The 214399-nt window shown below is 54.1% G+C and overlaps 12 protein-coding genes, 2 long non-coding RNA genes and 1 other non-coding gene across 31 annotated transcripts; 6 read left to right on the top strand and 9 right to left on the bottom strand.

Annotated features, from left to right (window-relative positions):
* The first annotated feature begins 25478 nt into the window (after window positions 1–25478).
* LMTK3 (lemur tyrosine kinase 3) lies at window positions 25479–41899 on the top strand. The gene is made up of 14 exons (XM_047789891.1): window positions 25479–25706; window positions 26594–26727; window positions 26988–27138; window positions 27632–27708; window positions 28174–28292; window positions 31670–31757; window positions 32104–32252; window positions 32614–32698; window positions 32782–32903; window positions 33038–33187; window positions 33661–36182; window positions 39187–39605; window positions 41053–41188; window positions 41367–41899. Exons 1-14 carry the CDS (start codon window positions 25631–25633, stop codon window positions 41750–41752), a joined length of 4614 nt encoding a protein of 1537 aa, XP_047645847.1. The 5' UTR covers window positions 25479–25630; the 3' UTR covers window positions 41753–41899.
* Window positions 41900–49606: 7707 nt separating this feature from the next.
* On the bottom strand, window positions 49607–58627 carry CYTH2 (cytohesin 2). Of its 2 annotated transcripts, none has more exons than XM_047789890.1 (12): window positions 58406–58627; window positions 57412–57559; window positions 57247–57313; window positions 55900–56018; window positions 54625–54705; window positions 54079–54191; window positions 53821–53969; window positions 53251–53362; window positions 50384–50460; window positions 50217–50288; window positions 49961–50115; window positions 49607–49870 (listed from the first exon to the last, which is right to left on the bottom strand). In XM_047789890.1, exons 1-12 carry the CDS (start codon window positions 58422–58424, stop codon window positions 49783–49785), a joined length of 1200 nt encoding a protein of 399 aa, XP_047645846.1. In that variant the 5' UTR covers window positions 58425–58627; the 3' UTR covers window positions 49607–49782. The 2 variants fall into 2 exon arrangements, with proteins under 2 accessions (XP_047645846.1, XP_047645845.1); XM_047789889.1 differs by lacking the exon at window positions 58406–58627 and adding an exon at window positions 57867–58041.
* Window positions 58628–61395: 2768 nt separating this feature from the next.
* Window positions 61396–66830, bottom strand: KCNJ14 (potassium inwardly rectifying channel subfamily J member 14). The gene is made up of 2 exons (XM_047792257.1): window positions 65389–66830; window positions 61396–63381 (listed from the first exon to the last, which is right to left on the bottom strand). Exons 1-2 carry the CDS (start codon window positions 66088–66090, stop codon window positions 62785–62787), a joined length of 1299 nt encoding a protein of 432 aa, XP_047648213.1. The 5' UTR covers window positions 66091–66830; the 3' UTR covers window positions 61396–62784.
* Window positions 66831–71946: 5116 nt separating this feature from the next.
* GRWD1 (glutamate rich WD repeat containing 1) lies at window positions 71947–78381 on the bottom strand. The gene is made up of 7 exons (XM_047791549.1): window positions 78155–78381; window positions 77751–77868; window positions 77426–77585; window positions 74985–75198; window positions 74636–74778; window positions 74305–74502; window positions 71947–72890 (listed from the first exon to the last, which is right to left on the bottom strand). The coding sequence occupies exons 1-7, from the start codon at window positions 78339–78341 to the stop codon at window positions 72573–72575; spliced, it is 1338 nt and encodes a 445-aa protein (XP_047647505.1). The 5' UTR covers window positions 78342–78381; the 3' UTR covers window positions 71947–72572.
* A 1023-nt stretch (window positions 78382–79404) lies between these two features.
* On the bottom strand, window positions 79405–118433 carry GRIN2D (glutamate ionotropic receptor NMDA type subunit 2D). Its single transcript, XM_047791871.1, has 12 exons — window positions 117969–118433; window positions 113866–114485; window positions 109980–110094; window positions 109422–109633; window positions 108988–109156; window positions 108283–108436; window positions 105508–105633; window positions 105119–105348; window positions 103029–103189; window positions 82330–82517; window positions 81918–82150; window positions 79405–81750 (listed from the first exon to the last, which is right to left on the bottom strand). The coding sequence occupies exons 1-12, from the start codon at window positions 118431–118433 to the stop codon at window positions 80416–80418; spliced, it is 4008 nt and encodes a 1335-aa protein (XP_047647827.1). The 3' UTR covers window positions 79405–80415.
* LOC125133580 (uncharacterized) lies at window positions 108997–116166 on the top strand. The gene is made up of 3 exons (XR_007136472.1): window positions 108997–110076; window positions 112583–112674; window positions 115681–116166. It is a non-coding gene; the product is annotated as an uncharacterized LOC125133580 (long non-coding RNA).
* Window positions 118434–124382: 5949 nt separating the features above from the next.
* On the top strand, window positions 124383–132570 carry KDELR1 (KDEL endoplasmic reticulum protein retention receptor 1). The gene is made up of 5 exons (XM_047789887.1): window positions 124383–124680; window positions 125351–125451; window positions 125833–125991; window positions 130255–130507; window positions 131796–132570. The coding sequence occupies exons 1-5, from the start codon at window positions 124590–124592 to the stop codon at window positions 131828–131830; spliced, it is 639 nt and encodes a 212-aa protein (XP_047645843.1). The 5' UTR covers window positions 124383–124589; the 3' UTR covers window positions 131831–132570.
* Window positions 132571–133528: 958 nt separating this feature from the next.
* On the top strand, window positions 133529–136905 carry LOC125132531 (uncharacterized). Its single transcript, XR_007136267.1, has 3 exons — window positions 133529–133901; window positions 135684–135781; window positions 136679–136905. It is a non-coding gene; the product is annotated as an uncharacterized LOC125132531 (long non-coding RNA).
* On the bottom strand, window positions 134230–141992 carry SYNGR4 (synaptogyrin 4). The gene is made up of 4 exons (XM_047789888.1): window positions 141680–141992; window positions 136028–136265; window positions 134776–134915; window positions 134230–134540 (listed from the first exon to the last, which is right to left on the bottom strand). Exons 1-4 carry the CDS (start codon window positions 141770–141772, stop codon window positions 134307–134309), a joined length of 705 nt encoding a protein of 234 aa, XP_047645844.1. The 5' UTR covers window positions 141773–141992; the 3' UTR covers window positions 134230–134306.
* A 313-nt stretch (window positions 141993–142305) lies between these two features.
* On the top strand, window positions 142306–163369 carry TMEM143 (transmembrane protein 143). The gene is made up of 8 exons (XM_047789886.1): window positions 142306–143270; window positions 143604–143844; window positions 145944–146048; window positions 154344–154538; window positions 155923–156050; window positions 156984–157263; window positions 161367–161556; window positions 162241–163369. Exons 1-8 carry the CDS (start codon window positions 142699–142701, stop codon window positions 162447–162449), a joined length of 1920 nt encoding a protein of 639 aa, XP_047645842.1. The 5' UTR covers window positions 142306–142698; the 3' UTR covers window positions 162450–163369.
* TRNAE-UUC (transfer RNA glutamic acid (anticodon UUC)) lies at window positions 148670–148741 on the bottom strand. Its single transcript has one exon. It is a non-coding gene; the product is annotated as a tRNA-Glu (tRNA).
* Window positions 163370–164594: 1225 nt separating the features above from the next.
* Window positions 164595–168844, bottom strand: EMP3 (epithelial membrane protein 3). Of its 3 annotated transcripts, none has more exons than XM_047792125.1 (5): window positions 168669–168844; window positions 167261–167422; window positions 166889–166991; window positions 165723–165863; window positions 164595–164863 (listed from the first exon to the last, which is right to left on the bottom strand). In XM_047792125.1, the coding sequence occupies exons 2-5, from the start codon at window positions 167336–167338 to the stop codon at window positions 164694–164696; spliced, it is 492 nt and encodes a 163-aa protein (XP_047648081.1). In that variant the 5' UTR covers window positions 167339–167422; window positions 168669–168844; the 3' UTR covers window positions 164595–164693. The 3 variants fall into 3 exon arrangements, with proteins under 3 accessions (XP_047648081.1, XP_047648082.1, XP_047648080.1); XM_047792126.1 differs by having other exon boundaries at window positions 168689–168844; XM_047792124.1 differs by lacking the exon at window positions 168669–168844 and adding an exon at window positions 168372–168641.
* Window positions 168845–172429: 3585 nt separating this feature from the next.
* ODAD1 (outer dynein arm docking complex subunit 1) lies at window positions 172430–193146 on the top strand. Of its 14 annotated transcripts, none has more exons than XM_047790561.1 (16): window positions 172430–172641; window positions 172730–172796; window positions 172945–173056; window positions 174178–174277; window positions 174442–174631; window positions 180604–180726; window positions 181052–181165; window positions 184266–184333; window positions 187904–188091; window positions 188241–188364; window positions 188886–189177; window positions 189288–189456; window positions 191310–191473; window positions 191560–191663; window positions 191939–192017; window positions 192094–193146. In XM_047790561.1, the coding sequence occupies exons 3-16, from the start codon at window positions 172987–172989 to the stop codon at window positions 192640–192642; spliced, it is 2334 nt and encodes a 777-aa protein (XP_047646517.1). In that variant the 5' UTR covers window positions 172430–172641; window positions 172730–172796; window positions 172945–172986; the 3' UTR covers window positions 192643–193146. The 14 variants fall into 14 exon arrangements, 13 of the variants coding, with proteins under 13 accessions (XP_047646517.1, XP_047646515.1, XP_047646518.1 ...); XM_047790559.1 differs by having other exon boundaries at window positions 172730–172803; XR_007136331.1 differs by having other exon boundaries at window positions 172430–172796; window positions 191560–191634; window positions 192094–192236.
* A 3483-nt stretch (window positions 193147–196629) lies between these two features.
* On the bottom strand, window positions 196630–203805 carry ZNF114 (zinc finger protein 114). Its single transcript, XM_047793378.1, has 3 exons — window positions 203371–203805; window positions 199577–199703; window positions 196630–198062 (listed from the first exon to the last, which is right to left on the bottom strand). Exons 1-3 carry the CDS (start codon window positions 203371–203373, stop codon window positions 196885–196887), a joined length of 1308 nt encoding a protein of 435 aa, XP_047649334.1. The 5' UTR covers window positions 203374–203805; the 3' UTR covers window positions 196630–196884.
* A 3059-nt stretch (window positions 203806–206864) lies between these two features.
* On the bottom strand, window positions 206865–207977 carry LOC125134493 (vomeronasal type-1 receptor 1-like). The gene has a single exon (XM_047793870.1). The coding sequence runs from the start codon at window positions 207807–207809 to the stop codon at window positions 206865–206867; it is 945 nt and encodes a 314-aa protein (XP_047649826.1). The 5' UTR covers window positions 207810–207977.
* Between the last annotated feature and the right edge of the window lie 6422 nt (window positions 207978–214399).

The following is a 214399-nucleotide window of genomic DNA, read 5'->3' as shown; positions in this document are numbered from 1 at the left end:
AGTGAGAGACACTGGGAGACACAGAGAGATGCCAAGATGCCACAGATCACAGCCAGAGCTGGGGGTGTGTGGGGGTTTGACGCTCACGGTGCCTGGGCTGAATCCCAGCTCCAGCACCTCCCAGCTGTGCCACCTGAAGCTGGTCCTGTTGTCCCCCTCTGCCTCGGGTCCCCACCAGCACCACCCTCGTAAATTGGACCCATCTCACCCGGCTATTGTGAGGACCAGATGAGATAGTTCTCAGGTGCTTCGTGGAGTATCTGATGCACAGAGGCTCTGCAAAGCTGGCGTCCCCTTCTGCTCCGTCCCACCAAACCCAGCCACTACCATGCCCCGCCCGCTAGTCCCCTGAGTCCTCAGAGACTTGGAGGCTAGCTGTGAAGCCCAATCTCCTCACCAGAAATGATTTATTTGGGGGAGTTCCCTGGTGGTCCAGAGGTTAGGATTCAGTGCTTTCACTGCTATGGCCTGGTTTCAATCCCTGGTCTGGGAACTGAGATCGCACATCAAGCTACTGCATGCTGTGATCGAAAGAAAGCTAGAAAAAGAAAAAGAAAGAAGGAAGGAAAGAAATTATTTCCTTTTATAGGACAAAAAAATCTGTATACCTTCTCCCTATATATATATATGCATGGAGTTCCCTGGTGGCCCAGGGGTTAAGGATCCGGTGTTGTCACTGCTGTGGCGTGGGTTCGACCCCTGGCTGGAAAACTTCTGCATGCCTCAGGAGTGCCACCCCCAACCCCAACCCCTGCCACCAAAAATTATCTGAGCCAGTAACTCCAGAAAGAAAATAAGGATCCCTGTGACCTTCCTTCTACCCACAGAGATAAACACTATTAACCTGTTGGTGGAATCTTTCTAGAAATGTCTCCTCATTCTTCTAATATGTGCCAGAGAAATTTTGGTTGGAGGAATAAATACAAAAATATTAGCACTGAAAACTCTCTTTACTGACCCATTATGGTTTGCCATGTGTTGTGCAGGTGAGGGGAACCAGCATGTCCGACTCACGGAATAGATGCAGAAGTGGGTTCAGAGAGGTGGAGTGACTTGCCCAAGGTCACACAGCATGGACCATCCTCACTCTGAAAACAGGCAGAAGACAAATGTTCTGGGGCAGAGCAACGGGGCTCACCTCTAGGATGCTGTGATAAGGGGGTCCCCCACCCCCTTCTCCACACCACCACAACTGAGTTCAAATCCTGCCTCAGCTCCTTTCAGTATTAGCCTCAATGCTCCCATATGTGGAAAGGGCTCCCTCACAGGGAGGCGGGGAAATCAAGAGAGCCAGCTCTCCCTGCCCGGGGCTGTGGACTTCAGGGCAATGGGGGTGCCTGGCCCTCCGGCTTGGACTGCCTGGCTTTTGTTCTGCCTTCAATGACCTTTTGTTTCTAGCTCTAAGGAGAAGGTTTCTAGCTATTGCCCTATCCCTCCCATGGGAACTTCCTCTGAACCTTGTCCCCAGGGCCACCACAGCACTGCCAGACAGAGTGGAAGGGCACCTGTGCCAGCCAGAAGCCTCAGGTTCCAGGGGAGAAGGCGCCTCTAGGGGGAACAGAACGCCCAGATCCTTGAGGGACACTTGGGAGTGCACCTGGGGGACAAGGAGATCCAGAGACACCTGATGAGAGTTTCAAGGATGATATTTAAGGGAGAATAACATGCAAGGGAGCAGCCCAACAAAGGGGCTGGGAGACCCAGAAAAGGCTCGCACCCCAGGGCCTTTGCACTTGCTGTTCCCTTGTCTGACACAGTCTTCCCCAGACCTGGGAGCTCTGCTGCCTCCCTTTATCCAAGTCTGTCCTGTATCACCTCCTCCGGGCTTGCCCACCAACCTCTGCATCCCCCTTTCCTGTCCCCGCCCCCCCCCCTCAGCGCTCATTACCATCCTCAGTGATTTACTCTTGGTCTTGTTGACAGTCTCCTTCCTCATCAGACTCAATCCCATGAAGACAGGGCTTGTTGTCTGTTTGTTCCCTGTTGTATCCCAAGGGAAGTAGCTGGCAGCGCTTCTGGGATGTGGTAGACATTCGACAAATGCTGCTGATGGAATGAGTGGGTCTTCCTGGGTCCTGGGGAATGAGCGACAAGTGGCAGAGGAGCAGGTGGCTGAATCTCTTCAGAACGTGGGGCTGGAGACAGGGGGTGCCCAGCGAGGGGCCCAGACTTCTAAGGGGGCAGCCAGAGGAACCAGAAGACACCAGAGTAGCATCTCACCGAGAGGCGGGGGGGAAAGAAGAGGAATGGAGGCCACTGACCCCACAGAAATGAATCTGGGGCGGCCTAGGCATCTGGGGACAGGGAAGAGACTTGGAGTGTGTTGGGAAGGAGGAAGTGGGAAACCCAGTGCCAGCTGCCAGTGGCGGGGGCACCAGGAGGAGCAGTGATTGTCCGTCCGTCCATCCATCCATCCATCCATCCATCCAGTTGTCCATCCATCCATCCATCCAATTGTCCTTCCATCCATCCATCCATCCATCCATCCATCCATCCATTCATCCAGCTGTCCATCCCTCCATCCCTGCCTCCATTCCTCATTCATTTATCCATTCATCCCCCAATCATCCATCCACCCGTCCCTTTGACTAATATCTGGGGGGGCCTGCTGTCCAACACAGGAGCCACCAGCTACTCTGGGCCATTCAGCCCTAGAAATGTGACCCACATGACCAAAGAAACAAACATTTCCAATTTTTATTTTTATTTTTTTGCCTTTTCAGGGGTGCACCCACGGCATGGGGAGGGTCCCAGGCTAGGGGTCAATTTGGAGACGTAGCTGCTGGTCTACACGGCAGCCACAGCAATGCAGGATCTGAGTCACATCTGTTACCTACACCGCAGCTCACAGAAACGCCAGATCTTTAACCCACTGAGCGAAGCCAGGGCTCGAACCCGCATCCTCAGGGATACTAGTCAGATTCTTAACCGGCTGAACCACAGCGAGGACTCCTGGCTTCTCTCTTTTTTTAAAATATGGCTCCTGGAAGGTTTAAACTGACAGGCGTAGCTGGCGTACTAGTTGTATCGACTCGCTGGCTTGAGGGACATTCCCACTTGGTGTCCTGCCTGTAGATACGGGCCTCTGGGGAGGGTCCAGGTTGGCATCCGAGTGACCTGAGAGGAGACAGCATCCAGAGGGGGGCCTCGTGGGGGTCCAGACCAAGAGCTGGGGACACAACTGGGAGGTATTTCCTCAGTCCAAAGAGGGGGCACATGGGGATAGGGGCATTCCTGCGTCCTGGGTGGGGAGCCCACACCCGCCCCTGGGGGCCTAATGGCAGCCAGGAGCGATGCCAGGCGGGGCCAGGCTGGGCAGGTCAGGACATGCCTCATCACCCCCATGCAGAGGATCAGGTTGAGTGTACCGCTGACCATGAGAGGGGCCCCCTCGCACGTTGCCACACCTTAGGAACCAGAAAGGAAAGGGACGCGGACAGTGGTCTCCCTGGCTGGGGCTGAGGGCAGAGAGCAGAAATGGGGAGCTCTCAAGCCTGCCCCTCACCCCCACCCCATCCTGGGCCCCCCCGTGTCCACTTCCTGGCCTCTCCCCGGCCTCCCACACTTGGCCCCAGGAAGCCCCAGGATGTGCCCTTTGGCTCCTGGAGGCTCAGTCATGGGCAAAGGGAGGTCACTGGGTCACGAGGTCACGTTTCCACGTTTCCATGGAATCGGGGCCATTGTCACCTCCAGAGCCCAACCTTTCCATTAAAAGCTAGTAATTGCTGGGAATTCTGGGAGAACTGAGGACAGGCCAGCTAGGGCTGTTTAGAGCCCCGGCTCCCCAGAGGACAGAGGCTGGGGGGCAGGGCTCCCCAATCCTGCCTGGGAGGGGGAAGGGGCACGGTGCAGGGGCCAGGGGACCAGGGGTCTGAGGGAGGAGGCCCCAGGGCCTCTGACTCCTGGGTCCCGGAGGACGAAGGGATGGAGACTGGGAGCCCGGTGACCCAGACAGAGATGAAACTGGGACACCGAGACACCCGGACCTGGGCAAGGGGTGGGTCATGGGTGGAGGGGGATGTCCTGGTCCCCAAGGCCGCCAAGGGCCGTCTGAGAAGGAAACGAAGACATCACGCTGGGTGGGGTGGGCGGAGGGCAGCCAATAGCTCCAAGCCGGCGGGGCTCCCTCCCCCCTCTAATCAGTGGGTCCATCAGGGGCGTGCATCGTTTCAGAAACCTCCTTCTCTGCTCCCCACCCCGATTACTCCATCCCCACGGAGGAGCCTGCCCCAGGGCGCAGCCTCACCCCACACGCTCACACACAGGCGGCGCTGGCTGCGGAGCTGGGTGGCCTGGTTGCAGGGCGGGCAGGGGCGGGGCTGGGCTTGGCCTCCTCTGGGGCGGTGATGGCTGGGGACCCTGACTCTGGGGTCCTGGATGGGGCCAGAGACTAGGGAGAGGGTGGGCGGGGTCGGAGGGGAACCTGGGTGCTTACCCAGCTGCCTGGTCCTAAGAGGAGCAGATGGGTGGGGATGGGGGCACACCCGCCCAGAGAGCCGGGAGCCCAGGAGGTCAAGCCTGTGAGGGAACCCAAGGCTTGGGGGCACTAGTCTGAGGGAGGAGGGGCTGAGGGTCTGGACTTCTGTGTCTGAGGGCAGAGGAGGTTGGGGACTGGGGACGTTAGCCTCCTGGCCCCTGGCGTGGGGAGAAACAGCAAATGAACCTCCTGGGGTGGGGGTGGTGGGCTTCGGAGTCTGGGGGCCACAGGGGTGAACCCAAGAACAAAGGCGCTGCCCCTCCCCTGCGGCTTCGGGGAGGGCACTCCCCAGGGCTCTCCTCTGCCGAGATGCCAGGACCAGCCAAACCAGCTGTGCCAGTCGGGCATCCCCGTGCCCCCCTCCCCCCACCCTCTCCCTTCCCTAAGGTGGCCCCTGGGAGGCCCGGGCCCACCCCAGGGCGAGGGTGGTGAGTAGGTGGGTGGAAGGCTGGCTCCGGTCCCGGAGAACAGGACACCCTAATAGCTGCTCCATTTTTCTACCTCCCGCCTGGCCAGCCGGTCCAGCTTACCCCCTGTTCTGTCCATCATCCCGCCTTGGGCCACGGGGCACTGCCTCTACTTCCTTCTGGGCTGGTGCTTCCTCCTTGGCCCTGGATCTCCCCAAACCCACTCCACCAAACATCCATCCTGCCCTTCCTGCTGCTTCCGGTCCATTCATTAATTCAGCACCTCCTACGGAGCGCCTATTCTGTGCCAGGCGCTGGGGAACCGAAAAGGTGAGACTGTGTTGTGGTGGGTTGGGCACCTTCCTGATCCCAGAGTGAATATGTGAGCCCAGACAACAAAAGGGACTTTGCAAATGTGATCAAGTTCATGGTCCTGAGATGGGGAGCTTAGCCTGCGTGCCTTGAGGGGGTCCAGAGTCATCACAAGGGTCCTTACTAGTGACAGAGGGAGGCAAGAGGGTCAGAGTCAGAGACTGAAGGAACTACTGCCGGCTTTGGAGATGGAGGAAGGGACCACAAGCGAAGCAATGCAGGCAGCCCGCAGAAAAGGCAAAGAAACAGATCCTCCTCTGGAGCCTCCAGAAGCAGCGGCAGTGTAGACACCTTGATGTTGGCTCAGTGAGAGCCATTTTGGTCTTCTGATTCCCAGAACCGCAAGAGAAGAAACTTGTGTGGTTTTATTTTTTGTCTTAAGTTTCATAAGATAGGGGTGTTTTGTTTTGTTTGTTTGTTTGTTTGTGCTTTTCAGGGCCACACCTGCCGCATATGCAAGTTCTCAGGCTGGGGGAAGCCAATCGGAGCTGCAGCTGCTGGTCTACACCACGGCCACAGCCACGCCAGATCCAAGCCACATCTGTGACCTGCACCACAGCTTGTGGCAATGCTGGGTCCTCAACCTACTGAGCCAGGTCAGGGATCAAACCCGCATCCTCATGGATACTAGTCGGGTTCATAATCTGCTGAGCCACAATGGGAACTCCCCTTGGGTGGTTTTAAACCACTAAATCCATGGCAATGTGTTACAGCAGCCATAGGAAAACAGGATAGTGGTAAAAGGGAAAGATAACAAACAGTTAAAAATCACATAAATGGGAGTTCTCACCATGGTGCCATGGAAACGAATCCGACTAGGAACCATGAGGTCGTGGGTTCGATCCCTAGCCTCACTCAGTGGGTGAAGGATCCGGCACTGCCGTGAGCTGTAGTGTAGGTCGCAGACACGGCTCGGATCTGGAGTGGCTGTGGCTGTGGCCGTGGCCGGCAGCTGTAGCTCCGATTAGACCCCTAGCCTGGGAGCCTCCATGTGCCACAAGTGTGGCCCTAAAAAGCAAAAAAAATTCGTCTTGTGGCCCTAAAAAGGTGAAAAAATAAACAACATAAAATAAAATATTAACAAAATGAGAAAAAAAGGCCCTGTGGTAGGAGGAGGGTGTGGTTGGAGTAGAGGGTTCCAGGGGGAAGCTGGTGTTCCATACAATGCCTTGGTATCAATTAGAAAAACACACCCCTGGCTTGGGTCACTACTGTGGTGTGGGTTTGATCTCCAGCCCAGGAACTTCCACATGTGGCAGGTGCCACCAAAAAGAGAAAAAAAGAAAGACTCCCTTCCTTTGGCAAATGAATTTTTTAAAACGTTAGTATATTGGAGTTGCGGCTGCAGCACAGTGGGTTAAGGATCAGGTGTTGGCTGCAGCTGTGGTGTAGGTCCCAGCTCTGGCTCGGATTTTATCCCTGGCCCTGGAACTTCCATATGCTTTGAGTGTGACCAAAAGTTTTTTTAGCAGTTCCCGTCGTGGCTCGGAGGTTAACGAACCTGACTAGCATCCATGAGGTTGTGCGTTCCATCCCTGGCCTTTCTCAGTGGGTTAAGGATCTGGCATTGCCGTGAGCTGTGGTGTAGGTTGCAGACACGGCTCAGACCTGTTGGTGCTGTGACTGTGGTCTAGGCTGACGGCTACAGCTCCGATTGGAACTCTAACCTGGGAACCTTCATATGCCTTCGGTGTGGCCCTAAAAAGACAAAAAGTGACAAAAAATTTTTTAAAAAATTAAAAATTAAAAAAACTTTAATTAGAATATTATATTGGAGTTCTCATGTGACTCAATGGATTAAGGATTGGGCATTTTTACTGCTGTGGCTCCAGTTCGCTCTCTGGCCTGGGAACTTCTGCTTGCCGCAGGTGCAGCCAAAAAAAAAAAAAAGTCTATTATTGAACAGCCTTAAAAATGGTATATGGGAGTTCCCGTCGTGGCGCAGTGGTTAACGAATCCGATTAGGAACCATGAGGTTGCGGGTTCGGTCCCTGCCCTTGCTCAGTGGGTTAACGATCCGGCGTTGCCGTGAGCTGTGGTGTAGGTTGCAGACGCGGCTCGGATCCCGCGTTGCTGTGGCTCTGGCGTAGGCCGGCGGCTACAGCTCCGATTCGACCCCTAGCCTGGAAACCTCCATATGCCGCGGGAGCGGCCCAAGAAATAGCAACAACAACAACAACAACAAAAAAGACAAAAGACAAAAAAAAATGGTATATGGTTGCCCTGCAGGGAGAGCTTTCCAATGAGCATGTAAACACAGTGCTGTGGAGGAAGCTAAGGCAGGCTTGGTGATGGGGAGCCTGGGGTGGGCGTGGAGTTGAACCTGCCTAGTATCCATGAGGAGGCGGGTTCGATCCCTGGCCGCACTCGATGGGTTAAGGATCCGGCGTTGCCATGAGCTGTGGCAAAGGTCACAGACAGGGCTCAGATCTGGCATGGCTGTGGCTGTGCCTGTGGGGTAGGCCAGCAGCTGCAGCTCTGACTCAACCCCTAGCCGGGGAACTTCCACATGCTGCAGCTGCGGCCCTAAAAAGAAAAAAACAAAAAACCCAAGATTGTGACAACTAGGCAAGCACCTGAAAGAGGAGAGGGAAGAAGGGCTGGGGAAGACAGCAAGGACAGAGCTTCGGAGGTGGGACCGTGTCTCTCAAGAGACGGAAAAGAAAGACGGAGGGAGCTGATGTGTGACAGGCTCTCTCCCAGCTCAGGGAAGCAGACACGCCTTACACGCCAGGCCAGCGCGCTGCGACACCCTCACGATACCAAGATACACAGCCATTGTTTTGTCAGACTCTTTCAATCGCTGTATTTACTCAGCGCCCGGCACCCTGCCAAGAATCTACATGGCTCTTCATTTAATCCCCGCGATGACCTTATGCAGCCGGCACTGTTAGTAATATGATTATTTTTTTTAATTTAGGTCCGCACCTGCAGCATATGGAGGCTCCCAGGCTAGGTGTCAAATCGGACCCTCAGCCACCCGCCTACCCCACAGCCACAGCAACGCCAGATCCAAGCCGCGTCTGTGACCTACACCACAGCTCACGGCAACGCCGGATCCTTAACCCACGGAGCGAGGCCAGGGATAGAACCCACAACTTCATGGATACTAGTCAGGTTTGTTACCACTGAGCCACAACGGGAACTCCGGCTGGCACTATTAATTAAGCCCATCTTACAGATGAGGAAACCAAGATGCAGAGGGCTAATGTCACTTTTCCAGCTTGGACTGGAGCCCAGCAAGGTGTGTGCTGCAGCTGGAAGGCATCAACCGGGCTGGAGGCAAAAAACCTGCTGCCCATTTCTTGGCCCATGATAAATGCTTAATCAACATAGCTCAGAGTCACCAGTTCTCGTCCTGGCTGCCCATCAAAACCCGCTGGACACTTTTTGGAGTTCCCTTGTGGCTCGATGGGTTAAGGACCCGGCCTCGTCACTGCTGTGGTTCTGGCTGCTGCTGTGGCGTGGGTTCCATCCCTGGCCTGGGAACGTCCACATATCCCAGGTGCAGCCAAAAAACAAATGAAAACAAAACCAAAACACCCTTTGGACTCCTTTTAAAATTTTTATTTTTTATTTTTATGGCTGCACCCACAGCATGCGGAAATTCCAGGACGAGGGAATTGAATCTGAGCCCAAGTTGCAACCTATGCTGTACCTGCAGCAATGCCCGACCCTTAATCCACTGTGCCACAGAGGCAACTCCTCTGGATGCCTTTTATTTTATTTTATTTTATTTATTTATTTATTTATTTTCCTGTCTTTTGCCTTTTTAGGGCCGCACCCATGGCATATGGAGGTTCCCAGGCTAGAGGTCTAATCAGAGCTGTAGCCACCAGCCTACACCACAGCCACAGCAACACTGGATCCAAGCTGCGTCTGCGACCTACCCCACAGCTCATGGCAACACCGGATCCTTAACCCATTGATTGAGGCCAGGGATTGAACCCACAACCTCATGGTTCCTAGTCGGATTCGTTAACCACTGAGCCATGACTGGAACACCTGGATGCCTTTTTAAAACCGCTCCCCAAGCTGGGATAAGTCAGAAGCTCCTGAGTCCTAGTGTAATGTCTGTCCCTCCTGTCGGGGGGGTTGGCGGTCCCTGGAAGAGGGATTGTGTCCGCCCCACTCACCACCAGGAACCCACAACTCTCTCCGAACAAACCGGGAAGAATTCGCACCACGAAAGTTGGACCCAGTGGTGCTTGATCCCACAAGGGAACTCGGAAAAGCATCCAGAGGGTTTTGTCACCCCCAGAGGACACTGGGCAACATCGGAGAACTTTGTGGTTGTCATAACTGGGAGAGGAGATGCTACTGGGACTAATGGGTCAAGGTCAAGGATGCTGCTTAACATCCTACAATCCACAGGTGGCCACACAATGAAAAAACATCCAGGAGTTCCCCTCATGGCTCAGCGGTAACGAACTTGACTAGTATCCATGAAGACACGGGTTCGATCCCTGGCCTCACTCAGTGGGTTAAGGATCTGGTGTTGCTGTGAGCTGTGGTGTAGGTCACAGATGAGGCTCAGATCACAAGTTGTTGTGGCTGTGGTGTAGGCTGGCAGGTGTAGCTCTGATTCAACCCTTCACCTGCAAATTTACGTATGCTGTGGGTATGGCCCTAAAAAGACAAAAGACGAAAAAAAAGATAATGTCTTGATACTCCTAACAACCACAACAGATTTGATTAATGAGGTGGTTTTGGCACCTAAGGATGGGGGCTGGTTGCCTGGAAGGAGGGGGCGGGGTGTGGGGGGGAACCAATCATGTGATTGAAAGGGTGGAACTTTCATCTAATCCCTGACTTTGTCGGAGCAGAGAGTGGCTGGAGTTTGAGTTCAATCACTAATGGCCCATGGTTAATCAATCACATGTAAAGGAGTTTCCCAAAGGAGTTCCTGTTGTGGCTCAGTGCTTAACGAATCCGACTGAGAACCACGAAGTTGAGGGTTTGACTCTTGCTCAGTGGGTTGAGGATCCGGCGTTACCAAGAGCTGTGGTTTGGGCCGTAGGCGCATGGCTCGGATCTGGCGTTGCTGTGACTCTGGCGTAGGCCGGCAGCTACAGCTCTGGTTGGACCCCTAGCCTGGGAATCGCCATGTGCCTCAGGAGCGTCTCTAGAAACGGCAAAAAGACCAAAAAAAAAAAAAAAAGAAGAAGAAGTTTCTCAAAGACTCTCTATACCTGGCCGTATTCATCTTTTCCACATGGCTCTTCCTGTGATAAAAGCTTTTTTTTTTTTTTGGCCTTATCCGAGACATGCAGAAGTTCCCAGGCCAGGGATCGAATCTGAGCCACAGAAGTAACAGCACTAGCTCCTCAGCCCAATGAACCACACGGGAACTCCCTGAGTTATATTCTTTTATAATACATGAGTGATCCAGTAATTAATGTTTCTCTGAGGTCTGTGAGCTGCTCTGGAAAATTAATCGAACCCAAGGAACGGTCATTGGAAGATCTGATCAGCTAGTCAGAAGTGCAGTGACCACTTGAACTTAGATTGGTGTCTTAAGTGGGGATTGGGGTTGGGGTGGGGCGGTATTAAACTGAATCCTTAACTTGAGGGCTCTGACGTTTCGTCAGGAAGACAGCGTTAGAACCGAGTTGAACTGCAGGGCACCCAGTTCGGGTCTGAGAATTGCTTGATGTTGGGGAAAAAACGACATGGACATGCTGGAAGTGGAATTGGCATCAGAATATCACATGCTCAGTAGAAGAACTAAGGTTGGAGTTCCCATCGCGGCTCAGTGGTTAATGAATCCGACTAGGAACCATGAGGTTGCAGGTTCGATCCCTGGCCTCGCTCAGTGGGTTAAGGACCCGGCATTGCTGTGAGCTGTGGTGTAGGTCACAGGTGCAGCTCAGATCCTGTGTTGCTGTGGCTGTGGTGTAGACCGGCGGCTACAGCTCCAATTCGACCCGTAGCCTGGGAATCTCCATATGCCATGGGAGCAGCCCAAGAAACGGCAAGAAAAAGACCAAAAATAAAAATAAAAAGAAGTTAACAAGCCCGACTAGCATCCCTGAGAATGCGGGTTCAATCCCTGGCCTCGCTCAGTGGGTTAAGGATCCAGTTGCCGTGAGCTGTAGTGTACGTTCCTGAGTTGCTGTGGCTGTGGCTTAGCTCGGACAGAATGGATGCCTAGTCTGGGGACCTCCATATGCCACAGGTGTAGCCCTCAAAAGACAAAAACAGTGTTGGCGCAGTGGTTCACGAATCCGACTAGGAACCACGAGGATCCCGAGTTGCTGTGGCTCTGGCGTGGGCGGGCAGCTACAGCTCCAATTTGACCCCTAGCCTGGGAAGCTCCATATGCCGCAGAAGCGGCCCAAGAAATGGCAAAAAGACAAAAAAAAAGACAAAAACAAAACGAACAAAAAACGGAAACCATACCTCACAGACTTAAAAAAAATCCATCCTGAAGCCGTGCCCCAGGACAGAACAGAAAGTGGTGACTAACAGAAAATCTTGAGATGGTTTCGCAGCTTGCTAAAACCCACCTTGCTTGTAGCCTAACCTTCACTGAGCACACTTGCCTTAATTATTTTGTTACAAATTACCTACCCTCCAAGCTTCACCTAGGCTAAGCAGTGAGACATTTGCCGAGGAATTCCAGTTATGACTCAGCAGGTTAAGAGCCTGACATGGTGTCCATTGAGGATGTGGGTTCAGTCCCCGGCCTTGCTCAGTGGGTTAAGGATGTGGCGTTGCCCTGAGCTGCAGTGTAGGTCACAGATGCGACTGGGATTCAGTGTGCTGTGGCTGTGGTGCAGGCCCCTAGCGGCAGCTCCGATGCGAACCCTAGCCTGGGAACTTCCGTAGGCCTCGAGTGTGTCCGTAAAAAGAAAAAAAAGAAAAAAAAAAAGATGTCGGCCAGAGTTGTTTTCTAGGCACTTGGAGTCAGCTGTGTCTCCTTCCAGCTCCAGCTTCCAGCTCTTCGTTTCCAGCCATTTGGGACCATCAACCCTAAAACTGGGCCTGTGTAGGTGTCTGATGAGTGACTTCGACGTCAGAGGGCCAAACACGCCACCCTCAGATGATGCTAAGTGCCTCCATTCTTTAAACATACATTCCATGAAGAAGCGTGTAACTCGGATATGCCTGCACGACCCCTTTATCCCATAAATATCTCAAGCCCCTCACCTTCGTGGAGGTGGATCTGAGACTTTGCTCTCTGGTCTCTCTGCCTGGCTGCCTGTGAAGACATTTTTTCTCAGCTGCAATTCTCTGCATCTCAGCATTTGTCTTGCGGTGCGTCCGGCAGCCCTGGTTCCGTAACAAAACCTTAAATGTCTCCTCCACAAATACCCGTCTCATGATTAAACCTTAAAAATAGAAAGCTACGAGGTCTCTGCATCTGTCTGTATGGTCATGTGTGTCTATTTATATGCATTGTAGTTGTGCAGTATTTTCTACTTCCCCATGGTATTGCCAAAGTGAATGTGTAAAAGAGAGCTCTATTTAATTGGCTTAAAGGTGGAGTTCCCATTGTGGTTCAGTGGAAACAAACCCAGCTTGTACCCATGAGGATGCGGGTTCAATCCCTGGACTCGCTCAGTGGGGTCGAAAGTCTGGCGTGGCTGTGGCTGTGGTGTAGGCTGGCAGCTGCAGCTCCGATTCAACCCCTAGCCTGGGAACTTCCAGATGCCACGGGAACAGCCCTAAAAAGACAAAAAAAAAAGAAGAAGAAGAAGACCTGCCAGATTCCCATCACCTGCCCCCAGTCCATCTGAAGATGCTTTGAGCCCAATATGTAGCAACTGGGATTATAATCTGCTCCAATCATTAGCCATTGTTTTTCTTTTGTTTCCATAGAAATGCCTTATTAAATCCCTAATGTCTCATGCAATCAAGGCCTAACTTTGGGAGCCCAGCTGCACCACCACCTCCTAAAAATGAGACGCAACTGTTTAGCTGAACTGACCTATTTTCAAGACTAAGCAATTCATTCCGTGACATCACGGAACCAGCTACCAGCTTCGCGTTGCCGATGTGCAATTTCCAGGGACGCTGCGGAGGACGTTCCAGGTGGGGTTCAGGGCAGGGTCACCCCAGGATGTACCACTTCAGCGGGTGTAGATGATTTTAAACGGAGGGCACTCAAAGCCCAACAGACCCAGCAATCAGACAGGGGGGTCTGGCCCAGGAAGAGAACGGTTACCCGAGAGGGGGCTAGGTGGGACAAGCTGGGGGGGAGCCGGGCCCAGATTCCTTTCTGTGCCCCATTGCCTCTCTGTGACATGGCAAACATTTGCTCTTCCCATCTTCCAGTGAATTATCTTCCTTCAAAGCCCCAGACCCCTACCCCCTTCTCAACTCAGGATGGCACATAAGCCTCAATTTCTGTCTTCGAGCCTCATGTCTACCTGAGGCTTCCATACACACCCACTTCAATCCTTTTCTCTCCAGTTAATGCTTCTTCGTTCAATTGAATTATTGGACCAGCCCAAAGCACCTAGAAGGGTAGGGGGGCCTTTTTTTCCTCCCTACTCTCATCAAGTTAAATTACATGTATCCCATGACCCAGCTGTTACACATCTGGGTATTCACTCAAGAGAAACGGCAGCACAGGTCTCTATGCAGATCCAGATAGGAAGGGTCCGCAGCTTTATTTATTGTACCCAAATCCAAGAAGTAACCTAAACGTTCACCAACAGGCAAATGAATCAGCAAATTGTGGCACGACCAGACCAGGGAATACTGCCTGACAATAAAAAGGAATGAACTTCTGAAATACCCAAAAATATGGACGAATCTCAAAATAATTCTGCTGAGTGAGAAGAAAGCCCGAGGAAAAAAATAGACCACTCCAAAAGATTGCATTTATATAAAAGTCTAGAAAATGCCGACTAATCTACAGTGACCGCAAGCAGATCAATGGGTGCTCACACATGGTGGATGAGAAGGAGGAATTCCGAAGCGGCACAGGAACTGCTGGGGGGGAGACCACGTGTTCACTATCTGGCTGGTGACTGTGGCTTCCCTGGGGTACACAATTGTGAAAGCTTAGCAAATTGTGCACTTTCAACTATGTACAGTGTATGGTACATTAATTATACCTCAATAAAATTGTAGGTAAAGAAATGGAAACAAATGCCTTGAACTGGGCGCTCCGTCCCTGGCCTGGGAACGTCCACATGCAGCAGGTGTGGCCAAAAAGAAAAAAAGGAAACAGAAAAGAAAAAGAAAGCTGAGACTCAACATGGAAAACCTGACAATTACCGGAAAGGAGGAGAAGGAGGAGGAGGAGGAGGAGTGGGCCGTCTCCACGCAAAGCCACTGGCGTCCTCTCCTTCCGGGAACTTCTCCGAATCGCCCTAAAGACACATTTGAACGCCGAGCCGAGTTCAAGTGCAGACCTTGAACCTGCAAGAAGGGTCACCACTTTGCTGTTTATCACAGCAAAAGCTGTGAAGCCATCTAGGTGCCGCCAACAGGGCAACAATCAAATACACTGAGACTCACCCTTCTATGAAATTCGATACAGCAGGTGAAAATCTCAGGATGGATAAAGGCAAGTTGCAGGACAACTCATTCAGGACGCTATGCAATGTTTAGATGCAAAAAAAACCCCTACAAAAGTATATGTTTATAAAGGTTTAAATGTTTGGGAAATACATAGCAGCATAAAACAGTAAGGGGACATCCTACAGTGAAGGGTGGGGCCTCCAGGAAAGACGTGGAGGGGCCAAGGGGCTTTCTCTGTAAAGCGGAAGGGCTGGAGTTCCCGGAGTGGCGGAGTGGAAACCAATCCGACTAGGAAGCATGAGGTTGCGTGTTCGATCCCTGGCCTCGCTCAGTGGGTTAAGCATCCGGCATTGCTGTGAGCTGTGGTGTAGGTCACAGATGCAGCTCGGATCCTGCGTTGCTGTGGCTGTGGTGTAGGCGGGCAGCTGTAGCTCTGATTCGACTCCTGGCCTGAGAAGCCGCATATGCTGTGGGTGTGCACCCCCCCCCAAAAAAAAGCAAAATAAATAAAGTTGAAAGGCCAAGACTGATCCCCAGGGCTCCTCCACCAAGAAATAACCAGGAGTAGGGCTTTTTTTTTTTTTTTTTTTTTTTTGCTTTTCAGGGCCTCATCTGTGTCACAAGGAAGTTCCCAGGCTAGGGGTCAAATCAGAGTTGCATCTGCCAGCCACAGCCACAGCCACAGCCACAGCAATGCTGGGTCTGAGTCACATTTATGACCTATACCACAACTCAGGGCAACGCTGGATCCTTAACTCACTGAGTGAGGCCGGGGATCCAACCCAAATCCTCATGGATCCTAGCTGGGTTCGTTACTGCTGAGCCACAACAGGAACTCCAGGAGTGGCATTCTTTGAAGGGTTTTACCTTTGTAAAATTGTGTTATTAGCATCCTGGTTTTGTCTCCTAATTTCACACACATATATATATATACACACACGCATAAAAATTACATATAAATTTATAATATAAAATGTATACTATAATAAATATAGTAATATATTATTATATAATAATTACAATATAATATACATTTATAACAAATTTGTATATTATAATGTAATAATAACTACACTACCACAAATATAAATATAATAAATTAAAAGTGTAAATATATATAACATGGAGGATGCAGGTTTGATCCCTGGCCTCCCTTAGTGGGTTAAGGATCCGGTGTTGCCATGAGCTGTGGTGTAGTTTGCAGACACAGCTCGGATCTGGCACAGCTCTGGCTGTGGCGTAGGCCAGTGGCTGCAGCTCCGATTTAATGCCTAGCCTAGGAACTTCCATATGCCACAGGTGGGACCCTAAAAAGCAAAAAAAGAGTAAATATATAAAATTTATATCACATTATATGTGTTCACTCCCCTGTGTGTGTGTATATATATATAAAATACCCTCTGTGCCTCTTTTTTTTTTTTTTTCCTTTTTTTCCCTTTTTTGGATTTCCCAGGCCAGGGATCAGATCCAAGCTGCAGTTGCACCCTATGCCACAGCTGCTGCAAAGCCAGATCTTTAACTCACTGTACCAGGCTGGATAGCAAACCTGCATCCTAGCCCTCCCAACATGCCACCAACCCCCTTGGGCCACAGTGGGAACTCCTGTGCCTCTATTTTGTGTGTGCATGTGTGTGTGTGTGCGTTGTATAGATAAAATTAAAGAGAACTCTGTGTATGTATATATGTGTGTATATATACAAAAATGTATATGCAAACATACATAGAGGTGATTCTACTGCATATGTCATGTTATATCTTGCTTTTTACACATGATTTTTTTCTCTTTTCTTCTTATTTATTTATTTTTTGGCTGCACCCACTGCATGCAGAAGTTACTGGGCCAGATCAAACCCTTGCCACAGGAGTGACAACGCCAGATCCTTAACCCCCTGTGCCACATGGGAGCTTACATGTGATTTTCAACACAAACATTTTCCTGGGGGCTTGAGGCATGTCATAAACAGGACTTTTTTTTTCTTCTTCTTCTCTTTTTGTCTTTTAGGGCCGCATTGGCAGCAGAGGGAAGTTCCCAAGCTAGGGGTCGAATCAGAGCTGTCGCCCCCAGCCTCCACCCGAGCCACAGCAACACAGGATCTGAGCCGCATCTGCGACCTACACCACAGCTCATGGTAACGCCAGATCCTTAACCCGCTTGGCGAGGCCAGGGATCAAACCCAAGTCCTCACGGATCCTGGTCGGGTTTGTTAACCACTGAGCCACGACAGGACCTCCATAAATAGGACTTTTAACACCTGCCTAAGTCGCTATGGGCGGATTATGATTTAGCTTCCCCTCCACCCCAGTTCCCTATGGTTGGACCTTTGGCTCCCTGCCACGCGTTCGCTGGGAAAATTACGCCTGTGCCTTGTGCCATCTCTGCATCTGAAATTAGTTCCACCATCTCCAGGACCGAATCCCTGATCAGTCAGAGGAAGTAAACACTTTGCTTTGAAAATGAAATGATTTCCTTTGGGCTTTAGGATCATGTCTGTGTTTGTGCAGGGTGTTGGGAGCTACAGATAAGCAGAAGATGAAAAGCAAAACCGGTGGCAATTCTGTCCCCATCATTCGCTATGGATCCTTCCAATAATTTGAAATGGTGATGCGTTTTCTTCGAATTTCTTGTTGAGGATACCGTACCCAGCACTTCCGCGGTCTACTTATTTGTACTTAATATATCATCAAAACATTTTCTGCTTTTAGGTAAAATGATTGCATAATACTCCATGATGTTGCTAGTCTATCACTTAGAGAGCCTTTCCTCTAAAGCTTATTATCAAAAGTATATGAAAAGTATTATCAACATTTGCTGTACCAATTTTTTGTTTACCAGCACAAAAGATGCAACAGAGAAAAGTCTTTGTGCATAAACTTTTGCACAAATCTAGGGGTTCCCATCATGGCATAGCAGAAATGAATCCATAGGAACCGTGAGGTTGCGGGTTCGTTTCCTGGCCTCGCCCAGTGGGTTAAGGATCGGGCATTGCCCTGAGCTGTGTGTAGGTTGCACTCGAAGCTGGGATCCAGTGTTGCCGTGGCTGTGATGCAGGCTGGCAGCTGTAGCTCCAAGTCAACCCCTAGTCTGGCAACCTCCATATGCCATGGGTGTGGCCCTAAAAAGCAAACAACAACAACAACAACAACAAAACCTAAAAAAACCCTTTTGTGCACATCTTACGTTATTTCCTTCTAGTAGAGTCTCAGAAGTGGAATGGCTGGGTAAGAGTCAGTTTCTAGAAAGGTTAAAACAATTTCCACTGGCTTACAGTAAACACGGTAAAGCCATGGTCTCGCCACATCCTCCCCTTTGAATGGTACCATTTTATTAGAGCTTTGCTATTGGTCAGTGAAAAGGTGACGCTCCTTTTCATTTCCATATTCATTTGTTGAGTAAGTAGTTATTGAGCACGGATTGCATGGCTGGTACAGTTCTGGGTGCTGGAGATGCAGCAATGAACAAAAGAGAATCGTTCTAGGGACAGAGGAGGGAGATGAAGACTAAATACGTAACTAATAAATTTTTTTTTGTCTTTTGTCTTTTGTTGTTGTTGTTGTTGTTGTTGCTATTTCTTGGGCCGCTCCCGCGGCATATGGAGGTTCCCAGGCTAGGGGTTGAATCGGAGCTGTAGCCACCGGCCTACGCCAGAGCCACAGCAACGCGGGATCCGAGCCGCGTCTGCAACCTACACCACAGCTCACGGCAACGCCGGATCGTTAACCCACTGAGCAAGGGCAGGGACCGAACTCGAAACCTCATGGTTCCTAGTCGGATTCGTTAACCACTGCGCCACGACGGGAACTCCCATAATTTTTTTTTTTTAATTTGGTTTTTTTTTCAGAAAACAATGCGTACTGGTCTGTCTTTCCTTCTTTCGTCCTTCCTGTCTCCCTCTCTTCCTTCCTTTCTTTCCTTCTCTCTCTTTCCTTCTCTCTCTCTTCCTTTCTTTGGCGAGCCCACAGTGTGGAGAAATTCCCCTGGCACCACAGCAGTGATCTGAGCCACAGCAGTGACAACGCTGGATCCTTCACTGGTACGTCACCAGGGAACTCCAATGGTACTACCAAAGCGAGTTAATACTGAGGATAAATGCTTTTCCACTGGTTTGTAATCCACTGTAGTGACATATTTCTCCTGCCTTTGCCCATTTTTTTATTGGCATAGCGGATCTGCATTTTCTCTTTCTTTCTCTTTTTGCTTTTTAGGGCCATGTCCAGGGCTTATGGAGGTCCCCAGGCTAGGGGTCTAATCAAAACTACAGCTACTGGCCACAGCAACCCAGGATCCGAGTTGCATCTGCAACCTACACCACAGTTCATGGCAACACCAGATCCTTAACCCACTGAGCAAGGCCAAGGATCAAACCCACAACCTCATGGTTCCTAGTTGGATTCCTTTCCACTGCACCACGATGGGAACTCCTGCATTTTTTTATTTCTTTATGCAAACCCAACAGTAGTATCATGTAGCCAACATCTGCTCTGTGACAATGACTCTACTAAACACTTTCCCCTTTATCTCAGGCAGTTTTGCCCAGTAAGTGCTGTCTCCATTTCACAGATGTACAAATTAAGGGTCAGAGAGGTAAAGGAACTAGCCCAAAGCCACACAGCATTGGTGGCACAGTGGCATGCAAAGGCAGACAGCCCAGGCTCTCAACTACCAGGCAGTTCGGTTTCTAAAAAGCCTGAGATACTGATTCATTATCTTATTTGATAATATGCGTCCTGGGCAATAAAATTTGCTTGAGTTTTTATGGGACTCCGAAGTTCCTGTATAAGAGGACCAATTTCAGAAGTGGACCACTTCATGAATTAATTCCAAGTAGACTCAAATATTATCTTGCACTAGAGTTTATTTTATTTTTAAAAGCCTTCATTTTATTTTATGTTTTTAGGGCCACATCTACAGCATATGGAGGTTCCCAGGCTTGGGGTCAAGTCAGAGCTGCAGCTGCCAGCCCAGGCCACAGCCACAGCCACACCAGATCCGAACTGTGTCTTGGACCTACACCACAGCTCATGGCAACGCCAGAGGATCCTTAACCCACTAAGCAAGGCCAGGGATCAAACCCGCATCCTCATGGATACTAGATAGGTTCGTTACCTGTGCGCCACAACAGGAAGTCCAATATTTTATTTTTTAATTAAAATACAGTTGATTTACAATATTGTGCCAAGACAATAAGACAAAATTTGAAAAAAAAAGAAAAAGACAAAAAAAACACCATAAAAAAAGAGTTTAAGAAAATGCAATGTACCAATTTCTGCTGTACAGCAAAGTGACCCAGTCATATATCTATCTATCTATACATATATTTTTTTTTTTTCTCGTTCTTCCATTGTCCTCCATCATGGTCTATCCCAAGAGACTGGATAGAGTTCCTCAAGCTGTACAGTAGGACCTCAATGCTTATCCATTCTAAATATAGTAGTTTAGCACCAGATTTTAAAAGTAAAACAGGAGTTCCTGTTGTGGCGCAGTGGTGAATGAACCTGACTAGCATCCATGAGGTTGCAGCTTCGATCCCTGGCCTCACTCAGTGGGTTAAGGATCCGGCGTAGTGGGGGGCTGTGGTGCAGATTGCAGACGCGGCTTGGATCCTGCATTGCTGTGGCTGTGGTGTAGGCCAGCAGTGGTAGCTCCGATGCGCCCCCTAGCCTGGGAACCTCCATATGCTGCAGGTGCGGCCCTAAAAAGACAAAAATGAATAAAATAAATGTTTAAAAAAAGCAAAGCCAAACCAAACCCGGGCCCTTGTCCCCTTCAGCCCTGCCCTGCAAGGTAGTCATGCCCATTCATTCTCCTATCTGCTAATCCTGCTTTAACTGCCAGCTCTGAATTCCTGAAAGGCACACTTAATGAGATGCCTTTGTCAAACCAATGGAGCGTCCTCAGCATGCAGGCACACACGCCTTCCCCTTTATACCAAAGGTGCAATAAAAGCCACTTTTCATTCTCTGCATTCACAGTGTAGACGGCCTCATTTAAATTAATAGGAGGCGTGCCAACCCCCAATCCCGAAGCCAGAAGGTGATGCGGGGACAAATGGATGGATGTGGAAAGGGCATCAAGGTCGCAGGGAAGAGAGTGGGTCCCCCAGGGATTGTCAGGAATGTCCCTGGCTAGTGGGGAACATTTCAGCCATAGCTTTGGAAGCGAAACGGAGTGTCACAGGCACACAGGGCTGGATGCTATTCGGTCATTTGCACCCCCAGTGAACTGGTCCCAGATTGCAGCAGGCAGCCTCCAAGAGGGTTCCCAAGAGTCCCTACCCCTGGCATTCCCACTCGGCTACACAATAACTAGGTGACACAATAAATAAGGGGTCGATTGGAGCTGCAGCTGCTGGTCTACACCGATGCCAGACCCAAGCTGAGTTTGAGACCTACACCACACCTCATGGCAACACCGGATCCTTAACCCACTGAGTAAGGCCAGGGATCAAACCCACAACCTCATGGTTCCTAGTCGGATTCGTTAACCATTGAGCCACAACGGGAACTCCTCTAATGTGGTAAGTATTGATAGATATAACCCACATAAATTATAGCCTTTGGGAATCCTTAATAATCTTTTTTTTTTTTTTTTTGCTTTTTTGGGCCACACCCACAGCATATGGAGATTCCCAGTCTAGGAGTCTAATCAGAGCTACAGCTGCTGGCCTACACCACAGCCATAGCAATTCAGAATCCGTTGCAGGTTGCAGACGCAGCTCGGATCACGCGTTGCTACGGCTCTGGCATAGGCCTGTGGCTACAGCTCTGATTCGACCCCTAACCTGGGAACCTCCATGTGCCGCAGGTGTGGCTCTAGAAAAGGCAAAAAGACAAAAAAAAAAGTTTCACCACATTAGAAATTAAAATTGATACTTTTAAAAATATTTTTAAAATTTGTTTACTAATGTATCTTAAAATAATAAACCCATTGCACTTAACCCATAAACTACTTTACTAAAAATAATAACTTTTCCAAACCAAAAAAAAAAAATTTAATGAGAAGAGTGGCATTGGTTTTACCATTTTGCAAATCTCTTCAGTATCTGGCTTACCAAGGATCTGGCTGGATCCTTGTAACTGCTGCATGTAGGCACTATATTGCATGCTGTATAGCTTCTGGAAAACTCCAGTGGACACTGAGAGAGAGAGAGAGAGAGAAAAAAAGCATGTAAGCTTTAGTATGAAAAGAATTTTTACCTCCCTCATCCCCTGACTGGGTCTCATGGACCCCACGGGACACACGGAACCACAGTTTCAGATCAACAAAATGCTGAGAACAAAAAGGTTTATTGTAAATTTGGAGGCAGAACCTGGCCTAAACAGACACACAGTCTTAAATTATTTCTCCCGGAGTTCCCGTCGTGGTGCAGTGGTTAACGAATCCGACTAGAAACCATGAGGTTGCGGGTCTGATCCCTGGCCTTGCTCAGTGGGTTAAGGATCCAGCGTTGCCATGAGCTGTGGTGTAGGTCGCAGACGCGGCTTGGATCCCGCGTGGCTGTGGCGTAGGCCGGTGGCTACAGCTCCGATGGGACCCCTAGCTTGGGAACCTCCATATGCCGTGGGAGAGGCTCAAGAAAAGGCAAAAAGACCAAAAAAAAAAATATATATATATATATATAATTTATCCCTTTTAGTGGGACAGCCCATAAATTTCACCCCTGAAATATGTCAGCCAGGCTGCCCCAGACCGCATTGGCGCTGTTCCGAATACACAAAATATGCTCCTATGATCTTATTCAAATTTAAAAATTCCCAAGTTCTGAGTATATCGGGGCTTCAGGTCTTCGAGTAGGGACCTGTCAGAAATAAACGTTCCATACATGGATATTTCCCTTGCATCTTCTAGATTATTCCATTTTATTTTTCCAAAAACTCTGGTTGCAACCCAAAAGGTTGACATTAAACCTCGGGAATGGCTCACTGTTCACAGTTTGAAAAACTCTAGTGGACCTTCTGTGAGTCCCTGTGACATGCACGCTCCCACCCCCCAGGGCAGGGAACGGATTTGACTTGTTTCATGCTGCACCCCTGAATTCTGCCATGAGGCCTGGCTAGGCACAGTAGGTTTAATGAATTTGTTTGTTGAGTGAATAAATGAACAAAGAGCAAGCCACCGTCAGAGTTAGGGCTGCATTCTCACTTAACGCCGCTCCCTAGGACTCAAGTATTCTGCCCACGTCATTTCCAAAGACCCAAGCAGCGAAGCCCTCGCTCCTGCTACCTTCACGCACCGCCGCTTCCGGGGGGACAAAGGGGCGGGGGTGGTGGTGGGGGGAAAGACCATTAATCCGAGCCTCCCTTCTGGATGAACCAGAACTCCGTTTCCCACAAGTCTCCGGGGCGGGACTACATTTCCCATAAGCCTCTGCTTCCTCCAGGTTCTGTGCCCTTCAGCGCCCCGGCAGATAATTGCACTTTTCTTCACCCCCGCCCCCCCGGACCCTAGCCCCGAATCCTGTTCTTTCTACCCGCTTATGGTCAATTCAACCCTTAGCTCTGGTCCCAGCACCTCCTGCCTCCCACTCCTCCTGGTGTGATGAACCTGCCTCAGTGTCTCCAGTGAGACCCCCGAGAGGCAGCCTCCTCCTCCTCCCTCTCCCCCACCCCTGGGGTCGTCTGTCTGGAATGCACTGGTGGCGCGTTTTGGACCCCGAGGGTCCTGGACCCCTGCTAGGCGGCGGTGGCGGGGTGGGCCCTGCTGGGGAGGGGGTGTCTGGGTCGCCTCCGCGGTGTGTAGTGAGGCTGCGCCTGGGAGGCGCAGCTCCGGCCTCACGCGGGAGCAACCGCATCGCAGGGGCTCACGGACTACGGAGACGTCCGCTCGCACGGTGGGAACCCGTGCTTCCGGTGCGTCTGCAGCTCAGGGTGCTGTGCGGGGGCGGGGGGCCGGGGAGGGTGACCCCGAGATGGCGGCGCCCTGGCACGTGATGTGTGCGTCCTTGTCTGTTTTGTCTGTGTCCCTGATGGACCGAGTTCCAGTTCCCACTCTGCCACTTCCCGGCTGCGTGCCCTGGGGCAGATGTTTGCACCTCGCTGTGCCTCAGTTTCCTCGTCTGTAAGATGGGGATGATGATTAAAAAAAAACAAAAAAACCCCAAAATTGCCCCAGAGGGCAGTTGTCAGGATTTAAAAGTAGTATATGTAAAACGCTGAGAACAAAGACTGGTGCCGAGTAAATGCTCATGAGAATAAATAAATTAAATAAGCTATGATCACGTATCTGTTGTATGAGGCAAGTGTCTATGGTTGTATAATGATTGTGTAACCTCACAGGAAATGTGAGTGTTTGTGATGTGTGTTCCATGTGTATCTTTGTATGTGTTCTGTACGCCTGTGTGTATTTCGGTATGTGATAGGTGACCACAGCGGGGTAATGTGTCTTTGTAGCCTCGTGTGACATGTGTGTCCATCTGTGATGTGTGTGTCCACGAGTGTTCAGATATGTGATGTGTGTATCTTCGTGTATCTGTGTGTTCGATGTGTGTGCCGTGTGTGGCATGTGTCTGGATGCTTCTTTATGTATAATGTGTGTGACTGTCGTGTATGTGATATGTATGGATCAGTGGAATATATTTATGTGTGTTTTGGTACATGATTTGTGTAGCTTTGTGTATTCTCTGTATGGCGCATCTATATCCATGTGTGAGTTGTGCTTGGATATAGATGAGTACACGTGTATTTGTGTGTCTGACGTGTGTCTCTGTGTATTCATGTGAGTGAGATGTGCCTGTGAGAGATGTATCTTTTCTGTATCTGTATCTATATGTGTGTGTGTTGTGTATGTTGGTGTGTATTCTTGTATGCGGTGTGCACCTCTCTCTGTGAATCTGCTGTGTGTCTGTGTATATGCCTGCATGGGATACTGGTGTCTGTGTTCGTGTGTGTGTGGTGTGTGCCTGTGCGAGTGATGTCTGTGTATTTGTGTGAGGTGCATATTTGTGTTTATCTGTGTGTGTGATTCATGGGTCTGTGAGTCTTTGTTGCCCATTTGTCTGGGACGCCTGTGTTAGTGACTTGGTGCTTTGGCATGTCACCATGGTGTCTCCGTGGATCTTTGTCTGTGGCGCGCGTGTCTGTGGACTTGAGGCTTTACTTTGTCTGTGGTGTGTGTGGGTCTTTGTGATGCGTTTCCTGCGTGGCTGGGTGCATCTGTGCCGGGGGCCGGCCTGCCTGTGCGTTCTTAGTGCAGCCCATCATTCCTGCGTCTTTGTGTGTGACGTGTACGTGTCCCCGTCTGCCGATAGCCGTCCACCTTTGTATGTGATGTGTTTGTCTATGAGGGTCTCTGCGACATGTGTCAGCTATGTGTGGGCTGCGTGTGCCTGCCTGACATCTGCATCTTGGCGTGGAGCACACGTGGCCATGCTGGTGGCATGTCACAGCAGTGTCTGGGCCAGGCACTGTGGGCCCTGCGCCGCCCCCCCCCCCCATACACAAGGGTCTGCTGGTCCCTGTCTGTCCCTCCTCCTCCCCTCCCTCCTGGCAGCCAATGCTACTGGGGAGCCAGTTGCCATGACGACGCTCCATCCTCCCTCCTCCCACCCCTCCTCTGACAGGCTCTCTGCTCCCCCAATCCCAGCTGCCCTCGGGGGCGGGGCCCTCATTCTCCCCCCACCCATCCTACCCTCTCCCCCCCACCCCAGCAACCCCGGCTCCCCAGCTCCTCTCCTCTGTCCGCCTCTCCATCCCTTCATCTGTCTGTCCCTTCAAAGAGGGGGAGGGGGGTTCCTGAGCCAGTAAGCAGCCCCTCCCTCCCCCTGTCCTGAGTCTCCTGCCCCTCTCCTGGGCCGGGGGGGGAGGCCAGGGTCGCGCGGGTCCCCATGGCTGGGGGCTGAGGGCCCGCCCCCCCCTCCTCCCCAGCCGCCACCACCTCCACCTCCCTTCCATCCTCGACAAGATGCCTGCCCCCGGCGCCCTCATCCTCCTTGCGGCCGTCTCCGCCTCCGGCTGCCTGGCGTCCCCGGCCCACCCCGGTAAGTGTGTCCGGCCATCCGGCTGTCCAGTGGTCCCCACCCCCACCCTGGCCTGCCCAGGGGTCTGTCTGCAGGGCTCCGGCTCCATCACCTGTGTGGCGTCTTCCCGCAGAGCCGGGGCCTGGGGAGCCGCGGGGACCGTGCCTCTGTCAGCAGGGCCTGTGGGAGGAAGGCTGGGGGCTGGATGGGGAGGGGGTCCGTTCTGGCAACATGTGTGTGTGCACACGCATGTGTGTGTGCAGGTGTGTGCAGGGAGCCGGGGAAGGACAGGGCCTCTGGAAGAATCGGGGGCAGAGGGGAGGTATACTGTTTCTAAGGGGGACACGGCATAGAAGGCTGGCTCTAGCTTTGCGGGAGACCCGAGGCTTGCGGAGTTTCCTTCTCAGGGGCTTGGGCTGGGGACAGAGGACTCGTGTGTGCTCCAAGCCTCCCTAAAAGAGACAGGCCTCAACCCCCCTAACTAGGAGGTTCCAGCATGGGGCAAGAATCTTCTCCCAGCCTGCAGTTGGGGACTCATTCTCTTCCCCAAATACCGGGTCTGAAGGCTGTCGTGGGAGCGTATTTTAAATTCTGAGAGCTCCAGGCTCCACTACTACTCCTCCTTCCCGCAATCCTCACTGAAATTCATCCAAACCTGGGGGTGAGGTGATGGGGGGAGGTCCCAGCTTAAGGAGAGAGGAGGGACCCCACCCCCAACCCAACCACTTGAGAAGGCCCCGAACTACAACTCCCACAATGCCCGGGGCCATCCGGCTCCTTTGCCAAGGGGGCCCCTGGTTACAGAGCATCATGGGAGCTGTAGTTAAGACCGGCTGGGCGGGGAGGGGCATGGAGTCCGGGAGCCCCTGGCTGAAAGCCGGTACCCCAGCCCAGCCCTGTACCTACAGATGGATTCGCCCTGGGCCGGGCCCCTCTGGCTCCTCCCTATGCCGTGGTTCTCATTTCCTGCTCTGGCCTGCTGGCCTTCATCTTCCTCCTCCTCACCTGTCTGTGCTGCAAACGGGGCGATGTTGGCTTCAAGGTGAGGTGCACGAGGGGATTCAGGGTGGAGGGGAAGACTCCGCCAAGGCTGGGTTTCCCCAACCTGGGTGGCAGGAGGAGAGCGGGGCAGTGAGGCTGAGAGCCCTTCAGGCCTGAAGTTACGGCACGATCTCGAGCCTGGGGATGGAAATTGGGCTGGAATGGGGGGACAGATATGAAAAAGATGGGGATAATATTGATGAAAAGGACCATGGCATGTGTCAGCCCTGTGTTCTCCCCCCACACCCCTCCTGGCCCCAGGAGTTTGAGAACCCCGAAGGGGAGGATTGCTCTGGGGAGTACACTCCCCCCGCGGAGGAGACCTCTTCCTCACAGTCGCTGCCTGATGTCTACATTCTCCCGCTGGCCGAGGTCTCCCTGCCGATGCCTGCCCCGCAGCCATCACACTCAGGTGCTGCCCCACACCCTGACTAGGATCGCCTGGCCCCAGGGGAGAGGGTAGAAGGCCCTCGGGGAGCAGGGAGCAGAGGCCCCAGGCAGCCAAGGGGAAAGGCAGAGGTGGGAGCCCTGAAATCTTGGAAGCAGCCTAAAGGAAGTTGGAAGTTATCTTGGTGGAAGCCATGGCTTAATCCCAAACCAGATTTGGGGGATTCTTACGGGGCGATCGATGGCGAGGTCAGCCTAGATCTTAATGGCAGAGGCAACCAATGGCAGGCTGAAGTCATGTCAGAGGATCTTGGGATGCCAAAGGGAAGGTCGGATTGGATGCTGGAACCTTGTGGGCAGCCAATGAGGAGGCTGAGATCCCATCATGGAACGTTGGGGGCAGCTTAGGAGAAGAGATTGGTGTCTCTGCTCTGACCCCGGTCGCCACTGAGTTGCCGGGTGTTGATGGGAGGGGAGAGAGGCTCAGGGGCCTCCCCCTTTTGTCCACCCCACCCCAGATATGAGCACCCCCCTGGGCCTTAGCCGCCAGCACCTCAGCTACCTACAGGAGATTGGGAGTGGCTGGTTTGGGAAGGTGAGTGGGGCTGGGGGTGGGAGCTGAGGATCCATGCAGTCCGGGGCCATGCTCCTGTTCTGTGTCCGTCCCCCCCACTTCTCATCTGTCCCCTGCCTACCCCCCCACACCCCTTCAGCCCACCCATTGCCCCCTACTCTGTCCAACTCCCACCCACTGCCACCCACCCCTCCCCCCACATCTGTCCAGTCAGCGCCTCCCTCCTCACTCCATTGACCACTCCGCCTCGCCATCCGGCTCTCCACGCGTCCGTCTGTCCATCCTTCCACCCGTCCCTGCATCCATCGGACTCTGGCCTGTGAGTCTCTCACCCCACGCCTGGTGGGGGGACAAGGGTGGTGGGATTTGAAGGAAGAGCCTAGAAAGGAGGGGGGAAGATGGGATCCATGGGGTGGGGCCGAGGTGATCCCTGGGGACAGGGCTGTGGAAACGGCAGGCACTGACTCCTGGGTCCCCCTTGATCAGGTGATCCTGGGAGAGATTTTCTCCGATTACACCCCAGCTCAGGTGGTGGTGAAGGAGCTTCGAGCCAGCGCAGGGCCCCTGGAGCAGCGCAAGTTCATCTCGGAAGCACAGCCGTACAGGTATGGGGACTTCTCAGCGAGCGTGGGGCCCTGGAGGCCCACATGGTCTGAGTTTGCGTCGCATGGAGGCCACATCTGGAAGCAGGAGGAGTAGAGCAGGGGGTCAAACCTGGGTTTGAACCCTAGATCCACCGGTTCCTGACTATGCCACTCAGGTCAGGTCATCTCCCTCCCTGAGCCTCGGGTTCTTCCTTGGGACAGAGCCTGGGATCTGAAGGCAGGGGGATGAAGGCGAGGGGAGAGCACGGAGGCCTGCCCCTCTCCACTCTGAACCTCTGTATCTTCATCTGGAAACTGAGTCCAGGAAGTCTAAGCATCCTCATGGAGAGGGCAGGAGATGACTTCCTGGGAGAGGATGGGAGGTGACTGTGTGTTAGACGCTGGGTACCTCGTGGTGGTTCCCTCCCTCAGGCCCCTCCTGGCGGGTGAGGAAGCCTAGAATTAGAATCACAGATCAGGTCCCAAGCTGTTGCCCAGTAAGGCCACTGTGGGGTTTTGTCCTCCCACCCCTGCCTCACTGGACCCGTCCCTCCCCTGCCTGGCCTCCCCTCCACTCTAAAGGCTTCTAGACGAGGATGAAGTACATGGATGCGCTGTCATAGAAAGGGGGTGTCTATGGGGACTTCTCAGCAGCTGGTCGTAAATGTGAGCTTTACCCTGAGACTTGATCGGTCCCTTTTCTGTGAAACAACCCGGGGCTTCCTTTGGCCCATAGGACAAAGTCCCACACGTCTCTACAGCCCACAAGCCTTCTAGCTCCCAGCCCTCTAGCTCCCCGCCCCCTGCCACCCTCCTCTTCTCACTGACCCTCCCATATATCAGCCTCTTTCCTGCCTCAGGACAGCTGTCCTTGCTGTTCCCTCTGCCTAGAATACCACTCCTGGCTCACTCACCCCAGGTTTCAGATGGTGGGGTCCCTTCCCCTCCTCAGGGCTCAGCTCAGAAAAGCCTTCCCTTATGTGCACAAGCATGCACGTACGTGCACACGCACACACGCACACACACACACATACACACGAGCACAATCCCACCTCAGGAGGGCCCTGGGCTGTTCCATCACAACTTGTGTGTTTTCTTCATAACACTTATCCTAGCATGTCATTCATTATTTCTTCTGCTCACTTGCTTATTTCCCGGTCCCCCTCTAGACCTGTGCTGGCAACCACTAGCCACCAGGCTATTTAATTTTATCTTAAAGAAAATGCAGTCGGATTCAAAATGTCTTTCCCCAGCTACCTTTGCCACATTTCAAGGGTTCAGTGGCCACCTATGGCCGGGGGCTCCCGTGTTAGCTCAGATCTGGAACAGTCCCACCTTCACAGAAAGTTCGGTTGGAGAGTGCAAGACCACACTGGCAGCTCATCCGGGTCCGTCTCATCACCCTGGCACAAGTCTGCCCTCGGTAGGCGTTTGCTGATCAAGCCAGGGACCTGAGAGCAAATCCCACCTCTGGCACTGTTCCCAGCTGTGTGACCCTGGGCCAGTCCGTTCCCCTCTCTGAGCCTCCTTTTTCCTCTGGCTCAAATGGGAAACATCATCCTGCCCAGCAGGGTTGTTGGAGGACTTAATAGCAGAAGAGGCCAGCCTTGGCTCCGATTAGTTAGTGGGCAGTGGACCCGAGTTCCTTCCACACCTGCCATTGGAAATCTACCCATGTCAGGAGCGCCAGCCAGTTTTTTGAAGGCCCAGCACATAGCCGGTGCTCTAAGAACACTTTCTCTCATGAATCTTCTACCAAGGAGCTGGAGGCACTATTTCCACCCCTCCGCTGGGGGTGGGGGTGGGGGGAGAGAGGTTGGAACACAGGTGATGGGCTACTTGGCCCTTAGCACTGGTCCCCACAGTGAAGAAGGGACCCCTGCCTCCTGCCTGGCCCCTGTGGGACCATAACTTATTGTACACCCTCCTGAGCCAGGCTCTGGACCACAAACCCCGGATGTTTTCATCTTCCCACAGACCTTCAGGCTACGTATCAGGGTAAAATTCATTCCACACAGTTTTATTGAGCACCTACTAATCTAGGCACTGTGGACACAGCCACCTGAACAAAAAACCTCAAATCTTTGTCCTTTGCCAAATCTTTGTCGAGCTCACCACCTAATGGAAGGAATAATAACATTATTATTATTGTTGGGACATTGTTCCATTATTATTATTACTATTATAGAACAACAAATGAGCAAGTGGAGAAATAAATGTTAACAAGAAAATATCAGAGGCTGACAGGTGCCTTGAGGAAGTAAAGCAGAATGTGATAGAGTTGTGGGGCTTTGGATGGGTTCGTGAGGGAGGCGGGGTTGACGAGGAGGAATCAGTCATGCAAAGCACTGTGGGAAGCAGGTTCCAGGCAGAGGGAACAGCAGGAGCGAAGGTGGTGAGGCAGGAGAATGCAGTCGAAATGCAGGGCGAGGAGCTCCCTGGTGGCACAGCAGGTTTAAGGATCCAGTGTTGTCACCACTGTGGCTTGGGTTCAGTAGCAGTGTGGATCATTTACTCTGTGCTGCCAGCTGCTCTCTGTCCCCTGCTCACCACAACTGTAAGAGGGAGTTACTCGCACTGGCCCCATTTTACAGAAAACGGAGGCAGGCAGCCACGAAATGACTTCAGTGAGGTTACACACCTGGGACAGGGGGAGTCAGGAATCGACCCCCCAAGCCTGACTCTACCCCACACTGTGAGGGTAAAGGAGGGGCGCCGCCCAGTGTTGGGGGGCAGTGACACGTCCTGAGGAAATGATGCTGAAACCAAGGGCTGTGTGGTGAATATGATTTTGATGAGAGGAGAGTTTTCCACAGAGGAGCGCTCTCCAAGTGTAGACGCAAAGACCTGGAGCCTAGGCAGGCGCCTGTGAGTTGGGGGCGATGTGCACAGGGATGGAGAGTGATGCTGGGACCAGCCGGAGGGGCAGGAAAGACCGAGGAATGAGCTAGCCTCTGTCCCAGGGGGCTGGGGAGCCGTGGAGGGTTGTGAGCAGGTGGCAGCAGGTTGGGGACCGACTGAAAAGGAGAAACTGGAGGCAGGGAGGCCAGGAGGAGGCTGAAAAGAGAGTCCAGGAGGGGAAGAGGAGGCTTAAGCTGGCGCTGTGGGAGGGGAGGGGAGGCGAGGGGAAGAGTTGGAGGGCAGGAATGGAAGCTAAGCGGGCAATGAGCCAGAAGGAAGGGCAAGGAGGTGCCTGGGGATCTGGCTCAGGAACTGGGAGCCAGAGATGGGGATGTGGGGGAGAAGTGGAGGGGAGACTCTCAAGTGAGGATACTGAGAAGACTAAAGAGGTTGAAGCAACAGTTTTGTTTTTGCTGGGAGGTTGGGGTGGGGCAAGAGGCTGGGCTGGGATGGAAAGGGCTATTTTCTGACCCAGGCAACCTCCCCCCCCGCTCCAGGAGCCTGCAGCATCCCAACGTCCTCCAGTGCCTGGGCGTCTGCGTTGAGACACTGCCCTTTCTGTTGATTATGGAGTTCTGTCAACTGGTGAGGGTCTTGGGGGGGGGGGGGAGGGCAGAGGGGGAGCTGGACCTGGTGGGGGCCCAGGGCACTTCCTAGGAATCTTGGGCAATAACATCATCATCATCATTGCGACACCTGTGACATGCGCTAACCTCTCTGTAGAGGAGCATTCACTCCCCAGGGGACGCGCACTGAACTAGCACTTAAGGTGGATTCTGTTCCTAAGCGCTTCTAAGCAGCTGGGGAAACTGAGGCTCAGAGGGGCTGCCCACTGAGTGCAAAGGCCTCCCCGTCCTCGCCTCGGATTGACTGGATGCGTGGGTGCCTGGGAAGGGGAGGTGGTGCTGACCCGCCCTGCCTTCTCTCCCAGGGAGACCTGAAGCGTTACCTCCGGGCCCAGCGGCCCCCAGAGGGCCTTTCCCCAGAGCTGCCGCCTCGAGACCTGCGGACACTGCAGAGGATGGGCCTGGAGATCGCCCGGGGGCTGGCACATCTCCATTCCCACAACTACGTGCACAGGTGGCAGCCGGGGAGCCACCGGGAGGAGTTGGGGCTGGGCGGGGCCACCAGAAGGGTCGGGGGGAGAGGCGGGGTCAGGATATGAGGGGAGGGGTCAGGAGAGGGCGGAGTCGTGGGAGGGGAGGAGTCAGGGGAGGGGCGGAGTCTGCAGAGGAGCGGGGAGTCGCGAGAGGAGGAGGCCTGGGGCAGGGGGGCGGAGCGGAGGAATCCTGGTGGGAGGGGAGGAATGAGGCCCAAAAGAGGAAAGGCAGCACGGCGGGGCGGGACGGGGCGGGGCGAGTGGGCGGGGTCTAGGCGGCGGGGGCGGGCTTCCCCAGGCTGCTGCCTCCTTCTCACTTCACCCCCCCTTGCCCTCCCCCAGCGACCTGGCCTTGCGCAACTGCCTGCTGACCTCCGACCTCACCGTACGCATCGGAGACTATGGGCTGGCTCACAGCAACTACAAGGTGGGCCCTTCCCTCCCTCACGGCGGGGAGGGGTGTTGAAGGGAGCCCCGGCCCCCTTGACCCCGTTCCGGCCCGCCCCCCAGGAGGACTACTACCTGACCCCAGAGCGCCTGTGGATCCCGCTGCGCTGGGCAGCGCCCGAGCTCCTCGGGGAGCTGCACGGGACCTTCATGGTGGTGGACCAGAGCCGCGAGAGTAACATCTGGTGAGGGACCCGGGCTGCGGGGGCACGGAGAAGAGCAAGGAAGGTGGAAGGGTCACAGGTTCCACAGATGGGGAGACTGAGGCCCGGAGGCCCGGGCGGAGCGCTGATCTCTCTCTGCCCTCCGCTCCCCGCAGGTCCCTAGGGGTGACCCTATGGGAGCTGTTTGAATTTGGTGCACAGCCCTACCGCCACTTGTCAGACGAGGAGGTCCTCGCCTTCGTTGTCCGTCAGCAGCACGTCAAGCTGGCCCGGCCGAGGCTCAAGCTGCCCTATGCGGATTACTGGTGAGGGCGGGGCCTGACCCCTGACCCCTGACTGACCTTCCACCTCCCACCCCAGGATGGTCCCAGAATCCCCCATCTCATTTCGCACCCTCACACGCCATTGCACTCATCACTTGCTGCCAGCCCTAGAATGGAACAGGGACGTCCCCACTCCTTCTGGCAGCATCTGCTACTCGGAGGGGGGAACAGGCATGGAGTGACAGAGCTGGTGTTTGAACCTAGTTTCTCCAATCCTCGAAGACCCCTGCTGCTTGCTTGCGTCTAGTCCCAGAACCCACAGCCCAAACCAGAAGTCATCATGCTTTACTGCCTTCTCACTTCTTCTAGGTCTCTGTCCTTCCTCTCTCTGGGTTTCTGTCCCCCCCTCCCCCGGGTTTCCATCTTCCTGAGTCTCTGGCCCCTGCTTTCTCTTGGTCACTCCCTCCCCTGCTGGGACTGTACCCTACTCACTCTGGCCCCTCCCTCTCCCCCAGGTACGACATCCTGCAGTCCTGCTGGCGACCACCTGCCCAGCGCCCCTCGGCCTCTGATCTCCAACTGCAGCTCACCTACCTGCTCTCTGAGCGGCCCCCGAGGCCCCCGCCACCGCCACCCCCACCCCGGGATGGTCCCTTCCCCTGGCCCTGGCCCCCCCAGCACAGCGCCCCCCGCCCGGGGACCCTGTCCTCGCCGTTCCCTCTTCTGGATGGCTTCCCCGGGGCTGACCCTGATGACGTGCTCACGGTCACCGAGAGTAGCCGTGGGCTCAACCTTGAGTGCCTGTGGGAGAAGGCGCGGCGGGGGGCCGGTCGGGGTGGGGGGGCACCTGCCTGGCAGCCGGCGTCCGCGCCCCCAGCCCCCCACGCCAACCCCTCCAACCCTTTCTACGAGGCGCTGTCCACACCCAGCGTGCTGCCGGTCATCAGTGCCCGCAGCCCCTCTGTGAGCAGCGAGTACTACATCCGCCTGGAGGAGCATGGCTCCCCCCCAGAGCCCCTCTTCCCCAATGACTGGGACCCACTGGACCCAGGAGTGCCTGCCCCCCAGGCTGCGCAAGCCCCTTCCGAGGTCCCCCAGCTGGTGTCCGAGACCTGGGCCTCCCCTCTCTTCCCAGCAGCCCGGCCCTTCCCGGCCCAGTCCTCAGCATCTGGCAGCTTCCTCCTGAGTGGCTGGGACCCCGAGGGCCGGGGTGCCGGGGAGACCCTGGCCGGAGACCCTGCCGAGGTGCTGGGGGAGCGGGGGGCCGCCCCGTGGGCCGAAGAAGAGGAGGAGGAGGAGGAGGGCAGCTCCCCGGGGGAAGACAGCAGCAGCCTCGGGGGCGGCCCCAGCCGCAGGGGCCCCCTACCCTGTCCCCTGTGCAGCCGCGAGGGGGCCTGCTCCTGCCTGCCCCTAGAGCGGGGGGACGCTGTCGCTGGCTGGGGGGGTCACCCTGCTCTTGGCTGTCCCCATCCCCCGGAGGACGACTCCTCCCTGCGGGCGGAGCGGGGCTCCCTGGCCGACCTGCCCCTGAACCCCCCCGCCTCGGCCCCCCCCGAGTTTCTGGACCCCCTCATGGGGGCGGCGGCGCCCCAGTACCCCGGGCGGGGGCCACCTCCCGCTCCCCCCCCCCCGCCGCCACCTCCCCGGGCCTCTGCGGACCCAGCCGTGTCCCCCGACCCTCCCTCGGCCGTGGCCAGTCCCGGCTCAGGCCTGTCGTCTCCGGGCCCCAAGCCGGGGGACAGCGGCTACGAGACCGAGACCCCTTTTTCCCCCGAGGGAGCCTTCCCCGGCGGGGGGGCAGCAGAGGAGGAAGGGGTCCCTCGACCACGGGCTCCCCCCGAGCCCCCCGACCCGGGAGCGCCCCGGCCACCGCCAGACCCGGGTCCCCTCCCGCTCCCGGGGGCCCGGGAGAAGCCAACCTTCGTAGTTCAAGTGAGCACCGAGCAACTGCTGATGTCCCTGCGGGAGGACGTGACAAGGAACCTCCTGGGGGAGAAGGGGGCAGCCGCCCGCGAGACGGGGCCCAGGAAGGCGGGCAGAGGCTCCGGGAACCGAGAGAAAGCCCCGGGCCTGAGCAGGGACCCCGTAGTCCTGGACAGCGGGAAGCAAGCCCCAAGCCCGAACGAGGGCCTGAGCCTCCCCATGAACGGGGTGACAGTGCTGGAGAACGGTCCACAGAGAGCCCTGGGCATCGAGGAGAAGGTGGCGGAGAACGGGGGGCCGCGGTCCCCAGAGAGAGAAGAGCAAGTGCTGGCGAATGGGGAGCTGCCACCCCCAAGGAAGGAGGAGAAAGTGCTGGAGAATGGGGAACCAGGGTCCCCGGAGAGAGAAGAGCAAGTGCTGGTGAATGGGGGACTGACACCCCCAAAGATAGAGGAAGTGTCAGAGAATGGGGGCCTGACACTCCCCAGGAACCCAGAGAGGCTGCCAGAGACTGGGCCTTGGAGAGCCCCAGGGCCCTGGGAGAAGAAACCCGAGAGTGGGGCTCCAGCCCCCACGACCGGGGAGCCAGTCCCAGAGACCTCGCTGGAGAGAGCCCCGGCCCCCGGCGCAGTGGCCTTGGCCCTGAACGGCGGGGAGACAGCCCCTGGCCCCACTGGCCCAGCCCCCAGGAGCGGGGTGCCGGAACCCGGGACCGAGAGGAGAGCCCCCGAGACTGGGGGGGCACCGAGAGCCCCCGGGGCTGGGAGGCTGGACCTCGGGAGTGGGGCCCGAGCCCCAGTGGGCATGGGGATGGCCCCCGGCGGCGGCCTCGGAAGCGGCGTGGACGCAAAGGCCGGATGGGTCGACAGCACGAGGCCACAGCCACCTCTGCCACCGCCAGAAGCACAGCCGAGGAGGCCGGAGCCAGTGCTCCAGAGAGCCAGGCAGGAAGTGGTCCCCGAGGGAGAGCCCGGGGTCCCAGACAGCAGGGCCGGAGGAGACACGGCACCCAGCGGAGACGCGGACCCCCCCAAGCCCGAGAGGAAGGGCCCCGAGATGCCACGACTATTCTTGGACTTGGGACCTCCTCAGGGGAACAGCGAGCAGATCAAAGGTGAGCAGGCTGCTGGGAGCTTGGGAAACGTGGTTGGGGGCCGAGGCCCAGCTCCTTCTAAGGTGTTGGGTGCAGCTGAGATGTTCAGGCTCCCGGGGACCAGACAGGTCAGCCTGGCAGTGAGGAGTGCAGACTGCACCCTGGAGCCCTACCGCCTGGGCTCAAATCCTGGCTCTGCCCCTCCCTAGCTCTGTGACCTTGGACAAATGACCTTCCTTCTCTGTGTCTCAGTTTCCCCATCTGCCAAAAATGGATGATGCAGATGGCACCTACCTAACAGGGTTGTTGGGAGGGTTAAATGAGTTAGGACTTTCAAAGCCTTTGGCCAATGCCTGGTGGGTAAGCACCTGCTGTTATGATCACAGTTCACTTAGACCGGGGGTCGCAAACACATGCCCATGGGGACCAGGCAATAAATATATGGGAATGAATGGAGGGGAGGGAATGAATGAATGAATGAATGAATGAGAACTGGGAGATATGGGGTGGGAGGTGGGGGGGGGGAATTGGGCCAGTTCTCAGCTCCATTCAGGAAATGTGCCACTTTCCCCCTTTAAGCCAGAGTTCAGATTGTTTTCATGGTTGAAACCAATCCAAAGAAAACTTCTCTGTGGGCTGGGCTGCCGGTGCGTGATCTCTGGTTTAAACTTTCCAACAAACTGAGGCATCTATTCAGTGTGCCAGACTGAGCTGCCCAGGGCTGGGACGCAGACCCTGCCCTGTCCACCTTAGTAGTGGTGGCCTCAAAGCCTGGTAGAAATGCCTTTTCTAGAAACTGAGCTTTGATAGGACTACAGGAGCGTTTTGTCATTGAGAGGGGGCAATGTGAGAAATTTAAGAGAAGAGAAATGGAGAGTAAAGATAAATGGTCCCATTGTGGCTCAGCGGTAAAGAACCCGACTAGGATCCATGAGTATAGGTAGGTTCCATCCCTGGCCTCACTCCGTGGGTTAAGGATCCAGTGTTGCCGTGAGCTGTGGTGCAGGTCGCAGATGCAGCTCGGATCTGGCATTGCTGTGGCTGTAGCGTGGGTGTGCAGCTCCAGCTCCAATGAGACCCCTGGCCTGGGAACCTCCATATGCCATGGGTGTGGCCCTAAAAGGGGAAACAAAGATAAATGGCCCCTGTTTAGGTGTGGGCATAGGGACTGTGGTTCCATGGGAGTCACCCAGAGTCCTGATCTCCTTTATTTAAGGTATCAAAGTTATGAATAGCCAGGCCTGTTTTATTTTGGCAACCTTGTAGCCACACTTGAGGGGAGGGTTATCATCTCCATTTGCCAGAGGAGCCTGAGGCTCAAGAGGAAAGGTCAGGAAGGGAACTGGGTGTAGAACCTTCCTTCCTCAAAGTCTAGAGTATTAGAGCCCTATCCCTTCTTTGAGGTTGTTGTGGGGAATTTGCAACCCGCTTAGTCAGGAAAGACTCTGAGCAGCACGAAAATGTCAGGGGATGAGCAGCTAAGACGCCTCAGAGGATCTGGGGTGGGGGTGTTTTTGGGTGAGAAAAGATTGGGAATAACCTGCTTTTTAAAAAAACCCAGCGAACTCCTACACATCCTTCATGACCCCACTCAAATTTCCCTTTCCCTGGGAAGCCTTCTTAATTTCTAAAGGCTGTCCTTCCTCTGGGTACCCACAACCCCCAGAGCTCCCTCTATACTGATCCCCCATCCCATCACCTTGAGATGGGGGGTCAAGGAAGGCTTCAATGAGGAGGTGACTTTTGGGGGGAGCTGCACCCCCAGCATGCAGAAGTTCCCAAATCAGGGATCAAACCTGTACCACAGCAGTGACAACGCTAGATACTTAACCACTAGGCCACCAGGGAACTCCCTAGGAGGTGACTTTTGAGCAGAGATGAAGGAAGTGAGCTGGGTGAACATTTGGGAGAAGGATGTTTCAGACAGATGACTCTGGGAGATGGGCACTAACTTGGCATGTTCAGGGAATAGCAAAGGGCCCCCCGAAGCTGGAGTAGAGTAAATGAGGGGGTGGAACTTGGCCTGGTCCATATCCCTCTTTATCCACGCCCTGCCCTGATCCTCTTGTCATCCCCGCCATCGCCTCCTACAGGGCCTGGAACACTGCATTTATACAGTCATGGAGAATTAAGCAGCCCCTGTCCATTTACCAGTGAGGCAACAGAGGCTCAGAGAGGTGGATCCGCTGCCCTAGGGACACACAGCAAGAGAGCAGAGTAGGCTTGGGATTTGAAGCGAGGTTTTCTTCCCTCCCAGCAGGCTGTGATCAAGGAGTCTTAGGGCAGGAAAAGGGCCTGAACACGATTAGATGCCCCAATTTTCAGGCAATTGAGGTGCTTGGAGGGAAACATCACCGAGCAGGGAACATTCAAGGTTAATATTAACCAAGTGCTTCGATGTGCTTGGGGCTTGGGAAGGAAGCCAGAATGAGCCAGACGCAGTCTCTGTTCTGTGGCAAGGTAAACCAGTAACTACATTGCCGGAGAATTATACTTTTACACTGAGATCAACCGCTCAGAAAGAGAGGTTCTTAGTGCAATGCAGTGCAGAGCAGGTGGCCTGGCCTGACCTCCTGGGAGAGCACTAAAGGCTTTGAAAGACCAGACGGAGCTGGAGGATGAATAGAACTTGAGTTAGAAAAGGAACTTCCAGCAGAGGAACAACCTATGCAAAGGCTCCGAGGTGGGAGGGATGGGGATGTGGCCCAAGTGGCTGGAATAGGTCAAGCCAGAATGAGGTGGGGACAGAGCCAGAAGAGGTCAGCTGAGCCAGGGCGCCTGGGCCTGGTGGGCCTCGGGAGGAGCCGCATCTTTGTGCTGTGGGCCCTGGGGCACGGTGGGCAGGGTTAAGCCCTGGAGTGGGGGACGCTCTCTCATTCCGCTTGGAGAACCCCCATGCAGCCTTCTGCTTCACAAGGCTGGAAGCAGGTCCAGACTGTGGCTGAGATTTCCTGAGGAAACGCAGACTGAGAGCATGACTCAGTTTCCCCAGGATCAGGCGCTCACTGGGTCTCTTCCCTCGCAGCCAAGCTCTCGCGGCTCTCGCTGGCGCTGCCGCCGCTCATGCTCACGCCATTCCCGGGACCGGGCCCGCGGCGGCCCCCGTGGGAGGGCGCGGACGCCGGGGCGCCTGGCGGGGAGGCCGGCGGGGCGGGGGCGCCGGGGCCGGCGGAGGAGGACGGGGAGGACGAGGACGAGGACGAGGAGGAGGACGAGGAGGCGGCGGCAGCAGCGGGCGCGGCAGCGGGGCCGCGGGGCCCCGGGAGAGCACGGGCAGCCCCGGTACCCGTCGTGGTGAGCAGCACCGACGCGGACGCGGCCCGCCCGTTGCGGGGGCTGCTCAAATCTCCGCGCGGGGCCGACGAACCCGAGGACAGCGAGCTGGAGAGGAAACGCAAGATGGTCTCCTTCCACGGGGACGTGACCGTCTACCTCTTCGACCAGGTGCACTCCCGCGGGGGATGCGGGACCCGGGAGGCGGGGCTTGTGGAGGGCGGGGCCGCCTAGGCTGGGGGCGGAGCCTCTGGGCGGGGGCAGGGCCTTGGAATAATTGACAAGGGAATGGGGCGGGACTTGAAGGTCGGGATGCGGGAAGGCGGGACTTGATTGTGGGGGCGGGGTCTGGGAATGGGGCGGGCCCCGGAGGAAGGGCCGGGCGGAGTCCAGGGCAGCAGAGGTGGGGCCTGAGGTGAGGATGCGGGGAGGCCTGGATGGGGAAGGGTGCTTGAGGGCTGGGAAGAAAGAGAGGATTAGAGCGTGGTCTGTAAAATGGAGGCGGGGCCTAAGCGTAGCTCGAGGCAGTGTTTGTCCACCAAAGCTCTACTGAGAGGCTAGGGGGCCGCTCAGGATGGAGCGGATCTTAGCCACTAAGGGCAGGCAGTGGAGAGCTTGCTGGTAGAGCTTAAAAGATGCGACTTGTAGTGTTAAGATACTAAGTGCAGGAATGGATTCAGGAATGGGACAGAGCTGATGAACTAATGAATTGTGGCGGAACTCCGATGGGTTGAGGATTGTGTTAAGTTTCCTGAGCCTGGGGAGTTGCTGTTGTGGCTCCGTGGTTAACGAATCCAACTAGTATCCTTGAGGACGCGGGTTCGATCCCTGGCCTTGCTCAGTGGGTTAAGGATCTGGCGTTTTTGTGAGCCGTGGTGTAGGTCGCAGACGCGGGTCTGATCCCGAGTTGTTGTGGCTGTGGCGTAGGCCGGCAGCTACAGCCGATTCGACCTCTAGCCTGGGAACCTCCATATGCCGCGAGTGCGGCCCTAAAAAGACCAAAAAAAAAAAAAAGAGTAACTAGCCTGGGAGGATAGTGTTGAAGAGAAAAATGGCGACGTGGTGCTTGTGGACTGCAGCCATGTTTAAATGAACCTGGGCGGAGCACACTGAAGTCCTGAGATGAGTGAGAACAGGGTCAAGGCCACTGAAACGAAGTGGCGGGGCTTGGAAGACTGGAGTGGGGCCACTTCAGAGGGCGGCGCTTAGGGGCTCGAGGGAGGGTCAGGAGGTGCTCAGGCTGGGGTATGGGTATAGGAGCCGGTAGTTCTGGGGTCCGCACTTAGACGCCTGCGGCCCATATCTGATAAGGGTCATGGAGACGGAGCGGGATTTACGGAGATTGTCTTATGTTAGAGTTGTCTGTGGAGGCAGGGCGTTAAGTGGCATGGAGAGAATTCCGGCAGTGGACTGCTTAGCTGTGGTCGAGGCTCCCTCTTTGTTGGGGGAGGAGCCTCAGGCTGGGGTGGGGGTAAAGCTGGCCCGAGGCCTCGAAGGGGATCTCAGAGAGAGAGGGAGGGCAAGTTGTTAACAAGCTTGTTGGGATGCAGGAGTTGGGATGCAGCAATTTGGATGTGATGGTTCGCTCCCCTTCTCCTCCCCTCATCTGCCTTCACAGGAGACGCCAACCAACGAGCTGAGTGTCCAGGGCCCCCCCGAGGGGGACACGGACCCGTCAACGCCCCCAGCGCCCCCGACGCCTCCCCACCCCGCCACCCCCGGAGATGGGTTTCCCAGCAACGACAGCGGCTTTGGTGAGGGGCGGGGCGGGGCGGGGCAGAATTGGGGGCGGGGTCTGAGGCTAGAGCAGCGTCGGGGCGGGGTCTGCGGAGGGGCGGGGTCACAGGGCATAAATTGAAGTTGGGATGCCGAAGAAGTCGCTGAGGGTCTGACCGTGCCCCCTCTCTTCTCCTTCCTCAACCCCAACGCTAGGAGGCAGTTTCGAGTGGGCGGAGGATTTCCCCCTCCTCCCCCCGCCAGGCCCCCCGCTGTGCTTCTCCCGCTTCTCCGTCTCGCCTGCGCTGGAGACCCCGGGGCCCCCCGCCCGGGCCCCCGACGCCCGGCCCGCAGGTACCGTGCTTCAGACCCTCGACCCTGGCCCACCTCTGCCAGTCTCCCTCCGTCCTCATCTGTCCCTGCTCACTTTCTTGTCCCCATCTCTGAGTTCCCCTGCCTCTCTTGGTCAGCGTTCGCTGCTCACCAGTGAAATCCCACCAACCCTGGAACCAGTTCAGACTAAGTGGCGTCCATCATTTGGGCTCAGGCCGTCACGCCCTCACCTGAGTCTCAATTTCCCCTTCTGTAAGGATCCCCTCTGAGCCTTGCCCCTCTTTACCCCCCATCTCTGGGCTAGGATTCCTGCCTAGCACTTGCCAGATTCTCATCCCACCTCTGTTTGGGGGCACAGACTGGTCAGAGGCAAAGAGTGAGAGGAGGAGTTCCCGTCGTGGCGCAGCGGAAACGAATTCCGATTAGGAACCATGAGGATGTGGGTTCTATCCCTGGCCTCGCTCCAAGGGTTAAGGAACTGGCGTTGCCTTGAGCTGTGGTGCAGGTTGCAGACGTGGCTCAGAAGAGCGAGCGCAAAGGAGGGGGCTCAGAGCTGGTTAATATGAACCAGAGGAGAGAGGGTGTGCGAGGGAGGCCCTGTAGCAAAAATGGCAGTGGCGCACTACCACTAGTTAGTAATAGCAAGCACTCACCTAGACCCTAGAATGTGACCCCATTGGGTGGATTCTAGTCTCGCCCCCATTCTGCAGAAGAGAAAACCGAAATGCAGAGAGAAATGGGGAGCCAGGTACAAACCTGAGCTGCCTGGCCTCTGAGTCCGTGCCCTCCCCAGCAGTCAGCATTTGTCAGCTTCTTGCCTCCTGGTGTTTTGCATAGGCTAATCTCCCGGATGCAGGGCTCGCACAGGGCCGCGTGGGTGGAGGTGTTCCCAGAGGACAGAGCTAAGGTGGAAGGTGCTGCTGGCCCTTTGCGGACAGTTCCGTGCCTGTCTCCCCCACATCGTATCTGAGTCCAGGTGTTGGCCCTGCCCATTCTCAGCTGTGTGACCTAGGGCAAGTCGCTTTCCGTCTCTGTACCCCAGTTTCTCAGTGGACTGAGGAAGATAACAGGATCTAACTCATTAGATCATTAAGGGGATTAAGTGGATTAATCCTCCCCATGCACACAGCAGTGGTCTCCAGCTGGTAGCTGTTACCGCGCTTAAGTAATGCTTATTGGGCATTGGCTGTGCCCAGCGCTGGGGGATTCTGTGCTGAGCACGATCAGGGAGCCCCCCCCTGCCGTCCCCCCAACCCCGCACAGTCCCACAGTGAATGAATAAGAGCAAGCGTGGGGGTGCTGAGAAAGCAGAGGGCAAGAGGAAAGGGCTTTGCCTCTTCAGTGGCGGAAGAGTCATTTAACCAGGCACTTGGAGGGTCGGTTGTCATTAACAAGGTGAAGGGGAAGGGGCCAGTTAGCTAGCAGTCAGGACAGCTTGCAGGGGGCCTGAGGCAGGACAGAGCTTGGCCGGTTCATGGAACATAAGGAGGAGGATGTGTCTGGGGGTTGCAGTGGATGGGGGGTGGGGGAGGTGAGAGAGAACAGGGGGGAGGGGCCGAGGGGAGCGGCGGGGGGGGGGGGGGCCTTTGTCCTGGGGATGCTTGGGAGCCACAGGAGGATTGTGAGCAGGGGAGGGCAGCACAGCCCTGGGTGTAGGAAGACTTCTCCAGGGCCGTGTGGGGGCCACCAGAGGCGGGGAGGCTGGGGAGGCCAGGTCGAGGGTCCAGGAGGGAGAGGGGAGCACACGGAGAGAGTCAAGGGCAACCTCCTCCGATTTCACCCCTAAATATCACTTCTCCCAGACATCTCCTCTGACGCCCACATGAAGACAGGGTGAGGCGGGTTCCAGGGCTTGGGGACACCGACCAAGCGGTGACTCAGGGTGGAGGCCAGCAGGGCCAGCGATCACAGATGACTTGATCTTTATTCACCAGGAGAGGAGAGGGAGGGCCCGACCATGCAGCACCCCTGAATCCCTTTACTCAGAACTTAGCCATCCTGCTGCAGCTGGGCTGGAGAGCTGCTGAGCCGGTGTCCCTGAGATCACAGCATGGGGGCCCAAGGAGAGCCTCCTTCTTAGACCCGTGCTTGGCGTGGCTCTGCCTGCATCATTCACATTCCCTGGGTGCTGAGGGGCGCCCTACCCCAGACTTTCCCTACTTCTTTGTGGTTTTTTTTGTTTTTTTTGTCCTTTTGCCTTTTCTAGGGCCTCACCCATGGCACACGGAGGTTCCCAGGCTAGGGGACGAACCAGAGCTGTAGCTGCCGGCCTACATCAGAGCCACAGCAACACAGGATCTGAGCCGAGTCTGCAACCTACACCACAGCTCACGGCAACGCCAGATCCCCAACCCACTGAGCAAGGCCAGGGATCAAACCCGCAACCCCATGGTTCCTAGTCGGATTCATTAACCACTGTGTCACGACAGGAACTTCTGTCCCTATTTCTTTGAAAGGAACATGAGGGTCATGCTCCCCATAGAAGGAGAAAGAACGATGGGGCTCGGGACAGGGAGTGAGGGCAGTGACCTGCCCCAGGCCACTCAGGTGAGAAGTGGAGGTGGTGGTGGGGTGCCCAGTGTGTAGCCCTGGGTGCGAGCCCCCACCCCACAGTCCTTGGTTTTCTGGATCTGTGGAATGGGTGGGAGGCTCTCCTTCCACTGGGAGAGGAGTGGTGGGAAAATTTGGTGGGAGGGAGTTCCCTTTGTGGTGCAGTGGAAACGAATCTGACTAGTATCCATGAGGATGTGGGTTCGATCCCTGACCTCGCTTGGAGGTTAAGGATCCGGTGTTGCCATGAGCTGTGGTGTAGGTCCAATACACGGCTCGGATCTGGCATTGCTGTGGCTGTGGTGTAGGCCGGCAGCCGCAGCTCCGATTCGACCCCTAGCCAGGGAACTTGCATATGCCTCGGGTGCAGCCCTAAAACAGCAAAAAAAAAAAAAAAAATTGGGGGAGGGTGGTTCTTTGTACGGGGGCACTGCTGGATGCTGGGGTTGTGGCAGGACTAAACACAGTCCTGTCCTCTCTGACCTTCCATTCTAGTGGGGCAAGCAGGCAGGACCTGCTTTGACATTGACCAAGATTAGCCCAGAGAACATGAAGAGAAATAACTACAGTGCAATGAGATAGAATGACTTGGGGTGTGTAGTGGGGAGGAGCTGGGGGCGACTGGTTGACTGAACAGCCGGCCTGAGAAAGCCCCTGGGGGTGGGGCTCTAGTGACAGAGGCCTGAGTTCTATGGGAAGGGCTAAGGGAGGGCCAGGCTGTGGAAACAGCCAGTGCAAAGGCCCTGGGGCAGGTCTGTGCTTAGCTCGCAGGAGGAAGAGCAAGGTGGAGATCAATGTGGCTGGAGCAGAGTGGGTCTCAGGAGGGAGTAAACGAGGACAGCCAAGGGACAGAGCAGACCATGGGGGCCACGGAGAGGGTGTTCTTTTCACCCCGATGAGCCCGAGGCCCTGAGCCCTTCCGTAACAACTCTGTTTCTCTCTCCACTCCCTCCATCCTCAGGCCCCGTGGAGAACTGACTCCCCGAAGACCCGACCCCCCTGCACCCCCAGAAGAGGGGCTGAGAGCAGAATCCTCTGTGGACGACGGAGCTACTGCCACCACCACAGACGCCGCCTCCGGGGAGGCCCCCGAGGCTGGGCCCTCCCCCTCCCCCTCCCCCACCATGTGCCAAACTGGAGGCCCCGGCCCCCCGCCCCCCAGCCCCCCGGACGGCTCCCCCGAGCCCCCTGACCCCCTCGGTGCCAAATGAGGCAGGAAGCCCCTCGCCCCTCCCTGGAGAGCCGCCTTTCTCGGCACTGAACTGAACTCTTTCAGGCCTGGAGCCCCTCTGCACAGCAGAGGCCCCTCCTCACCCCCTTCTAGCCCCGGATAGGGGCAGCAGGCTTCGGGGACCTGGACCCCCCCATCTCGCGTCTCCCTTCTCGCCCCCCCCCCCCCGGCCCCTGGAGGGGCCTCTGGTTCAAACCTTCGCGTGGCATTTTCACATTATTTAAAAAAGACAAAAACAACTTTTTGGAGGAACGTGGGGCATGTGTGTGTTTCGGGAGGCCCGGCGGGAGGATGCAGGGAGCGCGCAGCTGCCATCCTCACGGCCCAACTTGACAGATGGGAAGGTCAAGGCTCAGAAAGGCAGAGTCGCCTGCGCAGTGGCGGGACCCTTGGCTTCTCCGCTTCTCTGGACCCCAGCCCCGCGTCACCGTCACCGCTGCAGCCTCAACCTACAGTTCAAGAGGTGACGAGGAGCTGGCGAGGGTGGGGGCAAACGTTATGGTCAGAGCCACACTTCTGCCAGGTGGCCCGTGGTGGTGGCCAGAAGCTGTCCCAGGGCCGGGGCTGGTGAGGAAGAGGCTCAGGAGTGACCTGCCAGCAGCCACACTGGACGGCGGCCACATCCCACACACGTCAGAGCGGCACCGCCTGTGCCTCGAGGGTCCGGCTCTGCCTCCCTGTGCGGACATGTTTTTGTCCCCCTCTCGCCCAGCCCCGTGCCCCTCTTCCCCTCCTGTGTTTTCCCATCTCTCCAGCCGTCTTCCTCTCAGCCTCCTCCTTCCCATCCGATCCTATTTTTAGTTGAGTTCCTCCCACCTCCACCTTGCTTCTTGTCTGTGTCTCCTCGTTGCCTTCCTGTATAATGTCTCTATCACAGGTTTGGTTGTTTTTTTTGGGGGGGGGTTCTTTTGTCTTTTTAGGGCTGAACCCAAGGCATGTGGAGGTTCCCAGGCCAGGAGTCAAATCAGAGCTGCAGCTGTCAGCCTACATCACAGCCCCAGCAGTGCAGGATCCGAGCCACATCTGCGACCTACACCACAGCGCACAGCAATGCTGGATCCTTAACCTACAGGGTGAAGCCAGAGATCGAACCTGTGTCCTCATGGATACTAGTCAGGTTCATTACCACCAAGCCACAGTGGGAACTCCTGCCGCAGGTTTTTGTCTTGATTTCTTTCTCTCCCTTTGTCCTGGGCTCTTGACTGATTCTGTGTCTATCTTTCTTCCCCTCTGACTGGATCTGTCTTTGCATCTCTGACCTCCTGGCTTCACCCCGTCTCCAGTCACTTTGGGACCAGATCCATTTGCGTGTCTGGGGGTGTGGTTTGGATAAGGGGGGAAGTAAGGCATCTGGCGTGGGAACCCAGCTGGGACTTAGGAGTTGGGGTGCCGAGGGCGTCAGGGTCATGGGTACGTGGTCGGGGGCAGAGAAGGGGAGAGTGAGAGGATTAGGTTTTGCCTCTTTCCTTGGCCACCCCTGCTGGTAGGCTTGGCGGTTCTGGAACTGAACCCACCACTGCCCAGGGTGGGTACTGCATGGGACCCAGTCAGGTGAGGCGGGGAGAGCCCAGGCTCCCAGGTCTGAGGGAGGAGGGGGCTATTAGTTTGCTAGGGCTGCTGTAACAAAGTCCCACAAGTTGGGGGGCTTCAACCACAGGCATTTATTGTCTCCCAGTTCTGGAAGCTGGATGCTCAAGGTCACGGCGTTGGCAGGCTGGGCTCCTCCCAAGGGAGGATCTGTTCCAGGCCTGTTTCGTAGCTTCCAGCGGTTGCGGGCAATCTTTGGTGTTCCTGGGCTTACAGAAGCATCGCCACCGTCTCTGCCTTCATCGTCTCGTGGTTCATCCCCACGTGCGTGCCTCTGTGCCCTGAATGTCCCTTTGTAGCAGGACACCAGGCAAAGGGGATTAGGGCCCGTGTGCATGACCTCACCCCTACTAATGCCATCTGCAACAGTCCTATTTTGAAACAAGATCACATTCTGAGGTACGAGGGGTTAGAACTTCAGTATATGGATTTGCAGGGACACAGCTCAACCTGGAACATGGGGGTTGGGAGTTTGAGGTCCTGGGAGAGGAGGGAGCTGGGCGGCAGAGTTCTCCACCCTTGGGAGAAGACAGACTGGGGCCAAAACTGAAGCGCACGTCTGAGGTGACTGGGGTCTGATCTGAATGTTCCACTGGCATTTCTAGCCCACTTTGGCCCAAGTGGAACCACGGGTCTGCCCCCTAAAGCTCCTCCTTGGCCCTCTCAGTCCGTGACACTGCCCTTCATCAGCGGCTCAGGCCAGAGGCCCAGAGCGGACCCAGCCCTCAGCAAGTCCTGCCGGCTCCTCTGCCACAGTGACTCACGCGGGCCCAGGTCTCTCCACCTTCAGAACCACACCCTCTCAGGCCAGGATGACGGCACAGCCTCCTAACTTATCTCCTTGCTGCCGCCCCCGCGTCCCCCCAAATTACCTCCTGCAGCAGCCGGAGGCCCTTCCTACCACGTCAACCCCAACACATCACTCTCCTGCTTCCTGCCCTTCCTTGGATGCCTTCCTATCAGCTAAGGATGCATTCAAAGTCCTAACCTGGCTGTCCATGCCCCGAATGATCAGGCCCAGGCGTCCCCTTCCTTCTCCATCGCCCCCATCCCCCCCATACTGGGGATGTCAGTTATGCCAGAACAACATGCCTCTTCCTGCCTCTGCACACACTGTTCTTTCTGCCTGGGATGCTCTTCCGGGCATCTCCATCGAGCCAGGTACCTCCCCGCACACAGTACCTACAGTTCAGCACCTACGGGTCATTCCATAAAAGGGAGCAACACAGGCTGAGACCCTCTCCCGACCTAGGGATCTCGTTTCCCATAACTTTCTTGAGTCAATGACTCCATTTCCAAGGAACCACTGGGAGTTGGGAACTCCACTTCCCATCAGCGCCTGGAGATGAGGTGGTCAGAGCCTCGGTTCCCAACCTGGGGAGAATCAGGCTAAGAAAAACCTGACAGCGGAGTCCTGAGAAACTACATCTCCCAGGAGGTCTCCAGAATGGCTCTCCTGACAGTGAGGCGGCCAGCACTGCACAGCTTGCTGGGAATTGTAGTCCAGCAATCTGGGGGTGGAAGACCCCACCTTCGAGGGTGGCAGTGTTGTTACAGTGCTAAGGGGCCTTTGCCCCAGATGTCTGTGGCCAGGAGGCAAGGCTGAGATCCAGGCCTTTCGGGATCCTCCACACCCCACTGGGAGCACTCGACAGTTAGGGGTTCGACCCCTCAGGGACAGAGGACAGAGCACGGGGAGTAACTGCAGTTCTGGATGCCCTGGGGCAACAGCTTCCCTTCCAGCGGCTTCTTGGTCCAGGGCCTGCCTGGAGTTGTTTCTTGTACCAAAGCCTCCTCACCTGCAGACCTGGACGAAGGAGGGAGACGCAGGGTCTCCCAACACCCCTCTCGAGATCATGTGCTTTTGTTCTTTGGGGATACCATGCATACCCCTAACTGGAAGGCAACGGGGGACAGGCCTGGACCTGGGGCTCAGGGGACCCTACCCTCCAAGGAGGCAGTCCTCACACTTCTGGAGGCTGTCAGATTCCTGGGAAAGGAGATGGTAGAAAAACGCAGGTTCTCAGCGCTCTCCCTGCCCGCTGTAAAATGGCCTCCGAAGGAGGGTCCTCTAGTGACTGAGAAACGGGGTTCGACTGGCCTAGAGCCCTGCCCTTCTGGCCCCAAAGCCCTGCCGCGTCTGTACTGGTCCCAACCCCTTTCTGACACAACTGACCGCCTGCCCAGCCCTCTGAGCAAGCCTTCCCGTTGGCTGAACCCAATCCCCAGGCCTTCTCTCTTCTTTTTTCCAGATTCACCCTCCCCACAACCTCCCAGAGCAGTTCCTCTTTGGAAATCCTCCAGGTCTGGTTTCCCCCAAAGCATAAGCCCAGCCCACCAGACACCACACGTCGTTCCTCAAAGACCACAAGCCCGCGAGAGCAGCAGTGGGACCACATCGGCCTGGCTCCTGGCTCTCAAGAGCCACCGAGAATGAGCGTCAGACCTCGTCCCCCCGCCCGGCCCGGCGTACCTGCGGGCTCAGCACCCAGCGGTTCTAACTCCACGCTCACTCCAGGCACGTTCAACTTCTGTCTTCACTCCACCTCCGCAGGCTAAGCGCGCAACCAAAACCCAGCCATCCTGGGGTTGGAGAGGCCCCGTGGGGCTACACAGCACCCTCTCCCCACCTGCTATGAGAGCCACCGAACCATCAGCGTTCCTGGCCCTGGGCACGGATGAAAGCTGCCGGGCCAGCTCCACCAAGCACCTTAGCTCCATCAACCCCGAGAAATGAGGGGGTCCGCAGACCACGAGTGGTTAAATAATTAATAAGATTACCAATGGCGTGTTAATTACAAATAACGAGAGAGGAGCTAGAGATGATGGATCTTCCAAACGGGGAACCAGGATCCACAGCCCCGGGGCCCAGGGGTCCGGCCACCCGGGCGGGGCAGCTCCGTAATAAATAATGGAGTTGGGGGCAGGGGGTCAGGGCTGCTCCTGCTTCTTCTTGACAGAAATCCGCTTCTTCCTTGCCGCCAACATCTCATAGAAGGGGTCCACGCTCACAGCGGCCCTGGGGAAGGGGCGGGATCCCAGGGTGAGGGCTGAGGCGTCGGGGCGCAGCCCCCCAACCCTCCCGAGGTCTCCGGAGGCCCAGGCTCACTGGATGGACTTGATCCACTCGTCCTTCTCCTCCTGCGTGGGGGCGGAGATCCGGTACACCATGTGGTTGCCCTCAACCACCCGGCCATCTGCCTCCGTCTTGCAGGCTTTGATTAGCTGCCCCTTGTTGTTGGGGATGTACAGCTCGAAGCAGTTCTGGGGAGACACGGGAGAGAGGCAGGGCAGCAGGGAAGAGCCGGCCCTGGGGCCAGAGGTGCTCCCCCGCGGCGGCAGGACGGGGACAGGGAGGGTCTTACTGGTTTCCGGGGGTCGTCCACCTCGCGGATGCTCAGATTCTCCAGCGGGATGATGCCTCGGGGCTCTTTGTCCTGACCCAAAGAGGGTGGGCAGACTCAGACCTCCCTCCCCAGCCTCCCCGGAAGCCCCGCCCCAGCCCCGCCCCGCCCACCGGCCCCGCCCTCACCGTAGTGTATTCAAAGTAGTAGAGGCAGTTGTCAGTGAGGATAAACCAGCGGCGCTTCCACGTCTTCACCCGGCCCCCTGGAAGGGAAGGGGGGGAGGGGGCCTGGGCTCAACGGGGGGGACGGGGCCTCTGGGAGGGCGGGGAGGGCGGGAGAGACAGAGCCGAGCGGGAAGGTGGCCTAGGACAGAGCGTGGGAAGACAGACAAGCAGGGACAGGCGTGTCGTGTTGGGGGACCCCGGGAACCGGCCCACCCCCAGCGTGGGGCTCTACACTCTCTAAGGCTGTCCGTCGACCCGGGGCCCGGGAGTCCGAGCCCCCAGCCCCCCTCACATGGGCAGCCCCCTCCCCTTGTGTCCTGCCCGGGACAGACCTTGTACCTACCTCCTGGGGCAGACAGCGAGAAAGCAGGCAGGACCAGGCGAGAAGGGAAGGCGGAGGAAGGGGGTGCCCCGCGAGCCGCAGGGTGGGCGAGGGAAGGGGTGCACAGGGGGTGGCCCAGAGAGAGACAGGAACAGCAGAGAGACAGGCAGGGAGGGAGGCAGGGAGGGAGGGAGAGAGAGGGAAGAAAACCAGTTACATCCACATGAGGGGGGACCCCTGCTGGACCCCCTCCCTCCCGGGAAGGCCAAGGATCCGGAGCCGCACTGAGGCCAATCGGCTTATTCCCCGGGACGCATCCGAGGCCAAAGGGGGTCCTCCACTGCCAAGGTGAAGAGGTCTCGACCAGGAGGTCATCCCCACAAGGCTGAAGACAAAACTCCCCAGTCCTTGGGTCAGGGTGGGTGCGGGGGACTCACATTCAGGGGAGTACAAACCAGCTGTGTGACTTTAGGACAGCTACTTGCCCTCTCTGGACTCCAATGTGGAGACCCACTCCAGGCCATACCTTCCTGCTTCAAAGTGACCTGCTTCTGGCCTCCCTGTGGTCCCCAAAGGATTAAACAGCAGCAATAACGACTTTGACTAACCGTCTTTGTGGGTATGACCACCACCACCGAGTCCCTTTCCCATTTCAGTGTTTTAAGAGGTGCTTTTTTTTTTTTAATGACCTTGTGATGACCTGGCCAGAGATCTGGATCCAAGGCCACCTCTGCCCTGCGGGCTGCTGGACAGTGGCCGAGCTGCGATTTCCTTATCTAAGAAATAGGAAGGATTCCTGCTGACAGGAGCGGTCTGGAGGGGAACCAGCCCCTCCTGCTTTTCTTTCCACCCCCTCGCCGCCAGGGGCGCCACTTGGCCTTCCTTGAAGAATCGAAACTGGCCCCAGACCCCTAGGACCCGTGAGCCTCTCTGGAGCTGATGCAGATAGATCATCAGCCAGCATGGGGCCTGGGAAGAGTGACTGGCATTCTTTATGCCCCTGTTGCCAGAGAAGGGACTCCTCAATCTGAGAGCACAGCTGGGGGGAAGAGGGTGCTGAAAGGGGTGGGTGGTGAGACCTGAAGGGAGCAAAGCCCTGCTTTGACCCCCTGCTTGGGGCTAGAAGCTTCCTCTGCCGAGCCGCCCCCCCCCCCCGTCCCCGGCTCCACCCCCTCACTGTCCAGGCTCACAGTCTCCACTGCCTACATTGGATGGTAATTCCTCGCCAGAGTCTCTGCCTCTCTGAAACAGCCGTTCTCCGCTTCCCTATTAAAAACCCGGCGGGACCAACTATTACCAGACACGGCTCCGAGCCAGCAGCTCTCAACCTTGGCCAGCACTGGAACCCCTGGGGCTTTCGACATGATGGATGGCCTGTCCTGCACAGGAGCCTGACTTCACGGGTCTGTGACCTGGTTACTGCGGTTTTCAGAGCTCCCAGGGGGAATCTCCAGGCAGCCGGGGGTTAAGAGCCACTCCAATCCTCAGACAACTGCACCTACAGGACCTCTGCTAAGCGACCTTGAACTTGCTGATGCCCCATTCTCTAAAGGTGGATGGACCCCCGCCCCATCTGCCCCATTCTGGTGTTCTGGATTCATCTGAGCCAGCCAGGATGGTCCCCTTCCCACCAGGAACCAATCCAGCCAGCTGAGAGGTCCAGGGGGCACGCTGCCCAGGTTTCCTCCCTCTGCAGGCTCTTTTCTGCCTCCTGTGGGCAGTGTTCTGCCTTTTTTTTTGTCTTTTTTTTTTTTTCTTAAGGCCGAACCTGCAGCACATGGAGGTCCCCAAGCTAGGGGTCTAATCGGAGGTGTAGCTGCCAGCCTACACCACAGCCACGGCAACACCAGATCTGAGCCTCGTCTGTGACCTACACACACAGCTCATGGCAACACCGGATCCTTAACCCAATGAGCAAGGCCAGGGATCAAACACGCAACCTCATGGATACCAGTCAGATTTGTTTCTGCTGAGCTCAGGTGACAACTCCTGGGCCGTGTTCTGGGCAGGTACACCACCTCTGGAGCAGCCACCTTGCTGCTGGGCTGATGAGGAGGCAGCAGATGGTGGGGGCAGACTCGATGGTCTCCCAGTGGGTCTAGCCTGGAACCTGATTCCCCGCCAAGTGAGCCAAGAGGCACCTGGGCACCCCGGCCCCTTGGGTTGTTTTCTGCTCCCTGAGAGCATCATGAGCGAACCCTCCTCCAGAGGGGGACCGTGCTGCCGGCATCTCGACTGTGCCCTCAGGGCTGGACCAGGGCCTGGCCTAGGGGAGGGCTTCCTGAAGGACAGGCGGGCAGCCAGAAGGGGTTAGTGGGCCCTGAACGTGTGCCCGGCAGGGCCCGGCACACAGGCCTGATCGTCTTTTTGGGTGTGGAGACTGGAGGTTCAGAGAGGTCAAATCACTGGCCTAAGGTCACACAGTGGGCAGGTGCGAAAGCTGAGTCCAGAGCCCGGGGCCCAGCAGCCTCCCGCCCTGCAGAGGCAGAGTCAGGAGGGGACGTACCCAGCTTGAGGAGCCAGCCCTCCCGGTCCGGGTTGAAGAAGGTGTGAGTCAGATCGTTGCCGTCGTCCTCAGGAATCTTGAACGGCTCGTTTCGGATGCTGTCGTAGAGGTTCTGAGAGGCCAAGGAGCAGTCAGTGACTCCAGGCTCCAGGGACCAGCCCGGGGCTACCTGGCAGTGGGGAGGGGGCTCCAGCAGCCCGGGCACCACTGAGACCTGGGGTGGGAGGGCCCCCAAGGGAGCAGGAGAGGAGCCCGGGGACGAAAGGGAAGCAGAAGACAGAAGACTGGAGGGAGCTCCGAGGAGAGAAAGATGCTGAGACAGACACGGCAGGAGCTGCTGAGGACGGCGACACAGGGACAGACCAGGCCACCGAAAGAGCCAGCAGGCCCGTGAGCGACAGAAACAGGAAACAGAGAGATGAAGACGGGCAGCCAGATGGGAGGAAAGAGAAGCGGCGGCCAGGCGGGCGTGAGCACACACACCATCCGCGGGCGATGGTGTTCCCGGCAGGAGGCCGGGCAGGAAGAGGGACAGGGCTGGGGGGTCGGGGGACGGGAGGGCGACCTGACCCTGAGCAGCTCCTCGGGCAGGTCCCCGCCCTCATTGATGCCCCGGTTCATGGCCACGAAGCGCTCCAGGCCCGGCTTGTCCCGGACGTTGGGGTTGTGGAGGCTGGTGTTCAGCATGATCACAGCGAAGGACAGCACGTAGCACGTGTCTGCACCAGAGGCGGGAGGAGGTGACGCGGGCCTGTGGGGCCCCCGGGACCCAAGGGGGTCAAGCCCCCAGCTCCCTCCTCCCCAGGACCCGGGTGCCAGGGCCCCCACCTGTGGACTGGAAAACCCCGGGGTTGCACAGGCAGTAGCGCTGGGCAAAGGCTTCCATCATGCGGTCGATCTTCTGGGCCTCTCCAGGGAGACGGAAGCTCCAGAGAAATTGCCTGCGTCAGAGAGGAGCTGGGTATGGATGCAGTCCCTGGGACAGGAACTGGCCAAGGAGGGCTCCATACGTGGGGCAGACCTGACCGCTGAGTATTGGCCATGAAACTTTGGGGGGATTTACATAGTGACAGCCTCTTTCTTTCTACCAATGTTGTTCAACAGGTCTGATGGCTGATAGGGGCTTCTGCTACCATGTGGGAGGAGGGTCTGCAGAAAGCAATGCCCACTCTGTAGCAAAAACAAGCGAGAGAGAGGATGACAAGTTGCCCTTCATCATCTTTTGAACACCTGGATATAGCTATGCTTGAAGGAGGCGCTACCTTGGACTCTGGAGTCACGTGAGGCAATCCATTCCCTACTTTTCGTGCCCATTTTTGTTTGTAGAGCAAGCCGACAGGGACCTTCCTGCCCTTCCAACCCTGCCCTCCTCACCTGAGGGCCTGCACCAGATTGAGGTCGGTGAACTCGTGCAGATCCACAAAGGCATGGAGCACTGCCAGGTTCAACTCTTCCCTGGGAAGACAGGGACAAAGTCATGCACAGGAGGGGGTCTCCAGGGGTGGGTGGGAGTGGACAAGAGGCAAAGCACCGGGAGGCTGTGCCCCCTCTTCCGCACAGTGGCTGCCCCTGCAGGCAGTGAAAGTTCCGGCCGGGCCCCCCCACAGGCCTGGCACCTGGGCAGGGATACTCCGAACGCTCCTGGGGGGACCGCCTGCCGCAAGAACCCTGCTGTGGCTGGAATTCTGCAGAGCTGAGAGAAACGCAGCAAACACATGCTCCGCCAGCTTCCACAGATGCCCAGAGCCGGTGCCCCAGCCTGCAGACATTCACGGCCAGTCCCTGTGCACCCGAGAGGCTCACCAAACGACCCCCGTGATACCAGACATCCAACCGTCTCCACACACGCCCTCAGATCATGGACAATCCCCGGACAGGCAAAGATGACCCCCGCATCCCCCAGATGTCCAGACCGTCCCCAGGCACCCCCGAGGTCCCCAGTCTCTTCACTGCAGATATCCAGAAGGTTCCACACCCCCTAGAGGTCTGCACAATCCCTGTGATCCCAGACACTGATGGATGGTCCTGGGTACCGCAGCTGTTCAGGCGGTCTCCATCCCCCAGAACCTCACAGAAGGTCCCCAGGCACCCTGGGTGTCCAGACAGGTGCCGTATCCCAACATCCACGATGGTCCCCAGGTGCCCAGGTGTCCGTAAACCCCTGGGAACCCCAGACAGCCACAGATGGTCCCCACCCACTCCTGCCGATGTCTCAAGTACCCTACATTTCTAGGTGCTCCCCACACACCCTGGAGGGCCACATGGCCCTCACGCTCACGGATGTCCACGGGGCCCCCATGTTCCCCAGATATCCACCGGCAGCCCCCACACTTCCCGGCTGTCCACATGGTTCCCGTGCACGCCTGCAGTCTACACGTGCTTCGCATTCTCCCGCGACACTTGCAGGTGTTCTCAACTGTCTCCCGACATAAATGGATGGTCCCCCATGCAGTCCAGATGTCCACAAAGGTCCCCACGCCCCCCAGATGCTCGCAGATGGTCCCCAGGCTCCCCAGAAGGTCTCCGGCTCCCCCAGACCCGTGTCAGTTCCTTTTGCCAGTCCAGCCAGCTGGGCCTCTCCTCGGGAGGCGCTGGCAGCCCGAGGGCAAGAGCTGGGTGTGAGCGGTAGGGGTGGAGTGGGGGGCTCACCTCTCCCCCAGGTAGTCCCCGATAGCCGTCTTGTTCAGGCCTTCGCCCTTGTACAGGAAGCGGGCGATCTCCTCGGGGGTGTTCTGCAGAAGTTCATTCTCCACTAGGAACTGGATCCCCTGGTGGGCGGGGGTGGGGGCTGGGTCTCAGGGCCGGCGTGCTGGGCAGGCCACTTCCCACCACAGTCTCAGAACCCTCAGCCTCCGAACCCACCCCCCATGCCCAACAGAGCAGGGCTGAGTTTCATTTCCAAGCTTTGCCCAGGTCCGTACTTAGCATCATCCCTCCCACGTCATAGCCTTTCCCTGATTAATGCCAGCACCCCCCCCCCCAACGCCCCCCAGCCCAGCAGGGTCTGGCAAGGAACAGGAGCTCCAAAAATGTTTGTTGATTGACTGAACAAACTACAACTACTTCAGGCAAGAAGAATAAAGTGGGAGTTCCTGCTGTGGCACAACAGGATTAGCAGCATCTCTGCAGCACCAGGACACAGGTTTGATTCCCCAGCCTGGCACTGTGGGTTAAACGATCCGGCATTGCTGCAGCTGCAGCACTGGTTACAAGAGCGGCCTGGATCTGATCCATGGCCACATGCCCCAGGGCAGCCAAAAATGGAAAAGAAAAAAAAAAAAAGAAAAGAAAAAAGGAATAAAGTGGAAAACCATTAGTAGTCAAGTGCTGTGAGGGCCAGGCCTCAGGCCAGACTAGGGCTTTTTCTGGCTCTCCTGATGCCACGAGGATCCCCACTGTGGCTACACCTCACTCTGGATTGTGTATCCAGGTCTAGGGGCTCCTGGAGGGCAAGACAGGGTCAAAGTCTTCTCTGGCTCCCCGGCCTTGCCTAGCAAAGGGACGGGCCCCAGGCAGGCCTCAGAAAATGGGCATAAAATGAAAGAATGAATGGACAAACATTTTTCTTCCATCCGGGGAACACTAATTCATCCTTCAAACCTGACCTGAATACCCCCTCCTCAGGGAAGCCCTTTTTGATACCACCAAGCTTCCTGCTCTGAACGTCCATGGCCCTGGTACCTCTCTCTCTGTTACGGCACCTGTCAACCCTCCTTTGCTCATGTCCCTGTCCACATTCCCTGCCAGACTCAACTGAGTTCCTCCTGGGGACTCCAGATTACATCAGAAGTGGGTCCAGAAATATGAGCAAAAAGGGGAAGAGGACCTCCCATGCAGAGGATCAGGCACAAGCAAAAGTCAGGGGACAGAGGGACAGCCAATATCTGAATATAGGGATCAGGCCCGAGTCTGTCCACCACCACACCTCTGCCACATGGAGATGCCAGAATCCCTGTCTGTCTTCCTGGCTGATCCCAGCCCTGTGGTCCCAAGCACCTTTTTGGGGTCCATGTTGAACTTCTTCCTGCCCATAGCCATCTTCCGGTTCCGCTGCAAGGTCTTGCTGCAGGAGCAGAGAGTGCAGGATGGAGGGTCAATGCCTGTGCATCCCCGGCCCAAGCCAAGCCCCCTGACCCCCAGGATCCCGGCCCCAGCCCTCACCTGCCCTCATTGGCCTCCAGCCCCTCGACTTCGCTCATGGCTTCGCTGAGCTCCTCCCGCAGGCGCTGGATCTCCACCAGCAGCTCCTGCTTCCGCCGCCGGATGTTCTCCAGCTCCATCCGCTCCTCGGGAGTCAGGTCCGGGGGCTCTGGGGAAGAGGGTCGGGGGTGGGGGGGGTCAGTTCTGGGGACCCAAAACCCGGATGTCTGCCATCTGCGGGAGGACAGGGGTAGGGGTGGGGGATGGGCAGGACGTCTAGGTTCGGGGAGGATGAGGGTCCAGCCTCCTCCGTCTGCTGGAAGAAGGGGTTGGGGGCCTAGATTCCTCAATCCAGAGATGGGAGGGCTGGGAATCCAGACTCTTTAGTCCGGGGGTGGGGGAAGGGGACTGGGAGCCTCAACTCAGGTCTGCGGGGGGGCAAAAAAGGGCTGGAAGCTTGAGCTGCGGTCCATTACTTGACAGGGGGCTGAGGCCTTGGTTTTCTGCCTCCATTCTCGGCGAGGGAGCTGAGGGTCTGGGTGTCCGGACTCCTGGGTCCATGGAAAGTAACTATGGCAGGGGAAGCTAATGACAGCTGGCAAGAGTTAAGGAAGGGGGCGGGGCATCGGAAGCCCCCGCCCCCGCCTTAGCGGGCTCTCGGTAGGCCTCAAGATTTCTCCCCACCCCACCGCCCCCAGAAGCCCCCCTTCCCGCTCCCAGCAGGCACTGGGCTCGCCCGGCCCCTCCAGAGGGAATGGTTCCGCCCCGGGCCTCGCCTCCACCGCTCCATCCCACCCCCTCCCGCCGCCACCGGAAACAGGCTCGGCCCAAACAATGGCCTGGAACGCCCCAGTCTCCAGCCCCGCCGGAAGCGCGTCCCAGGCCCCACAAAAGCAAGGCGACGACGGGGCCGAAAGGCTCAGCAAGGCGCGCTACGGGGAGAACGTTCGAGGCGGAACCTTCGGGGCGAAACGCTCCATCCACTTGCAGCCGGCCCCGCCCCTCCCCGACTCACCATAGACACCGTCCTCCATGGCGGCTAGGAAGGCCCGCGGGGAGTCCGGGGCGGTCCCGCCGGTCGGGCCTGGATCCGCGTTGGCCCGCGGGCTCGGGTGAGCCCGCTCAAACGCCCCGGGAGCCACCGCCGCCTCCTCAGCGCCAGTCCTCAGCGCTGAAAAGACTCTCCCTTCGCCTCCCAACCGCCCCGCCAGTAGGGACCGCCCCTCGTTTTGACACCGCCCAATCTACGGCGGGACTTTTCGCCTGCCCCGCCTCCGATACCAAAGGATCGCCCTCCACGGCCAATAGTCACACAAGGAGTAGATATAGCCGTGTCCGGCCGGAGGTAGACGGTCTGCGAGGCCAATCGGAATGCTGGCAGGGGACCGGGTCCCGCCCCCGAAACTAAAGAAAGCACTTGGCTGGCTTGCAAGCCAATGAGAAGCCTCGGAAAGGAGTTGCGTGAGAAGAGAGAGAGGAATACGCCTGCGCAAGGGCTGCGGGCTCTAGGATACCATTCAACTGAGCCCAGCCCCCACCAATACGTTGCTAGGGGGCGGTACCTTATTAGGCTTGTTGCCAGGGGGCGGGGCACAACCATTGGTTGTTTCTGTGAGTCACATCTCCTAGCAGGCACAGCTGGCTTTTGATCGCAGTGGTTGCCATGCAACCGAGAGCGGCATTGGCTCACCTTTCTTTGGACCTCCTTCCTCTAGGCACTGGCCCCTCCGATCTCTTACACCTTCCCATGGCCTCCCCATCAACCTCAGCCTCTTCATAGTCAAAGAGTGGTGAAACAAAAGACATTCTTTCTTCCAAATGCTACGCTTTTTGGTCCCTGTCTTGGAGAATGGGACAATAGGAGAAGGCCAGATACAGTGAAAACGTAGGCTCTGCCTTCCCAGAGCCGGCTGCCTCTCAATCTCCTCCCTCTCTCCCCCGAATTCCTCCCCTTATTTTAGCACCCTACACCACCCCGCCCCAGGACAACTCCCCTTTCCTCGGCATCCTCCCACCTCTCATTCCTCCCCCTTACTGTCCTCTCCAACCCGGCTCAGCTCACTTTCCCCTCCTCTCAAATTCTTGTTCTTAAACTCCTCCCTCCTCTCCGAGCCCTGCATATGAGGACATTTCCCCTCCCCCACCTCTCATTCCCTTTCCTTGCAGGCAAAACGGGTGCAGGGACCTGGTTCAGATGGAGAAACTGGGCAAAAACCGCCTCTTCCCCCGCTCCCCAGACCCTGTCATGGACAGATCCCTAATTGGGTCTGAGGTGCTGTCTGGGCCTGGTCCTCATTCAACGTCCCTGAGCCAGGCAGGTGGGGACAGATTCCCAGCCAGGACCTGGTTAAGCTGACAGATTAGACACGGACCTTCCTAATCCCCTCAATGACCTTTATGAGTGGCTCAAATCTGCCCTCCCCAGCGAGTGGAAACCCGGGTTGAGCCAGGCCCAATCCCACCCTCTCTCCTTCCAAACAGAACACTTTTTCTGTCCCTTTACCCTCAACTTAACACCCTTTTCATGCCTCTGTTTCCGTTGCCCCACAATACCTACCCCAACCATCCCGAGATGGGGGAGCAGCCAGCTAATTAATCCCATCCGGTTATTAGGTGGGGATTCAGAAGGATAAAGGGAGGTAGGAAAGCCGGAAGGGGGGACTGGAGTTGATGCAGCACCGGGACAGGCTGATGGGCAATGACAGTGCCTGCCCTCAATTCTGGGACACAGGGGTGGGAACGTGTCCTCCCTGGCACCGGCTCCTTTTGCAGCTGGCTCCCAGCCTGCTGGGCACTTAAGTAGATAACGGCATGGACAGGGGCCAGATCCAAGGACCCACACCCCAGAAGCACACTCCGAGACACATTGTTAGGGCTCCCAGTGATTGAATCTAGGGGACAGTCTCCCCCAAACACATACATTCCCCTGACATTCTGCATCCAGTGTTCCTGTGGCTGTGGCACAGGCTGGCAGCTGCAGCTGTGATTCGACCCTTAGCCTGGGAACTTCCATATGTCACCTGTGTGGCCCTAAAAAGAAAAGAAAAAAAAAGAAGTACCTCCCACTACACCCCCACCCCCAGCTGCAGCAGAGAGGAAGTGCTTCTGGCCATTAGCCGCAACTCACACTCCCCCTTGCCTGCGCATCAGCCGGACATCCAAGTTCAGATCCAGCCTCCGAGAGCATCTCCCATCCCACATGCCCTTGGAAGGCCAGGCCTTCTAGCCCCAGGAGAGCTCGGGAATCTCCAGTACCCTCAACCCCACCCCACCCTCAGCCAAGTAAGGAATCATCTTAGTGGAAAAGCCCTTGGAGAACTATGTGTTCCCACATCCCGATTTGACAGATGGGGCAACAGAGGAGAGGCGAGCGATTCACTCAAGGTCACAGTCGGTTGAGGCAGTGCTGGGATTTAGAGCAAAGTTTCCTGGATCCTGGCAAAGGTCTCTACTTAGCTCAAACTCAATTTGTGCCCTTTTTATTTATTTATTTTTTCATTTGTATGGCCACACCCCCTGCATGTGAAAGTTCCTGGGCCAGGGATTGACTCCAAGCTGCAGCTGAGACCTAAGCCACAGCTGCGGTGACACTGGATCTTCTAGCCCACTGTGCCGGGCTGGGGATCAAACCCTCGCCTCTGCAGTGACGCCAGCTGCTGCAGTCAGATTCTTTTTTTTTTTTTTTTGGCTTTTTGCCCTTTCTTGGGCCGCCTCTGCGGCATATGGAGGTTCCCGGGCTAGGGGTCGAATCGGAGCTGTAGCCGCCAGCCTACGCCAGAGCCACAGCAACTCAGGATCCGAGCCGCGTCTGCGACCTACACCACAGCTCACGGCAATGCCGGAACCCCGACCCACTGAGCAAGGGCAGGGATCGAACCCACAACCTCATATTTCCTAGTCGGATTCGTTAACCACTGCGCCACGACGGGAACTCCTGCAGTCAGATTCTTAACCCACTGCAACACCTTAGAAACTCCAAGCTCACTTTCTAATCTTTCTTAGGAACCACAGGAAAAAACAGATATCTTTATTTATATTATTTATATATATAATACACATATGTATAACATCTTTAAGAAATAGACACATATCACTAGGTGGAAGATCCCAGAGCACTATAGATTCACCAGCCTCGGGCCTCTCCCTTCCCTTGCCAGTAACTAGCCCTGTTCCCCACAGTGTCTTTCTGGGGTCCCCACCTTCTAGGTCAGCCCAGCAATGCGGCCTGTCAAATCCTGAATCCACCTGCTCGAACTGCTCAAGTTCTAGAAGTGGATTAGAACTTCCAGGTTTTGATCAGGGACAGCTCTGGATCCCTGGAGCCCTGATTCCTTTTGGCATTACAGAACCACCAAGAAGTCATCCATCCTCATCCGTATTCGCCACGGCCCTGGGCAAACCAGAACCAGCCAATCTCAGACGTCTAGAACCGTCCATGCTTCCTTGACGCTGATCAATCCAGAGCTGCAGACTCTTGGTTCCTTTGGATATTCTAGAATGGCACTTTTAAAAGACATAAAAACCAGTGGATCATTTAGAAACATGGATCATTCCCTCAGTTTGATGCTCTACAGCCAGTGGTCCGAAGTTAGCCAATATCAACAACTCCCAGTCTGCAACTTTAGTCCTGGTAGACCCACAGACACTCCATTGTTTTGTGCATTCTAGAAAGAGAACTCTAGTTTCTGGAGTAGTCCAACTCTTGGCTCAAAGCTGCCCGAGAATCACCAGAGCTTGCCTCTGTGGTCAATCTGGATTCACAGAATCTCAATTCTTGGATGTTTTGGAAGAACCAGGTCTTTTCTTGACTTGCAGTGAACATTCCATGTCATTGGTCCATCAAGATAGTCTTGACTTCTTGGGGCATTCCATAACTTTCCCTCCTTAGGGAAAAAAATGTCTAGAAAAAAAAAATGTTTTGCTATGTGGCTGGCTGAATCTAGAAGCAACAGTCCCTTGAATCTTAGGTCAATTCAGACCAACGAATTCTAGATCTCTGTTGCTGCTTGAGATCAGCTGACGCCCTCCCCCAGAGGCAGTCTAGAGCACTGTTTCAGGATCCTGCTTAACAAACCAAACTGGCCATCTAGAGGAATCTAGAATTACCAGTCCTTGCCTCTTGGGTGGTCCAGCATTCTGGATCCCTCATCTCTGGTGAGACTCCAGAATGGGGCTGACAAAGGGGTCTCGGGAGGGAGCGTGGAATTTGGAGGAATTAAGGTCTGGTACGTCCATGGTGGGTCCGCGAGCCAAGGCAGAATATCACCACCTAGTCCTTTACCCAGCAGGCCTGTTGGTCTCAGAAAACACCTGTTCCCATCCCAGGAGAGGACCCAATCTCTCCATCTTGCTACCACCGGGAAGGGGGTACAAATAGAGGGATGCCAGATTGCATCATGGGGGCAAGGTCAGCGCCAAGGTTGGTGTGAGTACTCGGGGGCTGGCAGCTCCATCTTCTGCCTCTGCCCCATCCCCCTCCGTGGCCTCCTCTTCCTCCTCTTCTTCCTGGCAGCAGCTCAGAGCAAGTTCATTCTCATAACAGAAGGCGGCCAGAGAGCCAGGGAAGCTTGACTTGGGGCTGTGGGAAGCCCGCTCAGCCCGTTCGTCCAGTTCCTTGGCGCTGCAGACAGGTGTCCCTGGGACCTCGTAAGTGCGATGGAAGTGGCGATAGTCGACCTCATACTGGGAGCCACGCTGGAAGAGGACTGGCTCAAAACGATGGCCCCAGAGCAGCTCACCAGGGAGGTAGGACGAACGACACTGTGTGGTCATAGCTGTGGCCTCAACCATGCCCTCGAGGATGACCACCAGCTCAAAGTCAGCCCGGGCCAGCTCGGCCCGTCCTAGTTCATACAGGGGACTGGCAGAGTCGATCTCGTGCACGATGGTGATGGGAGACACGAGGAAGATGCGATCGGTGCCACCATCAAAGCCCACGTCTACGTCCTGGTGGTCCAGCGGTATGTACTCACCCTCTGGGGTCACTCGAGGCTGCGGCAAAAGGTGGCCCAAGACAGACAGCAGGGAGCGCAGACATCAACGGAGGCAGAGACAGCGACAGTGAGAAAGAGCAGAGCAGAGACCAGCAGGGGTGCGGGGAGTACACAGACCCAGAGAGACGGGGTGGCGACCCAGAAAGAGAGGAGGACAGAGACCCAGAGAGAGGGAGACGGGGGTGCAGGGAAGGGGAGGATGGAGACCCAGAGCAAGGAGGGACGGAGACGCAGAGAGGGTTTGGGGATGGAAGCCCAAGTTAAGAGGAAGACAGGGGAGGGAAAGAGACAGGGATGGAGTCACATTGGCATAAGCCACAGAAATCAGCAAGGCAGAGACGGGGTTAAAGAGACACCGGAAGGTAAGAAGGACATCCAGCCAGCAAGCAAGTGGAGGAGGAGGAGAGGGATAGAAAAATGCCTTTCAATACACACCGGAGAAAAATAAACCAGGACGGCAATCTAGGTCCAACAGCCTATGTTCCACCACTGCCTCAGGCTAGCCCCTGGGCTATCCACCTGCGCCCCCAACCCCACCAACTCCATTCGCGTGTGCAGCCGAGTATTTGTGTGGGGTGGGGCCTAACCCCAGGCCAGGTATTGGCAATTTCACCCCACCTTACCCAATGGTTCCACACCCACCTCCCAGGCCAGGTCAGTGCCCCACAGGCTTCTGGGAGAGATGGTATCCCTCCTGGTCATGAATCCTCCTTTCTTTCTTTCTTTTTTTTTTTAACGAATCTTATTTTTATTTATTTATTTATATATTTTTTTGGTCTTTTTGCTATTTCTTGGGCCGCTCCCGCGGCATATGGAGATTCCCAGGCTAGGGGTCCAATCGGAGCTGTAGCCACCTGCCTACGCCAGAGCCACAGCAATTCGGGATCCGAGCTGCATCTGCAACCTACACCACAGCTCACGGCAACGCCGGATCGTTAACCAACTGAGCAAGGGCAGGGACCGAACCCGCAACCTCATGGTTCCTAGTCGGATGAATCCTCCTTTCTGAAGCAGGAGACAGAAGTGGGGGGTGAGCCCCCAGGGGCTCCTGGGAGTTGTAGTTCCCACCACCACTTGGTCCTCCCTCTCCCCCAAGTCCAGCCTCAGCCCAGGGTTCTTAAGTGTCCTGACTTGGGCAAGGGCAGCTACTGCGCCAGAATTTGTTTGGGCAGTTTGATCAAAATTCTAGAAACACTAAGTCACCTTCATCAGACGCGGGAGGGAGCCACTGCCCCAGGGCCCAACGGGAACTGTAGTTTTTTGTTTGTTTTGGTGTTCTGCTGAGAAGCTAACATTCAAGAGTTTCCCAAACCCTGCCCTGTACTTCTGTGAGCAGGAGGCAGGTGGGAGGGTCTGGGCCACTGAGGTGGAGAATGAAGTCTCCCACAACTGCTGCAGGACCCCGAGTCCAGTGGCCATGGAGAGTTGCTTTCCCTGGCTCTACAGGTATGAGCAGCCCCGCCACCCTCAGGCCTATATCACGCACAAGCTCATGGGGGCCTGGCCTCAGTCACAGGCCTCGCTCTGTACCGCAATATCTTCTGGGAAATGGAAACCTGAGCAGAGCAGTGGTTTACACCACCCACCAAACCACAAAGCCTCCTCAAAACACCCCAGATAGGCACTTTCCCTGCCCCCAGAGGCTTCTGGGAATTGTAGTTCAAGGCTTGGACCGTCCAGCTCTGATTTTCCCACAATTCCATAGGAGGTCCATCCTCAAGCCCCAGGAAGCTCTTTATGTCTCAAAATCTGTCTCAAGTCTATCCCCCCAGGAAGAAACGATAAGAGACCTCTCTCTCGGGGTTACAACTTCTACAATGGCTCGGGGAACCATCCTCAGCCCAGAAGGTGGGGGCGGAAGGGTCCAGGTCAGAGAGGCTGCTGGGAATTGTAGTCCAGGTTCCCTCCAGGCTCGACTCACCTGCCTCCTAGACCTACAATTCTCACCATCCCCGGGGGCACCTCCTCCCCTCAACCTTGTGGCTTCCGAGGGTGGGTCTCGCACCTGCAGCAGCTGCGCCCGCACGTGGGCCTCGACTAGGTGGCTGCGACGCAGGTTGCCGACGCGCCACATGAGGCAGAGGCGGCGGTCGCGTAGCGCCACGACGGCGTTCTCGCTGAAGACCAGCGTCTCGTTGCGCTTCTTGGGCTTGGCCATCTTGGCCATGACGGCGCCCACGACAAAGGCGTCCAGCACGCAGCCGGCGATGCACTGCAGCACCACAGCGGCCACGGCGGCCGGGCACTCCTCGGTGACGCTGCGCACGCCGTAGCCGATGGACGTCTGCGTCTCCAGCGCGAAGAGGAAAGCGGCCAGGAAGCTGGCCACCTGCGAGAAGCACGGCGCGGGCGGCGGCGGGGCGGCCAGGTCGCCGTGCAGGGAGGCGATGAGCCAGAAGGCCAGGCCGAAGAGCAGCCAGGAAGCGAGGAAGGAGCAGGAGAAAAGCAGGCACATCCAGCGCCAGCGCACGTCCACGCACGTGGTGAACAGGTCGCTCAGGTAGCGGGCGCCCTGGCCGCCCAGGTTCACGAAGCGCACGTTGCAGTGCCCGTCCTTCTTGACGAAGCGCCCGCGACGCCGCCCTACCGGCGACGGCGCCCACCCGTTGCGGCACAGCCCCGGCCCGGCCTCCTCCTCGTCGCGCGCCGGGTCGTCCCTCGGCTCCCGGGCGCCGCTGAGGCGACGCAGGGCCCTGGCCAGGCCCATTGGGCGGGGACACCCCCTCCACTTGGCCTAGCGGGGGGCGGGCGCCCCGAACCTGTGGGGACAAGAAACGGCGTGCCAGGTGTGCCACCACTTCAGGGGTGCCAGGAATGGGTGGGCTCATTGGCCTGGCATGCTCCCTGGGCTTTAGGGGCCTCATCTGGCAAATAGGTGGACAGATCGGAACTGCAGGGCACCAACAAGAAGAATAACAGGAGATACCTGTATAGTAACAATAGCAGCACAGCTATAGATGTAACAGCAATACTGTCGGTGTTACAGCAAGCGCTGCAGTAATTAGAGCGGACATTTATACAGCGCCAGACTCTGTCTTAAACACTTGTGAACTCCCATATCTGAGCCTCTGCAATGCACATTTTTATCCCCATTTTACAAATGAGAAAACTGAGGTACAGAACCGTCTGTCGAACTTGCCCAAGGTCATGGCTGAATAAGCTGGTGTTTGAGTGCTGGCCATCCAGCTCCAGAGTCCACGTTCATAAAGACAAAATGGTCACAGAAGAAGAGAACAAACTTATGGTTACCAAAGGGGAAAGGGAGTTGGGGGGTGGGTGGGTAGAGGATAAATTAGGAGTTTGGGATTGACAGACACACACTACTGCACATGAAGGAGACTTAAAAAGGACCTGCAACATAGCACAGGCAACTGTTTAATTCCCTGTAATGGACAAGATCTGAAAAAGGATGTATATATACACACATATGTAACTGAATCACTTTGCTGTACACCTGAAACTAATGCAACATTGGAAATCAACTACACTGCAATAAAAATGAATAAAAGAATGAAAGAACGAAAGACAAAGTGATAATTGCTGCTCACCATGGAGTCAGCGTGGAGAGATGAGCCTGGGCTCTGAGGTCACCCGTGGTTCAAAAGCTCAGAAAGCACAAGCAACAAAAGGAAATACATACATAACTTGAATTTCATCAAAATGAAAAACTTGTAGAGTTCCCACTGTGGTGCAATGGGATTGGCAGTCTCTGCAGCACCAGGACTCAGGTTTCATCCCTGGCTCAGCGCAACAGGTTGAAGAATCTGGTGTCACCACAGCTGTGGCTCTGATCTGATTCTGGGCCCAGGAACTCCATATGCTGTGGGGCGGCCAAAAAAGAAAAAGAGAAGAAAAACTTTTGTGCTTCCAAGGACTCTAAGATGAAAGTGAAAAGTCAGCCCACTAATGGAAAAACAGTTGCATAATTGTATCCAAGAAATTTGTATCTAAAACATGTAAGGAGCCCTTAGAAGTCAATAAGACAACCCAACTTTAAAACGGGCACAGGAGTTCCCATCGTGGTGCAGTGGTTAACGAATCGACTAGGAACCATGAGGTTTCGGGTTCGGTCCATGCCCTTGCTCAGTGGGTTAACGATCCGGTGTTGCCGTGAGCTGTGGTGTGGTGTAGGGCTCGGATCCCGCGTTGCTGTGGCTCTGGCATAGGCCAGTGGCTACAGATCCGATTCGACCCCTAGCCCGGGAACCTCCATATGCCGTGGGAGCGGCCCAAAGAAATAGCAAAAAAAAAAAGACAAAACCACCAGCCATGAGGAGTTCTCGTCGTGGCTCAGCAGAAATGAATCCGACTAGTATCCATGAGGGCGCAGGTTCAATCCCTGGCCTCACTCAGTGGGTTGAGGATCTGGTGTTGCCATGACCTGGTCGCAGACGCAGCTCGGACCTGGAGTTGTTGTGGCTGTGGTGTAGTCTGGCAGCTGCAGTGCCAATTCGACCCCTAGCCTTGGGAACCTCCATGTGCCATGAGTGCGGCCCTAAAAATAAAATTTAAAAAAAAATCCACAATGAGATTACACTTTATGACCACTTAGGATGGCTGTGAAAATTGGAAAAAACAAAAACAGAAAAGCTCCAAGGATGAGGAGACAGTGGCACCCTCCTAAGCTACTGGTGGAATGAAAAGTGTGTAGCTGGTGTGGAAAATCGTCTGGCAGTTCCTTAAATGGGTAAACAGAGTTACCATATATCCCAGCAATTCCACCCCAGGTATGTACCTGAGAGAAATAAAAACAAGTGTCCACAGGTGTTCATAGAAGCATCATTCAACTACAGTCAAAAGATGGGAACAACCCAAATATCCGTCAATTGAGGGATGAATAAATAAAATGTGATATATCCACACAATGGAATACTACCCAGCAATAAAAAAAAAAAAAAATTAAGCAATAGATGCTACAACTTGGATGAACCTTGAAAACATCATGGTAAGTGAAAGACACAAAAGACCGTATATTATATATTTCCGTGAGTATGAAATAGCCAGAATGGGCAAATCTATACCCTGAGGAAGTAGAAGAGTGGTGCCCAGGACTGGGGAGATGGTGGGATTGGGGAGAGAGAGCCAGAGGAATGGTTTCTTATTGGGGTGATGAAAATGTCTAAAATTGATTGAGGGAGTTCCCTGGTGGCTCAGCAAGTTAAGGATCTTGCATTATGACCACTCTGGCTCTGGTTACAGCTGTGGCACAGGTTTGACCCCTGGCCCAGGAACTGCCACATGCCACAGGTGTGGCCGAAACAATAAACATTACAGTGCAGTGTGAATGGTATGGCATGTGAATTCAATTTTTTTTAAACAACCAACATGATGTATTTTATTTTTTCGTTTTTCCCCCTAGTTTTTTACATTCCTTTTTTTTTTTTAGTGGCTACACCAGTGGCACATGGAAGTTCCCCAGGCCAGGGATTGAATCCTAGCCGAAGCCATGGCAACACTGGTTCCCACTGTGCCCGCTGTGCCAGGCTGGGAACCCACTCCTCCACAGTGACCAGAGCCCCCCCCCAGTCAAATTCTTAACCCACTGCACCACAGCGGGAACTCCATGTGAATTCTATTTCAGTGAAGCTCTTACAAGAAACCAAAATATACAATAAAACCCAGGCTCAGCCCTGACTCTCAGGTCATGGGCGAGCCTCTCTGAACCTCAGTTTCCTCAACTGTAAAATGGGGGGAACTGGACTTCTTCAAGGTCAGGAAGGGCCTTCCTGGCTCCGTTGCTGACACACTGGGTGCCCTGGGACCACTGGCTTCCTTTTCTGGAGCCTTAGTTTGTTCATCTGTGGAATGGGGATTTTGAAAACCCCACCTTGAAAGGAAGAGGGATCCAGAAGAAGGAACTCAGGCTTTTCCAGGTTGAATCCCAGCTCAGGCACTTACTAGTTGTATGACTGGTGGCAAGTCACGTCCCTTCCTGAACCTTGGTTCCCTCATTTGAGAGATGGAGGCAACCCTAGCAGCTGAACCAGGGTTGGAGGGGTGGGGAGGGGAGGGGAGGAGGAAGGAAGGGGCCCGCGTGACCTACAGGCCTCACTGGCCTCCAGCAGCTGCAGGGTTAACATGTGGCTCCGTGGAGGAGGGACTGCAGGGACCTGCTGGGCTGGGGGCTGAACGGCTTGCACAGCCATCATTTCCATCAATACCTACCAAGCACCTATGCACCTGAGCCCCTGTGCCAGGCTCTGGGGATCCTCATGGGCTTCTTGGCACGGCTGGGGGCACTCATGCCAAAGAGAGGGCTATGAGTGGCTGCCAAGTTCAACAGCAATGGGTACCCAGCCCCTCCCTCACTCTTGGGGCTCTCTGCCCCTGCTGTCCGGGACCACCCAGGCAGCCCCACCAGGTGGTCGTTTCTTAGGCCCATTCTACAGAGGCCAAGCTGAGGCTCAGGTCAGAGTAGGCTGGGCCTGGCCGTGTTCCATGCCCATGGTAAGCCCCAATTCTCCTTTTTTCACCCTCAGCTACTCTGGACATTAGCTTGTTCCTGCAAAGGGGGAACTGAGATCAGTGCAGGCTCTACATCTACAGGCCGCTCCAAGCCCGGAGTCCCCGCGCTGCACCAGCCCCCTCTCAGGGGTCACCTGACGACATGGTGGAGTGGGGGAGGCAGGTGACCCGCAGGGCCTCCTCACACCCACTCTCCCACCTCTGGCCACAACCTTTGGATGTGGGGGCTTTGCCTCTCACAATAAACCAAACTGAGGCACAGAGGTCTGTCTCTTGTCCCAGGTCCCTCAGCCAAGGAGCGACAAACTCTGGCCTCCCAACCCCTTCCTGGTGCCAAAGCCCAGGGAACAGACCTGACCATGAACCACCTGCTGGTCCACTCCTGTTCCCCAAGCACCCGAGTTCTGAGCCTTACTGAGCACAAGAGCTGTCTGCAGCCCGCCCACTGGGCTCCATCACACCCACCCACCACTCACCTTGGATGCTGGGAGGTCAAGATCATCCCCCCAGTTCACAGGTTGGGGAGCAGGCTCAGAGGCCCAGCCAGACCCACAAAGTGCCAGGAGTGTGCTGCCGGCTTGGGTCCTGGGCCTTTCTGACCCACGGCTCTGCCTTCTTAAATCCTCCCACGCTACCCTCAGACCCGTGAGGCAGAGGTAGTCTTGTCCGTTTCACAGAGGAGGGGGCCTTTACCTCCAGGGGGGTCCTGTCTGCCCCCCAACATAGCCCAGCCAGCAGGCAGCGGATGGGACCTGGCCTCAGGGCACACTCACCAGCCGCAGCAGGATCGGAGGGAAGAGGATCCAGAGCCTCAAGCCCTCCCCACCTCCACCTCCCCCTGACCTGGGAGAGCAGCTTAATGTTTCCATATAAAGGCGACACGGGGCTTAAGGTGCATCAACTTCGTGTCAAAGTCACTGTCTAATCTGGGGCTGAGGAGCCCCACCCCCCACCCCAGAGCAGCACTTTCACACGCTCCCTGAGACACTGACTGTCCCCCCTTGGCTCCCCATTCACCAGTGGGGTGCGGGCAGTCAGTTGGAGGCAGAGATTGACGGGAGGCTGAGACCCCACCGGGGTCACAGGAACCCAGAGGTGCAGAGATCCCGAGAGAAGGGGACAGGAAAGAGGCAGGCAGGTGAGGTGCCATCGGGCAGAGAAGTGATTGCGTCTTGGGAAATGGAAAGACTGGAAGCGTGGAGTCGGCAGATGGAGGCAGAGATGGGACGAGAGGGCGGGGGGTGCGGTGGGGAGGGAGGCGATGAAAAGGGGCAGGAAAAGGAGATGTGCTTGGACCTGGGGGGCACTGAACCAGGGGTGGGCGGGGGAGGGGGGTTGGAAGACTGTTATGGGGTTGGAATCTGTCACTGAGGGGGAACAGCAAGGGTGGGGTGGGGCTCTTGGGGGCGGATGCCAGAGCAAGGGGCGGGGGGGGGGGTGGCTCCCAGACTCAGAGCTGGGGCTCCGCACGGAGGCACATACCTGCTGGGGCGGCCCACCCCCATGCCCTCTGCCGGGGGGATCCTCTGCTCGGGCCCAGGGGAGGCCTCCGTGGGTGCTGAAGGGCTGCCGTCTGTCCTCGGCGCCCGACCTCTGCGTCCACAGCAGATCAGAGGCCTGGCCCGAGGCGGGGCAGGGGGTGGTGCCAGCCCAGAGACGCAGAGGGGGAGCCAGGGAGGACGGCCAGGCAGGGTGGCTGGGCCCTGGCCCAAGCAGGCTGGCGAGGAGATGGTGGCGGAGGAGAGACACAGAAAGGGGAGGCGGCAGGGAGCCAGAGCTTGGGGGCCAGGAGACGCACGACAGACGGGGACGCCAGTGCGACAGAGAAAGACGGGGACCCACATGAGGGAACAAAGACATGGTGAGTGAGACGGCGACCACAAGGACAGTGGTGGAGAGACAAGAGGGACGGGGGCTCCCTGGGTCCCCCTGAGATGCTGGCGGGCACACGGGAGATTCCTGCCCAGAGACCCGGGGTGAGCTGCAGGTGGAACAGGATGTAGGGAGGACAGAACCAAACAGCACTTAATGGGCTGAGGGTTCGGCCACATGCAGCAGGGACCCAGTGGCCAGGAGGACAAGTCTAATCCACTCCGCGTCTCCTCTGGTCCTTTATTGCCCCTCGGGAGCCCACACTTTTCCTCCCTGCAAGCGCCCCCCTTCGGGAGGAGGGGAGAAAGCCCCACACAGCCTCTCCCTGGGAAGCTCTGTGGCCACACCCAGCTGGCAGGAGGACAGGGACTAAACCAAATTCGGCTGGAAGAACCCAGCCCTCAAATTTGGCACAGCCACTGCAAAGCACGCGAGTTCCCTGGGGGAGCCCAGTGGCATGCAGCTAACAGAATATCTGCAGCAACACAGCCACCTTCAGGCCCACCTGGGAAATGGGCCAATGGACTCTTCTGACAGGTGGGGGTCACCGGGCTGAACCAAGTCCTTGGGTAGGAGGGGTCAGTGGGGTCAAACCCAGTGGTTTTATAGGGCCACGGGGCAAACCACATCCTTCGGCTGGAAGGGTCACTGGACCAAACCAAGACCTTTCCAAGTCAAATGGAATCCATCAGGGTGGTCAATCGGCCAAACTAAGTCCCTTCGGAGGCGGGGGCTGGCCTCCCCTCCAGATCTGAGTGAGTCCCCTCCAGGGGAAGGAACTTAACTTCTGCTCCCGAGCGGAGGGCCAGACAGATGCAGGTGGAGGGCCAGACAGATGCGGGCGGGCGGGCCTCACACGCTGATGGTGCGGAAGACGGTAAAGCCCGATAGGGCGGTGCTGACCAGGACCCCGGGGCACTGCGGGTGCCAGTGCAGCTCCTTCAGGTCCGTCTCACCCTGGTGCACGAACAGCAGCTGCTGGGGCAGGTCCACCAGCCCGGGGTCGGTCTCCGTGTCGCCTGCCTCGGGATCCCGCTCCACGGCCAGGTCCCACTGGGTGATCTGGTTGTCTGCTCCAGAGGCCGCGAAGACCCCGCTGTCCTGGGGGTGCCACTCAACCGAGGTCACGGGGGCCACATGCTGCTTGAAGGTGGCCACTGGGGAGCCAGACTGTGGGAAGATCGGAGTCAGGGCCTCTGAGCCCCTCAGCCTGACTCTTGGGGTGACCTGGGCAGAGGCCCCCACCCTTCTACAGCCTTGGGATTCAACCAAGGCTCCACCCCTTGTGCCCCCACGAACCCAGGTTCTCTGAAAGGGACAGAGGGCAAACTGCTGCTGGTCGCAAAGGTGTAATGTCTCAGGGGCTGCAGTGCCCTCACCTGCCAAGAGGCCCTGCCCAGCTCTAGGTCACAGAACCCCCCCTCGCTCCTGCCTGGCCTGCCTCCGTTTCCTTTCCTATGAAAGGAATGTGTGGCTCTCCAGGCTCATCCCAGAAGGCCTTAAAGGTGACAAAAGCACTCCTAGGCTGGGAGTTCCCTGGTGGCCTAGCAGTTAAGGATTTGGTGTTGTCACTACTGTGGCGCAGTTCAATTCCTGGCCCAGAAACTTTCACATGCCACGTGGATGACCAAAAAGCAAAACAAGGTGTTCCCGTGTGGCTCAGTGGTAATGAACCCAACTAGTGTCCATGAGGATGCGGCTTCCATCCCTGGCCTCGCTCAGTGGGTTATGGATCTGGCGTTGCTATGAGCTGCATCGTAAGTCTCAGACACAGCTTGGATCCCTTGGTGCTGTGGCTGTGGTGTAGGCCGGCAGCTGGAGCTCTGATTAGACGCCTAGCCTGGGAACCTCCATATGCTGTGGGTGTGACCCTAAAAAGACAAAAAAGCCTAAACCAAAACCAAACGAAAACATTCCCGGGCTCCAGAGAAAGCTGATGCGGAGCACAGCACTTTTACTAAAGCAAAAGTGGGGATCAGAGCCTCTGTGATTTGGCAAGGTGGTTCCAAAGTTCCAACCACCAATCCACTTGGCCATATGACCTGGCCCTGAACCTCCTGCCTTGGGGGCTCCCTTTCCAGAAGTTTCTCCCTTCCATTGGGGAAAGAAAAAAGATGATCTGGGGAAGGCACAGAGGTGCATGAAGCCCTGGCTCTGTCTAGGGAGACACCAGAGGCTGCCCCAGCCCCACAGCTCTACAAGGTCCACTCCTCGCTGGCAATACTGCACCCCCTCCCCGTGTGCCTCTGTCCCTTCTTCACCTCGGGTCCCTCTCCCAGTCATGCTGTGAAATCCACTGGAAGCAAAACTATGATCTTCTGAAGCCCCGGAGGCCCTGGGCAGCACGGTGCGACGGCTGGAGTCCCTGCCACCACCCGCCCCTCTTGATAGCACTCCAGCTGGCACGGAGCAACCCCACTGCAGCCCCAAGCCAGGTCCCTGCTGAGCCTGGTGCCCCATCTGTTCCCTGATTCAAAGGGCCTTCCCAGCACCAGTGTATAAACCCCACAGGAGGGAAACCCCACAGATCCTAGCGGCTGCAGGAAGCAAGGGCTTCTCCCCTGGGGCCCAACTGGGACTGTACCTTGAACTGCCGCAAGTCCCAGACCTTGAGGGCTCCGTCGTCCCCGCCACTGAGCAGGAAGGGCTCCCGCCGGCTCCAGCTGATGACGTTGACATCCCCGTCGTGGGCGGCGGCGGTGGTGAGCATGCAGGCCTTGCTGGGCGCCGCCCGGATGTCCCAGATGCGAATGGAAGCGTCGGCCGAGCAGGAGGCAAATACCTGGACAAGGCAGAGTCTGAGGGACCCTGGTGGACCCCCACACACCCTGAAGATCCTGATCCCTCAGCAGGACCTGCGCCCGGCCCCCTCCTCCCCCAAGACCTTGGAGTCGAGACCCCCAGCCCTCCCTCACCGTGTCCTCCACTGGGGACCACTGCAGGTCCTCCACGGAGCGTATGTGGCCCACGAACGGCCGCTGGTCCACGTGCCAGGAGCCACTGTCCGTAGGTGTCCAGAGGTGGATGTTCTTCTGACAGTCCCCGGTCAGCAGGCGCCCTGGGCGAGGGAGTCGGGAAACGACGAGGGAGTCGGGAAACGACGTCTTGGCACCCAGCCACTGCTCACTCCCGCTCCTCCCAGAGCCTGCTCCCTCTCAGCCCCCAGGTGGAAGTTCCCGGGCCAGGGATCGACCCCGAGCCACTGCAGTGACAACAATGGATCCTTTACCTGCTGTGCCACAAGGACGCACCCCAAGGACTCACCAGGCACTCGAGGGGACCAGTCGAGTGCAAAGCCCTCGCCCATGTGGCCAGAGAAGGCGAAGATGGGCTTCACGCGGGCCTGCTCATCTCGGAGGAAAGTGGCCAGGGCCTGGGGGTCATCCACCACCTGCAGGAGACGCCGCAGTGCAAACACCTCCACCTGGCCCTTCTCTGACCACACCCCGGCCACCGGCTCCTCACCCAGCCACGACACCTGCAGGGGAGCGAGGAGGAGAGGGGAGGGGGGAGGCACAGGGTGGTGACCACAGTCCCTAGCATTGCTGAGACCCAGAAGTGCAGTTCCTCAGACCCCACCCACCCAGCCCTGGGACTACAACTCCCAGAAACCCTTGCGAGTCCGGACTCACGGCCGCAAGACGGGCTTGGTACCTGGGACAGCTCCACCCCGCAGGAGAGGTGGTGCTTGGGGAGGACAAAACTCCTCCCAGACTCCCGGGATTTGAGACTCTGGTTCCACTAGCGTCCCAAAGTGTGTTCAGACTCCTGTCTCCATAACCCTCTAAACGTAGGCAGCTCAGGGGCTTCAGTCTCTGGATCTCTCTGCCTCTGCACGTTTGTCCACTAGGAGGGCCTGCGGACTCAAGGTTCCCAGTAGCCGCTGGCCCTGACCGCTCTCCTCAACTCCAGGCTCATGTTGAACTGACCATTCAGATGTCACAAGACCACAGCCGGGCTCCGAATCGCCCCCTGCAACCTACTTCTCTCCAAAGGTCCCCACCTCAGGCCTCAAACTGTAGGACTTGTTCTCCTTCCTCAGGCCCAGCACCCATGCCGGCTGCACTCCGCACACACCATTTCCAAGCCCTTCTCAGCACCCTGCGGCCGCCACCCATGCCACTATGGAAGTCACCCTCCCCTGCATTCTTCACAGTGCTGGCCACCTCACCGGACCCTGGCCTCCTGCGCTTGCCCCCCTGCAGTCTATCCTCAATACAGCAGTCAGAGGGATCCCTTTCAAACACAAGTCAGACCCCATCCATCCTCTGCTCTAAACCTCCGATGGCTCCTAATTTCCCTCCAAGTGAAAGCCAAGTCCTTACAATGGCCTACGAGGCCCAAAACAATCTGTCTCTGCCACACCCACCCGCCAAACCTCATCACTTGCCCCCTCATCCATTTAGCACCACCCTCCCCAGCTTTCCTCAAAACTCCTCAAACATGCCAAGGTCACCCCCAGGCCTTTGCACTTATTATTCCCTGGCTGGCAACCCTTCCCACAGACATCCCTGCCTCACTCCTTCATTCCCTGTGGGTCTCTGTTCACATGGTCTCTTATCAGTCAAATGACACCTTATCCGTGACTGCTTCCTTGACCAAACTTTTAGTTTTTGGGGGGGGGGCAGGGTTTGAGCAGCAGCTTGATGTGGGACCTCAGTTCCCAGACTAGGGATTGAACCTGGGCTGCAGCAGTGAAAGCACCAGGTCCTAACCACTAGATCACCAGGAAGCTCCCTTGACTATTTAAAATAGCAGCCCCACAGCGGAAGATCCTAACTCCCTTATTGTCATTTTCCTCCACAACACTCAGCACCTGGGGACACATGTGAATACACTTAGTTTCTTCTTGTTCTCTTCCCACTGGCATGTGTCAAGGAGCCAGCGACCTTTGCTCCCTGTTAAAACCCCAGGCTCTAGAACAGCACCTGAAGCTCAGTAATACTTTAATGGAAATGTTTAGCAAGGACTATGGGCCAAGCACTGCTCCAAGTGCTGCGCATGCAACACTTTACTGCTCATGTCAACCCCGTCAGAAGGGGCTATTAATTCTGAAGCACAAAAGTAACTGCATAGGCCAGAACAGTCCCTAAGCAATAACAGAAAACAAACATCTCATATGATAGCACTGTTTTTAGATACCTAAAGTAACTCTATTTCAGTTCTTTTGTTTGTTTTTTGCTTTTTTTTTAGAGCCAGGCTTGCTGCATATGCAAGTTCCCAGGCTATGGGTGGAATCAGAGCTGCAGCTGCTGGCCCACACCACACCCACAGCAACTGGGGATCCAAGCCGTGTCTGCGACCTACATCACAACTCATGGCAACCCGGATCCTTAACCCACTGAGTGAGGCCGGGGGTCGAACCCACAGCCTCATGGATGCTAGTTGGGTTTGTTACCGATGAGTCACAGCAGGAACTTTTGCGTTTCAATGCTTGAAGTAACACAAAGTGATCCCATTTTACCCTCACATCAGTCACACCAGGTAAGTTTTCTAACTCTCACCATTTTACAGAAAAGGAAAGAACACTAAAAATATCCCCACAGCATCTAGCACGATGACAACTACCATGACGGTTAAGATGTGATAAACTCATATATGAAATTATGTGTCAGGTGTTTTCGAAAAGCTGAAGGGCGTGGATGGGGGGCGGGGACAGTCTGTGCTCCAGAGAATGGAGGGCAGGCTTCGGGGGCTGTATTTACCCGAACCCTGTTGATGCCGCCATAGTGCGGCACCATAGCCAACTCTAGCTGAGGCTTTCGCTCTTCTTCATCCTCTTCATCCTCCTCCTCCTCTTCATCACTGCCCTCTGATGGCGGGGGCTTTGTCCCATGCAAATTGTGCATTCGAAGCATCATCAATCTGGCGGAAGTGTGGGATGAAATGAGGCCCTGGATACCAGGATCCTTGGGAAGAAGGGAGTGGGGAGGCTGGAAACCCCCCTATTTCTAGGTGGGGGGGGGCTGGGGGGGGCAGGGGCTGAAGGCTCAGACTCCTGGTCGAAGTAAAGGCCCAGTTCTTACTCACCTGTTGCTTTGGGCGCTCTCCGCCTGGGTTCCAGCACACAGATAAAGTGTAAGAGGAAGCTCAGTCCGGTTGTCTCCCAGGTGATCCCGGACTATGTCGAAGCTGAGGCAGGGGGCGCCTGGGGATGGAAGGAGCGGTTGGAAAATTAGAATGGGACATAAGTATCTCAGGCCCTAATAGCCAGAGGTATCTCTTGAGTGTGATGTCAATTCTCTTAGACCCCAGTTTCCTCTTTCAGAGCGCCTCTTAAGTTAAAGGCTCAGGACCGGCTCCCCTCGGGAACCGCAGTTTCCTCTTTCAGAATGCCTCTTAAATTAAAGGCTCAGGACCAGCTCTCCTCAGGACCCAGATTTCCAGTTCCCTCCTTGCTCTGGCCCCGGGAAGTCCGAATGCCCCAGCCCTACCAGTCTGTGCTCGGTGGTACAGCACGTAGGCCTCCTCGTCCATGACCAGCTCCTCTCCCTCACGCAGTGGCGGTCCCCGGCCCGGTAGGTAGACCTGGGGCGGGCCCTCGGACCCTGCGTCGTGGGACTCAGGCTCCAGGGGCTCCCCAGTTTCACACGTGCGCCGCCGCCCCTTGCGCGCCGCCATCTTCCAACCCGATCGCAGCCGGCGCGAGGTAAGAGCGTCACTTCCGGGTTGCGTTGCCTTCTTATGAGATCCGCCCTGCTGCGTGGTTACCTTGGAAACCCCCGGGTTCGCTGATTGGAGAGAGCAATGGGACCGGGTGAAGGAGAGCTGACATAATCGTGTCCTGGTCCAGCTAGCGAGGCCTGCGGATCTGGAGAATTACCCCCTCCCGGTGACTTTGCGGAGTTCCTCCGCAGAGCCGCGGCAAGGCCTCCTGGGAGTTGTAGTTCTGCGGGAGGCCTGTTTTTTCCTCATCAGCTAGAGGAGGTCCAAGCCCCGACACCATCTTCCACTTTTGACTCCCAAGGCATTCTTTCCACTTAATTAATTATTCGTGTATGCAAATAATCCTAGCTAGGAGACTAGGTTTCTGCTCCCTTAGGACCAATAAAGCCGGTTTCTTCTCCCCTCCTTGTTCCTCCCCCGCTTCTTGTTATGAAGGCTTTAATTCATTTCCAAATGCTTAAGTAGAGTGAGGATGAGTTGCCTCATCAGGCGTTCACGTTGCAGCTGTGGTCAGCAAGCACTTAATCAGAAAGCCCACCCTCTGGAGGCAGCTATTACAAGTGTTTCGGCTCTTTTTATTGCCCATTAGCACCAGAGGTTTGGCTAATTGGCATAATGAAATGTTAGAACTAGGTTCTCATTGGTGAGCTTCACAGCATTCAAGATTTGTGGATTGGCTGGGATATAATAGGCACTCTCCTCACTTGCCTGAACAGGATATTAAGAACCTAGCAAGCCTCATTGCCTGTTGCCATAGGAATGGTACCCTTCTAGGATGTTTTGAATCCCAGATCTTTCTTGAGTTCTCTGTCCCCCTTCTCTTAACGCCTCCACCCCTTCTTAGCTCGTCTCTTCTCATGGCTTCTTTCTGGGTCTTTACCTCCCGCCTCCCTCTGGGGTCTCTGTTCTTGCTCAAATTCTCTTTCTGCGCCCTCTTCCTCTGAGGGACTTTTCTCAGTTTCTGTTTCCTCCGGAGAAGTTTGAGGGGACTGAGTCAGGCATGGATCTCACACTTGGCTTGAGGAGGCATAAAAACATGGTTTATTCCAAACACTGCAATGTGGGACAGGAGAGTGGCCAGGGAGGTTGGTAGTGAGTGTGAACTCCCAGATCCCTCCCTTCCACAACCCAGCTCCAGACCCGGCTGGAGATCTGGGAAGAGGAGGCTTTTGGGGGGCTGCTGGGTGATTACTGAAGGGGCACAAATAAAGGTTGGACTTGGAGAGTATATGGTTGGTGGCACCTGGACCTGGTAGTGAGGTGCGAAAGGGTGGGAGGTTTTGGCCTGATGGAGGTTGGGATCAACGCTGGGGCAGGGGAGGGGGGGCTTCCGTTGGGGGCGTGTCCTAGGGCAAAAGAGGGAAAAGCTACCGAGGTTGGTTGGAAAAGGGTGGGGTGGGGAGGGTGTCACGGTTAGACGTCGAGGGTCACAGTCTGGTCGGGGCACAGTCTGGGGGTGGAGTCACAGTTTGGGGTCAGGGGTCACAGTCTGGGGTCGGATGACCATTTTTAGGGGTCGGAAGTCACAGTCTGGGGTCAGGGGTTTCTGTGTGGCGGGGCCAAGGTCTGGGGTCACAGTTTGGCGAACGCGTCTCACAGTTTTGAGTCCCGATGGATGAAAGGTTAAAAACGGGCTTCCCCGGAGGCGTGGCTGGGGCCGGGGAGCTGCACAGTGATGTGAGGGCCACGGCCCCGGGCTCGGGAGTGAGGCGCGGACGTGGCGTGACCCCTGCCACCTCCTGCCCCATCTGGTGACGTTAAAAAGCCCTTGTCGGGTTTAAAAAAAAGTTCAGTGGGCTCCGAGACCCCCATCCCCTTGCTCCTAGGCTGGGTGAGCTTTGTGGGGCCAAATCCCCTCTGGCTCTCGGCGCCCCTGTAGCGAGGGGCTCAGGACGCTGCTCCAGGCGGGGTCCGGCCAGGTCCATTTGCTTCTTTCCCAACCCACGCGGGTCCAGTCCACCCCGCATGCCCCCTCGGGCTGTGGCCTGCGCGGACCGAGGGGGCGGCGGGCCCCCCCCCCCGGGCCGCGTCATACCTCGGACTCGAGGCTGGAGAAGTGCGCCGAGCCCCGGCGGGTACCCAGGTCCCCGCCCCGGTGTCTCCGGTGGGGCGCGGCGGGCAGCGGCGGCCCCCAGTGCGCGGCATGCGGGCACCGGCGCGCGTGGCGGGAGGGCCCGGTGAGCCTGCGCGCAGGGGCAGCGCGGGGACAGGAGCTGAGGTCCTCGAGCGATCGCGAGGTGGGCGCGGGCGGCGGGAGGTCCCAGCCCCCAGCGGCCCGCCGGTGTCGGTGGTGATGTGGCGCAGCGGCCGGCGCGCGGTGCGAGGCCCGCGGGCGGTGAGGGTGCGGCCGCGGGCACCCGCAGCGGGCCCGGCGCCGGGGAGGGGGCCCCGCGGCCCAGGGCGGGGGCGGCGGCGCCCACCAGCCGCCGTCCAGGCCGTCGTGCGAGCAGCTGAGATGACGCGGCGGCGGCAGAAGCTCCAGGCTGGCGCAGTGGCGGCAGTGCCAGGCGGCGGGGCCGCTGCGCGGGGGCAGGTAGTCCCAGCTGCCGGCGCGCCAGCCCCCGAGCTTATCGACCGACCAGTAGCGGCCGGGCGGCGGCCCGAGGCGCTCGGCGTACGGGTAGGGGAAGTCGGCGAACCACCAGGGCTCCAGGCCGCCCAGCGACGCGCCGCCCAGGCTCTCCGAGTCCTCCGAGTCCGACGGCGACGGCTCGAGGTCAAGGTAGGGGCAGGGGGGTGGCGCGGCGCGGCACGGCGGGGGCGCGGCTTGGGCTCCGCCGCCCGCGCCGCCCGCGCCGCCCGCGCCCCCGGCGCCGGGGCCCAGCAGGGGCTGGCTCTCGGGGTCGGAGCGCGGCCAGCGCGTGGGCGCCGGTGGGCTCTCGTCCTCGTAGGCCAGGCGGCACAGCGGCGGCCCGACGGTGGTGGCTGCGGCGGCAGGGGGCGCTGGCGGCGACGGGAAGCCTGGGAAGGCGCCGGCGGGGGGCTCGGCCGGCTCCTTGTCGCGCACGATGGCGAAGTAGGAGGGCGGCGGCTTCTGCGGGGGCTGCGCGGCCGGCGGGGACAGCGGACGCCCGGTCGCGCCCCGGGGCGCCGCGCGCGCCTCGCCCACGCCCAGGCCCAGGCCCTGCGGCTCGATGGGGCCGTAGTAGCGGTGGAAGCCGTCGGCCAAGCCCGCGCCCGCCGGCGGCCCTGCCCCTTTGGCGCGGCGCCAGCGGTCCACGGCTGCGCGCTCCCGGGGTACGAAGGGCGCCGGGCCGGGCGCGGGCCTCGCCGCCGGGTAAGCCGGGCTGGGCAGCGGCTGCGGCGGCGGCGGGGGCTTGGCCGGTGGCGGGGCAGCCTCGGCGCTGCAGCAGCTGTACATGCCCTGTGGAGGCCGCGGGAGAAGCAGAGTCAGCGGAGGATGCCCGGGACCACCTGCCTTTTCCTCCGTCCTTCCCTCCCCTTCCGCACCTCCACCCAACCAGCTGCCATTTCTAGGCATCCCAGCCTGCTTCCTCCAGTCTCCCCCCTTCTGCCGCCCTCGCCCCATACCCTGGAGAAGGCCAGCAGGAAATCCATGCGGTGCGTGGGCCCCAGGCAATGCCGCAGGCGCCAGTACACCAGGTGCTCCCAGGCGAAGACCAGCAGGGAGAGGCCCATGGCCACCAGGAGCATGTAGAAGACGCCAGCCATGTTGTCGATGTCCAGCTTGCTGCTCATCACCTCGATCTTGTCATTGTGGCAGATCCCGGAGAGCCACAGCCGCTCCAGCATCTCGATCTCATCTGGGGAAAGGCGGGTGGCAGGTCACCTGCCATGGGCACCCTCTAAGGACACTCCTCTCTGATAAAGGCATCTCAGACCCATACCTGGGTCCCCATCCCGTCCTTCCCCAGGACCCCGGGGTTCTTGCCTTCCCCTCCCCCTCCCTGCCCCCTCTAGGCATCCTCTCCTGCAGCCGCACCATCCCCCAGGAACTGCAGTAGTGCCAGGTCGATGGGCCGCTTCCAGCGGGAACCCTTGTGCAGAGCGATGCCATAGCCCGTGGTGGCAAAGACCTTGCCCGAGCCGATGGTGACGAGCTTGCAGCCCTCATCCTTGCGGGCCATGTAGTTGAGCACGGCCGCGTCATAGATGAAGGCGTCCAGCTTCCTACCAGAGAGGCCATGAAGGGCAGAGTCAGTTCCACCCAGACACCCGTCCAGCCCAACCCAGAACCCCTCTAATTCCTAACCTCTAGCTGGGTGGTGAACTTCTCAGCAGGTCACTGCACCTCTTGTGCCTCAGTTTAAACATCTGTGAAATGGGGACAGCAGCAACACCTCCCTTCCAAGGTTGTTACGAAGGTTAGACAGCCCTTGGAGCAAAGCAAGTGCTAGAGAAATGTTAGCTGGGACTGTTAATAAAATAACTGCTCACTCTGTCCTCACCAGAAACTTCCAAAGAAGGTCCTAGATACGCCTCTATTTTAAAGAGGAGGACTGGAGCTCCCATTGTGGTGCAGTGGAAACAAATCTGACTACTTTCCATGAGGTTGCAGGTTCGATCCCCAGCCTTGCTCAGTGGGTCAGGGATTCGGTGTTGCTGTGAGCTATGGTGTAGACCGGCGGCTGTAGTTTGGATTTGATCCCTAGCCTGGGAACTTCCCTATGCTTCAGGTGAAGCTCTAAAAAGCAATAAAAAGCAAAAGCGGAGGTCTGACATTCAGAAAGGGGCATTTTACAAATAATAATAAGACTAACGATGGCAGTTCCCATTGTGGCTCAGTGGTAATGAACCCAATTAGTATCCAGTAGGATGCAGGTTCAATCCCTAGCCTCACTCGGTGGGTGAAGGATCCGGCATTGCTGTGAGCTGTGGTGTAGATGGTGGATGCGGTTTGGATCCCATGGTGCTGTGGCTGTGGCGTCGGCCGGCAGCTGCAGCTCCAATTCCACCTCTAGCCTGGGAGCTGCCATGTGCTGCCTGTGTGGCCCGAGAAAACAAAAAGAAAAACAAAACAAAAAACAAACAAATAATGCCAATGATGACTTAGTGCCAGGCACCATGCTATTTATGAGAATAACTTAATTCTCCCAACATTCCTGTGAGGTGGAAACTATTATCTCCATTATTCAGACAGAGAAACACAGGCCCAGACAAGCATCTTAATTGGCTTGGGTGCTCCCCAAGGCCCTCATTTCTACAATGTGAGAAGACACGCAGGGGCATGGAATTAGCCGTCCTCACAGATGAATACATGCGGCACTCACCGCATGTCACTTTCCTTCCCAACTGCTGCCACTTTACATTTATTTCTGTCGTGAGTTGATTAATCTCACCTCTCCCACTAGAATGCAAGGCCCACAAGGGCAGCATCCAAGCCAGTCCCGTTTCCGGCTGCAACCCAGTGGCTCCTGACACCTACAAGATGGTCGTAAATATTTGCATAATAAATGAATGAATGAACAAAAGAAGTCACACTTGGGAACACTGTGTTTAACTATTCTGCACCGTGAGCACTGAGGATCTGACAAAGGAAGATGTTGGTCCAGAGCGTATTCATGAGAAAAATCACCGGAGTTCCTGCTGTGGCTCAGCAGGTTAAAAATGGGTATCTTAACCTGATGGGTATCCACGAGGATTCAGGTTCCATCCCTGGCCTCGCTCAGTGGGTTAAGGATCTGGCATTGCTGAGAGCTTCGGAGTAGGTCTCAGATGTGGTGTTGCTGTGGCTATGGCGAGGCCAGTGGCTCTGGCTACGATTCGACCCCTAGCCTGGGAACCTCCATATGCTCCAAGTGAGGCCATAAAAGGACAAGACAAAACAAAACGAAAAACAAAACAAACAAAAAACCCAAGTTCCCGTTGTGGCTCAGTGATAGTGAACCTGGCTATTGACTGTGAGAACGTGGGTTTGATCTCTGGCCCCCATCAGTGGGTTAAGGATCCAGCGTGGTGCGACTGTGGCATAGGCCAGCAGCTGCGGCTGATTCAATCCCTAGCCTGGGAACTTCCTAAAAAAAAAAAAGCAACACCAAAAAACCACCAACTAGTCCCAGAACCTTTTTTTTTTTTTTTTAATTCCAGGAATCCTCGCTAGACTATAGCTCCATAGTCATTTTGTGGGGTGAAATTTTTGGTCATTTTAACTGCAGACACAGACTAGTTCTTAGGAGGAGGTACCTGTCTTGTCTCTTGTCTAATCCAACATTGTCCAAAAGAACATTCTGGGCTGATGCCAGTGTTTCATCTCTGCGGTCCAATATGGCAGCCACCAGACCCCCGAGCTCTGGAGTACTTGCAAGGGGCTCAAAGGGTGAGAACTTAAATTTTTAAAATTTTTTATTTTTTAATTTTGTTTTATTTTTTGCTTTTTAAGGCCACACCTGCAGCATTTGGAGGTTCCCAGGCTAGGGGTCCAATTGGAGCTGCAGCTGCCGGCCTACACCACAGCCACAGCAATGCTGGATCCTTAACCCACTGAGCAAGGCCAGGGATCGAAACTGCAACCTCATGGCTCCTAGTCAGATTCATTTCTGCTGCACCACAACGGGAACTCCATAAAATTTTTTATTTTTTTATTTTTTGCTTTTTTTAGGGCCGTACCCACAGCATGTGGAAGTTCCCAGGCTAGGGGCTTGAATTGGAGCTGCAGCTGCCAGCCTACACCACAGCCATAGCAACACATCTGTGACCTATACCACAGCTCATGGCAACGCTGGATCCTTAACCCACTGGGAGAGGCCAGGGATTGAACCTGCATCATCATGGACACTAGTCAGATTTGTTACCACTGAGCCACAACAGGAACTCCCAATATTTTTGATTTATTTTTTAAAATTGATTTTATTTTTTGGTCTCGCCCACGGCATGTGGAAGTTCCTGAGCCAGGGATCAAACCCGGGCCACAGCAGTGACAATGCCGGATCCTTAACCTTCTTAGCTACTGGGGAACTCCTTTTTAAAAATGTCAATTAATTAAAATGTAAATAGTCTTGGACAGTGTAGGCTTGGAGGAAATAAGGGCCATCAAGGCTTGCGGCTGGACTCTGGGTTGAGGAGGAGAAGGCAAAGAGTCTTCCTGACAAGAACACATCACCTGGAGACTTGAGCTGTTTGCCCATCCGTTGATGTAAATACCTCTGAGTCCCCAAATCCAGTAAGCCCTGTCTGCACACGCACATGAGCACATAAAAATGCCCTGTATGCCCGGGGCAGGGGGCGCAGTGCATAGAAACTGAGAAAAGGACAGACTCCGTCCTAGCATCCCAAAGGCAGAAACAGAGAAGATTCCCCACATCGAATGGATCCAGACGAAGCCAAAGCTTGGAGGGGGGTGAAGAAATTCAAAGCTCCAGAAAATGAGCAGAAACGTGGGAAAGGCACTCACCATCCCGCAGTTGGGGAATGGGGTTTGGATTCATTTTAGAGCCTAACAGGCAGGGAGCAGCCAGCTGGCATCAGGAAACACACACCCGTAGAGGTGAGAAAACTCCCACACTGCCTTCGGGCGGGCGCTGCTGCCTTGTATGCAAACTCTAATTTCTCTCTAGGTGTCTCTGTGTTTAGGAAAATGCCCCTGGGGGTGAAAGGTGCATTGTTCCCTTGGTTTAATCAAGAAGCGCTCAGAATCTCCCTCTAGAGTCAGGCCAAAGAAGAGGGATGGAGGCTCTAGGGACCAGGCTCAGATGGAAGGAGGGGGTTCTGGGGTCCGGGGTGGGGAAAATGCGTGGAGGAGGGACCCAAGAAGCATTTTCCTTTATTATTATTATTTTTTGGCCATGCCTCTGGCATGCAGAAGGTCCCAGGCCAGGGATCAAACCTGTGCCACAGCAGCACCTGGGGCCCCAGCAGTGACAGTGCCAGATCCTTAATTGATAGGCCACCAGGGAACTCCCCAGAAGCATTTTAGAGCCAAAAACCAAGGCTTCCAGTGGCGGGAAGATGAGCAGGCTTTCAGGGAGAGGGGAGCGAAGAATCTGCTTTTATTTTTTGTTTTTATTTTTATTTTTGCTTTTTTGGGGCCGCACATGCAGCATACGCAAGTTCCCAGGCTAGGGGTCGAATCAGAGCTACAGCGGCCAGCCACACCCATGGTCACAGCCACAGCAAGGCGGGATCTGAGCCACATCTGTGACCTACACCACAGGTCACAGCAATGCCGGATCCTCCTTCCTTGAGTGAGGCTAAGGATCAAACCCACATCTTCCTGGGTACTATTCAGGTACAACGCCCCTATCCCTGCTTACCCCTCTCCCCTCATCTCCATGCACACCTCCATCCCTGAGTCTGCTCCAGTCACCCTCCACTTTCCATATTGCTCCAGCACCCTCCTACCTCAGGGCCTTTGCACTGGCTGTTCCCTCTGCTAGAACATTCTTCTTCCAGACGCCACCTAGCCAGCCCCCTCACCTCCTTCAAGTGTTTTCTCAAAACACCTTCCCCAGTACCCTGTTTAGTACTGCCAACTGTAGCCACCTTCGTGGGGTGCCCAAATTCATTCACCCGCCCAATTTTTTTTTTTTAATGGCCACACCCTCGGCATGTTGAAGTTGCCGGGCCAGGAATCGAATCCCAGCCCCAGCTGCAACCTACACCACAGCTGCGGCGACACCACATCCTTTAACCCACTGCAGGCCGGGGAGAGAACTAGCGCTTCCACAGCCACCCCATTCGATGCACCACAGTGCGAACTCCACCCTAGCCTATTTTTATCTCCTCGTAAGTATAAAATGTTCTTAGCCCTTAAGTTAGTTTCTTTCTTTCTGTCTGTCTGTCTGTCTTCTCAGGTCTGCACCGGCAGCACATGGAGGTTGGTCTAATCAGAGCTACAGCTGCGGGCCTATACCACAGCCACAGCAACATGGGATCTGAGCCACATGTGCAACCTACACCACAGCTCATGGCAACACAGGTCCCTTAACCCACTGAACAAGGCCAGGGATCGAACCCACATTCTCATGGATGCCCGTCAGGTTCGCTAACCACTGAGCCACGATGGGAGCTCCTCTTTCTTTCTTCCTTTGGGCAGAACTTGCAGCAAATGGAAATTCCCAGGCTAGAGATCAAATCGGAGCTCCAGCTGCCCACCTACACCACAGCCCCAGCAACTCAGGATCCAAGCTGCATCTGTGACCTACACCACCGCTTGAGGCAATGCCAGATCCTTAACCCCCTGAGCAAGGCCAGGGATGGAACCTGCATCCTCATGGATACTAGTTGGGTTCTTAACCTGTTGAGCTATAATGGGAGCTCCTTTTAGTTCTTCAGTTTACCATCCCTTCCCCCTCCCCCCACTGGAATTTAAGTTCCATGAGGGAGCAGCCGTGGTCTGTCTGGCTCACTGCTAAGTCCACAGGGTCTAGAACAGCACCTGGCACACAACAGGGGCTTAATAAAGAGGGTTTGAATGAATAAATTCAGGCTGACTCGAAGCCGGGATTCTGTGGGCCGGTCCCTGGAGCTGAGCGGCAAGATGTCATTAGGATGGAAATGATTCCAGAAGGTTTTCCTCCATGGAAAAGGCAAGACGAGAACAGTGTGTACTTTTAGGAAGGAATGTATAAAGATGTGTGTGCAGACGTGGCTGAATTGATGTGGAACATACTTTAGGGAAAGGGGACCTGACATTTTCCTCTTGGCCCCTCCTAAGTGAGTAACTGAACCTCCCTCATGGAGTGAGCTTCCAGAAGGGGCTGGGAAGACAAGCCGGTGTTTCTTTCATGGTTTTTAAGAGATGCTTTTCCTTTCTCTTCCTGTGAGGTCGTTTGCCCTCAGCAGTCGGGTCAGTCCACATGTGGTACCGGCGCTAGCCAAAGCCGTGCGAGGCTGCCAATTTCTTTGTGCCTCTCTGTCGGGATGGGCTTTTTCTAGCATCATCCAGACTGTTAATGACTAGCCCCACGTGGCCACGTGGATTCAAATTCTAATTAAAATATAAAATTCCGTGCCTGAGTCACACCAACCGCATTTCAAGGGATTGCGAGTTGTTGGCCACCACACTGAACTGCACAGATCTAGAATGTTCCTGTCATCGCAGAAAGGGCAATTGGAGGGTGCTGCCCTAGATACACATGGGTCTGTCTTCCAGATGAGAACAGAAGCTCCAGGAGAACAGAGACTTCGGTCTGTTCACTGCTATACCCTCAGGGTCTAGCCCCATGCCGGTGCAAAAAGACCTCAAGACACATCTATTGGATGAATGAATGAATGAATGAATGCCTTTTAACGCTCATATCATTAGGGATATCTTGTCAGTGAGATCATGATTCATTATTCATTTGCCTCTTTGGTCCTCTCTATATTAAAAACACATATATAGTATCATACACATATACATAGACATGCATGTATATACATTAGACTCACACACACACACACACACACACACACATTAGTCCTGTATATATATGATTAATCCAGGAGAAGAGACTGAAATATACTGACAGTGGAGATGTGGTCCAGGCAGGTATCCCTCCAGTGAAGTTCATGGTCAACAACCCTGCTCATGTGCTCACAGGCCCACCACAGCCAGAGTTTGGGACCCTGCTCCCAAATATGGACAGACTACCAAGGATTAATAGACAAGCCTCTAACAAGAAAGAGAGAAACTTAAAAAATAAAAGGAAAAAAACCAAATCCGACAAGGAACTATGAAGTGGCGGGTTCAATCCCTGGCCTCACTTAGTGGGTTAAGGATCTGGCATTGCTGTGGCTGTGGCCTAGCAGCTGTAGCTCTGATTGGACCCCTAGCCTGGGAATCGCCATATGCTGCAGGTGCGACCCTAAAAAGCCAAAAAAAAAAAGCAATAAAATAAAAAATAAAAGAAAGAGAAACAAAACACTTAGGAGGGAGGGGGGACTTGGAGGAAACAGATTCTGCAGAAAGGAGAAAAATGTAAACAAAACAAAACAAAACAAAGCCCAACAACTATCATTACTATCATCAGAGAAACAAGACAAGAGAGGGCAACTGTGAACCGTGAGTAGGATATTATAAAGTAGAATACAACAGAATAATACCATAAAATTTACAAAACCCTCTAAAAATTCGGAGATCAAAAAAGAGTTCTTTGAAGAAGCGTTTGTTACCTGGTGATCTCGTGGTTGGGAGTTGTCCCTTTCACTGCTGTGGCCCACATTCAGCTCCTGGTCTGGGAACCCACATCAAGTTCCCGCACAGCATCCCCCCCAAAAAATTCAGGAGCTCCCTGGTGGCCTAGTGGTTAAGGATTTGGGGTTGTCACTGCTGTGGCTTGGATTCAATCCCTGACCCAGGAACTTCCACAGGCTGTGGATGTGGGGGGGAAAAAAAAGAGTTCTTAAAAGTTAAAAATACACTAGCGTAAGTGGAATAGCCTAATACAGGAGTGGGAGAGAATATTAAGAAAATCTCCCAGAAAAGAAAAAAGAAAACCTTCCAGGGAGTAGAACAGAAAGATACAAAGATAGAAAAATAAGATAATAAAAGAATCGCACAGCCCAGGAAGCCCAACATCAAAGCAATAAGATTTCTAGAAAGACAAAGAAATAGAAGGAAAGGGGAAATTGTGATGGAAAGAATTCAAGAAAATTTCCCAGAATAAATGACTCAGGATAGAACTTAAAGGTTCAGTGATGAAAATAGATGAAGACACATTGCTGAGACTTGTCAGTGCACCAAGGACAGGGAAGCAAAAAAGGTCACATACAAGGCTGAGGAATCAGAATGACTCTGGATTTTTCAACAACCCTGGAAATGAGAAGACAATGCAGTGATGCCTTCGAAATTCTGGAGGAGGAGTTCCCTGGTGGTGCAATGGGTTAAGGAATCAGGAGTTGTCACTGCTGTGGCATGGGTTCGAGCCCGGGTCCAGGAACCTCCACATGCCGAGGATACAACCAAAAAAAAAAAAAAAAATTTCTGGAGGAAAATGATCTCCAGCTCAGAAGTTTACACCCATCCAGATGGCCCATAGAGAGTAAAGATGTTTCCATCTCTGCAACATGTCTAAGTTGTATCCCCCAGGTGCCCTGTATCAGGAAGCTGAAAAGAACAAGGGAGCAAAACCCAGGAATAATAAGAATTGGATACAACAGGATCCAAATCAGGAGGGAGGTGAAGGGATCAAGATGGGGGCCATGCACTAGACTAGAGCAGGCCAAAAAGCCATTCGAGAAACTTCTTTAGTAAGATGAAAAGAAAGGCGTACCAGATATGTCTGAATATATGAAGAAGAGATACATGTAGTTAATGGAGAATTTGGGGTTTGAATCAGTTAGGCACAAAGAAAACTCAGCTACTACGCAACTGAAAAAAAAAGGGACAATATTAACTCCAGGATAAACAAAGTCTTGTGTGGGACAGGAAAATAATCAGGGTTTACTTCAGGTCCCATCCAGGGGAGCATTTAGTCACAGCAAGTAAACATGGCATAATTATCTAGCCAGAACTACAATGTGGGAGGCTGGAGTAATTCAAAGAAGAGTATGAGTATGTGCCTCCCATAGCCAGGAGTGAATGGAAAATAGCTAAAATGGAAAAATAAAGAGGTAGGCATAGAAACACATTATTTAGAGACAGGGAGACAACCAGCAAAACAAGACGATAACGAGGGGAAAGCAGATTCCTTGGAGCTGGGAGGAATGGAGGCGAGGCAGATGGGGCGACATTGGTGGTTTTCTTTTTTTCTTTTTTTGGCCACATCCCCAGCATGTGGAAGTTCCTGGCCCAGGGATCAAACCTGTGCCACAGCAGTGACCCAAGCCACAGCAGTGCCAATGCTGGCTCCTTTACCCACTGAGCCACCAGGGAATTTTGGTGGTTTTCCTTTTTGGAGAAATCTTTTTTTTTTTTTTTTGTCTTTTTAGGGCCACTCCTGTGGCATATGGAGGTTCCCAGGCTAGGGGCTGAATCAGAGCTACAGGTGCCGACCTACGCCACAGCCACAGCAACGCCAGATCCTTAACCCACTGAGCGATGCCAGGGATCGAACCTGCGTCCCCATGGATACGAGTCAGATGCGTTTCCGCTGCGCCACTTCGGGAACTCCCTTTTTTAAGGAATCTTGTATTTGACTTCCTGGACCGTGTGGATATATAACTCTGATAAAAACTGAACAAAAATTAGGGGGGGAATGTAAAGAGGAATTACTGGGGAGAAAAAGAATTCAGCAGAAGCAAGAACTCAGAGCAGGAGGTGACGAGGGTATCCTCTGTGAGTCCATGAAGCTTCCGGTGGGAGGTACAAGGTGGGGTGGTTTCTGGCTTTCTCGCCAGGCGAGTGAGGTTATACAAGGCAGTGGTGGAGAGGCTGGGCTAAGAATCAGGCTCGAGGGTTCACATCCTAGGTCCCATTCAGCAGCAGTATGATGTTGCTGTGCTTTAGTCTCAGCTTTAATACAACGAGGATGGGAGTTCCCGTCATGGCTCAGTGGTTAACAAATCCAACTAGGAACCATGAAGTTGCAGGTTCGATCCCTGGCCTCGCTCAGTGGGTTAAGAATCCAGCGTTGCTGTGAGCTGTGGTGTAGGTTGCAGATGAGGCCCTGATCCCGAGTTGCTGTGGCTCTGGCGTAGGCCGGTGGCTACAGCTCCAGTTGACCCCTAGCCTGGGAACCTCCATGTGCCAAGGGAGCGGCCCTAGAAAAGACAAAAAAAGAAAAAAAGAGGATAATAATATTCTCCTATGAAGTGTTATGGGTTGAAATCATATGTCTTCCCCCATATCATATACTGAAGTCCTACCCCAGGGCTTAAGGATGTGATCTTACTTGGAGGTAGGGTCTTTTTTTTTTTTTTTGGTCTTTTCTAGGGCACACCTGCGGCATATGGAGGTTCCCAGGCTAGGGGTCCAATTGGAGCTGTTGCCGCCGGTCTACACCACAGCCACAAGTAAGGTGGGATCCAAGCCATGTCTTCGACCTACACCACAGCTCACAGCCAAGCCGGATCGTTAACCCACTGAGCAAGGCCAGGGATTGAACCCTCAATCTCATGGTTCCTAGTCGGATACCTTAACCACTGAGCCACGACAGGAACTCCTTTTTTGTCTTTCTTTTTGTCTTTTTTTAGGGCCACACTCATGGCATATGGAAGTTTCCAGGCTAGGGGTGGAATCAAAGTGGCCAAAGCACCATGAGATCTGAGCCTCATCTGCAATCTACACCACAGCTCACAGCAATGCCAGATCCTTAACCCATGGAGAGAGGCCAAGGATTGAAGCTGTGTCCTCATGGATGCTAGTTGGGTTTGTTAACCTCTGAGCCATGACAGCAACTCCTGGAGGTAGGGTCTTTCACAGTGGTGATCAAGTTAAAAAGTTAAAATGCGGTCATTAGAATGGGCCCTAATCCAACATAAGCGGTGTTCTCATAAAGAGGGGGAATTTGGATGCAGAGACATGCAGAAAAGAAAGCAATACGAACGGACATCGGAAGAAGATGGCCATGTATAAAGCCAAGGAGACGGCGTTCCCGTCGTGGCTTGGGGAATTAAGAACCCGACATAGGATGCGGGTTCGATCCCCGGCCTCACTCCGTGGGTTGAGGATCTGGTGTTGCCATGGCTGTGTAGGCCAGCAGCCGAAGCTCCAAATCCACCCCTAGCCTGGGAACCTCCATATGCCACCGTCCGGCCCTAAAAAGCAAAAAAAAAAAAAAAAAAAAAAAAAAAAAGGAGAAAGAAAAGTCAAGAAGCCTGAGACAGATCCTTCCCTTCCAGCCTCAGAAGGAACCAAGGACGTCCAGCCTCCAGAACCGCAAGACAATAGATTTTTGTTGAATCTACTGCCAACTAACAACGATCTTAAATGCGTTAGGACAGAACTTGATGCATAATAAACACTATAGTAAATTAAAAAGATGTGGGAAAGGTACCAAGCCTTGGCAGGGATATGGAACAAATGGAACTTTCCAACGAGAGGGGACGTTGGTACAACCACTTTGGAAAATGTCTGGGAGGATCTTTCAGAGCTAAGATCAACCCGGCAGTTCCATCCATGGGAAGGTACCCAAGAAAAAAGAATGTGTATGCCCTCCAAACACTTGTACAAGAATGCTGACAGTAGAAAGTTCACCATGGCCATGTGCGGGAAACAACCCAGCTGCCCAGCCATCAGTAGAATGGAAGCCATCCGCTACGGGCCTGTACCAGTGTACCCGGTGGAATGCAGCCAGGGCAAATCTGGTAGTCATGTTTGGCACAGCGAGCGAGACACAGAAACGATGACACACACTCTTTGACCCTGTTTCTTTTCTTTTCCTTTTCTTCTTTTTAGGTCCTCCCTTGCGGCATATGGAAGTCCCCAGGCTAGGGGTCAAACTGGAGCTGCAGTTGCTGGCTTCTGCCACAGCCACAGCCACGTCAGATCCAAGCCACATCTGCAAACTACACCACAGCTCATGGCAACGCCAGATCCTTAACCGGATCGGCGAGGCCAGGGATGGAACCTGCATCAGGGATACTGGTGGGGTTTATTACCCCTGAGCCACAATGAGAGCTCCTGTTTGACTCTATGTGATATTCAAAACCTGGTGAAACTAATTTATAGTGATAATCTATGGTGACAAGAGGGGCAGAGAGGAATTCAAACTTTTCCATACCTCTGGAGTTCCCGTCATGGTGCAGCGGAAACAAATCCGACTAGGAACCATGAGGACATGGGTTTGATCCCTGGCCTTGCTCAGTGGGTTAAGGATCCGGCATTGCCGTGAGCTGTGGTGTAGGTCGCAGACACAGCTCGGATCTGATGTGGCTGTGGCTGTGGTGTAGGCCGGCAGCTGTAGCTCTGATTGGACCCCTAGCCTGGGAACCTCCATGTGCTGTGGGTGCGGCCCTAAAAAGACAAAAAACAAAACAAACAAACAAACCTGGAGTTCCCGTCGTGGCGCAGTGGTTAACGAATCCGACTGGGAACCATGAGGTTGCGGGTTCGGTCCCTGCCCTTGCTCAGTGGGTTAACGATCCGGCATTGCCGTGAGCTGTGGTGTAGGTCGCAGACGCGGCTCGGATCCCGTGTTGCTGTGGCTCTGGCGTAGGCCGGTGGCTACAGCTCTGATTCGACCCCTAGCCTGGGAACCTCCATATGCCGCAGGAGCGGCCCAAGAAATAGCAAAAAAAGACCAAAAAAAAAAAAAGACACGGGATGAAGCCTCAAGCTATTCTTATTAAGGGCTGGGATTGTAAGAAAAATACAGGTATCCCTCATTCTCTGAACACGGGGGGGGGGGGGCAGTTTAGACGTGGATTCTTTTTTTTTTTTTTTGGTCTTTTCAGAGCTGCACCCACACCCATGGCACATGGAGGTTCCCAGGCTAGGGGTCTAATTGGAGCTGTAGCTGCTGGCCACAGCCACAACAATGCCAGATCTGAGCCGGGTCTGTGACCTACACCACAGCTCATGGCAATGCCGGATCCTTAACCCACTGAGCAAGGCCAGGGATCGAACCCACAACCTCATGGATACTACTCAGATTCCTTTCCGCTGAGCCATGATGGGAACTTCCGGATTCATTTTTTGAGGCAGGGTTGGACTCCCTTGCTGGTTTCACTCTCACTGCTCTCCAAAACTCAGGATCCAAGTAGATTTGGGACACAGGGTACCCTCCCACCCAAGTCTGGGAATTCATGCTCTCCAAACAGAAGGAGGAAGTCGACTGGAGAGCATCCCTGCAGAAGGAAAAGAAAAGAGGAAGGTGATTCCCTAGCCTCCCAAGGAAAGGCGCTCTGTGCCCAAGAAGTCAGGATGGGGGAGCAGAGCCTGGGAAAGCCGCCCTACTTTGCAGAAGCGAAGGAGAGGATCCGGAATTCCCAGGGGCCATCCCAGAGGGAGGGGCTGCGGAGGACTGAACGGAAGAGGGAAACGGGGAGAGATGAGTCAGCTGCCTGGCTGGGCAGGACACTGGGGCGGGGGGGGGGGGGTGAGTAAGAAAGTGAAAAAGTCCCAGGGGGTGGAGAGGTGGCCAGATCCCTTTCATGTTCCCTGTTCATAATGTGCACTGTGAAACTTTGTGCGTTTAGATGATGCAGACCTGAGCCATCCAGTTTGGGAGCTACACTGGGGCTGCTCTGAGCACTGGAAAGGGGCAGGTCTGAACTGACGTTCGTGGTGAGTGTAAAATGCACACTGGGTTTCTAAGGTGTCGGGGCGTGCACGGGGGTGGGGTGGGGTGTGGAATTATGTAAAAGGCCTCAACCTTTTTCTTTCTTTTTTTCTTTTTTGGCTGCTCCGAGGCACATGGAGTTCCAGGGCCAGGGATCAAATCCAAGGCACAGCTGTGACCTTATACCATACCTGCAGCGGCACCAGAGCCTTAAACCACTGTGTGGTGCTGGGGATTGAACCTGTGTACCCGCCCTCCAGAGACACAGCCGATCCCATTGTGCCATTGTGGGAACTCCTCAACCATTTTTATACAGATTACATGTTGCAATTTTTTTTCCCGTCTTTTTAGGGCCGCAGGTGTGGCACATGAAAGTTCCCAGGCTAGGGGTCTAATTGGAGCCGTAGCCACCAGCCTATGCCACAGCCGTAGCATCACCAGATCCGAGCTGTGTCTGTGACCTACACCACAGCTCACAGCAACGCCTGATCTTTAACCCACTGAGCAAGGCCAGGGATCGAATCCATAACCTCATGGTTCCTAGTCAGATTCATTTCCGCTGTGCCATGATGGGAACTCCTGTTGCGATATTTTGGATATACTAGGCTAAGGAAGATACATTGCTAAAATGAAATTTGCCTGTTTCGCTGTGTGTCTTTTTTTTTTTTTTTTTTTGCTTGTTAGGGCCACACACACAGCATATGGAATTCCCAGGCCAGGGGTCAAATTGGAGCTATAGCTGCCAGCCTACACCACAGCCACAGCAGCATGGGATTGGAGCCATGTCTGCAACCTACACCACAGCTCATGGCAACGCTGGGTCCTTAACCCACTGAATGAGGCCAGGGATTGAACCCGAATCCTCATGGATGCTAGTCGGATTTGTTTCCGCTGTGCTCCAATGGGAACTCCTCTTTGTGTGTCTTTTAACACGGCTACTAAACATTTAGAATTACACAGTGGCTTGCATTTCCTTTCTGCTGGTCAGTGCAGACAGCCAATGCCCTTCATGTTCCCGATCTTCAGTTCAGCATACACAGGCTTTCGTTTTGGCTGTACCTGCAGCTTTTGGAAGTTCCCAGACTAGAGAATCAAACCTGCACCACAGCAGTGAGAATGCTGGATCCTTAACTGCTGGCCACCAGGGAATTCCTAGCTCACACAGCTGGATGTCACTGGGGGCTTTTGTGGAGATTAGGGGAGGGGTGGGCTCCAGTTTTGGTTGATAGACTCAGGCCTGTAAGATGGTCCAGAAAGTGAAGACGAGCTTGCAGCCAGAGGGAACCTGGGAAGCCCAGGAATTTACAGAATTCTTAGGAAGCAGTTGAGGCGAATGGTTTGTAGATCATAAGTGGCAGGGAAACTCTGGAGGTGGGGGAAAGTGAAAGAAAAGATTAAGAAGTGGAAGAGGAGTTCCCACTATGGTGCAACAGGATCAGAGGCATCTCTGGAGCAATGGACGAAGGTTCCTTTCCCAGACGGGCACAGTGGGTTAAAAAGATCTGGTGTTGCCATAGCTGCGGCGTAGGCTGCCACTGCATCTGGGATCTGACCCCTGACCCAGGAACTTCCATACTCCATGGGGAAGCCAAAAAAGAAAAAGAAAAAAAAAGTGGAGGAAATACAAGTAAGGGGAACTAGAGGAGGAGAAAAAAGAGGAAAAAAAGAGAAGAAAGGAGGAAAATCACAAAAGAAGTAAAAAGAGTTCTAGAACTACACTGTGACAGCTCCTAGCCAGATGTGGCTACTGAACACTTGAGATATGGTGGGGCTGAATTGAAATGTGCTATGATGATAATATATAAAGTGCCCATCCCACCCCACCCCCACCAAAATGTGAACCATCTCAATTTTTATACTACAAACTGAAATGATAAAATAATGGAGCTATTGGATTAAAGACAATGTACCATTAGAATTAATATTGGGAGTTCTTGTTGTGGCTCAGCAGTAATGAACCCGACTGGTATCCATGAGGATGTGGGTTTGATCCCTGGCCTCGCTCAGTGGGCCAAGGATCTGGCACTGCTGTGAGCTATGGTGTAGGCTGTGAGCTGTAGCTCTGATTCGACTCCTAGCCTGGCAACTTCCATATGCCTTGAGTGCAGCCCCCCAAAAAGCAAAATGATAATAATAATAAAATTTATTTAAAAAAGAATTAATACCACCTGCTTCTTTTAGTGTGGCTACTGGATAGTTTACGTACTGTATAGCATAGGGAGCTATAACCAATATCTTGTAATAACCTATGATGGAAAAGGATCTGAAAAAGGATAAAACTGAATCACTGTGCTGTACACTTGAAACATGGTAAATCAACTATACTTCAATTTTTAAAAAATGTGTCATGAACAAAAAAATAAAATCACTCATCCATCACTAAAAAAATAAAAATAAATTGCATATGTGGCTCCCTAGTGCTGCTCTAGGAAAAAAAGGCTGGAGGAAACATCTTGAAACACGAATAAGTAGATACTCATGTTGCAACAGAAGAAAGGGTGGGGGAAAAAATGTAATTGTAATGTATACATGTAAGGATAACCTGACCCCCTCGCTGTACAGTGGGAAAATAAAAAAAATTATATATATAAAAAAAAAAACCCAAAACCAGAAACCACTGTATCATCCGTGAAACCTTGTTTCTTATTTTAAACTGTACTTTAAAAAGTGTGAATATTAAGAATTATACAATAAAAAAAAAAAAAGAAACATGAATAAGGAGGGATAAGGGAGAGATCTTCACTTTTTACCTTTTTATTTCTAACAACATACAAGTTTTACCCAAATAAAACCTTTAAAGAGAAGAGGGAAAAAGATCTGGGAACAGGAAACTGTTTGTGAAGCTTGGGAATGTGAAGGTGAAGGGGGCCAAGCCCAGAGAAAAGGGGGTGTCCTGCAGGAAAAGAAGCGTGTTCTTGAAATGATTTCCCAGCATCTTTGAGAACCTGGGTGGAGTAGGGAAGTTTCGGCTCAGGGAATCACGTGACAGGTCTCACCCCGACGGAGCTGATTGGCCAGGGCGCAGGCACCTACCCCTCAGCTGAACCAATCGCATTCTTACTCGCGAGAATATGAAATTGAACACAGGCACGCAAGGGCTCATGGGACCCTGGCGCTGACTGGTTGCACAGAAACTGGGCTCCGGAGAATTTGTGGGCACAGCTGAAACCGAGACCAGTATGTGCAGAGACTGAGATGAGAGCCAGTAGCCACTGAGAGGAAGAGACAGAAGAAAGAGGAACCTGGCTGCTGACGGTCTATTTCCCAGAGCCACTTTGCAGCTGGATGGAATGGTTGATTCCATATTATGGAGGCGAAAGTTAAGATTCAGGAGCAGAACTGACTGTCCTCACTGTAGCTCCCATTGGAACCCAGGACCATCTGGTTCTAAAACCCATGCTATCAAGTACCCCCAGGAAACTCTTAGGAACTCTCAGGCCATGTGGGACACCAGAACCGTGCCGTTATGTGGGAAGATAAGGAAAACTGGTCTCTAAAAAGAACGAATGAAGAGATGAATGCACAACTGAAAAACACAAACTATCCTTCTGGTCTGTGCTGTGTCCTAACACCTCTGGCCATGATTCTCCAAACACAATACTCACCTGAGAGACCTCTAGCAAGGGAGTGTTGCTCCGGATCCCATGCTTCTGAGGATGTCCCCATACCACCACCCCCAGAGGAGTCCCTGGGGCCAAGGGGTCATGCACACCAGAATCCACACCTCGCTTGGCAATGATGCTCTAGGAACTTGTGGTAGAATAGCAGCTCCCTAAAGATAATATATGGAACCTGTGAATAGTTATATTGCAAAAGAGACTTTGTATGTGTGATTAAATTAAGGATCTTGAGATGGGGAGATGATCCTGGATTATCTGGGTGGGCCCAATGTAATCAAAGGGACCTTACAAGAGGGAGGCAGGAGGGTAAATTAGAGAAGGAGACGTGACAATGCCAGCAGAGTCTGAGCAATTCCAGGCCATGAGCCAAGGAATCCAGCCTCCAGAAGTTGGAAGAGGCAAGAAAATGGTCTGAGTGGGAAGACAAGGAGTCAGGTTCTCTCCTGGAACTCTGAGGATTCTGAACTTGAACCTATCAGCCTTTCTGTTTGCTGAGAAGGGGCATTTGTCAAGGCAAGAGGACCCAACATATTGGATGATTTGCTAGCTTGGTTTATACAGTTGAAATAGTCAGACATAGGTATGCAAGCCCCTATTTGTACTCTTGCTTGGGCCCAGCAAATGTTAGCTGTGGGCCTGCCCAAAGCCTTGGTTAAAAAAGAAAAGCTGGATTGTTATCAGAGGGGAAAGGGGCGGGGGAGGGATCAACTAGGAGTTTAGGGTTAACAGATACACACTACTATATATAAAAGAGATAAACAACAAGGACCTACTGTATATCCCATATCTTGTAATAACCTAGAATGGAAAAGAATCTGGAAAAGAACATATATATATAGGAATCACTTTGTTGTACACCTTAAACTAACTAAATCAACTATGCTTCAATTTTATATATATCAAAAAAAAAAAGAAAGAAAAAGAAAAGCCTGTTACCTGACCTCATGTTCATGGTGTTCAAGGGGAGGGAAGGGGGGGTAGGGGAGAAAGAAGTGACCCCATGAAGGAGGTGAAATGGGACAGAGAGAACAGCAGCAGTTATAGGAGGCTAGAGAAAGAGGAGCTGACTGATATGATCGAGGTTCTCAGCATCAGAAAGAGGCTTGCAGGCAAAGCACAAAGAGGACACGCAGAGAGATAGGAGACAAGAGACCATGTGACCCCCAGAAATTGAGAGAAAGGAGATAGAAGACTAGAGAAGGAAAAGATGCAAGAGACAAGCTGGTAGGTGGCAAAATACAAACTCCACAAGGGCAGGACTCTGTCAGCTGGCTTGGCTCCCATGATCTCTGTTTACAAACTCTTCCTTTGCCTTTTTCTACAACAGAGGCTGGAAAGCTAATGCACTCAATTTCCCAGCTTCTCTTGCAGCTAGGAGTGGCCATCTGACACATTCTGAGAAATAGCTGGAAGTCCCTGAGAAAGGCATACTTTCCCCAATAAAAAGGCAAAGCCTTGCCAATAAGAAATCTTCCACTCTTTTTTTTTTTTTTTTTGGCCCTCAGCATGCGGAAGTTCCCAGGCCAGGGATTGCACTCACACCACAGCAGCAACCCGAACTGTTGCAGTGACAATGCTGGATCCTTAACCCACTGCACCACAAGGGAACTCAGAAAAATTTCCGCTCTTGTATCCTTCCTGTGCCTTCTTGTCTGGAACCAAGATGTGTTCCACAGAGTTGCAGCAGCCATCTTGTAACCATGAGGCAACCACAATGTATGAAGGTCTATGCTCCAAGGCTGGTAGAACAAATAAATGGAAAGAGTTTGGATGGTTGATTGCATCTCTGAGATTTCATGCCAGCTCTGGCTTTCTTATTGAGTGATAAAGAAACATCTGTCTGATAAAAAAACAAACTTATCATTACCAAAGAGGAAAGGGGGTGGTGGTAAATTAGGAATTGGGATTATCAGATACCAACTACTATATATAAAATAGATAGTTCTCTTATGGTGCAGTGGGTTAAGGATCTGGCATTGTCACTGAAGCGGCTTGGGTCGCTGGCTGCTGTGGCACAAGTTTGATTCCAGGCCCAGGAACTTCTACATGCCTTGGGCATAGCCCAAAAAAAAAAAAAAAAGGTAAGATAAGAAACAAAGTCCTACTGTATAGCACTGGGAACTATATTCAATATTTTATAATAGCTTATAATGGAAAATAATTTAACGTTCTTATGTATATTTGAATCACTTTGCTGTATACCAGAAACAGAATATTGTAAATCAACTATGCTTCTATATATATATATATATATATATATATATATATGTACATATAAAAGAAACCTCTCTTATTTAAGCACTCCAGGGGATTCAGGAAACTTATCTACTGTCTTGACTACTGTCATCCAGTGCAGGAACTGTGCCTGGCTCAGAGTTGGCGCTCTTTAAAACATTTTTAAATGCATGAGTGAACTTTCACCTTTCCACAAGGCCTAACTTTGCTTTCTGCGACTGGTTTTTTGTCTCTTTGTTTTTTGGCTGTCCCCGTGGCATGCAGACGTTCCCGAGCCAGGACTGAACCCAAGCCATAGCAGTGACAATGATCCTTAACCACTAGGCCACTGGGGAACTCCTCGGCAACTGGTTCTGAGAGAGTCCCTGTATCCTTATGTTAACCCATCATTTTCCTTAAAGCAGAGTTTCTATTTTTGCAGCCCAACAAGTCTCATCAAGACAGAGAGGTAAAAAAAGATCAGGTTAGGAGTGGCCACTTCAGGGGTCAGCAGAGAGGGGCCCTGGGGGAAGGGGCCTAGAAGATAACATAGCTTCTGCCTGACAGGCACCACCCCTCTATTCATTCTCGGCATTGCAGCCAAGGCGGCATTGACACACCGAAATCTGATCACATCCCTACTTAAAGTCCCCCCTCTGCAGGGCTTCTCACTGCCCCGCATACAAAGCCAACCTTGACCTTAGCCTCACCTCAGGGTCACATTTTGTGTCTTACTGTCATTTACCCTCTAAAAGGAGCTCTGCACCCTTCAGCTTTCTTGCTGTTCCTCCAACAAGCCAGGAGCACTCCCCGATCAGACCCTCCACCTGCAAGGCGCTGCCTCTGCAAGTCCTCCTGGCCAAAGAAGGAGTCCCTCACCACCTTCGGGGCTCTGCTCAAGTCACCTCCTCCGAGAGGCCTCCCCTCCACACCCTGGTGAACATACCCTCACTCAGTCACGCTCCCTCTCAGCATCACTTTCTGAACCTGCCATGCTGGCTCTTCTGCTTGCCCGTTTCTCATTCATTTCCTACCTCTAGACCATAAGCTCCCTATAGGCAGGAATTCTGCTCTGTTTGTTCACTGCCTGGCATGGAGAACATCAATGCATGCCGAATGACGAGACCAGTGAGGGACCAGGAGAGTCACTGCGCTCGGCTTTGCTGTAACCTTGGACTGAACTTTGGGGCCAGAACTTAATGTTATCCCTATGATATGGAAACACGTTAAAACAACAACATATCTAAGTATTGATTCCAGTGAGTTCAGATCTGATGATGATGACGATGACAGTAGTAATAATAATAATAATAGCAGCAGCAAACACCTACAGTGTGCCAGACGCTGAGTGCTTTGCATGGATTAACTAATAATAATAACTAATAATATATTATCTTAACTAATGATGAGAACTATAACTATTCTTACAAGAAACTTGGGAGGTGGGTTCTCTTGTGATCCCCATTTTACAAAGGAGGAAACCAAGGCCTAGAGAGGTTGAGTAACTTGCCTGAGGTCACACAGCCAAGAAGGGACAAAGCCAGGGTGTGAACCCTGGCAGTCTGGCCCCAGGATCCATAATCACTGGATCCTGCTCCTGGAAGGAGGAGTTCATTCTCACCCCCAATGACCACTGCCCTCCCAGCCGACCCACCCAGTGCTGACCTCAGGCTGATGAAGGACCCCTGACCTCCTACCATCTCGGCCCCCCTCCCCAAGCCCGCCCCTCCCCCTCCCCCACCTCCCGACCCGCAGTCTGCGCTGACCCTGCCTTGAGCTGAGTGAGCGCTTCCTCCACGCGGGGCTGGTTGTAGCGCACCATGTAGCTGTGCATGTCGGGGTAGTTGCTACGGATGTTCTTCTCCGTGGACCCGTTGGGCACCGTCCCAAACTTCAGGGGTGGGTATTGCTCCTGGGGCCGCTGAAACTGGGGCAGAAGGCGGAGTTATTAGGGCACCCCGCTCCAGGGGGGCATCTGGCTCCAGAATGTCCTCAGCCAGATGCTCCACTCTGGGGACTCTGGCCAACTGGCCGACACCCCAGTCCAGAAGTGTTTCTTAAACTTGCTCACCGTGACCCCCAGTAGGAAGCCCTGCTCTTCATCCAGGACATACATCCGCAGACATCTGTACACACGTATGCAGACACGTATATATACACATGCATATACACAATCAGGAAGAATATTGAAAAAAAAATTTTTTTGGCTGTGCCCAGCATGTGGGATTTCCCAAGCCAGGGACTGAACCTACTCCTCCAGGACGGTGACCCAAGGCATGGCAGGGACAACACCAGATCCTTAACCCACTGAGCCACAGGAGAACTCCTAATATTAAAGTATTTAACCCCCAGGAGTTCCCATTGTGGCTCAGTGGTAATGAACTTGACTAGTAACCATGAGGATGCGGGTTCAATCCTTGGCCTTGCTCAGTGGGTTAAGGATCCGGCGTTGCTGTGAACTGTGGTGTAGGCTGTAGACTCATTTTGGATCCAACTTTGCTATGGCTGTGGTGTAGGCTGACAGCTGCAGCTTTGATTCGACCCCTAGCCTGGGAACTGCCAGATGCCTCGAGTGCAGCCCTAAAAAGAAAAAAGAAAAAGAAAAAGAAAAAAAAAATAACCCCCACGATGGCCTGATCATGGTCCAATCAGAAAAGACATTGACAGCAAAGCTCTAGACCAGCCCCAGAGGCTCCTGATGGGCCAGGCATTAACCCTCAACTTGCTGGACCATGGGAGGTGCCAGGGGTGGGGCCTGGCATGGCCCAGGCTGGGGGCAGTTGCTAGATACCAATCTGCTCAGAAATAGTTCACTGCTTTAACAACCGACAGGGCCAGAAAGGTGGGCGCTGTTTCAATGTCAGGTGTATATATGACGAAAAGGAAAATTTCAAAAACCATACTCACCCTGATTACATAAAGTGCTGTCACACATATTTTCTATTCTCTTCTATTCCATTCCCTTTGTTTGTTCTGTCTTTTGTTTTTTTGCCCTTTCGGCATATGGAGGTTCCCTGGCTAGGGGTCAAATCAGAGCTGTAGCTGCCGGCCTACACCACAGCCACAGCAATGCCAGATCTGAGCTGCATCTGTGATCTACACCACAGCTCACAGCAACACTGGATCCTTAACCCACCCAGCAAGGCCAGGGATCGAACCCACATCTTCATGGATACTAGTCGGGTTCCAAAAGCCTCCATTCTCTTTTTTTAAAAAATCCTTGTTATAATCCATTGAGTTGATTTATCTACCTTCTAATAGGTCACAACAACCTGTTAACCACATTAGTCTCAAACAAACTACCAGTCCCTAAACAAACTTTGATCCTTGATGAGGTAAGTCCAGAGACTGAGAGAGTGAGCATTTCAAGCTATTGACAGGACAATTTTATGTCTGTTGAACCTATGAAATAAAAATGCAGGTTTGAACTTGGCATGTCTTGGTTTTCCATTTTATTTTCCTTTTCCAGTAATTCCTTTCTATTTTATTTGAAATAAAATTAATTAATTAAAATAAAATAAAAATTGCAATAAAATAAAGTAAATAAATTTCCACTGGATTAGAAATTTCCAAAGTTGCCCTTCATCACTATTTGAGAGAAGCACTGGTCTAGAATATTCCATTTGGCACTACTTGCCCCTAGACTATCTGGGGACACCCTCTCCTCCTTGGACTATCTAAATAGTTCATTGTGAAACATAGCCTTTTCCCTCCAGAATATGCATTCCATTCTACCATTCTAACCGCCAGGAAACAACCCCCAACCTTCCGCCAGGAAACAACCCCCAACCTTCCACGGGCCGAGCTTTGTCCCCACCAACCCCGGCCAATTTCCTCCCTCCCCAAACACACACACCTTTCGGTCACTGAGCCCAGACACGGTGTCCACATACTCCTCCTGGATCATGAAGGCGGCCAGGTTGGCTGTGTAGCTGGCGAGGAAGATGACGGCGAAGAAAGCCCACACCAGCACCATGATTTTGCTGGTGGTCCCCCGGGGGTTCTCCACGGGCACCGAGTTATTGAACACCAGGGCCCAGAGCAGCCAGATGGATTTCCCAATGGTGAAGGTTGAGCCACCAGGGCCTGCAGGGGGGCCAGGAGGGGGACATGGACCCCAAATCCCTTCTGCTCAATGAGGAAGCCGCAAGTACCTCAGGAGACCATCCCAGGGGCTGTTGGGAAATGTAGTTCTATCTTTGATCCGGGCACTCTGAGGTAGAGTGATGGGGAGAGGGGACTTACGTTTGCCCGTGGCTAGGCTGCGGTTGTAGCCCACGGGACTGAGGTACTCGAAGATGAAAACGGTGACAGCGACCACAGTGAGGCACATGACGAACATCATCACCCACACGGCAGGGCTGTATGGCTCTGTGGGCAAGGGGGTGCATGGTCATGACTCAGCCAAGCTAAGGACTGGGTGCCCATAGACTCGTGAACAAAGGTAGAGCCCGGCCCTGACCCCGTCCTACTCTGCCCCTTCCCAGGCTCCTCATCTTGGGGACAGACTCATTGCCCACTGAGCCCCTGGGGGATAGTGTCTCCCAAAGACAGTCATCTCAACCATTTCTGTGATTTCCACTCCTAAATATCTGATTCTCCACCTCTTCCTGGCAATTGCCCCAGACCGATCCCACACAGAGCCGAGCACCAGCTTCCAGGCTCCCCTTCCTAGGAGATTCACCATCCATCCATCCATCACCGCCCAGACCCCCACCCCAAGATGCCATCCTCACTTCCTCCTTCACCCCCTTCCCCAGCACCCTGTTGGTCCCCAACCTTATCCTCCAGTCCTTCCCTCACTGCTCCACCTCGACCTTCCCTCTCCATTCTCTCTGCCAACACGGCTCAGACCTCATGCTTTCCCCTGGACCGTCTCCCCATCCTCTCCTCTCCAGCCCTTCCCCCAACCACAGCCCTAGAGGCTCTTTCTACACCCAGAGATGACCTGGCTTCTCCCTGGCTCACAGCCCTTCATGGCTCCCCAGTGACCCCAGACCCAAGTCCCAGCCCCTCAGCCTTGTTCCCACCCTCCTCTCCAGGCTGATCCTTTTCTCAAGAATCCAATTGCTTTAACCACCCAGAACTCACAGTGCCCCCCCACAAGCCACACCCTATCTGTCTCCTTCTCAATAGCTCCCCTGCCAGAGGCACTACCCTGACCTGTCCATCAGCCAAAATCAAGTTCCTGTGTCCTCTCCTCACACTGCCTTTGGCAGTTCACTGACAATCAACTCAAATCACTGTTTCCTTGAGATCGGTACCCGGGATTTGACCTCCTTGGGCCAAGTGCAAGCAGCCAGGACTGCCCCTGTCACAGTAGGGTCACCAGCCTGGACTATCACTGCAGCATCTGAGGACATGCCTGCCACCTCCACTGGGCCACGTGATGGGCATAAACACGACCTTGTCACTCCCTTGCTGAAGGCAGGGGCCCCACGTGGTGCAGCTCAGGGTGCCCTGAAGAGACCTTGGTGCAAAGAGGAGGCCACAAGAGACATCGTTGGGGAAACAGACAGGAAACAAAACACCAAGGAAGGGCTGTCCCTCCTCCTCCCGGGCCCTCTCCCTCCCAGGAGATTTGTTCAGATTTCGGAGAGCAAGAGGGGACAGACGCGAACCGCTGTCCTTGGCCTGAGGTACACCTTCTCTTTTGTCTTCTCCAAGCTCAGTAAATGAGATCTCTACCCATTCTGCCTCAAAGCCACCAACCCATCGGGTGTCAGCTTTCTTTTGTGTGTGTGTGTGTGTGTTTAGGGCCGCATCTGCAGCATATGGAGGTTCCCAGACTAGGGGTCAAATCGGTGCTGTAGGTGCCAGCCTACACCACAGCCATAGCAACACCAGATCCGAGCCATGTCACGGGAACACTGGATCCTCAACCCACTGAGTGAGGCTGGGGATCGAACCCACATCCTCATGGATGCTAGTCGGGTTCGTTAGAGCTGAGCCATGACGGGAACTCCTGGTGTCAGCTTTCCAACAGCATCCTAAGCCTGTTTACCTGTCTCAGCTCACGGCCATCTTCCTACCCCACACCCCATCCTCTCTGCATGGGCCTCCCCAGTAGTCTCTTCACGGGCTTCCTGCTTCCATAGAGCATCAGTGGGATATTTTAAAAGCTTAAATCTGATCGTGTATCACTCCACCACTGCCTGTAGTTAAAAGCTTTGCCAGTGCAGTAAGAGTCAAACCCAACCTGCCTACCATAGCGACCAAGACCTACGCAATCCCCCACCAGCTTCCCTCTCAGCCCTCACTACCCACCCGTCTCACGCTCACTAGATGCCCCCTCCCAGAGGCACACAGGCCTCCCGATATTTCACAAATATCCCACAAACATTCCCATCTTGGGGCCTCTGCCCTGACTGTTCCCTTTGCCAGGAATGCCTTTCCAGGCAGATCTAGGCCAGATTGGATCACCTGCTTAGAGAGGCCTGCCTGGCCACCCATGGCAGGACCAATCCCATCCCTCTCCATCTCTTCCCCAGGCTTAATTTCTCGGGGTAATTACCATCATCCAAAAGAATTTTGGCCGTGTATCCCTTTAAGAGATTGTTTTCCATCTCTCTGCTGAGGCTGCTGGCCAAGCGCTCTTAGAGGGGAGGGTTTTCTGCGCAGCCCAGAATCTGGCACATAGTAGGTACTCACTAAACACTGTTTGATGAGCCCTATGCTAATCTCCTTTCCTCATCTTATATACGGGGAAGATGGGCTTTGTGGGGCCTGCCGTTCATACAATTTGGAGGGTTCTCTTTAAGAGAAAAGAACACAAAATTCGGAAAACAAGACCAAGTATAAGGCCTTGAAGGTGGGTGTGTAAGAAAAGGCTCCTGAAGCTCAAAGTGTCTTAGCTTCACGGTAAAATTGCTTCTAGTGGAGGAAATTACTTCTCCCATCTTACAGATTAGGGAACTGAGGCCCTCGGTTCACTAGTTGCCCTGCTGGTACTGGCAATACCAGCATGGGACCTGGACACACAGCTGCCCCTTCCTTGGCCATTCCAGGGCCCAGGCTCACCAAGGAAGGCCGAGGGGGACACGGTGCCATTGCTACGCGCTACCATGACGCTGATGCCTGTCTCCACGAAGGGGACAGAGAAATCCACGATCTCAGACCGCTCCTCGTTGATGGTGAGAGAGCCAATGGCCATGTCCGCGCGCTGGTAGAACACCTGGGGTCAGGGCGAGGAGAGAGTGAGGGAAGCTGACTGGCTCAGGACAAAGACAGGTCCCAGGAGACCAGTGACAGGGTGAGGAAGAGGGCTAGGGAGTGGTGGGGTGGATGACGGGGAAGCAGGCAGAGTAGGGCAGGAAAGGTGGCAGTAAGGGTCGAGAACAGGAGTGGGAATAAGTGGCCTCCAGCCACATCCGGCTCCCTCACCACGCCTCGGAAAGTTTGGGGCGCCCGCCTCCTGGCCCCGCTCCCTTTCCCTGGTGGTTCCCCCCAGCCCCGCCTCCTTCGCCCCAAATTCCCTCCTCTTGGCCCCGCCCCTCTGCCAAGGTGTCCTTTTCTAGTCCCGCCCCTTCAAATTCAGGCTTTCCCACCTTTGGCCACGCCCCTTCGGCCCTGGCGTTGTCCCCTCATAGTCCCTCCCCCTCAGAGCCAAAGTTCCCTCCTCTTGGCTCCGCCCCCCCGTCCAACCAATCCTCGGTCCTGATCCGGACCCGACCCAGCCTCCCACCTGTCCTGTCCCCGCCCACGCCCTGTCCCCGCCCACCTCACCTCCCCGATCATGCCGTTCCAGACGCCGTCAATCTTTTTGCCGTGCTTGCCATTGGTGACCAGGTAGAGGTCATAGCTGAAGCCGATGGTCTGCGCCAGCCGCTTCAGAATGTCGATGCAGAAGCCCTTGCAGCACCGCTTTTCTGGGCGGGGAGCGTCCGGCGGAGGGCTACGGGGAGCGAGAAAGTTTGGGGACGTCGCCACCGCCCCCCAGCTCCGCCCCGCCTTACGGAGGGACAAGCAGCCGCCAAAACTATGGTGAATATCGTTTTCCGGGGAAGCTGAGGCTCAAAGGGATTCCGTGACTTGTCCAAGGTGACCAAGCTGGAGGGCTGTGGGGATTCTGGGTCCCAAGGAAGGAGCGGACTGGGGTCAAGACTACTGGACTTCAGGGGAGGATTCTGAAGCCAGAACTCCTGGATCCAGGCTGTCACCTGTGGGTGCGGTTGAGCTGGCTCCGGCAGGGCACGGAGTCTCGGATGCAAGTGCCACTGATGGGGTCGGCAGGCTCCACGATGACGAAGGGCCGCTCTTCCAGAGTGGCCACCGTGAGGTGCTGCGTGTCATCTACCGGCTGCAGGAAGCGGCCGTAGCGGGACCACAGCGGGTACTTGAGGCGGAGAGTCTGTTGCTCCCAGCTGCCCACCTTGGCCAAGAGCAGGGCATTCAGGTTTCCTGAGGGGGGTCTTTCCAGAATGTTCTGGCCTTCATGGCCCTCCTTCCGTGGAGTCCCGAACTCCCGGCTCCTTCTCCCTCAGGTCCAGGAGTCTGGACCCCAGAAGCCCTTTCCTCCTTCATACCCAGGATGCTGGGCTTTCTTCTACCAGGACCCAGGGAACTGGGTTCCCAGTGTTTTCCCGTAGGACCCAGAAGTCCAGGCTCCCAGCCCCTTCCTCCCTCAGAGGCCAGAGGGCAGGGCCTCAGCCTTGACCTCCGCCAGGACCCAGGAGTCCAGCCCCTCTCCCAGGCCTGAGGTCAGGGCGCGGACTCACCACCTCCCACGTCCTGTCTCGGGTGAGGGAGATGACCACCAGGGACGGGTTCACCAGGAAGCCGTCCTCGTTGAAGGAGTAATCCCGGTTATCCCAGGTAATGTTCATGAAGTACCTGCCCGGGAGGAAGGGAGGGGACGTGTGTGGGCCTGGACTGGACCTTGGCAGCCAAAGTCCCCTCTCTACGGCTGCGTGCCGGCCCCCAGTTAGAATCTCTCCTCCCAGTTCTTGAAACCCCAAATAACTCCTCTTCTCTGCTAGGCACTCTCCCTCAGCAGCCCAGTGCCCCCGGGACAAGGTCCCAGACCCTCGGCCTGGGTTTGAGACGCTAGGGACCCCACCTGCCTCTGTGGTCCCCTCTCTAATCACTTCCACCCTCAAATGCTTTCCACCCAAATCCCTTTTTTTTGGGGGGGTATCTTCTTCTTCTTTTTTTTTTTTGGTCTTTTTAGGGCCACACCTGTGGCATACGGAGGTTCCCAGGCCAGGGGTCAAATCAGGGCTGCAGCTGCTGGCCTACATCATAGCCCCAGCAACACCAGATCTGAGCCACATCTGGGGCCTATGCCACAGCTTGCAGCAACACCGGATCCTTAACCCACTGACCGAGGCCATGGATCAAACCCACATCCTCAGGGATATTAGTTGGGTTCGGTTCTTAACCTGCCACAATGGGAACTCCCCAAACCCTTTTTGTGCTCACCAACACTGAATGCAGCATATCTCCAAAACACAGCAAGGGCTTTCCTACCTCTAGGCCTTTGTAGGTGCTTCACATTCTGCCTAGAAAAAACCCTATTCTCTCCCTTCTCGTCCTGACCAGTTCTAGGTGTTCAAGACTCAGCTCACATGTCCCTTCTTCTGGAAAGAAGCCCTGGGAGGGTATCTGAACTCCCAAGTGTCTTTCCTAAACAATGGTGGCCCGTCTTCTAAATGCCTGTCATATCGCCCTGGTCACTGGGCCAGACCCTCAGCTGTCATCTTAGCCCTCTCGCTCCCCCCACCGAGGCCCTCAGTTCCCCAAGCCCCATCCTTCCTAACCCTGGAATGTCTCTGCCCCATTCCCTCCTCTCTGTCCCCACAGCCCTCCTGGACCCCACCCCAGCCTCCTATCTGGCCTCCAGTCTGTCCCCAGCCTAGCCCAGAGGTGTCTTTCTACACTCAAAACTGACTCCACTTCTCCCCAGCTCAGAGCCCACCCATGGCTCCCCAATGCCCAGAACAAAGTCCAAGCCTCTCGACCCGGCGTTCAAGGCCTTTGTGGCCTGGCTCCGTCCACCTTCCCAGTCTCATCACCTCCGACCCCTAATTCTCCTGTCTTCATCTGCCCTGAGCTATCAAGGTCCCATCAACCTGCCCAAGTCTTTCCCTCCCCCAGGCCTTGGCACAGTACCCTTTCCTCAGCAGAAGTTCCAGGGCCAAGGCGTGAACCTGTGCACAGCAGTGACAAGGCTGAGTCCTGGACCACAGAGCCACCAGGGAACTCCCCACCTGCTCTTGCCATCAACTCTAATCCCCTAACCTGGCCTAAATGCCCTCCATGAGCTGGGCCCCATGTCTCTCCATCACGCCCCACCCACTTGCCATGGTGCTCCAGACGCAAGGGCTTTATTTCAGCTCCCAAGCAGGCAGTTCTGGCCCCAGGGCCGTTGCACCTGCTATTCCTTCTGTGTTCTCTTCACTCAGACCTTCTGATAGTTGGCTCTTTCTCTTTATTCATTTTTTATTTCTCCCAATTTCACCTACTCAGAAAGCCCTTTCCTGATGCCCCCTAGCATCCTAGGCATTTCTTAGCACATTCTACCTGCTCTATTTTCATCTCAGAAGTTATCACTTGCTAATATTTTTTTCCTTTCTTTTTTTGTTTGTTCAACCGCTTGTCTTGCCTATGAGACTAGAAACTCTGTGAGAGTAGGGGCCTTGTTCAATATTATACTCTGTGCTTGAAGCAGGACTTGGCATAAAGCAGGCTCTCCATAAATGGCTTTTCAATGAATTAATGAATGAATGAGTGAATGAACGAGCAGTGCATCCTTCAGGTACCAGCTTAGATGATCCTCCTCCTCCTGGAAACCTCCCTGATGCCTGATGACACGTATGGGCTCGTTTGGAAGGTTGGCTGGGGCCAATGCAATTCCTCTCCTGGGAGGAAGCTAGCTGTGAGATTCAGGGGAATGGATGGTGGACAGAATGGGCTAAAATGATGAGTATTTCGAGGAAGCAGAAATTCTGAGCAAGCAGAAGACATGGACAGCCTCTGGGGGTGGCAAGCCTGAGACAGAGATGGAAAGGGAGAGGGAGAAGGAGAGGGGGAGAGAGAGAAAGAGGAGCAGAGAGAATCAGAAAGAGTTGAAAGGGTAGCTGGTCCCCAGGCTTAGGCTGAATTTCCTGATGTCTGGGTTTCTGTGCCTGTTTATCTTTCCAATACGGGCCCCCTCCGACGTCCCCTGAGGAAACTTGAATGAGACTTGGCTTCTTGCTACCAAAAATGTCCAGGCTTAGCAGGACTCCCCCCAGTGCTCCCACAATGCCTGTGCAGCCTCCATTATGACAAGTCTCATGCTGCGTTGTCATTATCCCATCCCTGTCCACTCCCCCTCCAGGACCCTGTGTTCTTTGAAGAGAAGTCCACAGCCTTATTCATCTCTTGTGTTCCCAGCGCCCAGCATGAACCCTAGTTCCTAGCGGGGGCTCCGTAAGTATTTATGAATGAGGGATGCTTTTCTCACCCTCTTGCTCCTGGATCCTGATTCCCAACTCCCCACATCTCGACTCTCCTCTTTTGGGCTTTCTTCCCCACCCATCGCCTCTTCCCAAGCCCAGCTCAGCTTCTGTTAGGATTAGAGGTCTCTCTACTGTTCAAGATCTCACTCCCAAAACTACCTAGGGTGGAGGTGCTGTCTCTCACCAAACCCTGCTGTCCTCTCCTAAAACCACAGCGTATCAGCTGGGCACACGCCTGTCCAGCCAGAGTCGACATCCCCCAGTTTTCCTTGCAGGGAGCCCAGGCCGTGGGCAGGGTGATATTCAAATTCTAACAGTCAGTACAGCACAGGCACTAGCCAATCAGAGCCGACCTCCAGCCAATCTGGATGGATGTGGCTGTAAACAACCAATAAATCAGCCCTGGCCAAGGGACTCCATTCTCACCAATGGGATGAGAAGACTTGTCCCTTCTGCCTCACCGGCCCTAAAGGAAAGGGCTTGCTCTCCGCTTCCTCTCTTTCTTCCTGTTCATGAGCCAGAATTCAGACATGCTTTAGGACCCAGCTTCCACTGTGCAGAAAGGAGATGGCAGAGCAAAGAGTAGGGGGGATCCTGGGTCCCTGAATGATCCTATGGAGTGACGGAGTCTTCTGATAAACTGGACCGCTCCTCTCTGGATTGTGAAATGAGAGAGGAACAAACTTCTGCCTTGCTTGGGCTTTTGGATTGTCAGGTCTTTTTGTTACTGAAGTTCAGCTCCTACTCCAACTGGGGTATCTCACTGAATCTAAGATGCTCTCAACGAGAAGAGGTAGCACTTTTTTTACGTATCACAAAGGGAAAAAAAAAAAAAAAAGCCCTACCCATGAAACCATGATAAGCTATGATAAGCTATCACCTGTAAAACAGGTCTTGGTTTCAAAGACATTAAACTGTGCAAAACTTCGCCTCTTTAAACCAGGAAATATAATAAAACACTTGCTGTATCTCAGGTGCTTTTCCCCCCAATGACCTGTTTTAACCTCAGAAAGGAGACCCGATTATATGTGCTTTATAGAAATGGAGACTGACAGAAGCTCTGAGAGGGATGTGACCCCTCTAGGGATGTTCAGGCAGCAAGCGGCCCAGGTCGGCAGGCTCAGGAAACGTCCCACAGCCCTCCCAGCCCAGCCCCACTCACCTGTGTAGACTCTCCCCTCGGTGGGTGCGGTTTTGGGCACGACAGTCATGGCCAAGTTCAGGCAGGAAGCCGTAGTCTCGCAGCAGGGCCTGGGCACCTCTGGCCACTACGGCCACGCCAGCTGCCACACGCCGGGCCAGATCATCCCGCCAGCCTGCCGAGCGCACTGCAAATAGCCCAGCAGGGAGGGGGGCGCCTCCTGGCAGAAGAAGAGGCTCCCCAGGGGCGCCAGAGCCCCCGCCTCCAGCCAGCTGGGGCCCCACCATGAACCAGACGTAGCCAGGCCCAGTGAGGCCCGCCTCCTCGGCTGCCCGGAACACGGGCTCGGCCTCCTCACGGGCACAGAAGAGCAGGCGGATTTGTGCACTGACACTACGGAGCTGGGCACCCAGCACTGCCTCGCCAGCCCCAGGGTCCAGGGTCAGTGCCCCTCGGTGCTCCCAGCCCACCAGGCTGCCATCAGTCAGCACCTCAATGTAGGACAGGAAGGCCCGGTGGCCGGGGGCACGCGTGGTCACGGCTACAAAGGACGTCCAGTCGTATTCCTCCAGCACCTCGAATATGACTTGAAGCTGCTGTTCTGTGGATGAGCCCAGCTGCAGGAATGTGGAACCTTTCTCCTGCAAGGCAGGGGGAGGATGTCAGGTGCCCCCCTCGTGGACACCACAGTTCCCTGCATCAATAAGGGACCTTCAGCAGCCAGCGAGGGGCTCCCAGCTCTCAACATGGCAGGCTGCCCAGCCGTTCACCAAACCCATCTCCTATTCTTGCTGGGGCACAGAACTAGGCCTGGGTTGGGTGTAGCTACCAGACTGAGTTCTAGGTTCTCCCCTCATGCACCTTCCTCTTCCCTGTCTGAGGGCAGATGCAAAGGCCCCAGGGGAGACCCCTAGGGGATTACAGAGCCACAACATGGAGACATCTGAGTCCCTGAGTCATCGCTTGGAGGAGAGCCACCTCCAAGCAGGAACACCCGTTTGGATTTTATGTATGAGACAGCCTCCTATTGGGTTAAGCCACTGAGAAGCCAGGGTTTATCTGTTACAGCAGCTAATGCTACCGTAAGGAACACACCCAGCATCCTGGAAGAGAACTTCACTTCCCAGCATGCACTGAGAGGGACTACATCTCCCAGCAGGCAATGAAGGCACTGTCTCTCCCAGCTGGAAGCTTGGCTGAGTAGACTTGCCCTTCTCTGGTTTTCCTCCTACCTTTCTGTTCCCCCCCTTCTCTGCTTCCTTTGCTGGACTCTCTTCCTTAGAATTCTAAACAGGAGTGTACTTGTCTTCTCTTTTCTTCTCTGTCCTTTCTCCCTGGCGATCTCACCCAAATTCACAGGTTAAAATGCTGTCTCCTAAGCTCTCCAATATGGTAGCTACTAGCCCCCCAGACCTATTCAGGTTAAAATCAATTAATGTTAGGAACTCTCTGGTGGCTCAGCAGGTTAAAAATCCAGTATTGCCACTGCTGTGGTGTGGGTTTGATCTCTGCCCCAGGAACTTCCGCATGTTGTGGGGGAAAAAAAATCAATTAAAGTTCAATAAAATTTAGTTACATTTCAGGGGCTCAACAGCCACCCATGGCTAATGGCTGTTGAAGACCATCTTTGTTACAGCAGAAAAGCCTATCGGGACGGCCCTCAGGCCCACACCTGGGCCATCTCGGAGCCTTCTCAGCTCTCTGTCCAGAACATGACCCGAGTAATTCATTCCTCCCTACAGCCCCCAACACGGTCCTCATTGTGACCACTCTCCTTCCTAGACGACAGCTTCCTAACCCATCTCTACTTCCTTTCTCGCACCTTCCATTCTCCAGACAGCAGCCAGAGCAATCTCTTCAAAAATACGAATTGGATCGCCTCCCTTCTTGGTTGAAGACCTTCCAATAACTACCTCGGAGACAAAGCCAGAGTCCTCATGGAGGCCCACAAGGCCCCGAATGGCCTGACCCCCGTTGCCTCTCTAACCTCATCTCCTGCCACTCCCAACTCTTTATTCTTCCTCAAACACCTCAAGTTCCTTCCAGCTTCAGGGGCTTTGCCCTTCACTGTCGCCTTTCTTGGGGACACTGCCCGCCCCCAGCTCCCCCAGCTCCTCTGTAAGGAACTTAGGCCGTTTCTGTCCTCAGGCCCAGCTCAGTTTACTTCCTCAGGGAGACCTCCCCTGACTGCCATCTATTGAAGCTGCATTCTTGGTCATTACTCTCCTCCAGAACAGATTACATCCTCTGCTCATTTGTTTTGTCTGTCTCCTCATTAGAAATGCAAGCTCCGTAAGAGCAGGGACCTTGTCTATTTTTTTTTTTAACCTTTCCTAGCTGTATTCCCCAGAACCTAAACCAGCCCTGGCACAGAACAAGCCCTCAATAAATCTTCCAGTAATGCAATGAGATGAGTGTAGGCTCTCCCCCTCGGCACGTGCCGTGGTTATATGTGCACAGGTTAGGGCAGCTGTGCTGAGGGGCTGAGGTCTCCCAGAACGCAGTGAGAACCCGGAGAGGCCCTCACCCTTGACAGGTGGAGGCGCTCAGGGAAGCACGTTCCCAGCATTCACTGGGGGCACAGATAGAGGTGTAAGGACCACTCTTTCTTCCAGAGACACGGACGGGACTAACATTTCCCAGAAGGCAACGGGTGTGCACGGAGCGTGCCACAGTGCCTAGTCGACAAGAAATAGAGCGGCACACACGTCTCAGCAGCAGTGCTGGCGTGACGGGCCATGTTTCTCGCTAAGCCAAGGAGGCGGCAGCCGTGAAGTAACAAGTTCGCTTCGCAGGTGATCTACGCACTCATCTCTGGACAACCCCATGCCGAAGAGAAAAAGACAGTTGGACAGAGGTCTATTCCCAGAGTGCTGTGGACACCAGAGAACCACGAGTCCCAGCATGCAATAGCGAACTAGTCACAAAGCCTCTGCCCCCCCCCCCGCAGGGAATTAGTGGAGGCTTAGCTCCACCCACTCAGCTGGCCCCATCCTCAGGTGAGCCCCACTTCCGTTACACTGGCTCCACCCCCGAATAGGCCCCGCCCCTCCTCAGGCACCGCCTGTTGGGGGACCTCTCCTACTTCTCAGTCCGCACATCAGGCTTGTTCAAATTCTGCCCTTCTCTACCAGATGTCCCCTCCAGCTGGCCCCTCCTGTGTCCTTGGGAAGTGGCCTCTCTCCAGGCCACAGCCAGCTCCAGCCTCTGCCCCCGCCTTCCCCGCAGGCTACTGGCTTTGACCTCACGTAGGCTGGGCCTGTCTCCACCAGGGTCCTTCGTCTTCCCAGGCCCACCCTCTGGATTCTTGCTTTCCGCACCTTGCCGCTGGGTGCGCCCTGGCCCAAATTCTACTCCCATACGGTCTTCCTCTCTAGACTCCGCCCCCGTGTACACAAGGTAGACACTGTCCTCGGTGTTCTCCTCTGTCGCCGGTAGCCCCGCCCCCTTCCTGACTGGCCTCTCCCCACTTCCTTGCCGCTGGTCCTACCCCTCCCTAGCCCACCTCTCACTAACGATTCCTCTTTTCTCGTACTTGTCCTTTCACCGGATGGGGATGGTTGCGACCTCCTACGTTGACCTCTAGACCCCATGCTCAGCTGGCCGGGCCCCTCACTGCCCTTCAGTACTTGATGTTCCTCTTTCTTGGTCCCTGTCCCTGTCTTCCTGGCTCCTGCCTCCTCTCCAGCCCTCACCGCTCTGAACCCCCTTCTTTTTCCATTGACTCCTCCCCCGCGAATTCCAGGGCCCTTCCCTAGCTCGGATCTTGCCGTCTCGGGTCAGTCCTTTCTCGTTCCCAGTCCCCGCCCCTCGCTGGCTGGCCCCGCCCCTCCCGCGATCCCAGCCCCTCCCCTTATTCTCCTCGCCCGCGGACTCTCAAGTCATGCCAGACCCTGGTCGTCTCACACCCTGCTTCTGGACGATTCCCCGGAAGACCTCGTTCCTCCTATAGACCCCTCCAAGCCAGCCCCGCTCTTCCCTAGACTCTCCCTGACATCTGTCCCCACCACATCCCAGGGGCGGACCCTCAGGACTGGCCCCGCCCCTTAGAGCCCCGCCCACCCAGTCCGGCCTCGCCCCGCCCCTCGCATCTGGTCCCCGCCCGGCCCGCGGGTCGCGCGCACCTTGGGCGTGAGCACGAGCGCGGCGCCGCCGTGCACGGCCACGATGGGCAGCGAGGTCTGCGCCGACAGGAAGTCGAGGATGGGCGCGACGGCGGGCGCGCGCGAGTCGTCCTCGAAGACGACGCCGTGCACGCGCAGCCCCGACAGCAGGTCGCAGAGCTGCAGCACGAGGCTGCGTGGGTCCGAGCCGTTGAGCACCAGCGCCACCGGCCGCACGTCCAGGCCCGGGCTGCGCACGGCCGCCGCCACGGCCGGGCCCAGGCGTGCCGCCTCGGTCGAGTACGCGGGCCCCGAGAACACGAGCGCCACGTTAAGCGCTCGCGCCCCACCGGGGCCCCCGCCTGGTGCGCCGGCCCCGCCCGGTCCCGGCAGCTCCTCCGGGAACGGGCTGGCGCAGGCCAGCGCCAGCAGCAGCAGCATCTTAGCGGGGCCCCGAGGGCCGCGGGGGCCACCGGCGCCGCGCATCGCCTGCGGGCCCTGCCGGGCGGCCTCTAAACACGCGGGAGCCCGGGGAGGGATACGAAGGAGGATGGGGCACAGAGACCGGGAGACACGGGGAGCAGAGAGAGACACACGAAGGAGAGACGCAGAGATGGACAGACAGAGACAGGGAGATACAAGAAGGGAGAGACGCAGAGATACGGAGGAGGAAGGTTGAGGTGAGAGAGATGCAGAGATGGAGGGGGAGATAACAGAGGCAAGGGGAGAGACACAGGCAGGGAGAGTGGAGGTGGGTGACGGGGACAGAGAAGATATAGAGGGAGAGGAATCAAGGCAGCGATGGAGAGGATGGCGAGACAGGACAGATGGAAAACAGGTGCACAGAGATGGGATCAGAACAGGAGCAGAGTGGGATCCAGGAAGACAGAGAGAGATGGTCAGGGAGAGGGCGATGGGTATAAGGAGAGAGATGGAAAGAGAAACAGGGACAGAGCGGCTCGGAGTGACGGAGACAGAGGCAGAGAGATTAGACGGAGTGACAGAAATAGGGAGGGGATGAGAGGCAGGAGAGATGCGGAGATGGACCAGGGAAGGTGGGCGAGATAAGAGAAACGAGAAAGTTGGACAGAGAGAAGAAGACAGACAGAAACCCGGGAAGATGGAGACAGAGACCCCGTGGCCACCGAGAGACGTGCACCCACAAGCGATGGAGAAACAGGCAGAATTAGAGATTGAGGGAGGCAGGCAGAGCAGACAGAAAACAAGAAGACAGAAATAGCGAGTGAGGCAAGGCGAAGATCAAGACCCCCACCAGGGAGGTTGCCCAGCACAGACATGAAAGGAAGGCCGGGAAGGCGAGTGGCAGGAGGGATAGGAAATGAAAGGAAGAAAAAGTGAGGGGAAACAAAAAAGAGAAAGGGAAAGGGGGTCAGGTGTTGGGGGGGAGAAAGAGAAAAAGAAATTAGTGGGGCACCCCATGGAGAGAGAATGCCGCCCCCCCCCGTGACCTTACCCCTCAACTTGACCAAAACCCCCAACCCATTTTTGTCCCCTCCCTCTTGTCCCATCCCCTCCCCATTTTCAGAGGCAGAAAGAGAGTCACGGTCCAGCCTGGACTGCGGGTTTGAGGGGCACAGCTGTGAGAGCGGGGGGCCGGGGTCCCTGGCTCCCAGCCCAGAGCGATTTAGTAAATGAGAGGCAAGCCAGCATCTCTCCCTGTGTCTCCTGTTGAATACTAGCTGCCTGGGGTGGTCGGGCTGGGAGCCCAGACTCCTGGCTCCCGGGTCTGAGGGAGAAGGGTACTGGGGGCCTGGACTCCTGGTTCCCAGAGAGGGATTAGAGCCTGCACAGGGGGCTCCTTGAAGAGGTGAGGGTCCAGACAAGGTAAGGTTTGCTCTTGACTGTCAATCAGGCTCCTGTCCGGTTGCCATGGTAGCGAGGGCCTCCATCCACCCCACAGACAGCCATGGTAGGGGAAAGGCCCCCACCCCTTCCTCTGCCTAGAGGCCTCACCCCCCCCACACACACACACCCAGCAGCCTTCCCAGCGACCCTGGGCCACTGTCTCCCCAGGGATGGGGGTGGGGGCTCCTGGCAGGCCTCAATCCTCGCTCCCCCTTGCCCCTCCTCTCCTCTGCCCTTCCCCAAGCAGCTGGCTCAATCAGTGCTCAGAATAGCCCCCCTCTGCCCCAAAATAACCCACAGCTGTGGCCTGGTGCCCCCCCTCCCCAGGATAACACTCCCTCTCCTCTCCCTTCCCCGGGGGCCGCTCACCCCTCAGCCCCTGCTCAGCCTCTCTCAGACCCACCCCTGCCTGGCCTCTGGCCTTGGGGACCCCAGGGTCCTGCTGAAGCCCAAGAGGGCAACTCCAGCCCCACCCTTCTCAGGAGGCTGGATGCCCAGACTTCTCCTGGGAAGGATTCAGGAGGGCAGTCTCCTACCCCTCCAGGGACAGAGAAGTGGCATCCCCAGCCGCTGGGGGACTCTGGTGTCCCAACCCCCCAAACCTACACCCTCGGGGATCACATTGTCCAGGCCTCCAGACTCCACCTCCTCATGAGTCTCAATCCTCAGTTCAATCCCCACAGGACCAAAGAATCCAGACTGACTTCCCCTGCCTTGTCGGGGGCTCAGGACACAGACACCCCATCCTCCAACTTCTCCCATAGACTTGGGAGTCCTGGCTCTTGGGCCCTCCCCTTCTCCAGGACCCAGGAGTGTGGGTGCTCGATTCCGTCCTCTCCCAGGACCCAGGGGCCCTGGCTCCCTCTGGCCCCCAGACTCAGGAATGCTCAGGACCCAGGAATCCAGATCCATAACCCTCTCCTCCCTTAAGGACCCCTTTTTGTCTCAAGCCCCATCAATCCCAGCATCCCGGGCACCCCAACCCCCACCCCCAACTCCAGCTTCCCCGAGTCACCCCACTCAGGTCCTGGGCATGGCACAGCCTGTCCCCAGCTGAGGAGCAGGAGGGTGCCAGAAATTCCTGGGGTGTCCCTGCCTCCATCACTCCCCCCCAATCCATCACAGAAGAGACACCAGAGGCCACTTTCATCAACAGCCGCTCCCCCCACCCCCGCGTCGTGCTGCAGACGGCATCCCCCCCCAACTCCAATCCCGTCCTCTCCCCACCCTAATCCTGGTGCTTGGAAGAGGCTAGAAGGGTATTCCAGAACCTTGAGGAAGGGACGATAGCTTGGGGCGAGGGGTGCCAGGGCCTGGAGGCTCTCAAGGTCTTTGGCAGGGGTATTAATAGCAGACTCGCAGCTGAGGAGGGATGGGCGGTAGAGAGGAGGAGGGAGGAGGACCGGCCGAGGGGGGAGGCTGATGCGGGCAGGGGGATGCAGAGGGAAGGTGAGATGGAGAGATGAAGGGACAGAGAGGGAGATGGGGTGCTGGGTGTATGGGGCTGGGGAGAGAAGGCAGAGTGTCAGAAATGGGGGGTTAGGAGATCCGAGGTGTGGAGACTCGGGACAAAGGGCTCGGAAGGGGAGAGGGAGAGGGCAGAGACCCCCCAAGAGACCCCCCCCCATCCAATCCCTCTCCTTCTCTGCGGCCCCTGGCCAACTTTCCCTGTCCTAGATCTAGGGGTCCACGTTCCTGCCCCCACCCCTGCATCCCCTACACCAGCCTTACCTTTTCATGACCCTGTTCTGTGGGGGGATTTCGGGGGGGCCAAGAATGGAACCAGAGTCCGGCGACCCAAAGATTCAGCGGAGGGCTCAGGGAGCTGCCCGGCGGGGCAGGCCCTGGGGCGGCGGCGGCAGCGGCGGCAGCGGCGGCGGCGGGGACCTCTTGCCTGTCTCTGGCTCCGGCTCTCCCTTCTCTTCTTTGGTCCGTCCTGCCCTGTCTGTCCCCCAAGGTTGCAGCCACCCCGACTAGGCGAGGACGCAGCTACACATGTTGCGCTGGAAGTTGGGCCCCGGACATTGCGGAGGCTGTCGGGGTGTCCTCCCGCCGCCCCGACCCCGTGGGGATCCCCCCTCCGCCCACCCGGGGTGCCCCCCTCTGCCGCTTCAGCCCCGGCTCCTCCCCCCGGTCCAAGAGTCCAGTCCCACCTCTCCCTGGCTCATTCTCACCCCCCTTGGTGCCCTCAGCCCACCCCCACCCCCCGCGTCTGTGTCTGTCTGTCTGTCTGTCTGGGTCACCTCTGAAGCCCGTGGCTGGTGTGTGTGTTTGTGCGAGGGGCGGGGGACTGCCTGTCTGGGATGCCCTTTCCTCGCTTGGCCACCTCCAGACGCCCCCCCCCCAGGCACCCCTACTCTCAAACACAGGCAGAAACACACACATACATACACACGCACCATCTCTCTTCCCTGGGATTCCCCCTCCAACACCCCCGGAGCTTGAGGAAGGACACACACACGCGCGCGCGCGCGCGCGCGGGGTCTGGTGAGGCTGGGCTACCACTGCCGTCAGGGGCTGTTGGGACAGACTGGAGGACACAGGCAGCGGGGGACGCCAGACGCCTGGCCGGACGCAGGCAGGAGGCACAGAGCCCAGGTACACACCATCCATCCGGGTTTGGGGGGCTGGTGGGGGAGGAAACTGAGGGGTCCAAGACACGCAGGTAGGCGGCGGGGGGGGGGGCCTCAGGGTTGAGACAGACAGACAGCCCCTCCTTCTCTCCCTCCCTCCACCGCCGCCGCCGCTGCAGCCCTTACAGACACACCCCCCCCTCCACCAGCCCAGCCCCAGACACCCGGACACACATCCTCACCGGGCAGATGGCAGACGCACGAGAGACCCCTGGGGGCCGGGCGGACCCACCCAGGCCAACACCCCCAGCTGGGCACCGGTGGCCGAGGCTGCGGGCAGAGGGTGGCTGGCGGTGGCCACCGCTTGGAGGAGCCGGAGTGGGAGGGACTCGCACACTCGCTCTGTTCTCGCACACACACACACTCACTCGGGTTGCGATTAACATTCAGTCCCCGTCCGCCCCTGCCGGGAGACCCACAGCCCCCCCTCTTGGCCTCCCTGGGGACCCCTCCTCCTGCCAGGGCTGGAGGAGGGTGCGCCCCCACCCCAAGCTCCCAGCCTCTGTCTTCTTCCTGGGACTAGAGAGTGAGGGGCTGCAAAAAGGGGGGGGGGGAGGGGGAAGGCGGGGGCAGGGAGGCACTCAGGATTGGGCACTGAGATATCAGATTCAGATCGGACTCCAGGGCCCAGGGGCTGCCGCCCTCTGCCCCCTCTCCACTCTGAGGCTTGCGAAGCAGGAGGCTGTTCCCAGACTTCGGTCTCCGCCACGCCAGGACCCATCTTTTGGCTTCTGCTGCCCCAGAAGTCCAGGCCTGGAAACTAGGTCTCCATCATGAAGCTAGGAGTCCAGGCTCCCAGGCCCCTCCTCTCTCAGACCCCGAAATTCGAGTCCCCCTCCCCCCAGGACTCAGGAGTCCAGGCCCCCAGTCTCCTCATCGCTGAAACCTGGGACCCCTCCTCCCTCAGACCCAAGAGTCTAAGCCCATGGCCCCCTTCTCCCCTGGTACCTGGTAATCCAAGCCCCTCCTCCAGCCCTGAATCCCTTTTAGGTGCTCAGACAAATGGACTCCCTAGTACAAACCACACACAGGGGCCACAAGTCCAAGACTCGTGGATGTCACCCCAGGCACCCAATCCATCCAGCAAATGGATACTCCATAGCTCTTCTTTTATTGAGGGACCCGGCATCCATCGCCCGTGGGTACGCACACATCCAGAAGGAAAGCAGTGTGTGGCCCCTCCGAGACACAGCCTGCCCCCACCCCCGGGTCCCTCAAGACCAGCTGCCCAGCTCCTGCCCCTCCTGCTGGAGAGGTTAGGCCCAGTGCTTCTATAAAGGGCTGGGGTGGAGTGTAGCGTGGGACACCTGGGCCCCTGAGAGTGTGAGTGTGCGCCTGTGAAGGGCAATTCTGAAGGGGGAGCTGGAGGCAGGGCTATAGGCTACTGACCCCACGGTCTGGGAAAGCAGGAGTAAAAGCTCCATTTCTGAAAAAGAAGAGATCGGGGGCCTGAACTTGGGGGTTCCAGAGGGAGGGAGGGATTGTGCATCTGGATTTCTGGCTCTAGGATGTTTGAGACACAAGATCGTTGGGTGGGACCCTGCGTCCCAAGGAAGGGGAGCTGAACTCTTGAGTGGGACGGAGGAGGGAGGGGCTGGGGACCTGGGCTCCTGGGTGGATTGGAGCTGGAAGGCCGCGAAAGGCCAGTCGCTGTGTCCGTGTCTCAGATTTTTAAAGCTCAGAGACCTGTCTCCCAAATCGCTGTCAAGGACAAAAACTGGGCGGCTGGGCTGCGACCTTCACCGAGGCGCAGATTCCCTGGGGGAACAGGTGCCGGGTTTGGGAATTTCAGATCCCAGCGACCCCGCCAGTTCCTAGGAGGCCGCGGTGGGGGTACCTTCGGCCGCAACTCTGCAACGCGGGAGGAGCGGGGTAGGGGGCGCCGGAGAGCCGGGACCCCTCCCTCGGGGGCGGAGCCTCCCGCCCGGACTCCTCCCCCTCCCGCCCTCCTCCCTCTTCCTAGCTCCAGCTCCGCCACCAGCTCAGGCCTCGGCGCCCCCTCCCTGAGCCCCCTCCCCGGAGCCGAGCCCACCCGAGGGCACCTCTCCCGGCCCCCAGCCCAGCCGCCAGAACAGCAGCCCCGGGGGGCAGCCCCCCGCCAGCCTGCCTCCCTCCAGCACAGCCCTGCCAGATCCCCCCAACCATGAATCTCTTCCGATTCCTGGGAGACCTCTCCCACCTCCTAGCCATCATCTTGCTACTGCTCAAAATCTGGAAGTCCCGCTCGTGTGCCGGTGAGACGCCCACCGGGGCCGGAGAAGGGGGGCAGAGTGAGGGGGACATCCCAGGACGCGGGGATGAGTTTGGGGGCATAAGGGGGATGGGTCCCTCCCCGCCACTGCTTGCTGGGGATCCCCCTTCCAGGTCCAGGGTCACCAGGGGGTCAGCTTCTTTCTCCAGACTGGGGGTGCATCCAATTTGGTGGGGGTGGCTCCAGGAACTCAATTCAGCTTCCCTTGGCCCCTATCTGGGTGGCCTTGGAGTTCCCAGGGCTGGGAACAGGGAGCTGTGGCAGGCAGGGAGGTGGCTGGGAGTTGGTGACGTGGACTGTAGCCGCCAGAAAGAGAGCGGGAGATCGGCGACCTGTTCGGGAAAGCTGAGGACAAGTGGGGCCCTCCGGAGGCCCCATCTGAGGTCTGGACTGTGGGAGGACCCTGAGGGGGCCAGAGGTAGTGGTGAGGCCTAGGCTGGGACAGAGCCTCGGGCTGGAGTAGCTTTGGGGCCGGGCTGCCCCCTGGCTGTGGGCCGTGGGAAAGGGCCCTGCTCAGGCGGCGGCTGGAGAGGCCTCCAGGGACAGCTGCACTCCAGAACCGCCTCTGGGCTCATCCAGGGCTCTGGGCTTTGGTTTATGGCCTGTGCAGCCCACCTCCAGCCTCCCCGCACCCCCGTCTCTCTGAACCACAGGGATTTCGGGGAAGAGCCAGGTCCTGTTTGCCGTGGTGTTCACTGCCCGATACCTGGACCTCTTCACCAACTACATCTCCCTCTACAACACGTGCATGAAGGTGAGGCTCTGGCCCTCCTGCTGGGCCTTTCTGAGGCGGGGAGCCAGGGGAGGGTCGGAGGGAGGGGAGAACGTGGGTCCCAGACTGCTGAGTCCGAGGGAGGAAGCAACGGAGGGCTAGGGCTCCTGGCCTGAGAGAGGAGGGGCTGGGGGTCCAGACTGCCAAGTCTGAGGATGGAGGTGACAAGGCTGGAACTGGGTCTAAGGGAGGAGGGGCTGGCAGTCCAGACTGCTGAGTCGGCGGGAGGAAGTGACAGAGGCTAGAACTCCTGGGTCTGAGGGAGGAGGGGCTGGGGGGTCCGGACTCCTGGGTCTAAGCCTCCTGGGGGCTCGCGTCCTGTGCGTTGAGCTAATGCTCCCTCCTCAACCCCCCTCTCGACAGGTGGTCTACATTGCCTGCTCTTTCACCACAGTCTGGATGATTTACAGCAAGTTCAAAGCCACTTATGATGGGAACCATGACACATTCCGGGTGGAGTTCCTTGTTGTTCCCACGGCCATCCTGGCATTCTTGGTCAACCATGACTTTACCCCTCTAGAGGTAGGCCACCTGTAGGGTGCCTGCGGTGGTGGGGTGGGCTGTGGGAAAAATGGCTATTGACAGTGGACCCACTCAGAGGCTTCTTTCTGCAGGATCTGCTCAAACTTCCTTCTTTTGGGACATAAAGTTCAAAACACAGGCTCTGGAGTCCGATGAGAGTGATGTATCAGCAGCAGCGCTTACTATGTGCCAGACGCTGCTCTGGGCATGTCACATACATTAACCCATTCCTTTTCCCAGCAGCCCCACTTTATAGATGAGGAAACCGAGGCTTAGGGAGTCAAAATGACTCTTCCAAGGCCATTGGCCTAATGAATAGCTCAGAAGTTGAGAACAGGGGCTTGGGGGTGGGGTGGCTCCTTGGATTTGGATCCCAGATCAGTTCCTTTTTATTAGCAGGACCTTGGGCATGGGACCTGACCACTCCATGCCTCAGTTTCCCTATTTGTTAAGTCGAGATTGGGTCATCGTGAGGATTTACTGAGATTAGATGGCCTTGCCTAATGGTTGGATTGTAGAATCGGGGAGCCAGGATTTGAAGCCCACTTAACAGCTGTGGGACTTTGGGCAAGTCATGTAATTTCTCTGTGCCTCAGTTTCCTCATCTGTAAAATGGGGATAGTAAATTGCTCCTCTGTAGGTTCTAATGAGGGGTTACTATTGGTAAAGCACAGTGTCTGGTAGGAAGTGCCGCCCATGTTTGTTGAATGTCTGCTGCGTTTAGGGCCACGTGATACTTTAACTCCTAACGTTGGTTGTCATGGTTTTTATCACATGGCATTTTGATGGGACCTGTACAGATTCCTGGGAGGTATTTTGAAAGGGCCTGTGCTAAGTCCTTTTTTTTTTTTTTTTTTTGTCTTTTTAGGACCGCACCCGCAGCATATGGAGGTTCCCAGGCTAGGGGTCCAATCAGAGCTACAGCTGCCAGCCTTGGTCACAGCCACAGCCACACCAGATCCAAGCCATGTCTGCGACCTACATCACAGCTCACAGCAGTGCTGGATCCTCAACCCACTAAGCGAGGCCAGGAATCGAACCCACAACCTCATGGTTCCTAGTTGGATTCGTTTCTTCTGCACCACAATGGGAACTCCATACCTGTGCTAAGTCTTCAGTCGCCTGCCTCCTAGGGCCCGGCAGGATCAGATTCAGAGCAGTCTTTCCTCACCAGGACCACTCCTGCCTTGTAAGAAGCTGGCCCTGGAGTTCCCGTCGTGGCGCAGTGGTTAACGAATCTGACTAGGAACCATGAGGTTGCGGGTTCGGTCCCTGCCCTTGCTCAGTGGGTTAATGATCTGGCGTTGCCGTGAGCTGTGGTGTAGGTTGCAGACTCGGCTTGGATCCCGCGTTGCTGTGGCACTGGCGTAGGCTGGAGGCTGCAGCTCCAATTCAACCCCTAGCCTGGGAACCTCCACATGCCGCGGGAGCGGCCCAAGAAATAGCAAAAAGACAAAAAGAAAAAAAAAAAAAAGAAGAAGCTGGCCTGAGTGGCCAGACGTGCTGATGTTTTCAGCAGGAGCCACAACCCAGTTTTCCTGGGAGATCTCACTTTACAATTTTGGCTACAGATTCCAAATCTATTTCTAAAAGCACCCAGCAGTTCAGACAAACCTGACCGAGGGTGACTTTGGGCCCTGGGTCCTAGAATTGTCAGAGGGAGGCTATCCTGGACCATGATGGGAACCCCAGGCTTGGCTGCAGGGCCTGGACTTTGCAAACACCATCATCACCAGCTTGCATGGAACACTCACCTGAGCTGGGCCCATTTTGCAGATGAGGAAACTGAGGCTGAGGGGAGGCAGTGGGGCTTGCTCCAGGTGGAGGAGGCTGAACCAGAACCCAGGTCTCTTGACTCCAGCTTGCATGGTTTCCTTGTTCAGAGGGGCGAAGTCACTTGGGTGAAGTGTAGGCACCAACTGTGTCTGCCTCCGTGCTGGCCATTCCAAATCCATCCTCATCCCGTCTGACCCCTCAGCCACCTGGGGAAGCAGGCATCCTCATTGCTGACTCTTGGAGGCAAGACCCAGAGGGGAGACCTTGCAGGATATAAATCCAGGCCTGCCTGCTTGAATGAGTGCTCTTTTTTCCCTTTCTTTCTTTCTTTTTTTTTTTTTTTTGGCTCCTTAGGGCCACACCTTCAGCCTATGGAGGTTCCCAGGCTAGGGGTCCAATCAGAGCTGCAGCTGCCGGCCTACACCACAGCCGTAGCCACAGCCACGCCAGATGCAAGCCGCGTCTGCGACCTTCACCACAGGTCAGCTCTCTGGATCCTTAACCCACTGAGTGAGGCCAGGGATTGAACCTGCATCCTCCTGGATACTAGTTGGGTTCGTTACTGCTGAGCCACAGTGGGAGCTCTTAACAGGTGCTCTTAAGGGGTGCATGCTAAAAATTACTTTTTAATCATAGAAGGAAATGATTCTTTGAAAAACTCAGACCTCGCAAATAGATAAAGTGAAATGCAGCAGCCCTTCTATCTCCTCTTTTGCCTGATTCTGGTCCCCAAGGCCAACAATGGGAAATGGTCAGTTTAAGGCTATGTTTCCCGAGAGCCTCAACTAACCTGATTTACTAAGAACCTCGCTTGCAGATTCTGGGCGGTTATGGGAACAAGCCCTGAAGTGCAGCTGCAGATTCTGGGGTAGGAATCCGTTTCTACCCACATCTTAGCTGTGTGGCCTTGGCCGAGTTACCTATCCCCAGAGGCCTCGGTCTGCTCATCTGTAGAAGGGGGATGACACTAAGGCTTGCTTCGCAGGGTTAGGGCATAAGCCAGCTGATAGGCTTTGCATCGAGCACTGCCTTGGGTGTAAGAAACGCTCCATAGTGTGAGTTTATATGAAGCCGTCCTGATGGTTCCCCCTGCCCAACCCCCAAACAACTGAGCAGGAAGCACAGCTGCCGGCCGGCCTTGTCTGAGGGGAGGTTTCAGTGGGTCAAGAGACAGCAAGTCACCAGGTGGGACTTTCGGGGAGCTGAAAACTGAAAAGGGGCTGACAGATGTCTGCCATCTCTTCTTCTCCCTGCTGTGGCACCCTGTCCTGCTCACGAATGATGATTATCACTGGTCCCCAAAGGGTAGCCTGTGACAAGCACTCGGGGACCTGGCTCCAGTTCCCTCATGCATGCATTCAGCACTGTGCCAGGTGCTGGGACCACGGGGTGCCCAAGATGTAGGGTCCTGGGCCTTGTGGTGCTCACCTTCTGGTTACAACTGTCAGGAAGAGGATGAGACAGGCGATGGAATGGTCCTGGGGGGAGGACGGTCAGGGAGGACCTCTCTCAGGAGGAGCCAAGGTTGGAAGGAGGTGGAAGAGGCAGAATGTGACCAGCTGAGGGAAGAACTGAAGGAACAGTGAGTGCAAAGGCCCTGGGGAAGGAAGGAGCATGGCATGTCAGAGGAACAGCTAGAAGGCCTGGGTAGCTATGGCCAGGAGAGTGAGGCGGGGGATCGGGAGATGAAACTGGATCAAGGAGGGCCTTGCAGGCCAAGGTTAGGAATTTGGATTTTATTTTGGATGTGAGAAGTAATCACTGGAGGCTTTTAAGTCACGGAGTTACACAGTCCGATTTATGTCTCTAAAGACTGCACATTGAATGTTGCCCCTCTCAGGGCAGGAAAATCATCGTTATATTGTGTTATGTCATGTTATTTTTTTGGCCGTTCCCTCAGCATGTGGATGTTCCCAGGCCAGGGATCAAACCCATTCCCACAGCAGTGACCTGAGCCACAGCAGTGATGATGCTGGATCCTTACCCACTGAGCCACCAGGGAACTCCCCATTTTAGAGATGAGAAAGCAGAGGCTCTGAGAATCTGGGTCTCTTGCCCAAGGTCTCCTAGAAGGGAAGTCTCAGAGCCAAGATCCCGACCCGGTCCACCCTTAGGAGAGGCGTCATTGCAAATGTTCACAAATGCCGGCTCCAAACTTGAACTCTTGCTTCAAATCCCAGCTCTGCCGCTTACTAGCCACCTGGTCCTGGGGAAGTCTTTCACCCTTTCTGGGCCTCAGTTTCCTCATCTGTAGAAGGGGATGCTAATAATAGTACCTTCTCAGGGGGTCACTGGGAGGATTAAAGGAGAGAATGCATGTTGCGTGGGAAGCGCAGTGTCTGGGCCCGAGGGGCACCTCTTACCCGTTATCTTTGCTGCAACACCCCTGCACCTGTGACCACAACGCCGGCCATCCTCCCCCTTCTCTCCCATCCTGGCCCCTCCCGCCTTGTCCCGCCCTCTGCTCCCACGCCGGCCTCCCCGCAGATCCTCTGGACCTTCTCCATCTACCTGGAGTCGGTGGCCATCCTGCCGCAGCTGTTCATGGTGAGCAAGACGGGCGAGGCAGAGACCATCACCAGCCACTACTTGTTTGCGCTGGGCGTCTACCGCACGCTCTATCTCTTCAACTGGATCTGGCGCTACCACTTCGAGGGCTTCTTCGACCTCATCGCCATCGTGGCGGGCCTGGTCCAGACGGTCCTCTACTGCGACTTCTTCTACCTCTACATTACCAAAGGTAGTCAGCCTGGGGGGGGCAGCTGGAAGGGGGTCTGCTCCTTCTGCAGCTCCTGCTCTCCCTGGGGCCCCAGCTCCATCTCCCCAGCCCCTTATTCCTCGAGGGAAGATGGGACAAGGAGCAGGGCAGGGGTGACCTCTGACACTTCCTCTCCTGGAATTTGGCCTAAGCCCTCCTCTTGCCCTGAGGTTTCAGATCCATAGTGTTTCACTCTCACACCCACAAGAGACCCAGAATTCCCGTCTCCCCAGCCCAGCACTGCTCAGGGAAGGGAGGGCCTCCTCTCTGCTGATTGGTCTTAGTCCTCAGCCTCAGGGACTCAGGCCCCCTAAGATCCATTCATTCATTCATTCACTCACTCATTCATTTATTCAACCAACGCATGTATCGAGCACTGTCCATGTCCTTGGCCAGGACCAGGCTCTGGGAATGCAACCGCAGGGTGGGAGATGGATGGGGCCCTCCACTTCCCTCCGGCTTCTCGTCGGGGGGAAACAGTGAGTGAACAAGCACAGAGAGCTGATTGCCAGCAGCGAGAAGGCCAATGGCAGAGAGAAACCAGGGCTGTGTTGGTGAACAGTTGTGAGGGCTGCGGGCCTTACTGGTTGGGGGAGGCCTCTTGGAGGACATGATGACTGAGGCCGCATCTGCTTTTCTTGGGCCGTACCTGTGGCACATGGAGGTTCCCAGGCTAGGGGGTCAAATCAGAGCTACAGCTGCCGACCTACACCACAGCTCACGGCAACACCAGATCCTTAATCTGCTGAGCGAGGCCAGGGATCGAACCTGCATCCTCATGGATGCTAGTCAGATTCATTTCTGCTGAGTCATGACGGGAACTCCGAAGCAAAGACCTTTGAAATCTGGAGTCAGTCCATGTGAAGGGAAGAGGGTGCAGGAAGGCAGAGGCCTGGAAGCAGCCCTGCCCCCTGGGGATTAAGGCTGGGAGGATGGAGGGGGCGATCCTGCCCAGCCAGTCCCTCCAGACCCTCTGACCCCAGTGCCCTCCAAGATCCAGGGCTTCCAGCCCCCAGAGTCCTTCTGGGCTGACAGAGGAGCAGCCAGGGTGGGGAGACCTGGGGCCCCCTCGGGCTCCGCAGCGCGACACCGTCCCGGCCCCGCCCCTCAGTCATTTGGGCTGCTCCGCCTCCCGCGCTCCAGGGTCCTGGGGCTGCTCCTCCTGCATCTCTATCCAGCTGTGGGCGGGGCTGGGAGGCCACCCCTTCTGCAGGGCGGGGGGAGGGCCCTATGGTCATGCCTGCCACGCACCCCCTTTCTCTCCTCACAGTCCTAAAGGGGAAGAAGCTGAGTTTGCCCGCGTAGCCCTGGTCCTCGCCATCCCTCTCCAGGGCAGCCAGCGGCGAGAGGCTGTGGAAGGCGGCGAAAGATGAAGAGCCTTCCTATCCAGGAGTGACTTTTTTAAGAACCAACCTCACCCCCCTCCTCGGCCCCCCTCCTGCCGGGTTTCAGGGGGGCGGTGGAGGACCCAAGTCTTGGGGAGCTCAGGACCTGGGCTGTTTGTAGTTTTTTGCCTTTTAGAGAAGAAAAAAAAAATCTTTCCACTCTTTAGTTTTTGATTCTGATGACTTCTTTCTCTTCTACTCTCTGGCCCCGATTTTTATAAACCATTTTCGAGTGTCCTGTGGGGCGGGGTGGGGTCTTTATCCTCCCCTCAAGCCCCTGGTTTCCTTCCAGATCTGAACTGCCCCCTCAGCCCCCCCAGTTGCCAAACACTAAATCTGCTAATTTTTAAACACAGCCACCTGCCTGGCCTCCCACCATGGCCACCAAGACAGCCCCCCATTCTCCGTGCCACCCCCCAACTTCTGCATTGGGGAGGGGGAGGAGGGGAGGCAAGACCTTCCCCGATATTCTTTATAATTTTTTTTCCAGAGTTTGGGGGGTTTCGGTCTTGCTCTCGTGTTTTTTGGCAATTTTTTTGGGGGGGGCGGGCTGGCCCAAGGGTCATGGTGGCTCCTACAGCCACGTTTTTGTACAGAATTGATGGTTGATTCTTTGTTCTCTTGAAATAAACTGAGGAAAAGGATGCCTCGCTTTTGCTACTTGCCCTCTCTCTGGTGTTTGTGGGGTACCTCCCCCGCGCCCGACTCCTTCTCTCTGCTTCTGCCTTGTCTGGTCCCCTGCCCTGCAGGCCACCCCAGCCTGGGAGGGGCCCGAAGTTGAGAAACTGAGCTTCCTGAGTCTCTCCAAGCTGCACCCTGATGCCTCATGACTCCAGCCAGGAAGAGGTTTTGGAGACCAAAAAAAAAAAAATCTTGAAGATTCTTCTTATCTTGGCACAGAACTTCCCTAACAATTCTTCCTAATCTCAGGGTTGCAGAGGACCCTCTGGAGCCTGTGATTAGGCATCACCAAGGGACATCCCTGTCCCCTATCATTTTGGATTTTGTTGAACCCCTTATGTTTTCTAAAAAGGGGGGTTATTGGTTGCTAGCCTTTAAAAACCAGATTTTCACATTAAAAATTGGAATTTCTAGCTTCTCTTGAAACAGAAACAAAGAACCCGTCCGTCTGACCATGCCGGGCCCTCATTGCTGGGCAGCAGCAGGTGGCTGGTGTGAATGGCAGGCCGCGGGCTGCCCCACCCGCCCACACTTGGCTGCACGTTGTTAGCATCGAGGATGGGGCTCACGCTGTCCTTTTTTGTTTTTGTTTTGTGAAGTTCAAAGGAAAGTCAGACAGCGTCCATGGTTCCCTCCAGACTGGCTTCACACCTGGCCCTTTTTCTTCACTTCCATTTCCCAGACTGGCCCTTGTAAGCTTTTGGAGGGTTTGTTTTTTTTTTTTTTTTTTTGGTCTTTTCAGGGCCACATCTGCAGCATATGAAAGCTCCCAAGCTAGGGGTCTAATCAGAGCTGTAGCCCCCAGCCTACACCACAGCCACAGCAACCCCAGATCCGAACTGCGTCTGCCACCTGCCCCACTGCTCACAGCAACGCCAGATCCTTAACCCACTGAGCGAGGCCAGGAATCAAATCCGCAGCCTCATGGATCCTAGTTGGGTTGGTTACCGTTGAGCCACAATGGGAACTCCTTGAATTGTATTTCTATTGGACAGTGCTGCTCTAGACACCCCAGGCCGCGGGGCTGAGTGCTCAGTGCTGGGTGCTGAGTGACCGCTGCCCCTTCCCAGACACAGCCCCCCCACTCCCTTCAGGGGTGCCTCATCCACTGGAGTTCCTCAGGCTCAGTCCCCGCAGGCAGGAGCGTTTTGGCTTGGGCATGAGCTCTGATTAGTTGCGGGGCTTCTGGAATAAAATCCTTTCCTTTTCCCCTAGGACAGTCTTTCAAATATTTAAGACAAGGATCTCCCCTGCTCTCGGCCACGGACTTGCCGTCCCCTGTTCCTCATGCAGCACGATTGTGAGCTGGGGTGAGTTCAAGGGCGTGGCCCCTGGCTCAGTGACAGGGCAGTGCCAGGGTTGGCCCTGATTTTCCTTACCGCCCTCCCCACGGGCAGAAGCATCTTCTCTCTGAACTTGAGCTTCTTCAGCCGCGCAGCGGGGTGCCTCGAGCCCCCTCCCATGGCCAGGACGAGGAACAGAGGGCCCTCCGGTCACCCCGCTACTCTGCCGCTCTCCAGGGGGCACTGGACGGGGAGTCAGGGAGGTGGCAGGGAAATGTGACCCTGAGCAGATACCCCTGAGGAGACCCTGTAGGAGGGCCCCCAGCCCTGGCCACTCAAGGCCCAGCAAGGAAGAGACAGGAGAAGGACAGAGGGCTGTTCTCAGAAACCCCTCTGGAGGGAGGGTTCTCTTTACTGACCAGGAGGAGGTGGCTAGCTGTCGGGCATCATGGCCAGGCGGGGGGCCTTGGGCGCGCTCACGTACGGGCTCAGGGCGGCGCTGCCGTAGCTCAGGCTGTGGGGGCCGGCGGGGGCCGCGTTGACGGGGCTGGCGGCGGCCGGCGGGGAGAGGGAGGTCAGCACCACGCCGCCCTCGTCCAGGGAGCGCTTGTAGGGGACTGGAGCGTCACTTCGGAGGTCCTGGAGGGCCAGGTAGGCCTGGAATATCTGCAGGTGGAGGAGGACGAGCTGCAGGCTGCCCGGTGGCGGGGGGGAGAGAGGGGCCGGGGCTGGGGAGGGACTGGTCACCAGCGTGTTGCCCAAAGCAGGGAGCAAGGATCGCCTTCTTCCCCTTTTGCCCAGAGTCACAGAAGGGATTCTCAGAGGCCCAGGGCAGCTGGAAGGTTCTAGTCCTCTTACCCCTCGCCCAGCAGAGGGTGCCCAGGGAGGGGCTCATCCTCACCCAGAGGGGGACAGAGAAGAAAGAGAAGGTGATGGCGGCCTTGGCGCTGCTGCTCCCCAGGAGGAAGTGTCTGGATGGCGAATGCTGCCACTGGTTGGCCAGGAAGCAGAATCCCACGAACCAGATGCCTGCCCAGAGGACTGGGGGGTCCCCCCGGGTGGGGTGGGGAGAAGAGGGGAGGGGGAGAAAAACTCAGCAAGGGCGGCTGGGGTCTCCCTGTGGTCTCTCCCTCCCAGCCCTCCACAAAACACACCCCGGGGTGGAGCTGCACTGTCCCCAAGGGGTTGGGGGGAAGGGGGGCACTGGCAGCTTTTTATGTCTCAATCAATTCAATGTTTCAATCAATTAAAACAGAATTTTAAAAATAACCCCACCCCTAGATCGCACTGGCCCCACTTCAAGTGCTCAGCGGCCACATGTGGCAGGTGGCTCCCGAATCGGGAAGCCCAGGTCCAGAGCATTCCCACCCTCAGGGAACATTCTCTTGGTCTCCTGGGTGGCGCTGGACCTGTGACCTTTAGGGGCCCTCCCAGGCCTGAGATGCTGGGTCTGGGCAGGTGCAGAAGAGGAGCAGAAGAAGCCTGGGGCCTGAGGAAAACGCACGTGCATTTATTGAGCACTTACTGTGTGCCAGGCTCTTTCTACGGTGCTGGACATTGGTTAGGAGGCTGGGCTTTGCTGGGAAGCCTGCATCCGGAGCTGGGCAGCCGTATGCCCCATTACACAGCTTCCTTAAGCCTCAGTTTCCTCCTCTGTGAAATGGGAGTCTGACTAGCACTTACCTCTGCAGGTGGTTCTGAGAAAGAAATGAGACCCAGCATGTGGAGCCCTTGACTCCCGGCCTGACCCGTGGGACATGTCCCATAAATGTCACCATTGCTGCAGCCGTCCTCTCATTTCATCCTCAGGAAAACCCTGGAGGCAGGGGTCTCACGCATCCTGGCTTCTACGGCAGCTCAGAGAGGGGAGGCGACCCACCCGAGCCCACACAGCGAGGGGTGCCAAGGTGAGACTGCAATCCAGGTCAGTCTGGCTCCACGCTCTGCACCCTACCTCCTGCCACTGCTGGCTTTTCTAAAGGGGTGGTGAACAGGAGGAAGAAGCTGGCTTTTTGGAGGAAAAAGCTGGGCAGAAAGCCAACGTCAGAAATTAGGCTGGGGGCCCCGGAGAGCGGGGGTGGGGGGTGCAGACTGGGAGCTGGATTCGGGGGCAGCTCTGGGTGGGTGACGCCAGGGGTGGGGGTGGGGCTCACTAGCCAGGATGAAGTCCAAGAGCTGGAAGGCCGTCTTGAAGCGGCTGCTGGCCAGGCGGCTCTCGTGGGCGTCCAGGGCCAGGAAGGCCAGGCAGCTGAGGAAGGCCAGGAGGCCGGCTCCCACCGCGAAGCTGCAGGCCGAGTGGTTGCTGTTGAGAACGCAGTGCAGCTGCGAAGAGTTGGTCTTGTTCTGGTAGCCGTCAGTCAGCAGGGACGAGAAGACGATGAGGGAGAAGACCTGTGGGTGCAGGGGGGGGCGGCGGTGGTCCCAGGGGCCAGACCTGACCCACTCACCCGCTGGGGTCCCCATCCATGGGGCTGTTCCGGCCCCTCCCTCCCTGTCCCATCCTCAGAGCCTCCAAGCCCCTCAGCCCCGCTTCTCCAGCCGAGCTCAGGCCCATCTGCCCCAACCTCACCCCCGGGCCCTGGTCCCAGCCTCCTCCCTGGCCTCCCTGCCTCCAAAGCTCAGTCCCTCAGTCTGAGTCCCCCCACATGGCCCCCCCCGAGGTGTCTTTCCACACTCTGCCCCCCCCACAGCTCCCAGCCTCCCACCCCGTGGCTCCCCAGCACCCCCAGGACAGAGTCCCAGCCCCTCAGCTCACCCCAGTCACCCCTGCCTCGCTCACAAGCCCCTTCTGCCACCCCAAACAGGTGCCCTCCACCAAACACAAGTACCAGGAGGAAAGGCTTATTGCACAGCGCCCGGCACACACCAAGGCAGCGCAGTCCTGCTGATTCTCTCTGCTTCCAAGTCCTTCCCTCAGACTGCAACTTCTGCCTCTCCTCCCTACCCAGCTCTTTCCTCTCCATTGTGAAAAAAGAATTGGGGCGTTCCCGTCATGGCTGAGCGGAAACAAATCTGACTAGTATCCAAGAAGAGGCAGGTTCGATCCCTGGCCTTGATCAGTGTGTTAAGGATCTGGTGTTGCTGTGAGTTGTGCTGTAGGTCGCAGACACAGCTCAGATCTTTCATTGCTGTGACTGTGGTATAGGCCAGTGACTATAGCCCCGATTCAACCCTAGCCTGGGAACCTCCATATGCCAGGGGTATGGCCTTAAAAAAAAAAAAAAAAATGAGGATTGGAGTTCCCGTTGTGGCTCAGGGGGTTAAGAACCCGACTGGTATCCATGAAGATGTGAGCTCGATCCCTGGCCTCACTCAGTGGGTTACTGATCCAGCCTTGCCATGAACTGTGGTGTAGTTCACAGACCTGGCCACAGACTCGGGTCCCCAGTTGCTGTGGCTGTGGCGTAGGCTATCAGCTGCAGCTCTGATTTGACCCCTAGCCTAGAAACTTCCATATGCTACAGGTGCGGCGGCCCTTAAAAAAAGAATGAGGAATTTGGCAGGCAGGCAGGCAGGAGGGAGGGCATTCCAGGCAGGGCGAACCATGTGTGCAAAACCCAGATGCTGCGGATTGAAGCTACTTCAGGGGCTACAGAGACATCTGAGGGATCGGGTGTGAAGTGAGGCTGGAAACAGGGGTGGGGGGAGCCAGAGACCTTGAACACCAGGCTGAGGAACCTGGATTTGGGGTGCCATGGGAAGAGTTAAATTTCTAACTTGGGCTTAATTTTACGCATGGAAAACTTCTGAGCAGAGGACGGCCAGGGTCAGACCGGGAGTTGGAGAAAATCTCCAGGTTCCTGGTGAAAGGGAGCCGCACCAAGAGGGGACTTGGAGGGTGGGGGAGGCAGAAGGGCTGAGGCCGGAGCTCTGGGGAATCTGGCGACATTTAGAATGTAAAATTGGACTTGGTGATTGATCGGATGTCATGGTGTTGGGAAAAGGAGGGAGGGAGGAGACAGGGAGAGAATTCACAAGAATTTGAGCTCCTCCTGGACCAGGTCCACGTGGGACCCTTCTCTGCACGTAGCCCAGCACCCAGCACCCGACGGCACCTCAGCAGATGTGCTGGAAGAGTGAATGAATTTGGCCCTTGTTTTTTTTTTAATCTTGCCCTGCCCTTCAGGCTAGGGACAGGGGAGGCAAAGGATTGACCCCTGAACTCCGTATGCAGCCTCTGTCCTTCCATCCTCCTCTCTCCTTTGCCTTAATTGCCTTCGCTGAATAAAAAGAACAAATAGGAGTTCCTGTTGTGGCGCAGCAAAAACGAACCTGATTAGTATCCAAGAAGACGCAGGTTCAATCCCTGGCCTTGCTCAGTGGGTTAAGGATCTAGCGTTGCTGTGAGCCATGGTGTAGGTCGCAGATGTGGCTTGGATCCTGCGTTGCTGTGGCTGTGGTGTAAGCCCGCAGCTGTAGCTCCAATTCAGCCCCTAGCCTGGGAACCTCCATATGCCTCGGGTGCGGCCCTAAAAAAAGCAAAAATAAAAATAAAAATAATAGCAATCCTCCACCTCATCATCACTAGTCTCTCTTTCTGTCCAGGACTCTGGGATTAACGCAGAGAGCGTTCACCTCCATGCCCATTTTGGGGCTGAAGAGCTGAGTCCGCAGAAGGGGAGTGTCTTGCCCTGCTGGTCTGAGGCAGAGCCAGGTCAAGGATAGGAAGGCCCATTGATCATTTTTGAGCCCGGATTCATTTTACCTGCGCTGCCAGCCCCGCCTGGCCGAGGTTACTAACTCATTGCCATTTCACAGGTGATAAATCAAAGCCATTGCGGTGCAGTGGAAAGAGCCAGACGCGCGTCCAACAGGGGCAGCTGCGTGGCCTTGGGCGTATGGCTGGCCTCTCGCAGCCTCAGTTTCCCAGCCTATCTCTGGGCTGTGAAGAGGTGGGGGCCTGGCCCTGCTGGTAATTTCTCACGATGGCCAGAGAGGGCAAGTGTCCTTTCAGGGTTGTGGGGGAGGGGATTAGAACCCAGCCCTCCTGACTTCCAGGCCTCTCAGGCTGCTGGGCCACTGACCCTGAAAACCTTGGGCTGCAGCGCAAGCCCAGGGCACTGGAGATGCAAGGTGTGTGGGTGGGTGTTGCTCGGCTGGGCCAAGGGGACGCTAGCCCTCTGAAGCCGGCGTCCAACCTCCCTCCGCACCCTTCCTGGCCTGTCCCCAGGGAGGGAGCAAAGATTCATCAGTTAAGGCACCAGCTGGCAGGCGGCCGTGAGAAGGACAGGAGCACCAACTGCCCAGAGACTTCCCACCGAGGAGGAGCCGAGGACCGGGGCCGGGAGGGAGGCTGGAGGCGGCAGGCAAAGTCCGAGACTGAAACCTCCGGGTCCTTCCCCCACTGCTTCCCGCATGGTCCACACCAGTTGGGCCTCCTGCTCCAGGGCCACCCACCCTCCCTTCCGAAGCAGTGGAGGCCCACGCATCGGCAGCTGCGTAATGTCCTCGGGCAGGTCATTCAGCCTCTTGAGTCTCAGATTCCCCTTGGGTCCAACAGGTGTAATAACGCCCAGGTCGCAGGGTCGTGGTGAGGGGCAGAAGAGCTACCACCCGCGAGAGATTCGGAACCCGGATCGGAATTCATAATTTCCCGCTTCCCTTGGGTGAAAACGACCATGGACACCAGTCCCCACCATCCTATGGCCCCCAAGCCCATCTCTCTCATCCATGGCAAATTCGCCCCAACCATCACTGCTATTTCAGTGATGGTTGGCCAGGCCCAAGCTAGTCTGGGGAGGGACCTTCATGTTCACCAGTCTTTCCTGCAGAGCAGGCGCAGCTACACACAGGAGGTTCAGAGAAGTCAACTCACTTGACCAAGATCACACAGACCGAGGGTGACCAGGGAAGTTATCAAGGAAAGCGGGGCACCTCTGGGAATTAAAGGCAGTGCTGTGTATATTTACGCCAGGGCCGACCCCAGCAAACAGGGGAGGACGTCACTGCACAGGGTCGGCCTGGGTCCTGACCAGCACTCTCAGCCAGGCCTGACTGAGCCTTCTGGATTAGGACCCTGGGTTCTTTTTTTTTTTTTTTTTTTTTTCCTTCTCTTTACGGCTGCACATGCGGCATATGGAAATTCCCAGGCTAGGGGTCTCACTGGAGCTGCAATGCCAGCCCAACCACAGCCACAGCACAGGGGATCAGAGCCGAGTCTGCGACCTACACCACAGTTCACGGCAACGCCAGATCCTTGACCCACAGTGAGGCCAGGGATGGAACCCGTGTCCTCGTGGATACTAGTCGGGTTCTTAACCTGCTGAGCCACAGCGGGAACTCCAGGACCCTGGGTTCAATCTAGGGCATCCCACCCACTCCCCTGATGCCCCATCAAGTCTCCTTAGGCCTCAGTTCCAACTTTGTCAAAGGCTCACAATGGAGGCAGCCAGCACAGAGCCTAGAGTCACAGCTCTAACCCCTCACATCCTAAGGTCCAGAGAGGGGCAGCGATTGGCTCAAGTCAGCCAGCAAAGTCGGGGTTGAATGAGGGTTTGACCCCAAGTGTCTTGACTCTTTGGGGATTTGGTAATGATGAAGCTAAATGCAGGTTAAGCCCTTTTTTGGCACCATGCCTGGCACACTGTGACCTTCCACCCCGTGGCATTTAGGTCTCCATGATGTACTCTTATTCTCTTCCTACCTCTATGTTTCTCTTTCCCCCAGAGGCCCCGGCCCTGGCTCTCCTCCTGGTCCCTTGTCTGAAAGGCGGAAAATGAATGGGCTCTGGTGTCTCACAGACCTCAGTTTGAATCCCTGCCTCTTACTGTGTGACCTTAGCCAACCTGCCCCATGGAACTGTCCATCATGATGGAAACGTCCTAGGGCCTCACTGTCCAGTATGAGAACCACCAGCCACATGTGGCTGGTGGGCACCTGAAATGTGGCCACTGTGCCTGAGGAATGATTATTTCCTTTTTTCCTTGCTTTTCAGGGCCACACCTGTGACATATGGAAGTTCCCAGGCCAGGGGTCGAATCAGAGCTGCAGTGGCCGGCCTACACCACAGCCACAGCAACGCCAGATCCGAGCTGTGTCTGCGACCTACACCACAGGTCACGGCAACACCAGATCCTCAACCCACTGAGCGAGGCCAGGGATCGAACCCACGTCCTCATGGATACAAATTGGTTTCACAATTCACTGAACTACAAAGGGAACTCCCAATTTTTTTTTTATTTTTTATTTTTTTTGTCTTTTTGCCTTTTCTAGGGCTGCTCTCGTGGCATATGGAGTTCCCAGGCTAGGGGTTGAATCAGAGCTGTAGCTTCCGGCCTACACCACAGCCACAGCAACGCGGGATCCAAGCCACGTCTGCAACCTACACCACAGCTCACGGCAACGCCGGATCCTTCACCCACTGAGCAAGGCCAGGGATCGAACCCGCAACCTCATGGTTCCTAGTCGGATTCATTAACCACTGCGCCACGATGGGAACTCCCAGGAACTCCCAATTTTAATTAGTTTAGATTAGAATAGCCGCATGTGGTTTGTGGCTACCCCATAGGACAGCATGGCCTTATAAAATTTAACTGTCTCTGATCCTCAGTTTTCTTATCTCAAAAATGGGACTCATAGCACGCACTTTGAAGGGTGTTGCTTCCCAGGAAAATTGATAAGTGCTCAGGATAACGCAGGGCGTATAGGTAGATGCTCAGGAGAAGGTGACTGCAGTTATGAGCTCTCTTTTGCTTCCTTTCCCCATCTGACCCTTCTTCCCCACCCTCCCACTCTCTCCACACTGGGTCTGAGCGGGGACAATTCCTGTTCCCCGTCACCCGTGGGGAGCCACAGGAGGGCCTCACCCCTGCAAAGAGCCGTGTGATCGTCTTTGGCCTCTTGAGAAACTGCACAGCTTCGCTGTCGGCCAGGTCTTGGAGGCTTTCCGGGATGTGCATGGTGCCTGCTCTGCTGCCTGGGCCCTGGGGGCCCAGAGCAGGGATGCTGGGTGCTGCCTGCTGGCCTCCGCCGTCTGGAGGTTCCAGGCCCACCCTGGGGCTTGGCTGCTGATGGACAAGAGGGATTAAGGTGTGGTTAGAGTCCAAGGTGCAGGGTAAAGGGGTTGCCAAGGGTCTCAGGAGAGGGGGGCATGGGGTGGAGGGTTCTGGAAGAGTTCCAGTATGGGGTTAGGTGGGATGAAGGAGCTGTTGGGGGCTCTAGGGGTGAGGGCGCAGGATGAGAGGGTGGCTGATCGTCCCATGCGTTGCAGTGCAGGGGGAGGGAGCTTCTGAGAATTCCAGAGGCAGGGGTCCAGGGTGAGAGGGCTGCTGGGGGTGTGGTCCCAGGAGTCAGGAGTGCAGGCTGGGGAGGCTATGGGGTGAGGGGGCTGTCAGGGCCCCAGAGGTGCAGGGTGGTGCATGGGCCAGGGAGAAGGGGCGGGGAGAGGGTGGGATGTTGGGGTCATGTCCTTGACACAGGAGCCAGAGGGCCCATTTTAAGGCCTGTGTTAATGGGATTTATTAGGGGTGTTGGGAGATCAGAACCCCTGGGAGGTCTGAATCAGGGGGATCCCTTTCAGGCTTTGAGATAGCCCCCCGAGTGGAGATCCCAGGCATCTCAGGGTAGATTTCAGGCTGTCCTGGTAATTTGGGATGATATCCTTAGAATCAGGGCCACCCCTTAGAATTCAGCTCCATCTTCATAAAAGTGCATTTCCTCAAATCGGGGGTCCAGACTGCAGATGTGCGGGGAACGTGAGCTCCAAATAGCTTCCTCGCAGAATGAGGAGGCCGAGCCCCCGGCACTAAGCTACCTTCAGAGAATGGGGGTCTTCCCTTTAAGGGCTCTGGACGATGGGGCTCAAGGGTGGTGAGGTTTGGAGGTGATGCTGCCTGACAGAGTCACCTCTACTCTGGAGGCCCGGTCTGCGTCACCTGGAGGCCTGCTCTTCCGTCCGCTCACCCTGCCCTCCTGGTCCCTGGCGCCACCTCAGACTTCTTTGGGCTCCTCTTTTTCCCGCCTTTTCGCTCCTTCACTGCTGATTGGCTGCGCCGAAGCCCCGCCCCTCTCTTTTCCCGCCTTCTCTGAAGCAGACAGGGGCAGGGGCGTGGCCTCAGAGGACGTTGGGCGGCCCGCCGTTGGCAGGCTGCGCGCGGGAGCTCGGCCCATCCCCGGCAGTCCCCGGAGCTTGCGCCCGCCCCGCCCCTTTGAAGTCTGCGGACAAAGAGATACTTCTTCGGCGCATGCGCCGAGTCCAAGGAGGGCGAGAGAGGGAGGTGACAGGTCGCGCATGCGCAACCGAGTCGCGTCCTTAGAAGAAAAATGGTTCCCCCACCCGGCTCAAAGATCCAGGGTTTGCGCATGCGTCTTACTGTGGACTGAAGCCGAACCTCGGAGGCCCAGAACGCCTTTCTGCACATGCGCAAGAGGCTCAATGACAGTCGAGCGTTGGCTAAGGTGAGGGAAAGGGGGGAAGATTGTATGATCGGGGTGGGCGGCTCTGCACCCCTATATAGCCTTCCGAGCATATCCTATGCCTTTAAGATCCACCTGCCGCCTAGACCCCGCAGAGACCAGTTGTACCACAACAGGGCTACTGGGCCTGCAAAACACCCTAGGACTTAAGACCTCTGACCCCAGCCTGGGACTCAAGCCAACTGAACAGTGTGGGAGAGGACTGGCACTGCGCCCTGCCCGGGGTAGAAACGGCCCCTGGAGGTTGGGACACGGAGGTGGAGAGGACGCTTTTCCCCCGATGACCTTTGATCTCTGCCCATTTCCCTCCTTTAGGCTGCGGGGAAAGGGTCTGGCTATGCTGCATGTGACCCGGGGGGTCTGGGGATCCAGGGTCCGAGTATGGTCCCTGTTGCCCGCGCTCCTCGGGCACCCCCGGGCCCTGTCATCGCTGGCGGTCAAGATGGGGGAGTACCGCAAGATGTGGAACCCCACAGAGCCCCGCGACTGGGCCCAGCAGTACCGCGAACGTTTCATCCCGTTCTCCAAAGATCAGCTGCTCCGCCTCTTGATACAGGTACAGCTCACCCGGGTCCAAGAGCCTGGGGACTACCACTCCCGGCAGGCCTCGCGGCGATACAGCCGTTCATGCTATAGAGGACTGCCCTGGCGCCCCCTGGGAGTTGTATTTCCCTTCCTCGTCATACTCCCAGGTGGGCGTGGAGTGCTTTGGAATGCAAGAGACAGACCTCTGAGATGCAGGTGCAGCAGCAATTCCAGACTCTAGCTTGTTCTGGGGGCTTGAACAAGCAGTCCCCAGGGCATGGTTTTTCCCTCTTCAAAACAGGTCTAATAATCATCCTCATCATTATTACCACCTAATAATAGTTATTATACCCACTGTTTGAGCTCTTACTGTATGGCCCTGTGCTAAGCATTTTCCATGTATTATGGAAATACTGAGCAACCCAATAAGAGAGGTATCACCATCTTCCCATTTTAAAATGAAGTAACTGAAGCAGGAGAAGGGAAGTGGCTCACCGAAGATCATGACTAGTGGCCAAGATTTGAACTGAAGTGGTCTGACTCCTAAGCAGAGTGGGGACTAGGGTGAGACAAGTAGGCACTTGCTTGACCCTAAGAGCTTAAGCGCTTACCCCACCATCACCATTATACTTGTGATTACTCTGGATTGGCATTCATTCATTTAATATATATATATATTTTTAAATTATATGGCTGCACCTGCAGTATGAGGTTCCCAATCTGAGAAGCAACTCTGGATCCTTTAACCAGCTTCGCCAGGTGGGGATTGAACCCCCACCTCCGCAGTGAACTGAGCTACTGCAATTGGATTCTTTTTTTTTTTTTTTTTTTTTAGGGGCACCTCCATGGCATACGGAGGTTCCCAGGCTAGGGGTAGAATCAGAGCTGTAGCCACAGGCCTATGCCACAACCACAGCAATGCGGGATCTGAGCTGCATCTGCAACCTACACCACAGCTCAGGGCAACACCAGATGCTTAACCCACTGATCAAGGCCAGGGATGGAACCCACATCCTCATGGATATTAGTTAGGTTCTTAACCTGATGAGCCACAATGGAAACTCCTTTTTTTTTTAATTGTATTTTTTAAATGATTGATTGATTGATTGATTATAATAATTCTTGATTTAACACCTCTGTGTGGACTAAGTCCTGTGCTGGACTTTATCTACATATATGTATACACACACACACGTATATACACGGACAAATGTAATCATATCAAATTCTTACCATTGCTCTTTTGAGAAAGAGAGTGTATCCTCTGTTGCCAATAAGGAAACAGGCTCAGAGAGGTGATGACATGCACCCAGCACACTGAGGTAGGAAGCATAAAAAGTGGATAAAAGAGTTCCCTGGTGGCACAGTGGGTTAAGGATCCCGTGCTATCACTACTGTGACTCGGGTTTGATCCCTGGCCTAGAGGACTTCTGCATGCTGCAGGTGAGGCTAAAAAAAATAAAAAGCTGTTTTAAAATGTGCGCTCTGGGAGTTCCCGTCGTGGCGCAGTGGTTAACGAATCTGACTAGGAACCATGAGGTTGCGTGTTCAATCCCTGCCCTTGCTCAGTGGGTTAACGATCCAGCGTTGCCGTGAGCTGTGGTGTAGGTTGCAGACGTGGCTCGGATCCCGCGTTGCTATGGCTCTGGCGTAGGCTGGCAGCTACAGCTCCGATTGGACCCCTAGCCTGGGAACCTCCATATGCTGCAGGAGTGGCCCAAGAAATAGGAAAAAAAAAAAAATGTGCGCTCTGGGGTCAGATTGGAGTTTCGTGTTCTGTTTATACGGACAGCATGAGGATTGTAATTCCATCAGGCTCCTGAATACCCTCTGGAGGATGACATCATGCTGGCAGACGGTGCCTGGCACACATATAAACATTGTGTGAATGCTGGCCAGTAATATCAGAGTGGGAACTTGAACCTCTAGCTCTTGAAGCCATCTGTTTTTCACTGTGTGGCTGCCTCAGTTTCTTGGTCTGGGACATGGATCAACCCTCCCCCGCCCCCCAACCTCCCACAAAATTTTAATGAGCCCAGAGCTCCGATTGCCTGTCTGGGATGCCTGGGAAAGAATTTCTCCCCATGACGAAGGAGGCCTAAAGAGAAGTTTTGCTTCTTGAGGTAACAGGAGTTCCATTCCAGTCCCACGGAGAAGGCGGCTTTGGAGGAGTTTGCGGCTCACGTGGACTTTTGCACCTTGTTCCACTACCACCACGTCCTGGCCCAGCTGCAGGTGAGGAGGGGGCCCCTCCGGCACCGTCGTCCTTATTTGCCTGTCCATCCATGAAGCAAAAATTCTCTGGAGTTCCCTGGTGACTCAGGGGGTTAAGGACCTGGCATTGTTGCTACTGTGGTTTGGATTGCTGCTGTGGTGTGGGTTTGATCCCTGACCCGGGAACTTCCATCTGGGCAGGCAAGGCCAAAATAAATAAATAAATTGATAAGTTCTCTGAGCTCTTACTTGGAGCCTGATCCCATTCTAAGCGCTGGGGATGCAGCAGTGAACAGAACAGATGAAGCCATGCTCTAGTGAAGTTGACATTCAGGGTGGGGAAGTAATAAATCAATAAATATAAAATATGATACCCAGGGGAGTTCCCATTGTGGCAGAGCGGTAACGAACCCAACTAGGATCCATGAGGATGCGGGTTTGATCCCTGGCCTAGCTCTGTGGGTTAAGGATCTGACGTTGCTGTGAGCTGTGGTGTAGGTCGCAGACACGGCTCAGATGTGGTGTTGCTGAGGCTGTGGTGTAGGTCGGCAGCTGAAGCTCCGATTAGACCCCTAGCCTGGGAACCTCCATATGCCACAGGTGTGGTCGTTAAAAAAATTAAAAATAAAATAAAATATGATACCCAGGAGTGATACATTCTCTGGAGGACAAGCAGAGATTAAAGAGGGATAGAGAGGGCCGAGACGGGGGCCTGTTTGAGACGGGGTGGTCAGGAAAGGCTTCTCTGAGGAGGTGACAGGTGAGCTAAGACCTGAATGAAGGGAGGCAGCGGGCCCGATGTGTATCTGGGGAAGGTTGTTCCAGGGGGCGAGAAAAGCAAGTGCAAAGGCCCTGAGGTAAGACGGGGGCTGGAGTGTTGGGGAAACGGCAATGGGACCACTGGTGGGAGGGAGACAGGGCAGGAGATGAGAGCAGAGAGGGCACATTGTGAGCCACGCTGAGGACTTGCTTTTCTGCTCTGGGAGCTGGGAGCCTCAGGAGGACTCGGAGCAGAGGAGGGTCATGCACTGATTTGGGTGTAAATCGGGTCCTTCTGGCTGCCATGTGGGAAGCAGACTGTCAGAGGCAGGGAGCTCTATTGAGGAGTCTATTATGTTTGTCCAGGTGAGAGATAATGGCAGCTCCGACCAGAGTAATAGCAGTGGAAGTGGGTCTGCCAGGAAGTGCAAGAGTTCAGCTTTAGACTTAGGGTTGTTTTTTTGTTTGTTTGTTTGTTTTTGGACTTTTTAGGGCCCCTTCGAGGCATACAGAAGTTCCCAGGCTAGGGGTCCAATCGGAGCTGCAGCTACTGGCCTATGCCACAGCCACAGCAATGCCAGATCTGAGCTGTATCTGCAACCTACACCACAGCTCAGCTCTCCGGATATAAATTGAGCACCTACTGTCTTCCCCGAATGGTTCCAGGTCCTGAGACACAGAAGTGAATCTGAGATGTGTGTATCTGCCTCATGGTGTCACGTTCTAGTGAGGGAGACAGACCCCCCCATCAAGGTAAAGAAGGGAGGAGTTCCCGTTGTGGCTCAGTGGGTTAAGAACCTGACACAGTGTCCGTGAGGATGTGGGTTTGATCCCTGGCCTCACTCAGTGGGTTAAGGATCTGGCGTTGCCACAAGCTGTGGTGCAGTTTGCAGATATGACTCGGATCTGGCATTGCTGTGGCTGTGGTGTAGGCCGGCAGCTGTAGCTCTGATTCAACCCCTAGCCTGGGAACCTCCATATGCAGCGGGTACAGCCCTAAAAAGACCAAAAAAAAAAAAAAAGGTAAAGAAGTGAAATATGTGAAGAGGAGCTAAGTGCCATGAATAGAGGTGCCAGATAAAATATAGGATGCCCAGCTTCATTTCCTACTGCTAACGTAACAAATGACATCAATCAGGTGGCTTAAAATAACAGAGACGTAAACTCTCAGACGTCAGGAGGCTGCAAGTCCAAGGTCAAGGTGATGGCAGGTTGGCTTCTTCTTCCAGAGGCTCAGGGGAGGGGACCCATCCTAGGCTTCTCTCCCAGCTTACGGTGGGTGCCCGCAATCCTTGGCTTCTGGCCCCATCATTCCAATCTCTGTCTCCATCTTCACGTCCCCTTCTCTGTGTGTCCTTTTCCATCGCTTATAGGGACACTTGCATTGGACTCAGGGCCCACGTGATTCCAGTATGATCGCACCTTGATCCTGCCCTTAATTATACCCGCAAGGACCCTGTTTCCAAATGAGGTTGTATTCTGAGGTTCCAAGGAGCTGTGCATTTTTAAGGGGTGCTATTCAACCTTATATACTCAGTTAAATTTGAATTTCAGGAAGTTCCTGTTGGGGCTCAGTGGTAATGAATCCAACTAATGTCCATGAGGATGTGGGTTCAATCCCTGGCCTCACTTAGTGGGTTAAGGATCTGGCGTTGTCCTGAGCTGTGGTGTAGGTCACAGGCGTGGCTTGGATCCTGAGTCTGTGGCTGTGGTGTAGGCTGGCAGCTGTAGCTCCGATTTGACCCCTAGCCTGGGAACTTGCATATACCACAGGGTGTGGCCCTAAAAATAGCAGAAAAAAAATTGAATTTCAGATAAGCTAAGAATAGGTATTTTTATTTGTTCGTTTGCCACAGCATGCAGAAGTTTACTGGGGGTCTCAATTCCCAGACCAGGGATCGAACCTGGGCCATAGCAGTGAAAGTGCTGAGTCCTAACCACTAGACCACCAGGGAACTCCCTGAATAGGTCTTTTTTTCTTTTAAGTAAAATTATGTCCCATGCAACATAATCCTCAAATATTGCATAGGACATGCTTAAACTGAAAAATTAATCCTGCTGTGTAGCACTGGGAACTATATCTAGTCACTTATGATGGAGCATGATAATGTGAGAAAAAAGAATCTATACGTGTCTGTGTAATTGGGTCACCATGCTGTACAGTAGAAAATGACAGAACACCGTACACCAGCTGTAATGGAAAGAAATAAAAATCATTATATTAAAAAAAGAAAAATTATTTATTGTTGACCTGAAAGTTTAACTGGGTGTCCTATATTTTATTTCTTTTTGGCTAAATCTGGTAACCCTAAATTAAGGAGAAAAAGAAGGCAGAGGTGTTTTTGCAGTTTTAGGTAGGATGGTCAGGGAAGGCCTCACTGAGGAGGTGGCATTTGAACAGAGACCTGAGGGAGGCGAGAATAAGCCATGTGGAGATCTGTGGGCACAAGTGCAAAGGCCCTGTGGCAGGTGGGTGCAGGGTGTGAAGAAGGAACAGCAAGGAGGCTGGTGGGGGTAGAACGAAATGTGTGAGGGAAAGAGGGCTGAAGACAAGGGCAAACAGGGGACTGGGGCCGGATCCTGCAGGGCCTTGAGCGACACAGTGAAGCCTTTGCTTTGACTGAGTGAGCTGGGAGCCAAGGGAGGGTTCTGAGCAGAGAATAGGCGTCAGCTGACTTAGATCACAATTGGCTCCCTCTGGTGGCCGCATCGGGAATAGACTGGGGGTGAGGATGCGAGCTGGAAGACCGGGGCTGAGGCCACCCCAACAGTCCAGGGGGTGAGACGTGTTCGGATCCCACATCTATTTTGCATGTGGTGCCCTCGGGATTTGCTCAGGGGTTGGATGCGTGAGAAAGACTGGAGTCTGGGATGACCCGAGGCTTTGGGTCTGAGCACCTGGAAGGATGCCCTTGAACTCATTCTGAGATGTGAAGACGGCGGGAGGAGCAGATATGGGGAGGAGTTTCAGGACCCCACTGGGCGACATGGCGGGCTTGAGAGGAGGGTGATGGGGACGCTCTTGAGTCAGACGCGTCCCTCAGTGAATGGATGCATTCAGACTGTGCAGGCGAAGGTCTGCGTGTGCAGATATCCGAACTGACCTTGGAGTCTGTACCAGACTCTCTGTGTGCACATTAGAAAAAGACACCCCCAGGAGTTCTACTGTGGCTCGGCAGGTTAGGGACCCGACATTGTCTCTGTGAGGATGTGAGTTCCATCGGTGGCCTCGCTCAGTGGGTTAAGGAACCAGTGTTGCCTTAAGCTGCAGTGTAAGTTACAGATGCGGCCATGGCTGTGGCGTGGTCTTCAGAGGAAGCTCAGTTCAACCCCTGGCCCGGGAACTTCCGTATGCCGCAGATGCAACAGTAAAAAGAAAAAAGAAAGAAAAAGGCACCCTTTTCCCTAGCCTGGGGCTATCTAATATCATAGTCATTATCTACAGGTAGCTGTGGAAATCTGAAATAATTGAAATTAGATAACAATTTAGAAGTCCACTCCTCAATTGCATCCACCACATTTCAAGGGTCAGTAGCCACCTGTGGCCAGTGGCAACCTCTTGGATGGTGTAGACCGAGATGTTTTCTTTGTTGCAGGAGGTTGTATTGGATGGCGCTGTTCTATACTCTTTATTTCCTTATGAAAAGATGATAAATGTCTAGGTCTACAGCCTCTACCATGGTACCTCTTAGGTCAGGTACCTTTGCACAGTGTGCACCCTGCCCAACTGTACAGAGCAGACCTGCTCAGCCTAGAGGGTGGAAGAAGGCTTTTTGGGAGTGATAAGGGAGATGGAATACAATGGAGGAGTAGGAATGCAGTAATGGAAAGGGAAGGGGGCAGGAAGGGGGCAGGAGGAATGTTCCAACAGCATGTGCAAAGTCCCTGTGCCTGGAGGAACTAAAGCCAAAAGAATGACTAAAGAGGATTTTGGTGTCAGGCCCTGGAAAGCCTGGAAGGCCTTAGTATGGAGCCTGGTCCTCCTTCCTGTGAAGGCAGCGGAAGCCTTGGAAAGGAGACTGACTTGGTTGGGTGCATGACTTCTGATATTCAATCTCCTGGCTGTGTGACCTCAGCCAGTTACTTAACCTCTCTGTGCCTCAGTTTCCACATCTATGAATGAGGATGACACTAGTACCTTTCTCACATTGTGAGTGTGTGTATAACATTTTTTTTTTTTGTCTTTTTGCTATTTCTTGGGCCGCTCCCGTGGCAAATGGAGCTTCCCAGGCTAGGGGTCTAATTGGAGCTGTAGCTGCCAGCCTACACCACAGCCACAGCAACGCAGGATCCCAGCCACGTCTGCAACCTACACCACAGCTCACAGTAACGCCGGATCATCAACCCACTGAGCAAGGCCAGGGATCGAACCCGCAACCTCATGGTTCCTAGTCGGATTCGTTAACCACTGCGCCATGACGGGAACTCCATAACATTCTTCAAAGAGTGCCTGCCACATAGTAAATGCTGCTTAAATGTGCGCCATTCCCATTTATTACTTTTGTTGTGATTGTTTGATGGGATCTCCCTGGCTGCTGTTTAGAGAACAGATTGTGGGGGAAGGCAAGAGGGTTTGGGGAGACCCCCCCCCCTTTTCCGTTGCACCTACAGCAGGCAGAACTTCCTGGGCCAGGGAATCAAACCTGCACCACAGCAGTGACCATGCCGGATCCTTAACCCACATCAAGGAGAGGAGAGATCCTTGAGAAGGCTGTTGGGCTCATCCAGGCAGGAGGAGGTGATGGTGGTGAGGACAGGGCAGGGCTGTGGGGAGGAGAGCACTGGGCAAAGTGGCAGTCTGTTTTGGAGGTGGCATCAGCGTGAGGTGTGAGGAAAGGGAGCAGCAGGGGTCACCTGCCTTACCCAGGTTTCTGGCTTGAAGCCCTGTGTGGATGTGAAGCCCTCTCAGTGGGTTAAGGATTCGGCGTTGCTGTGGCTGTGGTGTAGGCCGGCGGCTACAGCTCTCATTTGACCCCTGGCCTGGGAACCTCCATGTGCCGCGGGTGTGGCCCTAAAAAAAAAAAAAAAAAACGCAGAGAGAGAGAATGAATCCGGCTGACCGTGGACGTTTGCTGAATGCAAACTTCTCTGACGCTGCAGCTCAGCCCTGGAATGGTGTTTCTCAAGGTCACACCGTGAGTTTACCCATGGGACCTGTTCTCTCAGTCTGTCGGGAAGGACTCGGGCGGGCACAGGTCTCAGCTTCGGGCTCCAGACCTGTCCTCGGCCAGCATGACCTGTCCTGGGAATTCATTCAGCTGAGGATTTGCTAGGCTGAACTTTCAGCTCTGTCACCTGTGTCCTTGCTCCACTCTTGCTGAGGCCCTGGGCTTTCCCGTCTCCACACCTTGGCCCAGGCCATCCCTCGCCCTTGGAGTGCCCTCCCCCCTTCCCTTCCACCGACTTCAAAGTGGCACTTGACCTAAACAAGTTTTTCTTTTCAGGCTGCCTCTCCTGAGAGACACTCAGAGAGGCGGATTTAGAGGCTGGGTTTACGGAGGGGTTTCCCTCTGCTGCTGGCTCTACAGTCTGGGACACATCATATGTCATCCTGAAGCTCAGTCTCTCTGTGAGAAAATGGGAAGCTCATTCATTCAGTCAGTCATTCAACAACCTTGGGGGTGGGCAGTTGGGGTACCTAAGATGAGATGGACAAGGCAGTAGCCAGTCTTTTTGTTTTTTTGGGCCACCCTGTGGCTTCTGGAGTTCCCAGGCCAGGGATCAGATCAGAGCCACCGTTGCGATCCAAGCTGCAGCTGCAGCACTGCTGGATCCTTAACCCACGGTGCCGGGCAGGGGATTGAACCCATGTGCGACCTACACCACAGCTCACAGCAATGCCAGATCCTTAACCCACAGGGAGAGGCCAGGGATCACACCCGAAACCTCATGGTTCCTAGTCGGATTCGTTTCCGCTGCGCCACGACGGGAACTCCCCAGTGTAATTGTTTAGATGAGAGGTGATGGTAGCTGGGACGAGAAGGTAGCAGTGGAGATGGAGGGGAAGTCAAGAGTCCAGATTGGTTCAGAGGTTTGGGCCATGAATTTGCAAACAGAGTGATGATAAGAAAGAAATCAGGGGGAAAAAAAAGAAAGAAAGGAATCAGGGATGGCTCCACGGTTTTGGATCAGATCATCTGAATGAATAGTAGTGCCAATGCTTGTTTGGGGTTTTTTTGTTGTTTTTTTTTTCTTCTTTCCTGGCTGCCCCATGGCATTTGGAGCTCCCAGGCCAGGGATCAGATCTGAGCCGCAGTCATGACCTAAGCTTCAGATGTGGCAACGCCGGATCCTCAACCCACTGTGCTGGGCTGGGGGTCGAATCTGCATCCCAGTGCTCCCAGGATGCCGCTGATCTTGTTGTGCCACCGTGGGAACTCTGGTGATGCCATTTCCTGAGAGGAGAACACTGGGGCGGGGAGGAGGAAGAAACGAAGCGCTCTCCTTGGGCCATGTTAGATTTGAGATGCTGTCGGAGATGTCACAGACAAAACTGAATAGGAGAGTCTGATGTGGAGTTCCCGTCATGGCACAGTGGCAATGAATCTGACTAGGAACCATGAGGTTGCAGGTTCGATCCTTCGCCTCGCTCAGTGGGTTAAGGATCCAGCATTACCAAGAGCTGTGCTGTAGGTTGCAGACACGGCTCAGATCTGGCGTGGCTGTGGCTATGGCCGACCACTATAGTTCCAATTAGACCCCTAGCCTGGAAACCTCTTTGTGCCGTGGGTACAACCCTGAAAAAACAGACAAAAAAAAAAGGATGTAATCGAGTGGGCTTGACATGTTGGGTTTGAGGCAACAGTATGACATTCCCAAAGTAGTGTCAGGTAGGGAGTTTGTATTAGTTACTATAAAAGCCTTGCTGCTGTAACAAGCAGAGCCCACGAGGCAGTGGTTTGAGGGAGGTGGGGGATTCTTTCTGCACCACGTAACAGCCTCGTGGTAAACCGGGCAGGGTGGACGGGAGGCTCTTGTTTCACGTGAGATTATGCTGGGACCCAAGTTCCTTCCATCTTGTTGCTCTGCCATCGCCTTAGGGGACTGTCTTCATCCCTGTGGGCTCAAGACTGGGTTGTAGGCAGAACAGCGTTCTAAACTGAGAGATCCAGGAACGAGCGGAAGGCACCCGGAGGTAAGAAGGCAGGTATCTTTCCCTTCCGCTCACGTTCTGTGGATGAATCCTCTTGGCCCCACCCAGCCTCAAAGGAGGCTGGGAAATGTAGTCCCTCCAGGCAGTCCCACGGCCGCCTTCACCAGTTTGCTGCTGGAAAAGGAGAGGACAGAGCTCATGCACCGGAAATAGATATTAGGTCTGGAAGCGGATATGGGTCCAAGCTGGAGATTTGAGTTGGGTAGTTATCTACGCAGAGGTGGTGCTTAAAGGACGGGGATGCTGAGGCAGCTCAGAGCAGCTGGAGGAGAAAGAAGGGAAGCCCAGCATCACGCCCTGGGGTACCCCATCATTTAAAGGATGGGGCCAGGAACATCCTTACAGGTACCCACAATCCATGCTGCGACCAAGCCCATTTTTCTTTGCTCTGATTCTCTCCTCAGGCCTTGTATGACCCTATCAATCCTGACAGGGACACCCTTGACCAGCCTTCGCTTACCGAGCCCCAGCGTCTGGCCAATGAGCAGGAGGTGCTTCAGGCTCTAGAGCCCCTGCTGGCCCAGGCCAACTTCTCCCAGCTCTCGGAGGACACCCTGGCCTACGCTCTGGTGGTCCATCACCCTCAGGATTTGGTCCAGGTACCTGTTTCCAAGAGGAGAATCCAAACTCCCAGGAGACCTTGGGGCAGGGGTGGAGCATTTGGGAAGCAGAGGCTGCTGGGGGTTGTAGTCCTGAAAACAAGGTACTAGCCCACAGGGCGCTTTTGGTGGATTAGAAAAAGGCGCCTCCTTCTCAGGTCACTTCGCTGCCATCTGTCGGAGAAGTATCATAAAACACAGGTTTTCTTAGCACTAAAGACTTCATTGCCATCGGCTAGAAAACGAATACAGCTGTCCTTTGGCGTGGTGGGGAATTGCTATCAGGACCCCTGTGGATATGAAAATGATGAGCTGCTCGCATCTCATATAAAATGGCATAGTATTTGTATATAACCTATACACATGCTCCTGAATACTTTATTTCATCATTAGATTACTTGTAATACCTAATATAATATTAATGCTGTGTATTGCTTCTGCACAGAAAATTCCAGTTTTAGCTTTTGGAAGTTTCTGGAATTAAAACAGTTTTTTCCCCAATCCTGTGGTTGGATGAATCAATGGATGCGAAAGCCACAGATACCAAGTGTGGACTATGATACATAATACAAACTGCTCATCATTAAAATCAACAATATTATAATAAAAATACTAAAATCTTCTCAAGTTCCACATTTTAGTGATTTTAAGATGTAGTCGTTTTCTCAAGTCACACCGTATCAGAGTTCCTGTCATTGCTCAGTGGTAATGAACTCGACTAGGATCTGTGAGGATGCGGGTTCGATCCCTGGCTTTGCTGAGAGCTGTGTGTAGGTCGCAGATGTGGCTTGGATCTCACTTTGCTGTGGCTGTGATGTAGGCTGGCAGCTACAGCTCTGATTCGACCCCTAGCCTGGGAACCTCCATATGCTGGGGGTGTGGCCCTAAAAAGACAAAAAAAAAAAAAAAAAAAAGCCCGAACCCAACTAGTGTCCATGAGAATGCAGGTTTGATTCCTGGCCTCACTCAGTGGGTTAAGGATACGATGTTGCTGTGAGCTGTGGTGCAGGTTGCAGACTTAGCTTGGATCTGGCATTGTGGCTGTGGTGTATGCTGGTGGCTAAAGCTCCTATTCAATCCCTAGCCTGGGAATCTCCATATGCTGCAGGTGTGGCCTAAAAAGCCCTCCCCCCACACACAAAAAAATCATTAAAAAAAGATGACTATGATTTGAATGGCACCATCTTGGATGGCATGCCCTTATGCAGTATCCAACATAAACAACTGTACATGGCTGTTCTGCCTAGACACTGGGTGATGATGAACCTGGGAAGGGGGGAGGGGGAGAAGGATCATTGGAGGGAGGGGCATCTAATGCTAATATCCCACACTCACACCCCAGCTGATGCTCAGCCGCCCCTGCTGCCTTCTACCCCCTTGGCAGGTGACAGTAAATTTGGACCAGTATATCTACATGCAGTTCTGGGCCCTGGGCCAGCGAGTTGGGCAGATGCCCCGTAAGTCCAGCGTGGGCTCCAAGCGTGGCTTCTTCAAATCGCCCCCTGCAGAGAGGTGAGGCGGCCCTTGTTCCCCAGGTGCAGCCAGAGGGAGCAAGGTTAGAGTCGAGAGGGGACTGACAGGTCAGTGTCTGGTACTGGTGTCTGGGACCTGGGTGGGAAGTTGAGAGAGGGGGAGGGGTGAATCACATCCTGCCTTTTCTCCCCAAGGAGAAGAAGGACTGCAAGTCCAGGAGAAGAGAAAGGCTAGGGACATTTCTATCCATTTTCCAAATGAGGAAAACTGAGGCTCGGAAAAGGAAGGCCACGTTCTGAAAAGTGGTACCACCGGGATTCTGATGAACATCATTTTTTGAACAGATATTCAACCACAGAGTTAGGCAGGAGAGCCAGATCATCTCACGGTTGGCCAATGGACCTGTAAATCAGCCAGTCCTTCTGGAAACCAGTTTATCAAATATGGTCACGAATCCACAAACAAAACAAAACAAAAACCAAGGACAAAAAGCTCCTTGTATCCCTTAAACCAGTAATTCCACTGCCATGAATCTCTTCCAGGGAGATATTTATACTTGCATGCTGTGTTTAATTATCCATCGCTCATGCTGGCCTAAAAGCTCCACAAAGGCAGAAACTTGACGATTTTGTTGTCTCTCCAGAGCTGAATAGCACTCCCTGGCACCTAGCAGATACTCTGCAATACATACAGAATTTGAATTCGAAAATTAAGGACAGAATTGTCATCTGCCCTCCTTTATTGCGTCCGTAAAATCAGAAGCAACCTCTATGTCCAGTAATAGGGGATTGCAGCCTGTCCCTGCTCCCCTCCTCTTGGACACTTAGCTTATGTCTGACTTTCCTCCCACCATTGTCAAGTAGCTTTTAAAAGGACGGTGTGACCACAGGGCCAGAGAGGGCATCCCGGGGTTGGCGGGAGCTCCCTGGGGCGGTCCTGACCCTTGTCGCCCCCTCCGTCTCTGGCCCTCAGGAGATACTTCAAGCGGGTGGTGCTGGCCGCCCGCACGAAGCGGGGGCACCTGGTGCTGAAGAGCTTCAAGGACACGCCGCTGGAGGGCCTGGAGCAGCTGCTGCCGGAGCTGAAGGTGCGCACGCCCACCCTGCAGCGTGCCCTGCTCAACATCACGCTGGTCGTCTCGGGGGTGGTGTGCTTCGTCAACGTGGGCATGGTGGTGCTCTCCGACCTCAAGATGGCCACGTCCCTGCTGCTGCTGCTCTTCGCCGCCTTCATGGGCCTGCGCGCCTCCAAGGTAAGGGGTCCATGCCGCCAGCCTCCCTCCCGGCTCTCCTCTCCCTGCTGAGTAGCCCGGAGGTCGGACCTTTGGATCTGGCCTGTCATTTTCTTTCTGTGTTTGTGGATTATGCCGGCTTCATGCTGTGCTTCCTCTTTCCTTATTGATATAACCTGGGGCTGCTTTCTTTACTTTCTTTCTTTTTCTTTCTTTTTTTGGTCTTTTTAGGGCCGCACCTGCGGCATATGGAGGTGCCCTGGTTAGGGGTCGAATTGGAGCTGTAGCTGCTGGCCACAGCCACAGCCACCCGGGATCCAAGCCACCTCTGTGGCCTACACCACAGCTCACAGGAATGCTGGATCCTTAACTCACTGAGGGAGGCCAGGGATCGACCCTGCATCCTCATGGATACTAGTTGGGTTCGTTACTGCTGAGCCACGGCAGGAACTCCTTTCTTTTCTTTTCTTTCTTTTTTGGCTGCCCTGTGCCATATGGAGTTCGTGGGCCAGGTATCACATCTGAGCCACAACTGCAACCTAAGCTGAAGCTGCAGCCATGTTGGATCCTTAACCCGTGGTGCCAGGCTGGGGATCGAACCTGCGTCCCAGTGCTCCCAAGACACTGCTGATCCCATTGCACCACAGTAGGAACTCCCAGTTTCTTGATCTCTCTGTGCCTCAGTTTCCTTATCTGGAAAATGGGCATAATAAGTAGCAAGACGAGCAGGAAAGGAGTGAGTCTATGAAGAGCACTGGGTGCAAGGCTGGCACGTGGCAGATGGTACACAAGTGTTCACAGCTGCTCACAGGCACCTGCTTTCATTGGCACTGGATGTGGTGAGAGGATGTGTTTTTATTTGTTTTTATTTATTCTTTTGGCTGCACCGTGCAGCAGCTTGATGTGGGATCTCAGTTCCCAGACTGGGCACTGAACTTCGGCCACTGTGGTGAAAGCACGTGAAAGCACCAAATCCTAACCACTGGGCTACCAGGGAACTCCCAAGGACGTGTGTTTTAGAATCAGACTGCCTGAGGGTGAATCTGGGTCTACCGTCTTATAGCTGTGTGACCTTGAACAAGCTGCCTACCCTCTCTGTGCCTCAGCTCCCGCACCTAGAAAGTGGGATGAGAATGGGAACTAACTCACAAGGTCGTTGTGGGGATTAAAGGCATTAATAGGCACACAGTGCTGGAAACAGAGCCCGGCACATAGGACAGAAGGTGCTCTATGAGAGTTCGCCATGACCAGTGTTATTATTACTAATTGGATGCTTGTACCCTGAGTCTGGGCTTCCCCATCGGGGCCAGGTGTCACTATCACCAAGGGAACTGTCTTATATATGCAGCCTTCTCGGAGTTCCCATTGTGGCTCAGTAGGTTAAGAACCTACTGAGATGTAGCGTCTGAGAGGATGCAGGTTAAGAACCTACTGAGATGTAGCGTCTGAGAGGATGCAGGTTCAATCCCTGGCCTCACTCAGTGGGTTAAGCATCAGCATTACCATGAGCTGTCATGTAGGCCACAGGCTCAGCTCGGATCTGACATTGCTGTGGCTGTGGTGTAGGCTGGCAGCTGCAGCTCTGATTCCACCCCTAGCCTGGGAACTTCCATATGCCACAGGTGCGGGCCCTAAAAAAAAAAAAAAAATGCAGCCTTCTGTGTTCTAGCCGTAGGCATTGAATTGGAAACTCTGGGTCTGGGGCCCCGGGAAACTATATTTTTAACATCTAGTCCCTTCCTGATTCTGCTACTTACAAGTACAGTGCTGCCTCATCCGGTGGTGCAGGTTGTTCACCATCCAAGGATTTGTAGTTCAGGGAGCACATGGGGGCTGACACCCAACTTGTACTTTGCTCGCAGAGTCTCGAGGGGCTGCTGTTTACTGAATCTCCCCAGGGTTGGCCCCAAGAGTGTGGACTAGCATGTGGTGTCTTTGTACCCGATCACTCATTTGCTGGGTCATTGGTTTTCAAGCCGTTTCCAACCATCCTAGTGGGCTCTTCGGAAGCCAAGCAATAAATCCTACAGAAAATAACCAGGCTGCGCTGGCTGAGAGGGTGAAGGGCTGAGGGGAAGGGGGGGCACCCCTACTGGGAACCAGGGATCAGGAAAGAGATGCTTTGAGAAAGGGGAGATTGAAGCTGGTCTGAAAGGGGCTGGGTGAACACGGAGTGGGCATCTCACAGGGCTGGAGTCTGGGGTTCAGGGTGGAGAAGTGAGGTGCCACGGGTGGCAAGGGCCTTAAATGCCATGGCAGGGCCCTGGGCTTCATGCTCAGGGCAGAGGGAAGCCATGGAAAGACTGGAAGCGAAGGGGGAGTGTGGCAAACGCAGAGGCCGGGGGTGGGAGTGGGGCGGGGGGTGCAGCTGGTCTGAGAAGACATGCGCAGATCCCACTGGGGCGGGCCATCCATGCCACCTTTCGGTGACCCGTGGTGGGGGAAGGTCTCCAGAACCTCTTGGGCTCTAAAACGCCCCATTTAAAACCCAGTTCCCTAGTTAATTTAGTGCATCCTTAGACATTTTCCCACACCGCAGGCCATGGCGAAAGTTGAAGGGAACATCCTGGTGGCTGGTGGTGAGCCCTGGCCTCATCTGTGGCACCACCTGCTCACTTAACTGAGAATTCCACCCCAGAAGCTTGACAGAAACAGGCACAAAACCTGGTGTGTTTTTCCTACCAGACAGTCCTAAATGCACACCATTCTGGCATCTTGTTTCCAACCGAAGAAATGGCGATTCGTTCCAATGAAGGGACATAAAGTGACTGTGCTGGCCTTGTAAGAAGTGACTACAGTCCGCACAGCATGTCATCAGTGCCGTGCAGTCCATTTCAGCCATTTGCCAGGGGTGTGTTAATTTCAGAGGCAGTTCACCTTAGGTCTTCGTATAAGATGGGCAGCCCTCTACAGGCAGCAGTGGCGTTCTAGCTGTGATGCAACAGGATCAGCGGCGTCTTGGGAGCGCTGGGACACAGGTTCGATCCCGGGCCCGGCACAGTGGGTTAAGGGTCCAGCATTGCTGCAGCTGTGACTCGGATCTGATCCCTGGCCTGTGAACGCCACATGCCTCGGGGTGGCCAAAAATGAGGAGGAAAAAAAGCAGCATCCAGCACAGATTGTGGATGAATATTCAATAGCAGCTAATGTTTAAGTGCTTGTAACCGGCCAGGCTCCGTGCCAAGTGTTTTATTAATGCCTGAGGGCTTCCTGTCATCTGCCTCGGTCCACAGACATCACTACCCAAGGACTTAGGTCTTTGCCACAGTCTCACAGCTCGAGGGGACAAAACTGGGGCTGGCACCCAGGCCTGCTGGCTGCAGGACCCTGCAGCCTTGAGCTCGTTTTGTGGATGAGAGGGATCTGGGCAGAGGTTTTGAATGTGAGCCCCAGAGGGCACGGGTGGGCTCTCATTTCCCCTCTTAGAGACTAGGACAGGGAAAGGGGTCTAGGCCAGGAGGAGCCAAGGATGGGGGGGGACGGGGGCCACCAATAGCCTACTGGGCCCCAGACCTGCCCCGTCCCCGTCCCCGCTTCTTCCCTAAAATCGGCTCATTATTTGTTGTCTGTTTACACTTTTCTTTACAATTCAATGTTTAAAGCTTTTTTTTTTTTCTTTTTAATTACGGAAAAGTTCAAACAAATGCAGCAATAGGTGATCCTCCCTGCAGCCAACTCCCAGAGTCAACAATTACCGACGGTTAGGTTTTTTTAATTGACTCTCCCAACATTGGGTTATTTTGAAGCATATCCTAGATATATCATCTGGAAATACTTTTTAAAATATGTATCTAAACAATAAGAACTTAAAAAAAACAATCACTGTAACAGAAATTTCCCAGGCTGAAACTCGTGTATCGTCTGGAAATCCGTGAAGACATCCACTAATACGTGGCTCAGATGAGGAAACCACAGCAGAAGCCTCGGAGTTACAGGGGGTGGGGGAACGCGTGGGTTGAACATACAAAATACCCGGACCCCTGTCCTGGGGACCCGAACCAAAGCGGCCCGGGGAGGGCAAGGGACATACCCGAGCGAGTGACCCAGGGGTGTCTGGGTGGGGCTGTATGTATGGGTGGAGTCCGGCACTGCCCTGAGGCTCCCGGCTCTCGTCCCGCTTGCAGATGTTCGGACAGCGGCGCAGCGTGCAGGCGCTGGAGCTGGCGCACATGCTCTACTTCCGCAGCACGTCCAACAACTCAGAGCTGCTTAGCGCCCTGGCCCTGCGCGCGCAGGACGAGCACGCCAAGGAGGCGCTGCTGGCGCACAGCTTCCTGGCCCGGCGGCCGGGCGGGGCTCGCGGCCCGCCGGAAGGTAGGACCGCGGGTGCCAGGCGTCCCCGCCGGGCCCTCTGCGGCTCCGCCCCCGAAAGGCCCCGCCCACCCCAAGGCCGCCGGCCTTCGACGTGGCCCCACCTGGAAGAAGCTCCACCCCGCCCTTACAGGGTCGAGGCTCCTCTCCCGTTAGTCCCACATGGCCCTGCCCCTGTGTGACAGCATCCCCGCGATGCCCGCCTCCCGCTCCCAACTGGCGCCGGTGAACCCGATTCAGCAGTCCGATACCCTGACGCAGCTACCGATCTCGGTGGGCCTGATCCTTCCCGGGGTGACTGCCCTCGCCTAACCTCAACCTCAAACCTCAGCAGGAGTCTTGGATCCGACTCCTGTTGTGGCATGGCCTCCACGGCCCGCGTGCTCCTTCCTATACGTGAACCTGAACGCTCCCTACAATCGACTTTGTCCCTTCCTCTGTAAGCTCCAGGTGGTCCCAGGATCTTGATGGTCCTTGTTCTCTGTACAAGAGTCCCTGGCTTGTCCCCAGATGGGAGCCCCAAGGCTGAGCCTTCTAGGCTTTGTCCCCCCGACTCCCCTCATATTCCTCTCTCCCGCTCCCCAAACCCAGAGCCCTCGTAGTCCTTCACCTGCACCCTCCTCGCTGCCTGCCTAGTCCTTCCGGGTCTGTCTGACCTCCTCACAACACCTGCCTCTCCCCCTGCAGAGACCTCCCAGTGGCTCCAGTCGGAGGTGGAGAACTGGCTCCTGGCCCAGTCAGGCTGTGACGTGACCTTCAATGGAACTCGGGCCCTGGCCCACCTGCAAGCCCTGACCCCCAGCATCGGGATGTACCCGTCTCCAGGTTTCCCCAAACTGGAGCCGGTGGCTGCTATCACTTCCCCCAAAGCCGCACCCAGCAGAGACAGCCCCTGACCGAAACCTCCCCACCCGGCCCCGCCCAGCCACCTGGCTGGGAACTAAGCTCCGCCTCCTCCATGACAAGCTGTCAATCACGGCTGCTAGGCTTCGCCGTTCCCCAACCACCAATTCCTCGTGGGCAATCACTTCCGTTACCACTTCCCTTTACGCTGTTTTCTTAAACAATGCCAAGGATCAAGGCAGCCGGCCGTTGCTAGGCCCCCTCTTCTGATGAACAGCCAATCAAAGCTTTGCGGCTCTGCTTCGCTGCCATCTCTTAGTCCCACCCCCACCATCAACATCTTAACGTGGTCTGGCTGAGGAGGGAGCGTCAGCCAATGACAGCTGCTCAACGTACAAACCACCAGGCCCAGTTGTTGTTAAACGGAGCCCTCCCGAGGCTATATATCTCTGTCTTTTTAGCCCGCACCGGGCAAAGTGCCCATCCTGTTCACCAAGGCGGAGCTCCAGCCCGCGGCCAGTGAGAACAATTTAGCCCAGTTCTCTGGCAAACGACCAACGACAGCTGCTGGGCACTATCAACCTAGGGCAGCCAGTTGTCCCTGCATAGAGGTCACCAATCAGAATGTCTAAAGGAGACCCGATCTTTCCATCAGTTGCCTTTACTTATAAGGCAGGCCATTCAGACAACTGCCTATCAGCTTGTCCAGGCTAGAGGAGTTGAGAGCTTTGTGCCAGGTGGAAAGCTGTGGGCCAGGAGGAGCCAGAAACCACCCTCACCCCACGGCTCCCTTCTACTCGGGCCCCAACGACACAACTCAGGTGCCTTCCCTGCCCAGGCAGGGCCCTCACCCTTTCTACAGAAACTACCTCTGCCTGGATCTTGCCTCCACCTCTAGCCTGTGCAATATTTATTGGTCTATCAATTTCTACCCTGTCCCCTGTCCCAAAGGAATAAATCATGTTTAATAAGCCTGGATGAGTGGGATAGCTGCAGGGGTTGGAGAAAGGAAGGCATTGGAATTCTGGAAAAGAGAGACTCTGGGTCTTGGGGAATGCATTTCAGGGGGTCCCAGGCAAAGCTGTAGTCTTGGAGAGACTGGGTTTGTGGTTGGTGAGACCGAAGTCTTTTTTTTTTTTTTTTTTTTGCATGCCTAAATTCCGGGACCAGGGATTGAACCTGAACCATAGCAGTAACCAGAGCCACAGCAGTGACCACCAGATCTTTAACCTGCTGAGCCACCAGGGAACTCTGTGATTGGTGAAATTGGTTGTGGATCACAGAAGAGGATCTTAGGGAGGCTGTGACTCCTGAGAGAGACCCTGGTTCCCCCAAAGATGGTCTTCTGAACATAGGAGATATATTGTTCACTGCGCAAAAGCCCCCAGCCAAGGAATGGGTGTTGGAAAATCCAGCCCCTCCCCTTCCCACTTGTGTCCTGATTGCCTCCTGGGGGGGTGGGTGTCATATCTACAGTCAGCATTTGGGGAGGGTGGGAGAGGGGTTGGGTTTCAAGAGGGAAATGGAAAAGCGTCTTCCTAAAAGAAGGATCAGAGGGAGAAAAAAGACGAACGATCTATTTCTTCTATTTTAATTATTTTGCTTTTTAGGGCCGCAGGTGCAGCATATTCATTCCCAGGCTAGGGGATGAATTAGAGCTACAGCTACGGGCTTATGCCATAGCCACAGCCACAGCCACAGCAACACAGGGTCTGAGGCTGCGTTTGCAACCTACACCACAGCTCATGGCAACTCTGGATCCCCAACTCACTGAGAAAGGCCAGGGATCGAACCCCCATTCTCATGGATACTAGTCTGATTTTTTTCCGCTGAACCACAACAGGAACTCCAAGATCAACCATCTAGGAAGTCACACACTCTTCCTGGTTGAGAGAGACTCTTGGCCAAAAAGAGCAGATTGAAAACCCAGACTTCTGGTTCTTACGTAGAAGTGCCTGAAGGTCTAGACCTGGGAGGAATCTTGAGTCTTGAGACAGGAGGGCCCGGGGCCCGGGGTCTGTAGAAGGGAAAAGGCCACCAGGTCCCTAGGCTCCTGTGTCCCAAATTAGAAGAGTAGGGGAGCTTGGAACTGGACGTTCTGAAGGCAGAGCTGGTGGTGGTGCGGGCTGTCTACATACAGGAGGACCATGTATGCCCAGCCTGGGTCTCAGGACGAGGAAAGAAGGAGGCAAAGGCAGAACGGTTAAATGTTATTTATTTTCTGGAGCGGGGCGCCGGCTTCAGGGTAAGGCGGAGGGGCCAGGAGCGGGCTGAGGAAGCGAGGGGACGCGTGGCCCTCACTCCCGCTTCCGCAGGTGGATATAGATGATGCCACTGGCCAGGGCGAGCGGGAAGGCTACCCAGGCCAGGGCGAAGCAGTAACCGAAGCTGCCCCCTGACGGGCGATCTGCCAGGATCTCCTCGGCGTGAATGGCGTAGATCAGTGCCCCGGTAAACACCGCCACACCTGCAAAGAAAGCGGAACCACGCGTCTCGCAGGACCCGCAAAAAAAGACTGCATTTCCCAGCAACCCACGGGGCAAAGAACTCGCGGCAGGGCGAGCGCGCGGCACCGCTGCCTGCTGGGAGTTGTGGTCCACCCTCCGCTCTCAGCGCCGCGCTTCGTGCTTTGAAGCTGCTGCGCACTGGCCTCGGGCAATTTAGTTAATCTCTGGGTCCCTCCTTTACTCATCCGTTAAATGGGACGATAATACCTCCTGTACCATCTATCCATCCAAGGAATATTTTTGAATGCCTTTCTACAAGCCAAGCACACAGTGAATTAATAGAACAAGAGGGAACCTAGAAAGATAATGTTCACCAAACTGAGGACTGTGATAAACTTAGTCCTTTGCAACTGAAGTCAAAAAAAAAAAAAAGTGAAGAGTACATAAACCTTCCTGAAGTGTCTGATACATGGTAGGTCCACAAGAAACAGCAGTAGGTTGGTATATAATTATAAGACGACTACTATTATGATTCAGAGTTCTCTCCTGGGGTATTAATTAGCTACCTATCCCTGCTGACCCCCCCCCATCCCTGGGATCTCAATTACTTGCCCACACCACCTTCCGCCACCCCAGCTCCTTGAAGCCCTAAATGCTAGTTCCCCCCATGACTCAGAGACACACATCACAAACTCCACTGAAAACTACAACTCCCCTAAGTCCCTGGGGCAGAGAGGTAGCCAAGGTGGTCCTTGGATGGTTGAGAACTGTTTTCTTTCATCAGATGTTCATTCTTAGCATGACCCCCCTCTCACCCCACCACCCCTCATCCTCACCGGCCTCCTCCCTTCCCTTCGATTCCCAGGGAACTGTGCTTACTGGTGCAGAGCTGGCAGAGGCCAGTGGCATAGAAGAGCCCTCCTCGCCGCATGGTGTACAGTTGGAACATGAACAGGATGAAGGACAGACAGCAGAGGATGAGGGAAAGTACCATGAGGACCTGCACTGCCTTCAGCCAGCCTGCAAGAAGCAGATAGAGGTGGAGGGCACAGCAGGTCCAGAGTTCCAGTTTCGCCAGCTTGTTCATCATTGCCTCCTTCCAACCCTTCTTCCACTTAGAACCATACAACGTTAGACACTTAGTAGTATCACTTATAGCAACCTGATTCTTGTAACTTCCCTGAATTTCCTTATCAGTTCTAGAATCCATTTGCAGATTCTTTGGGGGGGGCACACCCTCATTCGAAGTTCCAGGGTCCAGGGATGGAACCTATGCCACAGCTGTGACCCAAGCCACAGCTGTGACAACACAGGATCCTTAATCTGCTGTGCCACCAGAGAGCTCCTGTTTTCAGATGCTTTGGACTTTGTGTATAAACGTGTTGACTGGGAAGAGAGACATTTTTCTTTTTTCCTTTTCCATCTTTATGCCTTTTATTTCCTTTTCTTGCCTTGTTGCATTGTCTACCTTCAGCCCAATACTGTATAGAAGTGGTGAGAGCAGAAATTCTTACTCTGCTCTTAGGGGAAATGCACTTGACTTTTCATTTTCCTTGACTTAGAAATTTGGATGGCTGCTGCTCCACCCCTGCAGAACTCAGATGCATCTAGCCCTACTTCTTTCGAACTTGGAAGGATTCAGCCTCACCTTTTTAGAACCTTAATGTGGTTCTAAACCACAACTTGGAAGTTGGACAAATCGATTCGGGCCATCCCTTCAGAACACTTGTCATGTCTCCTTAAGAACTTTGGAAACATAATCTCAGACTGTTGGGAGCTTTCCCCCCATTCCTTAACCCACGTGGCCTCCATCCCTTGTGAATCATAGAGAGCAGGGCTTTTAGCCCATGCTCTTTAGGACATGAGAATATTTCCCCCAACCATCCAGATAGGCGGGGCATCATGCATCAGCAGCCTCAGTCACTCAGCATGGGGACCCAGACACTCACTCAAACTTTGGGGGTTCCCAATCCTTGATTCTGGGAGGAGACTTGGGGCGACCCCTCCCTTTGGCAGACTGGTTTGCCATGCCCCTCGCCCCTCACCATTCTCGCTGACATTACTGCAGGCCCACGTTTTGTTGTCACTGTTCCACGTACAGTCGTACCAGAGATTCAGGGACTCCTTCCCGGGGAGGGTCCACCAGGACTGGGATGGACAGAGGAACAAGGGCAACATTAGGGAGACTGGGATGGGTTAGGAAAAGGGCAAGGAGCCCGGGGAGCCGAACTGGGAAAGCATGGATTTAGTAGGAAAGGGGAGGGGGCGTGTCAGGGGAGAGGGTAGGGCGGAGCCAGCGCTCAGAAGGGGTAGCGCTAGAGAAAGGGGGCGGGGCCATAGTGACTTTAGGGGAGGGGCGTGGCGGTTGGAGTCTGCGGGAGAGCTGGAGGGCCCCCGCTATTCCCAGGTGGGCTTACCTTGTCCAAAGTGGCTATGAAAAGCAGAATGAGAATGAGGATGTGAAGGGCAGAGACCACCAGCAGGAGGAGTGACATGGCTGAGTTGGAAGTCTGGGGTGGGGACGTCAGGAGATGGTGACTTCAAGAGGTCGGCACAGGAGCAGCTGAGATGCCTGAAGCCTGGTAGAGAAGGGGGCTGAGTTCAGACTCCACGGTCTAATGGGAAAAGGAAGCTACAGGCCTCGATTCCTGGTCTGAGGGAGGAAGAGACTATGGTGCAGACTCTTGGGTCTAAGGGAGGAGGGGACTGGGGACAGGAACTCTTGAATTCCCCAGAGGCTGGAGGGGGTCAGGGATGGACTCTCGGGTCTAGGAAGGAGCAGGACTGCCAATGTGGCCCCCATGTCGTCCGAGCCCTGTCCCTGGACACAGGATATGAAAATTCGTTTTGCCACCCTTTCAGATTCATCGCAAGCCCAGGGCTGCCCCCAGAGACAGGCATCCTTGACTCACCCCACTCCTCTCCAGGGGTGGGGGGAGGACGGGGGACCCGGTGAGTCATCCGATGACTCATCTCCCCCCACCCCAAGCACCAGGGAAACCCCAGCCCCTGGCTAGGCCCACGAGGTCCCCACCCCACCCTGTCGCCAGACCAGTGTCTGCTGGACACCTTGGAGGAAAATGGACAAGATCTGTATTGGGAGTGGGGAGAGAGGCTGGAGAAGAAGCAGCCAGCCTCCCATGACCCTTCAGAGTCCAGAAAGGGCGGCGGGGATTGGAGGGTCCCTAGACTTTGGTTATGCTCACGAAAAGCCGTGGCCTCAGGGTCTTTGTGGGGGGCGGGGGGAGGGGGAGTGGACAGTCACAGGAAAAAAAAACTGCAGGAGGTTTTGGGGGGCTGTTCTGCTGGGAACCCTCAAACCTTGGCGGGCCCCACCCCTTCCCAAGGCTCCACTCTAAGTGCTAAGAGATCACTTCTTAAATTACAAGGATTTCCAGGAGGACTGAGCGGGGGCCCGGGGCGGGGTGGGGGGGGCTGTCTCTCTCAGGCTGGGGGTCTCCTTTCTAAACTTCTGCACACCCAAGGAAAGAAAGGAATCTCCGTCGGAATAACGGATCGGAAACTTACCGAGAGCGGCGGAAAAAGTCAGAGTCGGCCTCTGGTCCCTCGCTCGGGCCTCCGCGCCCCGCCCTTCTCCTCCCTCCTTCCACCCTCGCGGGGCCCCCGCCTCCCTCGCCGCCTTCCCCCTCCCTCGCTCGCTCTCCCCTCTGGCTCTCGCCCTCTCTGTCTCCCCTCCAATCCTGGAACCCTTTCTCTTTCTCCCTCCCTCCCTCCCTCGCTCTGTCCCGTCCGCACTGTCTATGGAGCTCCTTCTCCTCTCTCTCCGGGTTTCTCCTTCTCTCTCCTCTCAATATATATACTGACCCTTTTATACCCAGCCTCACCGCGCCCAGCTGAGGTCTGCAGCCAGAGGGAGGGCCCAGGCATTCGGGTTCCTCATTCTCCGGGCCCCCACCCACTGCCCCCAGACAGGCATCTTCTGGGGCTCCCTCCCGCGGCTGAGATGAGACATCTTTGGACGGAAGGGAACAGAGCTGGGGCCCTTGGGTGGGGCCAGCATCGGGGGTGGGAGGGTCCGATTCGCAGGCCTCTTGCTCTGGGACCGCTGTTGTCTTTCCTTGATGGGGCTTGGGACTGGGCACTCAGAGGGGCGGGAGGCTGGAGGAGGAGCCACATTCCTGCAGCGTGGAGAGGGCTGAGGGCTGGTGGGCTGGGCACCATGGTGGGGATCAGGGGATGGGAAACAGAGAAGGGTATAACTCTGGAGCGGCGGCAGGAGGTGGAAGTTAAGAATCCCAAGTGCTACCACTTCCTACCTGGAGAACCGACCAATTATTTCAACTCTCTGAGCCTTAGTTTCTGAATCAAGGAGGTGGATACAATACTACCAATAATACGATAATACACTAACACTGATAATAACAATTCTGATACCTATTCTCATTTTTTTTTTAGGGCTGCACCTGCAGCATAGAGAAGTTCCCAGGCCAGGGGTTGAATTAGATCTGCAGCCGCTGGCCTACACCACAGCCACCCTGTGGGATCTAAGCCACATCTGCAGCTTCTGGCAATGCTGGATCCTTAACCCACTGATCGAGGCCAGGGATCAAGCCCGCATCCTCATGGATACTAGTCGGGTTCTTAACCCACTGAGCCACAGAGGGGACTCCCCTCATATTTACTCTAAACGAATAAGGTAATACCAGTACACGAACACACCTAACACTTTTATTTCTCTCTTCATCAAACATTTATTGAACATCTATTATGAACCAAGAGTTAATAATGAAGAAAACAGATGCGAACCCTGCAGCTTACCTTCTTGGTGAGGGAGAGAGACAATAAAGGGGAACCATCAGTGAAGATAGATTTCAGAGAGTGATAAGTGCTCTGAAGGAAATAGAGAGGCATCGATAATGATGAGAGGCCGCTTTAAAAGGGTGATCAGGGAGTTCCCCTCGCGGCACAGGGGAAACGATTCTGACCAGGAACCATGAGGACGCGGGTTCGATCCCTGGGTTCACTCAGTGGGTTAAGGATCCAGCTTCACCGTGAGCTGTGGTGTAGGTCACAGACACACCTCAGATCCTGTGTTGCTGGCTGTGGTGTAGGCTGGTAGCCGTAGCTCTGATTATACCCCTAGCCTGGGAACCTCCACGTGCCACAGGTGCAGCCCTAAAAAGAGAACAATAAAAAATAAAAGGGTGATCAGGCAAGGCTTCTCTGAGAAGGTGACGTCTAAGCTGAGACTTGAAGGCAGGAGTCATTTGAATGCTGGCAGGGGGTGGGGGGGAGGAAGTGCACAGGCCTTTGAGAACAAGCTCAGGTTGTTTGGGGAGCAGACAGAAGGGCCAGTGTGGCTAGAACGTAGGGAGCTAGAGGGAGTGGTAGGAAGGGAAATCAAAGAGGCCCTTGAAGCCCAGAGGAGGAGTTTGGATTTTATTCTAAGTGCAGTGGGAAACCATTGGAGGATTTTAAACAGAAGTGCAGTACCAGGGATTTAATGTCAACTATAATAATAATAATAATATTATTATTATTTATTCCTGGGTTACTGTGCTGGGGTGGGAGATGATGACCACTATGTACCTGGGTCTCTTGGCAGGCTTGGGTGCTGTTGGGTGTACCTGGGTGTTGGCAAGGACAAGGGAACCAGGTGCCTGGGGTTCTGATGTGGAGTGAAAGCTGGAGAACTGAAAATCCTGGGTCCCTCCAAGGGAAGGGAACTGGATGAGGGGATGTCTGGGTATATGATGGGGCCACAACTAGAAGACGGAAAGCAGCTGGTCATCTGGGCTCCTTGAAGGTGTGAGGGAGGGGCGGTCCAGTGACCTGGGAGACCTGGAAGCTGGGTACCACTGTAGCACAGACTCTATAGAGACACACTGGCTAGATTCAAATCAAAGCTGCTTGACTCATTAACTGTGATTCGGGGGCAAGTTACTAATCTCGCTATGCCTGTTTCTGTCTGTAAAATAGGTATAATAATAGTAAATACATCACAGAGCTGTTCTTAGAGGAGTGACTGGCACATAGTAAGCACTGTGGTAAGTGCTTGTGATGCTAGACATTGGGGCCCTGAGTGGATTCAGTACTGGGAGACCTGAGATCAAGGTCTCTAGGATTTGGGGAAGGGGCAAATTCTTGGGTCCATTGGGCCCAAGGCTAAAAAGTTGGGAGTACAAAATGAAAATACTAAATAAAATGGGGGGGGGGGGATAAGTAGTTCCATCTTACATCTTGGAGAAGGACAGAGACTGGAGGTCTGAACTCAGGCCCTGAATAAGTTAGAAAGTCTGGGTCACTGGAGGAAACATGAGACCTGAGATCCCATGCTCTTCCTGGAGTGGAGGTAAACTGGACTGGACCTGGGTCCTGGGAGGAGTCTGGGAACCAGGGGCTAGGGAAATGAAAATTTGAGCGGGAGGAAGTGGAGAACAGGAGGCTAGACCTCTGAATCAAGTTCCCTGAGTGGAATCAGCGCCGGAGTTGGGTACCCTGGGGATGTTCCAGGCGGGGGTCCCCCATGCTGGGGTCCCCCATGCTAGGATTCTGTAGAAGGGGGGGAACTCAAGGGACTCGTGGTGGGATCTCCCCTATCTGGGCCTCCAAGGCCACGAGCTGAGCGCCAGCGGGTCGCTTCCTCCCACAGGAAACCGCAGGCCTCAGACACACCCAGCCTGCAGGGAGCTGCGCCCACTGCCCTCCCGCTTGGAGGAGGCCCACGTGGGCAGCAGCCTGCTGTCAAGGGGGCGTGCCCTGTGGCGCGAGGGGGCGTGACCACAGGGCGGGGCCGGAAAGCCGGACAACACAGATCGCCCTAGACCCCGCCCACTTCCGCCTCTCAGTGCGCGGACCTCTAGAGTGGTTGAGGGGTTTTGGCTGCTTTTCCCGAGGCCGTTGGCCGCGCATGCGTAGTGCGCCGCTTCGAGGACCTGAGGCGGTGGTGAGCGCTCCTTCCCCTAGTAACTCCCAGCATCGGCACCGCCACCTTGCTAATGAATCCTCAAAATAACGTGATCTTAATCATCCGAAGACGCGCATCTCTCGCGCCCCGTCCCGAAACACCTTGGCCCAGCTCCAAAACCTTCCAGACGTTTCCCTCCCAGCCCCGCCTCCACAGACTCCTTCGGCTCAGATATCCCCCTCCCGGAAACACACATCGCGCCCCTGACGACCCAAACAGACCATCAGGACCTCCCCCAAGCTTTCCAAGCCTGAGCGCCTCCTAGTTAGCCCTGTCTACCACAAGCTCTGGAATCCGCGTACTTCCTGCGCCCTCCCACCAGGCCCCTCACGTGTTCTTCCAACCACGCCCCTCACCAGCCCCCGAAGCCCCACCCTTCACAAGGCCCGCAGCCACGCCCTTTGCAGGTATCCTTGCACCCCTCCCCCAGGGCTCCGAAGCTCCGCCCTGCACCAGTATCTGCGTCCCTGCCTTCACAAGGTCCCCCAGCCACAACCTCTTGGGCCCCTCCAGCCCTGCCCTTCCTTCGCAAGCCCTGAAGCCCACACCCTTCCAGCCCCGCCCATCGTAGGCCTCTACGGCTCCGCCCCTCGCAAGGCCTCCAGCCCCATCCCTCGTAAGGCCTATAGCCCCGCCCCCTCAGCCCTCCAGTCCCGCCCCTTGCTGGGCTCCCCTAGCACATCTGTTCCCGCAGGTTTCCTCGCGGCCTCCTCGGCCCCTCCTCCCCAGCCGCCCCTCCCACAGCTTTCCTCCGTGGCCTTGGTCCCTCCCCGGCCGCTGTCCCCAGGCCTCATTGGCCTCTTATCTCCCCAGTAACCAGACCACAACAGTGAGCTTGGAGTACCCAGGACAGGTCCAGCACTCCGGCAGGTAGGGACCGGCCTCGCTCCCCTCAGCCGATGGGGGTGGGGTGGTTCTCCTTCCTCTGTGAGCCACCTCCCCAAACCGCCGCCTTCAGAGATACCGAGAGCCTAGAGGACCTGTCCCCCGCGCCAGAATCAGAGCCGCGACGCAAGACAGAGAGTGTGAGAGGTGGGAGGTCGGGAGGGGCACGGCAAGAGGCCTGAGAGATGCCCCCTCCAACCCGCTGGAGGGATTGCGACCCAAAGAGAGGCCAGAGCTGGTTCTGGGATCAGTTCCTAGCCTTTTGCCTTTCATCGCCCACCCTCCTAGCCCTCTTCTGCTCGCCTCCTGAAGGGGTCCTCTTTGGCCAAGATGCCTTTGGGACTCTCTGCTGGGAGCACCCGCTCCGAAGATGGAAGCGAGGTCTTCTTGGAGGGAATGGGTAATTCGTACATTCTTGATTTATTCTTTCTTTCCCTCAGTTTGTCCTGTTTCAGGTCCTGTGCAGCTGGGGCCCCGGGGATGGGGAGGCTTTCCAGGACAGCCCTGGGGAGGCGGGGAGCAGATAGTAGCCCCAAGCCTGGGGAGTGGGATGGCCAGGAAGACTTCCTGTAGGAGGAGACGTTTGAGTGGGGCCCAGAACTGCTCCCAGGAATTTCCACCAGGAGAAGGAAAGGAAGAGTGAGCAGAAAGAACAGCATGTGACCAAAGCAAGGTTCTTCTGCCTCCACACTGTTGACACCTGGGGTCAGAACGTTCTTTACTATGGGTGGGGGCGTCCTGGGCATTGGAGGGTGCTCGGTGCATCCCTGCCGCCCGCCGCTGCACACCAGAAGCACCCGCAGTCCACGCCTGCACAATCAAAAATGTCTCCAGACATGGCGAAATGTCCTTAGGGGGCAGAATTGCTCCTGGTTGAGAACGGCTGGGAGACGGGGAGCTGGTGGATGAGCCTGGAACGGTGGGTAGGATTGGGTTTGTGGGGCCTTGAACACCAGGCTGGGGAGCTGGGACTTTGTCCAGGGTCAGTCCTGGGTCTAGGGCCTCTGTGGCTGAGAGGAAAGGTCAGCAGGTTGAGGAGGAGGCTGGGGTGATGATGGTCCAGGGAGAGAGGATGAGGCCTGAACCTAGGGGATGGGCTGAGGATGAGGAGGCAGGAGGGTGAGAATAAGCACTGCTGGGTGGGTGTTGGGGCAGAAAGGAAGGGAGGGAACGAGAGTGGTGCCCCTGGGGGCCTAGGCTCCTGTCCTCAGCTGTCCCGAGTGCCAGGTTGGTGCTTCGGTCCCTGAGGAGCCCTCCAGGAGTGCCCTCTAGTGGGGAGACAGTTGTATGCACCCATCTGGGGCAGGAGTGGTTTTAGAGGAAAAATGGGGAAGTCAGCTTGCAGTGCAGGGAGTGTGAAGGGGTGAAGAAGCCTGGGGATACAGAAACTGAGATGCAGCCCTAGAATGGTGCTGGTGACTGAGCCTGCAGTTTCATTGCAGAGCCAAAATTCCTAGGTCCTGGGGAGGAAGGGCCTGGGAGCTGGGTTCCTCCTGAATCCCTGGCTTCGTCCTGCCTCAGTGGATTGGGAGCTGAGCAGACTGCAGCGGCAATGCAAAGTGATGGAGGGTGAAAGGCGAGCCTACAGTAAGGAAGTCCACCAGCGCATCAACAAGCAACTGTGAGCCAGGCGCCTGGGTCCCTGGAGCTGGGGATGGGCTGTTGATGAGGCTGGGGGCTGGGTTCCTGGGGCTGTGGCCAGAGGGCAGGCCCAGGATGTCAGGACGTTAGTGATGCTGAGCTCTGCCCCTTTCTGGCCTCCCCTCCACTTCCCTGTCTGGGCAGTGGGGAGATCCAGCGCCTGGAGGGGGTGCGGGACAAGTTGCAGGTGCAGATCAGCATTGCCCAGAGCCAGGTCAAGCGGCTGCGGGACAGCGAGAGGCTGGAGAACATGGGTCACCTGCTGAAGTGCCGGGTCCAAGTGCAGGCTGAGGTCAAGGAGCTGCAAGAGCAGACCAGAGCCCTGGACAGGGAGGTGGGTTCTGAGACCAGACTCTGTGGCTCCTACTTGGGGACCAGGGTCATAACCTCTTTGAGCCTTCGCTTTCTCATCTGAAAAATGGGCTTATTGAAAGCACCCGCCTGGGGGCGTTGTGGTCAAGCTGTGGTAGGATTATGAGTACTGAATGCTTATCACCGTCCCACACATTCAAAAAAGCGGTCAAGGAGTTCCCGTCATGCCTCAGAGGTTAACGAACCTGACTAGCATCCATGAGGATGCTGGTTCGATCCCTGGCCTCACTCAGTGGGTTAAGGATCCAGCGTTTGCCATTGCTGTAGGTCGCAGATGCAGCTTGAATCCCGTGTTGCTGCAGCTGTGGTGTGGGCCGGCGGCTACGGCTCCGATTGGACCCCTAGCCTGGAAACCTCCATATGCTGCCAAGAAGCCAAAAGACAAAAACAAAAAGGCTGTAAGGGGGAAAGAGTCACCTCTGGAGTGAGCAAGCCCTGCATTAGAATCCTGGTCTTGCCACATCAGAGCTGTGTGGCCATGAGCAAGTCTTCACCGCTCTTGGCCCTATTTTCTTCACCTGCCAAAAGAGGAGGTGGCTAATGCAGCTGAATTGTCACGGGTTTTCCATCCCATTTGCTTCAAGACCTTGTTATTTGACCTTGGAAACAATGTGACTTTTCTATGCCCGTGTTCTTGTCAATGTTTGGGGCCCGCCTCACTGTCTCATGGTTCACATGCAGACGCCTGTGGATGGAAACACACACACATATTCTGAAATGAAAGTTTCCCCAAAGAATACTTTTTTCTATGCGGGATCCATTCTGTTTTCTATTCTACTCTTTTTTTGTTTTGTTTTGTTTTTGTCTTTTTTAGGACCTGAACCATGGCATATACAAGTTCCCAGGCTTGGAGTCCAATCGGAGCTGCAGCTGCTGACCTACACCACAGCCACAGCCACAGCAGATCCTTAACCCACTGAGTGAGGCCAGGGATTGAACCAGCATCCTCATGGATACTAGTCAGGTTCTTTACTGCTGAGCCGCAACGGGAACTCCTTCTATTCTACTCTTCATTTTTAAAAGTTGCCTAGACCAGAAGATTTCTTGTGGACTACTGGATCACAAATGGGTGTTTGCAAGTTAGTTATCCTGGTGGTCTGTATTAGTTTGCTATTGTGCATAACAAATTATCACAAACTCGATGGCTTAAAATAATACAAATGAATTATCCTGCAGTGCTGGAGGACAGAAGTCCAAAATGGGTTTCATTGGGCTAAAATCAAGGTGTCAGCAGGGCTTGTTCCCAGGGGGCTTTGGAGGAGAGTCCATTTCCTGGCCTTTTCCAGCTTCTAGAAGCCACCTGCATTCCTTGGTTTATGGCTCCTTTCTTGATCTTCTTAGCCAGCAATGGCCAGATGAATCTTTCTCATGCTGCATCACTCGAATGCCACTGTCCTCTCTTTTTCTCTGATTCTGACTGACCTGCCTCCCTCTTTCACGTATAAGGACTTTTGTTATGACATAGGGCTCACCCAGACGATCCAGGATAATCTCCCCATCTCAAGATCCTTTATCATCTCAGCGGAGTCCTTTTTTGCCACTTCAAGTGACATAGTCACAAGATCCAGGGTTCTGGTTGTGAACATCTCGACAGGAGGCTGGGGGCATTTTTCTGTCTATTACAGGTTCTATAGTGTTAGTACATGTGGCTTTCAAGCAGCCCATTTGTTTTGCTCTCCGAATCATACTGAGCTGCCTTTTGGAAGCTGAATTCTCTCTGATTCAAACATGTCCAAATGGTGGCTATTTTATGGTAGTACCGTGGCTTAGTGGGTGTTGGCCGCTGGAGGTGGTTTTCTTTGGTCTCATGGGAACTCACTAGAGATAGGTCCAAGTGGGATGATTTTTATCATTGTGTCCCCATGGATTCCTTTGCCCTAAGAAGTTTGATTATGGGGAATTGTAGGTCAAGTGCAGTCCTCAGAATGGAGCTCTGAAAAGCTCTCGATGAGGTCGAGAAAGGATGTAGTTGTCTAGTGATATTCATTCATTCGACAGATATTTGCTGAGTGCCTTCTAAGTGCCAGGTACAGTTCTAGGTACTGAGGACACAGTAGTGAGCAGAACAGACAAGGGTCTGCTCTCATGTAGTTTACATTCTACTGGGGAGATGGACAATCAGCCAAATAAAAGCTGAAGAAAGAATTTGTTCAAGGGGTTCCCGTTGTGGCTCAGTGGGTTAAGAATCCAACTAGTATTCAAGAGGATTTGAGTTTGATTCCCTGGCCTCAATCAGTGGGTTAAGGAACTGGTGTCCAGCTGTGGTGTAGGTTGCAGATACCACTCTGGACCTGTGTTTCCATTGCTTTGGCTGTGGCATAGGCTGGCAGCTGCAGTTCTGATTTGACTCCTAGCCTGGGAACCTCCATATGCTGCAGGTGCAGCCATAAAATGAAAAAATAATAATTTTGTTCAAAATAAATCCCCTAGACTCTTGCACAGAGAGACAAAAAGATGGGAAATATGGATGCATGGTTAAGAAAATTGCGGATCTAGTGAGAAGGTTTAATGGGTGTCTAATAAAAAAAAGTTTCAGAAGAACAGAAAAGGAACGGGACAGAGATAACATGTGGCAGGATAATACCTGTGAACTTTCCAGAACTAATTAAATAATTAATCCACAGATTTAAGGATGCCTTAGAGTCCAAAACAGGATAAATTAAAAAAACCACACTTATACAGGACATATGGACGTTTCCAAATACAAAAGCAGTCAGAAAATGTTTAAAACACATTACTTTCAAAGGAGTCACAGTTAGACTGAGAGCTGATTTCTCAAAAGAAACACTGGAAGTCAGAAGACTGTGAGTGACATTATAACGTCAACTTACACATCTGTCACCTTAGAATTCTATACCTAGCGAAAATATCCAAGAACGAGAAGGCAGAATACACATTTTCTCGCAAAGCAAAATGTAGAGTTAGCCTAGCAATATATGTTGAAGGACAACTTTGAAAACTTCTGGTCTGTTACTTACTGATGCTTTTGTAAGGCTGCGTCTTGTGTGACTTGCCACGTGAATTCAGCAGCACCCAAGAGTAGTTTCTAAATGCTTACTCTTATTGTCTGAATCACATCAGAGATGGAAAACAAAGAGCCCTTGGACTTGTACCCGTTCACAGCAAGCATCTACAAAGGTGAAAGAGGGAGGCAAGTCAGTCAGAATCAGAGAAGAAGAGAGGACAGTGGCATTCGAGTGATGCAGCATGAGAAAGATTCATCTGGTCATTGCTGGCCAAGAAGACCCATAAACCAAGGAATGCAGGTGGCTTCTAGAAGCTGGAAAAGGCCAGGTGTAGGCCAGCAGCTACAGCTCCAATTCAAACCCTAGCCTGGGAACTTCCATATGCCACGGGTGTGGGCCCTAAAAAGACCAAAAAAAAAAAAAAGAGAGAGAGAGAGAAAGAGAGAGACTTTGCAGGTGTGAGTGCAGATTTTGAGATGGGTAGGCTCTCCTGGATGACCTGAACGGGCTCAGTGTACTCACAAGGATCCTTACAGGAGAGAGGCGGGAAGGTCACAGTCAGGGAAGATGATGTGATTATGCAGAGTGCGGGTAAAACAGCAGCACAGAGGCTGGGGTGGCCGCAAGCCAAGGAATTCAACCTCTAGAAACTGGGAAAGACAAGGAATGAATTCTCCCTGGAGCGTCTAGGAGAAATGCCGCCTGGCTGACCCCTTGATTTTAACCCTGGGAGGCGGATTTCTGACTTCGGACCTCCAGAACTGTAAGATAATACATTTGCTTTGTTTGAAGGCAGTACATTTGTTGTATTTTGCTGCGGCAGCAGTGGGAGCTGACACAAGCAGGAGGGTGGTCCCTCTATGGAGGGGAAGATGGTCCGTGATGAGAAGGGGACATCTGTAACACCGTCAGGATTCGAGTTCTTGACCTGGGTGGTGGTTCAAGGATGGTCCCTTGTGGGAGTTCCCTGGTGGCTCAGCAGGTTAAGGACCTGGCTTTGTCCCTGCTGCAGCATGGGTTTGACCCCTGGCCTGGGAATTCTGCCAACAACCATGTGATGAGTCTCCAGGGAGATCTCAGCCCCCCAGCTGACACCTTGATGGCAACTTTATGAACCATGAGCAGAAGATCCAGCTGAGTTATGCCACCTTCCTGATCCACAGAGACTTCAAGACAATCAATGAGTGTTGTTTTAAGCCGCTAAATTAGTGTCATTGGCCCTCCATGTCTCTGGGCTCTGTATCTATGGATTTAACCAACCAAGGATCAAAAAACATTTTTTAATTCTTATGTTTATGGCCACACCCACCATAGAAATGGAAGTTCCCAGGCTAGGGATGGAATCTGAGCCACAGCTGTCACCCATACGGCAGCTGCAGCAATGCAGGATCCTTTAACCTACTGCACCAGGCTGGGGATCTAACCCACACCTCCACATCAACCCAACCCACTGCAGTCAGATTAAAAAAAATTTTTTTTTACTATACTTGATTTACAATGTTGGGTCGATTTCTGCTGTACAGCAAAGTGACCCAGCCATACACACACACACACACACACACACACACATTCTTTTTTCTCACATGATCCTCCATCATGTTCCATGATGTGATTAGATATAGTTGCCTGTGCTATACAGCAGGATGCAATCAGATTCTTAACCCACTATACCGTAGCAGTAACTCATCAAAAAATAAGAGTTTTAAATTCCAGAAAGTTCCAAAAAGCAAAACTTGAATTTGTGGGGCCAGCAACTACTTACATAGCACATACACTGTGTTTATTTAGAGATGATGGAAAGTTTCCAGAAGATTGTGCACGGGTTTTGTGCACATACTAGGGCATTTTATAGAAGGGACTTGGGGCATCTTTGGAGGGGAGTCCTGGAACCAATCCCCTGTAGTTACTGAAGGATGACTCATTTTTCTGCAGAAATGGAAAACTAATATAATGGGTCAATTTCAAGCTACCAGTAATTTAGCTCATGCAATCCCTGAAAATGTAACCACCACCTCTCAAGGGTTGTCTGAGGAGGCTCCATATTGCACTAACCTCTCTGTTGTAGTAGTTTGGACCAAACAACCCAATAAGTGTTTGCATCCTAACAACCCTGAAACCACAGCACCTCGGGATCCGAGCCACATCTGTGACCTACACCACAGCTCAGGACAATGCTGGATCCTTAACCCACTGAGCGAGGCCAGGGATTGAATCTGAGTCCTCATGGATCCTAGTCGGGTTCCTTAACCGCCGAGCCGCGATAGAAACTCTGTACTTGCTTTTTTTTTTTTTTTTTAATTGAAAATTTTGCTGGGATAATTGTAGAGTCACATGCAGTTGGAAGATGTAATACGGAGAGACTCCTTGTACACTTTGCCCAGTTGTACAGTTCCTTGTATGATTTCCCCCAATGGTACCATTTGGGGGTATTTGATTTTCATTGCAGCCACTGCTAAAAAGTTTCAGGAAGCTGTGACATCCTGAAAAAGGAATGTAGCACCATCTCATGTCGAACCTGGGAATTACCTTGAGCTCCAAGTTCATGTGGTGTCTGACCAATATTAATAGGTCTCCCTCGAATTTTAAATTTCATCTTATCATTATTATCACCGTTTTTGTCTGTGCCTACAGCATGCGCAAGTTCCGGGGCCCAGGGGTCGAACCCGTGCCACAGCAGTGATCTGAGCCCATCAGGGCAGGATCCAGGCTGGCTCAGCTTGGGTCACAAGCCCATCTCGAAAGGATTTGTCTAAACCTGGGGCATACGGTTGGCAAGGCAGCTCCTTTTGGTTGGGAGCCAGGTCCACGTGGAAGATTGGACCCCAGAAGAGGGTCCGAGAAGGTGGCCAGGGGGCCACAAAGACCAAAGACGTCAGCCAGTCCTTCACCCTCCCGCTCATCTCCTCCTTCGCTCCCTCAGCCTCTCCCACTTGCAGCCAACAAACAGGTACCATCCCCTTTCCTCCAGATCCAGGAGTGGGAGACCCGGATCTTTGCCCACGGTCAGGACGTCAAGGCTCCAGGATGTGTCCTGAGTCAGAAGGTCAAAGTCCGGCAAAGGATCAAAATTCTAGAAGACCAGTTGGACAGGGTGAGGGGCAGCCACTTGGCTGTGTCCAAGCTGGAACTCTAGGGCTTGGGGGTCAAGTTTTGGAAACAGTGGACCAGATTCCTGGATGTGGGCCAGCCTGAAACACTGGGCTCCCTGGTGGGGGTCAGAAGACCAGATCCTGGGAGGAGGGAGGGTCCCCAGGGAACAGAGACTGATGCTGGGGTCCTTGGGGTAGGAGATGATGCTCTCAGGGTCCCCACCTCAGGGATGGGCCCCGTAGCTAACAAGTGCCCCCTCCTGGGCTGCATGTGGAGGAGGGAGGCGGGCCTCAGATAGGCTCTTGGCATTTTCCCGCATCCCTCAGGTCACCTGTCGCTTTGACATCCAGCTGGTCCGAAATGCGACCTTGCGGGAGGAGCTGGATCTCCTGCGGATCGAGAGGAACCGCTATCTGAATGTGGACCGCAAGCTGCAGAAGGTCAGTGGCCCCGGAGCCCAGGACCCTTTGGTCCAGCGGGCGTGGAAGAGAGGAGACAAGAGGCCCCCCTGCCTCCTCTGACACCCGGGCCTCAAGTGCAGAATCGCCCAGAGCCATTGGTTTACTTTGGTCCAGAGGGGAGGGAGACTCAGAAAATATTCCAGGGCGCCTCCCCACAAAGCAGCCTCATTTAGATGTGCAGAAAGCAGAGTTGTCACTTTGAGTGTTATCACCCAGGGCAACCAAGGAGCCTGCAGAACCATTTCCATTCCATGGGCTCTCAATCACCTTTAAAGTCCTTAGAGAACCGTCCCTTCCTTCCCTGCCACCTCCCTCCTTCCTCTTCCACCGCCCCCCCCCCCCCCCCCCCCCCCCCGGCTCTCTTTAAGTTTGACTTTGAAATCATTTCAAATTTGCAGAAAAGGTGCAAGAATAGTACAAAGAATGGTATACCCTTCATCAGGGTTGATAATTTGCCAGATTCACTCTGTCTCTGTCTCTATGTGTAATTCTTTCTACTGAAAATAATGTATCACGCTGGCTGAACCATTCAAGAGCCATGACATAGACATCATGCTCTTAAGAATTTCAATGTCTATTTCCTAAGCCCGAGACCATTTTCTTACATAAACACAGTGCCCGCACCTGAGTCTGGGACTGGAACCCCACGCAGCCCATATTTAAATATCACCATCGTCCCAGAGACGTCTTTGAGCGCTCACTTAATTACCCTGCTCCAGGCTCCAGGCCAGGATCTCACATTGCTTTTGTTTGTCTTGGCGCCGTTCCGCTGGCGTGGGCCATCCGTCTTCATCTCTGTGACTTTGACCGGCCACTTGTGCTGCGGGACATCTCTCCATGTGGGCTTCTCTGGTCTTTCTTTACGATGAGATACAAGCCGTGCCCTTTTGGCGGAATATCCCAGAGGTGGTATCATGTCCTTTGCGGGCATTGCATCAGGAGGCACAGACTGTCAGTTTGTCCTGTGGCCAATGACGTTGACCTTGATGGCTTGGTTAGCCAGTTTTCTCCAATGTAGAGTTTTTCTTCTTTGTAATGGATAAGTCTAGGGAGATTCTGGGAAACTGTATAAAATATCCTGTCCCCTGACACAGTTTCACTCAATTATTCCAGCATCTTTAATGATTCTTTTTTCTTTTTCTTTTTTTTTTTTTTTGCTCTTTTTAGGGCCACACCCTTGGCTATGGAAGTTACCAGGCTAGGGATCAAATTGAAGCCATAGCCACTGGCCTACACCACAGCCACAGCAACACCAGATCCGAGCCACATCTGCGACCTACACCACAGCCCACGGCAACGCCAGATCCTTAACCCACTGAGCAAGGCCAGGGATTGAACCCACGTCCTCATGGATACTAGTTGGATTTGTTTCCACTGAGCCACAATGGGAACTCCTCTTTAATGATTCTTGCCTGAATAATTATTACTGTAATGGCTGCCAAACAGTGATTTTTTTTTCTCTACCTCTGTCACTTCATCTTTATTTATAAGATGGTACTTGACTTAAGGAAGAGCTTCTCATTCTCCCGTCTATTTATGTGTCTGCAGCAAGCATTCATGTATTCTGACTTTATTCTAAGGGGTTATAATCCATGGCCATCATCATTCCTTAAGGTGTTCAAATCTTCCCAGATTTGGCGCTGGGAGCCCCCTCAGCTAGCTTCCGTGTCCTTTTGATAAGCCCATCCTCTTTTTTTGAGCACTTCCTTACTTTATTTTTGGCCACGCCTCTGGCACTGGGAAGTTCCTGGGCCAGGGAGCAAACTGGAGCCACAGCAGTGACAATGCCAAGTCCTTAAGCTCTGAGCCACCAGGGAACTCCCCCGCTATAGACATTTTAAAATCAGGAGTTCATGTCGGTACCTCTGAATTCCAATCCATCATCACTGGCTCCTTCCTGAACTTTGCCCTTTGCCTTTCTCTTCGCCACAGTGGGAATCCTGGTTCCCAGCAGCGCTGACATTTGTACTCATTTGTTCAGTCCTACACAACGCACAGGAGGTTCACGGTTGCTGCAACTGTATTACCGCCCCCCAACTGGAGAGTTAAAGATTTCTTTGCATGGCGTTCCTGTTTTGGCTCAGCGGGTTATGGACCTGATTAGTATCCATGAGGACGCGGGTTTGATCCCTGGCCTCGCTCAGTGGGTGAAGGATCTGGCGTTGCCGTGAGCTGTGGTATAGGTGGCAGACATGGCTCAGATCCCATGTGGTTGTGACTGTGGCATAGGCTGGCAGCTGCAGCTCCGATTAGACCCCTAGCCTGGGAACCTCCATATACCTCGGGTGTGGCCCTAGAAAGACAAAAAAAAAAAAAAAAGGAATAGGGGAGGGAATAATTCTCTCCCGTATCCTTGTTGATTTCATTTTCTTTATGAATATGTAAACCAGTAACAGGCTTCCCAAATTATTCCAAAACATGTCCTAGAGAAATATATTTCCTCGCCGTCTCTTCCACTTCATTCTCATTCAGCCCGCGGAGTTCCTGGTTATCCATCCCGGGTTTCTTGTTGCAAAAGCATATGTGTGTGTGTGTGTGTGTATTTTTACACACATGTGTATCTGTATATTACATGCATAATATACACATATAATATATACACATATAATATACACACATAATATAGGTGTGTGTATGTACGTATATGTGCATATACATTAATACACATATACACATTATATACCTGTAAAAAATATATATATATCATTTCCTCCCTTCCTGCTCCTGAAAGAACTCTTTTACGCATTACTCTTCAAAGACACTTCAGTAGAACCAGAAAACAAAGCAGTGTGGTCACCGTTTATGAAATTCACCCACATTTCTGACGCCTGCCACAAATCAGCTTGGCGCTCTCAGGAATATTCGGGGTTGGGCTTTCACTGCATTCCTGCTCATCAGCCTGGCACTCCGTTCACTGGATACCTCTTGAAAATCCCTTTCAAGGGTTGCTCCTCGTTAGGAAGGAACACGTTTCGAAGGCACGGGAGCCCCTCTCCTTCTTGGGGAACCTCAGGGCCTAAAGAAAAGCCCTCCGGCAACCACGGTGTCAGAAGGGGTATCTGTTTTGTTCTCCTGGCAGGAGATCCAGCACCTTCGGCACGCGGTCAGCGCCCTCATGGTCTCCTCCACCTCTGCCTACACCATCAGGTAGGGCCCAGGAGGCAGCCCAGGTCACTCAGTAAAGGCCTTTCCTTAAGGAAGGAGGGCTGTGAACTCAAGAAATAGATCCTCAGGAGTTCCCGTCTTTGCTCAGTGGTTGACGAATCTGACTAGGAACCATGAGGTTGCAGGTTCGATCCCTGGCCTCGCTCAGTGGGTTAAGGATCCGGTGTTGCCATGAGCTGTGGTGTAGGTTGCAGACGTGGCTCGGATCCTGCATTGCTGTGGTTCTGGTGTAGGCCGGTTGGCTACAGCTCAGATTAGACCCCTAGCCTGGGAACCTCCGTATGCCGCGGGAAGCGGCCCTAGAAAAGGCAAAAAGACAAAAAAAGAAAGAAAAGGAGGGCTGTGAACTCAAGAAATAGATCCTCAAAAACCTACCTTTTTTTGTTTTTTTCTTTTTTTCCATAAGGGGCCCCCTTATCTCCCCCCTCCACTGATCTTCCAGCTCCTCAGGCAAGGTCCCTCTCCTTGGATGTATGAATTAACCTCTTTGGCTGCAGTCTGTTAAGGACAAGGAGTGCAGAGGGATAGAGAGAGACGCGAGGGCGCGGAGCCAGGGGCCAGGAACGCAGGAAGCTTCCTCTGGGCTCTCACGGGCTCCCTGCTCCCCCTACCCCAGCTCTGTCTCATTCCCACCTTCGGGGCCTCATTCTTTCGCTCCAAGGGGTTTCTTACCCTCTGCTGGGTATCTTGTTTCTACCACGTGACTTCTGCTAACTCAGGGTTGGTGACTCCTTGTGACATCAGTTATAGCTCAGATCCACCATGTGGCTTCTATGGCCCGTCCTTCCTTCCTTCCTGTCTTTCATTTTCCCTTCTTTTCTTTCTTTCTTCCTTTCTTTTATTTTCTCTTTTATTCACTTTCTCTTTTTTCTTTCACTTTTATTTCTTTCACTTTCTGTATTTTTCTCTTTTATTCACGTTCTTTTTTCTTTCGTTTTCTTGTTTTAGTTTTAATGAATTTTTTCTTTCATTTTCTTTCTTTATTCCTTTCATTTTCTTTTTTTCTTTCACTTTTATTTCTTTCATTTTCTCTTTCATTCACTTTCTCTTTTTTCTTTCATCTCTTTTATTCGCATTCACTTTTTCATTTTTCTTTCATTTTCTCTCTTCCTTCCTTTCATTTTCTGCTTTCTTTCATTTTTCTTTCCTCTATTTTTTCTTTCTTTCATTTTCTCTTTCATTCACTTTCTCTTTTTTCTTTCATTTTCTCTTCCTTTTTCCTGTCATTTTCTCTTTTATTCACGTTCACTTTCTCCTTTTTCTTTCATTTTCTCTCTTTAATTTTCTTCTTTTTTCTTTCATTTCTTTTTTCATTTTTTCTTCTTTCTTACATTTTCTCTTTTATTGTCTCCCTTTTTTCCTTCCCTCCTTCCTTCTCTCCCCCACTCCCTTCCTTCCTTTGAGTTAAAATGCACATGGGGAAGTTCCCGTTGTGGCTCAGCAGGTTAAGAATCTGACTAGTATCCATGAGGATGCAGCTTCCATCCCTGGCCTTGCCTAGTGGGTTAAGGATCTGGCACGCCTGTGAGCTTCAGTGTAAGTCAAAGATGCAGCTCAGATCTGGTGTTGCTGTGGCTGTGGTGTAGGCCAGCAGCTATAGCTCTGATTTGACCCCTAGCCTGGGAACTTCCATATGCTGAGGATGCAGCCACTAAAAAAAAGCAAAAAAAAGAAAAATTAATTAATTAATTAATTAAAATGCACATAGAATTCACCATTTTAAAGTGTGTTTAGTACATGCATAATGCTGTGCTATCATCACATCTATTTTCATCACCCCAGAAGGAAACCTGTACCCATTAAGCTGTCATTCTCTCTTCCCCACTTCCCCAACCCCAGGCAACCACTGGTCTCCTTCCTGTCTCTGCCTGTTTACCTACAAATCTTTTTTTTTTGCATTTTATGGTCACACCTGCAGCATATGGAGGCACCCAGACTAGAGGTCGAATCAGAGCTGCAGCTGCTGGCCTACAGCACAGCCACAGCAATGCCAGATCTGAGCCTCGTTTGTGACCTACACCACAGCTCATGGCAACGCTGGATCCTTTAACCCACTGAGCAAGGCCAGGGATCAAACCCACATCCTCATGGATACTAGTTGGGTTTGTTTCCGCTGAGCCACAAGGGGAACTCCTCCAGTGCTTCCTTGCTGGATGACCTGGGCAAGTCACCTCAGGTTCCTCCACTGTAACATGGCAAAAATCATAGTGCCTATCTCCTGGGCAGCTGTGGGGACTCACGGTATGCTCTTCTAGAGCACCCCCAGCAGGGCCTGCCTCCCAGGAAGTTGGGCTCTCTCTTCCTTGTCCTGCCCCTTGTTGGCCTGGAGCCCAAGCACACAAAAAAAAGTGGGGAGTTCCCGTCGTGGCACAGCACAAGTGAATCCAGCTAGCATCCAAGAGGATGTGGGTTCAATCCCTGGCCTCCTCAGTGGGTCAGGGATCTGGTGTTGCTGTGAGCTGTGATTACAGACATGGCTCAGATCCAGCATTGCTGTGGCTGTGGTGCAGGCCGGCTGCTGCAGCTCTGACTCGACCCCTAGCCTGTGTACCTCCATATGCTGCAGGTGCAGCCCTAAAATGGCAAAAAAAAAAAAAAAAAAAAGAGTCCCAATCCCTGGGAGGCTGCCACCAGAGGCTAGAGAGGTCACTGGGGGCTAGGGCTGGTGTGTGCCAGGGGAGGCCTCCCACCAAGGGGGATGGACCCGAGTAAGCCTCAAAGGAATTTCAGTAGAGCAGGAAGCTAGTGTTCTGAGCAGAGGCAACCAAGGTTGGCATATGTGTGGAGGTGGGAATTAGAATGTCCATGGGCAGGGACCTGAGGAGACTGGTCTGCTGTTCTCCCAACTTAATGACCCTCCGACCTTTGATCCTGTGATCTGTGAAGTAGGCTTGGGGCACCCTGAGTTTACTTGGCTGCATTACATTTAAAAGCTTAAAAGCGCCATCTTTAGCCAGGTAGGACAGGGAAGCCTCAGAAGGGGGGGTTCTTGGGTGTCCCCAATATCCTAATGGGGTGTGATGCTCAAGTGCTGGTGATGTCACCTCCCTGTCCCAGGTGAGGCCCTGAATGGTCCAAACCCCTTGTCTTTCCAACCACACCACCCCCAAACTCCAGCACAGTTCCCTAATCACCTTTTGCAGCTTGAGTATAATCTCTTAACTGTGCCATCATCGCCATCCCGCCTCCTGTTCCACCCGTCACACTGGAGCAGTGTCCCCTCTATGGGCGGGTGGGAACATTAGTCCTGTACACAGCTTAGCATCCCCCCCTCCCTGACTCTGCCCCACAACCCCATTCTGACCCACCTCTAGGAACCTAGACAATTTTATGCCTTTTGTGACCTCAAGGTGACTGCAACCCGATTCTGTCCTATCCCTGTGACCCCAGACTGACCCTGCCCCATCCTCCCTCCAACCTCAGGCTAACTTCACCTATTCCTGGGACCCCAGGCTGATCCTGCCGCATCCACCCTCCAAACCCCGCCCCAGGGTGACCCCAAATCAAACCTCCAGTCTCCCCAACACCGGTCTAATCCCCTATCCCTCCCAGGGAGGAGGCGAAGAATAAGATAAGCATGCTGCGGGAGAGGGCAGAGAAGGAGGTGGCCCAGAACGAAACGGAGGTACAGATCTTGCAGCGGCAGGTAGCGCACCTGGAGCAACTTCACCGCTTCCTCAAGCTCAAGAACGACGACAGGCAGCCGGATCCCGCCATCCTGGCGAAGCGTGAGCAACGAGGTGAGGCCTGGGCGTGTCACCCATTGGCTGGGCCGCGGGCGGGGCGGGGCGGGGCCAGCCGGGGGGCGGGGCTGGAGGGGCGGGGTCTGTGTGGCTCAGGTGCCTCCCCCTCCCCACTGGGGTCCCACCACTGTGCCCTCTTCCTGCAGCCCGGGAGGTGGCTGAAGGCCTCCGAAAGACCTCCCAGGAGAAGCTGGTGCTGCGCTACGAGGACGCCCTGAATAAACTGTACCAGCTGACCGGGGAGAGCGACCCCGACCTGATGGTGGAGAAGTACCTGGAGTGTGCGGACCTGGGAGGGGGCAGGGGTGGGGGTGAGGGCAGGGAGGCCCAGGCGCGTGCCCCCAGCCTCCCGAAGTCCAATGCAGACTGGGCTCTGTCACAGTCACCCAGGGCCTCCGCTTCGCCCTGGGGACTCTGACACCTGCGCGGGAGGCACCGGGAGTCGAGCTGGGCCCTGCGCGCCTCTCACTTTCCGCCCTGCCTCTGCCCCACTCCCCCATCTCCCTCGCACCCCGCACCCCTCCCCGGCCTTCTGACCCCTTCCTTCTGCACCTTGTTTCCACGTCTGCATCTCTCTGTCCTCACTTGAGTGTGTCTCTGGCGTTTTCTTTCTGTCGAATTTCCCTGGCGTGTCTGCCTTCCCGCCTCCCGCCTGCGTCTCCCCTTCCCGGTTCCTCCCTCCTCCGCCTCCCTGCTTGTCCGGCCCGCCTGCCGGTCACTTTGCAAATCTTCCGCGTCGTCTGTTCTCTCTACCATGTCCTCTCCCTCACTTCTCTCTGTGTCTCTCCCAGTATTTCTGTGACTTTCTCTCTATCGCTCTTGCTCTCGCTCTGTGTTCCTGCGTCCCTGTGTCTTTCTCTGGCTCTCTTTCCATCTCTGGCTCTCTTTGTGTCTTTGTCTTTTTCCATATCTCTTTCTCTATCCTGCGTGAGCCTGTCTCCGTGTGTCGCTCTGTCTGCGTGTTCCTGTCTCTCTGGCCCCTGCCTTTCCCGCCCGGCAGTGGAGGAGCGGAACTTCGCGGAGTTCAACTTCATCAATGAGCAGAACTCGGAGCTGGAGCACCTGCAGGAGGAGATCAAGGAGGTGAGCGGGACCGCACCCTCCCCAGCTCCACGCGGACTACCCCCTCCCCGTCTCCTCCTTCGCGCCCCCTCCGGAGCTGGGCCCAGTGTGGTGCCCCTGATCGATGGCAGATGCAGGAGGCCTTGGTGAGCCGGCGCCGCAGCGAGGAGGACCGGCACGCTCAGCAGGAGCAGCAGCGGACTGAGTTGCAGCAGCGCGTGGACGAGGTGCACATGGAGGCCGAGAACCTGGAGGCCCGCTTCCAGGACTTTCGCGGGCAGCTGGAGGCGCTCAAGACGGGTGAGCAGCCGCCCGGCTTCCTCATCTGGGAGGATGCGATGAGCAGTCGCAAAGCCAGCCCAAGGCGGGCCACGTGGAGGCATTATACGGACCGTCTTGTGCACTGCCTTGTCGGTTTTCCCCGTATCCATCCATCGCCCATCCTCCTCGTGCAGAGTGCTCGAGAGTCAGGCTGCCCTGGCTTTGAATCCCAGCTCCACTATTGTGAACCTTGGCGTGTGGTTTCCTCCGTGGAAGCCTTTCCGGAACTGGGCTGGCAGAGCACACTTCGTAGGATTGTCATGAGAATTAATGGGATGACGGGTGGAGAGAGACAGAGGTGGCGGTGGTAACAGGGAGTGAGCAGGCGGCCACCTCGTGCTGCACAGTCAGACTCAAGTACCAACAGGCCTTCTTTCCCTTTGTCTCAGGCACTGTGATGCCAAGCGCTGTGCTAGGTGATGAGGGCCCGGCAGGGAGGGGGTGGGAGGAGACAGATATGGGCACTGGATACTTGTAACCCAGGGGCTGGGATGGAGGACACCCTGGGCCCTTCAGAAGCAAGAGGGTGCCTTAACGCGGGATGCAGGACCATAATTTGGGGGGCCCAGTGCAGACTGAATTTGTGGGGCCCCTCGTTTAAAAACCGACAAGGACTTCAAGTGGCAGTAACAGAGCATCAGACCAAATGTGGGGCCCTGCTGAGGACCGGGCCCTGTGCCGGTGCATCTGGCTCCGCTGGAGTCACAGGAAAAGGAGGGTCTCCTGGGAGCAGCGATGCTTCAGGTGGATTTCGAAGAATAAGTATTTAACTGAAAAACGGGACGGGGGAGGCTCCCAGCAGGTGGGGCCAAGGCTTGGAAGTGCATTTGAGGACCGTAGGCTTTCTGTGTGGAGGGGGATGTCAGGGTGCGGGGTGGGAGTTCAAGAGATGCCAGGCGGGAGCACTGGAGCTTTTTCCTGGGGGTGCTGGGGAGCCATGGTTGGGCTGTGAGCAGGAGAGGGTGGGGGTGGGGCGGGGGGAGGGGGCTGAGGATGGAGAGGAGGGGACGGAGCACAGAAGGGCTTAGCTGATAAACCCTGGGGAGAGTGAGGCACACAGGGTCTGGCATGGTGAGGGTGACGTGCGGACCTAGGAGAAGAAGCCCCTGTGGCCCTGAGCTCGGTGTGAGCACTGCTGTGGGATGTTTTGGGAGGAAAACTGCATGTGAGCCCGGAGCTCAGGTGGAGGAGGCAGGGGTGCGTGATGAGGCTGTGGTGGATGCAGGTCTTTGGCCATGACCCTGACGTGTGGAAGTTCCAGGGCCAGGGATCAAATCCTCATCACAGCGGAGACTGGAGCCACAGCAGGGACAATGCCAATCCTTAACCTGCTGTGCCACCTGGGAACTCCCGTTGGCTGCAGGGTTTCGTCAGAGTCACGGGCGCCTTCTTATTTCAGTCACAAAAACCAGTTCACTAGGTGCAAGGGAGCCACGCACGGGCCATTGTGACAGCGGGTCAGGAACGCAGCCTCGGCGCCTTTGGGGCGCGCATGCGTGTTTCTGTCCGCACCCTGGGCTGCGGACTCGCGGGGTTGGTTAGAAGTTGGGTGCTTCTAACTGTGCTGGGTGAAGACATCTTTCCGTGTGGCGGTGCCCTTCTCACGTTTCCCTCTGACCTCCCTCCCTTCTGGCCTCCTGTGGTCCCGAGCCCCGGGCAGGGCCCCAGCGATGCCCTCTCACCGCCGGGCGTCTGATCGCCGGCATGACCCTTTCCATCTTTGAGCTTCGCCTGCGGTCCCCGCGGCCCAGGCAGCAGGGACTTGAGGGGGAAGAGAGGGAGGGCCTCCAGGGGACACCGGATCGGTGACCGCCTGTCCCCTCTGACCCCAGCCATCCAGCGCCTCTTCACCAGGGCCCAGTGTGACAGCACACTCATCAATGACCTCCTCGGGGTCAAGACCCAGATGAGAGACCGGGACATAGGCCTCTTCCTCGGCCTCGTCGAGAAGCGGCTGGTGGAGCTCTTGATGGTGCAGGCCTTCCTGGAAACCCAGGTCCGGGTGCAGAGGGCGCGGAGGGGGACAGGGAGCCGAGGCTCAGAGGTGGGTGTGCGGGGACCACTGGCTTCTCTTCCCTCCAGAGCTACCCCTTCGCCAGCTTGCCTAGCGCTGCCCTCATGGTGCTGGGCCAGAGCCCTGAGGAGCTTCCCAAGAAGGTGGTCCCGCCTCTGCCCCCTGACAATCTGTGAGCCAGAGGGCAGGAGGGTGGGGGCGGGGGACGGAGATCCCACGGGGACGGGGGACACATGGGGGGTTCTCTGAGGCTGGAGAGTGGGGGTGGCTGGGGCGGGGGGAGAAGATGGACTGGGTGCTCTTCGGGAAGCAGAAGGAGAAAGGGGGCAGGGCGCTCGGGGCTGCCCAGGGCCCGATGGGGGGGGGGTCTCTGGGCCGAGCTATGAGGAGCCATCGGCCTTCAGAGGATGGACAATACAGTCGGGGCCTGCCTTCCCCCCACTTTAGGGAAGAGCCCCCAGGCTTTGAGGCCAGAGACGACTATCCGCTGAGCAAGGAGGAGCTACTGAGCCAAGTGGTGAAGTCGGTGAGAAGGGGCGGCGCGGGGTGCGGGATGGGGGGAGCTCGGTGGCCTCGGGGGCCCTGACCGGCCTCCCTCACAGCTGAAGGTCCAGGAGCAGGCGCAGGAGCAGCACCTCAAGGAGCTGGCCGAGGCCGTGAAGAAGGTGGACAGCACCCCAAGCGTCACCTTCTCCCAGAAGGCCAGCTCCAGCACCCGCCTGCTGCCCAAGAGCCCCAGCGCCATCCCGGGGTCCATCATGAGCCACAGAACTAGTGGCATCCTGGTGGCCAGCGGAGGCCGTGCCCCCAGCTCCAATGTTGGCCACGTCACCTTCGGGGAGCCCAGCTCCAGCGCAGGCCGCATGACCTATGGCTCCACCAGTGCCACCGGGGCACTGGCGTCCAGCCGGAGCTCGACCGGGGGGCGCGTGACCTTCAGACCCCCCAGCTCGAGTAGCTACCTGGGGTCCACTGGCTACTTGGAGTCCAGCAGGGGCCACGAGAGCTTTGGAGGCCTGGAGAGCAGAGGCCCTGGGTCCGAATCGAGCGGAGGCCTCGGGTCCAGCAGAGGCCAGGTCTCAAGCACCGGCCCCGCCTCTAGCACCGGCCAGGGCTCCACCACCAGCAAAGACTCCCGGAGCAATTACTAGGGGCACCCAGCCCTCACCCTACCCCTGGTGCCTTGCAGGGCCTTCTCTGTGTCTCTGCCTCCCAGTTTCCCCCAGGACTCTCCATCCTGCTCACCCAGTCCCGGGGACCCCGCCCCTGCCCATCTCCGTCTCCCCTTCACCGTGTCTCTGGATCTGTTTCCATCGGCTCCCCTTCCTCTGTCTCCTGTTTCCAGCACTCCTTTCCCGCCCTGTTCGCTCGGTTTCCCATGCAGGTCCTTCTGTCTTGCCTCCATGTCTGTCTCGCCCTCTGCTCTGACCTGTCTGACCCAGCCTCCTGTTTGGCCTTCCCTGCTTCGAATTCCCTCTTCTCACCTCCGTCTCCCAGGCTCTCCTCACCTCTCGGGGCCCTGTCTCTGAAGTTCCTCATTCCTTGTCCTCCTCAAGAGTCCCCACTACTGACCAGTGTGGGAAGAATGGGGGCAAAGGTGCCAGGGTCAGCAGGAGCTGGGACCAGAGAAAATAAAGGTCAGAGTCTGACACTGACCCCGGCCTGGTCACAACTGTATGTGCGAGAGAGGGAGCTTGCGACAGGTCTGTTTCCTTTATCTCTGGCCCAGGGGATAATATATGACACTGTCCCTCTTCCCTGCTGTTCATTCATTTGTTCACTCATTTTTTTGAGACTTCCATATTTCAGGCTGTACTGAGAATTGGGGACTGTGTCAGTCAGGATAGGCTGGGTTATGCCGCAGTAACAAGCAATCCCAGAATCCCAGCGGCCTGAGGAGACGGAGGTTCATTACTCACTGGTGGTCCTGCTCTGTTGTGGGTCCTCTAAGGATCCTGCTCCACCTCATGCTTGTGGCCCAGGCCAGTGCAACAGCCTGTCTCTGGAGGGTCGTCCATCCCCTTCTCTCTGGGAAAGAGAGGACATGGCAAAGCTTTAAGGACTCCTAAAGCTCCTGCCTGGATCACTTCCACTCACATTTATTGGCCAAAGCAGGTCATGTGACCTTGCCTGACTTCAAAGGGGGATGTGAAGTGCCAGGAAGGATAGAGGATGGTGGTGGGTTTGGGAGAGAAAGGACACCATGGATAATGTAACTGTCCTTGAGTCGTGCCATAAGCCCTGTCAAAATCTGCCCAAATCCAGAGTTCCCATTATGTCTCAGGAGGTTAAGAACCCAACTAGTATCCATGAGGATGTGGGTTCCAACCCTGGCCTTGCTCACTGGGCTAAGGGTCTGGCATTGCCGCAAGCTGCAAAAGGCAGAGGTTTTGGAGGCAGCTCAGATCTGGTGTTGCTGTGGTTGCGGTGTAGGCCTGCAGCTGTAGCTTCTATTGAACCCCCAGCCAGGAAACTTCCATGTGCCACTAGTGTGGCTGTAAAAAAAAAAAAAAGAATGGAGTAGGAGTCCCTCTGTGGCACAGCAGGTTAAGGATCCAACTACAGCAGCTCCAGTGGCTGCACAGGTGTGGGTTCGATACACAGCCCGGCAGCTGTGGCTCAGATTCAAACCCTGGGCCCAGGAACTTCCATTTGCCGCAGGTGAGGCCCTAAAAAAAAAAAAAAAAGGAAAAAAAGGAATAGAGAAAATTAAAAAAACAAAACATCATGGCTGCTATTTGGTTAAATGCTGTTGATGTGAATTTTTTTCTGACAGTGCATCAGGGTCAGAAAATTTTGGAAACTACTGGCAGGAAGGGCACCCATATTCCCCCACTGATCTGGAAATAACTGCCCACAAATACACCTGAAATCAACTCCTTTTCAGATGCTGAGTCCCCCAGCCCAAAACAAACAATCCCCATGGCCCGAGGCGCTGTCTTAGCAGAATTCAGCCGCCAGATGGCGCCCGCGACCGGCAGTGAGTGGGTCCCGCTCCGTCCAGGACGCCGAGAAGTTACCTGCACGGTGCCCACAGGCATGTAGAGCAGCAGACTGGTTGGAATGAAAAGCTTAATGTTGACTCCTAATTATCTCTCCACCAACCAATGAATATCCAAGAGCTGATTATACTCCCCACAACCCCCTCCCCATCCTGTCTTTATTTTTTACTTTTTTAATTATTCTTTTTAGGGCTGCAGCCCTGGCATCTAGAAGTTCCCAGGCTAGGGGTGGAATCGAAACTACAGCTGCCAGCCTACACCACAACCACAACAACTGGGGATCCGAGCCACGTGAAGAGCTCACGACAACGCCGGATCCTTAACCCTCTGAGCGAGGCCAGGAATCAAACCCACATCCTCATGGATCCTAGTTGGGGTCATTAACCACTGAGCCACAACAGGAACTCCCCACCCCCACCCCTTTCTTTAAAAGCCTTTCCCTGGGAGTTCCTGCTGTGGCAAAGTGGATTAAAAACTGCAGTAAGCTCAGGTTGCTGCTGAGTCAGTTTTGATCCCCAGCTTGCTCAGTGGGTTTAAGATCCTGCATTGCTGCAGCTGTGGCATAAGTCACAGCTGAAGCTTGGATTCCACCCCTGACCCAGGAACTTCCATACGCTGTGGGTGCAAGTGAAGGTGGGGGGCACTGACAAAACCAATTTCAAGTGGGATGTATTATTTTATCATAAACTTGTTCAGTGAGCAACAAAATGTTAATAAGAGATTAATCCTTTTTTTTTCTCTTTCTTTTTGGAGCCATACCTGCTGCATAAGGATTTTCCCAGGCTAGGGGTTGAATCAGAGCTGCAGCTGCCAGCCTACACTACAGCCACAGCAACACAGGATCCTTAACCCACTGAGTGAGGCCAGGGACTGAACCCACATCCTCATGGACACTGGTTGGGTTATTATCGCTGAGCCACAACAGGAACTCCTGAATGCTTCCTAACCAAGATAGGGGTTTTCCTCATGTAATAAATCTAGAAAGGCAGTCTACTGCAGCCATGGACAACCCAAAACATGCCATTTAAATACAAGAAATGGAGTTCCCTTGTGGCACAGTGGGTTAAGGATCTGGCATTGACACTGCAGAAGCTTGGGTAGCTGCCATGGGATAAGTTCTATGCCTGGTCCAGGAACTTCCAACATGCAGCCAAAAAACAAACAAAAACCAAATATAAGAGTAAGACAGCTAGGAGTTCCCATCGTGGCACAGTGGAAACAAATCCGACTAGTAACCAGGAGGTTGCTGATTCGATCCCTGGCCTTGCTCAGTGGGTTAAGGATCCGGCATTGCTGTGAGCTGTGGTATAGGCTGGCAGCTACAGCCCCGATTTGACCCCTAGCCTGGGAACCTCCATATGCCACAGGTGCAGCCCTAAAAATCAAAAACGAAACAACAAAAAAAGAGTAAGACATCTACTATTTGAGGGTTGTTACTGGGACCATGACCTTCACTCCAGCAACGCAAAAATTGCTTTGCTGACTCAGGGAATATCATGCCATTTCCAGACAGCAACAAGGAAAGAGGAAAGGGAACTTGATTAAGAGAATGTGTGAAGGAGTTCCCGTCGTGGCGCAGTGGTTAACGAATCCAACTAGGAACCATGAGGTTGCGGGTTCGGTCCTTGCCCCTGCTCAGTGGGTTAATGATCCGGCGTTGCTGTGAGCTGTGGTGTAGGTTGCAGACGCGGCTCGGATCCCGCGTTGCTGTGGCTCTGGCGTAGGCCGGTGGCTACAGCTCCGATTCAACCCCTAGCCTGGGAACCTCCATATGCCGCGGGAGCGGCCCAAGAAATGGCAACAACAACAACAACAACAACAAAGGAAAAAAAAAAAAGAATCTGACTGCAGCAGCTCAGGTCACTGCAGAGGTGTGGGTTTGATCCCCGGCCAGGTGCAGTGGGTGCAGCCATTGAAAAAAAAAATTAAATCAAATACTCTGACAATAATGCAGTCACATCATTACCAGTGACAACAACTGGACAAAATAGTATCGTGGAGCACAGTAAATTACACAGAGTCTAAATTAGATGCAGCTCAAACAGGGCTTCACACAAGTCGGGAGATAAGTCAGTGAATTATAATGAATAGACTGCCTATCAAAATCCACGTGGCACCACCAAAAGGGTCCATAGAGGGATTAGTAGGATTTTATTAGAAAAGAAAAACAGGAAAATAATGAGTTTCCATTTCAGCTGAAGGAGACTACTACAATGGCAGCAATCATAGTATTTACTACGTTTCTCTCCTACTATTATACTTATTTGTGCCCTTAAGTGAAGAGAAAGAACTCAAGGCTTTCTCTTATCAATTAAGATGAGGATTTCTCTCCAGAATGTGGTCTCTTGTAGAACATAAAAGATGTTTTAGGAGGTTTTCCCCACATTTCTTTCATCCACAGGGCCTCCCTCCACTGTGAGTCTTCAGGTGGTATTTAAGTCTTGAAGAATGAACATAGCCTTTCCCGCATTCCCCACATTTGTAGGGTTTCTCTCCAGTGTGAATCCTCTTATGTTCACTCAGCTTTGCAGACTTAATGAAGTTTTTTCCACACTCCTCACATTTATAGGGTTTCTCTCCTGTGTGAATCCTGATATGTTCATTAAGCTTTGAGGACTTACTGAAGGCTTTCCCACATTCCTGACATTCAAAGTTCATGATGTGGTTTTGTAAATGTTTACTAAGGTGTAAGAAATATCTGAAGGCTTTCCCACAATTCTTACATTCGTGGGGCTTCTCTCCCGTGTGGATTTCCCTGTGCCTCCTAAGGAATGATTGGTACACAAAGGCTTTCCCACAATCACCACATTTGTGGCTTTTCCCTCCCATTGATGATCTTCTGTGAGAGTCTGAGTTTGGAATGTGGGCCGACGTTTTCCCATTTTGATCATTCTCATTATTTGTCTCTGCTGTGGAGAATTGCCTGTGTATGGCATGGAGCGAGTTCTTTACAAGGCTGATTTCACACCAAGGAGAGTCATGAGTTTTCTCTTCAACCTGAGTCCTGAGCATCCTAAGGGAGCAGTCTTCCCCTAAGGCTTGCAATGGATTGCATTCATGCGTGTTCTCGTACATTTCATCCCGTAAATGAGGCCCATTGTTCTGACCAGTAATCTGAGTGTTTGATGTGGGCTCCATCTGAGTTCTCAATGGGATGTTTTGCCACAAGACTCTGTCACCTTCCTTGTTTGTACAGATTTTTGGATTACTGGTTAAGGTGAGGACTTGTTTCAAAATACCTGAGGCAGGTTTGAGGCTATGTTTTCTCACGGGATCACTGCTTGAAGGCGTGAGCTTCAGGCCAGGTTTGGAGCTGTCCCTCGTCCCACCATATTCATGGACTCCCACTAGAGATGCATCTTTCTCATGGGTGGTTGCAACTTGCTTCAGTTTTTGCCCCCTCTGCTTGCCTGGCACCTCTTTTTGATGCCAGGTCCAGTCTTCTCCTAATGCGCTGAGCTGGGAGCTGCCACTTGCCAGACAAGCTCTGTTGGCTTCATGAAATGTCTCTCTAGCAAGAATGTTCCACTGAGGGATTGAGCCTTTGCTTTTACATTGAGTCACCCAATCTGAAAAGAAGTGGTACAGAGATCAGTTCTTTGATGGAGTTCCCACTGTGGCTCAACAGTAGTACACCTGACTAGGATCCATGAGAACCTACTGTAGGTTCGATCCCTGGCCTCACTCAGTGGGTTAAGGATCTGGTGTTGCTGTGAGCTGTGGTGTAAGTCACAGATGCAGCTTGGATCCCACATTGCTGTGGCTCTGGTGTAGGCCGGCAGCTACAGCTCTGATTTGACCCCTAGCCTAGGAACCTCCATATGCCACAGGTGCAGCCCTAAAAAGACAAAAAGACAAAAAAAAAAAGGTTTTTTGTTGAAAGTAAAGGTGGGGTGGGGATGCTAACACAGGCAAATGCCCATATGGCTCTTTTTAAATGGTCCCTCAATGTATGTGAGCAAAATGGGAAAGGGAGGAGTTCAAGAGGAGGCAAACAGAGACGCAGCAGCGATAGACACAAGAGAGCTTGGGATGGATGCGGAGTCTGACCACGGTAAGAATGTAGGTTCAATATACATAACAATGCAGCACTATTTACAGGAGCCAAGACATGGAAACAATCTAAATGGCCACCAACAGAGAATTGGATACAGAAGGCATGGAACGTAGATACAATGGACTATTAATAACTTAGCCATAAAAAGAATGAAATAATGCCATTTACACCAATATAGGTGGACCCTAGAGATTATCATACTAAGGGTAGTAGCCAGAGAAGATTCTATGATATCTCGCTTATGGAATCTAATAAAAATGATACTAAAGAACTTATTATTATTTTTTTATCTTTTTAGGCCCACACCCATCACATATGGACGTTCCCGAGCTAGGGGTTGAATCAGAGCTACAGCTGCCAGTCTATGTCACAGCAATGTGGGATCTGAACCACATCTGCAACCTTGCCATAGCTTACAGCAAAACTGGATCCTTAACCTACTGAGTGAGGCCAGGGATCAAACCCGCCTCCTCATGGATACTAGTCAGGTTCTTAACCCACTGAGCCACAGTGGAAACTCCTGGATCCTTTATATATATACATATTACTGAATCACTTTGCTGTACTCTATAAACTAACACAACACTGTAAATGATTCATATCTGCCTGTCACCCAGGTGCACAAATGCCCAGCAAAAATTAGAACTGCTTCTTGCTGCAAATAGATCAGCTGAGGTTTGCCTCACTGAGACCTGGGTCACTGGGAGTTGGGGTACTTACCTGTGAGGGAACGGTGCTTGCTTTGGTTTAGAGGAATTCTGGAGCCGAGCAAGTGAATTTCCCAGCAATGCCCTGAATTGCCACTTTTCTCATAAATGCATCGAACTCTGGGCTCCATGTTTACCTACTTAAGCCTCCCCCAAAGTGTATTACCCATGAAGAGACTACAAATGGAATGCAGAGGACCGATTTCCAGTTCCATGGGGAAAACTCTGTCTACCACTGGGGGGGCAGTAGAGTGTCCCTGGAACACAGGAGGTGCCTGACTCACCCGGGCCATCCGGGCCCAGGAAGGGGCATTCTTACCCACGTAGGCCAGGTTCCTGCAGTTCTCCAGGATCACATCTCTGTAGAGTTTCCTCTGTGCAGGGTCCAGCAGGGCCCACTCCTCCTTGGTGAAGTTCACAGCCACATCTTCAAAGGTCACCGAGTCCTAAACAACAAACCCATTTTGGCTTGGTGGAGTATGGACTGGTGGAGTGTGGAGTATGGACCGTCAGGAGTTGAATTGTGTCCCCTCCCAAAGGTATGTTGAAATCCAGCCCCCTAGGGCTGGAGAATGGGACCTGAAGTGGAAATAGGATCTTTGAAGATGTAAACAAGATGAGGTCACGCTGGAATAGGTGCGTCCTAATCCAACGACAGGTGTCTTCCTAAGAAGAGGCAATCTGGGGAGTTTTGCAGTGCAGCAGGTTAAGGATCTGGCATTGTGGTTGCTGTGGCCCAGGTTCGAACCCTGGCCTGGGAACTTCTACATGCTTCAGGAACCCTCTTACACCCCCACCCCCTGCAAAGGAGGAAATCTGGACATAGAAACACAAAGGAAGATACACATCATCCACTGTTGAAGGGGGGATACAGGCTGGAATGATGTGTCTACAAGCAGAGAGGCCACTGCAAATTTCTAGAAAATTGCCCCACCTCTAATTTGAAGGCAAATTAGGCACAATTTACCAAAATTTTATATGCGTTCATCCTTGATCCAGCATTTGCACTCATGGGATTATACTCCAAAAATACCCCGGCCAAAAACCCGAAATGATATATGCACATAATTACTTATCGAAGCTTACTGATAACAGCAGAAGGCTGGAAACCACCCCAAATATTCAATAAAGGGGAATGTTTAAAATTTTATGATGAGGCCACAAAAATGAAGAACTATACAGACTAAGAATAGATCTTAGGGAGTTCCCGTCATGGCTCAGTAGAAATGAATCCGACTAGGAACCATGAGGTTGCGGGTTGGATCCCTGGCCTCGCTCAGTGGGTTAAAGATCTGGCATTGCCATGAGCTGTGGTGTCAGTTGCAGACATGGCTCATATCCCGTGTTGCTGTGGCTGTGGTGTAGGCTGGCAGCTGCAGCTCCAGTTCAACCCTAGCCTGGGAACTTCCAAATGCCACAGGTGTGGCCCTAAGAAGACAAAAAAAAAAAAAAAGCTTAGACAGCAATCTCCTATTGTGTACTGTAAACAAAACTCCAGATATCAAAGCACTGCATTCTTTTGTGTGTGTGTGTCTTTTTGCCTTTTCTAGAGCCTATCCCTGTGCATAAGGAGGTTCCCAGGCTAGGGGTTGAAACGGAGCTGTAGTCTCCAGGCTACACCACAGCCGCAGCAACACCAGATCCAAGCCGCGTCTGCAACCTACACCACAGCTCACGGCAATGCCAGATCCTTAATCCACTGAGCAAGGCCAGGGATCGAACCCGAGACCTCATGGTTCCTAGTTGGATTTGTTAACCACTGAGCCACAATGGGAACTCCCTCAAAGCACTGCATTCTTAGATACTGACATTATAATCTCTAAAGCATGAGGAATCTTTAAAAATATAATCAAAGAGTATCACACTGAGAAATATGGGCAGTATGCTTTTATAGAAGCAAACAGTCTCCCAAAGAGACCACCATGTTTTATTTGTCACTCTAGTCTTTTTGGGGGGCAGTGGGGTGGGGCATGTGCTGGCAGCATGTGGAAATTCCCAGGTCAGGGATCCAACCTGAATCACAGCAGTGACAAGGCCAGATCCTGAACATGCTGAGCCACCAGGGAACTGCACTTAAGTCTTTAAAACTTTATTAACAATTACCCCTTATATTAGCTCTGCAAGAGGATACAACGAGCTCATTTTTATTAAATTAAGGGAAAATGAAGAACCCTGAAAATGCATGGAAGAGTCTATAAAAGCGGTTCCTGGAGTTCCTGCTGTGGCTCAGCAGGTTAAGGACCTGACTAGCATCCATGAGGATTCGGGTTGGATCCATGGCCCCACTCAGTGGGTTAAGGATTCGTAGATGTGGAGCCCCAGCTTGGATTCAACCCCTAGCCAGGGAACTAGCCAGGGTGCAGCTCTAAAAAGAAAAGGGAAAAAAAAAAGGTACAGACTAGTATGTTTAAAATAAATAAGCTACAAGGAGATACTGTAGAGCACAGGGAAGATAGCCAATATTTCGGAATAACTATAAACGAATTTATAAACTTTTTTTTTTTTTTTGGTCTTTTTAGGGCCGAACTCAGGGCATACGAAGGTTCCCAGGCAACGGGTTGAATCGGAGCTGTAGCTGCCGGCCTACACCACAGCCACAGTCACGCCAGATCTGAGCCGCATCTGCAACCTACACCGTAGCTCTCGGCAACACCAGATCCTTAACCCACTGATGGAGGCCAGGGATCGCACCTGCATCCTTAAGGATCCTGGTCAGATTCGCTTCTGCTGCGCCACGACAACGTAAACTCCAATTTGGGAGATGTAAGCATTTTGAATCATGATGCAATAGAGTGTTCATCCACTCTGTCTCAAGAAAAAAAGCAAACTAAACCAAGTATTGCTATTTGATATTTGACATCATGTCAGTAGGAAAAGAACTCCCACTCCTGCCTGGGGAATCCGAAGCCTTTTCCACCGAGAAGCAGCTTCGATATTCAGAGTTTCAGAAAAGGAATTTGGGAGAGAAGAATTCACACCTATCCTGCCAGACTCGAGGTAATGCCCTTGGGACCAGTCCCAGCTAGAGTCGTTCTAGGTGGGGCTTCATTTAAATTTACCTTGAACTCCACCCTTCTTTAATCCTATCACCGGCCCCCATCCCTTGCTTTATTTTCAGGTTTCTCTTGGATCAAACTCCCTCCTGCTAGCCAGTCAACACAACCGGGACCCCAGTTTCTATTCCTGGCGAGCTCAGTCACCTTAGCTTGGGAAAATAGGGGAAAAAAAGAGTCAGAAGGCATGATTCTGGGCCAGCTCAGTAAGCAGGTGGCAGGAAAACTGCCACATGTGGCAGATGAAACACACCCCCATCTGTGCCTGGAGCTCCTGGGAACCATCCTTCCCGAGAGACCACCAAAGACAAACCGTGCAACTTATTCAGATCAAGGGGCTTTCATCCTGACGACTCGGTCACTTTCCCTTCAACTTGCCCCCCACCCCTTGTTTTTTGCTTTTTAGGGCCGAACTCGCACATATGGAGGTTCCCAGGCTAGGGGGCGAATCGGAGCTACAGTTGCCGGCCTACACCACAGCCGCAGCAAGGCGGGATCCGAGATGCATCTGCGACCTACTCCACGGCTCAGGGCAACGCCAGATCCTTCACCCACTGAGCGAGGTCAGGGATCGAAGCCGCAACCTCATGGATACTAGTCGGGTCAGTTCCGCTGAGCCACTGCGGGAACTCCTCAATCTGGCCTCTTAAAACTGCTCTCTGCGGAGGTCCCAGCTTTCACAGAAAAAAAAAAAAAAAAAAAAGTATGTGCTCCCTGGACCCCACTTAAACCCGGAAGCCCTTTCTCCAGAAGAGAACTCAATGGGCACGGGGTGTGGCTGCTCACCCTCACCCCAAAGGACCCCAACACATTTACGAATTCAAATAACACAGCGGCCGCCAGCGCTGCCGGCGCCCAGGGACAGACCGGGGCGTCCTGCAAGGTTGCAGCCCGGGGCTGGGGGAGCCCCCTCTCCTTGGAGGTGAAGGGCCCATTTGAGCTCCGCGCCTGGGCTCCTGGTGGCTTCCCCTTTCCTCCGGGACGGAGGGAATCCGGTCTTTGCAAGCAGCTGCTCTCGACTCCCGGCAATGCGGACTCGAGCCGCCGCCGGCAAACTTACCATTTCACCGGCACTGGCTTCTCGACGGGTCTACACTGCAGGTGGCGCAGCCCAAGCGCTCCTTGCGATACGAGAGGGGTGCGGGGCTGGAGACAGAAGGGAAGGGTGGAACGGTAAAAACGAATACTGAAATCAAGAAATTGTGACCCTCCCCCTGTCCGCCCCCGCCGGGAAGGATCCAGACAGGCTTCCACGCAGCCCGAGCCGGCTTCCAGATCCCCCTCCCCAAAATGGTCGTCTCAAGGAAGGGGAGGAGGAGGAGGAGGAGCCAAGCAGGAAGGGGATCCCGAGAGCAGCACCCTTGCCCGCCCCCGGAAAACCTCCCTGAGCCCAGGGACTGACCCCACCCCCGGCAGAGTCACATTTCCAGCGTAACTTTCTCCCCAGGAACTCCGGAGCCTGGAGGCAGCCGGACCTGCTAGCGTCCCCCGACGCTAGCTCCCAGCCTCGGGCTCACACCGTCCCCGCCCCTCCCCGCCCACCCCATCCCTCCCCCCTCCCCCCCAACTCCCACCCCATTCCCCCCCCGCCCGCCAGGAAGTTCCCAGGCCTGGAGGGCAGTGAGCCTCCCCGCTCCGTTGGTCAGAAGGATGGTCAGTTTCCAAGGACTGGTTTTTATCTGTGCTGTAAAAGGGCCAAGACAGACGTAATAGTGCGTCCCCCGAGCCTCCCTTGGGCCCTCGCTGCCTCTTTTTAGAACCTACCTCCCAGTTGTGAAGTGGTTTTGCTGTGATTCCAGATCCACCTGTTTGTGACAAAGATGAAGTTGCTTTTACAAGTGATGAAAGAAATGTTCAAACATTGAGGTATGGGGAAGTCATTTGGGCTTAGACATGATTCACTTGAATTTTGTGCTAATGAGCCCAGCCTGTGTGTGACCTAGCACAATATGCAGAGTACATCTGCTTCGCTCATTAAAGAAAAGAGGGGGAGTTCCCCTAGCGGCTCAGCGGTAAGGAAGCTGGCTAGTATCCATGAGGATGCAGGTTCGATCCCTGACCTTGCTCAGTGGGTTAAGGATCCGGTGGGCAGCTGTAGCTCCAATTCGATCTGTAGCCTGGGAAGCTCCATATGGCGGCGGTGCGGCCCTAAAAAAGACCAAAAAGAAAAGAGGGGAGGGAGAAAGGAAGGAAGGAAGAAAGGGTGGGTGGACCAAAAGTAAAGAATGTTAAGGATGTCTTTTTTTTTCTTGGCTGCCCCCGGGGCATATGGAGCTCCCAGGCCACCGATCAATTCGCAGCTGAGGTTGCCTCCTAAGCCGCAGCTGCGGCAACAGCTGGATCCTTAACCCACTGTGCAGGGCTGGGGATCGAACTGAAGCTCCCAAGATGCTGCTCCTCCCCTTGCGCCACAGCAGAAACTCCAAGAATATCTTTTTTATTTGGGGGCTGCACACGTATATGGGGTCAGAAATTGAACCGGCGCCAGCCAGCGACAATGGTGGATTCTTAACTTACTGCACCACAGTGGGAACTCCAAGAACGTCATTTTTATTTTCATTTATTTATTTATTTTCGCCATTTGTCTTTTTAGGGCTGCACCCATGGCATGTGGAGGTTCCCAGGCTAGGGGTCCAATCGGAGCTGCCACTGCAGGCCTACACCAGAGCCACGGCAATGCAGGATCCGAGCCGGTCGGTGACCTACACCACAGCTCACGGCAACGCCGGATCCTTAACCCACTGAGCAAGGCCAGGGATCGAACCGCAACCGCATGATTCCTAGTCAGATTCGTTTCCATGGCGCCACGACGGGAATTCCTGGGAGACACCATTTTCCCTATAACATCCTTTTACTTCTGTAGACTCTTTGGCGTTGGGATTTGCGGGGACCGGGATGGGGGGAGGTTGGGGCTGCTCCTACGGCAGGCAGAGGTCCCCAGGCCAGGGACTGAACCTGTGCCACAGCAGTGACTTGCACCACAGTAGTGACAATGCTGGACCCTAAACCACTAGGCAACCAGGGAAGTCCTTCTTAGACTAACTTTGAGAGTGACTTTTCTCGATTTTGTGAAGGCTCCATACTCTCTTCTGACATGCTTATAGTGTATTTGTTTAAGCTGCGAAAAGCTTATTGGTTCGAGTTGGTGTTTGAAATTAATATGTGGCTCTGGGAGTTTCCGTCGTGGCACAGTGGTTAACAAATCCAACTAGGAACCAAGAGGTTGCAGGTTTGAACCCTGGCCTTGCTCAGTAGGTTAAGGATCCAGCGTTGCCGTGAGCTGTGGTGTAGGTCGAAGACATGGCTTGGATCCCATGTTACTATCTGTGGCTGTGGCATAGGCCGGCGGCAACAGTTCCAATTGGACCCCTAGCCTGGGAACCTCCTAAAAGGTACAGGTGCGGCCCTAAAAAGACCGAAAATAAAAAAAATTTAAAAAGAAACTGGCAATATTGAAAATGAAGAATTTACTGAGCAATCCCAAACACAGACACAGCTGTCATATTGGTATGTATGGGAGGATCACTCTGAAAGGAAAAAAAAAGTGGGAGTTCCCACTGTTGCTCAACAGGTTAAGGACCTGATGTTGTCTCTGAGGATGTGGGTTTGATCCCCAGCCTCACTCGGTGGGTTAAGGATCCGGCATTGCCACAAGCTCGGGTGTAGGTGGAAACTGTGGCTTGGACCTGATCCCAGGCCCGGGAACTCCATGTGCTGCAGGGCAGCCAAAAGAGAAAATTAATAAGTAAATAGGTAGATCAAGAAAGAAAGGTCGTTTTGATTTCCACGGTTGTTTTAATTTCTGCTGTACAGCAAAATGATCCAGTTATACATAAATACATACACTCTTTTTAAAATATTTTTTTCCATGATGGTTTATCATAGACATGGAAGAGAGTTCTCTGTGAGATACAGTAGGACATTGTCTTGTAAGAGTTCACATTTGGGAACCCCAACCTTCCATGCCATCCCTGCCCCTTGGCAACCACACATCTGCTCTTGCTGTCTGTGGAGTATTTTTAGCGTTTATCATCACGCTTATATTTTTCCTATAGCACAAATACACTATATAATCTCTATACTAATTTTTTCTGTTTACCTGTATCATTCAGTAATGTACACCCAGCTTCTAAAAGATTTCCTGGAGTGTTAAGGTGTGCAGTATACGTTTATTGAATACATCAAGGATTTTCTCTAGTGCCATTTAATAGAAGTATAACTGACGCCTTTTCTGGAATTAAACATTCCAGCAGCCACATTTCACAATGAGCAAAACCAAGCAAAGGTAGTTTTAATGATACAGTTACAATATGTTTTTTTGACTCCAATGACCATTTTCGACAAGGAATCAATCCGAAGACTGCTTATTTGAGCTTTAGGTACGCTCCTTTACTGTAAGGCTTCACTACTGTGTATACGTATAATTTAAATTGCGTGTCAATTTATACAAGCCACATGGCAGTGTACAATCGCCACGCAGCCTTTTTTTTTTTTTTTTTCTCCCATAAATCGTTACGGAGACTCCTCTGCTGCCAAAAAGCTGTGGGCATCAGATCATCTACTGAAAGCTCTTCCAGAAAAAGTAATTCTCATCTGTGAAAGGGAAGAAGTAAATTTGGACATGATCTTATTATTTTTCATTAGCACAAAAGGGCAGATGGTTGGGTAGCAGGATGCAAGGGTGCCAGTAATTCTCTCCAGTCCTGGGTTTTTTTGGAGTCTATAAAACACATAAAAGGTACTGAAGTTGTTTGCACAATAAAAGAAAACAAAGCAACTTACCAGCAAAACAATAGTGTGGGTGGCTTTGATTTCAGGAGGCGTTTGAGAGTAGAGCCTAGAGCTGTGCATGTGCCGGACCCTCTGGCGGTGTCTGTAGATGAGATTCACCATGTAGAGGCTGAACCCCATCATGGGGACCACAAAGAGGAGGTCTCGAATCACCATGGCGCTCAAAAACGTCTGGGAATTGCCTGTGGACCGCGACGTCCGGCAGTAGAGGGATGAGTACATGGACCCGGCAACTGTGTTGTTGGGATTGGCTTCCGTCGCCAGGATGATGTGGATGTAGATGAGCAGGTTGATGCCCCAGAAGAAAAGGAGGGCGGGGTAGATGCACCCAGAGCTTATCGATTTCAGCCACGCCCACTTAGAATTCCCAGGACTGATGGTGACAGCTTGGAAGGCGCTCAGGAGGGCGGTGGTACAGATGGAAAGACCCCGGGTTACTCTGTACATGAACATCATGGCCTTACAACCAGCATCGTTCAGGAAATGTCTCGCTCCGAAGGATGACACCGCGTCTGGTATTAACCGGAACGTGATGGTCAAGATATTGACCAAGGTCAGGTGGAGGAGGATCCTGTCAATGGGCTTTTTCAGGTGAGACTGAGTTAAAAAGGTGTACACATAAAACCCCAGGAGCAGCGAGTTCCCCATGTACCCAATACAAATGTGCAATAGGAAGAACCCCCCCCAAATCGCATCAGTTGGAAGCATTCTGATGTTAGATTTTTAATTCAACCAGGATTCAAAGCCCACAAAAGAGGTTGGAGGAGGGGATTATCATGGAGCTCAGGAAGAAGATGAGGAGAGAGTCCGCTCTGCTGTATTTCTGGCCCTTTCGGAGACTGGATTCCAGGAATTCTTGACCACCTTGGAGTACAGAATTAGGTTCATGAAGAAAGTGGAATTCACACACTAAAACCATTCATTCTCTGTATTACCTAGGACATGGTGGGCCTATTAAAAAAAAAAACAAACAAATTAAATTTCCCGTCGTGGCACAGTGGTTAACGAATCCAACTAGGAGCCATGAGGTTGCAGGTTCGATCCCTGGCCTCGCACAGTGGGTTAAGGATCCGGTGTTGCCATAAGCTGTGGTGTAGGTCACAGACACAGCTCGGATCTTGTGTTGCTGCAGCTCTGGCATAAGGCTGGTGGCTACAACTCTGATTCGACCCCTAGCCTGGGAACCTCCATATGCCACGGTGCGGCCTTAGAAAAGGCAAAAAGACCAAAAAAAAAAAAAATCAAGTTTTCATGCTAGAAGGCTTTTGTTGCTCTTGTTGTTGCTTTTTATAGTGGCCCCCGCAGCATATGGAAGCTCCCAGGCTAGGGATCAAATCCGAACTGCAGCTGCCCGCCTTCCCCACAGCCACAGCAATGCTCGACCTGAGCTGCATTTGTGACCAACAACCAGAGCTCACGGCGATGCTGGATCCTTAACCCATTGGGTGAGGCCAGGATCAAACCCACATCCTCAAGGATACTACTCAGGTTCCTAAACTGCTTAGCCACAATGGGAACTCCTAGAAGGCATTTTTAATACTAATAGATTGAATTTTGTACCTGAATTGATGTTTCAGTATTCTGATATTTTTCATGCAGTATTATATATGTAACACATGAAGAGTATCATGCTATCAGAACAGAACTGTGTTTATTGTTTTTTATTTTTATTTTTACTTTGTCTTTTTAGGGCCACACCCATGGCATATATGGAGGTTCTCAGGCTAGGGGTCAAATCAGAGCTGTAGCATCTGACCTACACCACAGCCACAGCAACTCGGGATCCGAGCCACATTCTGGGACCTACACCACAGCTCAGGGCAACGCTGGATCCTTAACCCACTGAGCAAAGTCAGGGATCGAACCCACCACCTCATGGTTCCTAGTCAGATTTGTTTCTGCTGCGCCACTCTTTTTAGAGTTTTGACGTCACACACCGCTTCCAAGGCAATTATCATGTATCTAAAGGAGTTTTTCAAATGGACTATTTTTTTTCCCACCTCTTCTCCCAACCACTGGTTAGTTGGCATATTTCAGAGACTTTTTTTTTTAGTCTTTTTGTCTTTTTAGGGCCACACCCACGGCATACAGAGGATCCCAGGCTACGGGTTGAAGTGGAGCTGTAGCTGCCAGCCTACACCACAGCCACCCCAACGTGGCATCCGAGCCGAGTCTGCACCCTACACCACAGCTCACGGCAACACTGGATCCATAATCCACTGAGCAAGGCCGGGGATCGAACCTGAGTCCTCATGGATACTAGTCGGGTTCATTGACCACGGAGCTACAACAGGAATGCCTTTAGAGGTCTTTTTGATGCTCAGAGTGTGGGTAGGGTCTGACATCTGATGGCTAGAGGTCAAGGCTGCTGCTAAACATCCTGCAGGACGCAGGATTATTCCCACAACCACAAACTTTCTAGCTCTAAATGGCAGCCGTACTGGGGGTGAGAAACCCCCTCTGAGCAACAGTCCATGTGTATTGCTAACGGTATCATAGCTACAGCCTACCTTCTGTCGTGAACAGTTACCGTGTGCTTGTTATGGAGAAAGAACCAGGACACTGACCAATAGTTAGGAGAGTAATGGTTTGACATTCACTGAGGCTGATTTTTTTGAGGGGTGCACACTTAAGTTCTAGGGCCAGGGATTGAACCCAAGCCACAGCAGTGATGATGCTGGATCCTTAACCTACTGGGCCATAAGGGAACTCCAAGGCTGATATTTCAATTCACCAGGTCAGACTTCCCTGGTGGCTAAAAGCCATAATATTATAAGATGAATGGCCTCTGCTTTATTCTTACCTTTCCTAACTCAAGGTGAACCCCCTTGTCCAATGTACCCCAGAACCTTACAGGGAAAGTGTGGCTGTGAGCCGTAGACAAGGGCTAGTGCCAACCTGACAAGTTGAAATCAAGCGCATCCCAGCCCTTGGCCTATTTGGCATCCGTGGGTACCCCTCTTCCTGCCATGTGATGCTTCTAAATAACTTGGGCAGTGGCCCTGGAGAGAACTGAAAACACTCTCCCCAACAGAGGCCGTAGTAAGTCCTAGGCGATCCTACTGGCATGATGTTTGTTTCTCTAAAACATTCAATAGTGTGCAGATTAAATTCTATTACATAAGGTTCAAAACTATGGACAGTTTTTACCTTACAAATTAGGAGAGGAATTCCCATCATGGCTCAGTGGTTAACGAAGCCGACTAGTATCCATGAGGACATGGGTTCAATCCCTGGCCTCGCTCAGCGGGTTAAGGATCCAGTGTTGCCGTGAACTGTGGGTAGGTTGCAGACGTGGCTCAGACCTCGTGTTGCTGGGGCTGTGGTGTAGGCCGGCAGCTACAACTCTGATTTGACTCCTAGCCTGAGAACCTCCATATGCCATGGGTGTGGCCCTAAAAAAAAAAAAGAAATTAGGAGTTCCCGTCGTGGAGCAGTGGTTAACGAATCCAACTAGGAACCATGAGGTCTCCGGTTCGATCCCTGGCTTTGCTCATTGGGTTAAGGATCCGGCGTTGCCGTGAGCTGTGGTGTAGGTTGCAGACGCGGCTTGGATCCCGAGTTGCTGTGGCTCTGGTGTAGGCTGGTGGCTACAGCTCCGATTGGACCCCTAGCCTGGGAACCTCCATATGCCGCAGGAGCGGCCCAAGAAATGGCAAAAAGACCAAAAAAAAATTAAAAAAAAAAAGAAATTAGGGGAGAATAGGAGAGAGGGACAGTTGACAAAAGAATAAAGGTGTCCCTCAAAAGAGAGAAGAAAGAAGGAAGGAGGAAAGAAGGAAAGAAAGAGAAAGAAAGAAAAAAGCTAGATATAGGAAAAAATATAGATCTATTTCTTTCTTTTTTTTTTTCTTTTGTCCTTTTTAGGGCCGCACCGTGGCATATGGAGGTTCCCAGGATAGGGGTCTAATAGGAGCTGTAGTTGCCGGCCTACACTACAGCCACAGCAGCTCAGGATCCGAGCCGCGTCTGCAACCTACACCACAGCTCACAGCAATGCTGGATCCTTAACCCACTGAGTGAGGCTAGGGATTGAACCCGCAACCTCATGCTTCCTAGTCGGATTTGTTTCCACTGCGCCACGATGGGAACTCCTAGATCTATTTCTTATATGTAAAATGTATAGATCTGCATCTGTATTTTGAAAAGGTATTTATTTGTTTTCTTCTCTGACCTTTACCTTTTTTCTAATACTAATTCAAACATCAGATCTGTTAATAGTTTTGCTCACCATATAACAAAATTTACTTGGTATATCATCATGGGGGGTGGAGAAACAGAGCAAGTTGCTTAGACTAGTAAACGTGTATTTCATGCAAAATGAGCTCAGAAAGATAAAAAAGAGGAAAAAATACAACACACATGATAAACATATAGCAAAGCATCAATCCCATCATATCCACAATGAAATGGACTAAACCAAAGGCAGAGAATGCAAGACTGAAAAATACCAGACTCTGGGAGTTCCCATCGTGGCTCAGTGGTTAACGAATCCGACTAGGAACCATGAGGTCGCGGGTTCCATCCCTGGCCTTGCTCAGTGGGTTAAGGATCCAGCATTGCTGTGAGCTGTGGTGTAGGTTGCAGACGGGGCTCGTATCCCGCTTTGTTGTGGCTGTGGTGTAGGCTGGCGGCTACAGCTCCGATTCGACCCCTAGCCTGGGAACCTCCATATGCCATGGGTGCAGCCCTGAAGAGACAAAAACAAACAAACAAACGGGATAAAAAGTGGTGTACTATGCAAGGGTTAATCAAAAGAAAGCAGGAGTGACTACATGAAGAGGGAACAAACCAGACTTAAGACCAGGTCCACATCTTTTAGAAGATTCATGTCCAAAGAAGAAAATAAAAGAACATTACAAATAAAAAAAATGAAGGTGACATTAATTACAAACGCCCCATCCCAAAGCTGGTGTATTTTCATTCATAATGTATTTTTTTTGGCTTCTTTTTTTAAGATTGCTGAAAGCAAAGCAAGATTAAAAACAATGGGGTTTCTGTCAGCAGATGGACAATAGTCTTAAATGCAATTTAAAGACTGATGCCATTTAAGTACCATAAATACGCTGAACCTAGGAATTAGCCCATGATAAAAAATGTGTAAAACCTCTAAGAAGAAAGGATGCTATCAATTAATCTAACTGTGGCTTAAGCAACTTTGAATAAAAAGGAGTAGGTCATAATTTGAATAAAGGATGTTATAAAAATAGAATGATGCATGGGAAAAACAAAAGCAAGCAGAACAGATTATAAAAAAAGAAATTAAATGAACTTGAGAGGCATGACACGGTATCAGCTGTAAATAGATATCAGTTATGATGCAGAAAATAAAGGACATGAAATCAAAGTATAAGATAAGGGGAAACAATCAATCCATGGAATTATTTGAATGGGCAGATATTTTACTAACAAACACAAAAGTGAAATAGAATGCAGCAAGTGTAATAGATGCAATTTTAAAATAAAAATAAACTGTAGAATGGCAGAGGGCTGGAAACTTAAAACAAATCCTAAAGGGAAAAAAAAGAGCGAGGAAATGAAAAGCAACACATGTGAAGGAAGAGAGAAATAGCGACAACGGTATGAGAACGAAAATAAAATATATTCATGTCACACAGAAGAGTCAGGGAAAATTAAATTTAAAACTGAATTGTCTGTAAGAAAGGTTAGGGTGGTGAATGGAAATATTGAGTGTTTTGATACCTCTCTCTCTTTCTCAACACTGAGGATGCAGGTTCGATTCCTGGCCTTGCTCAGAGGGTTAAGGATCCAGCATTGCTGTGAGCTGCAGAGGTGGCTCGGATCTGGTGTTGCTGTGGCTGTGGTGGAGGCTGGAAGCTGTAGCTCCTATTTGACCCCTAGCCTGGGAATTTCCATATGCCACAGGTGTGGCCCTAAAAAAAGTTTTTTTTAATTAAAAAAAATTAAACAATTAAAAAAAAACCAAATGAACTGTGTCTCAGATCCTTACTCAAAGCAGCTGGCTTCCCCCAAGAAGGTGAGGCATCGCAGACAGGCTGTATATCAGGAACGGGAGGGCGAGGCTACCTCCCAGTGGGTCACTTTGTCACCTGCTGTCTCCACGACCTTGTTTACTGGGGACCATCCTGATGCACCCAGAGGAGCAGCAAATCCCTCTCCCAGATGCCAAACGAGTTCTCTAGTAAACTTATTAAGTTTGCTGCTGGGCACGTGAGTCACCATCTGAGGATGTACGTTTTCCCATCGAAGACATCAGAATATAAACTCCGAGAAAAAAAAAGAAGCATTTCCCTGATGGCTCAGTGAGTTAAGGATCCTGTGCTGTCATGTCAGAGGCTTGGGTCACTGCTGTGACACACGTTCATTTCCTGGCGCAGGAACTTCCACACGCCTGGGGCTCCGCCGAGGGAACCAAAAAAAAAAAAAAAAAAGTAAACTCCAGAATCTAGAAAACTGATCAAAGTTAGTTGTCGCTCAGCTAATAGAAATTCCCCCAGGGCTTGATAAAAAATAAAAAATCTGGATTAAAAAAAAAATCTGATCTCAGAACAGCTCCTCAGAGAACTTGTTCAATTTTGGGTTTTTTTGGCACATTGTTTCGGAAAGAAATTGATCTATAACATTGTTTCAGGTGTGTGATGCAATGATTCGATGCATGTATATATCGCGAAAGGATGATCCCAATAAAAGTTGGTTACTCTCTCGACTCTCCCATCACGATCCTTTTTTGGTGAAAACGCTAAAGATCTACTATCTTAGCAACTTGCAAGGAAACAATACCCTATTGTTACCTAGACTTATCATTCCGTTGGGCAGATCTCCCCAAACTGTTTATCTTTGAATTGGAAGTTTCTGCCCTTTGGTCAAGGTCTGCCCATTCCCCCGCCGGCCTCTGATAATCACTGTTGTTCTGCTATTTCTATGAGTTTGGCTTTATTAGACGCCACGTATAAGTGAAATCGTACGTACTTGCCTTTCCCTGTCTGACTTAATTCATGCAGCATAAAGCTCTCAAGGTCCATCCAAGCTGTGGCAGGTTTTCTTTTAAAACAAACCAACACGGAGTTCCCGTCATGGCTCGGTGGTTAACGAATCCGACTAGGAACCATCAGGTGGTGGGTTCGATCCCTGGCCTCACTCAGTGGATTAAGGATCTGGCGTTGCCGTGAGCTGTGGTATAGGTTGCAGACAGCTCGGATCCCGCGTTGCTGTGGCTCTGGCATAGGCCGGTGGCTACAGCTCCGATTGGACCCCTTACCTGGGAACCTCCTTATGCCACAGGCTCGGCCCTAGAAATGGCAAAAAGATAAAAAAGA

This window comes from Phacochoerus africanus, chromosome 8 (genome assembly GCF_016906955.1).
Source record: "Phacochoerus africanus isolate WHEZ1 chromosome 8, ROS_Pafr_v1, whole genome shotgun sequence".
In the NCBI taxonomy this organism is placed as follows: domain Eukaryota; kingdom Metazoa; phylum Chordata; class Mammalia; order Artiodactyla; family Suidae; genus Phacochoerus; species Phacochoerus africanus.
This window is presented reverse-complemented; position numbering and strand designations above follow the sequence as displayed.

What these genes read in the sequence shown, in the direction of transcription:
- LMTK3 (XM_047789891.1), top strand. Translation starts at nt 25,631, where the DNA reads ATGCCTGCCCCCGGCGCCCTCATCCTCCTTGCGGCCGTCTCCGCCTCC. An exon ending in GGAGTGGCTGGTTTGGGAAG is followed by an intron (nt 27,709 to 28,173) that starts GTGAGTGGGGCT and finishes CCCCTTGATCAG; the next exon opens with GTGATCCTGGGAGAGATTTT. An exon ending in CTGCCCTATGCGGATTACTG is followed by an intron (nt 33,188 to 33,660) that starts GTGAGGGCGGGG and finishes CCTCTCCCCCAG; the next exon opens with GTACGACATCCTGCAGTCCT.
- CYTH2 (XM_047789889.1), bottom strand. Translation starts at nt 57,951, where the DNA reads ATGGACCCAGGAGTCCGGACACCCAGACCCTCAGCTCCCTCGCCGAGA. An exon ending in AATCTGGTGCAGGCCCTCAG is followed by an intron (nt 54,192 to 54,624) that starts GTGAGGAGGGCA and finishes TCTCTGACGCAG; the next exon opens with GCAATTTCTCTGGAGCTTCC. An exon ending in ACTACTTTGAATACACTACG is followed by an intron (nt 50,289 to 50,383) that starts GTGAGGGCGGGG and finishes TCTTTGGGTCAG; the next exon opens with GACAAAGAGCCCCGAGGCAT.
- KCNJ14 (XM_047792257.1), bottom strand. Translation starts at nt 66,090, where the DNA reads ATGGGCCTGGCCAGGGCCCTGCGTCGCCTCAGCGGCGCCCGGGAGCCG. An exon ending in TGCGGGCGCAGCTGCTGCAG is followed by an intron (nt 63,382 to 65,388) that starts GTGCGAGACCCA and finishes CTTTTGCCGCAG; the next exon opens with CCTCGAGTGACCCCAGAGGG.
- GRWD1 (XM_047791549.1), bottom strand. Translation starts at nt 78,341, where the DNA reads ATGGCGGCGCGCAAGGGGCGGCGGCGCACGTGTGAAACTGGGGAGCCC. An exon ending in CTGGTCCCCTCGAGTGCCTG is followed by an intron (nt 74,779 to 74,984) that starts GTGAGTCCTTGG and finishes TCCCTCGCCCAG; the next exon opens with GGCGCCTGCTGACCGGGGAC. An exon ending in GGTCCCCAGTGGAGGACACG is followed by an intron (nt 74,503 to 74,635) that starts GTGAGGGAGGGC and finishes TGCCTTGTCCAG; the next exon opens with GTATTTGCCTCCTGCTCGGC.
- GRIN2D (XM_047791871.1), bottom strand. Translation starts at nt 118,433, where the DNA reads ATGCGCGGCGCCGGTGGCCCCCGCGGCCCTCGGGGCCCCGCTAAGATG. An exon ending in GTCCCCCTCGGCCTTCCTTG is followed by an intron (nt 105,634 to 108,282) that starts GTGAGCCTGGGC and finishes CCTTGCCCACAG; the next exon opens with AGCCATACAGCCCTGCCGTG. An exon ending in TCCTGCTGGCCTTCTCCAGG is followed by an intron (nt 81,751 to 81,917) that starts GTATGGGGCGAG and finishes CGGCCTCCACAG; the next exon opens with GGCATGTACAGCTGCTGCAG.
- KDELR1 (XM_047789887.1), top strand. Translation starts at nt 124,590, where the DNA reads ATGAATCTCTTCCGATTCCTGGGAGACCTCTCCCACCTCCTAGCCATC. An exon ending in GAAGTCCCGCTCGTGTGCCG is followed by an intron (nt 124,681 to 125,350) that starts GTGAGACGCCCA and finishes TCTGAACCACAG; the next exon opens with GGATTTCGGGGAAGAGCCAG. An exon ending in CTACCTCTACATTACCAAAG is followed by an intron (nt 130,508 to 131,795) that starts GTAGTCAGCCTG and finishes CTCTCCTCACAG; the next exon opens with TCCTAAAGGGGAAGAAGCTG.
- SYNGR4 (XM_047789888.1), bottom strand. Translation starts at nt 141,772, where the DNA reads ATGCACATCCCGGAAAGCCTCCAAGACCTGGCCGACAGCGAAGCTGTG. An exon ending in TCACACGGCTCTTTGCAGGG is followed by an intron (nt 136,266 to 141,679) that starts GTGAGGCCCTCC and finishes CTGCACCCACAG; the next exon opens with GTCTTCTCCCTCATCGTCTT. An exon ending in TCTTCTCTGTCCCCCTCTGG is followed by an intron (nt 134,541 to 134,775) that starts GTGAGGATGAGC and finishes CTCCACCTGCAG; the next exon opens with ATATTCCAGGCCTACCTGGC.
- TMEM143 (XM_047789886.1), top strand. Translation starts at nt 142,699, where the DNA reads ATGCTGCCTGACAGAGTCACCTCTACTCTGGAGGCCCGGTCTGCGTCA. An exon ending in ACAGTCGAGCGTTGGCTAAG is followed by an intron (nt 143,271 to 143,603) that starts GTGAGGGAAAGG and finishes TCCCTCCTTTAG; the next exon opens with GCTGCGGGGAAAGGGTCTGG. An exon ending in TGCTCCGCCTCTTGATACAG is followed by an intron (nt 143,845 to 145,943) that starts GTACAGCTCACC and finishes TTGAGGTAACAG; the next exon opens with GAGTTCCATTCCAGTCCCAC.
- EMP3 (XM_047792125.1), bottom strand. Translation starts at nt 167,338, where the DNA reads ATGTCACTCCTCCTGCTGGTGGTCTCTGCCCTTCACATCCTCATTCTC. An exon ending in TCATAGCCACTTTGGACAAG is followed by an intron (nt 166,992 to 167,260) that starts GTAAGCCCACCT and finishes TGTCCATCCCAG; the next exon opens with TCCTGGTGGACCCTCCCCGG. An exon ending in CAGTAATGTCAGCGAGAATG is followed by an intron (nt 165,864 to 166,888) that starts GTGAGGGGCGAG and finishes TGCTTCTTGCAG; the next exon opens with GCTGGCTGAAGGCAGTGCAG.
- ODAD1 (XM_047790558.1), top strand. Translation starts at nt 172,671, where the DNA reads ATGGGGGTGGGGTGGTTCTCCTTCCTCTGTGAGCCACCTCCCCAAACC. An exon ending in CAGCGCATCAACAAGCAACT is followed by an intron (nt 174,278 to 174,441) that starts GTGAGCCAGGCG and finishes CTGTCTGGGCAG; the next exon opens with TGGGGAGATCCAGCGCCTGG. An exon ending in TGCAGGAGGAGATCAAGGAG is followed by an intron (nt 189,178 to 189,287) that starts GTGAGCGGGACC and finishes GATCGATGGCAG; the next exon opens with ATGCAGGAGGCCTTGGTGAG.
- ZNF114 (XM_047793378.1), bottom strand. An exon ending in CAGGAACCTGGCCTACGTGG is followed by an intron (nt 198,063 to 199,576) that starts GTAAGAATGCCC and finishes ACTTCTTTTCAG; the next exon opens with ATTGGGTGACTCAATGTAAA.
- LOC125134493 (XM_047793870.1), bottom strand. Translation starts at nt 207,809, where the DNA reads ATGCTTCCAACTGATGCGATTTGGGGGGGGTTCTTCCTATTGCACATT.